Source organism: Lissotriton vulgaris, chromosome 8, assembly GCF_964263255.1.
Source record: "Lissotriton vulgaris chromosome 8, aLisVul1.2, whole genome shotgun sequence".
Classification (NCBI taxonomy): Eukaryota; Metazoa; Chordata; class Amphibia; order Caudata; family Salamandridae; genus Lissotriton; species Lissotriton vulgaris.
In genome coordinates this window covers 1,425,273,436-1,425,561,793 of record NC_141696.1, presented here as the reverse complement: position 1 = coordinate 1,425,561,793, position 288,358 = coordinate 1,425,273,436, and the positions used below count along the sequence as shown (strand labels likewise).

The following is a 288,358-nucleotide window of genomic DNA, read 5'->3' as shown; positions in this document are numbered from 1 at the left end:
TCAGCACAATCCCATTCCATCCATGGCCTCCATGATGTTTAAATTCAAGACAACTCACAGAAAGACTAGGCCCATGCAAGACTCACTACCCCTGGGCATAAATAAAGGTTGAAAAGTAGGCAAAATGGTTGGAGGCCTAACAACAAAGCCTGCATTAAAAATGGCCACTTGCCTGCCAGCACATGGCCAGTGCCTGTAGCTGCACTCAAAATGGCCACCAGCCACATGGCCTGTCCCTCCCCATGAACATCCCCAAAAATCGAAAAACACTGCAAAATCAGCACAATCCCATTCCATCCATGCCCTCCATGATGTTTAAGTTCAAGACAGCCCACAGAAAGACTAGGCCTATGCTAGACTCAAATACCCCTGGTGAAAAGGCCACAAGTACAGGCCCAAAAAACGAAAATCACTGAAAAATCTGCACAATCCCATTCCATCCATGGCCTCCATGATGTTTAAATTCAAGACAACCCACAGAAAGACTAGGCCCATGCAAGACTCACTACCCCTGGGCATAAATAAAGGTTGAAAAGTAGGCAAAATGGTTGGAGGCCTAACAACAAAGCCTGCATTCAAAATGGCCACTTGCCTGCCAGCACATGGCCAGTGCCTGTAGCTGCACTCAAAATGGCCACCAGCCACATGGCCTGTCCCTCCCCATGAACACCCCCAAAAATCGAAAAACACTGCAAAATCAGCACAATTCCATTCCATCCATGGCCTCCATGATGTTTAAATTCAAGACAACCCACAGAAAGACTAGGCCCATGCAAGACTCACTACCCCTGGGCATAAATAAAGGTTGAAAAGTAGGCAAAATGGTTGGAGGCCTAACAACAAAGCCTGCATTAAAAATGGCCACTTGCCTGCCAGCACATGGCCAGTGCCTGTAGCTGCACTCAAAATGGCCACCAGCCACATGGCCTGTCCTTCCCCATGAACACCCCCAAAAATCGAAAAACACTGCAAAATCAGCACAATCCCATTCCATCCATGCCCTCCATGATGTTTAAGTTCAAGACAGCCCACAGAAAGACTAGGCCCATGCTAGACTCAAATACCCCTGGTGAAAAGGCCACAAGTACAGGCCCAAAAAACGAAAATCACTGAAAAATCTGCACAATCCCATTCCATCCATGGCCTCCATGATGTTTAAATTCAAGACAACCCACAGAAAGACTAGGCCCATGCAAGACTCACTACCCCTGGGCATAAATAAAGGTTGAAAAGTAGGCAAAATGGTTGGAGGCCTAACAACAAAGCCTGCATTCAAAATGGCCACTTGCCTGCCAGCACATGGCCAGTGCCTGTAGCTGCACTCAAAATGGCCACCAGCCACATGGCCTGTCCCTCCCCATGAACACCCCCAAAAATCGAAAAACACTGCAAAATCAGCACAATTCCATTCCATCCATGGCCTCCATGATGTTTAAATTCAAGACAACCCACAGAAAGACTAGGCCCATGCAAGACTCACTACCCCTGGGCATAAATAAAGGTTGAAAAGTAGGCAAAATGGTTGGAGGCCTAACAACAAAGCCTGCATTAAAAATGGCCACTTGCCTGCCAGCACATGGCCAGTGCCTGTAGCTGCACTCAAAATGGCCACCAGCCACATGGCCTGTCCCTCCCCATGAACACCCCCAAAAATCGAAAAACACTGCAAAATCAGCACAATTCCATTCCATCCATGGCCTCCATGATGTTTAAATTCAAGACAACCCACAGAAAGACTAGGCCCATGCAAGACTCACTACCCCTGGGCATAAATAAAGGTTGAAAAGTAGGCAAAATGGTTGGAGGCCTAACAACAAAGCCTGCATTAAAAATGGCCACTTGCCTGCCAGCACATGGCCAGTGCCTGTAGCTGCACTCAAAATGGCCACCAGCCACATGGCCTGTCCCTCCCCATGAACATCCCCAAAAATCGAAAAACACTGCAAAATCAGCACAATCCCATTCCATCCATGCCCTCCATGATGTTTAAGTTCAAGACAGCCCACAGAAAGACTAGGCCTATGCTAGACTCAAATACCCCTGGTGAAAAGGCCACAAGTACAGGCCCAAAAAACGAAAATCACTGAAAAATCTGCACAATCCCATTCCATCCATGGCCTCCATGATGTTTAAATTCAAGACAACCCACAGAAAGACTAGGCCCATGCAAGACTCACTACCCCTGGGCATAAATAAAGGTTGAAAAGTAGGCAAAATGGTTGGAGGCCTAACAACAAAGCCTGCATTCAAAATGGCCACTTGCCTGCCAGCACATGGCCAGTGCCTGTAGCTGCACTCAAAATGGCCACCAGCCACATGGCCTGTCCCTCCCCATGAACACCCCCAAAAATCGAAAAACACTGCAAAATCAGCACAATTCCATTCCATCCATGGCCTCCATGATGTTTAAATTCAAGACAACCCACAGAAAGACTAGGCCCATGCAAGACTCACTACCCCTGGGCATAAATAAAGGTTGAAAAGTAGGCAAAATGGTTGGAGGCCTAACAACAAAGCCTGCATTAAAAATGGCCACTTGCCTGCCAGCACATGGCCAGTGCCTGTAGCTGCACTCAAAATGGCCACCAGCCACATGGCCTGTCCTTCCCCATGAACACCCCCAAAAATCGAAAAACACTGCAAAATCAGCACAATCCCATTCCATCCATGGCCTCCATGATGTTTAAATTCAAGACAACTCACAGAAAGACTAGGCCCATGCAAGACTCACTACCCCTGGGCATAAATAAAGGTTGAAAAGTAGGCAAAATGGTTGGAGGCCTAACAACAAAGCCTGCATTAAAAATGGCCACTTGCCTGCCAGCACATGGCCAGTGCCTGTAGCTGCACTCAAAATGGCCACCAGCCACATGGCCTGTCCCTCCCCATGAACATCCCCAAAAATCGAAAAACACTGCAAAATCAGCACAATCCCATTCCATCCATGCCCTCCATGATGTTTAAGTTCAAGACAGCCCACAGAAAGACTAGGCCTATGCTAGACTCAAATACCCCTGGTGAAAAGGCCACAAGTACAGGCCCAAAAAACGAAAATCACTGAAAAATCTGCACAATCCCATTCCATCCATGGCCTCCATGATGTTTAAATTCAAGACAACCCACAGAAAGACTAGGCCCATGCAAGACTCACTACCCCTGGGCATAAATAAAGGTTGAAAAGTAGGCAAAATGGTTGGAGGCCTAACAACAAAGCCTGCATTCAAAATGGCCACTTGCCTGCCAGCACATGGCCAGTGCCTGTAGCTGCACTCAAAATGGCCACCAGCCACATGGCCTGTCCCTCCCCATGAACACCCCCAAAAATCGAAAAACACTGCAAAATCAGCACAATCCCATTCCATCCATGGCCTCCATGATGTTTAAATTCAAGACAACCCACAGAAAGACTAGGCCCATGCAAGACTCACTACCCCTGGGCATAAATAAAGGTTGAAAAGTAGGCAAAATGGTTGGAGGCCTAACAACAAAGCCTGCATTCAAAATGGCCACTTGCCTGCCAGCACATCGCCAGTGCCTGTAGCTGCACTCAAAATGGCCACCAGCCACATGGCCTGTCCCTCCCCATGAACACCCCCAAAAATCGAAAAACACTGCAAAATCAGCACAATCCCATTCCATCCATGGCCTCCATGATGTTTAAATTCAAGACAACCCACAGAAAGACTAGGCCCATGCAAGACTCACTACCCCTGGGCATAAATAAAGGTTGAAAAGTAGGCAAAATGGTTGGAGGCCTAACAACAAAGCCTGCATTCAAAATGGCCACTTGCCTGCCAGCACATGGCCAGTGCCTGTAGCTGCACTCAAAATGGCCACCAGCCACATGGCCTGTCCCTCCCCATGAACACCCCCAAAAATCGAAAAACACTGCAAAATCAGCACAATCCCATTCCATCCATGCCCTCCATGATGTTTAAGTTCAAGACAGCCCACAGAAAGACTAGGCCCATGCTAGACTCAAATACCCCTGGTGAAAAGGCCACAAGTACAGGCCCAAAAAACGAAAATCACTGAAAAATCAGCACAATCCCATTCCATCCGTGCCCTCCATGATGTTTAAATTCAAGACAACGTACAGAAAGACTAGGCCCATGCTAGACTCAAATACCCCTGGTGAAAAGGCCACAAGTACAGCCCCAAAAAACGAAAATCACTGAAAAATCAGCACAATCCCAATCCATCCATGGCCTCCATGATGTTCAAGTTCAAGACAACCCACAGAAAGACTCAGTCCACCCACCACTGAGTACCCCTGGGCAAAAGGCCCCAAAACAGCCCAAAAATCGAAAATTCCAAAATTTTAATTGCAGCAACTGTAATGCCCCAAACAAACTTACTTGTAAAATTTCTAATCCAACAGTGATCCAAAGAAAGTCAAAAAGGCCTCAAATCCAAATATCCAGCAGCATCCAGAAAAAGGAATCCTTCCAGCTCCAGACCCAAATGAAAAGTGACCAGGAGATGGACAAAGCACTGGGAGGAGCCTGCTGAACAGGAACAGGAAGTTGAAGACTGTGGGGCACTTCCTTCCTCCCACCCCCCTGCCCCCTCCCCAAAATGGACTCCTCGCTAAAAAAGTGCAGCCAAATGTCAAACTAAGGAGTTATTCAGATAAAAATCATCATTTCTAGAAGGTTTATGCTGCTTGCTGGTGGATTTCTTGTGCAGAATCGCAAATTTTATATTTTCGCTCGCCGCATCTGAAATCTCGCAATTGCGAAGTACCGCGAGACGTGATCTCGCCGTACTCGCGTTGACAAACCATCGCTGGCAAGCCGCGATGACGTAATCGCGCTAGCCAATTCCCGCGGGATCACACAGCAAGATCCAAAATGGCGCAGCACTCGCAAACTATCGAGAAAAACAACTCGGCAAACGATGATAAACGCCGCGCGCCGCAAAAATTGTATCACCAACGCCGCGCGCCGCCAAAAAAATCCGCTGCGTGCGAATTTGCGGATTTTGCGGGAAATTCGCAAATCTCGCGGATTGCGAATTTCCCAAAAATCCGCATAATCCGCGAGCGTAACGGATTTTCCGCCCATGCTTAATAGCCAGGCCTCCTCCTCTTTGTCCACTTCTATCCTTTCTAGTCATTGTGTAACCTTGTGGGAGAGCTAGTACAATGTTGTGATTCGAACACTCATTCATCCATGTTTCTGTGATGAATAGGCAATCTAGCTCTTCTGTGTTCAAAAGGTCATAAATATGAAGTGCGTTTTTGCTTACAGATCTTGCATTTATTAGGCCGCTTTGTAAAGGTTTATTATATGGTTTTAGTTTTCCTACAGGGACATGTCTGATGCCTCTACCAGAGATGTCAATGGAATTTCTACAACTACGGCAGGTTAATGGGCCTTTGATAGCATCAATTTGGAGCTGGACGTTACATTTGGCCTCCTGATACTTTAGCTTCATTAATGCCCGGCTGGTGTATTACATTTTTTTACGAAATCCGGCAGCCTCTCCGGCCTTGGCCGCAGTCCTGACGCGGACGCGCCAGCGGTGCCGCTGCGCACATCCACTGCGCGTCCGGCAAGGCATGCAATATTTATGCTAATCCGGAAGCCAACCACTAGACCTGCAGTGGCCCCGAAAGCGAGTGGAAATGCCTCGTCTATGTGTGACAGCGTTTCTCCGCTCAAACAGCCCAAAAAGGTCACGGCGGACCGAAAACGCTGTCTACAGATGCTGCGTGCAGTGTTCATGATTCAGAAAAGGGGGTGGTGATGAACAGAGTGTCTGAATTAAGCAGACCACTCTTACCCAGTCCAGAGATCAGGGCTTGATCCATCACCGTGCAGTGTTCAGGTACAAAATAGGGGGTCCCAGTGAAAAGGTATCACAAATAGACGAACAAACACTTTGAAAGACACAATTCAAAGAAATCACAGACTAATAATTCAGCACACTGTTATTTATTCACAATGTGCTTATTCATATTACATATAACAGAATAATACCACAACTGTCATAGTGCCCCAGGGAAGGGAAAGGTAAGGGACGGTGTTTGTGTGGGGGAGGGATGTGCAAGGTAATTCATAGTGACAATGATATCAATATATGACTCATGAACAATCAATACCGCTGGCTTCAGACCACTGAGCCAGCACAATAGAGGAGCTACTAATGCTCACAATTAAAAAGAAACCATGATAGCGATGCTAATAATGAATAATTGAAGTGATGGTTGCATCGACTGGTGTATGGTAATAGCCGTCGACGTTTCGACCCCAAGATTATAATGGTAGGTATACGTCACACCTTAAAGCGGGGTCTTCATCAGGACAAAAAAGCCCAGGGAACACTTGTTTCTCATGGAAAGTTGGGCTGTTTAGCTCTCAACATGGACAGGAGAACGAGGAGTGTCACTTTATCCGAATAGAATTGCCCGGATCGATATGTATCAGATCCAATAAATTCACTTATGAATACCCAATTCCGGGAGATGACAAAGTGATCATCAGTTTTACGTGCCAAAAAGGGAAAATTGCTGTGCCTCATCAAGTCAGGTTCTTAGCTGCAGCAGTATTCATAGGCTAAATATGACGTATGTGTATAAAGCACTCTGAAGACATGGACCCTCAACGTGACTGTAACCCTCTTCGTAATGGTAATGTTCTATTTGCGCTAAACACAGCCTTCACTCAGTACTGGGAGAGGTGTCCATTCCTCAAAAGGGGCGTATATACTCTTAAACACGACAAACATTGTTATTCATCCAACTTCTTCGGTTGCCCGATCTGCGTCTCAGGACGCTCTTGGCTTTTCCTATGAGGTTGTAGATGCCAGTCCACGCTGCTCCGGTCAGCTACGCAGTTCTTAATACAGATAACCGGTAATTTAACCCTTCTTATTGTGACTGGAAAATCACTGATTTTTACATCACTAATCGATCAGTGCTCAACCGACAGCAGAGCTGTGCCACGCACATTTTTCAGTATTCGAATTACGGCCTACCATCTATCGCAATGCAGAATATGTAAACGAATCGGCCTGGCTGTACCAGACCTCACTGATCTTATGAAGTATCAGACGTCAGGCTACGCTGCTCCGGGTAACAACGCAGCTTTTAATACAGATAGCTGGTAAACTGACTCCTTCCATGCTGTCTGGATTATTACGAGTCTGAACACCCTCAACTTATTAGTGCTCAACCAATAGCAGAGCTGTACCATACGTATCCCCAGTATTTGAAGACGTTTTTATGCTTATTTGGCCCTCCGCGGGAAACACTGACGCCTCTTTTCACCAGTCGCACCTCAGTGAAGTAGTGTGGCTCACTGGTTAGAGGCGGCAGACCCGAGAGCAGAGGACGGCCCGGGACCAGGGTTCGATTCCCGGCGCGGCAGGTTTCTGGACCAGGGTCAGCGGACTCGATAATTCTCTCGCCTCGGTGCCCACTCTGATCAGCGATCACACTCGGCAACTCTGGGCATTAGCTTGCCTCATCTTCACTAACGGCCCCACCAGACCGCCGGGGATGCCTGGTCTCACCCTGGAGATACTCATTAAGGGACCATCTCTCAGGGAAGCCAGGAAGGGTTTCGCAGCGGTCAAAGCGCCTTGGGACCCTACGGGTAAGTAGTGCGCTATATAAATGCCAATACATTTACATTTACATTTACAGATAAAGAAGTCCTGTGTCTAGACCCCGACTGGACTTACTCTGACTAATCTTCTCTACATTATCCGAAGATATGATACATGTAACTAGATGGGAGTGTCCTGAGGAAGACACTTTCAACGTGTCGAAACGCATAGTCAGAAACCATCTCCCTATTGTGTTAGTAAATTATATAAACAAATAACATGTATCTGTTATATATTCACTGAAAGAAATCTTTTTACTGTTTTTTAATCAGTATGTCAATGAATTATTTCGTGACACTTTTATACAATTCATTAAATTGAAATTTCTGTGCTAATTTAGTGCTTTATTTATTATTTATTATTCATTTGTTACCTGAACTATGCCAGTGTCTATGTGTTGCCTGGGTGCTTTATTTTCCACAAGCTAGAGGTAGAGCAACCACTGAGCTTCATAGAAACATTATTCGGGGCACAGATGTCCAATTACCCATCGTTCTGAGTGGCCTATGAACAGCTTCTCAGCCATATATGAGACCACAAACAACAAGGTGGGGTGAGGCAACAATGCTACACTATTGCTGAATTGTACCCTTGGTCCTTGTTGGGGGTGAAATCGAGAAGCCGAATGACCACTGGACCCGTAGGATCGGACGGACTATACAATCCCACACAGCAATTCTCAAAAGAAGATAAATGGCTCTCTTGCCAACCCCCCAACCTTTCTCCCACACTCCACCCCTTTTGCATCCAACAATTAAATGCCCACGAGGAAATTATTGCATCAATTACTCTTCTCTGAGGCAATTGCAGGAAAATTAAAAGTACCCTCAGAAAAGATTTCAGACATTCCTTTGGCAACCTTGATGGGCGAACTGAACTGACCTGAATAAGGCAACAATGGACTTGATGCAGAAAGACATCAAAGCTACCAGTTTTGAGATAAAATTGTTGTGGGCAGGCCTCAGGACTTTTCAATCCTACCTTGATATGACAGACACGGCCTAGCGAGAGTTAGCCGTGAGGGGAACGGCAATCAGCATTTACCTGTGGGGGCTCTGACACGAGCCAGCAGTGCATCGACGACCCACCCTTCACTTTTGTCACCATTGTTTGCTGCACGGAGAGAGAGCGAAGCCGCCAGGACACCCGCAAAGCCCAGGACTCCAATTCCCAGGGGGCCTCGCAGGAGCCAGTGACGCAGTTGCAGGGCGCCAGAGGCCCCTAAAACCGACTCGACCCTCCCGCAGTGCCCGGACGTCCACGTCCTTCAGAGACCGAAGGAGGCCGGGCTGGGCCACCCCCCTAAATTCTGAAACGGACTAGGTGTGGACTTCTAAAAAGGTACTGAAGTTGTGTTGCTGGGTTAAGGCTTGTAAATGGTATTATTGCTGCCCCAAGTTTATATTATTCAAGATTATGAGCCAAGTCATTATATTGTGGTGTGATATTGAGTATTGTTTATGCCCCTACTATGGCAAGGCGACGAGCAAACCCCTGATGGAAAAAACGTGTACCACTATAGATACATATTTAGTAAAAGCAGTTAGCGCCCTATCCGAAGAAATCGAACGTACGGAAAGACGCCTATCTAGGGGGTCTAGCCTCATGTTTGGAGACCAGGTTAGTGTAAGTGAAGAGCCTATTTTGGCTAGCGAAGATAGATTGAACACTTATGTGCTAGCTGTTACTCCTACAGATACAACCGGTTTAACTGACGGCGGGATTAATATCGAAGTAGAGCACTCCCGCATTTCTAATACTATCTAACCTGGCTGCTTCCCCCCACCCTTCACCTGTCTCCCCAATCAAATCAAAGGGATACAAAAAGAAAACAACAGGCCAGGGAAGCACAACGGCCAAAAAAGATAAGAAATCTTCTTTATGGGGGGGATACGGTAACTATAAGTAATAAACCAGGCCCGATGTTGCCCATGGCACACCAAATATAGAAGCTATCTTTGACAAATTAATTGAACTGCTCAGGCCACTCCATGATAAGGTTGATAATTTAGCCAGGGAAGTTCACAAGCTAAGTGGAAATCTTGATAAATTCAGCATGAGGGCTCAGCAAGGCAGCCTAATGGTAGATGCAAACAGAGACATAAACAGTGAAATAATTAATTTAGATATTAACAGCAGCAACATTCCATCAGCACCCAAAATGAACAACAAACACTTAGAGAGGGCATTTATAGAACATCTAGGTCCTAGAGCAAAACCTAAGGAACACTCTATGCCAACCAGAAATTTGCCAGCCACTGAATCTAACTACGACCTGAACCAAAGAAGAAACTAACTATAGGGGCTAGTAAACCTTCAGCAACAGAAGCTCCCAAGCCGTTTTTTTTATTCTATACCACCCATCACAAATAAGACACTTGCATTTATTAACTTGCCGCCCGAATGTGGTGCTTATGTAGCGGTCCTTGTGAACGTGCCCAAACTAAGGAAAGACCAGATGGAAAATCACGACACACTCAAGAACAAAACAATATATTAGTTGTCTAAAAACTGTGGCTCCCCAATGGCTGGGGCAAATCAGGTACTGTTAACCCAAAGGGTGGGGTGGATTGGTCCCCTCAAGAAAAGTTTTGAGGGTGACTGTATAATTATACATTTTAGGACTCCCAGCTGGGCACGGAACACCTTAGTGAGTGCCCCTTCCCCGTCATGTTGGGAGTTTAACACAACTCTCCTGCCTTTAGGATATTTTTATAGACATTTGATGGCGAGAAATAACCATGACAGTCCAAATCTTAACTATAATCTTAATTCTAATGAAATGACACCGACATTAATACCGCCACGTTGTATTATAGTCCCAACATACAATAGATTTCAGACACTAAGCCCCCTAGAAGACAATGACTGACTTATGTCAGGTTATGGTTTAACCCCAAAATACAATTCACCAGGGACTTTGCATAGGGAGACTGAGGGGGTAGCATCAGAGGTTTGGCCACCCTTTTTTTTAATGTCGCAAGATTGCAGGGAATCTCATGTAGAAAGGGTCATTTTTAAGAATAGTGAAATAAATAGCATACTCCCAAGGGGGGCAACTGAAACCCCGATAACAACAAACAAAGAAATGCTTGAAATTTCCCATAAGGAGAGTACAGTTACCCCCCCGATGTACACCTGTAAATGACATCCTTAATGAAGGTTACACTATTGTAACATGGAATATCGCAGGTCTCAGTAAGAAATTAGATACGCCGTTCTGGAGGGACTTTATTGTCGTAGGCTATGATATAATCTGCCTGCAGGAAACCTGGTGCAGGGAATCGATTTTTGTTGAGGGTTACGTCTCACACTGGTTAAGTGCTGCTAACCCCATGGCAGGCAGAGAAAAGGGTGGTCTTTTGCTGCTTGTTTTGAATAAATTAACTGTATGTAAAATTAAAAGTTGTACAACAATAGACACTCATAGCAGGCTTTGGGAAAAGAGATCGTAAGGGTATTGGCACTGTCAAGCAAGTTAGCCATTACTGTTTGGGTTGGCGATTTTAATATCCAAGCACGCCCGCTGGTGCATGTGGACATGTGGATTTATGAAGGGTCATAGTGCTGATAATAATATCGATCATTTACATTTCGCACATTGTGAATACGGTTTAGCTTTAAATACTTTAATAGCGAAATTCGATCTCGAATTATTAAACTGCACCATGAGAAGGGAAAATACCAAATGTCCAACCTTCACTGGCAGGAATGCCGCTACCAACATTGACCACATCCTGATTTCATGTAACAGTGACTACTCTAACTCATGGATCACAGAACAGGCCGTAAGTGATCACAATAGCATTTCCATATCACTATTATGCTGGGGGAAAAAACAACACAATGATAGTGACCGTATTTCCAATATTGTCCCGACAAGACCAAATGGCATGAGGATAAAATGGGCTGGTGTTGACCCCCAAAAGATTCAAAGGGGTGTGGTAATAAAATGTAGAAGAGAAATAGATCACTGTCTAAGTGATGAGGTTAACTCACATACATTGATTTCCAGCTTTTTTAAGATAAACAAAATAATTGAAGTTTATTAAACAAGAGCCATAGAGTAACAAAACAGGCGCATGCTGGATGGTTTGACAAAAAGTGTACCCAAGCTTTACGTAGTCTGAAACAGGCCTTAGGTACTAAACCACACAACTTAACACATATTCAAGATTTACGTCATACTTACAAGCTAACTATCGAGGAACGGAAAAGAGAACTTCAGTCAGAAGCTTGGGACAAACTTAGCTTAGCAGCAGATACAAATAACAGCAAACTGTTTTGGGAGACTATAAAATGCCCCTTTTTACAGAACGATCGTACTCTAGAATTAACTTCACATGTAAATTGCAATGCTTGGATCGAACATTTTACTAATATTTTTTATCCGAATAGGGAGGTTTTAGATTTGTCACTTAATAATGATTCTACATGGCCCACACTACCCTTGCTAATTAACGCAGAAGTATATGAAGGGCTAGCTAATAGTAAGGGGGGCAAAGCACGAACCCGATGGGGTGCTGATCGATTTATATAAAAATGAAATGGACTTATGGGCCCCGATTTTAGCCAGGATTTTCAATGTTGCGGTATTGGGCCAATTCCCGTCGTCCTGGGGCCAGTCACTAATCATTCCCTTTTTTAAGAAAGGCTCAAGATCAGAAGCATATAACTACCGTCCAATATCACTGTTTGATTCGTCCATCAAGGTTATGAGCAGGATTTTATTAAAAAGGTTGGAAACCTGGGCTTTAGATAATAATATCCTTTCACAAACACAATATGGGTTTAGAAAGGGCCTAGGAACCTTGGAACAATGCGTCAATCTTGACCTTCTCATTAGTAAGTATACATCAGTGAAAGGGGGCAACATCTTTTTATGTTTCGCAGATTTGAGAAGTGCTTTCGATCTTGTGGACCATTCAATTTTGTGGTCCACATTACTTGAATCTGGTGCCCCAAAGGAAATTGTTTACTTCTTTGCAAGAGTTTATGAGAGGCTATCAAGTAGTGTGCGATATGGGCCAGCTGGCGAATGCAACCCTTTCTTTAGTGTAAGGACAGGCATTCGACAGGGTTGTGTTTTGGCCCCACTTTTGTTTTCATTATTTAGTAATCAAATTGATGCGATATTAAGTCAGATACGGAAAGGTTGTACCAATTTTGTTATATGCAGACAATGCGGTTTTATTATCACGTACCCCAATTGGCCTCCAGCGACTCATTAAGAATTTTATACTGTTCATCAATGGGATAAAACTTTTAATTAACAAATTGAAGACATTAGTCATGACATGTGGGAAGAAAGTCAAATCAACTAGGTCCTTTTACTTAGAAAATACTAAAGTACTATCGGTCAAATCATTTTGCTATTTGGGAGTAACATTTGCAGGGAATCGGAAATGGTCATGCGAATATGAAAATGTGCGCTATTAAATGAGCAGGAATAGTAACAGCAATTTCAGATTCTCTACAAAACTGAGGGACCGCAGACTAAAAGATATGGTGGCCATTTATAACGCTAGGTGTGTATCCTCTGCTTTGTATGGGGCAGGAATCTGGGGTCATTACTGCGAAAAAACACTTCAGCAAGATGAAAATATTTTTCTTAAACTTTTGCTGAGCGTACCAACTTCGGCTTCCACTGAATTAATACATCAGGTGGTGGGAATTAATTATATCTGGTACCTAGCTTCCCTATGCCCCTTGATTTTATGGCGTTTTATTTGGTTCAAAAATGAAACTTTATTTACACAGTCCATAATCAAAGATTGTATGAAGTTGGACCATCGCTCCCGCATTCCCTGGCTAAGTTTTATCCACTATTGGTACAGTCTTTTGTTTAATTGTAATATTTATACAGAGCTATAGTATGGAGTACTGATTCAATACAAAAGTGGGAACCACATGTGGACAATGTTTAAGGGGTCCAGTGTACTTGTCCAATCAACTAATTAGCAAAAGAATACAAAGTTCCCCCGGGAAAACTAAAGAGGTATGTGTGTGTATATATGGGAGTAGAGCAGAAGCAGGGAACAGGGTGTTCCCTTGTTGGAACTAGAGGACTTCACACACCCAGAAACCTAGGTGTCATGCTTCATTTATTCATTTGAAAAGAAAAAAAAGCTTTTATTTACTGTTACACCACAATGTTTTGGTTATGGACGAACTACTTTGAGTTGCCCACTATGTGTATTCTTCGATACATCCTTGTTTATTGTTCTGTGTATGTGTGTTTTCTACGGAGTACTGTGGTGACCTATTACTGTTGAGATAATGCCACTGTCAATGCACCTGGCTTACTTCTACACATTTCTTTTAGGTCTCCCCGCTAGAGCAAGACCACTTGGTCTGCTCCCTGATTGACCCAGTGAGGTTGTATCTATCTCCTTTATTTTATTGTGTATTTTTCCCACTGTGTAGTACCTAGCACCCGAGGTCCTGAAGAATTGCCAGTTAGGCAAGAAACATGTCGACCTATTTAGAGGGTTGAGTTAGCCCACTGTGCCCCTCACAGTTCCTATCTCCCCTCCCACCCTTTTAACTAAGGGAGTCAGCCACGTGAATAAAGACCCTTGTAGACTGACCCACCTTCTTTTAATCTCACTATTCCCTCACGACTACACCTTCACCAGACCCCTTACACGCACTCAACCATTGGCTGGAACAAAAGATCTCCAACAAAGAGCGCCTACGGCGCCCGTCGGACATTGCAGCGCCAGTCTGACGAGGAGCAGGAGACCAATGATGAATCATGACACCTAGGTTTCTGGGTGTGTGAGGTCCTCTAGTTCCAACAAGGGAACACCCTGTTCCCTGCTTCTGCTCTACTCCCATATATACACACACATACCTCTTTAGTTTTCCCGGGGGAACTTTGTATTCTTTTGCTAATTATATGGAGTACTGATACCAAAAAAGGAGCTAAAAGAAACTTTCTTAGCCTATAAAAGAGAGGTACGAGCTCCTCTTTGTAAGTAACAGAGAGGGTCAGTTTGATGGTGTCCAGGTCAACGGATGTTTGAGTGCTATTTTTGAGTGGTTTGGATGCCATGGGCTGAAGTGCAACGCCGACAAGTCGGAGTTGCTCTTCTTTGGCTGTACATCTGAACCCGATTGGAAAACCTGGTGGCCGAAAGATATGTCTCCTCCCACTAGCTCGTCTGAGAAAGCCAAAAATCTGGGAGTGGTGATTGACAACAAGCTATCTTTCGGACCACATATTTCATCTCTCACTGGGAAATGCTTCGGCATCCTGCGGATGCTTCGCAAATTTCTCCCCCTAGTCTCTATCCAGCACAGAAAAATTATTGTCCAGGCACTGATTTGCTCTAGGCTGGATTACGCAAACATTCTGTTTTTGGGACTTCCCAAATATCTGGTCAGGCGTCTGCAAATCGCCCAGAATTCTGCAGCCCGAGCCATTTTTGGCCTTCCAAGGAAAGCCAGAGCCACGGATCTTCTCGCCACATTGCATTGGCTACCAGTAGCAAAAAGGATTTTATTTAAAACACTGACCACGACTTTCAAGGCCTTGCATGGCATAGGCCCCAAATATATCTCCAAACGACTGTCTTGGTATACCCCTCTCAGATCTCTTAGATCCTCGTCCCTATCAAAAATGAGTGTTCCCACTATCAAACGGGCAAGAGTAGGAGGACGGTCTTTTCGGCATTTAGCCCCTCATGCTTGGAATGATCTTCCAATCTCTTTAAGACAGACTTCCAGTCTTCTGTCTTTCCGCAAGGCCCTTAAGACTTGGCTCTTCCCGTAATCTTTGAGGCTGTTTTTATGTCTGTATGCCCTTTTGGTGTTATGTTTTCTTTTTCCCCATCTTTGGTTGGGAGTCTTCGTCAAAGCGCCGGGATACTCCAGTGGAGTGGCCGTGCGCTATAGAAGTGTACAAATAACATAACATAACATAACATTGACTGGAGATCAACCTACACTTGTATTTTACCAGCAATTAAACCTTAGAACTGGTTTTCAGGCATACTTGAATGAAGTGACAAGATCTTCCCATCGCTTCGTATTGACACGTCTTAGGTTAGGGATTGTTCACCATCTTGTGGCTTTTCTGATTATGAAAAAATGTAGTAATTCTGTATGCCCAAGCGATAACATATCTAAAACATATTAAAAGGAGATCTAGACACTAGATATAGCATATGCAGGCAATGGATACAGAACATTTTTAGTGTGGTGCTGCCTGTTTAATCACAGAAGGCATCTTGTATAGATTTGAAAGACTCTGGTTTGCCTCTGAAGTCCTGCAATTGAAAAACAAAACAAATAGGTTAGAAAAAGCTTGGAAAAAGCTTGGAGAGAACATTATGATGAGGTTGTGAAACTCTTCTATTAAAAAAAACAGTTAGTAATTATCGCTATGCCAAGAGGGATGCCAGAACTAGATATTTTGCAGCTAAAATCGAGAATGCTCAACACTCTGCAAAAGAACTGTATGAAATAGTAAACAATTTAATGACCACTCTTAGAACACTAATATCCCTGCGCCATCATGTGAATGCTGCATATAATTAGCAATTTATTTTCTGGAAAAAGTCAACTATAATTGTCAAACCCTGGGAGGAGATGAAAAGACTACATTGCCTCAGCAGTCAATTCAGGGGAAACGGTGTCAATTCCTAGAGATAACAGTTCAGAAACTGCAGAGATTCTTTCATCCCTAAAATCATATTTTTTATTTTAGTCTTCAGTCAGGTGCCTTACCTGCAGCATGGAAACATGCTATTCTAAAGCCACTATTAAAAGGGGCATATGCTAATCCTCTGTTAAATGAAAATGACCACCCAATTGCCCTACTGCCAGGTCCAAGCAAAGTCCTGGCAACAATTGTAAATAAATCTTTGTCTTTGACCTGCTATTTAGAGGAACATAATATTTTACACTCCTCCCACTCTGGATTCAGAGCAGCAAACTGTAATGGGACAGCACTATTAGCTGCCTCTGAAAACCTAAGAGCTATCCTAGATAATGGATGATCTGCGGCCCTCTTTCTTCTGGATCTAAGTGCTGCTTTTGATATGGTTTCTCACTTTACAATTATCAAGAGAATGGCACAAGCAGGAATATCCTGAACAGCGCTAAAGTGTTTATCGGTCTTTCTTCAAAAAAAGAACCTTTGAAGTTATTGACAAGGATAAACAATCTAATATCTTCTCCTGGGATTGTGGGGAACCATAAGGTTCTTCTCTCAACCTGACACCTTTTAACATTTATGTTAGTCCTTTGGCAACGATTATCCCAAAATGTGACTGTACTGCTATTTCTTATGTGGACGACAACCAAATTATTGTAAATCTTTTGCATCAGATGGACACTACCTCCATTGTCGCTGGATAGGTGCCTAAATTGTGTTGTGTACTCAATGGCTGCTAGCAGCCTCAAACTAAAATGGAAGTAAAACAAAGGTGCTGGTAGCAGGAAAAAATCCCAGACAGTGGTTAGGCCTGAACTTGCTGAAATGCATGGGCAGTAAACCCACCCCTAAGGAAGAGATGAAAAGTCTTGGGGTCTGGATAAACGACAGACTCACTAGGCAACCCAAGCAAAGAAATTAGCAGCCACATGGTTGGCCTTCTTCACACTCTCCGGAGATTACAGAGATGGCTCAAAGATTCTGCACAAAAAACCATAGTACAAGACCTGATTATGTCCTGCCATTACCAAGGAAATTCCTTATACATGGGCAGCCCCAAATCGGTAATTAAAAGGCTGCAAATTATACAAAATGTGGCAATACATGCAATGAGAAATATCCTTAAGTTTCAGCGGTAACAGCCGCCAGAACCTCTTTGTACTGGCTCACAGTGGAAAAGAGGATAAACTTCAAATTGCCTTGTTTAGAATACAAAACAATACACAACAAATGATCCACACTGATCCAAAACCTTCTGCCACTTCATCAGCCTTCAAGACATTTGCTATCTTCTACCCAGCAATTTCTTGTTCTTGTGGTGGCCACTCCTAGGCAGTGGAATGCCCTTCCTTTACTGACAAGGAATAAGAAATTCGAGTTTTCTTTCTCAACATTGCTCAAATCATAAAATATTTTCTCTGCTTAGGGTTGGAAAGACCTGAGGGGAAGACATGTGCTTTATAAATCCTGGACACTAGACAATAGATGCATCTTTCACAACATGAATCAGAGAAGTTGACATGATAGTGAGTGTGTAAAGTGATCTGTAACAGCTTCACTAGCAGATATGACAGATTCCACACATCCAACCCTCAAGCGACAGATTAACAAATTAGGAGCAGCCATTTTATTTCACAAATCACAAAAGTACACAGTGAAAAAAAAATGGACTGACCCTGCAGGTAGGTATGTCTTTGTCAAAATAAAGACAATGGACACAGTACTGTTGGTAGGCACAATTTAAAGCCCCAAATTGCTGTAACACCTTTCGCCCTAAGTCGTATGGGTATGCTCAGAAGTGGGTCCCTTGCTTACTGTGCCACTGGATTTAAGCTAGCCTGACTGAAGAAGGGTGACATACCCTGAAACCGGTCCCAGGATGCTTGTTTCCGGTCCAGGGAGAACCTGGCTTGGCAGTTCGGTCTGGAAAGTTCCCATGAGGCACAGGGTGAAGACTGATTTACATATGGCTGGGTCTAAACTGGGGTGGCATGGTGAGCAAAAATACGATGGATTTAACCCAGATCTTTTTACTGGGGGAGAATGCTTGCATTGTCAGCATTCCATCCATCATTTGTTTGCTGTAACACTTTTTGCTCTAAGTGGGATGGGTATGCCCAGAAGTGGGTCCCTTGCTCACTGTGCCAATGGATTCAAGCTAGCCTGGTTGAAGAAGGGTGACATACCCTGTAACCGGTCCCTGGATGCTTGTTTCCGGTCCAAGGAGGACCTGGCTTGGCAGTTCGGTCTGGACTGTTTCAATGAGGCACAGGGTCAAGACTGTTTTGCATATGGCTGGGTCTAAACTAGGGTGGCATGGTGAGCAAAAGAATGATGGATTTAACCCAGATCTTTTGACTGGCGGAGAATGTTTGCATTGTCAGCATTCCATCCATAATTTGTTTGCTGTAACACCAAATGCAGGTTTGGCAAGTTTGTTTTGTCCCTCTCCACGTTGGCTGTGGAGTTTGGCAACATGAAGATCCTTGCTTATCTAGGTTGGGACCAATAATTAAGTTGAATGCCACGGACAGAGCTATAGGCGGGGTTGTGATGACGGGATGCCGGACTGGTGGATGCACAGCTGGTAATACACCAATGAGGAAGGGAATAAACCTTCCTTTCATGTATCGAGCTCCAGAATAGATCAATTTTTGTTTGCTCACCATGCACTATCAGTACTCGGGGAATGTATAATACTTGAAGAAGGGATATCAGATCATAGCCTAAAACTGTTGGAGTTCAACATATCAAACCTCAACCATGAGATGACAGAGGAATATGATCAGACACAGGATGCTCTTAAAAAAAACGTGTGGAATTGGCAGAGCATAATTTGTAAAAATAAAAAAGGGCCAGGGCTCTCGTCAGGAGGCCGTAATGTAGGCGGGCACTAGGCCCACATACCAGGATAAATGACCAAGCAGGAACATGTAGTTATGATACAGAACTGGCCCCGGGCATGTGCGCCCGGCCCCTTTTATTTGCAGAGTCACCTGACTGGTGACGCCTGTGATGGTTGGGTGTTAGTGTGGGTTCAAACACTAGAACGTGATCAGCCGATCACTACATCCCTCCCAAACTTTATTCAAACAGGAACCAATAAAGTCCAAACCTGTGGGAGAGAATAAACACAAAATCAAACACAATAAACAAAACTTTCAATGAGTCTCTTCAGCTGCTTGCAAAATAAAGACAATGGTGTAACCGGAGCTTGGACCACCAGTTCACTTTGGCACAGTTCACGGGTGCTCGGCAGGTGCAGTCTCCATTCGCATCTGTGCATGGAAGTTGTTCTTACAGTCTTTCTTGGCATCGCTCTCGTGGTGATGAAAACAGGTAGAGTGTTGGTGGATCAGATGGATGCTGCTTTACACCAATCAGTTCTGGTTGTCGTGGTTTCTTCCCCACAGGCAAAACAGCTTCTCTTTATAAATGGTGGAGTAGTTGCAAAGCATCCTTCTCACTAGGATGCTCCTCTTGCAGATGTCCCAGAGGCCCCCTTTACCAGGTCTCCACTGGACTGGTGCATTTCACCATGTCGCTCCAACGTAACCCTCGAGATGTATGGAGGAATTGCTTCGAGTTCCACTGTTCTGTCCTTAGCTCCACCTGAGGGTAGTTGTTGGCTCCTGCTATTTCATATGAGACCTTCATACCCCTGGAACCTGCAGATGAGTGGCTGTGGGTCCATCTCTCGTATCAGGACCCACTGCCACCGGTGTCCCTGAGGCCTTTGCCCCTTGGATTTCCACGGTCTGGTGTATAGCGGTCAGATCCTTTTCTTCAGGACATTCGGGCACTCTCGCCAGCCAGCTTCCCGTTCCATCCCAAAACGTAGGTGTTGTCAGTCTGCCACTCTGCCACCCCAGTCTGAACTGGGGTGGCAGAGTGGGCTAAAGAACGGTGATGGCTTAAACCCAGATCTTTTGACTGGGTGTGAGTGTTTGATTGATTCAGATACTCCGTCCATCACCACCCCCTTTTGTACCGCTTTTGGCCGCCATAAGTGTGGCAGGGTATGCTCAGACGTGAGTCCCTTGCTCACTTTGCCACTGGATTCAAGCAAGCCGGGCTGAAGACAGCTGGAATGCCAGAAACCGGTCCTCGGAAGCTTGTTTCCGGTCCAGGGAGTGTTGTGCCAGGCAGGGAGTGAAGATTTATTGACCCTGGTGTTTTAGGTCAAGCTTGGACCGGATTAACTCTTAAAAGGAAGGCTTCCTCGGAAGGGGTGTCTGCTGCAGTAATTGCCTGCACATTGTCAGAAAGTTCCCCTGGGGTGGTGCCTAAAGGAATAAATAATTCTTTGAATAAAATATCTAGCGAGGCTCCCATGTTTACTTCTATACAGCAGTAAGCTCCTCCGGTTGTGGTGAAGTGTAGAGGGTGGGCTCACAAACGATCATTCAGGGGCAGAGGGGCTAAGAAGCCAGTCATTCTTAAAGGGATATTCAAGATTTCTGAAGGTGTTGACATCGCTAACAGTGAGGCGTTGGCGCCATCTAGTGTTGAGTTTCAGCTATGCAATTCTGGCGATGTTATGAGTGAATTTTCTAGAACTGTCTGTGAGGTGTGACATTCCTATATTTGATACAAAAATGTTAGTATCTAAGGTTGAGGCTTCTGCTTCTTGTGAGAGGTCAATTTTTCCTGTCATTTCTTGTGATACTAGTAATTTATCAGCAAATGGTCCAATTTTACCAAAAGTTGCCCCTTCAAAGGTTGGGCAAAATAGCGTTCCTGTTGTATCTTCTGGTTTAATTTAATTGAATTTCCCTGTTACGGAGATGAATAAGGCTAGTGGTTCAACCGCTGAGGTTGGTGAAACAGATATTAGCCCCTTTAGGTCAGCTAGTGAGCCTCCTGGAGTGGGTAGGTGGGTTTGGATGGAAGGGGAAGGTAAAGGCAGTCTTGCGGTGCCTGAACCCCACATGTCTTCAAGTAGTGGCAGCTTGCAGGCCAACCCTACTTCAAGATTGCTGAAGGGCATCAAGTGCAGCAAGTTTCCAGTGTCTTGCTCACCTTTTTACACTGTGCCTGATAACTTTCAAGGATCCCACATGTCTGCAAGTAGTGGCCACTTGCAGGCCAATGCTTCGACAATGCTGCAGAAGGCATCAGGTACAGTGCACCGCCATTGAGCAAGTTTCAATGGGCTTGCTCACCTTTTTCCATTCAAGAAAAAGCTGCTGAAGCAATTTTCCCAAATTCATTACCTGATTATAGGCTCTCCCAGTTAAAAAAAGCAGTGAACTGGACGTTATTTGAAGGTAGTGGGGGGGATTGGGCTCAGCCTTCAGGTAGCGGGGTTACACAGGGCTCTCATGATAACGATGAGGACGACTGATCCGAATTAGAGGCGGGTGAGATTACTAATCATGAAGACCTTTCTAGTGACCATTTTCTTTTCAAACAGGGGGGGCTTGTTAACCAGATTTATCGAGCTAATATTTTACAGACGCAAGAATCTGAAAGAAGTTAGAAGCAGCTGGAGCGTTTTTCCAAGGCCTCTGACGGAATGAGTACAGGAAAACGCCAAGCGCTGAAAAAGCCCCTTCAAACAGGTGGGCAAATTAGTGACATTCGTTCTCAACCCAATGTTAGAAAACGTAAAGCAATCACAGTTCCTGAAAAGCCACGGATGCTAAGGCCTGTTTTCAATGTGAATCTACACGGTTACAAGAGCAGGTATCCCCTAAGACAGATATGGTTCCAGATAAGGGATCTATGACGTTACAACGCAGGCTATTACAACGCCTGCTGTTACAACGCGGTTTTTACATCGCATACCATTACAACGCATAGTGCTTTTAGGCGCTGGATAGTGAATTATTTAATTTACTATTCCAACTCCAGTCCCCGTAGATAGTAGGGAAGGTGTTGGATAGTAAATTAAATATATTCCCTATCCTAGAGCGCCCCCCAGCGCAATGCGTTGTAATGGTTTGTGTTGTAATGGTTGCGATGTAATGTTAGTGCGTTGTAATGCTAGCGTTGTAAGTGATGTTTCCCCCAGATAAGGCATCTCCCTCAATTTCTCAAGAAGAAAGAGATGCCAAGGACAAAACAACAAGTTTAAAGAGGTTGCCCTTTATAGGGTTGTCCATACCCTTAGGTCCACATCTAAATAAGCATACTAAAGATAAGATTTGGAATGGGGAATTTGTAGATGTGTTTAAGCTACTACATAGAGAGCTCCAATCCAAAGAAGGTTCCACGGAGGAGGCATGGGAGCTAGCGAAGAGACCCAGGGTTCCCACAAACATTGATTACTGGACCTCAGCCTTTTTTTCGGATTTTTGCAAGCGTTTTCTGTGAATGGTTTCTGGATCATTCGGTCTCAATTTTAAAATACTTTGATACAATTAGAAAGGCTCAGGCAGAATTTGGAGGTTTTGCATGGCTACACTATGACGAGGAGTTTAGAGCTTGTCTGGTACTAGTTCCCTAAAAACCTTGGGGCAAAGTGGATGATGAGTTGTGGATTCAGTGGATGTATCCCAAGAGGCCTCCGCCCGCATTGCATACCGCCAGCAGGACGGCTGTTAGCCCCCGGGCGTTTCTTAATAGACCCACTCCGGGAGGGGTGGGATCATGGACTAAGAATATTGCTTATGCGACAGGAGCCTGTTGGAATTTCAACAGGGGCTTCTGTCAGAAGTATCCATGCAAATACAAGCACAAATGTGCAAAATGCGGTGGCAAACATGCAGTTTTCAATGTTTTAGCGAACAAACCTCCAGCGTTTATTCAGGTAAAGGCAGAGTAAGAGGCGCCCCTGTCCAGCCTCCTTTCAAAGGCAGTTACACCAATTGATATTTCCAACTTATGTCAGTGGCTTAGGCTTTACCCTCTCAGGGAGAAAGCTTTGAAATTGGAGTGGGGGTTTAAAGAGGGCTTCAAACTCGGTTATCAAGGCCCCAGGCAAAACAGGTTTGCGCAGAATTTAAAATCTGCAAAGCAATTGCCACAAGTAATTGCTAACAAGTTGTACTCTGAAATTGCCGAAGGTAGAATAACCAGCTCTTTCTTATTGTTTCCCCTTTAGGAGTGGTTCCTAAGAAGATGCAGGGAGAATTCTGTATGATTCAACATTTGTCTTGGCCTCAAGGATTATTGACTAACGATTTCATAGCCAAAGAAGACACTGTAGTGCAATTCGCCTCAGTGGACGTAGCTCTGAATCAGGTTAAAAAGGCCGGCTCAGTAAGGGACTTAGCAAAATGTGATATAAAGTCAGCTTTTAGGTTGCTCACAGTACATCCCCAAGACTTCAAGTTACTGGGCATACATTTCCAAGCACATTTCTTTGTTGACAAAGTGTTACCTATGGGGTGTGCAGTCTCTTGTCAACTGTTTGAAGATTTCAGATCTTTCTTACAATGGCTTTTCTCATTCAGGTCAGGCTACATGCAAGTGTCTCATTATTTGGATGATTTTCTTTTTGTTGGTCACATAAAATTTCCTTCTGTGCAAACACGTTTGTATTATTTCATGTCTAACTTTTGTTTGACTGGACTTTTACAAGCAAGTTTACCATGATCAGAAGTAAAGAAGAGATATCCAAATGTAGGCAGTTTCTCATACAAAGTGGTTTAAGCTGCTAAATTATCCCACTTGAGTTACCATTGATCGACACAATGGTGCGATGAAAGCACACTACCAAGGAGTTGTGGGCATTCTAGTTGCGCCTCTGATCGAGCTGATGTGGGGATGGCAGGGGTACTTGGAGCGCATTCGCTTGATTTGCTTAAGCAGTGCACGTGCATGCTCACATGAAACATCAAACAAAACCGGGACGTCTGGTCACCCTAGCTTTGACCTTTGAGGCCCGAAAATAGTGCCCCCTAGAGACCCCTTTCGAGGCCCCCCAAAAGAACTGGGGGTGCTCAGACCCCCACAGACCCCCCACTTAAAGCCCTGCCACTAGTGGCAAGTCTAGCTTGCAAAATGTTGTGGGAGACCGTGTCGAACGTGGCCGATAAGTCCAGCAGAATCAGTACTGCATCCTTTCCCTGGTCTAAGTACTACGCTACGCTCGCGTAGTTTGAGAAGTTTGTACTACTTCGCACTACGCGAATTGCACGTAGCACAGTGCAAACAAGCGTAGCGGTCATTTTTTGCCTGTTGGCGGTCCTCAACGTCAAGTTGGCGACCGCGAGTGAGCAAAATGACATCCCGGCGAGACTTTTTCCTCGTTCGCAATCAGCAACATCAAGTTGCTGATCGCGAGCATGGAAATAAACCTCCCAGCAAGATTCTCAACGTGAGGAGGTCAGGTTTCTCATTGCGAGTGGTCACGTATGCTCGCGATCGTTCGCGATGAGAAACTACCAGTCCGCATTGAAGAAGCTGCAGCTCAAGTAGAAATCTACTTGAGCGGCAGAAAACAACCGCTTGCACTGTGCAAGATGCAGTGTGCACTTATTGCACAGTGCAGACAAGCATCCAGCACTGAGAAATCAGTGCAAACAGCATTGTGCACAGTGCACTACGCAGTTCGCGTAGCTCACGAAGTGCACTTCGCGCAGCTACGTGTAGTGCTACTACGTGAACTACGCCCAGGTCTACACCCAGGTCTAAGGCAAGCTTTCGGGTTTTCGTAGTGTGAAGCATCACTGATTCCGTTGAATGGCCAGGTCTGAACCCAGATTGTTTTGGATGTAGAATGTTTTCCTTCTGCAGAAAGTCATTTAGTTGCTTGTTGGCCAACTTCTCCACTAATTTACTCAGCTATGGTAACAATGAGATTGGTCTGAGATTGGAGAGGGTAGTAGGGTCCACAATTTTCTGTTTTTTGACAGCGTTTATCAGATCTGTTTTGGATGTGGGGCCTGGCGAACTGCACTACATGCCGGCACGTGGTTGGAGACACACTGGTGGCAGCAGGTAGCAGTGTGGCCTGGGTGCGCAGTGTTGGCACACTCTCTCCCTGTCCATCGCTTCTTTTATCGGTGTATCTCTCCCCCTCTCTGTATGTCTCTCTCTCTCCCCCTCTCTGTCTGTCTCTCTCTCTTCCTCTCTCTGTCCATCTATGTCTCTCTACCCCTCTCTGTCTCTCTCTCTCTCTCTCTCTGTCCATCTATCTCTCTCCCCCTCTCTATGTCCATCTATCTCTCTCTCCCTCTATCTGTCCATCTATCTCTCTCTACCTCTCCCTCTCTATCTCCCTCTCTCTCTATTCCTCTCTCTCTCTGTCCCTTGATGTGTGCAGGACACACCTTCTCATCGTGATTTTTGTCTGGCAGGCTGTGACCTACGGATTGTCCTGATTGTCATTTCTGTTCTGTGTTTCTTTGAATACATTTTCATTTGTCGATTCGAAGGTGAATGTGTGATGCTCATTTTTGTGATGACACTTTCATGTCACCAGATGTGATTGTGCGACGTTAGGCGGATTTTTTGGTACATGATTCTGTGTAGTTGATGTGGCATCTCTTGCTGGGCGGAGTGGGGGGTTCTTGGGGGTGGTGGCGGTGGATGTTGTGGCCCTCTTGGGTGTCCGGCCTGCATGATCAGTGGCTCCATGGCATCTGTTGGGCTTCAGGTGTGGCTCTGGCCTTGGCTCCCTTTTTTGGTGCAGGTGGTGGTCCGACATTACACCAGGTCAGAGCAGGTGTTAGTTTCCTGCAGCTAACACGCCTTATCTCATGTTTTGTGGTCGTTTCGCAGTACTGTGTGGTCATTGAGATTGTTGCGGAGTGGTGTTGTTGCTGATTTTGGCACAGGAACGCCTATTCTGCATCTCATTAGCCATAGTTGCTGGGGTCATCTGTGGCAATTCTTTTGTGGCTGCTATCACAGGTAAACTGGTGCTATGGGCTGTTAGTACCAGCTTGTGAATGGGGTGATAAATTTATAGCAACTTTGGCTGTGATAAAGTGCTGTTAACTCGGCGATAGCTCTTTGAGAATATACCCTCAGATATTTGTACTCCAGCATGGATTCCAAGGCTTAGCCATACAGATGAAAGATCAGAGGTAGGTGTCTTTTAGTGCTCATTAGCACAGTTTTGGTTTTGTTATGGTTAACTCACAGCACTGGATTTTCAGCATTCAAGACAATCAACTTCAATTAATCTCTGTAGGCCGAACTTGGTGTAACTTATCAAAGCAAAGTCATCGGCATACAGCATATGTGAAGCGTTGAATCCGGACAACATGGGAGAGTGAGAGTTAATACTGTTGAGAGAAGTTGTCAGCTTCACTAGGTACAAATTAAACATGAATGGAGCCAAGATGCATTCTTGTTTGAGGCCATTTCTTGTGGGTATTGTCTATGAGACTGATGCACCACTGCTCAGCCTATCCCATTACAAACGTTTTAGTGTAGAGCGGTTGAATGTTTTTAAGGAGGCAGGGGTAGATTACCCAGCTTTGCAGCTTGGACCACAGGATGTTGTGCAGAACTGCATCAAAAGCTGAGTGAAAGTCCACAAAACACAGGTGAAGATTTGAGGAACAATGTCTAGCTTGATTGATTAACACAGTAAGCATTAAAATGTTAGTAGTTGTACCTGTTTTCTTAATAAACCCAGTTTGATTCACAGAGACCAGTGAGCCTTCCTCTGCCCAGTCTGTCAGTTCAGCAAGTAGATGTTTGGCGAAATATTTTCCCTCCCAATCCAATAGGGCAATCAGCCGGTAATTTGAGTGTAGTGTTTTTTTCCCTGCTTTGAACCATCCTTGCCAGCGATCCGGGATAACATGATTGGAGAAGACGTAGATGTATACAGTAGACAGATGTTTAGGCCAATAATGAGCGTTCTGTTTGAAGATTGCTTGCGGTAGGCCATTGGGGCCCGGAGCACCATCACAACGTCCAGTACCAATTATTTTCTCCACATCCCTCCAAGAATTTGGGGACTGGGGCATGCCGCCTCCTGAACTGGAGTTCCTGTTCCATGGTGCCCCTGTGGTGACATGAGACTTTCATACATTTGCTGGAGATATATGGTACAGGGACCTCTGGGATGTTCGAAGATGAAGGGGACAGTTGTGTGCCTGAGGCATGGCTCCTGGACATTATATACCTGCTCTGACTTAGCTGACTCCCACGTGGCTTTTTTATGCAGTGATCTCAACATGGGGAGGGTCACCCTTCGTAAATTCAGATTTGAGCTATTTTGGCGTAACTGCAGCGCATGGTTCAGCTGGATCTGGAGCATTTCATGATCATCCAGGAGTGCTGGGAGCATGCCCCACTGTTCAATGGGTCAGAGGTTGATTTGCATACCAGCTCCCAGTTGTGCCTGACTTTGCGTTCCACCTGTGCAAAGGATCCTGTTGACCAATAAAGTCCTCTGTAGTTAGTGGTGGAGACTGTACCTATGTCCGGCTGGGCCTGGTCATGCCTTGAGCAGTGTAAGCATAACAGTACCCTTTGAGGTAGACGGTCGCTTTCCAGTCGGCTTTCCGCTTCATAGTGGAGATCATTTGAAATAGAGCAAGGGACATGAAGGTGTAACAGATGATTGAGTTGGAGGTTGCCGAGTGATACATAGGTTGAGCTGGAATGTCTAAGTTATAGCACCATTCAAGGTTCTCAAACCCAGATGCTCCACGTCATTAGGGAATAACAGATCCCTAGCACCGTTTCTCTGCATGAATGTTTGAATTGAAGGTATACACCAGATCTGATCGTGTATTTCCAGAACTTGATCATGTATTGCAGCCTGCAGTAAGTTCATATTGAAGTTGCTGGTCATAAAAATAAGCGGAACCAGGATTCAAGTTCTTGGGTCAATAATGAAAGTGCGTAAAATGTTGTTTTTTGTTTCTTGCTTCTTAGTACGCGAGGGATGCATGTAGAAATGTATGATAAACAAGTGAAAGCACTAGTTGTCAAACATCCTGAGAGGTTCAGAACTTCCAGGTTAAGGTGGTCAGTATTGATCTCTTCTAATTTGGCATTGATTTCAGCCACTACGTAGATGGTGAGACTCACAGCAGGGTGGCCTAGAATGTGAGTTTTGATTGCTGGTTTCCTGAGTCGCAAAAAGATTGGAAAGTCTAAAGCCTCTAGGGACCAATTTTTTGGGGAAAAGTGCCCACCCTCAATTTTACTTGAAAAGCCATCAATGTTCCAAGCACAGATTGAGAAACTTTCCTTTGGTTTCCCATGGACTAGGCGATTACTATGTCAAAACCTCCTGTGCATATTTGCATCAGGTAACAGGATGCCCAGTAGCCAAGCCCATTCAGTTGTGGCATGATGAAGTTGACTTTGTGGTAGCGGTGGGGCGGAGTGGGGGGATTTGACAGAGGACAACAAGGGAAAATTACTTAAATATATAATTTTCCCTCACCGTCATGTGTTGATCATCCCCTCCTGCCCCACCACTCTTACCTATACGGCTGCTCCTGGCAGAGTGCATCCCATGAACCCGTACCCCAGCTCTGGGGGAGATATAGCAGCAGGAAACCCATTGATGAAACGAAGATGCAGGTATGGCCAATGGACACAATCAAAGGCCTTCTCCACATTGCTAAGAAGGAATAGAGTTGGTATGTTGGAGCGCTTCACTTAATCCAATAGATGATAGACCCGTTTCATTTTGTCATAACTGCACGGGCGGCTCCTGCTATCTGTTCCTTTTTTAATTGCTTGTGGGAGAAGATAGGTTTACCCCATGATCCCCTCCTATTTGCTTTATATATGGAGCTTTTTTGCAGAATGGATACATGGCCATCCACAAATTGCGGGCATAAAAATGAGGGACGGGGGCATAAAACCATGCAATGTGCAGATGACATCACTCTACATGTGCCTGACCCTCCCACCTCTCTGACTGTGGTGATGGAGGAATTAGAAGCAATTGGGAGAGCATCCTGTTTCAAAACCAATTTGCAAAAGTACTCCATACTCAATTTGACCATTTATGAAGCAACCAGACCCAACTTGCTTCCAGGTTCCCCCTTTATTTGGGTGGAACAAAGATTAGGCTATTTAGGTTTAAAAATACATTTTTCTTCCGAATGTACAGTAGCTCACAACTATGGCGGCCACCTGGCAACTACGCGGTCAGATCTTTCCAAATGGAAGAACCATGGCCTTTCCTGGCCGGGCCGCCTGGCAGCAGTCAAAATGCTGCTCTTACCCTTAATTTCTAAATGTAATGCACACTTTGGGGCATATGTAGGTAATTTCCATTTTGCGATTCTCAAATAGCGATTTTTAAGGAATTGCTATTTGAGGATTGCAAAATGGAAATGTTAGAACTGGCTATTTCTGGTTGGCTAAGGCTGACGCCAAAGCCAGGCAGAAACCACCATTGTAGTCAGGGCAAGGGAGTTACACGCCAAGATAACCCCTGCTCACCCCCTTGGTAGCTTGGCACGAGCAGACAGGCTTATCCCGGAGGCAATGTGTAAAGCATTTGCGCACGCACACAACAGCAACAACATCCTAGGCACACCACAAAAGGAACTCCACACAAGGTTATATAAAAATAACGTTTGTATTGTCAAAACACATCAGATAGTAATCACACAATATACATGGTGCCACCTGGCACAGGCAATATTCACAAGGGATTATTTACACAGGACAGGGCCACGTGGGCCACTGTCAGAATCAGCACTTAGTAGAAAATAGCACTTCTAGAACATAGAATATAGGATATAAAACCACTGTAGCACAAACTAGCAAATTTAGCACACAACCAGTAACCACTGGTAACAGGTAAGTACCACCTACGCAACCCTAACCTCCTTAGGAGAATGTCACGCAGGGAACCAGGACCTCACCAGGACCACCTGTACTAGAAAGAACAACCACCTAAGTATCACTATACAATTGGGGTATCAGCAAGATGCATCACAACATTCAGAGGTGTAGGGAAGGAAAACACACGATGCATCAATATACATTCAGCGGTGTAAGAACAAGGCACATGATGCATCAAAACAAATTCAGAGGTGCAGCACAGGAAAACACATGATGCATAAAAACATTCAGAGGTGCCAGAACACAACTCAATTGCGCAAAAACACATGATGCCTAAAAACATTCAGAGGTGCAGGAAAAACCACACAATTGCGCAAAACTTACAAAAGCCATCACCTGTGGCAGTCCCTAGGCCAACTGGCATTGTTGGGGCTAGGACGCCCTGTGTCCCAATGTCAGGGGGCCTAAATGTGGCAGCTGCCCACTAAGTGCTGGGCAGCTGTGAAGACAGTGATGGGGCCAACGTTGGAGCCTTCCAGGCTCTGAACAAAACACTTGTGTCCCCCAAGAGCCTCACTGGGCTCTAAACATCATGTGGGCGGTGAGCCCCTCTGCACTCTAAATATAAAATGCCCTAAAGAGCCTCTCGGGACACGCAAACAAATTGCCCCCACGAGCCTCTCGGGACTCGCAAAACAAAGGTGCAGCTTGAGCCTCTCGGGGCTCTCAGCAAGAATGCAGGCTCACTGGGCGGTGGGGTCCCTCACGGGGGACCCGGGAACACTTGGAGCGCCTTGAGCCTCTCTTGGGCTCTTAAGACAAATAGGCGCTTCTGAGCCTCTCAAGGCTCTGGACACAAATGTGGGCGGGGATCCTCTCGGGCTCAAACAACAACAATGCCCTTAACGTTGCAGTCTTGCTCGGGGGACTCAGAACCAGATGATGCCCCACGGGGCCTCGCAGCATCACCGGCCTCGCACTGGAGGGCAGGGGCGGGAACCTGCAAAGGGCCCCGATGCCCCCCTCTCCTTCGGTAATCACTCACCGGCTGTCTGCTGCTCTAGAGCTCCCGCTCTTAGGGGCTCCTGCGGCGCCGTCTCTCCTCTTTTCCCGGGGCTCTCCTCTCACTCTGGAGCCTCGGCAGGACATAGCAGGCTGCTTCCTGCTTCTTCGCTCCTCCCCCGATGACGAGGCTGGAGGCTCGGCTGCCTGGGCCAATCCCAGCGCGGCCTTGGCTGGATGTCAGCGGCTTCCCTCACACGGGAAACTTGAAATGCCGGGTGGGCAGCGGCGAGAGGGCGGAAAGAAAGCGCTCTCAAGCGCTATAAGTACAATAAAGCGCTCCCAAGCAGTAAAGGACAAGAACAAGCACCCTTAAGCGCTAGGAGTAAAAGAGAAGCGCTCTCAACGCTAGAAATCAAATACAGCGCTCCCAAACGCTATGGGGGCAGAGTCCATCAAGCCCCCAAGGCAAAGACTCCCATAGCAATGGGGGTCCCAGCATCCATCAGGGGGATCCCAGGAAAGGGGTCTCCAGAGTCCAGGACCTCAGCAGTCCATCAGGTATCCAGGGGCTGGGCAGGGCCCAGGGAGGCAAGCCTTCCCCTGGGCCCAAGCAGCAGCACGCCCCTGGCAGGATTCAAGTTGGGAACAAGAACATTTTGGAAGCGGACACAGCCCCTTTTCATGCAGTGAATTCCTTTGTCTAAAGGTGCAGGGTGGGGGGAAAACCAGGTGCAGCTGGTTTGGGAGCCCCCTTGATGAGCTCAGCCACCCCTCCCATTCACTTGTCAGGCTAGGGTCATCAGTCGCACCACAGGGGGTGGAGCCAGCATTGTGTGGGGAAAACCCAGCCCCATTCAGGACCCAGGTGCACTCCTCCCCTCACATCAGCATGCTAATCTCAACACTCACCACTGGGCAGACCCATCCAGACATCCTGGAGCCAGGCTCGAGCCAATCACGTGTCAGCACGCTCACTACACACGCACACCCATGTCTAGAAGTGGCATTTCCACACTAGACACATTCATGCTGCATACATCATTACGCAGCATTCAATCTCACGAGTTCGCACATACCAAACTCGACCCTGCACTCCCCACACATCAGGAACTACCATGGTCACACATATTCCCCATGCATTCCTATGGGAGGGCAGGTCACTCACCACACATACACAGAGAGCTCACGCACTTTACATTGTACCACAGTGAAAAAGTGCACAGAGGCCTAAAATCACCAACACCAGGTTCCAGAAACAGGCTAATAAAAAGCAAAAAGTTTCAGGGTGAACCTGCCAAAAGGGCCAGGTCCAACAGGAATGTAGGTAATAAATCGCAATTTTTTTGCAAATCTCTAAAATTCCTTATTTGCGATTACCAAATTGCGAATTGCAATTAAGGAATGAGTGTCCCATTCATTCCTTTGGGCCAAGAGGCCCATAGGAATGAATGGGGATACATTCTCAAATTGCGATTTTCTATGAGAAAATCGCAATTTTAGACTCGCAATTCCAAGGTTGCCAGGGTGTCCGAAGGACACCAGTTGCACCGCTGGAATGTGCCTGTAAGTACATGTGGCGCACACACATGCCCTAAGGGCATGTCTGTGCACCACATGGCACTCAGAATTAAAAAAATTGCATTTTGACAGGAAATCGCAAAATACCATCTACTTGGAGTAAGTGGTATTTTGCGATTCCTTAAGCCAAAATCGCAATTTGCGAGGCACCCCTATATAACATTTAAGGATTTGCAAAATTGCGATTCCTTAAATGCTTGAGCAAAATAAGGAATTGCAATTTTTGCGATTCCTTATTTTGCTATGTGGCCCATACATACCAAAACGCCGTTTGCGATTCTCAAACGCTGAAATTCTGCAAACTCCGGCGTTTGCGAATCACAAACGGCTTCCTACATATGCCCCTTTGTCATTTCAGCCTCCCCCACGGATGCTAGATAAACTGCAGTATGGGATTTTATTTGGGAGCAGAAACAGGTTTTAATGGCTAAGTCCCGAGAATACCTTCCACACGCAGAGGGTGGATTGGGAGTCCGTACTTTGTAATATTATTATCAGGCTGCACAGCTGCAATATATGGTGGACCCGGCCTAGCACAACAAAAATTGGCCTAGCACAACAAAAATTGGTGTTTCATTGACCAAGTAGTCGCTGGCTTTCTGATATGAAAGGTGCCCATGCCAAAGCCTCATCGACCTGCAGGGGTGTACATCTCTCCAGTGCAACATGCCACAGAAGTGTGGTATAAAGTGCAGTTATTAGGGGGTCTATCTACCCCTCTGTCTCTACAGACACCGATAATAGCAAATTTCCTCTGGCGCAGAGTGTGTCTGCCTTTGCTGCCTGGCAAGAGGCTAACCTCAAATGCATATCTAACCTGTTTGATGTGGATGGTCTCATGGATTTCCCACAGATTCAATCAACATTCGCTCTCTCCTCCACAGCTCGCTGACAGCACATGACTATCTGCCACCGGTTGACGCAACCTTGACTCCGATCTCATGCTAGTCGAGTGCTCACACCCTTTGAGAAATGGCTTCTTATCGGTTCTTCTGACAAGTGGATCCTTTCTGACATTTACACCTTTCCCATCACCCGCGCAAGCCACTAAAATCTGCTGCACAATGTAGATGGAAAAAGGAATGGGAGCGCACCTTTACCGACAAAGCGTGGAGTGATATCCTTTATCGTGCCTGGGCCTCTGCCCTTAACACAAGCACAAAGGAGATGTACCTAAAGATCGCTTCTTATTGTTTTTTCACCTCGGCTTGGATCACTCCATGGATCGCAAGTAGAGATAGCATATGCTGGTGATAGTGCAGGCAGCTGGGCAACCTTACACACTTATTATGGTATTGCCCCAAACTTAACTCCTTTTGGGACAAAGTATTGGGGGCAATAAACAACATGTTTGACAAGAACATCCTCAGATCTTAGGTCTTCCCAACTCCTTGACATATCCTTTTTTTTTTTTTTTTTTGTGTCAATCCTTTATTTTTTATTTTTTATTTTTTTTATTGAAAGTTCATGACAATATAATGTACTCTATACAAAACAGTAAGTATTATTACAGGATTATAAATATACACACAGGAAGATAAATACACATAATAAGAGTAAAAAGCTCAGCTGACATAACATGGGGTAAAAAATACAATAAATACGCTAGTAGTGGCTATGTTAAATGTTTTAGATGCTATGGGCCCCCGCTTTTTAACTGCCTCCATGATGCCACTGGCGCCCAAATCCTTAATCCCATTTCCCTGGATTTCGCACCCTTTAGAGCGTATAACTCGGACTCGATGTTATGGATCCCGAGCATCCTGCACATCCACATTTGGAAGGTTGGGGCCTCAACTTCCTTCCATGCAGCAGCAATTAAGATTCTAAGAACAGCTGTTGATATAATAACAAGTGCCTCGGATTCTGTACTTAGGCCCAGTTTAGAGTCACACCCAATTATTAAAAGTAATTCTAGATTCCTGCCGAGCAGTCTAATTCAACTTCTTATATTCAAAAGAAATCACAATGTGATATTACATCAAAAATTATTAAATCACAGGTATAAGAGCAAAAGTCCCAATTCTCATCCAGTGAACATTCAGACACCCGAATCTTGAAATGCGTTTGATCCGAGTTTAATTTCCAAGTTTCAAAGTTCAATCCAAATCGTCCTTAATTCAGTCAAAAAGTCTATTCGATTCCAAAGTTCAAAGAACATCCACTGCAGCCAACACGTGTTTCGTTGGGCATTTATCTCATGCCTACCAACTTCCTCAGGGCAAAAGTTTGTACAAAGACTCTACAATATCTCTGCACTGTGCAGAGATATTGTAGAGTCTTTGTACAAACTTTTGCTGAAAGGATCTTTGAGATTGGAGAATACTGGTTCATGGTTTAGCCCTGAGGAAGTTGGTAGGCATGAGATAAATGCCCAACGAAACACGTGTTGGCTGCAGTGGATGTTCTTTGAACTTTGTGAAATAATTGGAATGAACTTTGGAATCGAATAGACTTTTTGACTGAATTAAGGACGATTTGGATTGAACTTTGAAACTTGGAAATTAAACTCGGATCAAACGCATTTCAAGATTCGGGTGTCTGAATGTTCACTGGATGAGAATTGGGACTTTTGCTCTTATACCTGTGATTTAATAATTTTTGATGTAATATCACATTGTGATTTCTTTTGAATATAAGAAGTTGAATTAGACTGCTCGGCAGGAATCTAGAATTAGTTTACATCTTGGACTAGTCCAGGACACTTAAGGAAGTTTGGTAACCTTCCTTTTCTGCCTAGCAGCAGTCGCTAAAAATATTCTTGAACCCTAACATTGCCATACTCATAGCTGTGCGCCCCTTATCCACGTTACCAATTCAGTCTGTATATTAGCAATTATTAAAAGTGTAGGGGATAGGTCTATTTTGACAGCTAGCAGCCCCTCTAGGAACTTTTCGATTTCATTTTTAATTGTCCCTAATTTCCCACAGCCACAAAACATATGTAGAACATCAGCCGGCCCATTACCACATCTAGGGCAATTACTATCCTCCCTCTTTCCCCATTCATACAATTTAGCCGGAGTATAATATAAGTTGAAGAGAGTCTTAAAGTGCTGTGCTCTTAAGTTTGAGGAACGTAGGAACCTTTTATCCATTAGGATAGCTTTATCCAGATCAATGTCAGGATCTCTCAGTTTAACAGCCCAAGTGGCCTCTGTCTTAAGAATATCATCGGGAAGCGTTTCCAAGAATAACCCGTAGATTGATCTGATTCTGCAACCACCTCCCTTCATATAGTCTAGTATTGTACAATCTTTTGATATGTCTATTCTCGGTCTTTTTGATTTTATTGTATTGGCCAGCTGCATATATTTGAGCTCTTGGGATCCTTGGAGTAAATATCGTGACTTCAGAAGTTCAAGAGGCCTTAAAACATCCTTTGTCATCACATGACCTAGTGTAGTAATTCCCTGTCTTTCCCAGTGTCTCCATGGGCCATCTCTACTTAGATGTGGAAATAATCCTGAATTCCAGAGTATAGTGTGTTTACTAAACTTTGGAATGCTCTGGTTCTTCTGTACAGAGGACCATAACCCCCAGATGTCTTCCAAAATGTTATAGCCTGTTGCCTTATAAAAACGTTTATCGTATTTCCTTAACAATACCCCGTGTGCTTCACTCTCTAGAGCCAGCTGATAAATAGATGGGATATCTCCGTGGCTATGTGGCGTAACATCAGAAAAAAGAGTATAGCCATCTCTGTCAGAAGGCAAGACCAATTGTAGAACTTAAGATTAGGGATTCCTAACCCACCCTTTTCTTGGGGGAGAGACATGTATTTAATTGATCTCCTCACCTTACCATATTGCCAAACAAAGTTCATGAAGACTGCCTCCATTTCCTTGATCAATATGTCATCTACTTTAAAGGGGATAGATCTAAATTTGTATAGGATCTTCGGGAACATTGTCATTTTAATGACATTGACCCTGCCTATGATTGACAAATGAAGGGTATCAATTCTTTTTAGATCCTGTTTCATCTTTTCAAGTAGGGGCAAAAAATTGTCTTTGATGATTTCCCTTGGCTGAGCATTGATTGTTATTCCTAGGTAAACTACTGAGTCTACATATCTATCGTCTAGTTTGGCTATGTTTCTTGAACATAGTACCTGTGTTTTTGCCACATTGAGTCGATACCCAGATAACCTCCCAAAGTCAGAAGTAATACTAATTATTCCTCTCATTGCACTGTCAGGATCAGTGGTAGTTATGGCTAAATCGTCCGCATATGCGAGGATTTTGGTGTGAAATCCATTAGTGACAACCGGCTTTATATTGATGTTATTCTTTATTAGTGTAATTAGGGGGTCTATGTATAATGCGAAAAGGATGGGTGAGCACGGACACCCTTGTCTCGTGCCTCTCGTGATATGAATCTGCCTAGAACTTTCACCCATAAGCTGGATACTGGCTGTTGGATTAAAATACATAGCCTTAATTGCCTGCAAGAATCTAGGACCAAATCCTCTATCAGCGATCATTTTCCACAGAAAGCTCCATTTGACGAGGTCGAACGCTTTTTCTGCGTCGAGGAGGATCATCGCGACTTCCCCTCCACCGGCCGCATGGATATTGAACAGGGTTATGGCCCTTCTAATATGGTCAGTAGTATCCCTACCAGGGACGAAACCATCCTGCCAAGGCGAGACGAGAGTCGCGATAATCCTCCCCAGCCGTGTAGCCATTATCTTTGCATATAGTTTGTTATCGCTATTTATTAACGATATGGGCCTATAAGAACCAGGACTTTCCATGGGTTTCCCTTTCTTGTGGAATACCACTATATTGGTTTTGGTCCAAGATTCTGGTATAACCCCAGTATTTATAACCCCATTGAATAAATCTAACAGAAGAGGTGCCGTTTCTTCCTTCAAGTGTTTATAGACCTCCAGGGGTATGGCATCAGGCCCTGCTGCCTTGCCTGCTGAAAGATCTTTTAATGCCTGGGAGAGCTCATCCATAGTGATATTCTGCTCCAAAGATTCTATCTCGCTAGACATGAGTTTAGTGCCTGTATCCGGCCAGTTTATACCCAAATCGTCTGTATCCGTTTCTTCCTTATAAAGATCCTGATAAAACCTCCTAAAAACTTCGAGAATTTCAGTTGGTTTATTATAGATCTGATCACCTTCTTTAATTTCGGTAATAGTATTTTTTGATGTAGCTTGTCTTATCCTTAACGCTAAAGCCCTGCCTGCATTCTCCCCTGTTTCATACATACTGGCTCTGCGGGTCTGATATTCTGCTGCGGCTTTTTTTGCCAATTGCCGTTGGATATCTGCCTTTATACTATTCAGCCTTTCTAAGCTCTGATTACCCTGTGTCACCTGGCAGACATCTCTCCTGTGTTGTTCCTCTGCCTCCGCCAGTTTGCCCAAAAGACGTTCTCTGTCTTCCTTAGCTTCTTTCCACATCCTACCCGTAAAGCTGATTGTCTCTCCCCTCAGGCCAGCTTTGAAACTATCCCAGACCATAACCCGGGATGCACTATATCTGTTCGCATCAAAGAAGGATTGGGACCAGTTCTTGATGTATGCTAAATAATTGCTATCCGCTAAAAGCTTTCTGTCAAAAGTCCAGGGTCTGATCTTCTCCCTTTGTATATTCATGGTCATAGTAAGAATGAGGGGGCTATGATCCGATATTAGCCTAGGCAGCATTGCGATTTTTAGGCTGATATTAAGAAATAGTCCAATTTTGTATGTTTATTAAATGGGTGTGAGAAGTATGTGAACCCGGGTTCGTCTTTCTTTAGGCTTCCCCACACATCCCTCAACCCATGAGATTGAATTATAGAGGATACGGCCCTGAATACCCGGGGCTTGCGACCGATATATGGGGTTTCCCCTGAAAAATCTGCTGAAACATTGAGATCTCCGCACATTACTATAGGTGAAGGCCAGTTAGTAAGTTCCCTCTCTATATGATCCATCACCCCCGGATCATCCAGGTTAGAGCCGTATACTGTACATAGAGTTATACCTAGTTTCAGTTCGCATATTGCCCATCTTCCCAGTGCATCAGCCTTTGATTTTTTTGCTCCTCCCAGACCTACCCGACCCATAATAGCTACCCCCTTTACCGTTGAAGTCTGTGAAGAACAGGACAGAATTTCATACCCCCTTAAATTTAGCCAGTGTTTCTTGTTCCATGGTAAGTGGGTCTCTTGTAAACATATGATATCAGCCCTTATTAATTTTATATACTCTTCAAACCTACCCCTCTTTTTCCAGTTATTCAGCCCACCAATATTTAAGCTAACTACCGTAATACTAGACATAGCCCTCTAGGGAGCAAAGCCAGCACTCTAACCAATTACATTTTCTCCTGAGCTTTTCGTGACTGTGCATATCCACTCTAAACATTACACTTATATTGAGAAACACATTTATTGCATTAACTTTCTTTTTCCTTTTTAGTTTTTGCTTTCCCCACCCCCCACCCCACTCCAAACCTTGTCCCCCCCAGCCCCCCTGACCCCAACCCTCTCCCCAGTGAAGCGCGCAGACTGAGTCTGTGCGTGTGATGGGTGCAACCCAGCAGTGGACACTTTGCGGACTGCTTATTAGAACACGTCCTCAATTCATAAGTGAGCCATGAACCACCTTATCGTGACACCTTTAACTCTATAAACCTTGAACTTTAGTTAAGACTTAGACTTGAAAGTCATGCCCTGCCCCGCATGACCTATACAACTGCAATGCTCATCCTCCTTAGGCTGCATCCTTCTTTTATATAGATCATTTGAAGACTAGTAGTAAAACACACTCCGCTAGTAGCTATGATATATTGTATGTAGGATGTCCCTACACTACACAATCTATGTTAGTTATGTACCGTACTAAATTGAGTCCAGATACTCCCGAGCTTTGATTTCTGAGGAGAAATACATAATCTTGCCTGAATGAATTATTTTTAGCTGGGCAGGATTAATGAGATAGACCTGTACTCTTTTGTCCTGAAAGGGCTTGATTAATTGTCTCAGCCTCCAACGCCGTTCAACGGTGGCATGACAGAAATCAGGCCTTACAAAGAAAGAGCCTCCCTCAAAGGTTCTTTTGGCGTCTGGTCTTGCTTTCTCTGAGATGGACTGGCGTAGAAGAAAGTTGCCTATGTAGATTAGGATAGCTCTGGGCGTGTCGCCTTCTCTGGTATTCTGTCTCAGTTTAGACGGGGTCCTGTGCGCTCTCTGAATTTCAGTAGTCCAATTCCAACCAGCAATGTCTGGAAAGGCTTTCTCGAAGGTTTTGACCATAAAGGCTTTGACATCCTGCCCTTCGATTCCTTCCGGAATCCCAAGGACCCTGAGATTGGTACTTCTTTGACGGTTTTCTAGGTCCTCCAGCTTCCACTGGACATCTATTGCTTGTGCGCCAAGGGATTCCACTCTGCTCATGGCGGCCGCAGCCTCTGCTTCAGTGGCGACGATCCTTTCTTCTAGATTTGAGACCCTGTCGCCTACATTTACACAGGCTTTTGAGAGTTTCCTGACCACTCCTTTCATCTTTCGCATTGCAGCTTGGGCCTTAAGGCTGTCTGATCGAGTCTCTTCTCTATGTGCTGTTATTCCTTGATGGATTGATTCCATCATTGTCATCAGTAACATCATTGAGAGTTGCGTGGTCTCCTGATGCTGTGTCTGAGCCGTCCCCTGATTAGGGTTTTCCTGGAGAGATGTTGTAGGAGAGTGATCCCATGTTAATTCTGGGTGATCCCTTTGAGAAGGCATATTTTAATGGTAGTTGATGGTATCCCTTCCTCGTTGTCGCTTTCCGTTTCTGTGTTGCTGCAATCGATATCAGAGCTATGGAGCTCCTCATCCTCTGACCAGTCGGCCTCCTCTGTCACGGAGAAGAAACATTCACTTGGAGTCTTCTCCTTTTCCTTCTCAATTTCGCCATGTATTGATCCAGAATGAATGACATTTGCATTATCCACTGATTGAACAGGTTTGTCTGGGACCGTGGTGGAGATGGTAGCCTCTTTCAGTGCCTCACATGTTGTAGAACCTTCTTGAGTGCCTCCGTTGTTAGTTGTTGGGGATATGGAAATTCGCTCTACCATCCCTTCTGGTAATGAGTCTAGCGTATCCTTAACTGATATAGGAGCTGTGCACTCGCTGGCCCCGTTACCAACCCCCTCGCCTTCCTCCATAGTCACACCAATTGGATGCATCGTTTGTGATATCGAGACCTGAGTGCCACTCAAGGCGTTACCCACTACTTCAACCTCCTGACCTGGCTGATACGACTGCAGCTGCCTTTGAGCTTGAGATTGAGGCTGTTGGGGTTGAGAGGCTGGTTGTGATGTGACCTCGATGTCTGAATCAGGTTCAAGCTCTACATCTTCTTGTGTGGCCGGTAATGCCGGCAATGTCACCACAGGGACCGCTGAGGCTGCCGCTGGGGCTGCTACCATAGCCGGTTCCATCTCTTTCAGCTTTTTTTTTCTCTCATTCCGGTTCAGCATGTCTACCACACTTATGGTGGCAGTGGCTGTGGCTGTGGCTTGTCTAGTTCTAACAGAGGGAGGCCGCATCTCTTTTGGGGTACTCAGACCTGAGGACGACTGTTGCTGCTTTGCCCGACCCCCAGGTCCCGCTTCTGGTGTTGCCCCCTCAATCCCTGTGCTAATTATAGGCACAGTGTTCACGGAAATGTCTGTAGTACTGCCTGCTATACCAGCGTTGTCAGCGTTTTTCTTTTTTGATAATGGCTTACCTCCGGTGTTGGTTTTGGGGGCCATTAGCAAAGCAAGTGCCGAGAGTAGAGAAAGTTGCTATTTCACTCTGATCCGGCCTCTGCACTCGTGGGCCTTGCAGCCTCTCGGTACTGCTCTGCCTCTGTCTGAGCCACAGGCGCCACAGCCACTGCAGCCACAGCCTCCGCTCCTCTCTCCCGATCCCGTCCCTGTGAGGCTCCGCCTCCAGACTCCGCGAACTACGCCGGGTCTCCAGACCAGCCCAAACCTCAGGAAAGACGAAGCAGCAATCCTCCGCAGACCAGGGGGGAGCGCCCTGTAACAAGGATCGGCGAAGAGCATCCAGGCAGCCGAGACGCCGAGATGCCGAGACGCGAGACCGGAACCGTCGTACTGTGTTGCGTCTTGGCGCCTTCTCCGTGCAATCCACAATCTGCAATCCGAAAATCTGTGGAGCAGCTCGGTTCCCTATCTGCCCGGTAAGCTCATGGCAAGCTCATGGCATATTTTCCAAGGTACAGAAAGGTTTGTTGAGTTTATACTGAAAACTCTGTCCGCACTGCTGAGGTTGCTGCTCAGCCGCTCCTCACGGCCGCCATATTGCTTCTCCGACTGTGACTGAAACTCATCCTGAAGACATATCCACTGTAGTCATATAAAGGTCGAGCGATTACCCTAGCCTTGAGAGCTACTAAACCGGTATTCATTTCTAAATGGGTCACTAATGTAATACTGGTGCACCTAGACTGCTTACATAAACTTTGTGAATTATTTTGAATGGAGAAGCTAAATGCAGTAGCTACACACACTCTTCCCTTATTTGACATGACATTTGGGCCTTGTATTCGATATCGCTCAGAGGAGTTCAGAGAACTATCATGTCCACTATATTTGTGGATCGTCTTACTGACCTCCCCAATCAACCCTCCCCCATAGTCACCGCTTAAGAGCCGATTACCTCTTTACATTTTCCAGCCAACATTCCTTTCTGAACAGTACCATACTCTCCCACCTTTCTTTCTCTGCTGCTCCAAGTACCTCCCCTCCTCTTTCTATCTTGATGTGAATGTGTTTCTCTTGATTAGCTCATGGATATTTACAGTTGACTAGATCCCCACTGGGTGGTGGATGTAGATTGGATGTTGCAGTACCCTCTTTGCTCCACTTCTAAGGAAAAAAAAATCTTAACCCTAAAGATACTTTGGAAAAAATAAGAAGAATAAATGACACAAGAAAACTGAAGGACATCTCAACCTAAAGTTGACATGTGAAGAGCATTATGTTGTGTAATAATGAACTCAAGTGGGCGTGGCCAAGATGGCGGCTTGGACGGTCACATAGTCCGCGATCTCCCTGTCCCGCTGCCGCCAAAGGCCGCTTTCTAGCATAGTGTCCCCTACCAGGGGATGCCACAAACCAGCGAAGGCAGCCGAGGCGAAGGGGAGATAGCGGAGCCGGGAAGCGACAGCTCAGCACACAGCTGACCGCCGGGCAGGACCGCGCGGCGGACATCGGGGCCGAGTGGACTCGGAGGCGGACACACCACCCCAAGGCACAGGACCAAAGCTCACGGGCAGCACCGCAGACGAGCGCGGCGGAGGTGGAACACCAGCGGCCCGAGGTGTGGATCGCGAGGGCCTGTGCCGCAGGCGCCCCGGCCCAGCAGTCAGGGGCGTAAAACAGGCCCCCGCAGCCCCTGCAGTGCGGGGGGGCCCCGGCCCCACGTTCCAGGGACCAGGGCCCCCCTGGCCTCACTCGACTCAGCAGAAGCAGGCGGCTGCAAGCTTACATTAAACAGTGGCACTGCACACACGCCACGCACAGCCTCTATAAACATTAAATTACGGGGGGCGTATTAACACAGCCCCCCCCTCCAAGGGCCCCCTCAAAATCTCTCTCTCTCTTGGTAGAAGACGACTGCAAACAGGCCGGCAGCCAGCACAACACGGATGGTGCCGGCCTGACTCTATTTAACCAATTATAAGTATTAGGGGCGTATTAACACAGGACCCCGCAGGGGGCCCCCATGCTCCAGCCAGGGACCCCCTCTGCATGCCTATAAACAGTGCGTGCACCAAAGGTGACGTGCCTTCACCTCGGCCTGCACGTGCCTTCAAATTAATTAAATAGTTGGCGCGCCCGCACTGCGCAGGCAGGACTTCTTCAATCTTCACAACATGAACATAAATAATTTAAAATGGTTGTCCGTGCTGTGCTCGTGGGCGTGACAGCGCGCAGTTGTGGTCTATGCATCTGCGCGACGCGGTGCCGCGGTCTAAGGGTGGGGGCGGGGCTCGCCTCGTGACTAATGCGTCCGTGCAAATTTTGTCATGCGCATTGATTGTAAAAGTGCGCGTGACTTTAGAAGCCAGAACTTGAAGAAGGGTGCGGCCGCCATGGTAAAGAGTACTACTAGCCCATGTCTGGCCCTGATGGCTAGCCCCTCGACCTGTCAGTCGCCCCCTGTCTTCTGCTACCCAGTAGTACCCGCCCCTATCGCCTTCAATCATGTTGCAGGCCAGAGCCAGGCCTAAAGGTGAGCGAGTATGTCGTTGTGTCCTGCTCAGACTCGGAGTCGAATGGAGGAAGAATGATAATGAAGCCCGCATTGCACTCAGGGCAGGGGCAGGGCAGGCATTGGTGGTATAGAGAGGGCCGAGGGCGCCGTATATTGCAGAATGGAGATGGATGGTCATGGTACCGTGGAACCGTTAAAGAAATATTATAGCAGCACTGTCGGGTAGGGCTGGACTGGAGCCTGGATGTCGGTGAGAGATGGAGGGGAGGGGGAACGGGAGGGGGGGGGGGTGAACGAGTACTTGTCTGGTAGTAGTGCTGAACCTCAGTGAAAGCAGTGGAGTAGGTGGGTGGACCTTGGAGGGGCGGCGGGCGGCCAGCTAAGCTTCAAAAGTGATTTCTTGTACAGAAGGGCCCCTGACCTCTGACCTTCCCTTGATGTCTTTTATTCTAGGAGCGGGAGAGGGTGAAAGGAGGAGAACAGGTGCACATGGGATGCTGTGACCCAGAGTAGTGAGGGGAGTCATGGCGCTCTCTCTGTGAGACACCCACAGTTGCATTCGACGTTTTCAAAGAACCCTCTGAACCTGTGCGTCGATATGTACGGAATCGGATCAAACAGATGCACTGTTGCAAGTTAGGACAAGTACTGGTGATGCAACGTAGTACTGGCCCTTGAGTTAACATTTACACTGAGAGAGAGGAGTGAAAAGTGTTATTTCTGTGATCAGTTAGTGCAAATTTCATCTATGCACAAGGGCCCTAGTAGTTGAATTGCACCAAGAGTGTAGGAGTGCGATGGTTAGTAGTTGACTGCTGCAGTACTTACAGCTATGCTCCTGTTTCCCCAGTATCTCCAGCCCCTTCCTTTCGCCCTGCCTTCTTAACCTCTTAGCTGATAGTACCCGAGGTGTACCTCACTCTCTATTCAACACTTGCTCGCTCTCAGCGCACATCTAGTCCCAAGTCCATGACTTCTATATATATGTCTGGAGCTGCCCGAGGCTCTTTGCACAGAGGTGTGTAACCCTCGCACCTCCCCCTTTTAGGCCTTTGTGCAAGAGCACCTCTGAAGTAAATCTTGTCCAATTAGACTTAGCTGCGAGCTATTGAAGATAACCTGGGCGTAAATCACGGCATGACATATGTTAAAATCATTTACCAGCGCTGTCATTAATTCCAGGTTGGTACGATTTTAAAACGGATTCGTGTGCTACACATTTTTTAATGCGTGGTGGGTACCGTTTCGGAATTTGTTAAACAATTTTGTTCACTCAATATTATGCTATATGAGAAAAAATGTAGCCCGGTTTTTAGTATATACTTTTTGTCTCCAACTGGAACTGAAATATCCAAACGTTAAAATGTTGCTTCATAACAAGACTGCAAGTCACAGAATGCAAAACAAAAATCTGAACTGAATGTGTTATTCACCTATAATTTTGTATTCATTCAGTTGTGGTCCATTCATGAACATTTTATGCATGTATTGGCATTTATACAGTAGAGACGGGGTAGGAGCTCATTTTAAAGTGTGACATGTGCCACAGCATGTTGGAGATTGGTGGCAGTAGTTCATTCATAGCTATGCTGAAACAAGGATTGGCAAAGATAATAGCCCCGGCATGACAAGCTGATATCATAGCTAGTTTTATGTTTTTTTTATCAGAATTCTCTGCCAGAAATATAATGAGACATGCTGCCTAAATATGATGTATATTTTTAATAGAACATTCTTGCTGCTTCATAGCAGGCAGGTGGAATTAAACAGGTATAGAAATTTTAATACCTATCACAGGAAAATATGATTTTTGTTGGCACAAAGAGAAATGTCTATTGACTTTAAATTACTGCAACATGAAAGCACATAATGGTGGCTAAAAATTCTAAAAGACAAAGAATAGAAACAAAATGCATTTGCAAAGTAACATATTGGCCCATCTGCCCTGACTCTGGGTGCATGTTTTAAGTCAATGTGCACCTGATCAGGAAAAAGAAACACTCACAATACAAGAGAACCTGTGCCTCTCCTCCTCCTTCTTCCAACACCCTCCGGATGCTTTGCAAGATCTACAGATGGATCGCCATCTGAACCAGAAGGACAGTCACCCAGGCCCTCGTCACCAGCATGCTGGACTATGGCAACACTCTCTATGTGGGAACCATGGCCAAACTCCAGAAGAGATTTCAATGCATACAGAACGCCTCCGCATGCCTCATCATCGACATCCACAGCCAAATCACTGCTCACCTGATGGACCTGCACTGGCTCCCCATCAACAAGAGAATCACCTTAAAGCTCCTCACCCACGCTCACAAAGCACTCTATGACGCCGTACTAGCATACCTCAACAAACGACTCAGTCTACACCCCGAACCGCCAGCTTTGCTCGTCTGACCTCGCCCTCGCCCCCGTTCCGCGCATCTACCGAACAACCACCAGTGGCCGATCCTTCTCCCACCTCGCCGCTAAGACATGGAACACCCTCCCCATCCACCTGCGACAGACCAAGGACCTGCTGAACTTCAGGAGACTTCTCAAGAACTGGTTGTTCAAACAGTAGCAGCTCCCCCACCCCCCTCAGCACCTTGAGACCCTCATGGGTGAGTAGTGCGCTCTACAAATGATTGATAGATTAATGTGGGCACTCAAGCTGGTGGGTGGAAACAAAATGTGAATGGTGGTTGAACAGTCCAATAGAGAAAGAGGGCTGGCACCTGTTGCACCAGGTGCCTCATATGGCGCTTGAGCACCAGCACCTACACTGTGTAGAGTTCCACCCCCCACAAAACATAACCCTTCAGCGGTCCTACAGATGCACCATGGGAGCGTGCAAGCTGGATAACCTTGTAAAACAACACGTGTGGGGCACGCTAAGTGAAACAATCCCAAGATAACATAGTTACTCTGTAACGTTCGCGCTAGGATTAAGAGCGCAGATAGAGCGATTTAAACATGAGAAGCGATGATTACGTCCGAATTAGCTGATGAGGATCCTGTATGTTCGCCATATAACCTGCACGCCCAGACACCCATAATCACTCATTATGATCACGTCTGCCGAGAGGATTGTGTAAACAAACCTCTGTGCACTTATTTTGACGTGCACTCACACACAAGCCACGCCTTGTGAGTAAGGAGCAAGATTTATTTTAATTTTTTAACATCTGTTTGTAAGAGGGTGACATTTTACATGCCATGAACATTCTGTTGGGTGGGGGGCATAGCCCATTTGTACGGCCATAAAGACTCCATAAAAAAGCCCCACGGACCATTCTCATGGCCCTCCGTGACTCCCATGTGAGATGCAGATTATTTTATTTATTTTTGATATTTTTATTGCGCAACAAATACCCGAAGGTGTCTCGGCGCATATGTGAGCTAGCAGGACTACCGTAATAAGATTCACTGGTCAAACAACCATGTCTTTACAAGCCTGCGGAAACTCATCAAGTTGGGTGTATTTTTGATATTTAGTGGAAGAAGGTTCCAAAGTTTTGGTACAGCCACTAAAAAGCGACGGTCTCCCCAGGTAGCCGTTCTGGTACGAGGTACAGGTAGAAGGCAGGTGTTGGCGGATCTCAACAGTCTTTTGGGGGTGTAGACCTGAAGTGCCTCAGTCAAGAATTTGGGTCCTATGCCATGCATTGCCTTATAGGCAATGCAGAGGGCCTTGAACTTAATGCGGCTCTCTACTCTAAGCCAATGGAGCTGGCGGATAGCAAGGGTGGTAGGTTGGCGACAAGGGATGTTTAGAAGAATTCTGGCAGCCGCGTTCTGTACTGACTGTAGCTTCAACAACACCTGTTTCTGGGTGTTAAGGAAGAGGGCATTTCCATAATCGATTTTGGAAAATACCAGAGTGGTAACTAAGGTCTTCCCAGCAGAGGTGGGGAGATAAGGCAGCAGTTTCTTTATTTTCTTTAGGATAAAGAAAGCAGAGGAGACAACCTTGTTGACATGAAGGTTGAATGTTAATTTGCTGTCAAAGATGACTCCCAAATTTCTCGCTTTTAGCACAGGGACAGGTGGAGAGCCCAGTTGGTTAGGCCACCAGATGGGGGACCATTCTGGAGCGAGGTTGCCAAAGGTCATAACCTCGGTTTTATCCGAGTTAAGCCTTAGGCAGTTGGAGGACATCCATGTACTAACAGCGAGCATGGCCTCCTGAAAATTAGCTGCCACTGCTGTGCCGTTCTTGTGGATCGCCAGCACCAGTTGGGTATCGTCTGCATAGGAGGTTAATCGTACCCCATAGGCCTTTATTACCCTCGCTAAGTCCGCTACATAGATGTTAAATAGCGTTGGACTTAGCGAGGAGCCTTGGGGTACTCCACATGGTAGTGCAGAGACGGGAGAGTAGAAGTTACCCAACTTGACTGTCTGGGTGCGGTCGGCCAGGAAGGATGAAATAAGGTCTCTGGCCAAACCATCTATCCCCAGAGCTGTGACACGGTCGACCAAGATAGCATGGTCGACCGTGTCAAATGCTGCGGACAGATCCAGAAGAATTAGGATGGCCACTCCTCCCTGATCCATGATGGTTCGGATTTCGTCAGAGGCTTTTATTAGAGCAGTCTCCGTCCCATGTCCCTTCCTGAAGCCAAATTGCGTTTCGTCTAAGAGTTGGTGAGTGTCGACGTACTCTGAGAGCTGTTTGTTCATCAGAGTTTCGCAAATTTTGGCCGGGAAAGGGAGACAGGCAATAGGTCTATAACTGACCAAAGCAGAGGGATCCAGGGAGGGCTTCTTCAATAAAGGCTTAATCACTGCCTTCTTCCACGGGGCTGGGTAACAGCCGGTATGAAAGGCAGTGTTGCAGATTTCCATAAGTGGGTGAGAAATCACCTCACTTAGATTGGCCATCACTGGGGGGGGACAAGGGTCCAAAGGGGATCCTGACTTCGTGATAGAGATAAGTCTGTTGATTTGGTCTTCTGAAGTGTCAGCGAAGTAAGAGAAAGGGTCATGGTTAATATGGGGAGTTTCCTTTCTTCTGACAGTGGAACTGGTCCCTACATCTCCACCAAAAGATGAATAGATGTCTGCCACTTTGGTGGTGAAGAAATTAGACAGTGCATTACAGAACAGTTGGGAGGGTTCTGCTCCAGGACCCGAGGGAGGTGTGGATAAGGAATTGACCACTAAAAAGAGTTCTCTGGCCGAATTCCTAGCATTGTCAATTTGGGTCGAGAAATAGGTCGTTTTCCGGGTGATAATGGCCCTTTTATATATAATTAAAGCATCTTTGTAAGATTGCTTAGCTAAGGGGCAATAAGATTTCCTCCAACGTCTTTCTAAATTCCGACAGTGTTGTCGGTGGAGTCTAAGCTCTTCTGTATACCATGCTGCTGAGGGCGACCTTCTATTAGGTTGGATGGATTTTTCTGGGGCAATTAGTGATTACTAATTGATGGACAACGGTACTGGTAGGTGGTGGGCCAGGCCGCTGGGGGCCCCCCTCTTTGTGCTTTGCAGGGGGGCCCCCTGAAGTTTTGTTACGCCACTGCCAGCAGTGAAGACAGAGCTACTCCAGCCAAAGGTCACAAGGCCTGCACAGGGGGCATCCCTTCCCCTGCGTGCCGCGCCTTAGATGGAGGCACCCACATCGGAGCTCGGAGTTGCCTAATGAGGAGGTGAGGAGTGCCAGGGGGGTCAGGTCAAGGGGGAGACCTTGCCCCACTCAACAGAGCCCAGTGGAGAGAAGGGCGAAGTGAGAACTGAGGAGTGCGCACGGGAGGGCCCAGAGAACACAGAGGCCTCCGACCACAGGGGACAGAGCGGGGACCATCCTAGACCCTCCTCGGCAGCCACTCCTATCGGGCAGTGCAGGGACCGGGGGGGCTGGGTCACCCCAGCACCAGAGCGCCAAGACCCCCAGACACAGCGGAGGACGCCACTCTCGGTACGTCAACACTGAGCAGGCCTGGTGGCGGGCAGGGGCAGGCCCGTGGCCTATAGCAACTCTGACGCAGCACTCTTTGGCGGCGGCCTCACACTACTCACCGCGGCTCCCATTGACTGCTGCAGCCCCTTCACCTCCCCATAAGGACACCAACTCTCTGACGGCATCGCTTTGGGGCAACAGCGCGGGGTAGGCCCGCCGGAGGGCCTAGGCGCCGGCCTCCCTGGACTCCTGGAGCGGCGCAAATCAGCCCCGGATGCAGGGACACACTGGACAGGGGCTGTTTTAGGGACCCCGGGGCCTGAGAAGCGAGGCGGCCCAAAACACCGTCAGACACCAGCGCACAGCCGGGGGCGGCGCGGCCTGCGGGGGAGGCCGGACCCCGCCAGGGCAGCAACGCAGGACAGTCCCGAAAAGGAAGGGAACACAAAATGGCGGGCCCCGGAAAAAAGGGGGACGCACCCTCCCTGAGATGCTGACCAAGGGCCCGGCGAAGTCCGACAAGGGGCCGCCTTCGCCCAGGGTCACCAAATACCACACTGACCCCGCAAGAGACGAGGTCCCCATCACCAAGTCCTTCATGGAGTCGCTGTTTAACTCCCTCCGGGAAGACTTTCAGTCACTGAAGCACGAAGTGGCAGGGGGCATCAGGGAGATCCGGAGGGACGTGGACGGCCTAGGGGAGCGCATGGCAGCCATGGAGGAAGCGGAGCAGATCAGGAGTGAGGAGATCGAGCAACTGCAACAGGAAGTCATACGCTTGAAGGACCAACAGCTGGACTTGCAGGCCCACCAGAAGACGTAGAAAAACGGTCGGTCGAAACAACATACGGGTTCGGGGAGTCCCGCTCAAAGACGAGGGGGCGGACATCACCAGCTACCTCCAGGCCCTGTTCCGCGACATCCTTGGGGAACTGGTGGATTTCGTGATTAGAATCGATAGGGCCCACAGAGTGGGGCTCCCGAGATGACCGTCAGCCCCCCGCCGGATATTTTGGCATTCCTACCACACTTCCCGCTCAAGGAGCGGATTCTCATAGAAGCCAGGCAGAAACAACCCCTCCACTTCCACAACCATCCTGTAGCTCTGTACCAGGACCTTTCAGCTATCACCCTACAAAAGCGGAAAGCATTTAAAGTTGCCACGGATTCCTGCGTAAGAAGGAGATTCCCTACTCCTGGGGCCACCCGTTTCGCCTGATCTTCAAATGGAATGGGGCCCTACAAACAGCTGAGATTGCCTCAGGACACATGTGCTCTACTTGATATAGACCTACCAGAGGAACCCACGCCAACAACGGGGTCGCAGGGGCCCTCCAAGGGGGGCTGGCAAAGAGTCGAACGGAGGCGCTCCCCTGGGGTGCGTGCGAAGCAAGAGGCCCACATCATCTCACAAGAAAGGGCCACCGCAGATCCTGGAGGTTGCCAGGGAAACGGCACCCTCTGAATAAGTTTGTATAGTATGGGGGATACTTCAACAGCACTACATGATGGACTAGGGGGACGGGCGGGGGGGTTGCGGATTCCGCCACTGGAGATTGCTCCATCAGGTACTTTCACCACAGACCTGCGCATGCTAAGCAGGACTGGGACATTGACTGTTTGCTCAAGTTGGGGTGTTAGGGTAGGGGTAGGGGGAGTTGGGGGGCAGTAGGGGAGAAGGCGAGGTGGGGTAGGGGGGGCAGGAGTTGGAGCTCGGGGGGGATGAGAGGGTGGGGGGCTCTGGAGAGGGGGGCAGAGGGTGGGGGGTGGGGGCCGGTGTGTTCCATCCAAACGGGGCTTGAACGGGGCACAAAAACTCGACGATCACTCGCGGCACAGCGCGACACAACTTACATACACCTATGGCTGAAGCGACACTTCAGGTTATCACCTTGAATGTGAAGGGGCTTAACAACCCCATCAAAAGACGGGCGGTCTTATCCTATCTAGAGAACTCAGGGGCAGCCAAATGCTTGTTACAGAAGACGCATTTACTCTCTAAAGACTGGCATCGCATGAGATCAAGGGCCTTCCCCCAGCAATACTTCTCCTCCACCACAGAAAAAAAAGCTGGGGTCGCTCTACTCTTTGCACGTCACTTCAAGGGCCGGGTAGGAGACAAGATTGCAGAAACCAAGGGCAGGCTCCTAGCACACAATGTCCACATAGGAGAGCTCACCAAAAGCATTACGGAATACATACGCACAAACAACACTGACCAGGTTGCACTGACTGCGATTTGGGGGGCCCTCAATGCAATTGTACGAGGGGAGCTCATTGCAATAGCGGCGGAGCAGACTCGTGAACGCCGGGACAAGAGACAGGTGCTGGCGGAACAAGTGCTGGAGTTTGAACGAGCTCACAGTCGAACAGGGGCCCCTAGGATATGGCGCAAGCCCAAAGCGGCTAGGGCTCTCCTCGCGAACCTCAACCTCGACCGTGCGGAACACGCGGAATTGCGCCTTTGCCACACATGCTACGTGGGCGGAGACAAAACGGGGCGTTTGCTGGCTAGCAACCTCAAAGCCAAGGTCCTCCGCTCCAAGGTCTCCACTATTCAGGAGGACAATGGTCGGGAGGTCCAGGAAGACGATCAAATAGCAGAGGCTTTCCGAGCCTTCTACGCCTCCTTATTTGCAGAGGACCCGACCCTAGATAGGACAGCCGGGGAAGCATACCTCAGAGAGGCATCAGTGTCAGCCCTCAATGAGACCAATGCGAAGTCTCTGGATGCCCCGATTCGACTGGACGAAGTAATTTCCGCGATCGCACGCCTCAAGCCGCTGAAGGCACCAGGACCAGACGGATTCTCAGCAGGGTTTTATAAAACATTCTGCCCCCTGCTGGCCCCAATACTTGTCCGAGTGTTCAATTCCTTCCAGGGACCGAGCTCCATTCCCCAAGACATGCTGGAGGCGGATGTCGTCTTCCTGCCGAAGCCGGGCAAGGATGGGACACAATGCGCAGCATACCGGCCAATTTCATTACTTAATATTGACCTCAAATTGTTCACTGGGATCCTGGCAGCGAGGCTGGGCCATTGCCTGTCTGGTATAGTAGAGCCGGATCAGGCGGGTTTTATACCAAACAGGCAATGCGCAGATAACACCAAACGGTTGTTACATGTCATAGATAAAGCCCACTTCAACGATTCGAACGCAGCCCTACTGTCGGTAGACGCCGAAAAAGCGTTCAACAGGGTGGATTGGAGGTACATAGACGGGACGCTGGTGAGGTTCGGCGTGGGAGAGCGGTTTAGGGCATGGGTCGCCAGTTGTTACGCTGCCCCACGGGCAACCATCCGGGTGAATGGAGTGGGCTCGCGGACCTTTGACATCAGGCGCGGTACACGACAGGGGTGTCCGCTCTCGCCACTCTTATTCGCCCTTTACATAGAACCTTTCGAGCAACACATCTGAGACAACCCGGCCATCACAGGCATCAGCTTTGGGGGGGCACAGCAGACCATAAGCCTCTACGTGGACGACATCCTGGCGGCCATAGAAGACCCAGCGACTTCAATCCCTGCTTTCCTGGAGGAAATGGCGACTTTCCGGAGGGTCTCAGGCTTTAACATTAACGTCGGGAAGTCCGTGATCCTGCCCCTGGGGTGCAACATCCGGGCACCCCACAGAGACCGGCTGAAAATAGGGGGGCTCTCCACCAGCATGGCGGTGCCCTACCTAGGTATTACCATGACACCCAGCACCGCCCAAACGGTCGAACACAACTACACGAGGCATTTCGCTCAAGTGCAGGGGGACCTACAGAGATGGTGACAACAACCACTTTCCTGGTTAGGGTGGGTGGCTGCCATTAAAATGTCTCTATTACCCAAAGTGCTATACCTCTTTCAAACTATCCCGGTCACACCACCTATAGGGATGGTCAAGAAACTGCAGGATGCAATCGGGCAGTTTGTCTGGGCCGGGAAACGCCCTCAACTCCGCCGCGACTTGGCTAGTCGTACCCCCGCGGAGGGAGGCATGGGCATTCTCAACCTCCAGAGGTACTTTCATGCGGCACAGCTTTGATATCTACTAGAATGGTCCCGTTCGGAATCAGAAAAGCACTGGTTATTTCAGGAACGGAAAATGGCCCGAACATCGCTATGTAAGATCCCTTTCCTGCGGAGACCTGACAGGCCTGCCTATATTAAAAAATCGCCTATCACCCACACACTGCTCCTGGTGAGGGATGCAGTGGCGGTCTCAAGAGACCTAACCTCCTTCCCATCACAGATGACTCCTCTGCTGGATAATCTGGCCTTTCCACCGGGGCTAGCCCACGGCTCATTCCCCAAGTGGCGCCAATCAGACTGCAGGACGGCCGGTCATCTGTTCGACACGGAGGGCTTCATGCAGCTAGGTACCATACAGGAGATGTACAATGTGGAGCACCCACAGCATTTCCAGTACTTCCAAATCCGACACTGGCTCAAGGAGAGGGACACATTGCCACACGTCAGCCGGCACCTCACCTCACCGACAAGCGTGCAAATACGGAGCTGTATAAAATGCTAGGCCCCTCTCCGCCTACTACCCGTTCCGAGGGTCAGCGACGATGGGAGTGGGAGCTAGATTGCTCCTTCACAAACAAGGAATGGTAGCCGCTCGGAGTCGCTTGCCAGAGGACACAGAGGACTGCTGTCTGCCACCACGGGATATCGAAAACCCTTCATAAAACGGAGTAGCTGGGGCTAACTGTCACCGGGCGTGTTGAACCACAGTCGGACTGCGAGTCCCGGGAGCCGCGGCGTTCTTGGAGCCGCACCTGGGGCTCTTCCGGCTGACCACGCCTCCCACCCCCTGAGTGCTACATTACGACTCGCAGCCCCCGCTTCGCGGGAGCCGCTCTGGGTGTCACGCCTCCTTTCCCTCAATAACAGAGGGGCATTGGACGCGCATCGCGGGACGCGCGCGGTCCAAAGCGCGGGGCGAAGACCGGGCAAAGAGCGGGCCGTTTGAGGCCGTTCGAGGACGGCAGAGACCGGACCCCCCCTCTTTGCGCCCATTCTCTCTCTGCCCACGCACTGGCATCAAGATTTTCCTAAACTGTACAAATAGCCGCTCGATAATGAGTAATATGGAGACCAGGAGCAAAACAACCTTGGCTGCAGTTGGACCTGTTACGGCTGATTCCGCCCAAGGTAAAATTGACAATTACTTCCTTAAGGCAGGATCTCTCTTGATTGATGACATCACAGTTCTAGAAAGACGCATCTCCCAGGAAATCGAGTGGGTCATCCGTGGGTATGACCCATTAGCCAAGACCCCTGAGGGAAGGTTGGATTTGAATGGATCACTGGCCGGGGCGTGTGGGGGCGACCAGCCACCCACAAACTTGGACCTCTCTGAGGAAACCTTAAGTGACCTGGAAGACATGAGCCTATTGAACCTTCCACTGACCCAAACCGCACAACCCTCAAACTCTATTATGGAGGAAGCCCCCCCACAACCCCTAAACCTACCCAGGGAGGAAGTCCCGGTGGTAAGGCATACCCTTGACACAGTAGACTCACTAAGCAGAGCCAGGGGAGCAAGGGAAGGGGCTATCCAAAAAAGGAAGATGGGGGGACCATGCAACAAAGAGAGGAAGGCCAAAATACCGAGATTAGGCACCACACAAGATAAGGGCAGCCCCGATAATACTAGAGTGGAGACCTCTATATTAGACATAACGGAACCTCCTTCATTAGTTAACGCTTCCACTGAACCTCCACCTCTCACAACGGATGACACCTTGGAGGCAGTTGGAGAGGATATCACACTTGCAGATATAGGCAACCTGTTCAGGTTCCTGCTCAGCCCCATAGAAGCTCGCCTGATCAGGATAGAAGCAAGGCTGACCAACCTTGAGAAATCTACCACTCAGCTTGTGGATAGTTGGAAAGCTCAGAACAACCCCCCCACAGTAAGCGTAGATCCAAAGTCTAAGAAGGGCTTGGAGTCTCAGAACCTGATTAAGAAAAAGGGGACAGAAACCTCCAAATTCCTGAACCCAAATCCCAAGCAAAAATCCACTACCCAGCAGGCGGCTAGTGCAAAAACCAGTAATCCTCCCCCATGCCCACAACCATTAGCAACATCCACCGATGCAGTACACTCACAGTCAATAGTCACTCCATTTCCCAACCTTTCACAAACTAATTCCCAACACCCAAATATTACATTACAGAAGACACAAAAAACTGTAACAGTAAATCTTCCGCCAGAGGTAGCTACATACACTGTAATTTTGGCTGGGGTACCGGAATTAAAACCAGCAGCCATTGACACAGGGGCCTCGTTAAAAAATAAGGTCATAAACTGGCTATCTATATTTAGGCAGCTCCCTAGAGGCATGACTAGCGATATTCGTATGGTGAGGAGAGTCTCATGGGTGGGGAAGAGGCCCAAAACAATTAAAGGGGACTGTATACTGGTCAGTTTTATAGAACCAGGAACAGTCTCCTACATTTGTGGTTGCTTTCCGGACGATGAGGGGAATAATATCCAGCCGCTCCCTCTCTCGTTCTTTTATCCATCAAACACCCATATAGCTAATGAACAGAGATGGGGATGCCCCCAGGATCCACTGGGGAACTGGGAGTACAATCAAGGAGGGAGGAGGGACCCATACCACCAAAGGAGAATGGCATTGGGGCATACTTTGATACATAATGAGGCTGAGGGCTGGGAAACTGTCACCAGGAGAGGGTTGGGAAGGGGTGGGCGAGAGCGAGGTGCACCCTGGCCCCCTAGATACTACCAGCCCCCTTATCTCCCAATTTTCAATCGCTTTGATTGCCTTGAAATGGTGGACTGACAGTTCGAGTCGAAAGGTAGGGCACATTTCCACTTTTATGGGCAAGCTACACCTAATACTATAGGGGGCGGCGGGGAAAAGCTGCCTGCTATATTATGCAACACTAACCAAGGGGAAGAGCAGGTCGCCTGCACAAACCGAGGAGATCCCCAACAGAGAGCAGAAACGGCACCCGAACCAGTGGATGACCATAGGGAACAAGGGCCCACACGGGAGGCATCCCCAAAAGACCATAACAACTCAATGATAAACCCAGGTACACTGGAGTGCAGCAAGCATACCACCCAAACAAGAGAGTACTACACTCTAAAGCTGCTGTCATGGAATGTAGCCATACTGTCCAATAAAATAGACTCCCAATCGTGGGCTGACCTAATAGATTCCAAAAGTGTATGTCTCTTTCAAGAGACCTGGGCAAGGGAGGAGCACACTTTCCGGGGCTTTGAGATATTTACGATACCGGCAAAATGGGGAGGGAGGGGTCGTCCATCGGGAGGACTCGCAATCTGGGTGGCATCCCACTTGGGTTGCCTAGCCACACGCCAAGATGTGGATTCAGAGGACATACTGGCCGTCCTCTTGGAATGGCCCAGATCGCTCAAATGACTTATAATAAATGTCTATTCCAGACCACTCCCTATATCCAGCGTCTCAAAAACCATAGAAGAACTGACTTCTTTCCTGGAGGCCATTCCGGGAGGTACGTCATATGTAGTGGGGGGGATTTTAACTCGCATTTCGAGCCACTACCGGGCCTACTTGATGGTCCCTCCCTAGAGGAGGATTCATGTTGGCAGGTTCCTCCCTCAGAGGCCCCCCCTCCAAGAGCATGGACACCATTACCCGTGCAGATAAATACACTCACCCTCACCCATGGCCTCAGGGCTTGTAATGGCCGCGTCAAATCTGACATCCCGAGTAAATGTACATATAACAAAACAGAGAGAGAATCAAGATTAGACTATCTCCTTGTACAGTTATCTGCTTGGAAACGGGTTATAGACTTCAGAGTGATACCCAGAGAAGACAGCGACCACAACGCCCTGGTACTGGAATATGTCATCCCTCGCATTGAGGACAGGGTACAGGACGAACAAAGGGCCAGGGCAGGACATCTCCTAGAAAATAAGAGAAAGAGAATAAGATGGGAGAAGCTGTCCACCAGAGACGATAAGCTAGCGATCCTCTATGATGGGATCACACCAATTCTAGAAGAGGCACTCGCCTCGGGGGCGCTATAGAGTACTCAGGAAAACAGAGAGCACCTCCGGAGTATACATGAACAATTAATTAAAACCCTAGAGATGGATCCGTTTAGTAGCGGACCCTCTAGGACCAGGGGAACACACAAAGATACCTGGTTTAACATCACATGCCGAAACGCCAAACGCGACCTTGTGCTTACAATTAAAGCGAGAGGATCGCGGGAGGAGATTCGTGCCTGAAGGCGGGTGTACAAGACACTCGTGGCAAACACCAAGGTGGAGTGCGATCTCCAACACTGGGAGAACCTCTCTGAGTTATTAGCAATCAGGGACTCCCGCAAATTTTGGCGTGTGGTTAATCATGGTTCTGAAAACCTCCCATCGGCAATCGAACCAAACATTGCCCCGAGCGTGTGGCAAAACCACTACCAGTCCTTATACGCCCCGGAGGCTGAACTCTTGGAATCCCCACCCCAGATTATGCAAAGTAATCAGGCCCCGGAGCCTTTCACTGAAAAAGAGGTAAGGGCGGCGATTGCAGGGTTATCCTCTGGTAAGGCACCGGGGCTGGATGGGGTGCCGGGAGATTTATTTAAACAGGAACCAGGTATCTGGGCGCCCTACTTTCTGTTGATATTCAATGCAGTTCTTGAGGGGATGGAACTACCTGATACTTGGCTGGGGGCGGAGGTGGTCCCGATATTTAAAAAGGGATCTCCCCTGCTTCCAGCCAACTATCGCCCAGTAAGTCTCATTGATGTATCACAGAAGATATTTGGTAGGCTAATACTCAATAGGCTACAGACCTGGTTGGATGAGACAGACACCCTCAGTCCACTTCAAGCAGGATTCAGAAGAGAAGTCTCCACAGTTGATCAAATATTTCGATTAAACATTATCTACTGGAAGACAGCACTGATCAAGGGCGGCACTCTGTACGCGGTCTTTGTGGACCTACGTGCCGCCTTCGATTTGGTTCCAAGGGCAAAACTGTGGGAGGTAATGGCCGAGCTGGACGTCCCGGGAGATATCCTCGAAATCCTAATCAGACTCCACAAAGATAACTACCCACGAGTTAGGTGCAGGAAGGGTGGTAAGCTGACAGATAGGTTCCCCGTTCGCAGAGGGGTGAGGCAGGGTTGTGTGCTTTGGTTGTTTTGCCTCTTTGTGAACTGGGTGATAGAACATCTGAGGAGGATCAGCAACATCGATGCACCAAAATTGAACGGCAGCAGGGTGCCCGCAATCATGTTTGCGGATGACACCCTGCTGCTGTCCAAATCACCTATGGGGCTACAGAGGGTCCTGGACGGATTCCTAGGCTTTTGCAACGAAAGGGGGCTCGAAATCAACCCTGCAAAGACAACATTTATGATTCTTAACCCAAAGGCCAACAATCGCCCAAATCCCCGCCTGGGCACAACATGTCTGGAAAGGGTGCATACAATAGAATATCTTGGGATAACCCTAAACCAGAATTTAACATGGTCGGCCCACATAACAAAAGCTAGTATGAAACTATCGCAGAGGGCGGGTGGCATCACGAGAATCGCTAGGAAATCCCCACTTCACCCGTTGGCACCTGTCATCCATATTTATAAAGCCCAGGCTCGGGGGGAATCATCTATGGAGGTGAGCTGTGGGGCCACACCTCGACACACACTATTCAAACCATAGAAAGCAAATTTATCAGACAGCTGGTTGCCCTCCCCCCAAGTACTCCACTTCTCCCACTGAGACTAGACCTGGCTTTGAGACCTATCACGGAAGAACTGGGCCTCAAACCCCTGACCTATTGGCGTCGCCTCTGGAGTAGTCAGGATCTTGCCAACTACAGAGCGGAGCTCCAGGAATTCCTCATGTTACCTAATGCCACCAAAATTCCTTGGCTAAAATATATAAGGAGAATGTGTGTGACTCTTGGGGTGCCTGACTTATGGTCGGATCCGGAAGGTGCGTGTACAAGGATCTCCAGAAAAGCATTGTCTACTTTGTTCTACAACTACATGCTCCAAAAAACACTGGATACTACCCGGGAAGGGTCCTTAACTGATGTCTTCATTAAAATCAAAGATTCGTACAGCCATGAATGTGTTTTGGATGGCATGCCACCGGTATTCACAAGGAAGATCTTCCTGCAATGGAGGTATGGGTCTCTCCACCTAAGGTCCTTTACAAATGCTTGGGCAGGTCGATCAGAGACAGGGGCGTGCCCGGCATGTGCTTACAAATCGGAGAATGACTTGCATGTGGTTCTGTTCTGTGGAGCCTATACTAGAATTAGGAGACATTGGCTGGTCCCTCATTTAAAAAACTTGGGCTTCAGAACATACGCTCCGGCCTATAGAGTCCTAAAGTCGGATCTATCTCCGCCAACAGTGTTTGCTATGGCAACATTTTTGACTGCAATGTGGCGGGCACGCGCCCGAATAATTAAGGACACCGCAACACTGTGAACACCTCTTCTACATCCCTTGTATTTGGGCTAAGCTATTTTTTAGAACTGTACTCTATTTAGTATATTCGTATAGTGCCTTTATTGGGTTTTACATGTATTTTAATGACTATTTTATCTTGTGTATATCTTTTATGATCTTTTATGATCGAAATAAAGATTTGAAAATTGAAAATTGGTAAGATATTTATTACAGAGCCCACCATACGGCCAGGAATGTAGCTAGCATAGAATGGGCCGTCAAGAAAGCCTACTACTGGCATTTAACCCCGGCACGGCTCCATCAGGGCAACCCGCGTCGCGATTCTACGTGCTGGAGGGGGTGCAGTCACATGGTGACCATGACACATCTTCTGTGGGAGGCGTAGAGGTGCAGGAGTATTGGGACAGAGTGCTCCAAGAAATAGACCAACATTTTGACACGGAGCTCCCCCGTTTTCCCGCATACACGATCCTGGGCCTTCCCAACAAACTCACATTCCGACTCAAGTCACTATGGGGGAGGCAAATGGAGCTGGCAATCGGGGTGGCGACACATCACATCCTCTCACTTTGGGGCACCACAAGAAAACCCACACACACGAGATGGCTCCATAGGCCCTTTTATGTTATAGGCATGGAATGCATTCAAGCCTCCCTCATGCATTCGACAGACTGCTTCAACAACACATGGCAGCCACTGGTCTCCCTGTTGACCCAAGAATTCAATGAGCTGACGTGCCCGAAATACCTTAAGGGAATCCGTCTGGTCGACGATTTCCATAAGTCGTCGAGAGGCACCGGTACATGCCCAAGACGACACACCTGAAACAACACTACACTGTGGAAATGAGGAACACACCGGGGGGCTGGGTGGGTGGCGGAGGGGGGCTGGGAGTGGGGGGGTTTGGAACTGTTGGGTTTTTGGGTTGTTGTTGGGATTTATATGAAGCATATGACCCACACTGGCTCGCATGGACACATTGACCGGTCCCTGGGACGAGGCGCAACAGGGGAAGCTAGAGCGGGGGTTGGGAGCGATTTTCAGCTATTGCAATTTTCCAAATGTATGATCAGCAATGCCGATGGAAAAATAAAACAAATTTGATCAAAAAATGAACTCAAGATGTTTTACACTTTGATTACTGGATGCAAGCGAATATTGAATAATTTCAAGGTGGAAAGTAGGTTGATTGGAACATGGCAGAGATCTTCCTGAAGACTTTTTGAAAATATAGAATATGTCTACCTATTTGAGGACAAGTTCAAGTCGTCATCAAACTGCGTGCTTTTACCCACCTCTCGGGCAAGTTGCTTCTTTTGCAAGCATTCTGGTCCATACCATAAGGTTCATGGTTGGGTATTGAAAAAGGTTGTGCAGTATGTCTCAATATAAAGGAGAGAAGCCCCACTGCTCTAAGACGTCGGGTTCCACAACTGACGATAATATCAGAAAAAATCTCTTTGAGAAATCACTTCATTCACCTCTTACATACTGCACTTCTTGCAATCCATAAATTCTTTTGCAGCCGTCTCAAACGGACGGCAAGACAATTTAGATTTTTCACAGCCTTTGCCTGAGAATGTTATTTCTCTTGGGGCTTTTCTCTGAAAAGGAGTAGCTATAAAATCTATTTTGTAGCCCTTTACTGTATTGATTACCCACGGGTCTTTTGTCACCAATTTCCAGTTTCCAGCAAATTGGAGTAGTCTCCCTCCCACCTTTGGAGGGGTATCTGAAGGGTCTGGTAAGGTTCTTACCTGTGGAAAAGGAGCGTTGTCTCCTCTCGCCTCTGAAGTTTCTTCCACGGGGTCTTTGTCTTTGGGGATAAAATTGTCCAAAGTTGTTGGAGTTGTTAAAGTTGAATCTGCCACCACCACGAGACATGAAGGGTCTTGAGTTTGAGTTTCCTCGGCCGAGAAAACGACCCCGCATTCTCCCGGCCCGAGTAAAAACACGATCTTGGAATACTCTCTTTATATCTTTTTGAGATTTTCGAATGGAGTTAAAGGTTCCTACGTATCTAGCCATATCTTTGATGAATTCCTCCCCAAAGAGGAAACCTTGAGTAGTTTGACCGCCATCGTTCTTAGCTAGTTCGATTAATTTAGGGTCAATTTTGAAGAGGACTCCCTTTTTTCTCTCGATAGATAAGGCGGTATTGGCATTTCCAATTAAACATATAGCCCTTTGGACCCATTCCCTCAGTTCCTTAGGGTCGGCCTGTCGGTCCTCGAGATAAGCTGTTTCTGCCATCTCAAAATTTTTTGTTATAGGACCAATAGAATCTAGTAGGCGATCCTGGCAAGATCTAAGGCCCTTATCTAGTCCTTTTCTAGGGTCTCGAGAGGTTTTAGAGATAAAAGCCAACACTTTGGGGTCGAGTTCGGGGGTTGTGGTTATTTTGTTAGGTAGGGAGGGTCTAGGGCATTCAGATCGAAGTCTTGCCCTGACTTCTTGTGGAATCTCCCTCCGAAGCCAGAAAGTTAAGTAATCAGCGACGTGTTGGGAGGGGGGTCCACTCGGGGGACAAAGGGTGTTTAATTAGGAGTGGGTCGAACATAGGGTCTCCAAAGGGGTCTCGTAGGGCTATGTTTTTCTCTGGGACCTTAGGTGTCCCTTCTGAGCTCCATGTTCCTCTTTTTTGGTATTCATCTTCATCGGTGTCGAATTCAGATGAATAGGACAGGTCTATTTCAGGTTCTGAGATATCCTCGATATCCATATTAGTAGGGGGATCTGGGCCTTCATTTTGCCCATATGGGGTGCCCGAGGCACCATTCTTGTCACCACCCCGAGGGCGTGAAGGGCCGAAGGTTGCCTTATGCTTCTTTGGATCTTTGTGATCTATACCTCCTAATGCCCTTTTTTGGGAGCCTTTCCTTTTGCTCCGGATTGAGTACCACTGGTAGATGGGAGGGGGGAATGTAAGGCCTCAAGCCTTTTATTAATATTTTCATCAATTGAGTCAAGGACCTTTTCAAAGGCCTTATTGACTAGTTTCTCTAATTGACCCTCGATGTTTGGGATAGGTTCTGACATGCTTACCCGAGAAATGGGGTAGTAATAATGATTATGGTGGAATAAGGGTTAAATATTAGGTAGATCGGTAAAGGGATCTCTCGTAGCAAAAGCGCTGTGAAAAACGCTGTTGATTCTGTGAAGGGCCCGTTATGTGTGTCGGTAAACTGTCATTTCGTCGACAGTAGAGTAAACCAACGTTTTAAAATGGTTGTTTAATGTAAAAGAATAGGACTTGCCCAAGGTCCTAAAATGGCCGCCACGCACGTTTTACGCGTGCGTCTGCCGTTTGTAAGTGTAATTCCTCTAGTCCGGCCCCTCTCGAGTAACGTTAGCGAGGGGGCCGGAAAAGTCCGTGAAAAAATGCAGAGCGGATTTGCGAGCGGAGGCGGAGAGGTGTATACGACTGGAAAGGGAGCTGGGGGAATCACGGAGGTGAGCCCATGTAGCTTAGATTTACACGTTGTGAGCGGCGCACGCGTGCATCCAAACAATAACAGTGATTGGAAAGCGGTAAAAGGCATGAAACCGGTCCGAAATAGAACCGGAGGGGGACATAGTGAGAGGTAAAGAAAGATACAAGCTACCAAAGCGGTAAAGCGTAATAGGGATACATATACATACAAATCTAGTGTTATATCAAGAGATAAACCCAAAGTATATGAGAACCAATAAAAGACATGCAGTAAAGTCTACAAAGATATTCCTAATAATAGTACAATAAAAGTGAAAAGCTACTAGTTAAAATCACCAAGTAAGTCAGAGGATAAGGAAGAGCTACTTATCTTTCTGAGCAGCAGGAGGTCTCTCAGGAAGTCTCTCAGGAAGTCCAAGAACTCCTAAAAAAAGGCGCAATAGTCGAATCTTTTTCCCCAGGGTTCCTCAGCAATATATTTCTGGTAGAAAAGAAAAACAAAGAGCAAAGACCAGTGATAAATCTGAAGGAACTAAATCAGTGGGTGATTTATCAACACTTCAAAATGGAGGGAATTCACCTCCTAAGGGACGTGTTAAGGAAAGGAGACTGGTTGACGAGACTCGACCTAAAAGACGCCTACCTAACGATACCTATTTGGGAATCTCATCAAAGGTTTCTACAATTCACATGGCAAGGCCACCTATACCAATTTTGCAGCCTGCCTTTCTGCCTCTCGTCCTCCCCCTGGTGCTTCACCAAAGTACTCCGACCCATCGCATCCTGGTTGAGACAAAGGGGAATCAGGATGATCATTTTTCTCGACGATATCCTTATAATGGCACAGTCAAGAAAGACTGTCTCCTCTCATACAGATCTCACGATACGTCTTCTACAACACCTAGGTTTTATCATAAACCTAAAAAAGTCTTGTATAATTCCTTCTCAACAGACCCAATTCCTAGGGTTCTTGGTAGATACTGTAAAGACAGAACTCCGTCTCCCCAGCGACAAAGTGAGGAAAGTCAGAAAAGAACTGAAGAAAACACTTCTTATGAAAGTCTTTCCCCTGAGATACCTAGCCAAAATCCTGGGCCTTCTTTCCTCCACAATTCAAGCTATATTCCCAGGTCCCCTCCATTATCGGGCTCTACAGAGACTGAAATCGAGACATCTGAGAGCCAACGGCTCGTACTCCCAACTAATTTCACTAGATCAAGAATCCAAAACCGAGTTACTCTGGTGGCTCAAAAATTTAGAAGCTTGGAATGGCAGAGCCATTTTCGGAGATCTGCCAGATCTAATAATAGAATCCGATGCGAGTTTAGAAGGCTGGGGTGCAAGATGCGGGAACTTATCCACTGGGGGTCGCTGGACCCAACAGGAAAAAGAATTGCATATCAATTGCTTAGAGTTACTAGCAGGCTCGTTTGCGGTTCGCTGTTTTACTCAAGACTCAATGAAATGCTGCGTAACTTTACGAATGGACAATGTGTCTGCAGTTCGCTATGTCAGCAAACTGGGCGGCCCTCACACAAAGACCTGACAGACTTGGCGAAAGGCCTATGGAACTACTGTTTGAACAAAGGTATTTCAGTTGTAGCGGAACACATTCCCGGACTGAAAAACGAAGTTGCAGATTGGTGTTCCAGGAATTTCAAGGATTCCAGCAACTGGAAATTGAACAGAGATGTATTTCTGTCCATTCAATCGAAATGGGGTCCATTCAAAACAGATCTATTTGCAGACCGTATAAACACCCAACTGAAACAATTCTTCAGTTGGAGGCCGGACCCACAAGCCATGAAAGTAGATGCCTTCCTACAAGATTGGACAAACCTAGCACCTTATGCCTTCCCCCCTTTTTCAATGCTCCCTCGTCTCCTTCTCCACGCTCGACGTTACAGTCAGAGCATGGTAGTGATAACCCCTCTCTGGAGATCCCAAGCATGGTTTCCCATCATCCTAGAAATGAGCATAGAGTTCCCAATTTTAATTCCTTCCTTCACGGAAATCCTTCTAGATCCAGAAGGTCATACACATCCCCTGATAGAGCAGGGCCTTCTAATTCTGACGGCATGGAAGATTTCAGGAGACAGTGGAATGTCCCTGGACTTTCGTCAAATGCTTTCAGACTCATTTCAGAGTCTTGGGCACCCGGAACAAGGAAAGCTTATAGACTGGCATGGAACAAATGGGTTCGCTGGTGCCTTCAACGACGTTACGATCCCGTTTCAACTGATCTAGTCAATGTTATCAACTACCTTTCGGATCTTTTTACTTCAGGTCTTTCTTACAGAACTGTTAACGTTTATAGATCCGCAATTTCAGCCGGTCATTCTTTAGTTAACGAAACATCAGTTGGACAAAATCTTCTTACTAAAAAGATAATGAGAAGCATGAGGGTTTTAAACCCTCCTGGCCCTAAATATACCACCCTGTGGGACGTCACTCTTGTTCTTAGGACTTTAGCGTCATGGGGAGATAACTCTTCTCTATCGCTCAAACGCATCTCTTTTAAAATTACTGTCTTATTGTGTCTGGTGTCTTTTCGTAGAACTTCTGACGTTAAGGCTTTAGACATTTCTAGTAGGGCCTTTCAACCCGAAGGAGTTTGTTTCTTCCTTAAGAAAAGAACGAAGACCTTATCCTCTTCAATTTTCTATCCCTTTTTCCCTGAAAATGATAGACTTTGTGTAGTTAAATGTTTAAAGGAATATGAAAAAAGAACTAAATATCTTAGAATGAATGAATCACAACTAATAATTTCTTATAGATCTCCTCATAAAGGAGTCTCTTCCCCTACTTTAGCTAGGTGGGTTAAGAATGTCATGCATGAAAGTGGTGTTGATATTTCTGTTTTTGGTGCTCATTCTTTAAGAGGTGCTTCAGCCTCTAAAGCCTTCTGTTTAGGAGGAGGATTACAAGACATCCTTAGGGCTGCAGATTGGTCTAATGATACTATGTTTAGAGCATGTTATTTCAAACCAATATCTAATGTGATTGATAATGTTCTTAATGCACTTTAAACTTGCATAATATGGCCTCCGTGTCGTGCCATAAAATTTAGATTTTTCACAGCCTGCTGGGCAGAAAATCTGGATTTTATTAAGGACACGGAGGCTAATATTATCCCACCTCTTTCTTCATACCCTCCCATTTGTATGAAATTACGATGTGTACCTTTTTTCTTTCAGAATAACCTGATCCTGGATTTTTTCTATGGAGTTTTGGATCTTCAAGTTTTGGATCCTCAAGTTTATCTCATGTTGATCTTTCTTCGCAGTTCTTGAACAAAGAAGGCTGAGAGATGGTTTCTAAGAGACTTTATTCTTACTCAGAATGTTCATTGAAGTTCTATATTCTTCAATTGTTGCTACTGAGCTGTGGTAATAAAGGAGATTTGCATAATATGGCCTCCGTGTCCTTAATAAAATTCTTAACAGTTATTTGTTATTATTAAGCAATATTTAATATTTCACATCATAAATTATTCCTTAAGTAAACACATATTCCAATGCTTCTGTTGCAGAGATCCTTTGATATTTTACCTTGATTATTGAGATAAGACAGGCCCTAGTGATAACTTACATTGTTTGCCTTCATTCCAAGAGATTTAAGGTAAGAATTTCATTGGAGTGAGTTGTTTCTTGTGAACTGTGTGTAGAAAATATCCTTCATTCTATTGGGTATTTATTGATTGCATACCTAAAACTCTCATTTTATAAATGTGCATTTTCTGAGTGTGATTAATGTTGCTAATGCTTTAAAGATATGTGGCTATCAGTTGGTTATGTATTTACTCATTAGTATGTGATAGGCATTTAGTTAATGACAAAAGAATATTTTAGATAATGTCATCATGTCACAGCTGATCACATGTACACATGTTATTCATTGCTCACTTGGTAAGTATTTGTAGCTGCCCAGATGGCTCCAAATTGTTATATTTCACTGACATCTAAGAGCCATTTATGAATTCCTAGTTCTCATTCTCTTCTCATGCATGGCCCTGGCGCACAGCTGGTAATCAGGTAGAAATATGTAGGAGTTGTGCTCCATTTGAGCCAGAATGTGCCGGAGGGGGCCACTGGCATTCATTTTTGGGGACAGCACTTTGTCTTCCCTCATCAGACATTTTGTGAGTGCAAGAAAGGGAAGCAGGTTCAAATGGGAAAAAAGCAAAAAGAGAAAGAATGAAAAAACCTCAGGAAAGCAGAAAGCGAGACATGCAAAAGTGAAATAAAGGGGCAGAGAGTTTCTGGTAATTGATTAAAAAGGCCTGGCAGCTGGTGGCATCTGAGCAACTCTTTGGGCACCAGCACTTATAATTTTACAAATGAAGCACTGATGCAGGCGGCATGGCAATAACATCTGTGAAGACTTGTCTCATGCCCCTTGGCCTTGGGATGGTATATAAGGGTCGGTTGTTAATTCCAGCTGCTATCTCCTGCTCTACATCACAGGCCTTGAAGAGCCTGCCTCTCAGGCCTGCTATTCCTTGCTGGCCATCCTCTAACTGAGGTTGGATTTGAATCATTTAATTGTCCAAAAATATAACACTGAAATGCCAATGGTTTATGCTGTATCCCGCTTTTTAAGTTCTACCAGAAATTGTTTTAACTCTGAATGATTTTTAAATGTGACCGCAATAATTATATCTTGCTTTTATCAGGGTTTTAGTTTTTTATCTGTTCTTATATACTGTTTGGTGTTTGTGAATTTTCTTTTATGGTCCACAGACCGAAATAAGGAAAGATTGGATTGGATTGGATATGGCCACCATGCTTCTGTGGGTATCATGAAAATGTTTGCTCCCATTTACATTCTGTATTGTGTGGGCTTTCCCAGGGATCCACTCCCGGGGTGCTCTTCAGTAGCCGCCTGAAATGGCCCTTTGCACTTATGAGGTGTTACTTCTCTGCTCTTGACACTACTCTTCTCCCTTCCACACTCGAGTAACCTCTGGCACTCCCTTCTCTCCCCCTAGTGGCACTGGGTGCCCTTTCCCCAGATAGTACTATTGATACCACCTCTCCCTTGCTACCTGTCATGGAAAATAGAAGAAAGGATGTGAAGAGGTGATGGCCCCTGTGCCTCCCTTTCAATCCATAGCTCCTCGTTCACTCTTCTTCCCTACAACTTGGGAACAAGGTGCTTTAAGGACGAGGACAGCTAGAAAGGTGATAGAGAAGAGAGGGTGGAGATAAACAGAGAAAAACAGAGAAGGAATGGAAAGGAAGAGACATAGACCAAGGGATATGAACGATATAGCCTAAAGGAAGAGCAGAGACAGTGGGAGAAATAGGGCAAAGGAGATCTGAAAGACATAATGGAAAGATAGCGATGGGATGGGGGAAAAATAGAAGATATGAATAACAGAATGAATGGAAGAAAAAAGAAAGGCTTTGCAGCTTTGCTTGCATTAGACTTTGACATGACACCCCTGCAACCCCACTGCTCTACACTGCAAGGAAACAACACCTTCTCACTAGAGGCTACAAAGCCCTAATCCCAGCAGGGCTAAATCTGCACAGTGACGTTTTCAGACAAAATGTATTGACAGCTGTGGGATACGCATGGGCCACAAGATGCACAGATACAAGAATTAATTGCTTTACCTATATCAAAGCTTCAAAATGACATAGGCTTAGCCTGTAGGGTAAACATGCAAGATATGTGTACTGGAGTGAGGGTTTCTTGGACCCACAGGAAGTCCTGTTCTGTAACTCAGTGTTTCCCAAACTGTGGGTCACAACCCAGTGGTGGGTCGCAAGACAGTTTTTGGGGAGTCATAAAAAGTCCGAACAATAAGTAAAAGATGCCTTTAAATTCTGTGCTTATCTTGTTACATTTGCTGTTCTTCAAAAACAGAAGTCAAATTTCAAGCTATGTCTTCTGACAAATTGCAGCTTACGTTTTATGCAATGGGGATTGGTGTTTACAAACTCCTCTGACTTTGCAGTCAGAGAAAGAAAAGTAACGCGAATTTTGTGACAAGGAAAGGCTGTTGGATGCAATTTTTTGGTAACATAAAACAAAATGTAAATACCTGTAAATAAACTTTACACATTCAGCAGTTAGAAAAACTAAAATAAAGACATTTGTTTAGTAATTCTTAAGTGTGATCGAACTAAAGATTTCAAAAGGACCTAAAAAATCAAGACAATTTACTTGGTGATGCATAAATGAGAAACATTAATTCAAACTCAATTTCCATACAATATATTTTGTGTGAAATATAGTTTTACTAATAAAACTGTATTCCTGCGCAAATGTACTTTGCCTTTCAATGGAAAATGTGCTATCTGTAAGTACGCTACTGCACAATGATTTAGTTCCATTCAATAATCGCCGTTGTCAAGCCTGTTAAAAATAGGTGGGTCACAAATGTTTAATGTTCTAAAAATTGGGCTATGGTTCTAAAAAGTCTGGGATGTACTGCTCTAACTGCATCTTTCTTAACACTTAACACCACTCTTGAAGCCTACCATGCCCCTTCCTATCTAGTTTTAGAGGCATTAGGTTCCAGGGCAATGTACCAAGGCTCCATAAAAATTTAGACCTATGGTAGTGCCTGAGAAAGTGTTAGCAGAGCTTGTGGCCAATTGTGTAAAGTTACTAAAGAATGAACATGAAACATACACAGGGCCATATTATCAAGAACAGCAATAACATTATTGCCGCTTTAGCGGCAGGAAACTGCTGCTAAAGCGGCAATAAGGGGCTTGATAATAGGCCCTTGTGAATTCCCATAGAAGCCCAGGTTCTGGTCTGAAGGACATCAAACCTGGGCTTCTATGGGAATTTACAAGGGCATATTATCAAGCCCCTTATCACCGCTTTAGCCGCAGTTTCCTGCCGCTAAAGCGGCGATAATGTTAATGCTGTTCTTGATAATGTGGCCCTGTGTATGTTTAATGTTCATTCTTTAGTAACTTTACACAAGTGGCCACAAGCTCTGCTAACACTTTCTCAGACACTACCATAGGTCTAAAGACAGCAAGTAATGCTAAACTCTTAAATAATTCCTCATCAGCGAGGGACAGTATAGCTGTTTCATCTGATAGTGCACAATCGATGACTTTAGAATCCTAAGATATAAGTAAGAGTGGTCAGGATAAATGAATAAATTGTAATAAAGGCCACTATGGTGGAGGTATTCAAATACTAAATATTACTATTAAATGCCCATATGATAGATTGCCATGTCACCACAACCCCATAACTGCATTTCAGCGACTTGTGATCCACGCATCTACATAGACATTTCATTTGAAGTTAGTGAGAATAGCTGGTGCCAGTGATATTTACTCAGTACTCAGAAGACAATTGTTTGCTCTCCTTTTCAGCTAAAAAAATAGTTAAATAAAAGAAGAACAATAAAAAAGTAAAAGAATAAATTATGTGGTTTAATTATTGCCTATGACATCACAGTCACAAGCTATCTGGACGGTTCCTCTTGTCTGCTCGCCAAGGAGGATGAGTTTGGCAGCTCTAGATCAGGCATAAGCTATACCTACTCCTCAACCCCGCACTTTCCCACTCAATACAGAATGGGTATCTCATCAATGGTGGCTGAGCCTACCCTAGATAGTGACTAAAATAGATATCCACATTAAGGTATTTTTTTTTCCTGTTAATGGAGGCCAATGTTAATGTTCCCTGCCTGGCATGGGAGACCCTGACTGAGTTATGTATCAGGAAAAACCGGCTGAAATAGGACAGACCTCCCTGATATATTGACGACGAGAACCCTGCCATAGTAGACCACCTCCTGTGATAGACTGCTTGCTGACTAGGGCTCAACGTTTAGTACCCATTTTCTCTGGCTGGTAACTCTCATATTAATAAAGCCAGGATGTGGGATCATTGGAATTAACAGGTGCTATAGCTGAAAACCCAGAAAACTGCATTCATTTGAAAGGATAACTACCAGTCTAATAGAATGGGGGCTTCATGAATTTATGTAGATTAACTCGCACTATTAAAATCTAAATGACCTGCTTAAGCTTCACCTTTTGGTGGTTAGCTTAAAATTGAATCAGCACATCCCTTACAAACCTACTTCCGTATTTATATAAAAAAACACAAGAGCAACCCATATGTCCCCTGTGAGCTGGGTATAGCTAATCTGTTTGTTATATACAAGGGAAACCCCATACAGTAGAACCTGGGGTAGAATGATAATTTTATAGAACAATGGTACGGAGTAGGCCTTATGTGGTCCTTAAAGGAAAACAAGGGTATTAGCGAGTATTTAATAAGTCGCTAGGGAGCATTGGTAGTAGGATAAAATTTGGGTTTTTATTTTTTACTCTTTTCTCATAGCAAGACACAAAATTAAATATATATATATATACACTGTATTTCAGGTGCTCAAGTGAAATAGTACGGTGCAGGACGTGACATAGGTGATCAAAGTGAACGAACTGTCACACACAACAAGGATAAACACACACAACAATTATATACAATGGTACAAGTGAAATTTCCTTGGGTAGGTCGACGGCGTTTCGATCTATATTATTTTACATCTTCATCAGGACAGGTGAGCCTCCTGAAACTACAGAAAATTTAATTATACTCTCTTTCTTATATGTACTTAGTGTTCCTACATGTTTAGATCTGACATTGTTTTGGTGCTCCCGGAGAGAGTAAAGATTAAATTAAAGATAAGAATAGAAATGAATTCTCATGCATGCACATAATGAATTTACTATGCATGCAATTTTTCGTAGATGTAATAGTTAGGGGGCAGATGAGCTAATCACACCCAGGTGCGCTGCGCTTTCTTAAGCTTGGTGATGCGCGCATGCAAAAAACTAAAAAAAATTTTTTATTATATACCTTGCCTATGGAGAGGGCAAGGATGTTCATTCGCACAATACAGCTGGGCGGATGTCGCAGCTTCTCATGGGATCTGTGGGTAATTTAATAAGCAAAGATTTGGCTCAGTAGCTGTAACCAGTTACTAGGTATTAGTAAAAGGGGGACTAAGGGCTAACCATAAGTTGTTTGTTGGTTAAAGACTTACATAAAATTCGGTCAGATTCCAGGCTTTAACTGGGGATTCAGGTGGTGGCTGTTTGCTTCAATTTGGAGAAATTATTTGAGCTTATGGAATAAGAGGAATAAAAGTTATTAGGATTTTATGAGTGTTAATAATCATACCACTATTTTACAAAAAGAGGAGGGGGGAGGGGTTGTGGGGTGGGGGGCTTACTTACAGAAAATTAGGTTAAAACATAGTCAATATCGATGCCAAGGCGCATTCGTCGCTATGATAGGTAAGGTTTATCTGAAACTAAAATTATTACTGGTCAGTAAATGGTTAGGTTAAGGTAAGGATAGTGGTAGTAATGGCCACTGTATCGACGATGCACTTACGAAATTACTGTGGGTTCAGACAGCGCATTCGTCGCTTTTGTAGAGGGGTCCGCCTGTAACTAAAAAAGCGTTACCGGTCAAGGCGCGTTAAGTACGATTCTAAAAACGTCAGCATGGCGAAGGAAGGCCACGGGGAGGTGATTCACTTACTTAATTTGTTGCAGGTCGGTGCGGCAAGCCGGGGGTCCGAGTACCTCTATCTGGCAGCTCACAACTTAGGTGAGCGTCCTGACTCCATTAAGAGCGTGCCGGGGCAGTGCGCGCGCAGACACGGAAGCGTGTCTCGGATGAGCATGCGCGGAAAGGATTGCTCTGGGCATGCGTGTCTAATTAGTGTTGTGGCTGGGTGTATGCGTGGAATGAAAGATCGCGCAATTCTTTAAGCAATCTAAACACAGAGATTTTCGAGGGACGAGTTCACAAAGAAAAATTAAATAAATTGGAGTGAACAAAAGTTATAAATACAGATTAATCACAGTATTGAGAACAGTATTCGTTTTGTGGAACAAACTTTTCACATTGGCAAATAATCGTACAATAGTATGTGTACATTGCTTCAATGGGTTCACGTTACAGTGTTGCATAGTAGTGTCCATGAGGTCCAAATCAGGTGCACATATTCCATTCATCGAGGGAGTTAAGTCCTTTCTCTATTGTTTTATACAGGTAAATACATTTGCATTCTAGGCGATTTAATATTGTTTGCTGATTGCCTCCTCTGGCATTGGGCATCAGTTTATCAATCACCTGCCATTTCATCTCATTTTCCGAGTGTCCTAGTTCAAGGTAGTGTTCCACCAGTGGGGCTGTTGTAACTTTACATCGGATCCTGCTTCTGTGTTGGGATATTCTGGTTTTTATCTGTTGGGTAGTTTGTCCGATGTACAATAGTTTGCATGGGCATTCAATACAGTAAATCACATTCTTAGAATTGCAGTTTGTGAAAAATTTGAGATTGTGCCTAATACATCCATACTCGAATACTTTAGTGTTGGTGGTGAATTCGCATGCCATGCACTTATTACACTTGAAGTGTCCTAGTACTGGTGGAAGATTTAACCTAGTTTCAATTGTATTATTAGCTGTTGGGTTGGTGGCTGCTCTTACCAGATGATCTTTTAGATTGCGACCACGTTTGAAAGAGAACAGAGGGAGTCCGGTATTCAATTCTAAGGGATCCAGTACATTCCAATGTTTTTTAATCATTTTAGTGAGTTTGTTGCTGGCAGTGTTAAAGGTGGTGACACATGTGATCTTAGATGAGATTTTCTTTGGCTGAGGTTCAAGTAAACATTCTCTGTGAGTGTACCAGGCCCTTTTCATAGCTCTTCTTACTAGTTTACGTGGATAGCCCCTCATAGTTAATTTTTTACAGAGGATCTCCGCTTCAGTGAAGAAATCTGCTTTGTATTTACAATTTCTCCTGATTCTCAGGAATTGTCCATAAGGCAATCCATCCCTCAGAGCCCTGGGGTGTGCACTATGGTATTGCAGGAGGGTATTACGTTCCGTAGGTTTTCGGAACAGTGTGGTGTACAGTTGGTTTTCTTCACATTTAATGGTTACATCAAGGTAGTCTATTTGGTGTCTATTATATGAGTAGGTGAATTTGAGGTCAGTTTGGTTGGTATTCAGCCAAATACAGAAATCATTTAGTGACTCTTCTGTGCCCCTCCAGATCATGAGGACATCATCGATGTATCGATGCCAAGATTTTATTTGATTGCGGAATGGGTTTGTGTTGTTAAGGATAATGTTAGTTTCTAAGTCATCAACGAAAAGAATCGCAAAGTTGGGAGCAAAAACAGCTCCCATGGAGGTCCCTTTGCACTGTCTGTAAAATGTGTCTTTAAATAGGAAGTAGTTCTTGGTCAAGGCTATTTCCAGAAGCTTGATTATGAATTCCGTGGGGACTTGGTGTGGAGCCGGGCGGTTGTCTAGGTGTTTTTTAATTACGTTGATGCCTTTTTCTTGGGGAATGTTGGTATAAAGTGACTCTATGTCTAGAGTCACTAGGATTTCATTGTCTGGGTCGAATGAGTGTGCCTCGATGAGATTGATCAGGTGTGTGGTATCTTTAACATACGTTATGGTGTCTTGGACCATGTCTCGAATGAAAAAATCAATATATCTACCCAAGGGTTCTACAATAGATCCGCAGCCTGAAAGTATTGGTCTCCCAGGGGGATGTTCAGAATCCTTGTGGACTTTAGGCAGTGTGTAAAGCACAGGGGTACGTGGGTTCTTATTGTTAAGGAATAGGAATTTGTTCTTACTCAGAAAACCTGATTCAAGTGCTTCTTGGGTGACATTAAGGATTGTCTCACTAATATTTTTAATGGGGTTGCCTCCTAGTTGCTCGTAGTGATCTTTGTTGTTGATCTGACGTAAAATTTCGTTGTCATAGGCGGCGCGGTCTTGAATGGCTATACCGCCGCCCTTGTCACATGGTTTTATGACGATGTCTTGATTCTGTTTAAGGGAATTCAGACTGTTCCTCTCTTCCTTACTGATGTTGGAGGGTGTAAATCTATAGTTCTCCTTTATTTTGTCCAGATCACGTAACACTAGGTGTTCAAAAGTGATTACTTCTGGTGGCATGGTTCCACTAGATGGGCGAAAAGTGGACGGTGGGCGTAGACCTGTCATGTCATTCCTTTTGTGACCATCTCGATTTTTAAAGAAAGTCTGGAGTCTTACTTTTCTGAAAAACTGCATAATTTCTGCTTGGATATTAAACCAGTTAGGTTTTTCAGCTATCACAAATGAGAGACCTCTACTTAAGAGGGCTATATCAGTAGAGTTGAGCAGGTGTTGGGACAGATTGAATATCGGTATTATTTCTGTGTTGGTATTCATTTCTGGTTCCCTTACTAGTACTGGTAGCCCCATTGGTAGAACCTGTTCCTGGTTTGGCGTTCCCCCGGGGGGAAGTTGTACCTGGGTTTGGGTCGTGTCCTCCCTCTCCCTCTCCCCCTGGGAGGGTCTGGGTGCCTCACCTGGCCTCTCCCTAAAAAATGGGGGTTTGTGCCAGCGGAGGTACCAGGTCCTTCTGCGCCTTCTGAGTCTTCTGATTCTGCTGAAGACTCTGAAAAAGTCACTGGTGCACGGTTTCTAAACCTGCCCCACGAACCGGTAGGAACTTTTTGCTGGTCTGGAGGGCCTGCAGTGAAAAAATCTTCCCTAAGGTATGGGTAGGTTTTTTCTTTGTTATATTGATTGATGTCCTTTGAGACTTTATTTGTTTTTTTATGGTGTTCGAAGCTCTCAAAATCCTTAATAGTGCGGTCTATTTTCTCTAAAGCTGATTTGGCGTCAGCCAAACAGTCTAGGTCTCGAATTGCTTGTTCCAAAGCTGCAATTTCCTCTAGCTCTTTTTTGCTATGGTCAAGGGCGGTGTCAATGCCTAGCACCATCCAATGGCGTGAGCACGTTGTTCCTATGTGTGAGAATCCTAATTTGAATTTGGGATCTTGGATAAAGATGGCTGGTACGTTGCGTACCTGAAGCCCTATTGGGATAACTTCTGCTCTTAGGTAGTCTGTTAACATACGGGCATGGAGTTCCGTGCGTATATGTTTCTTCCTTAAATGTTCTAGTTGAGCCAGTTTCTCACTGGCTGTGTCTGTGGGGGCCCTAGGGTTGGTTACAGGACCTTTAAACAGTGATGGACCTGCGAGTTTTGAGGCAATATATTCTTCTGTGTATGTACCAGCTGTGTTTGTAGACATTATCTAAGAAGGGACTAGGTATTTTTGGTTTTATTATATAGAGGAAAGAAAAAACCACTCAATGAGTGATACCCTTGCAGTGTAGCCACTGCGCATACAATGTTTGTTATATACAAGGGAAACCCCATACAGTAGAACCTGGGGTAGAATGATAATTTTATAGAACAATGGTTCGGAGTAGGCCTTATGTGGTCCTTAAAGGAAAACAAGGGTATTAGCGAGTATTTAATAAGTCGCTAGGGAGCATTGGTAGTAGGATAAAATTTGGGTTTTTATTTTTTACTCTTTTCTCATAGCAAGACACAAAATTAAATATATATATATATACACTGTATTTCAGGTGCTCAAGTGAAATAGTACGGTGCAGGACGTGACATAGGTGATCAAAGTGAACGAACTGTCACACACAACAAGGATAAACACACACAACAATTATATACAATGGTACAAGTGAAATTTCCTTGGGTAGGTCGACGGCGTTTCGATCTATATTATTTTAGATCTTCATCAGGACAGTTGAGCCTCCTGAAACTACAGAAAATTTTATTATACTCTCTTTCTTATATGTACTTAGTGTTCCTACATGTTTAGATCTGACATTGTTTTGGTGCTCCCGGAGAGAGTAAAGATTAAATTAAAGATAAGAATAGAAATGAATTCTCATGCATGCACATAATGAATTTACTATGCATGCAATTTTTCGTAGATGTAATAGTTAGGGGGCAGATGAGCTAATCACACCCAGGTGCGCTGCGCTTTCTTAAGCTTGGTGATGCGCGCATGCAAAAAACTAAAAACATTTTTTTATTATATACCTTGCCTATGGAGAGGGCAAGGATGTTCATTCGCACAATACAGCTGGGCGGATGTCGCAGCTTCTCATGGGATCTGTGGGTAATTTAATAAGCAAAGATTTGGCTCAGTAGCTGTAACCAGTTACTAGGTATTAGCAAAAGGGGGACTAAGGGCTAACCATAAGTTGTTTGTTGGTTAAAGACTTACATAAAATTCGGTCAGATTCCAGGCTTTAACTGGGGATTCAGGTGGTGGCTGTTTGCTTCAATTTGGAGAAATTATTTGAGCTTATGGAATAAGAGGAATAAAAGTTATTAGGATTTTATGAGTGTTAATAATCATACCACGATTTTACAAAAAGAGGAGGGGGGAGGGGTTGTGGGGTGGGGGGCTTACTTACAGAAAATTAGGTTAAAACATAGTCAATATCGATGCCAAGGCGCATTCGTCGCTATGGTAGGTAAGGTTTATCTGAAACTAAAATTATTACTGGTCAGTAAATGGTTAGGTTAAGGTAAGGATAGTGGTAGTAATGGCCACTGTATCGACGATGCACTTACGAAATTACTGTGGGTTCAGACAGCGCATTCGTCGCTTTTGTAGAGGGGTCCGCCTGTAACTAAAAAAGCGTTACCGGTCAAGGCGCGTTAAGTACGATTCTAAAAACGTCAGCATGGCGAAGGAAGGCCACGGGGAGGTGATTCACTTACTTAATTTGTTGCAGGTCGGTGCGGCAAGCCGGGGGTCTGAGTACCTCTATCTGGCAGCTCACAACTTAGGTGAGCGTCCTGACTCCATTAAGAGCGTGCCGGGGCAGTGCGCGCGCAGACACGGAAGCGTGTCTCGGATGAGCATGCGCGGAAAGGATTGCTCTGGGCATGCGTGTCTAATTAGTGTTGTGGCTGGGTGTATGCGTAGAATGAAAGATCGCGCAATTCTTTAAGCAATCTAAACACAGAGATTTTCGAGGGACGAGTTCACAAAGAAAAATAAAATAAATTGGAGTGAACAAAAGTTATAAATACAGATTAATCACAGTATTGAGAACAGTATTCGTTTTGTGGAACAAACTTTTCACATTGGCAAATAATCGTACAATAGTATGTGTACATTGCTTCAATGGGTTCACGTTACAGTGTTGCATAGTAGTGTCCATGAGGTCCAACTCAGGTGCACATATTCCATTCATCGAGGGAGTTAAGTCCTTTCTCTATTGTTTTACACAGGTAAATCCATTTGCATTCTAGACGATTTAATATTGTTTGCTGATTGCCTCCTCTGGCATTGGGCATCAGTTTATCAATCACCTGCCATTTCATCTCATTTTCCGAGTGTCCTAGTTCAAGGTAGTGTTCCACCAGTGGGGCTGTTGTAACTTTACATCGGATCCTGCTTCTGTGTTGGGATATTCTGGTTTTTATCTGTTGGGTAGTTTGTCTGATGTACAATAGTTTGCATGGGCATTCAATACAGTAAATCACATTCTTAGAATTGCAGTTTGTGAAAAATTTGAGATTGTGCCTAATACATCCATACTCGAATACTTTAGTGTTGGTGGTGAATTCGCATTCAAATAAAATCTTGGCATCGATACATCGATGATGTCCTCATGATCTGGAGGGGCACAGAAGAGTCACTAAATGATTTCTGTATTTGGCTGAATACCAACCAAACTGACCTCAAATTCACCTACTCATATAATAGACACCAAATAGACTACCTTGATGTAACCATTAAATGTGAAGAAAACCAACTGTACACCACACTGTTCCGAAAACCTACGGAACGTAATACCCTCCTGCAATACCATAGTGCACACCCCAGGGCTCTGAGGGATGGATTGCCTTATGGACAATTCCTGAGAATCAGGAGAAATTGTAAATACAAAGCAGATTTCTTCACTGAAGCGGAGATCCTCTGTAAAAAATTAACTATGAGGGGCTATCCACGTAAACTAGTAAGAAGAGCTATGAAAAGGGCCTGGTACACTCACAGAGAATGTTTACTTGAACCTCAGCCAAAGAAAATCTCATCTAAGATCACATGTGTCACCACCTTTAACACTGCCAGCAACAAACTCACTAAAATGATTAAAAAACATTGGAATGTACTGGATCCCTTAGAATTGAATACCGGACTCCCTCTGTTCTCTTTCAAACGTGGTCGCAATCTAAAAGATCATCTGGTAAGAGCAGCCACCAACCCAACAGCTAATAATACAATTGAAACTAGGTTAAATCTTCCACCAGTACTAGGACACTTCAAGTGTAATAAGTGCATGGCATGCGAATTCACCACCAACACTAAAGTATTCGAGTATGGATGTATTAGGCACAATCTCAAATTTTTCACAAACTGCAATTCTAAGAATGTGATTTACTGTATTGAATGCCCATGCAAACTATTGTACATCGGACAAACTACCCAACAGATAAAAACCAGAATATCCCAACACAGAAGCAGGATCCGATGTAAAGTTACAACAGCCCCACTGGTGGAACACTACCTTGAACTAGGACACTCGGAAAATGAGATGAAATGGCAGGTGATTGATAAACTGATGCCCAATGCCAGAGGAGGCAATCAGCAAACAATATTAAATCGTCTAGAATGCAAATGGATTTACCTGTGTAAAACAATAGAGAAAGGACTTAACTCCCTCGATGAATGGAATATGTGCACCTGAGTTGGACTTCATGGACACTACTATGCAACACTGTAACGTGAACCCATTGAAGCAATGTACACATACTATTGTACGATTATTTGCCAATGTGAAAAGTTTGTTCCACAAAACGAATACTGTTCTCAATACTGTGATTAATCTGTATTTATAACTTTTGTTCACTACAATTTATTTTATTTTTCTTTGTGAACTCGTCCCTCGAAAATCTCTGTGTTTAGATTGCTTAAAGAATTGCGCGATCTTTCATTCCACGCATACACCCAGCCACAACACTAATTAGACACGCATGCCCAGAGCAATCCTTTCCGCGCATGCTCATCCGAGACACGCTTCCGTGTCTGCGCGCGCACTGCCCCGGCACGCTCTTAATGGAGTCAGGACGCTCACCCAAGTTGTGAGCTGCCAGATAGAGGTACTCGGACCCCCGGCTTGCCGCACCGACCTGCAACAAATTAAGTAAGTGAATCACCTCCCCGTGGCCTTCCTTCGCCATGCTGACGTTTTTAGAATCGTACTTAACGCGCCTTGACTGGTAACGCTTTTTTAGTTACAGGCGGACCCCTCTACAAAAGCGACGAATGCGCTGTCTGAACCCACAGTAATTTCGTAAGTGCATCGTCGATACAGTGGCCATTACTACCACTATCCTTACCTTAACCTAACCATTTACTGACCAGTAATAATTTTAGTTTCAGATAAACCTTACCTACCATAGCGACGAATGCGCCTTGGCATCGATATTGACTATGTTTTAACCTAATTTTCTGTAAGTAAGTCCCCCACCCCACAACCCCTCCCCCCTCCTCTTTTTGTAAAATCGTGGTATGATTATTAACACTCATAAAATCCTAATAACTTTTATTCCTCTTATTCCATAAGCTCAAATAATTTCTCCAAATTGAAGCAAACAGCCACCACCTGAATCCCCAGTTAAAGCCTGGAATCTGACCGAATTTTATGTAAGTCTTTAACCAACAAACAACTTATGGTTAGCCCTTAGTCCCCCTTTTGCTAATACCTAGTAACTGGTTACAGCTACTGAGCCAAATCTTTGCTTATTAAATTACCCACAGATCCCATGAGAAGCTGTGACATCCGCCCAGCTGTATTGTGCGAATGAACATCCTTGCCCTCTCCATAGGCAAGGTATATAATAAAAAATTTTTTTTAGTTTTTTGCATGCGCGCATCACCAAGCTTAAGAAAGCGCAGCGCACCTGGGTGTGATTAGCTCATCTGCCCCCTAACTATTACATCTACGAAAAATTGCATGCATAGTAAATTCATTATGTGCATGCATGAGAATTCATTTCTATTCTTATCTTTAATTTAATCTTTACTCTCTCCGGGAGCACCAAAACAATGTCAGATCTAAACATGTAGGAACACTAAGTACATATAAGAAAGAGAGTATAATTAAATTTTCTGTAGTTTCAGGAGGCTCAACTGTCCTGATGAAGATCTAAAATAATATAGATCGAAACGCCGTCGACCTACCCAAGGAAATTTCACTTGTACCATTGTATATAATTGTTGTGTGTGTTTATCCTTGTTGTGTGTGACAGTTCGTTCACTTTGATCACCTATGTCACGTCCTGCACCGTACTATTTCACTTGAGCACCTGAAATACAGTGTATATATATATATATTTAATTTTGTGTCTTGCTATGAGAAAAGAGTAAAAAATAAAAACCCAAATTTTATCCTACTACCAATGCTCCCTAGCGACTTATTAAATACTCGCTAATACCCTTGTTTTCCTTTAAGGACCACATAAGGCCTACTCCGAACCATTGTTCTATAAAATTATGGGTATAGCTAATCAGCTTCAGTTGAAGTGTTCACAAGGAACTCATTTGAACAAGACTTACTCATTTTGGCAAAAATCTCATTTTTGCAATGGCCGGATCAGAGGCATGAATTCCGGTTAGTATAATCAATTAGTTTAAATGAATTGATACAGTTTAGTATAACCTTGATAGGCTTAAATGTGAAAAGACTAAGTGGGGCAACATGGTCATCATGGCTCTCCCGAACAATAAAGTTGCAGGGCTTTTCCTTGTGGTTGAGTGAATGAGGGGTCGATCAGTGTGCTGGAAGAGTGGCATTCAAAACAACCTTGAGGTATCTTATCTAATGCTACATGCTGCACAGCTTTCTTCAGAGTACCCATGAATTGTTCTACCAGGTCATTGGTCTAGGGCCAAGGGAGGAGTTTTTTCTGATGATTTACATTAAGATGGCTGAGAAAGTCTCTGAAATCTTGACCATTGAAGGGTAGGCCATTGTCAGATTTCAGATTTCAAGATCACAGAGCCACCCCATTTAGCAAAGATGCCATCTAATCTTCCAATAACTTTTTCATGAGTGATGGATAAAAGATCTACCAATGCAAAATGGGAGTACTTATCAACAATGACTATTATATGATGTTCATTCTCAACAGGACCAAAGAAATCCACAGCAATTCTCTCCCAAGCATTATTAGGCAATTCTGATATGTTTAAAGGGTGCTGGGTAACGTGAGATGAGAGACAGTTGCATAAATGACAGACCTTTTACTCTCTTTCAACCCTTTATTGAGATGAGGAAACCAGACTACATCTCGAAGAGCTCTCTTTGTGGCAACTATTCCCTATGTCCCTCATGGACCACTTCAATTATTTGTTGTTGTAGACTCTCCAGAATGACAATATGCATACCTCGCATATCAGGCCTTCCTGAGTCACAGCCAATTCATCTCTGAAATGTATTAATTTTATTTTTACTGTCACTGGTGAGAGGTCAAGAGTGCTGGTTCTACAATTAGTGAGCAATAATGTCTTTCAGCTTTAGCATGTCACTATCATGGCTTGTGGCAGTGACAATGTGACCTAATGACATGGCAGCAGTTTTACAATTAAATGTATGTAGGCTTCAGTTGTCTTAGAGGTGGTACCAGGGCATTGTATGGAAACTCTTGAAAAATAATCAGCAGGATTTTGATCTTTCCCCAAACGGTGAACAATGATGTAGTTGTATTCCTGTAATCTCAAACTCCACCGTTCAATAAGAGTAGGCATCTTGACTTTTGGATTGCCAAATATTGTCAATAGTGCTTGATGACTGGTCACTACAGTGAAAGGTTTCCCATATAAGAACACATGGAAAAATTTACCAGCCCACATCACTGCCTAGATTTCTTTCTCAGGTTGTGAATAAGCACGTTCAGTTTGTGCCAAGCTTTTACTCGTGTATGCCACAATATGCCTCCAAGCATTCAGCTGTACATTGTACTGTGCAAAGATTGCTCCTAACCCAACAGGGCTAGCATTAACTACAACCTCAGTATGAAGCTTGTGATCAAAGTAAACCATTTCAGTGGCATTCTCTGTGGCATGCTTGTTCCTCTTGAAACTCTCCCCTCACTTATATGACCAATGAGGCACAACATTCATTTCCGTTAGTTCTCGTAATGTTGAACAAACATTCTCATCTATATGTAACTTTACTATCATAGCCTTGAGCTTTTCTAGCCCATGAAATAATGAAGGAAATTGAAATACTATTTCATAGTGAACACTCATATTGTAGTTCACTGATATCAGTCCCATTTCAGCAGCAATGTTCAAATGAAGCAAACAGGCACTTGAAGCCTTGCAGGGAAGTACATGAATAGTCATACGTTCAACATTTTTCTTGTATTTCATTGTGGCTACAAAGAAATCTTGACGTTTTAAGGGTCTCAATGCTGCCCCATGCATATACCTTAGTTTGTGCTCACATAAGTTGTGGTAATGGAGACAATTCACAATATTTCTCCTCAGGCATGATGTTTATCAACGCACCACTATCAATAATAAAAGGTTTCGAACACACATTTAATTTCATGGTAATCTTAGGACAATGTTTGTAACTCGTTGGTGCTTTTTCATGTTCATTTTTCTTTAGTGTGTGGTGTGTCTCACATTCGACTAGTCCCACATGCGCATGCCTCTCTGAAGTAAACATCGTCATTGCGGAATTATCATTGTCAATTTTACTTGAAACCAACACTGAGGAACTATTTGATGATGATTTAAATGATGATCAACTTCACTTGGTGTCGATTTGTCTCAGTTGATATGAACACTTGGCCTTGTGCAAGTGTTTCAAACATTGTTTTTGCAGCGCTGTCAACCATTTCATCTTCACGCTGTGACACACTCACTTTTCCTTTTGCCTTGCACACGTCACATAATAGGTCTCTTTGCTCAGCCATTGCAAATCTGTCCAATGGTGGGACCTCTAGCGTCCAGATCTGAAACTAATTTTCTTTTTGAGTGGAGACAAAGCTTTGCATCCCTCAGCTTTAGGCTTCAGCCTACTTTTCTGGTTCATGACTGATGACCCTGTGCACCGCCGGCCTCCATATCACTTGCTTGTCGATTAGTACGCTTCTCTGCTTGGGCAGCTGTGAGGACTTGCTCAAAGCTCAGAGTTTTCTTCAGCATTCCTCATCAGAAGGAATATGACAGACATCCATCTATAATTCTGAGGTGGGTCTCTTCCACATCATTCAATTAATTGAACGTAGAGTGCTTTACGAGGTCATCAAGTCCCTCAACATTTCAATTGATAATTTCACCTAAAATCTGGTGTTCTGAATATGTATTGTTTGTTTTCTACATTTGGCACCAGATTGAACTTGACATTCAAGGCTGCTTTGATTTGATTATACGTCATCATGTGGTATCCTGTTTATGGCTTCCTATATGTATGACATATGACATCCCCTGAATCCGGTCCCAGGATGCTTGTTTCCGGTCCAGGGAGGACCTGGCCTGGCAGTTCGGTCTGGACTGTTTCCATGAGGCACAGAGTCAAGACTGATTTGCATATGGCTGGGTCCAAACTGGGGTGGCATAGTGGGCAAAATAATGATGGATTTAACCCAGATCTTTTGACTGGGGGAGAATGTTTGCATTGTCAGCATTCCGCCCATCATTTGTTTGCTATGGCTTCCTTTACACCTTCACTAGCCATGTTCTTCAGATACTTGATTATATTTGTGTCATCTGTCACATCTATGGCATGTATGGCATCCACAATATTCTCTAGTGATGCAGTCAATCTTTTGCCAATATTGTGCTTTTTGACAGTATCAAATGCTGATGGTTTTTTTAAGAAAGTGGCAGTGTGGCTCTTACTGAATTTGAAAGTCCATACACTTGAGCCTGCACCATTCATACCATCTGTAAATCCTTGTGACGTGCTGGCTTCAGGATCGTCTTTAACAGTTGTAGGAACCTACCCTTGCTCTCCTTTGGAGCTCCTTATTCGATGGGGATCTATGGAGTTGTTCTGTACCCCCACACGGCTTTGATTGTGGGCAACATCGTTTATGGACAGTTCCACAAGGACAACCCCGGTCTGGCCTCTGGGGCCACTTCACAGTAGGCGGTGGTATGGTGAATCTCTTGAGTTGTTTCAGTAGGTAAACAAATCTTTTTCACATTCAAATAACTTGATAAGCAGATAATGTTATGATATTCAATTGGCTTTGTGCTTAAATGTCTCTTCAGAAACACTTGGTTAATCTCTTCTTCAGAGCACATCATATAACAGCTCAACATTTACTAGAATATCACTATGCAATGCCTTTCAAAAACCTGGCTGCATCTGCCTTTAGCATTCTCACTCCGTATGACGTATATCATTAATTTGAGTAGTGGCATGGTACCTCTATTTGCTAACTTTTCATTTGATTCTCACCCACTGATGTGTAGATTTTTAATAATACTTTCTTTATCCTTGAAAGCTTTGCACAGGCTGGTGTTGCACTTAGACTCCACAGGTGCCAGTGTCGATTCTGCACTTCAGCTGCGGCACATGTGACATGGACGAGCAGTTTGCTGGACCGCGTCAAACTCTCTGGGAGAGCGCTCTAGATCTACGGGTTACTTATCCCTTCCCTTTCGCTAGTTGTAGTGTCCTACCCAGACAGGGCACTTGCCAATGACTACACTAAACCTTAAAAGTAGTTATACACGTCTTCATTCTTCAGCGTGTAAGCAAGGACACATTTTACACCTGCTTTCACTTCATTACCCTCCAACACCTACGTCACAGGTCTACATAGTCCATCAGAAACAAAAAGAGTTTAGTCATTCTTCATTTACACAGCAGTACACATGGGACTACAATATGTTTCTGAATTAACTCAGACCCACACCCACACCCAAAACCCATGCCAGGAACCTTGGAATAATCATAAACAGAAAACTAGACATGAAGGCATAAGTCAATGCCACCAATGCATTCTGCTTTCACACCATGAAGATACTGAGGAAGATTTTCAAATGGGTGCCAAGCAACACTAGAAAAACTGCTACTCTTGTGCTAGTCATCAGCAAGTTCAACCATAGAAACATCATTTATGCTGCAATCACATTCTCACTAGACTACAAACCATCCAGAACCTAGCAGTCAGACTCATCCACAGCATCCCACACAGAATCCAAATTACAGCACACCTTAGGGAATAGCACTGCCTCCTGATTCACAAACACCCTCATTTCAAAATTCTCACATATACATTCATGGAACTACACTCAGGTCCCACCAATTATTATTATTATTAAGATTTGTAAGGCACAGATCTACCCCGAGGGGTTTCCCAGCTCAGAGCAGGTAGGATGAGAGAGAATTGAGGAAGTACGTAGTTAAAAGTTAGAACAGCCAGTTTTTTAAACCCTTGCGGAAGGCACTAAGAGAGGTTTCATCTCACAAGGAGGCTGGTAAAGAATTCCATTGAGTCGGTCCCAGGTATGAGAAAGACCTGCCTCTCATACGATCTGATTTTTGGAGCCACAAACTGAGTATGTTGGGCGGAGTGCAGAGGACGAGAGGGGTGGTATCGCTGACCCAGATCCTAAAGGTATTTAGGGGCTGCACCTGTTTAAATTTTAAACATGTAGCACAGAGCCTTAACTTAACCCGCTTCGAAACCGTCAGCCAGTGTAAGTCTCATAAAATCCCTGAGACAGAGGAGAATTTAGGCAGATGAAAAAGAAGTATTTCTGATGCGGTTTGCACCAGCTAAAGCCTCTGGATAGTTACTTCATCGGCTCCCAGGTACAGGACGTTCCGTTTTCCAGTCTTGAAGAAAACAGGGCATAGATTTTAGTTCTCTGTACCGGGGAGGTGGTTCAGCCATAGAATCTTCTTTATCCATTTCAAGACTGTAAAACAGGTGGACAACACTTTGGCTACTTGTTGTTTTAACGACAGATGTTCATCTACAATGAAACCCAGATTCCGAACATAGTTCACCGGCGTGGGCAGAGCTCCCAATTCTGGGAGCCTGTGTTGCGGTTCCCAAAGGTCATGTCTTTTGCCTAATATCATAACTTCGGTCTTGTCACCATGTAATTCGAGTAGATTGCTTTGCACCCAGGAAGCAACTTTGCTCAATCCTGGCATAAGGATTGAGGGCTCGTGTCCTTAAGAAGAAGAGAGGGAGTGTCATCAGCCTAGGAAAAAAAGGATAGTCCGGCATTTTCAACAACCTCCATTAAAGGTTGGACATATATATTGAATAGCAGTGGACTCAGCACCGAGCTGTGGGACTCCATAAGGGGAAGCATGAGAGCTAGAGCTTGCCAATGTAGAGAAGATCTGGAAGGTTCGGTTCTTGAGAAAGGAACATAACAATTCCAAGGCCATTCCATCCAAGCCCAATGACTGCAAGGCTCTCACAAGGATGTGGTGGGACACCGTGTTGAAAGCAGAGCTGAGATCCAATAGAATGATTGCCGCAGTCACCGTCATCTAACTGGTGCCTGAGCATTTCCATCACCCCTAAAAGAGGGGATGCTAGTAGAGAAACCAGCTCTGAAGCCCGATTTGAGGTGTGAATAAAGTTCTGAGATTCAACAAAAGAGGTCAACTGACCATTTGCGTGCTTCCCAAAAATGTTAAGAAAAATGGGGGGCTATGATATAGGGCGGTAATTAGACGGAATGGCAGGGTCAGAGTTGGCTTTCTTTAGGAGAGTGAGGACCATAGCATCATTGATAGTATGGAGGTGTCAAGCTGTCTCAGCACATGGTAGGGTTTCGTGGGGGAACCATATTTGACATTTAGAAGGAGGGGGTTGAGGGAAGTGGAGTCCAAGGGGGCTCAAGTTTCCAGTTTCAAAGAAGATCTGGTATTACATATAAGATCTGCTGTAGCAGGGTCCCATATAGCATTGGGTGAATCCACAACCTCCGACAAGGTGTCCTGTGGGTTTTTGCTTCACAGCAGAGAATGTATATTTTCAACTTTGTCAGTGAAGTAGAGAGCAAGTTCTTTGTAATGACTGTAGGTGAGGGCGGGGGAGGTTGTCCTTTTCTCAGAGCCGGGTAGCTCTTTTACCACATTAAATAGAGTTTTAGTGCAGTGTTTTGCCTGGAGAACTTTTAGTGAGAATACAGAGAATATGGAATTTGCTTAAGGACTTTTTGTGTACTGTTTTAATATCTTCATTATAGTGTTTCCGGCAGTGTCTTTCTAATATTTTTCACTTGGTCTTTTCACAATAGCCTATCGGTGAACCAGGGTGCCGGGGGCAGGTATCTGCTTGAGCGTTTAGTAGAAAGTGGGAGGCATTTTCTACTGCTTCCAACATCCAGTTATGGATACATTCATGATCTCTACTGGAAATTTGTTTGAGATCAGGTCTATTGTCGACTAGAATCTTATTGAATGTGGAACATTAAGCTTAGCCCAACTTCTAGTTTCCTGTTCTGGAGCCAAACAGAGCAGTGGAGGGGAAGACACCATTCTTAGTGTACAAAACACTGAAAAGTGATCAGACCAGGATAGTGGGAGGGCAGGGCGTCTGATAAGATCGGACTAATTGAAGAAAATAGGGTCCAGCAGGTGTCCGGCTACATGAGTGAGGTTGGAATTACCTACCTGAAAAGTTGCACGTTCTTCTACCAAGCAGCCAGACACCTCCCCTCCGCAGGACTCCAGCTCGAACACAGCTCATGCATATGCAGAACCAGATCTGGAGGACAATCATTTACTTACATCGCTCTTAAAGCTTGGAATGACCTCTTGCTCCACAAAGGGGCCTCCCCCCCTCTTCTTGAATTTGCAAGGAGCAGAAGACCTGGCTTTTCAATTAACCATGTACCATAGGCAGGGCTATGTAATCAAACCTGCTCAGCGCCAGGATACCCTTAGGGGTGATAGTGCACTTACAAATACACAGAACATGACGTAAAATTTGGTGACAGTATAGGCGAAGTGCTTCCTCTACAGGAAAAAAAAAAATCCCCACAGAGGACAAGAAAGACAAATGTACATTTACACAGCAACTCCACTCCTCAAACTAAAATGTTCCCATCTGTAGATTTCTGCACAGGAGGAATATGAGTCCATTAGACACGTCACAAAACATTTCCAAGTCGGAAAACCTGCTTCTGGTACAGCTTTTCAGGACTACCCCAGGGAGTTTTTTTTTTTTTTTCTTTTTTGTGTCCTCATTAGCCGTATAACCGATCCAACTGTGCTCCTAGCCGCAACAACACTAGGCCCGACCTCCCCTGTATCACCAAGGAGCCTAGTACTAAGCTCCCGGTACCCAGAGAGTCAGCCCCAATGTCGCCAGCAGAGCTTGGATGGAGAATCTCCCTTCGGGCCGGTTCGGCCAGTTGTCCATTAACTGTGCGATACCTCCATTTGGACAGGGATATTTTAGGCCTAATCATCGGACCCGGGGAAAAAAAAAAAAAACCCGGGTTGGCTAACTATCCCTTCTCCAATTGATCAAAGGGTCCCAAAATCTCAGAGATAGAGGGCTACATGATCTAGCTAGGTCGACCTTCGAAGCTGCATATAGTGAAGACAGCCACTCTACATGCGTTGGAGGATTAGTGTTGACCCAGTTTTTGCAGATTTCTCTTCTTGCTAGTAAGATAGCATAGAATAAAAACTCTCTCTCTAAACCTTGATGTTATTATTCAGGCCGAAGATGATTAAAGGCCATGACCAGGGGAGAGATATTCTGAGGATAGATTCAAGTGTTATCCTGACTTCTTGCCAAAACGTGGCAATGTTCGGGCACTCACAGAACATGTGGAGATCTGAGGCTGCTGGAAAGAAGCATTTGCAGCAACACTTCCCTGGTTGGAATTTCGAAAGCCTTTTGGGAGAGTAATACGCTCTGTGCAGAGTGAATTGGTGATTACGCCTCAGCCATGCTGGCTTAATGATTTTATAGAGGAGGGTAAAAGAATCCTCCCATATGTCCTCCAAATTTAGTTCACCCTCTGCACCCCAAAGTTTTCCCAGGGAGGTTTGTGAGTTAGAAAAAAACAGATAGATATGTTCAGTTATACATGAAACTCTCTGAATTACCTTTTACTTTTATGTTGTGAATTGGGCACAAAGTTGTTACAATATAGCTAAATGTTTGATTGTGCCAGCATAGTCAGGCAGATTTAGATATTTTTTAACTTTATGAAACAGAAATAAAAAATGGTTTGACTGGAGCATACATAGTTTCCTTTAACGTACCTACCTTCTACCCCAGAGCCAGATATCCTGCTCAACATGAAGGGAATATCATTCTGCAAGACTTCGAAACCCAATGGTAGTTACGCTGACATGTCATTTTCTCCTTTGACAGACATCTCAGCCATTACACTATCGCAGCAGACGGGAGAAATGAAGTACAGCATCACCACTGAAAAAGCCTGTGGCTGCTGTTCCCAGAACTGTCTGTTCTGTGATAGTTGTTGTGTCCTGCTGGACACATCATGCAGCAGCCCCTTCCTAGGGGAAGTGCTAACAGCCACCCCACACCTATCCAACTCAGGCGTCACCAGTCAGGTAACCCTGCTAATAAAGGGGGCCCAGTTGCACGTGCCTTGTGCCAGTTATGTACACCCCACACTAGGGAATTCATCATTATTTGATTTAGGGACTAATTATGACTTTAACGGTCCTACAGCGGACGGTGGAATGTTCCATCTGATGTAGAACCGTCAAAGTCGTGGTGCTACCTGTCAAGGCCATAGAAGAGCTTAACATGCACACTGCCACAGTCAGAACACCGACTGCACCTTCCTCCACAGTGTGGCATTCATGCCACGCTGTGCAGGAACTGGGAGTGCATATACAGGGGGGCACTACATGTGCCTCCCTGCAAGTACGCCCTGGGCTCCCTTAGTTGCCTCACCACCACCCTTTTTTGTGGCAGGCTCACCAACATGGAAAGGGTAGTTGTTTGGCAACTGAGAATTTGCTCTGCGGTGTTGCTGCGGCACTGCCAGCATATTCCTGCCTCAGGCCATCACTGCCACTCTGTTGGATCCTGTATCCCATCAGAGGCGGTGGTCCTGTGGTGTGTTGCAGCGCACTGTATCGCAGTGTGGCGGTGGTCGGACCTCCACCTCAGGTACGCCCGTCCTATGGGAAGCCCAACAGTTGTTTGAATATTTCATCATAGCTCTCTTCTGTCAGCTTCGCAAACTCAGGAGAATCCCATAGATTCATAATTACAGATAGGTGGCCAGTGCTCTGTGCAGTCTGCTGAGGTGCCAAGGATTAAAAGACCCTGGAGGAGGAATAAAAATGTATGGCCCAAATACTGGCACTGTGAGAACCTCACACGGCATTCATCCTCAAATCCAGAGCTCTGTCATGCTATCACGGACAGTCATCCACATTCTGAACTCACCTGACTCCCAGAGTCAACTCAGTTTGCAGTATGCTACATACAAAATGGGCTTTTAATATATTACAAGAAGAACAAATCTGCAGATACACAGCATCTGGGTAAAGAAAATACTCTTAAGAAATAGGGACATGTGTACTGTTCAACATGAAGCAAAACATGATTGACATGTATTGCCTTATGGGTTAATGCACTCATTGCTGAGAAATAAATCATTGTACTTGGTAGCAAAGTTAAGGCCCTGATAGATAGGCCTGATTGGGGCCCATTTTGAATTCTGTTTTGCTGAACACCCACCCACACACAGCCCTGACTCACTACATTCATCATCATATAATCTCTCTTTTCAATTTCAGAAGGTTGGCCACCACAAGAGAAAAAGGAAGGTGGCCCAGCGCAAACATTTTAACTAACTTTCGCTTGTACAATTCTCTGTTGGGTGGTTGCATTAGTATGACCCCTCCTGGCTAAACATGCCTGTAATAGTATTGTAACTTGACTAGTGTTTTTCTTTGATTTTCTCTCTCCCTTTTCTTCCCTCTGTCCGCCCTCCTCTCCCCCCCCCAGCCTCATTCCCAAATGGTTCAGCCTATTCCTGAAGGCAATTTAGAATGTTGAATCCATGAGGTACTGCGTACTTCGGATGGTGTCAGAGGAGCAGGGAACTGGTACCAAAGAAAGTAGTTGTTCACCTTACCTGTGTGGACCTTATTTCTCAACAAATAGTATATTGGATTCTTTTCTTTTGAGGTGCTACTGACACAGGTGACTTCTGTAGAAAACCAGGAGGTGGTAGACTCAATGTGCATTTTGCGAGATTCGATGTATGCAGCAGTATCTGCATCCGAGTCTTGTGCCAACTGGATGGTGCTGATGCAAGTGATGCAGACACCCTACAGGGTCAACCCTACTTGTTGTAGCAGATCTGCTTTGCGTAATGCTGTGATCTTCTTCTATCTCATGATCACCTTATTGTTCCAAACCTGTGAACTGAGCTGCATAGCTGGCAAGGTTTCAGAGTGATATGTGTGACATTTTCATAATTTCTGTGTAATTATGAGTCACATTGAATGGCTATGAGTGACACATTCTCGCACGCAAAATCAAGCAATGAAGAAGAGCAAAACATATAAATAATAGAAATTACACCGATTTGAGCAACAAGAAGCTCTGAGATCTTTAAACTGCTGTAAAGCACCAGAAATGGAAAGGCACTAACCTAGAAAAAAGCAATAACTTGCAGATAATCCTCATAAAACACAGTTTTGTGAACATGTGTTGTTCATGTTTTTACTAACCTCATTCTTGCTTTTTCCCTCCTTCCCATTGTCTCATTTTTTTTTTCTTTCTCTTTCCTCACTGCCAGACACGGTGATCAGGACGGTGCAAGCTAAACCTGCTCGTGCAAAGAATGTGCTGATAACCTCTGGCGCCTCAAGGCCAAAGCTCTGCAATACTGCATTCATTAATGTTATTGCCCATTTACTGCAGTCTTGGCCACAGCGCCAAGCCAGACAGACAGCCCATTACTGTTGTTTAAAGAGGGCTGCATCGTCTTCCACTATTTACACAGCATAAATGAGCTGTCAACAAGCTGTTTACCAGGATCCAGAGAGTCCTTAGTCCCCTAAACAGAGTGCCAGAGGGATCCATCAGCAAACACCGTAAAAGTCACCAAACAACAGCTGACTAGTTTTAATACAATATTATGTCACTTACGTGACAGAGATGATACTGATGCAAAAATATCAAACCATTAAACAAACAAATCTGGGGATATAAAAGTGGCATTCAAACACTCGAAGAGCAATCCACGTCCAGAATCTGCCAAACAGATTGAATTAAGGAGACTGCACTAAGCCATGGCTCTCAAGGTGTTCTATGGCCTGGCTCTGGCCCTTCTTTTGGGAGTCATACTCGTGAATGTACAGCCTGCTGAATCCGACGAAGGTGATGTATGATCACTTTATCCATATTGTGTAGATCAGCCAACTTGAAAATAAGGTTCATCAAGGCAAATCTGTAGGGTGACCCATCATTTCTGAGACAAAAGATGAACATAAATGTAGTTGGGGAGTAACACAGAATAACATTTTGGTTTTATTTCCACATAATGTGTTCCTTCCTTTTGTCCATATGGCACATGGGTCCTTTCTTTAGCAGCTTAGAGTCGAAATGTGTTTATTTCAAGGTAGGGAACATCTCGAAGGTCTTTGATTTAGTATGTCTTTGAAAGAGTCAGCAAAAACAAACTATGCTCAGGGGATGTTTTGGCAAAATACAAAAACATTTGAACACTCTAATAAATGATTGACCGCTAATAGCTCTGTCATGGTCCAAAACTGATAACTGTATCATGACGTCATAAAAGCTTTGTGCAACATGACATTGGATGTATGACCTTTAAAAAAGCTTGCAGTTGTTCATTCTTGAAAATGGTTTCTAGTGTGCAATTATAGATGCCAATTAGAGGTGTAAAATGTTGGCTAAAATTACCAAAGTATAAAATTAAAAAAAGACAGTTGTAGTCAAACAGCAGAAGCAGCCATGACGAGTGGTGAAATACAACGTACAGGACTGATATCTGAAAGGACATTTGAATGGCAGGAGTGGAGGTAATGAGGAAACTATGCTGTTCGCCCTTTCAAAACCTTAAGAGATGATCAGTCACAATCAGTGTGTGTGTCTATATCTATATGGTACTTTATAGCACGTACCAAGTCAAAAGGCAGCAGAGTGCTCCACTGGACCAAGGCAGAGATATAATGACCCAGTGATTGGAGGGGAGCTGGGCTCGTGCTGTGGAGGTGACTATTAGTGACCTGTGATCAATGGATCTGGCTACATGCCATGACTGCAACCAGGTACAGCACGCCAGCTCCGAGTAGTGTAAATGTATTGTTGATATTTAGTCATTAATTTTAAATCTCTCTATACGGAAGGTTAAGGCTGGTCTCCACAAAATCACCTCCAGTGGAGACCATGTTCACCAATTTGAGTACAAAACTTATAACTTTAAACAAGAGATTTATCTGCCAATGGATTCCCTTTTCTCTAAACATCTACTCCAATAAACTACAGCTGAATGCCCTCCTAAGTCTTCAAAAATTGCATTGTTCTTATTTTAAACTGATGAAGTGGTAAAGTAACTTCATATGCTGGGAAAACAAATAAGGGTAGAGAATGGCACCATCACCCAGTCCAAACAATGGGACCAGGTCCACCATTGTGCTGCTCGTTTCCAGTAGTCTGCTCCATCCGAAATGCATTGAATTCCACAGCTCCAGTCCTCTTAACATGGCGTCACCCAGTGCCACATGTGCGCTCTATCCTCTGCTAGCACTCTAGCTCAACGCTGAACCTCAGTGGTGAAGCCATAATACAGCAGCAGTGTCCTAAGGCCCCTGCTCTGTTAGCTGAAGCGGGGCGGGAGGGCTGCTATTGGAGTCTGCTGGGAGTATCAGATAGATACTCTAATAACACCTGCAGATTTGTTATGTACCCGGAAAAGAAATCAGGCAAAGATGATCAATAACTTGTGGATGAGGTGAAGAGAGGATGAGCCAGAGGGAGTCATAAGAGCGGAAAATTAGATACTGTTTCAGACATTTCGACTACGTTGCCTTTTGGACATCTATGCAAAGCTTTGTCAATTTCCTTACATCTGGAACAGGTCACTGAATGCTAGAACACTACTGAGCCCATAGACCTATATTTGTGCTAGTGTACTTTTTCCCTCTCCTGTGACAACTGATGCATATTTGAAAACATTCCGCGTTTGATATTCCATGAATTCATTGGAACAAAAATATTTTCTGCAAATATGTAATGATATTTAGAGAATAGTTCATTAAAGCTTTTCAACCAATGGTCAAATATAGCTTAGCGGGTTTAAGCATGTCATTTTAATCGATACATTATATTTGCATCAAACATCAAGAGGATGAGAGCTCTATGAGAGACTGGCTCATAGTGGTGTCAGGTCCTTGTTCCAGGGCAGTTCTGGGACAATGTATGGGCCGTAGGAGAAGTAGACACAGGTGACGTTGATTGGCCGGTATGGGTGCCTGGTGCACCAGGTTTCACAACTCATGGTGAGAGGGGGGTTGATTGCTCAGGAGTTAGTATCTCTGTGGCAGATATCTGTGCATACATATGGGTGTTACTTATTAAAAACCTCTGTATTGGGATGCTCAGAGGAATGAAACGTTGGTCCATTTTACCATAAGAAATCTTGCAGGAGAACTTTACCATCTCAAAACAGCTTGGGATGTGTCTCAAGTGGGGATATTCTTTTGGCTGGCTACTCCTTTGCAATAGAATATTTGAATTGAAATAACAAACCTTGTGTAGCAAGTACGTCTTTTGCTCAACAAATACCTTTTTCTGACAAGGTGAGGAAGAGCATTCTGCTGTTAGAGTCACTTTACCATCATTCTACAATTTTAGATTATTATCCATATTTGTTCTTAAAATGCTATGAACAAAACCATTTTCAGTAAAAGACAACATACAGCTAACTCTTACAGAAGAACAATTTTGCCTTGGTGAATGTGCCTCAAAGTTCATATCCCTAAAATCAGGTTTGTGCTCCTGACAAATGTTTAAGTTGTGCCTAAAAGCTAATAGTTATCCATTTGAATGCATTGAAATTTGAGCTGCTCAAAATAAATAATCCTAGTTTTAATCATCAAAAATATAACAGCACATGTTTGTAAACTTCCACATAAATACTACTAACATCTTAGAAAAAGGTTTGTGAGCAATCTTATTTACAATAGCAACGTTTAAGGCAATCTAATGAAGCTAATAATCATAGCAGAGGGACGGGTCTGGGCTTATCTTAGGACCCTAGTGCTCCATCCCTGGTCAGAAACTACCTGGCATTGCCCTATGCGTTGGATAATGACTGTTGTTGTTAGGGTCTATCTACTCCCACATCTCTGTTCATTGTAGACGGGTACATACATGCTCGTGACAGGGCACGAGGTTTGCCATCTCCCATAGATTCCCATTGGAATGTTGTATGGTATTTGTGCTTTGACACTGTTATTGCCATTATTGTGTGCTTTTAACATCAATCCTTATTTTTGACTGGACCTGTATGGTACCTTTACTGAAATCCTCTCATGGTGGCAGACATTCTGGAGGGTGGTGAAAATGTAACACGCATTATCAGAGTATAGTACTAGAAAGACTAAGAGAGCTGTTGGTAAAGGCTTTCATCATTTGGCTTCAATTGCTGAGGAATTACTTTAATGGCTACATCTCTCTCGAAATGTGTTTTGTTCTTTACTCCTCAACATCTCTAATCTCCTTTTCCTCGAGTTGCTGTTTCATTTTCTCTCTGCATCCATTTTCTAGTTCTAGACACCCACTCACTCTTCCTGTCTTCTCTTAAAACCCCTTAGTCAATTCTTTTCGATTCATTCACAGAGTGTGCATGTCATGTCACATGCGTGATTATCTCTTGCAGTCCTACCTCCGAGCATGAGGATAGTGGGATGATGTCAATCTCTCACTCTTCCCCATGTGAAAATTAACTTTATACAACAATAAATCCTGCTGTGGCATGTCTAGGTGGGTCCATTATACCTTCTTTATTGCATGTTTCAATAAGTTCAACTCCTCCTCCTCTTCCATTCTTGGCACACCACAGTGTCTGCCTTTATAGTTATCCTTGGGGACAATAAGCAGTATTTACATTTGGATTAACCAATATTCTCACCAAGCCACTGGAGATTCCCTACATTGTTAATAGAAGTACTCAATATGAACAATTTGTGTCCACAAACTAGCCTTTATATGCTTGCACTCAAGAAGGTTTAGTCAGAGTCATGGATAACTGAATATGTGCTATTTCGTGAGTTGACTACCACAGGCAATGCATACATGTTGATTTTCATTCAGTATGTTAGTATGGTTAGTGTTAGTGTTTCTGCGCTCTTCAAACTTCTGTGCAATTAGCAGAACCGTTTTTCAGTTTGGTGCTGCTTTTTCCATGTGAATGCCATGCACATTGGTGACAAATGGTTTCAGGAATCAATGTTTCTCACGCTCCAAATCAAGTATAGAAAATTCGAAATGTTCATTACCTTGGGATTTATTTATGTAAATTATTCACTTTGTAAGCCCTGTTGTACCAAGAGAGCACTTCAACATTTTTTTTACCATTTGAGACCTATGAGTTAAGTAAATCACCCCAATGAGTTCGCGATCCCACCAAACACATAGAAGACAGACCACCTTTCGCAACCTATATATGTTATGTTATGTTATCACTGCCAGAACTCAAAGTAGGGTCTTTAGTTTCCTGAGAAAAAGATGGTGGCAAGAAAGAGCTTGCAGAGCCAGTGGAAAGTTATTCCAGGCTCTTTCTGTGAGACTGTAATAAACTAGATGAATGGGAGCGAGATGATAAGCTGTAATATGCTGCAATGGATTCTCCCAAAAAATAATACATGAACACAATAATATTGGTGACTCTAGTGAATTATTAAGTGAGGAATTCCCTGTTTGATATGAAAAAAATTGCTAATTCTTGTGGTCTGTAAATATCATGTTAAGTTATGTTACAGCACTTTGTTAAGCACACATCTACCCTGGGGTGTCATGGCACTGACTACAACTGAGCAGTAGAGGAAAGTAATTGTTAAAGAGCCATGTTTTAAGGAGTTAAGGTTTTTAAGGAGATCAGTGTGGGCAAAGCTCTGATGTGAGGGGCCATTTTGTTCCAAAGCTTCTGCCTCCCCAGCTACCTTTGTAGATTCTGGGAGTTGTCATAAGATTCTCCCCTAGCAAGCACAGCAATCTGCCAGGGATGTATCTCTGAAAGGAGTGCTTCAGGACCTGAGGATCGGTTTCATGTAATGCTTTGTAGGCTATGCACAGAGCCTTACATTTATTACAGCTTCTTGTTGGAAGCCAATGTAATCACCGAATTTCCTAGGCCACCGATTTCAATTTAGAAGTTCCAGAAAGGAGCCTGCAGCCTCTGTAGCTTGATGAAGTTTCTTTCCTGCATGTTAATATAAAGACTATTGCAGTAATCCAATTTTAAAAGGACTAACGCCATGATTACTGTCTTTCTAGACTGCGCTGGAATAAGTGGGAATAGTTTCTTAATCATTATAAGCAGGTAAAAGCAGGAGGATATCAGGGAGTTGACTTGTGGTCTATAATTTAGATTTTCATCTATTAAAATACCTAAATGTTTGCCTCGGACTCTGGGATGGGGGGGGGGGCAATTCTTCTGGCCACCAGCTAGGAGACCAGACAAGAGAGAGATTACTGAACATTTGGTTGTATTTGAATTAAGTTTAAGGCAGTTTCTCTTTATCCAGGCACTAATTGCTAACATGCTGTCAGGAAAAATGGCGAAAACCTCAGTTCCATTTTTGAAGGCTGACAGGAGAATTTGAGTATCGTTTGCGTACAAGGTTAACACAAGGCCACAGTATTTTACCAGAAGAGCCAGCCTGTAACATAAATATTAAACAGAGTTGGGCTGATAGATGAGCCTGTCTGTGAGAACGAAAAGACGTCAATAGGGATTTGGCCCTATTCTTGATACCCAAAGTACTGATACAGTTGATCCGCATCCTATGGTCAACCATATCAAATGCTGCTTACAGGTCAAGGAGAAAAAGTGCTGCTGCTACAGCTCTGTCCACAGCAACCCTAATCTCCTCTGTGGCTTTAATCAGGGCTGATTCTGGGCTATGATTCTCTTGCATGTACTGTGTAAGATGAGAATTCATATTATTTTCTATTAGTTTAGTGGGAAATGGAAGGTGTGAAATGGGCCGATAGGTGTTGGGATCGAATGGGTTCAGATTAGGTTTCTTTGTAAGCTTAGAGCAGAGGTTTCCAAAGTGTGTGACGCAACACCATACTGTGTCGCCTCCATTCTGTGGGTGTGTCGCCCGACAATGACCCCCCCCCCTCGTGTGTGGCAGCCCGGGCTCAGACAGCTCCCGGGCACACACACAGCCGCATCCGAGCACTTCACAGGTCATTAAAAGACCGTGTGCATGTTAAAGAGGCTTTGTTGATGTTTCACCCCTTCTAAGAGCCCCTGCAGCGCCACCCTACCCACTGCTTAATGTTTCAGCCCCCTCCCCCCTGAAATGTGGCTTTAGTTGCGCCTCTGCGCTGGGGGGTGTCTGCTGCTGTTAATATGCTCTGTAGCGCCTCCCTCCACCCTGGGCCCAGCAGGCACCAGTCTCGCTCGCCTGCCAAGCACCAGCCTTAGCCATAGGGCTGCTGCGAACATGATTCCGGCTCCTTGACCTTGTCGGACACGTGGCAGCTTCCGAGCTGTTTCGGAAGGAGTCTCTGCTTGGCGCACTGGTTCAAGGCGCTGCATCTTATTACTTCGAGAACTCCGGCGTTAGCAGAGAGGTAGGGACTCTGTCCAGCCTCAGGTCCATGGGCTTTTTATTTTATGACCTCCGCATTTATTTATAAACATTACATCATTGTATTTGTCAATTTTGTTGAATTTATTTCTCAGCAGTTGCAGTAGAAGGGTAACGGCGAAAGGGTGCCACAGAGATATGGGGGGGGGCAGAGATAGAGGGAGTGATAGAGAGGGAGACAGCGAGCGAGAGAGAGGGGAGGGACAGAGAGAGAGATACTGAAGGATGGAGAGAGGGGGCGAGAGACATACCGAGGGAGATAAACACAGAGAGAGAGAGATAGGGAGAGAGACTGAAGGATGGAGAGAGAGAGATAAAGAGAGATAAAGAGAGAGGAGGGATAGAGAGGGGGATAGAGAGGGGGAGACAGACTGAAGGATGGAGGGTGAGAGAGATACTGAGGGAGAGAGCCAGAGATAGTGAGAGAGAGAGAAAGAGAGGAGGAGAGAGAGAGAGAGAGAGACTGCAGGGAGAGGGAGAGGAGGGAGAGAGAGGGAGAGGTTTGCAATCACGGGAGCCCCAAAATTACACAAAAGGTGGGAATGTCCATGAGGTCAAAAGTCAGGACCTCATTCTGACCATTTTCACAAACCAAAGACAAAGGGATAGTTTGGTGTTGGATTATATCTGATGAGAGCCCTAAGCCGTTGACTGTTTACACTGGTTCAAGTTCGTCTTTTTTTATTCAAGGAATTTTAGGGCGGTTGCAAGAGTGAGCTCTAAGAAATTGTCAGTAGCTCCTGAATCTATTAACATAAGCAAGGCCTTTCGTTGTTGAGGTCAAATAATTACTGTGGCCAGAATGGTTAGTGACATGGGATACTTCCCAAGGTGTTGGATAAATATTGGGAGGTCTATTCTAAAACTCTGCTTGACAAGGCGACCTCTTTACTGCCGATCTTTCTAGTTTTCTGGATTCTATTGATTAGGTTTTAGGCTCTATTAAGCAGTCCAGGCCAAAGTTCCCAGCCTTGCCGCAATAGAGGCATCGATTTAACTTTTGTCTTCCCTGTATTCCCTCACTTGTTAATGGATTTCAAACCCCTCATATCTGCATAGGTTCTACAGTATCAGGGACCATACAGTCCACTTCTTTCATGTCTGTCCTTACTACAAGGAATTTAGTCTTGCCTCAGGATTTTTCGAATATTCTCTCATTTAGTCGATGATCTAATCTGACAACCTGGTCTATAAACTCGGAGCAATTTGTTGGGGGGGGCGAACAATATTTATATATTTTTATTATTTTAAGGGTTTTATATAGCGCTGGCCAGACCCAAAGGTATCGGAGCGCTTTACAACCTTTTCTCATGTAGCAATCGTAAAAAAAGTGAGACAATATAAGCACAGTTGTAAACACAATGATTTGTGACAAGTCTTGTTCAAGGAGGGGGGACAGAAGTAGCAATCGCATACAGGGCAAAACAATAGTAAACAAATTATTATTTTATAGAGCAGCTGTCATGCTATATAAAATTAATTTGTGACGCTAATCCAGAGGTAGGTGACGTCAAAGTCTTCTTATCAACTTGACTATATACACCAATGGGCAGGATTGGGCGGCAGTTACCCCTTCGGAGGAGATCGGCTGAGGTAGGGGTCTTTGAGCTTGCTTTTGAATTTTATGAAGGAGGGGTTTGTCCTGATATAGACTGGGGTGTCGTTCCAGATTTTGGGTGCATTACCGGAGAAAGAGCGTGATAAAGTTTTCTGTTTTTGAGTTTGTGTTCGTACTCCTGAGATTCCTTGTCTGACCAGCCTTGTTGAGTTTGGAGGCAAGGTAGGCAGATTTACCCATGTACAGAGCTTTGTGTGTGAGACAAGCAGTTCTGAAGCTTGCACGCATTTCGAATGGGAGCTATTTTACCTCCCTGAGAACAGGAGAGATGTGTTTGTATTTCTTTTCTCTCTTGACCATCCTGGCTACTGCATTTAGAGTTGATCAGAGGGCAGCTAAGTGAGATGTTGCTGTGCTTGTGAGGGTTACATTCCTGTAATCCAATCTGGACAGAACCAGGAATTGTTTGGCTTGTTTGAGGCCATTGGGAGGGATGAAGGATTTTATTTTGTTGAGTAGTTTTAGGTTGAGGAAAGCACTCTTTGCTGTGTTCTTGATATGTTTGACCATGTCTAAGTTTGGGTCCAGATGAAATCCCAGTCGGCAGGGTTAGGTTATTTTTATTTAGCAGAGTTACTTAAAACCATTGCTACAAACAAGTCATTGCAAGTTCAAAAGTTAAAATCGATTAAAAGACATATTAATATTGCAGTCTGTTAATAAAAATGATTATTTTAGCAACGTTAGTATCTTTCTTTGTCAGCTGCAGCGCCAATCTGATTTAACATTTTCTTCTCCACTTTTCCTAAAAATTTCACAAGCCTGCAGTTAAGCTGCGTGTCCCCAGGTGAAAAGCACGCTAACACGGCTTGCCTCTGTGTACGGATGCCTCTCTGATTGAAAAGTGGTTTTAAAAGCTGTCTCCTTTCCTCTGTTAGGTCTTTGCACGTACCGATGAGATGCAGCATATCTTCCCCCGCTATCCCACACAGACAGCAGTTAAAATCATATTGGTTTTTCAGCCAATGTGGAAAGTGCCTTGTGCATGGCAACACGCCTAGTCTGTATTTTAAAATGTTTATTTTTATATGTTTGGTGAAGCTAAGTACTTTTGTGCAGCCTGAGAAGAGTAAGTGCCCATGGTCAACCAGCCATGTGACCTCTTTGCTAGGGCTGCCTTGTCTTCAATCCAAGATTCCATTTTTACAATTTTCTTTGTAGCTTTTTTGAAAAGACAGTGGCTTGACGGGGTTGCCCAAAGGTCGGTTAGGCCCAGGATTGACACACTAGTAGCTAAATATTTCGCTGCTGGAGATGACTGTTTCTGTTGTAACTCAGTCCATAAGTGCCAATTTAAGGTGCCTGGTTTGGATTTCCTGTATCTGTCCCAGAAAATAACTGTTGCACCTTTCCTGCAACAGTCTGTTTTTGCACACCAAACTCAAGCCTGATTTGTGCTGGAGAGACTCGCATAGGGAGACCTAAGACCATTCTGTATACTTTAGCAACCACGGTGTCCAAGAGCTTGGAATCCCTTCCTCTCCGTGCCTCGCTCCCGTAAGTTATTGTCGGAAGAAGTTGTGCTCGTATAACTTCGACCAAAGGGGCCAGTGAGGGGCCAGTTAATCTGGAATTTAGGTTTTTCATTGAGACTAAGGCTATGCTTTTCCCTTTGGGTTACAAAATGCCCGCCTTTATCAATAGTCACCCCCAGGTATTTATACTCTGAGACTGAATCTATTTGGATCTTATCCCAAAACCAGACTGGTATTTTCTTCAGGTTCTTTTTGATTGTCATGGTTTTGGTTTTCTCCATGTTGATGGTTGAGTCATTAGCCTCAGAGTATTGGGACGTGATGTCTAGAAGACGCTGAAGACCCACCTTCGTTTGACTAATCAATACTAGGTCATCAGCGTAAAGGAGACATGGTAGTATTAGATTCCCAATCTTTGGGGAGTGTGAGTTGTAGGCATTTAATACTGGAATAAGATCTGCAAGAAACAGGTTGAATAGCGTTGGTGCCAGTACACAGCCTTGCTTAAGGCCTTTTGTTGTTGGAATTTTCCTAGATAGCGTTGACCCGTCGCCGAGCTTTACTTGCACCCAAGTTTCAGTGTGCAAGTTGATTAACAGGTTCAATAAAACCTGGGGAATGCCCCAGCCTGCCAGTTTCAACCAGAGTTTCTGTCGGTTTACATGGTCAAAGGCTGCCCGGTAATCGATAAAGCATAAATGTAGTGGTGTTCTTGTGGCCTCAGCCTTATCAATTAACAAAGCTATTGTTGTTATGTTTGTCGAGGTCCCCACGGATTTAGAGAAACCTGTTTGATTTAGGGGAATGATTGAGTTATCTACCGCCCAAAGTTGCAGCTCATCCAGCAGTGTCCCAGGAAAGTATTTTGCATCATTGTCCAAGAGGGCGACTAACCAATAACTTTTGGGGAGGGACTTATCACCTGATTTGTAGATTGGTGAAATTATCGAGATCCTCCAAGGTGGAGGGAGTCGGCCTGTTGTTCTTATTTCCCAGAGCAAAGGGCTAAGAGCCTTTGCCCAGTATTCTACGTTTTGTTTATAGAGCACGGGTGGGATTCCGTTAGGCCCCGGAGCCCCTCTTGCCTTCCCTTCTTGATGTACTTATTAATTGATTTTGTATAATCACTTAAAGGAGTAAGTCCCGATGATTCTCCTTCAAACAGTTCCTCTGAAATTACATTTTCCTCATTGACTTGATGCTTTGAGATCCTATGCAGCTTTGTAGAATCTATGCTGGTTTCAGCGTGCGAAGCAGACCTTCCTTGCTTAAAGTGGTTTCCAAGGAAAGTGGCCCAGTTCTCTTCAGATATGTTTGAAGACAGGCCCTCGTGCGTTAGGTGGGTAAATATTTTTATAGTTTCCCAAAATCTTGCACTGTTTTTTAGTTTGGTGTCCACATGCAGTTTTGCCAATAGGGTATCCTTGTTGTTGTGCCTGGCTTCCCAGATCGCTCGCTTTAAGCATGCTTTCTGTTGTCGCAAGTCAACAAGTTTTATGATGTCAGTTGGATCCTGGCGCACCTGCCCCAAATAGTAATCAATGCCTTTTTTTATGGATTTTATCTTACTCTTTTGTTGCATGGTAAAGTTAGCAAGTCCCTGCTTTGTATTAGATTTATTTGTGCGGAGTAAGTCGTAGCAAAGGCGTGAGTAAAGCTTATCCATTTCTCTATTTCATCGTCCCCAACCCGTGATTCAAATAGACTTTTAGCAGTTTCCTGAAAGTTATCTTGCAATGCCAGCGTGAATTTTAACTGTGCCAGGTAAGCCCATCCATTTTATAAATCCAGGAATATTTCTATGCAAAGTAAGTTCTTGGGGCCGGTGATCGCTATCAGCTTTATCTCCCATATGAATTGAAAAAATGTCTTTGAAAAGAGTAAGGGACACAAAGGTGTAATCCAGCGTTGAATTTTTTTGTTAAGGAATGATGAGTAAATGCAAGGGGTGGATCGCCTGTGATTCTTCCATTTGTTGCTCGCAGCATAAGTTGCTCAAGATCCTCTATAAGACGCTCACCAATTTTGGAGGGAGCTGCTGCTGAATTACTTTCCTGATGCAGGATGTCCCATAACTGGGTATGTAAAGAGACTTCCTCTGCTTTTGATGAGCCACGTAGATGTAGATTAAAGTCTCCTGTCAGTATTATATCCGATGTATTGATTTCGCTCAAACAAGACTCTACGAAGTTGACCAATTGCTTTGCGTCATCAGATTTCCTCTTAGGATGTATGTATGTATTTATTATTATTATTATCTCGTTTTGCCTATATGATGGCCTTTTTATGGATGAGATTTTAATAGCGATAGTTTCCAGTGTTAGAGCAACTTGATGGACTGAATTTGTGCAGTTGTTGCTTACGTAAGTCGCCAGACCACCCTGAAGATGACCAAATCTTGCTCTTCTAAGAGCTGGGGCAAAGAACCGTAGATATCCTTGTAGGTAAGGTGGATCAGTTAACCATGTCTCCTGGAGGGCAATGATGTCGAATGACTTTAGATAATTCATGGTGGCGCAGTCTGGCAACTTGCTGTTTAAGCCATTGATGTTCCAGGAGCATATCCTTAATAGATTTATTTCACCTTCTAAGAGATTATGCCTGCTATCCTGTCATTTACTTATTTCATGCTTGGAGACTACCACTCTCATGGGCCATCTTAGGTCTTCGTAGCAGGAGTCTCGATAGGAGTGATTCTGACGGTGGCTCCCATTATCCTGAGACGGCCTCAGGTTGCCCGGTGAGGGACCCCTTGCCCCTCTCAATATTGATTTAGAGGCGTTAGGTCGTTCGGACACCCGACAATCCCCTTGATTTTGTAATAGAGGTGCTGGATAACCAGAAATAATGGGTTTTAGCTCTATGCCCCAATTTCCAAATATCGATGATTCCAATAAGATTTTTTGGGCAATGAGTTCCGACCCCCATGTTGTCCGTGTGGACTCACCCCCACTTAGGCCTCCATGATTAATAAACTTAACTGAGTCCAAATCTTTTGAGTTTACTTCCCTTAGTGAGGGTGTATGAGAAAATAAGCGAAGAATATTACCGCGATTCAATGTGTCGTGCGCCCCTCTAGATCTATATACTGGAACAAATTCTATTGCTTTCATATTGCTAATGGGGTTTTTTACTGGATTATCATTTTGTGGTCTGTTGATACACTCATGGGTGTTTGTACTTGGGTTAAAAGACTTTACAATAGTTCCTGGCCTGCTCTGGGTATCTGAAGATGTATTTATGGCAGCCCCAGCATAGAGCTGCCTCGTAGATTCCACGCAGGCGGACTCAGTTCGTAATATCTCATGTTTAGGTTCTTTATGTTTATCTTCTCCAATTTTGGGAGCAGAGACCGGCAGATAGGTTGGCGTCCTTCCTAATTGCTGGTCAGGCTGTTTACCAGAGATGTTGATTGTAGAAAATTAGCTGTCTTTAACTGTAGTTCCTACAAATGATCGGTGGAAAATAAGATCCTGTGCAAAAGGATCTTTTATCTTCATTCCATGTTGTAATAGTTGATGTTCAGCTTCTTCCCTGGGTAAACCGCAGTCCTTGGGAGTTCGGGTTCTTCCGATTTCCCCTGATGGATTTTGTTGCGTGCAGCCTGCTAGAGCCAGGTCTTGTTTGAAGTTTGAGAGCAACCCTGGCCCGGTACTCGATGTCCTCAGATGTATATTGCCCTTCTCCTTTAAAGAACTTTGATTAACTAAGTCAGGTTTAGGAGATGGAAGATGATTGAAGAGACAAGCAAAATCCTCCTTTTTTGTGATTATTTTTTTTGGTTCCTGCCTTTTCTCCTCTGAGTTCGCCTTTGTTTGGCATTAGAGTTTGCCCTTGTTTCTGCTGGTTTTTCTTCCAGACCCCAAGAGAGTCCTGTTGCTAGTTCCTGCTTCTTAATGTCCTTGTCTTTAATTGGAGATCCTGTGCTTACAGGGTTTGTAGCAGTCTTTATCAGACATTGGTCTTTCATGTTATTTATGATTGTTCCATGCTTGACTTCCACCGGGTGGGAGACCTTTTTGCTGTGCTTGGTGTTATTCCGTGCAGACTCTTTAACTTGGGCGCACAAGTCCTCCAATATCAGGGGGAAAGAAGTAAGTTTGTCAACTATTGGGCCGCAGCCGCAGTTTATCTCCCGAACTTGCTGTTTCCCACGAGAGCTCTGAAAGAGTAGGTTCTGTGCACCAAGTTTTTCATCAATTGCCACCACAAACACAGCCAATGTCTTTAATAAAGTTAACTGGGCGTCCATTTTGTCCGACTGGTATTGGAGTGCTTCTACCAACAGTTGCACTGTCTTTAGTAAGCTGGCCCAGGCGTTTTCAGAGTTCAGCTGCTGATGAGCTTTGGTTCCTAACTCAGGTGTTAGTGAGAGGACCTCCCTGCCCCGAGGCTCTTTCAGTTTTATGTTCTCTGCTGGAGATTTCCCGACTGAAGGGGAATTATGGGTATTTAACTTGAGTTTCTCTGGTGTTTGTTGTATGTGGTTTATCAATGAGTTATCCCAATCCCCCTCATCCAAATTCTGTATTTCCTTCATGTTTTCAAGCTTTTGTCCAAGTACAGGTTCACTAATGTGCAGCGTTGATGATAATAATTTACAAAACTTTGGTGATGGTGTCAAGCTGATCCTTGGTTTTTTAATACTGATGGGTGAAGAACCTATCTCTATTATGGACTGATCCTGGTTTGCTATGCAGTTATTCCCCAAACCCCTGCTGTAGGTTCTCACCACGTCCTTCTCCTTGTTATGTCCTTGAAGTGTTACCGTCTTGTTTGATGTTTCTAATTCGCTTGATGAAATTGCTTTTGATATATCGGCTTCTAGGTCAGCCTGTGAGTCCTGCCGCAGTGGTAATAGTTTACTTTTGCGTTGTGCAGCTGATGTTAGGTCCAAAGTGCTCTCTGGATTGTGAGTTGGTTTATTTGATCCGGAGATACCTTTTATGCCAATTGTTGATCTTTGATCTTTGACTGGAAGCCTATTCACCCCATTATCCGAGAATATGAACGGTGAAATCGGAGTTTTAAGGCCTTGTGCTGCGATTGAACTTGATAAAAGAGCGTCCCCCGGAGCGCCCCGAAACACATTCACGGACCCTTCACCTGCAGGACCTGCAAGTTCACCTGCATCCGAACCTGCACCGCGCCCGCAAAGCCAAGCACCAGCAGCAACCTCAAGTGCATCCTGCTCAACACCCGCTCCGTCCACAGACACGCCGTGGAACTCTGGAACCTCCTCGACACATCACCAGACATCGCCTTCCTCACGGAAACCTGGATGAACATCTCCTCAGCCCCCGACATCGCCATCGCCATCCCGGACGGGTACAAGATCATCAGGAGGGACCGCGTCAACCAGACCGGAGGAGGCATCGCCATCGTCCACAAGAACACCATCCGCATCACGACCGACTCCAACAACACCTTCACCGCCGCCGAGCACCTCCACTTCCAGATTCACACCAACCCAAAGACGACCCTCAGAGGCACCCTCATCTACAGACCCCCGGGACCACGCACACAATTCAGCGAAGACATCACGGACTTCATCAGCACACACGCCCTCCCCTCCGCCGACTACATCCTCCTAGGGGACCTCAACTTCCACCTGGAGAACAACAAGGGCCGCAACACCGCCGCCCTGCTGGACAACCTCACCAACCTCGGACTCAAGCGACTGGTCAACACCCCCACCCACTACGCCGGCCACACGCTTGATCCTGTCTTCTCATCCAGCACGCACATCACCTTCAGCCACTCCACCGGACTCCACTGGACCGACCACAGCTGCGTCCACTTCAGCTTCAGAAAAACCACAACCCACCACCACCCGCAACAGGTTCCTCACAGGAGCTGGAGCAAGATCACCGCCGACCAGCTCACCACCTCCCTCAGCCAGAACCCACCTGCCAGCACAACGGACCCCAACGAAGCAGCCCGCAACTTCACGCAGTGGCTGACCGCCTGCGACGAACGACCTCGCACTAACCCTGGGCGGAGTTGGCGGAGTGGGGCTTCGCGGAGCTACGCGAAGTGGGTGAGAAACTACGCCCACCTCCGCACTCCGCGTAGCCCCACTCCGCAAACACCACTGGCCGCCAGCCCCGCCACCCGCCTCCCTCCCGCCCTCCCTAAATACTTTAAAATAAAGGAATCAAATAATTTAATAAGCACTTACCTTGCCGCCGCTGCCCGCTGCGTCCCCGGGGCTCGCTATCTTCCGTCTTCTTTAGTAATGCGCATGCGCGGGCGGCCGCGCATGCGCATTTTCTCGTGAAAATGCGCATGCGCGGCCGCCCGCGCATGCGCATTACTAAAGAAGACGGAAGACGGAAGATAGCGAGCCCCGGGGACGCGGCGGGCAGCGGCGGCAAGGTAAGTGCTTTTTAAATTATTTGATTCCTTTACTTTAAAGTATTTAGGGAGGGCGGGAGGGAGGCGGGTGGCGGCCAGCTACGCTCCGTCTGCGGAGCGTGCGTAGTGCCGCCTGGCTACGCCAGCTCCGCAAAATGCGGAGTAGGCGGCACTACGCACACTCCGTGCACGGAGCGTAGCTGGCCGCCCACCATTACCTCGCACCACTGAAGAACCCTCCCAGCAGACCCAGAAGCAAGAAGGCCCCCTGGTTCACTGGCGAACTCAATGACTCCAAAAAGACCTGCCGCACCCTCGAGAAAGCCTGGCTCCTCGACCAGACCACCGACAACATGACCGCCCTCAAACACACCACCCGCAAGCACCACCAGCTCATCCGCACCACCAAGAAGAAATCACTGAAGGAGCGACTGGACAACAACGCCCACGACAGCAAGGAACTCTTCAGCATCGTCAAGGAGTTCTCCAACCCCAGCACCGGCAACAACAACATCACTCCTTCACAAGATCTCTGCGGCTCTCTCGCCTCGTTCTTCCACCGCAAGATTGCCGACATCCACAACAGTTTCGGCGCTCCATCCACGCACCCAACCATCGAACCAACGCTCCCCACCGCCACCCTCCGCACCTGGACCACGGTGACCACCGAAGACACAGCCCGCACGATGAACACCATCCACTCCGGATCTCCAACCGACCCCTTCCCCCACCACGTCTTCAACAAGGCCGACTCCACCATCGCACCCCAACTCCGGGACGTCATCAACACCTCCTTCAACACCGCCACCTTCCCGGAGAGCTGTAAGCATGCCGAGCTCAGCGCCCTACTGAAGAAACCAACAGCGGACCCCACCGACCTCAAAAACTTCCGCCCCATCTCGCTCCACCCTTTTCCTGCCAAAGTCATCGGGAAGATCGTCAACAGACAGTTTGCCGCCTTCCTTGAGACGAACGGATCCCTCGACCCCTCGCAGTCCGGTTTCAGAGCCAACCACAGCACCGAGACCGCCCTCAACGCTGCCACCGATGACATCCGAGTCCTGCTCGACAACGGGGAAACAGCGGCACTCATCCTCCTGGACCTCTCTGCAGCATTCGACACTGTCTGCCACCGCACCCTAGTCCAACGCCTCAGCAACATCGGCATCCAAGAGAAGGCACTGGAGTGGATCATCTCGTTCCTCGCCGGAAGAACACAGAGAGTCCGCCTCCCCCCGTTTCGATCCGAGGCCACCGAAGTCATCTGCGGCGTCCCGCAAGGATCATCACTCAGCCCCACCCTCTTCAACGTCTACATGAGACCTCTTGCTGCCATCGCACGCCAACACAACCTCAACATCATCTCCTACGCCGACGACACCCAGCTGATCCTCTCCCTCACCAGAGACCCCGACACCGCCAGAACCAGCCTACACGAAGGGATGAAAGACGTCGCCGAATGGATGAAGAACAGCCGCCTGAAACTGAACTCAGATAAGACAAAAGTCCTCATCCTGGGACAATCGCCCTCTGCCTGGGACGACTCCTGGTGGCCCCCAGCCCTGGGCACTGCTCCCAAGCCAACAGACCATGCACGCAACCTGGGCTTCATCCTGGACTCCTCCCTCTCGATGACCAGACAAGTCAACGCCGTCTCGTCATCATGCTTTCACACCCTTCGCATGCTTCGCAAGATCTTCCGATGGATCCCGACCGAAACCAGGAAGACAGTCACCCAGGCCCTCGTCACCAGCCGACTGGACTACGGAAACACCCTCTACACCGGAACCACAGCCAAGCTACAGAATAGACTCCAACCACGCATCCAGAACGCCTCCGCCCGACTCATCCTGGACATCCCCCGATGCAACCACATCTCCGGCCACCTGAAGGACCTGCACTGGCTCCCCGTCAACAAGAGGATCGCGTTCAGGCTCCTCACCCACACACACAAGTCTCTCTACGACCTGGGCCCCAAGTATCTCAACAACCGCCTGACCTTCTACACTCCCACCCGCCAGCTACGGTCTACTAGCCTCGCCCCTCGCCGCCATACTACGCATCCGAAGAGCCACCGCCGGAGGCAGATCCTTCTCCTACCTGGCGGCCAAGACATGGAACTCCCTCCCCATCCACTTTCGGCTGACCCAGGACCACCTCGCCTTCAGGAGACAACTCAAGACCTGGCTGTTCGAGCAGTAGCGGACCCCTTCCCCCAAGAGCCTTGAGACCCTTCCGGGTGAGTAGTGCGCTATACAAGTGTTATGATTGATTGATTTATTAGGAACTGAAATTTTGTGTAGATTATGGACTGTAACCATTTTTGACACTTTTGGGTGTGTCCTTCCTCCAGGATGATGCCACTTATATTCAAAACCACATCTGGGGATAGTCTGCTGGTTCCAGATTTGTTTTGGGTAAGTGACTCAGCCAAGCTATCCTTAGAAGACAGTGGTTCCCTTTTGCGCTTGCTCATTTTTTTCTCTTTTTTTGTTCCAGATGAGCACCCCCTAACCCTACCAGATCTCATTTCTTTGTTAGGGGTGATGACAGAAACGTTGGTTGGCCTCCCGGACTTTGGCCTTTATTCAGTATTAAGCTCAGAGAAAGTGGAAACCCACAGCTGCACTCCTCACCTCACCTTCTTCCCAGGAGGCCGAGGCAGACCTCACCACGCCTCGCCTCTCCTCTCCTCATTTCTCTGGCTCCTCGGTATCCTCCGCAGCTCGTTGGCACAGTGGCAGAGCTAGCGGGGATGGTGGGTTGGTGAGGACTATAGTTTGCAGCTGTGGTAACTCGCAACAGGCACTGTGCACTGTGCACCACTGGAAGTGCAAGATGTAAAGTACTCCTCGTGTTTCCGGCTGTACCACTTCTCCCCTTATCCCCTTAGGAGATGGATAAATTGTAGGCCGCCACGGGCTGCAGTAGGTCGAAGGTTGGCCAAGGGAAAACCTTCCTATCCAGCCGTCAGCCACCGGCCACCCGCCAGAATTGTAGATAGCGTCAATAAAGCAGAATCACTCCAACCAGGTCTAGAATCTGCGTAAACAGGTATTCACCCTATTACAGAGTGTGAGTGCATGCTTACTCCAATGAAAAGACCGCAGTTCAAAGATTTTCTAAATTGCTAGAAAAAATTACTGGGAAATTGTCCCCTTGCTGAGACAATGTCATTGGTGGTTAAAACACAGTGGCGGGAAGCCACGGTGGTCAAAGTCCACTTTTAAGCACTCTTATGCACTTTAGTCCTCACGCCGCTCTCCCACTCTCACTCTTCCCTCCAAGTCTCCAAGTCTTACCCTGCCACGCTGTCCACGGTAACCCACAACACAGGCTCTGCAGCAGTAGCAGGAGTGGGGGTGGGGTAGGGAGAGGTAGGGAGGAGGGCTCACCGTACGGCAGCGCTGGCTTCAATGCATCGAGTTTCCACGCCCTCTCAATATGTGTGGAGCTTCTCGCGGCTCTCGTTGATGATAAGGCAAGCAAGGCAAGCAAAGGCAGGTGCCCAGCAGGGTGCCTTTGTCAGTGGCAAAAGCGGAGGCAGTGGCAACCCTCCCCTGCAAGACCCAGTCGCAGTTGCAGAGTCTGACTGTCAGCAACGCCGCCGACAACACAGCATACAGCAGGGATCCGCTCCCGAAAATGGCGGGTCCCCGCTCCCGATAGTGGCGGCTTGATGCGGGTTCACAGCGGCACACTGCTCACAAGGCGGCAGCGGTCAGTCTCTCTATGCCGTTTCTTGCTTCTTGCTTCTTCTCTCGCTCTCCTCTCCACTCCCAGCAGCGTTCGGTGCGGGAGGAAGCGAGTCACTTGTCTGCTCACCTGCTTGCCTGCTCGACTGCTCGACTCTCTACCAACGGCAGGGATGAGATTGGAGTTGAGAGCATCAATGGAATTTAGCCATTCTGTGATTTTGGGGGTCTGCTCTTTGTTGGCTAGGAGAAGGATTTCTGTCTTGTCTTGGTTGAGGGATAGCCAGGGTGAGACGTTGGCCTGGTATATGTTGTCCACTAATTAAAGTGGGTACCCTGTACCCTGCACCCTATACCCTGTTCAAACAACCCTTATTGATGATTAGGTCAAAGACAACCTTTATGAAAGCTATCCTAGTGGTAGCTATGGAGAGCAGCCTTCAGGCTAAGTCTTGAAGGAATGTAAAGCAGCATGTTTTACCAGATCAGAACCTCCTGACTAACCAAATGAAAGGAGAACCACACAAGAGATATATAAAATATATGTATTTATTACTAAACACTCTCTACTAACCTCTTTAAGAGATTAGAGCACAAGGCACACAATACTTATCAATCTATCAATAGAACACAGCAAATAGCACAATACACAGTAGGCTCCAGGGGGGGACCGACCCATATACTAACAAAAATGGTATAACAACAACGACTTCACTAGACACAGTGCCTAGAGCACGTAGAATCTCTGGGACCCCAAGGAACCCCCCAAAGGAGTGACACAGGGAGCCCATGGAGGACGGGTGCAGTGTGTAAACACAGATGTGAGTTCTGTACATCTCTATGGGAAAGTTGCGGTTGGAAAATTACAGTTTAAGGACACTTCAGAGAGGACTTCAAGCAAACCCTTTGTAACATAGAACGTTCTAAGGCCAGCACCCTTGTGAGTACCGAGGTACCCGTGTTACCTATCCCAGGGAAGTCGGGTGCATAGGGGTCAAGTGGTGTCGGAAACGTTTGTCGTTTTCAATGGTGTGACTCAAAGAAGTTCTGCTGCCGGGAAGATGAAAAGTGTCCAATAGAATCCAAGCCTGGATCCGAGGTGAGAAGAACCTGAAAGCAGAGGGGACAGAGTCTGGGTCACTTCAGGTTGACCAGGTGCTTGGTAGACGAATGCCCACTGATGTCAGGTGGTTCAGGTGAGAAGATTAGATGCTTGATTCTGCAGCCACGGGGACCAGGAGACATGGACGAAAACCAAAGTCTGGAGGTGAGCTGTCCCATGAAGAATGTAGAGTGCTGAGGGGTCAGTGAGTGAATAACTTTATTCGGTTAAATAACCATCAAAGTACACACAACAAATAAAAACAAGTTCGAACAAACAATCAATTCACGGGAAAAAAAATACTGGGTCCAATATACACCAATACAGCCTCACTACAATTATCAAAAACATTTCAATCAGTTCATTAAGATATTCATAATAGCAATAATGTACATAATTTCAACATTTCCCTCCAGGCAGTTTAAATACATTATGAAAACACAATAAAACGTCCCATAAAAAGTACAACAAACTAAAATATATATTACTTCAGGTATCGACCACTCTGACATCAGGTTCACTTTATAGTCATTTGTTTGAACCAGCAACAATTTCCCTCCTGTGCATAAGCAATTCTATCTTCACATACCATATAAGGGCTGTGCAAATAATAAATATACAAAAAACTGACTGTGCATAGTGCGTAAAATGCATGTAATTAACTGCAATACATAATGGAAAAAGATCAGCCAACGAAACTCATAATTCCAAAGCCTTTAGGATTTTTGCTCTCCTATACCACATTGCTTCTAAAAATGCACTTACAGCAAATACTGTTTTTTGTGATGTATCACTTTTCAGGAATCTAAAGGCTTCTAGGTGACTGCCTGTGGCCATGCTGCGACAGATGGGAACTAGCCATTTACGGCATATGTAAAAGTACTCCTTGCAAAAAACAGTACATGTCAGTGTCCGGATTGAACATCAGCAAGCCTTGGCAAATCCACCCACGAGGGCAGAGGAAACAAGTTACGGTGAGGACCAGCAAGGTCCTAGAGACTCTCCAAGCTATGGGGAGTCAGGGCACATCTGGAGCAATCAGGAAAGCCCAAGAGAAATCAAAGTTACCTTCACAGGGATCCAGAGGCCAACGGACCAGGGATAGCAAAGGGACCTCAAGCTGAATCACAAAGTACAGGCCCACGGAGCACTTGTGAATTCAGTGGAAATACTGCTCGGATCAGGAGTACACGTAGCCCAAAGCACAGCCTCAGGGATCGCCTAAAAGCATATGCTGCTGCAAAAGTACACAGTGCACAGGGGTTCGGGTTGCACGGTCCCCAGAGGGTTACTGGTCTCAGAATTGCTGAGAGGTCAAATCAACCTCAAGGATGCTCGGAAACCCACCTCCTGTGTTGCAGAACTCTTCAGAATCCTCAGGAGCCCGGGAGATGTACACCAGTCAGATGCATCAAGGTGCCTGCTTCAGCAGGGAAGTAACCCCTTTACTCCAAGGGAGATTCTTCTGCCGTCCAGTGAAGTACTTGGTTTCTGCTTGCAGAGTTTAGTCCAGGTAAAATCTAAAGTCCTGTAGTCAGGTTTCCTACTTTATAAGCAAGGAAGGGGTTGAACAAACTCTATGTCAAGCCTTCCGCTGCTCGAGCTCAGCTCAGCAGCAGGAGGGCAGACTCAGGTCTGTGGCTGGCATCATCCATTTTGTGCTGCCCAAGTCGAGAAAGCTGGTACGTAGTAGACCAGTGCCCCACATTAGTGGTTCTACAAGGGAGGAATCATACCTCCCAGTTACTGGTGTGGAGGTATGATTCCAAGGTGTTTTACACTAAGCATAACATGTTTCGAAGCAGTCGTTTTATAGTTAGCTTTTACCGCAAGGTTATAATGCACTTAAGTATGTATGGTTTGGCTGCATCACAAACAACCCCAGAGAATAGATTCCGAAGGCTGCAGAGGAGCTCTGCTCATGCAGGGGCACCCTCTCACATAAAACCCAGCACCCTGCCTTCAGGATTCATAAGGACTGCCATAGGGGTGACAGATAGGTTTATATGTGTAGTGATTTAGACTAGATATAGGTCACCTATATCTAAGTAAGGGGTGCATGCACCACCTTACACAGGCTGCAGTAGCAGACCTGTGGTGTCAGTTAGAATGGTCTTTCAGGGGTGGCATAATACGTGCCACAGACCCTGGGAGGCCTCTGGGGTACCTATGCCCTGGGTTCATGGTGTACCATATACTAGGGACTGATAAGGGTACAATCAACAAACAAGAGGTACCTGGTCAAATTGCTAAACTAAGAGTTGTGTCGTGCCAAAGAGACCACTACACCAAACTGACCTCCCAATGACAATACTAGGTTAGAAAAAGTCCCATCAGCCCACCCTTATTGGTGGAATGTCGTCATATGGGATATGGACCATGAACCAAGATTTTCTCCTGATGCATCTAGTAATGATGCAGAGATAGGTTCTGGAAGGTGGTCTTCTTAACCTAAGTATTGCAGAGGTAGGACCAATGGGGTGCAGTGCTAGTGAAAACAAAAGATAAGGGTGATCTTAAAATTGGCTCCTGTGACAAAAAATATGTTTATTCAGCATTGTCCAGGGTCAAGGGTAAAAACAACGCCTATAGTTTTTAAAAAATGACTATATCACGGCGTAGTGCGTAGTGGTCAACATGTTTCAGCTCGCAGGACAAGTGGTCCGAGCTTTCTTCAGGACCTAGAGATGTTTATGCATCTGCACTATTAAAGACAAATGGTGTGATTAACATATTGGATTAGTCCTACCGGATCTTTGAGCCCAAAGTTTTCCTTGGTAGTCATCCAATTAGTCCGGATTTTCCCAGCAATCTCTGGGAAAGCGCCTCACCTCACCCGGCACCCACTCGGGAAAGAAGGAGGCCCCGCTCTGTCCGTCGGTACCCCTATGGCCAGCGTCCGGAGTGGACGCTGGCCATAGGGGTACCGACGGACAGAGCGGGGCCTCCTTCTTTCCCGAGTGGGTGCCGGGTGAGGTGAGGCGCTTTCCCAGAGATTGCTGGGAAAATCCGGACTAATTGGATGACTACCAAGGAAAACTTTGGGCTCAAAGATCCGGTAGGACTAATCCAATATGTTAATCACACCATTTGTCTTTAATAGTGCAGATGCATAAACATCTCTAGGTCCTGAAGAAAGCTCGGACCACTTGTCCTGCGAGCTGAAACATGTTGACCACTACGCACTACGCCGTGATATAGTCATTTTTTAAAAACTATAGGCTATGTTTTTACCCTTGACCCTGGACAATGCTGAATAAACATATTTTTTGTCACAGGAGCCAATTTTAAGATCACCCTTATCTTTTGTTTTCACTAGCACTGCACCCCATTGGTCCTACCTCTGCAATACTTGGGTTAAGAAGACCACCTTCCAGAACCTATCTCTGCATCATTACTAGATGCATCAGGAGAAAATCTTGGTTCATGGTCCATATCCCATATGACGACATTCCACCAATAAGGGTGGGCTGATGGGACTTTTTCTAACCTAGTATTGTCATTGGGAGGTCAGTTTGGTGTAGTGGTCTCTTTGGCACGACACAACTCTTAGTTTAGCAATTTGACCAGGTACCTCTTGTTTGTTGATTGAGTTGATGAAAGGGGTTTGAGTTACCGTGGTCATTAAACTTTCCCCAGTTGACCCCCCCACCCTCTTTTTTCCACTGATAAGGGTACCCCAGTAGCCAATCTGGAGTGTACCTAAAGTACATGCAATCAATTTAGAGGAGAAAGCAGCTAGACTGGGGTCCTGGATAGCAGGATCCCAGACAGTCTAAGTCGAAAACCGTGATACATCAGCAAAAAGTGGGGGTAATCATAGGAAGCAGATCCTACTCTCCTACAGCCAGTGTTGGACGTCGTTTAGTCTCTGAATGTCACCAATGGAGGAGGTTTGGTAGAGCTGTGTATCCTCTGCATAGAGGTGGAAGGGGATGTTGGCTGTTTTGAGTATGATGGTGAGGGGCTCCATGTAGATGTTGAACAGTGATGGGGGACACCCCTGCTTATGGAGAGTAGTCAGACATTAAATTTTTTATTTTTACTTTTTGGGAGAAGCCCTGCAGAAAAGAGGTAAACCACTGTAGTACCGCTTCTTCCGCTCCAACCCTTTCTCAGAGTACATTAATGAGCAATTCATGGTGTACCAATAGGTCCTGGAGTATGAGCAGATAGCATCGGTCTGTGTGGAGTGATTTGTGGACATCATCTATGATATTCAGGGTCTCTGTCTCCATGCTGCAACCTCTTCTGAAACCCGATTGGTGAGGGTCTAGCAGGGTGTTGCTGTCTATGTGCTGGGTAAGTTGAAGTTATTGAGATCATATGGGTTAGAAGCCGGGTTTTTTTAGCAGTGGCGTGACTTGGCTAATTTTGAGACAGTCTGGGATGATTCCGATTGTCAGGGAGCTGTTTATAATCTTGGTCCAGAGCGGGGCTATTGTGTTTTTGAACTTTTTAGCAAGTTGGGCAGCGATAGGTTCCGCAATGTGAGACGAGTGATTGGATTTGGTAATCATTTCGATGATTTCTGCTTCGGAGATGGGTTGAACGACTTTCAGTTGATAGAGAGGTGTCAGGGTGGGATGTTGTTTCTTTGCCATGGGGCAGCCTTTCGCTGGCTGGACTGCGGTGGACATCTAGGGAGAGCACAATCATGGTGATTTTATTGTTAAAGAAGTTGGCAAAGTTGTCGCATAGGACTTTAGAAGCCTGCACTGAGGTTGAGGGGGGCTTGGAAGTTTGAAGTCTAAAGAGATTGTAGAGTTCTTTGGGACGGTTTTTGGCATTGTCTAGTGCACCACAGAAGAATGAAGATTATTCATCCTTGATATGCTTTTTATATTTCCTGCATTCTGTTTTGAGTTGATCAAGGTGGATTGTGGACGAGTTTTTCTGCCAGAGTCTTTCTGCAGCTGTCTTCGTTCCAAGTTTAGGTCTGTTTTGAACAAGGACCTTGATGGATTGTTCCTGACTCTTTTTTGTTTCAAGGGAGCCATTTGGTCAAGTATGAAGGTTATAGTTGCGTTGTAGTGTGAAGTAAGTTCTGTTGTAGATAGGTCGCATGTGGTGGTGGGAAGGATTGAACTTATCCTTTCTTCCAGGGCAGCATGGGGAATCTATCTTAGATTCCTCACCCATCGGGGAGAATCCTGTGTGCGAGGTAGGCAATGGATCTTTTGGTTGATGTGAAATAGAATGATGTGGTGGTCTGACCAGTCAACAGGAAGGATGTGGTCAATAGTGATTGTATCTTTGTGAGCTATGATGGCATCCAGGATGGAGCCTCTATTATGAGTTTGCTCTGACCAGTGTTGGATAAGATTGTTGTTGCGTAGAAGTTTGTTCAAGGATTGGATCAGAGAGTTATGATCATAGTCCCAATGTAGGTTGAAGTCGCCTAGTATTATGTTGTCAGAACACACTGCTCCCAAGAGGGAGCAGTGTGTATCAGGTCAGACAGGTGTTCTTGAAATGAGGAGCTGTTGCCTGGCGGATGGTAAAGAAGATGGCAGTATAGTGCTTTTTTGTCAGTCGTCTTAATGGTGGCAGTTAGATATTCGAATGTGTTATATTTAAAGGAGTCTGTTTCTGTTACGGAGACTTTGCTCTTGTGGATGATTGCAATCCCCCACCTCGATGGTTCTTTCTGTGTTTATTGATGATTGACAACCTCGGGGGCACTAGCATGTCAATGATAGGGGAAGAGGATTTGTTCAACCACGTTTCTGTGATGAAAGTGACGCCTATGTCTTGGGTGAAGATGGTTTCCGCCCGTTCTTTTGCATGTTTGGTAGCAGATCTGCAGTTTATGAGCATGTAGTTGATAAACCCCTTATTGTTGCTTTCCTTCATTAGGGGAGCCATGGGGAAATTAGTGAAGAGGGCTGGAGGCCTCGACATTCTCGGTGCGATGCGGTCTCTTCCAAATCCAGTGATAACCTGGATTTCGGAGCTGAGGTTGATAGCTGAAGTTGAGTCATATGATTTAACAAGATCAATCGCTTCACTCATGGGCATTGCTGCGCTTGTTCTTTTGGGTCTCTGTGGCTGGTTCAAGAATGGGGTCATGTTCCAGCTGTGCCGTTAGACCTTGGGAGGACTTGTGTGTTTATTGTTGGTAGCTATTGGTGTAGGGTTTGGTCGTTGGGTAGACTCCAGAGGAGTTGTGAGGTTCACTAAGATTGGGAGTTTAATTTCAGGATGTCCTGAGTGGGTCAGTCAGGGGAAGGAGAGAGCTTGCCTCCGGTAGTGTGGCTCACAGTGTTAGTGTTGCCTCTGTTGTCTCTGTCTATAGCTGAGGGCAAGTTGTGTGGGGAGTCACATTGTGAATCAGGCAGAGTCTTTTGGAGTGCTGGTGAAAGGAGAGAGATTGGAGCTATTGACTGCGGGTCGGTGGTTGCGCTCGTTGTTTGAAGGTAATAGTTTCATGTAGAGGGGGGAGCAGTGGTGGTCGGTAAGGGATTGTAGAGTCCCGGCAGAGATGTACCTTGGGTTATTGTGTGAGTCAGGGGAAGTGGAGGAGGAAGAGATGGTGTCGTTTGAGGGGGATAGGTTGGTGGAGTGTGACTTGAGGTTGTTTTGAGAATTCTCCAAGGGGGGTCAGTTGGTTGGGGGATAAGGGGTTGTTCAAGTGGGAGTAGTTTAAATGAGTGAATGCATTGCTTAGCGTGGGGAACAGGGAGTCAAATGAGTTAAGGTTGTCGTTGTTGGCTTGGATCAGGACTGTACCATTGCTGTAGATGGTCGCAAATGTGTTACCATTGCCAGTGGGGCGGTTTGGGATTGAGAACGTCGGTTGGCAGCTGAGAGGGGTGCTAGTAGTTTTGGTTATGTGAAGGTGGGTTCTAAGAATGATGTTCCAATTTGCAGGGCTCTGGGAGTAGAAAATGAGATCCATTTTCGGTTGGCCTATGGAGGAGCGGTGGTAAATGTCGGCAAATAGTGTTTCCGGGTGTTGTCTTATCAGCCTGTGTTTGAAATGTCTTTTCGCTTTGAATGAGAGACTGAGGGTAAGATGATGGAGAAAGAGTTAGGGCCATGGGGTTTCAGGTAATGCGGTGCAGAGGAGCGGAGGGAGGTTAGATTGGTCGGTGTCATTTTGTCTCTCTAAAAAGGGTGGATTACCAATCAGAGCTCTCCCCAGGCTGCTGGGTATTAGAGAGGTAGAACAAAGATGGTGGTAGGGACTAATATGAGCTGGGAACCCCTTTAAAAATTCCCTCAGCCCCCTATAGATGAGAGGAGTCCTTTTTTCCTCACGCCACTGGGTCTCAACAATCAGTCTACAATCAGCACGTGTCCAGGTCCAGCTCTCCACTTACCTCTGTTGGCCCTCAGCCAGCTCCAGGATCCTTGTTCTTCCAGGCCCTCTCTCCTCTGCTGCACTCTTCATCCTCTTCCTGCTTCTGTGCTACTTTCTTCTCGAGCCTTTTCCGCTCTCTTTCTCGCCCTTTTTTCTGCGGCTCCCACCTGTTTCCCACCCATTTTCATACTCTCCAATTCAGTCTTTTCCATACTGCTTCATTCTCACCTTGTTCCTACATTCTTTTTTGCTCTCTTTTGCCTGCCCTCTATAGGCCCTTTTAGTCTGCTTTTGCCCCGCCTACCTCTTTCTCCTGTCTCCTCCCGTTTCCCCACCTCTTTCTCCTGCCTCCTCCTGTCTCCCCCTCTCCTTCCTGCCTTTTCCCCAGCCCTGCCGATTACCACCTAGTGTCCCTACCTAATGGCAGCTACGGTGCGGTTTTCCAGTGTGTTTGCCACTGGCACACTGAAGGTGTGCCAAAGACAAGCCCGTCTGCACCCGTCACAGCCTGTGGAGCACCCATAGCACTGAGACAGCTCTGAACGCTGCCACAGATGACATCTGGGCCCTCCTTGACAAGGAGAGACAACCACCTTTATGCAACTCATCCTCTCCCTCTTCAAAAACTACACCATCGCCAGAACCAACTTCCATGAATGCATGATCAGCGTCTCCAACTGGCTGTGGAAGAACTGCCTCAAATTCAACACAGACCAGACAGAAGTCTTGATCTTCAGCAGCAACAACTCCCCATTGGATGCCTCCTAGTCGCCCACAGAACTGGGACCCACTCCAACCTCAACTGACTACGCTACTTTAAGCACCTCATTCACACATTCAAGCCACTGTACGAATCGATTCCAGACCCGCTGACATCATCCATCGCTTGAGATTCCACAAACCCTCCGGACATTCCTGCTCTGCCTTACTCGTGCTGGCCCATACCCCACATATAAAGCAGCAGAGCATGAGGACACTCCTTCACCTACCTCACAGCCAAAGCCTGGAACGGCCTCCTGCTGCGCCTCAGAACCTCGCCTACCATACAGATGTTCCGTAGGCTGTTTAAAACCTGTTTCTTTGACTGAGACCCTGGACCCTGCAAGCACCTGGAGAGCCTCATGGGTGATAAGTCGCACTTTGCAAGTCGACAGAAAGGAAATAATAAATGCTACTTTGATTGTTTCTGATGTGAATTTTACAGGCTTGCACAAGAATTGCAACTGACATTGACTCCAGAAGGCATCATAATTGGAACTGTTCCCAAAAAATCACTCCGGTGGGGCCAGAGTAGGAGGGGTAGGATTTGTTACGGTCACGTTGATGAATTGTATCACTTCAACGGTAGGGAAATGAAGGTGAGTAGGATCTGCTTACTATGGTTACCCCCACTTTTTTCTGGTGTTTCACTGTTTTTCGACTTTAGTCTAACTGGGGCCCTGCTATCCAGAACCCCAGCCTAGCTGCTTCCTCTCTAAATTGATTGCATGTACTTTAGGTACACTCCAGTTTGGTTACTGGGGTACCCTTGTGAGTCCCTAGTCTATGGTACCTTAGGTACCTAGGGCATAGGTACCCCAGAGGTCTACACGGTGCTACAGCATGCATTATACCACCCCTGGGAAGCCTTCTAAAATGACACCACTGGACTGCTACTGCAGCCTGGGTAAGGAGGTGCATGCACCCCTTACTAAGAGATAGGTTACCTATATTTACCTTTAAATCACTGACACATATCACAGTCACTCCTATGGCAGGCCTTAACAATCCTGAAGGCAGAGTGCTTGGTTTTGTGTGAGAGGGTGCCTATGCATGAGCAGGACCCCTCTGCAGCTTTCGGAATCTATTCTCTGAGACTGTTCTGTGATGCAGCCGAACCATATACCCTTAAGTGCAATATAAACTCGAGTAAATGCTAACTTTGGGATGGCTGCATGGAAACATGATGTGTTTGGTGTCAAACACTTTGGAATCCTACCCCCCTGCCAGTCCTGGCGGCGGGGGTAGAATTCCACCCTTCTAGAGGGAGAGACATGTACACACTGGTCTGCCCGGTAATAGTTTAAACGAGCCCTAGCATCACAAAATGGATGCTGCAGCCACAGACACGAGTATGGCCTCCAGCTGCTAACCGAAACACCGGCAGGGGAGGCCTGGATAATAGATTTCCTGTCACAGGGAGGTGTAACCACCTCCCAGACAGGCTTTAGTGTATTGGGGCTGGATGGGTGCACTCTGAGAGTGCTTTGATGTCTGCACTGGGGGCACATTTGGTGTCCCTGTGCATAGTCCAGTTCAAACCAGTTGCAGGGGCCCCCAGCCCTTGCTCTGGCATGAAACTGGACAAAGGAAATGGGTGCAGCCACCCCTCTTTCCAGACCCTTCCATAGGTGGGTCCTCAGAGTATGTCCAACCCCTTTTCTTAGTATAAGTATGGGACCCCTGGCAACAGGACTTTAGATTACACCTGGACAAAACTCTGAAACTGAATCCTGGAACTTCAACACTCTACTAAAGACTAGAGGACAGAAGAATCTCCCTTGGAGTCAAGGAGTGACTCCCCTCTTCAAACAGGCACCAATGAAGCATTTGTCGGTCTGCATCGGCAAAGCTCCCAGTGGACTCCAAAGTATTTGCAGCCCGGAAGAAGATTTCCAGACTTATCGAAGGCCAACTCGAGTCCCCAGCAAAGCTGAGACCCGCAGCCCTCACGAGTGACGTGGAGCCAGAACTCCTGGACACCGTGCACATTTGCTAGTGCATTGACTTCTCGAGCTTTCCTGAAGTTGTGCTTTGGGTTCCTTATAGCCCAAGCCCCGAGCATCATCTGCACCAAAGAGTGTGGGCCTACACACAACAAGTGTTCTGTGAGCCCGCTTCTTGCATTTCCGCTTGAGGCTCCTTCGTGATCCCTGGTCCATTGACTGGTGGGTCCCCACGAAGGCCATTCTGAGTTTCCTTGGACTTCTCTGGTTGCTCCAGACGTGCCCTTACTCCCTACCAATTGGTGAGTCTCCCAGAACTTGTTGGTCTGCACCGAAGCCTATCTCTGCTTTCTGCATGGGTTACTGTTGCTAAGGCTTGTTGGGTCCAATCCGGGCACCGACACCGCAGCACTCGACATCCTTCATGGGACAGCTCGAATCCAGCTCCTGGTTGTCATTGACATCTCCGGGACTTCGTGCTGAAAAGTCAAGCTTCACCTTCTTTACCCGAAATCACCTTACATCGGTGGGCATTCGCCTACCATGCTCCTGGTCACTGGCATGTGACACAGACTCTGTCCCCTCTGCTTTCAGGTTCTTCACATCCCCGATCCAGGCTTGGATCCCTCTGGACACTTTCCTCTTCGACTGCAGCAGCACTTTGCAGCAGATCACCATTGAAAACGGCGACGAAACCTAGCACCAAAAGACACCTATGCACCCGGCTCTCCTGGGTGAGGTAACTCGAGTACTCCGATGCTTCGTGGGTGTTGGCTCTAGAACCCCTTAAGTCTCAAGGGGTTTTCTCCAAGTCCCCCTCGAAGTGTCTTTAAAATTCCAGCCACGACTTTCCCCATAGAAGTTAATTGGGATTTGCGGCTGTGTTTAGACACTGCACGCGTCCCCATGGGTCCCTGTGTCACTACCTTGGGTTGTTCCTGGTGGCCCCAGCGGTTCTACAGGTTCTAGGCCTTGTCTCTATGCAAGTCGTGGTTCTTATACCACTTTATTGATATATGGTTTGGTACGCCCCTAGGGCTCAACATATATTGTGCTAATTTACTGTGTGCTATTAAGTTTACTGAGTGTACTTTTTCCTCTAGCCTGATAAAGAGACTAGAGGGATGTGTTTAGAATAAATACATATATTTTATAAATATACCTGGTGTGGTTCCCCTTCCATTTGGTTATTCATGAGATTATAGACTGGTAAAACAAGCTGCTTCACATTCTTCCAAGACTTAGCCTGAAGGCTGCTCTCCACAGCTACCACTAGGATAGCTTTCTATAAAGGTTGTATGTACCACTCCAATTTGCAGTAGCACTAGTAAGTCATGTAGTATTTTTTAAAAGGCAGAACTTTGCCTCATGGTCATGGGAGGGGGCGTGAGAGGGTTCCAACTGCAATTAGTAATTTTGCCTCTTCATGCGGTCTCGAGGGAACCATCCAGGTACAGAGACGGAGAGGAGAAATGACTAAATCCAGTTGGAACCCTCTCACGCCCCCTCCCATGACTATGAGGCAAAGTTCTGCCTTTTAAAAAATACTACATGACTTACTAGTGTTGTATGTATTCTTTACCTTATGCTTATTAGTTAGCATTTTGAGTCACTTTTTCACTGCACATTGGAGTGGTACACACAGGGCTGGACCCTGTGTGGTCCTGAAGACATGTTGACCTCTACTAGGGATCCCTGACTCATTGAAACCAGGCACCCTAGAGACCAACCCCTGTTTTAACATATCAACTAGGAGCAAGAATAAAGTTAATTCGCCGACTAGTTAGATATTTTTAAAGTCACTCCACTCCACATACATCACTGCACCATACATAGTTCCTCACAACATTGCTCTTACGTATTTCGCAAGTCGTAGCACGCCTCAACCCACAGCGGGTTGAGATGGCACCAATGATGAAGCATGTTACTGTGGGGAAACCCCGGTGAGTGAGGGGACTCAAGAAAGGACATTTTTCCTTTTGTGCCGGATTTTCAACGTCACACTGAGCGAAAATCTATCTCTACTGCTAGGTTCTTTATCCGAGATTTCGGATTTTTGCATGTCTAGAACTTGAACAGGAGGGTGGACCTAGCATATCCCTCTACCTCCCCCCCTTTTTTTGATCCTGAACATTAGTAGCCAAAAAGGGCCCCGGGGAATTAATATGGCCATAATTGGGGCTTGGACCAACAGAGACAAAAGAACAACGGCCCCGGGGGATAGTGTGTGTCAGCATAAAGGGCCTTTGGAATAAAAGGCCCCTGGGAATGATCTATTGGAACACAAAGGGTCCTTGGAAGGAATGGCCCCGGGGGATGGCAATATGACCAACAGAACAAAATCCCAGGGTACAAATCAGAAAAAAGGAGTGAGAGATCATAGATACTTTAGACTCCCCCCCACCCCCCCAAAAGGTGACCTGCCAAGCAGACTTGGTGGGAAAGCAGGCATGAAAGCATCGCCAAAGTTGGAGTGTGCAGACATTGGCAGCGGGCTCCTATGAATGATCTTCTGGTCCATACCCTTTTTCCAAGCCACCAAATTAAATAGACCACCATTGACTCTCTTCACATATAAGATGCGAGGGACCTCAAAATCCATGGGCCCGATTCACAGAACTAAATTAAGACAAAATCCTAAACTTACTACCATTTTGGTATTCACAGAAGGCACTTACTCATTTTGGTATTCACAGAAGTTACTTACTCATTTCGGTATTCACAGAAGTTTGGAGTCCTAACTTCAGGAGTCCTAAATGCCTTCTGTGAATACCGAAAGTCTTAAAGTTAGGATTTTTCTCAGTTTAGGAGTAGTAAAGTTAGGACTCCTAACTTTAGGACTTAAATGCCTTCTGTGACTGACTCCTAACGTTAGGACTTAAATGCCTTCTGTGACTACCAAAAGTCTTAATGTCAGACCCCACTCTGCGGAATCCGGATGATGCACATATGAATCCACCTCCCTATCTCACCAACACGCTAGTACTAGCAACACAGCGTGTTCGAGTGATAGGGCGAGGGAAAAAACAGGAAAACAAAACAAGGAGGGGACGGAAGGGAACTGCAGGGAAGGGATAGCTGAAAGACAAGAGAACAAGCATACAAATTATAATGGGTAATCAGGAAATCCTACTCTCGTTTCATTCTCACTAAGTATGCATAGATATTCACCTTTACCAAAAAGAAGAGTGCTCCACCTCCTCCCTGTGTCTTGAATAGTGTTAAGAGTCACACTAGCCCCTAAGGAAAATAAACACTGGTTAACTTCTGGTTTCTCCCAGAACCAAAATACAATGCTCTCTATTGGTGTTGTACCTACCCTGCCTTGTGTTGAATCGTGCATAAATAATAAACCTGTGCTTATCAAACAATCTTTGTGAATTCCAAAACAATCTTCATCTTCTGAGAAGCCAGTCCGCCTATGTACAATGGTATCAGTTCAATCCATTAAGGACACGGTAAGACGTAGCGCCTACTACCATCTTCCGCTCTCAAAACAACAACACAGTGTTCTTTAATTGTTCTCCTCTCCAAATACGGAAAGGTGTAGGATTCCCCCCCACTACCTTCCGCTTTGGCACTTACGGTGATAGGCACTAGTGACTCACTTCGTAACGGTAGTACGCAGAAGGGTTAAATCCGCCGTACTCCGTTCTCACTGTATACCAAAATCAAACCCTTCAATCCGACTGAGAACTCATGTGCGCTTTAATTTTCCCTTTGCCGGTTTATTGAAATGCTGCAGAACACATCGGCTCTTTGGCAAAACAACGCGTTAACATTCACGCGCTGCACAAAAACTCACAGTACTGAAACAGCGTAGTCCCGGTCCTTTGTTCTCCGCTTGTATCTTCCGCCGGCAGTCTATTCTTTAACGGCAACAGGAACTCCAGAAATGTTCTATGCAAACAGAAAGCGCATTCCACGCGCTACTGAAGAAAACCCAGAACGCGTCAATCCCAAGCACAATTCTCGATCCCTTCGTGCTGCTGAACAAACTAGGAAACAGGAACCAAACCTCTTCCAGAGAGGATAACTAAACAGCACACACTCTAGTCACTAACAAACATGGTTGTTTGCACAAAATCACGAACAAAGTCATGTGGTCCCACCCTTCCTTTATAGAGCCACACCCCCTACCAGGACTTATGGGAGATGTAGTTCTTCAATGTTTGGTAGGCGCCTTGGCAAACCCTGACAGTATGTCCCCGTCCCTAGCGCCTTCTATGGCCAGGCTTAGCAGGGAACCAGTAACGAAAAGACGGCACCTTCCCATGAGCAGGCACCTCAGAACGGCCCACCCCTTGCATGTTCACCTCATTGACCTCGTTCAAACATCCCTGTTCCCCATAGCGAGCCCTCTGCAGTATTAATGCCTTTTCCTTGACTAAAGGTAGAAATTGGAGATCAACAGGAATATCAACCGGAGAAGAGTTGGCATCAGTTCCAGATTTAGCTAGGAAGGGGAACATTCCAGGGGATCTATGCCACACATTCTTACTGGACCTCTCCGCCCTCATCATGCAATTAACCTTCCCTGTACGAATGATAGACTGTTTATCGTCCACTCCCTCCTTACTTGGCAGTATCAGTTGGGTTAATGTGTCTGTCTTCTGACTAACCAACCCAGTGCGGACGGTGACCCCCTCTCTCTTTGCCAAGGTGGCCACCCTAAACTGACATGCGACTACCGCTAAAGGTGAGGATGCAGAAGACATCAGATGTTCCTGACAATACCCAGACAAAAAGTGTACTGTTCGAGTTCTCCAGTCTATAGAAGGGTTGTGGAACGTAAACCACGGCATCCCCAATATAATCTCGTATTGAGGAGCTTCTATGATGTTCAATGTTATCATTTCCACATGTCTCCCTTCTGACACATCTATGGACAACATTACCTCAGCCGTCTTCTCAACTATTAGACCAGATTTTATAGGCTGTCCATCTACTGCCAAGACCTCCTCTGGTATATCTCTAGGTACTCTGGGTATAGCTAAGCGAGACACTAACCCATTATCAATAAAATTACCTGTGGCTCCTGTGTCCAGCATCACCCTAACTTGATGACTTATTTGCTCATACTCTAATGACATGTTAAGAACCAGGTGTGACCCATTTACTCCTATACCAGGTGAAGATATTGAAGTGAGTCTCCAATCAGGTATCTCTTTCTCTCGGGAGGAAAGTGCTAACAAGTTGTCTGTCTCCCTTCCCATAGAGGAAACCGCTATTCTTTTATTCTTATTCCAACTAGAGGGGTTTTGGGGCTTAGAAGGGCATTCACGCACGTAATGCCCTTTTTTGCCACAGTACATACAAAGACCGTGTACTCTTCTGCTTTCTTTCTCATCATGGGACAAAGGGGATCTAATAGCTCCTATTTCCATAGGTTCTGCCCCGTTTTCCGATGCCTCTAGAACTCTAGAAGGGGAACTCACTATACTATTGTAACCCCTGTCCCATTTTCTTCTATCCCCACTCAGCTCATTCAGCCTACCATCCAATCTCAGGACCAAGTTCACCATTTCTACACAAGTGGTGGGTTGAGGATCTATATAGGCCACAGCGTTCTTCAATTCATCCCTCAAACCCTGATAGAATAGAGACATTCTTTTGCCTTCGGGCCATTCAGTTTCGGCAATCAAACGATCGAACATGGTTAAATAAGTAATCAAGTCACTCCTACCCTGACGCAGGGACAATAACTCCTTATCTGCGCTGAAATTGGTGGCCCTCCTGTCAAAAACCTTCTCGAATTCGTCCCTGAACGCGGTCCAGTTGGACAACATGGCATCATCTCTTTTTACCAGAGGGACCGCCCAATTGGCCGCGTCCCCCACCAGATAAGATATTGCAAACGCCACCCTGGAATGGTTTGTAGGGAAGGAGGCTGGTTTACAAGAAAAATGGAGCATGATTTGAGTCATGAAAGCTTGTGTTTTACGAGGGTCCCCCCCATATCGTTCAGGGGTAGCCAAAGGAATAGGGGGAGGAATAGTAACCTGAATCTGAGAAGGACCTGAAGAAAAAGGGTTTTTTGATAACTGTTCTACCCTATCCTTAAGAATTACAGCCTCCGCCTTGGACGCTGCCAATTCCTGTTGGACCAAAACCAGGGCCCTCAACACATCATCCAAGGTGGCCATATGTACCCCAACCGGATCAGGCAGAATGCAATTCGTGGGTTTCGTGATTCTGTCAGACCCCACTCTGCGGAATCCGGATGATGCACATATGAATCCACCTCCCTATCTCACCAACACGCTAGTACTAGCAACACAGCGTGTTCGAGTGATAGGGCGAGGGAAAAAACAGGAAAACAAAACAAGGAGGGGACGGAAGGGAACTGCAGGGAAGGGATAGCTGAAAGACAAGAGAACAAGCATACAAATTATAATGGGTAATCAGGAAATCCTACTCTCGTTTCATTCTCACTAAGTATGCATAGATATTCACCTTTACCAAAAAGAAGAGTGCTCCACCTCCTCCCTGTGTCTTGAATAGTGTTAAGAGTCACACTAGCCCCTAAGGAAAATAAACACTGGTTAACTTCTGGTTTCTCCCAGAACCAAAATACAATGCTCTCTATTGGTGTTGTACCTACCCTGCCTTGTGTTGAATCGTGCATAAATAATAAACCTGTGCTTATCAAACAATCTTTGTGAATTCCAAAACAATCTTCATCTTCTGAGAAGCCAGTCCGCCTATGTACAATGGTATCAGTTCAATCCATTAAGGACACGGTAAGACGTAGCGCCTACTACCATCTTCCGCTCTCAAAACAACAACACAGTGTTCTTTAATTGTTCTCCTCTCCAAATACGGAAAGGTGTAGGATTCCCCCCCACTACCTTCCGCTTTGGCACTTACGGTGATAGGCACTAGTGACTCACTTCGTAACGGTAGTACGCAGAAGGGTTAAATCCGCCGTACTCCGTTCTCACTGTATACCAAAATCAAACCCTTCAATCCGACTGAGAACTCATGTGCGCTTTAATTTTCCCTTTGCCGGTTTATTGAAATGCTGCAGAACACATCGGCTCTTTGGCAAAACAACGCGTTAACATTCACGCGCTGCACAAAAACTCACAGTACTGAAACAGCGTAGTCCCGGTCCTTTGTTCTCCGCTTGTATCTTCCGCCGGCAGTCTATTCTTTAACGGCAACAGGAACTCCAGAAATGTTCTATGCAAACAGAAAGCGCATTCCACGCGCTACTGAAGAAAACCCAGAACGCGTCAATCCCAAGCACAATTCTCGATCCCTTCGTGCTGCTGAACAAACTAGGAAACAGGAACCAAACCTCTTCCAGAGAGGATAACTAAACAGCACACACTCTAGTCACTAACAAACATGGTTGTTTGCACAAAATCACGAACAAAGTCATGTGGTCCCACCCTTCCTTTATAGAGCCACACCCCCTACCAGGACTTATGGGAGATGTAGTTCTTCAATGTTTGGTAGGCGCCTTGGCAAACCCTGACACTTAAAGTTAGAATTTTTCTCAGTTTTGGAGTAGTAAAGTTAGGACTCCTAACTTTAGGACTCCTAAATGCCTTTTGTGAATACGGAAAGTCTTGAAGATAGAATTTTTCTCAGTTTAGGAGTCCTAAAGGCAGGCTCAAGGCATCATTCAGGCATGCTGGCGTCCCCGGGGATTCCCAAATTGGGGCAAACTCAGAGAAGTAGCTGATCTTTAAGGTCCGTCTCACCACAAGCCAGAGACTTAAAGCTGCTCTCAGCACCTTTAACCTTACTTTTTTTAAATTTATATAAATAGGCTCCTCCCACTTCTTAGTCATTTCACCGAGTATTAGACCCCATGTGGTATTCTCAGGCTCCCCGCCAACATACCTAAGTTCTTAAATTGAAAGTCCATACAATACAGTCTAAGGTCAGGTAGTGCCAGCCCCACCTTCTTTAAACAACTTTTTAGTTTTTTCCAGGAGAGCCTTATCCCCCGGGATGCCCAGATAAAACTAGATATCTTCCCTCGTATTTTATTATTTCATCTTTAGGGAAGCTAAGTGGAATGCAGTTAAAAAGGTAAGTTAATTTTGGGAGAACAGACATTATTATTAAGTTCACCCCCCCCCCTTATATTGACAGGGGTAGATTTTTTCACCTAGCTAGTTTCCTACCTACCTCCTTCATCACTCGCTTCAAATTACGAACAGGGATCTCATCAATTTTATCTACAATTGTTATCCCCAGATATTTAATCTTTGAACAGACTCTGCCGTCCCACCCTACCATGTTCCAACACATTACTTCAGTTTTTGAGATTTTAATCAAATATCCAGAAAGTGCACCAAACTCAGCTGTCAATTGTTCTATCCTCGTCAATGTTTGTGTTGGATCGGAGGTATAGACTACCAAATCATCTGCGTATAGTGCAATTTTACTATGCGTTGGAAGCTGGTGAATAGGGATTATCTGCTCATCTGTTCTTAACTTGAGCGTAAATGGATCCATATATATATATCAAAAAGAAGGGGGAACAGGGGACACCTCTGTCTCGTCCCCGTCCTTATTTTGAAACTGCTTTTCAATGCGCCATTCATCAAAATGTTGGCCGTGGGCTGCTCATATAGTTTTTGCAATGCCTGAATAAAATTGATACTAAAACCCATTTTGTCTACAACCGCCCAAAGAAATACCCAACTAACATAATCGAAAGCTTTGGCGGCGTCATGTTTGATCACCGCCAAAGGGATCGATCTCGCAACCGCAATGCATATTGTCCCCATCAATGTAAGTGTGAGTTCTTGTATTTGTCTCTTGGGGACAAACCCTTTCTGGTCAGTGTGTATCAACTGAGAAGCCACCTTAGCTAGTCTCCCCCCCAGTATGCCTGTATACATTTTAAGATCCACATTTAATAAGGAGATTGGTCGATATGAATCAGCCATTCTCGGATCCTAAGCCGGTTTTAAAATTAACATAATTATGGCCTCTTTCGACGAATCCGGGCTCAGCTCACCCTCCCTATATACAGCATTAAAAAACATCATCAGTTTCAATACAATCTTCTCTATTATCAATTTATAAACTCAACCGCAACTGAATCGGGGCCTGCCGCCTTAACCTTCTTCATGTGTTTTAGTTGTTGTCTTATTTCCTCACCCGTAATTGGAGGTCTGACCCTATTCCTCCCTTCTGCTGTTAAGCCCGGGAGGCCGATGTTATTTAACCATCCCTTTAAAGCCCCGACATCCGGCCTGCCTGACTCTACATACAAATCTGAGAAGAGTTTTACTATGTTTTACTGAATTTCCTCCTCTTTATTTGTAACATCACCTTCTTTGTTAATATCCAACTCTCCAATGTGGTTTCTCTTCCTACCCGTCCTCACCTTCCAGGCTGATAATGCTCCGGCTTTTTTGCCATACTCAAAGTTTTGCTTACGGCTCGCCTCCCACCTTTCTCTACTCTTTGTTTCTAATCTCATTCTATAATTCAATCTGGCTTCATCCAATTTTTTTGCCATCTCTTCACTATACTGTGTGTCCTGTTGCATCTTTCCTTCTAATGACCCTATCTCCTCCTCCAACTTTTTTAATTCAGCTCGTTCTACTCTATTCGTATATGAGACCTGACTTTGCAAAACCTCCCGCATATAGGCCTTGAAGGTGTCCCAAATAACTCCAATTGATGCTGAGTGGGCATTAATCCCCAAAAATTCTACAGTTTTTTCTTTCAACAGGACAACCACGTCTAAATCCGATAAAATGGCTCTCTTCAGTGTCCATCTAACATTATTCCTGATCTCTCCCAATGTGATACTGACCATATTGTGATCCAAAATGTGTCCTGGGAATATATGCACCTCTTTTATTTTCCCAACCCACACAATATATAATCCAGACCTGAAAAGTGGTGGTACTTTTTGCTATGAAAAGTATAGGCTCTTTTATCTTTCTTTAAGTGCCTCCAAGAGTCGAGTATCCCTCGCTCCTTTAACATATGTTTAAGGGCCTGCCTTGTTTTAGGTGTTTGGGCCTGGACCCCCCTCCTACTTCTGGATCTATCCAATATTGGGTCCAATAGGGTAATAAAATCACCCCCATTATCATAGGTGATGTTGCCCCTACTAATCTCAATTGCATGTCCACTATATACTGAGAGTCATCCGTATTCGGGCCATAGAAGCCAGCACACACAAACTCAGTGCCCAGACATTTCAAAGTAGCCGTAACCCAGCTACCTGAATTATCAGTATTAGAAGTGATCATTTCTCCTCCTGATCCCTTCCTAACAATTATAGCCACACCTTTCGAGTATTCTGATTGGTTTGATGCTATGTGGCTCCCAATCCATCTTTGTTTGGAGTATAATCCCCTACTCTCACTTAGCTTTAAAATGGGTTTCTTGTACGATACATACTTGGGCATTGATTGGGCAATCTTCTAAATACCTCATTACCAACTTTTGTCTGTTTTTTGACCTGATACCATTCACATTCCACGTTACAATTCTAACTTTGTTATCTCTCTCTGTCATTTATTTTAATGTTTCCCAATCATTTGCACTCGAGGATCTCAGGTTCTTTCATTTTCAGGACAGCCAGAATAAAATGTGTAATATATCTGAAATGTCTAATGAGGATTTGTTTTTTATTTTCTCCCACTGCACCCCATCACGTGCAAACCAAGGAACCCTCCCCAGACTATCAGGCATAAAGCCTATTGAACCGCTCAAGGGAGGAGCCCTATCTATAGTTTTGCTGAGCCTCTCCCCACCCTCAGTGATAAATATGTGTCTGCAAATATGTTATGTGTTTCCCTCTCTCTATTTTTATTTCCTCGTTTTTGTGTTTTTACATTTTTTTATTTATTTTTTATTTAGTATTTGCAAGAATATGGCATTTAGTATTTGACTTTTACACTCCTAGCTTTTTAAATTGACAGACTTATCTTCTCAGGAGCGCCCCTCTTTCCTTATGGACTCAATCAAGCTATCTGCCTCCTCTATGGTTCGGATATTACGCATTTGATTGTTCCACATGACTCGTAGCATAGCTGGAAATTTTAATTGAGCCGTGACCCCCAAATTATTAAGTTCCCCCATTCTTTTGCCCAGTTCCCATTGTTTCTGATCAGTCGCATGGCATCAATCTGATCTAATAGTGAACTGAAGGTTCCGTATTGCATAGGGACCATTCCTCAAAGCAGCAAACAGGAAAGCTTTATTGACCGAATAGGAGAGAAAATGTATCTGAATTTTCCTCAGCTTCTGATGCTGTGGATTTCTCCTAAATCGATCTCTGTGGACCCTCTGTATCTCTTGATCCAAGTCAATATCTGATCTATCTTTCAGGAACGTCTACAGTAATAACTTGATCACAAATGCCTTTAGATTTGACCCCTCTTCCGCCTCCGGAATGTTTAGGATCCTCAAGTTATTTCTCTGGGAATGATTTTCTAATCTTTCCAAATCTTACCTGAGGCTCGCATTCTCTTTAGCCAAGGCCTCGACTCCTTTTTTGTTATTTTTGATGTCATTCTGTATAGTGCTTACTTCCTCCTAGAGATTCCCTGTTCGGGTAGAAACAGCATGTCAAGTCAAGTCAAGTTAAAATTTGTATAGCGCACGACTCACCCAGAGGTTCTCATTGGGGGAGGGGGGTACCCTATATATCAAATAACCAAGTTTTGAGTTGTTTTCTGAAGGAGAGGTGGTTCTGTGTAAGACGGAGGTGGGAGGGGAGAGAGTTCCATGTTTTGGCCGCTAAGTAGGAGAAAGATCTTCCTCCCATGGTGGATCTTTGGATGCGTGGAATCGCGGCAAGGGCTTGATTGGACGATCGTAGTTGGCGGTTGGGGTGTAGAAGGTTAGGCGCATGTTGAGGTATTTGGGTCCCCGGTCGTAGAGGGCTTTGTGTGCATGGGTGAGGAGACGGAACGTTATTCTCTTGTTGACGGGGAGCCAGTGGAGGTCTCTTAGGTGACCGGATATGTGATTGTGGCGGGGGATGTCAAGGATGAGTCTGGCGGAGGCGTTCTGAATGCGTTGGAGTTTTTTCTGCAATTTGGCCGTGGTTCCGGTGTAGAGGGTGTTTCCGTAGTCCAGTCGGCTTGTGACAAGTGCATGGGTGACCGTCTTTCTTCTTTCTGTGGGGATCCAACAGAAGATCTTTTTGAGCATGCGTAGGATGTTAAAGCATGATGATGAGACGGCATTGACTTGTCTGGTCATTGAGAGGGAGGAGTCCAGGATGAAGCCCAGGTTGCGTGCGTGGTCCATTGGTTTGGGTGCGTTGCCCAGGGCCGGTGGCCACCATGAGTCGTCCCAGGAAGAGGGGGATGATCCTAGGATGAGGACTTCCGTCTTGTCTGAGTTAAGTTTTAGACGGCTGTTCTTCATCCATTCGGCTACGTCTTTCATCACTTCGTGTAGGTTGGTTTTGGCGGTGTTTGGGTCTTTGGTGAGGGAGAGGATCAGTTGTGTGTCGTCAGCATAGGAGATGATGTTGAGGTTGTGTTGGCGCGCGATGGATGCGAGGGGGCTCATGTAGACGTTGAAGAGGGTGGGGCTGAGTGATGATCCTTGTGGTACGCCGCAGATGACTTCAGTGGCCTCTGATCTGAAAGGGGGGAGGCGCACTCTCTGGGTTCTTCCGGTGAGGAACGAGATGATCCAGTCCAAAGCTTTTCCTTGTATCCCGACATTGCTCAGGCGTTTTATGAGGGTGCTATGGCAGACCGTGTCGAATGCTGCGGAGAGGTCTAGTAGGATGAGGGCAGCTGTTTCTCCGTTGTCAAGTAGTGTTCGAATGTCGTCTGTGGCTGCGATGAGGGCGGTCTCATTGCTGTGTTTGGCTCGGAAGCCGGACTGTGATGGGTCGAGGGAGCCATTAGATTCGAGGAAGGCGGCGAGCTGACTGTTGACGGTTTTCTCAATGACTTTGGCAGGGAATGGGAGGAGCGAAAGGGGGCGGTAGTTCTTAAGTTCAGTGGGGTCTGCTGTGGGTTTTTTCAGGAGGGCGCTGAGTTCGGCATGTTTCCAGCTTTCTGGGAATATGGCGGTGTTGAGGGAGCAGTTGATGGTGTCTCGGAGATGGGGTGCGATGATGGAGTCGGCTTTGTTGAAGATGTGGTGGGGGCATGGGTCTGTTGGCGATCCGGAGTGGATGGAGTTCATCAAACGGATGGTGTCTTCAGTGCTGATTGGGTTCCAGGCGCAAAGGTTGGTGGTGGGAGGTTTCGGTGCCAGCGATTTTGCTGTGGAAGAACGAGGCTAGAGAGTCGCAGAGGTCTTGAGAGGGAGTGATGTCGTTGGTGCTGGCGCTGGGATTGGTAAACTCTTTGACGATGTTGAAGAGTTCCTTGTTGTTGTGGGCGTTGTTGTCGAGGCGATCCTTGAATGCTGATTTCTTGGTGGATCGGATCAGCTGATGGTGTTTGCGGGTGGTAATCTTGAGGGCGGTCATGTTGTCTGTGGTTGTGTTTATTCACCAGGCTTTCTCGAGGGTGCGGCAGATCTTTTTGGATTTCTTACGTTCGTCATTGAACTAGGGGGCTTTTTTGATACCTGGCTTGTTAAGATTGTTTTTCAAGGGTGCTAATTCGTCAGCGCTGTGGGTGATCCATTGTGTGAGGTTGATGGCTGCTTGATTTGGGTCCGATGATTTGGCGGGAGGGTTTTGGTAAAGTGATGTGGTGAGCTGGTCGGTGGTATTTTTGTTCCAGTTTCTATGGGGGATTTGTTGTGGGTGGTGGTGGGTCGTGGTTTTTCTGTAATTGAAGTGGACGCAGTAGTGGTCAGTCCAATGGAGTCCAATGGCGTGATTGAAGGAGATGTGCTTGCTTGAGGAGAAGATAGGGTCGAGCGTGTGTCCGGCGTAGTGGGTGGGGGTGTTTACTAGTTGTTTGAGTCCGAGATTGGCGAGGTTGTCCAGAAGGGTGGTGGTGTTGCTGTTGTTGTTCTTTTCCAGGTGGAAGTTGAGGTCCCCTAGTAGAATGTAGTCCTCGGAGGGTAGGGCGTGTGGGCTGATGAAGTCGGTGATGTCTTCGCTGAATTGTGTGCGGGATCCTGGTGGTCTGTAGATGAGGGTGCCTCTGAGTGTGGTCTTAGGGTCGGTGTGAATCTGGAAGTGAAGGTGTTCGGCGGTTGCGAGGTTGTCGTCGGTACTGGTTGTGATGCGGATGGTGTTCTTGTGGACGATGGCGATGCCTCCTCCTGTTTGGTTGATGCGGTCCTTTCGAATGATCTTGTAACCGTCCGGGATGGCTAAAGCGATGTCGGGCGCTGATGAGGCATTCATCCAGGTTTCTGTAAGGAAGGCGACGTCCGGCGTAGTGGTGTCGAGTAGGTTCCATAGTTCAGTGGCGTGTTTGTGGACAGAGCGGGTGTTGAGTAGGATGCACTTCAGGTGGTTAGTGTCGGAGCTCTGTTTGGTGTTAATGGATTTAGTGTGGGTCCTAATGCAGTCAAACTTGCAGGAGTGGCAGGTGAAGGGTCCATGGGTGAGTCCAGGGGCGGCTAGATGGCAGTCTGGGAGACGGCCGGAGTTGAGTGCAGAGAGGGTTGTGGCGTCGTATGTTATGCGGGTGGAGTGGACATAGCTGGGACCAGGGGGTCTGGCGCTGGGCGCGGTCCAGGCGCGGACGGGCGTAGACGGGCTTACCTTTGGCGCGCCTTCGTCGCGCATTGTGCGCGCCCGCTGCGCGTATGTTGCTCTGACATAATTGGACAGTGGAGGGGGGCGGAGCGAGGGAGGAGCAGCTGGGAGGCGGGAGCGGGGTGGAGAGATGGGCTGGGAGGCACAACAACAAGATGGCAGCAAAACAAAAGCGAAACAGGACGAGATTGGGGCACAATCAGAAATAACGCTGTGAAATGGGCAGTGGCACAATCAGGCACAGACAAATAAAATTTAGCAGTGCGAGCAATGCAATTAATGAAAAGCAGCAATGAACAGTAGCGCTAATGCGAGTAATGCACAATTAGATATAGGCGGCAGTGAGCGGTATAGTGCTACGATATAGTCAATGTGACTATACAATGCAATAATAATAATTGGCAGTGAGCAGTAAAGAGCTACGATACCCAATGGATCAGGGAGCGTGAGGAGCGACCGCTTCTGAGCAAGTCAGGACGGTCACAGCGCTAAGCTACCCAAGTCGAACCTTAACTATCAGTGGGAGGGAGGAGCAGCTGGGAGGCGGGAGCGGGGTGGAGAGATGGGCTGGGAGGCACAACAACAAGATGGCAGCAAAACAAAAGCGAAACAGGACGAGATTGGGGCACAGTCAGAAATAACGCGGTGAAATGGGCAGTGGCACAATCAGGCACAGACAAATAATATTTAGCAGTGCAAGCAATGCAATTAATGAAAAGCAGCAATGAACAGCAGCGCTAATGCGAGTAATGCACAATTAGATTCCGGGAGCTGCTGAGGTACCACTGAGGGGCCCACTGGTGTCAATAAACTTGATGGTGCTAACAAATCTTTTACCATGGTGCCTCTGCCTCACATGCTTGCTCTATCTCCTCACTCTCAGCAGACTCGTTCTCTTGGAAGATGCTGAACCTATTCTGTGTAAGGCTAACATTCATTTGCCCTGTAAACAGTACAACCTCTACATTAAAACGGCCAAAAAAGAAAGGGAGTGCGGAGGAACTCCAGATTAGCTACCCCTTCTTCCTGTGCTGCTTCTTGTATTTCCTGACCCCCTTGCCCTTCCACAACTAGATTACTTGCAGACTTAGAAGGCTTAGAAAGCTTAAAAGGCTTAACAGGTTCCAGACGGCTTTCCTCTTGTTTGCACACTTGTTTCTCCGCCCTACCACTTGCACCTCCTTCATTGTCTCCTGATGCCATTACTTGTTTCAGCACTTTATAATAAGCTTTTAATGAAGGAGTAATTTTGGCTTGTAAAGGTGAGATTTTTTCCACCCTGCCCATACCCCTGGGGCCCTTTCCCTGATGCCTCGCAACTTTTCCTACTTTTGTGACTTTAGGTGGAGCTATTCCAGGGGATATATCCACAGTGGCTGATAATAAACTTGAGTTTTGACTTAACCCTACTGCTCTTTCCACCATTCTGAGGGCTTGGGTACGGAATGTGTACCTTGAAATCCGGTTCTGATTTGTGGTCTCACCTTTCTTCCCTACGGGTATCAAGCTCTCCTTCTCCATAGGGGATGGAAAGCGTTTTGCAGGATTCTCCTCCCAGCGCCTTCTATTGTTGCCATCTAAATGGGGCTCCGCTTTGCAGTGGGTCCGTGTTTTGAATCTGCTCTCTGGAGGCTCAGAAACGCCACATACGACGCTAAGAGACTTGTGCTGCCACTTCCACTCGGAGCGTGCGCAGCTCAGAGCCGCTGCAGCAAGCCTGCTGCCTTTAGCCACGCCGGCGTAATCCTCGCGTTTCTGGAGCCCTCGCCGGTTAGCCAAGTCATCTAAAGCCTTAATTGCGGTGAGTATAGGAAATTCTAAGGCTAACATTCATTTTCCTTGTAAACCGTACAACCGGTACATCAAAACGGGCAAAAAAGAAAAGGAGCGTGGAAGGACCATGCGCTCCTATCTCACATCTCCTCCACCAGCAGTCCACGACCGTTTACATCGCGGCGGCCATGTTCCTCACCATTAGAAGCATCTGCTTTGATGAAAAACGTCTGCATACGGTCAGGGTGCCTAAGCACCAGGGCTCATATAAACGTGTTGTTAAGGAATGCAAAGGCTTGAACAGCTTTATCAGACCAGTGGAAAGGTTGTTTCCTCTTCAAAACCCTAGTAATGAGTGTAACAATTTCAGAAAAATTGGTAATGAATCACCTATAAAACTCTGCAAACCCCAGGAAGCTCTGTATTTCCTTAATGTTGGTAGGTGCTCTCCAATCCAAGAGGTTGCAGCTACATTTTTCTTATCAATCAATCAGGGATATTTTGAGCACGCTACTCACCTGTGAGGGTCTCAAGGTGCTGGGGGGAGGTTCGAGTAGCTCTGCGGTCATCTGAAGAGCCAGGTCTTGAGATCCCTTCTTAATAGGTGCAGTGTCGGGCTTCGTCTGATGTGGAGGGGGATTTCATTCCAGGTCTTGACCGCAATATAGGAGAAGAATCTGCACCCTGCTCTGGCCTTATGGATTTGGGGGACCACGGCTAGGGCTAGGTCGGCAGCCCGGAGTTTCTCTTGGGAGTGTAGAAGGAGATTTTTTTTGTTGAGGTATTGGGGTCCGATGTTGTGGAGGGATTTGTAGGCCTGTGTGAGCAATTTGAAGGTTATTATTTTTTTGACGGGGAGCCAGTGGAGGTTGTGGAGGTGTTTGGTGATGTGGTCATGTCACAGGATGTCGAGGACGAGTCTGTCGGTGAGGTTCTCTAGGAGGGCGGTAGTGTTGGGGGCCTCTGAGGTTGTCTAGGTGGAAGTTCAGGTCTCCGAGCAGTATGTAGTCTGTGGAGTCGAGGGCCTGGGCAGCGATGTAGCCTGTGATGCCGTTGGTGAACGGTGAGCAGGGCCCAAGCGTTCTGTAGGCGAGTGTTCCGTGGAGCGTCGTTCTGGGGTTGTGCTGGATCTGGAAGTGGATGTGTTCCATGGGGCGAGACGTCATCCGAGTTGGTGGTTGTTAGTTGGAGGTAGCTTTTGTCGACGATAGCGAGGCATCCTTCGGGGCAGTTGCTGCAGTCTCTCGTCAAGATCTTGTATCCGTCGCGGATGGCAGTTGCGATGTTGGGTGCAGAGCTGACGTTGGTCCAGGTTTTTGTGAGGAAGGCGACGTCGGACAGGTGAGTGTTGAGGAGCTCCCAAACTACTAATGCGTGACTGCAGGGAGCGCACATTGAGGAGGATGCAGCTCAGAGCCTTGTGTACAATGACATCCGTTGGGTTGGGGGTAGCAGTTTGGGTCAGGCCTTTGGTGTTGATCAACGTTGAGAGCTGGCAGTGGTTGTTGGGACCAGAGTTGAGTGCATGGAGAGTGCTGGAGTCATAGCGCTGGAGGGTCGGGGACCAGGGTCCCTGCCGCTGGTCGCAGTCGGGTCACTGTCGGGTTGTGGTCAGGTCACAGACGGGCACAGACGGGCTTGCCTTTGGGGCACCATTGGCTTGGTAGTAGCACGTCCACTGTGCGGCACGCAGCGGCTGCCATTAAGTAGGGGGGGTGAGCAGCTGGGAGGTCGGAGCGGGAAGACATTGGGGGGCGGGCCCGCAAGGGCAGAAGTGGCAGGGAAAAAGGCAGTGCAAAAACATGGAAACTACAGAAAAAGGCAAAGAAAGGCAACAGGCAAAACAGGCAGATAACAAGAGAGTGGCAAAACAGAAAGAGGAAAGACACACAATGAGTGAACTAGCCGAAGAGCAGTCTCTTCCACTAGACCACCAGGGATGGGGCGCCGGCAGGAGCCTGCGGTGGAGGAAGGCCTCAAACACCTACCTGGGTCACCAGAAGGTGCTGGGGGCAATGCCTTAACGACGGATCTGCACAAGGGGAGAGTAGTTACCCTGACAAAGAAGAAAGAGGCCTTGCTAATCCTCTTGCTTATTCATATTTATGCCTTCCGTGGAGAGAAAATACCCCAAAAATCTACTGTGGAGGTGTGGAAGACACATCTTTCAAGTGTAGCAAACACAGATTATTTTCACAACGACATTGTAGAATGGCCCAACATGAGTTCCCTGGTCATTCAAATTCTGGGATTGAATGAGGATGTAATCTATGCACACAATGACACATATGTGAAATTAGTTTCTTAGGACCTTGGTAATGAAGAATGGGAACACCACCGGGGATTTGCTGAGTCCGTACTGCATTACAATGTACTCAAAGAGGCTAAACTTAGTTTGGAAGGCCGTCTTCCATTCATCTGCTTCTTTAACTCTGATGAGGTGGTAAGACCCTCACAGGTCCAATTTGGTATAAATGGTTACATTCCATACGTGATCAAATAGAACCAGGATCAGGGGTAAAGAGTAGCGATTTTTCATTGTGACTTTGTTAAGCGCCCTGTAATCAATGCAAGCGTAATTTGTCATTCTTTTTAAAGGACAAAGAACAATGGGGAGGAAACAGGTAAAGAAGAATGGTGGAATAAAATAATGTCAGGTAACTCACCAGGATAGCTCTTTAGATGATGAGTTTCTGAATCGGAAAGGGCGTAAATTCTACCACAAGGTGGAACGGCCCCAGGACTTAGATTGTTTCTGCAGTCAAACTCCCTATGGGAAGGTAACTGAGCAGTCTTTTTTTGTCAAAGACATACTGGAAGTCTTAATATTTGATTGGTAGGTCCGGGATAGTTCCGTGGTCAATAAGAGCAGAGGTCAAGGTAGTGAGCTGTTTTATAGCACATGGATCGACAATGCCACAAACCGAAGGTCGCGAGATGCAGAGCCCAATCAATATGAGGGTTGTGAGTCTACAACCATGGCACCCCCAAAATTGCCCCAAAGGTGAAAGTCTCTGTGATGTCAAAAGTCAGAGACTTGGTGTGACCGTTTTCCCAAACCAAAGACAAAGGTATAATGTAGTATTGCTTTCTAGCTGATGAGAGCGCTGAGCTGTTGATTGCTCGCACAGGTTCAATTTTGTCTTTTTTTGTTCAAGGGATATTTAGGGGGGTTGCAAAAGTGAGATCTAAGAAATTGCCAGTAACTCCTGAATCTAGTCACATAAGCAAGACCTTTCGTTGTTGAGGTCAAATGATTACTGTGACCAGGATGGTTAGCTGATATGGGATACTTCCCATGGTGTTGTACAAATATTGGTAGGCATTTTCCAAAACTCCGCTTGACAAGATGACCTCTTCACTGCCGATCTTTCTAGTTTTTCGTAATCTGCCGATTGACAACGCCTACTGTCTTACACACGGTTTTAGGCTCCGTTAAGCAGTCCCAGGTAAAGTGCCCAGCTTTACCGCAATAAAGGCATATATCTCACTTTTGTTTTAGCTCTTTTGCCTCCCTTTATAAGGTTCCTCAAACCTTTTCTATCTGCATAGATTCTATGGTATCAGGGCCCATACTGTCCAGTTCTACCCTATCTGCCTTTACTCCAAGGATTTAGTCTCACCTGTGGGTAGTTCACCTCTACTCTCATTTAGTCAGTGATCTAGTTTGACAGCGTGGTCTATAAAATCGAAACAATTTGTTAGGAGGTCGACAATATGTGCTAGGGAATCCTTTAAAACGTGCCTCATTCCCCTGTAGATGAGGGAAGTCCTTTTTTGATCTGGCCACTGGCTCTCAGCAACCAGTCTACAATCAGCAGGAGCCCAGGTCCAACTCTCCACCTACCTCTGTTGGCCTAGGTCAGCTCCAGGATCCTTGTTCTTCCAGGTGCTCTCTCCTCTGCTGCATTCTTCTTCCTCTTTCTGCTTCTGTGCCACTCCCTTCTCAAGCTTTTTATGCTCTATTTCCTGTCCTTTTTGCTACTCCTACTCTCTTTCCTCCCTATGTGCTGCGGCTTCAGCCCTTTTCCTGCCCATTTTTCTTACTCTCCACTTCAATCTTTTTCCTATTACTTCAGTCTCACCTTGTTCCTGCATTCTTTTTTCTATCTTTTTTCTTTTTTTTCTGCCCTTTTTGGACCCTTACAGTCTGCTGTTGCCCTTTTTGCCCTTTTCCCTGATCTTTCTCCCACCACCCTCTCTCCTTCCAGCCTTTTTGACAGGCCCACCCATTGCCTCCTAATGCCACTCTCACCTCCTGGGACCTACTTAATGGAGGCAGCAGCAGGTACACGCAGCTTACACCCTGCTGGCACACTGAACATGCACCCAAGGCAAGCCCGTCTGAACCCGTCTGTGCCTGTGGAGCACTGAGACAGCCCTAATTGTGGCCACAGATGATAACCTAGCACTCCTTGACAAAGGAGAGACAGCCGCTCTCATGCAACGCATTCTCTCCCTATCTGAAAACTACACAATCGCCAGAACGAAGTTCCATTAATGCATTACCAGCGTCGCCAGTTGGCTGTGGAATAACTGCCTCAAGTTCAACACAGAAAAGACAAAAGTCCTGATCTTTGGCAGCCACAACTCCCTGTGGGAAGCCTGGTCGCCCACAGGATTGGTGCCCACTCCAAGCTCAACTGAGCACGCCTCTAAACTAGGTATCATCCTGGACAGCAGACTCACCATGAAGTCCCAAGTTAATGCAGTGTCATTCTCCTGCTTCTTCATTCTACGCAAGTTAAATAAGATTTTAAAGTGGCTTTCCCAAAACGCGAGATACATCAAATCAATCCCTCATCAACAGTCGACTGGACTACTGAAACATTCTCTACATGGGAATTGAGGCCCACCTAATTCAAAGACTACACACCATTCAGAACTCTGCAGAAAAACTCCTCCTGAATCTCCCTCATTGCACCCACATAACCCCCACCTCAAAAACAGCACAGCTTCCGGGTTGAGAGGAGATGCCAGTTTAAGCTCCTCACTTGCGCATTCGAGGCACTGTAGAATTCCCAAACCCACCTACATCAAACACCGCCTGCGATTACATAATCCCCCTGGACATCCCTGCTCTGCCTTACTTGTGCTGGCCCATACCATCCGCATATAATGCAGTAGAGCAAGAGAACGCTCCTTCACCTATCTCACAGTCAAAGCCTGGAACAGCCTCAGCTGCACCTCAGAACCTCCTCTACTATACAGGAGTTCCGTAGGATGTTACAAACCTTGCTCTATGACTGAGAACCTGGATCTTGTAAGCACCTGGATAGCCTCAAGGGTGACAAGTTGTGCTCTGCAAGTCAACAGATAGGAAAAAAATAAATCCTACTTTGGTTGCATCGGAAGTGAATGGCGCAGGCTTGTACTCCTTCTGCTTTTTTACCTTAGCCCCCCTCTACAGCCACACTCATATTCCTAGACCCCTTATCGGTTATATTTCCCCCCTCCCTTGGCTCACGCCCCTTCTCTCTACTAGCCTAACCTCACCACCATGCCCCGCCCCAATATCACACACACACCACCCCCACCTCGGACCCCCACCAATACACGGACCAAACTCCTGGACCATCCCATACCCTCCCAGACTTTCGAAAAATGCCAAAAAGAATCTTAAACATACATATTTAAAACAACACCCTGAAAGCCTTATCGAAGACAACTATCACAGCCCCACATCCCCCATTAAAACTAACTACATGTTCTACACCAAACGCCCCTCCAAATGGAAGAGCATCTTCCTACACCTCCTCCCAGTATCTAGCGCAATCAAAATCCCCCATGGTTTTAAACTTACCACTTCCCCTTCCTCACTCTTCCCAGGTGATATAACCATCTCCATCTACAAAACTGGAAATATCTTAATCCAAGCCTCTGAACAACACCTCTCAATTTTCGAACTCCTCTTTAGCACTCTCTCTTACCAGCTTGCACTAACCTCCCCCCCAACACCCCCTCAATCCTCCAACCTCTCAGTTCACCCCTCTAACGCCACAACCCCTAACAACCTCCCTAACAATAGCAGCTACTACCTCTCTGGCTCCTATAATAGAACACTCTCCTAACATAATACTATCCCCTCTACCGGGACCAGCCCCATCACCCATCCACAACCAAATCCCCCCACCTCCCAGATAATCACCCTACCACACTATGACACTGCTTCCAGCTTTGACTAACCCTCCACTTGAACTCCTAGCCCAACCCACACTCCAACATTATCACCCCACCACTCCTCTAATACACTCCTCCATATTCCCACACCCCACAACGACCGTCCACCTCCCACACCAAACTTCTTCCCCAGTGCACCTCCCTCCTCTCCAATCCTGCCCACAATAACTAAAAACCCCAGGTCTATGCCCTGCCCCCTACCCCCTCCAATGACACTCCTATGTCACCCCCCCCCGTACCTTCCCCTGCAGCACTCCAGTCCACTCCAACCCCCTCCACATCCTTCCTTCTTAACCTCAGCCAGACACTGCATAACTTGGACGACAATCTCATTACCCTACCTACCGATCTTACCCTACTCAGGAAAGATTTCAATCGATTCAAATCCTATAAACCCACTTTCCACCCCTCCTGCCCCCCCCCCCTTATGCTAACCCACGAAAACACTTAGGTCCCAAACATGGGTCAACTATGCCACTCCTCTCCCGCTCTCACAGACCCATATGAACCTCTAACACCTACTCTGCCACGGACCTCTCTACCCTCTGCCTCTCCTACAATAACAACCTCCCACCTAAAGGATCTCCCCCCTTCCACTCCAGTATCCCTGTTATTTTGGGAACCATTAGAATCCCAGAGCCTCCTACCTCCCTGAGACCCCCCCCCCAACTCACTAGTATTCAATTACTCACCCCCCTGCAGCCAAACCCAAACCCCTGACCTGCATGCTCGTCAACTGCCGTTCAGCTGTCCGACATGCGACTGATATCTCAGAAACCATTCTTAATGAAGATATCGATATCGCCTTGATTACTGAAACCTGGCTCAAAGACCATTCGACACCCATGATCAACCTTCTTTCCCCCCCTGGCTACTCTATTCTCAGAAGAGATAGACCTGAAAAAAACTGGGGGTGGCCTAGCGATCATTTTTAAAGAAGAATTGCAACTCTCTCCTATTAATAACACTGACAACACAACCTTCGAATACTTAGGTGCCAAGCTCAAAATGAAATGCTCCCCCACTATACGAATGCATACCATCTATCATACCCCAGGTGAACCCCTTCCCTTTGCTGAAGAATTATCCGACCTCCTCACTAAATCGTTACTCTCCAGCTCCAAAAACCTTTTCCTAAGAGATCTCAACCTCCACTGGAACGAACCTAATGACCCGGCAATCAGCCTTGTAAATAATCTCCTCGAGATCAGCGACCTCAAGCAACTCTGCCTCTCCCCTACCCATGCTAAAGGAGCCATCCTAGATGTAATCATCTCCAACCCAGATCTGACATCCCTATCTAACATCATCCCCATTGACTGGTCTGACCATCATCTCATTCTGTTCACAATATCCTTCCCTGCCCCTCCTGCCCCTAAAAAAATAAATAAAGCTACAGTCATAGTCAGAAACTTTAAACAAATCCCTCCTGGCTCACTGGAGTATCAAATCCAATCCCAACTTAGTCTCACCCCCCCACCTCTAATGCTAATAACCTCACAGAGCATTTCAACAAAACTGTAAGAGAGGTGTTAGACCAACTTGCCCCTTTGAAAACTAAAACCTTAAAAAATGCCCCCTCTAAATCCTGATTCACACCAGACCTTAACAAAGAAAGACGCTTGCTGAGACTGGCGGAAAGAACATGGAGGCAACAACCCTCCCCAAGCCACCTCACACTCCTTAGAACAGCAAGAGCTTCTTACAAAAAACACATCTTCTCAGAGAAAGCGTCATTCTTTCGTCTCCAACTCTCACGTGCCAAAAATAGACCTAGAGAACTGTTTAACATCATTAGAAACCAAACCACCCCGGCACCTCTTAACCCGATTGCCTCCACTAACAAATGCGAAGAAATTGCCAACTTCTTCTGTGAAAAAATTGAAAAAAATAGACCGCTCCTTCCTCAATATTCTACCCTCGCCTACCCCCTAACCGCCCTTAATCTCCGCACCTCTTTTACCTCCCCCTTTGAACACTTCCCTGACCCCTTCTCCCTTCCCTCACCCCGCCCGAACCCATCTCCCTTCCGCTTAAAAATAACGCCTCATGGCATAATTACCGCCCTGTATCAGAACAGGAGGTCTTGACATTTTAGCCAAAATTAAACCTTCCTCCCACACAAAAGATCCTCTCCCTTCCGCACTCATACAAGATCTCAAACATGTCATCGTCCCCTACTGGACCAACATCATCAACGCCTCCCTTTCAACCGGAAATGTACCCATCTCCCTTCAACTCGGACAAATCACTCCCATCCCCAAAAATCCCAAAGCTGACCCCAATGATCCCAATAATCCCCGCCCCATCTCCAACCATCCCCTCCTCTGCAAAGCCCTGGATAAATGTGCCCTCCTCCAACTGGACAAACACATTGATACGTTTAACCTGCTCGACCTCCTTCAATCTGGCTTCCGCAAAGGGTGCAGCACGGAAACCGCACTTCTCAACATAGTCGATGATATTCACCTAGCCTTGGATAAGGCTGATACCTACCTACTCATCCTTCTTGACCTTTCTGCTGCATTAAACACTGTTTACCACCCAACCCTACTAAACACACTCAAAAACCGCTTCGGCCTCAGTGGAACTGTCCTGAACAGGTTCACTTCCTACTTTCAACATAAAACACAACAAATTAAAATTCAAAACTGCCTCTCTAACCCAACCTCGGTCTCCCTTGGCATCCCTCAAGGATCCATCCTCTCGCCCGCTCTCTTTAACCTCTATATGGAACCCATTACCCGGATTCTCAAACAGGAAAAAATCAACTACCACCTATATGCTGATGACATCCAATTGTACTATAAAATCAAATCCTACACCTTAACTCAGCCTTAACCAAGATCCAAACCTGGTTCCACATCAATCACCTGAAACTCAACCCTAATAAAACTGAGATCATCCTCTTCTCTCCCAAAAGCAACCCACTCCCCATCCAAACATGGATCGCTGACCTTAATGCGCTAAACTGCTCTCTCTCCCTCGCCGACTCAGTTAAATCACTAGGGATCACTGTCAACAATAAACTCACACTTAATTCCCACATCAAGAACTCTGCAAAAAGTGCTCTCTTCACTCTCCACCATCTCAAACAAATTAAACCCTTTATCCCAGCTGAAGATTTCAAATGAATTATCCAGTCTCTTGTTCTATCCAAAATAGACTATGGCAATGCCCTTCTCTCTGGCACCCCCAAAATTCACCTGGCCCCCTTCAAATCTGTTCTCAACCTAGCCGCCAGGTTAACTACAAACTGTAAACGCATGGACCACATCTTCTCTGCCCTCAAAGCCCTAAAGTGGCTCCCAATTGAAGGCAGATCCTCCTACAAAATTGCCTGCATCACTCACAAAGCCCTTTACCAGAAGACCTCATCCGACCTCTCCAATAAACTGAAAAAAGCTGGCTCTGCCCGAACACTGAGAAGCTCCAACACTATCCTTCTCATTCCCGCCCTACTCAAAAAAGCTGCTTCTAAATCCCGCTCCTTCTCAGGTAAGGCCCCAGCCATTTGGAATGCCCTACCCAAAGACCTTTGTTGCAACCCCTCCTACCCCAGATTCAAAAAAGACCTGAAAATTCATCTACTCAACACATTCTGGGGAAACTAAATCCCTGATCTCCTTCCTGACAACCTCTCCTCCTCCCTCCTTAGACTTCTCCCCTTTCCCTCATTCCACCCCTCCCATCTTCCTTTTCTCACCTCCCTTCCCCCTCCCTTTACCCCCCACTACCTACTATTGTCCTTTGAATCCTCCCTGACATTCTATAAATGGTCCTATCTACAATTACTCTCGGGTCCCTGCAACTTGCTACTCTATCCCTACCTATTTGTGCCTTTAATAATTATTGTTTTGCCTATATTAGTACCTGAATTTTGTATTGATTCCAACACCTGTATAACTCATATGTGGTCAATTTATTATCATTGTTTGTTATTGTGTAATGCCTTTACTGATGTAAAGTGCTCTGATACCCTCGGGTGGAGCTAGCGCTATACAAGACCTTCAAAATGAATAAAATAAATAAATAAATAAACATATGCTCCAGAAGGCATAGAATTTGTAACAGTCCCTAAAAAGCGCTTGGGTGGGGCCAGAGTGATAGGGGTATGGTTTGTTATGGTCACGTTTATAGACTGTGCCACTCCAAGGGCAGAGTAAGACATTGGCTTATGATCTGGGCTCCCAAAATGGGAAAGTTGAATTATTGGGCGTGCCTCTTTTGGTATTGCTACCAAATCACTTAACCAAAGGGAGTGCACAAACAATACCTAACTCATTCCAGAGTGTCTGATTCTCCTACCATACGGTTTGGACCTCAGTTTGCATGTCTGCCAGGGTGCGGGCCTGGTCCACTGCACTGTGGGTCTACGGTGTTAAGGCTTGGGCTAAATCATGTGTGTTTAAACGATCACTAGTGTCCATATCAACCAAGCGGAAAAGGTAGATGTGTCTTGGCATTCTGTTAAGGTCACTTATTTGGAATACTTGTCTGTGGGGCTGATGCTGGACCTTCACTCTCATCCAGGACAAATCACGACTGGGGCTCCAACCCCAAAACAGCAGGTGTCCCAGAAGGGACAGGGGAAGGTAAGAAAGAAAGCGAAAAATCCTTCACTTCAAGACCTTGTGTAGGGAAACCTCGAGAAAGACTTCTCGTAATCTGATTGCTGACGATCTTCTGCCAGACCATTTGTTTGTCTCAGACTGGTGCTTTATACCTGTTGTCGATTCACAAGACAGAGAGAGACCATAGTTTACCGAAATGTTCAAATTACTGTACATCAACTCTCCTTACACACAAACAATCATTCAGTACAAATATTTGGGTATTTACAGTCTATTAACTTCAACCACTACTTGGGTTTCTGACCCTTACTTCAGGGCCATCCTTTACACTGGAGTAGAGAACCTCCTTTGTTGAAATTTGCTCTGAATCACTGAGTCTCTTTCTCAATACTCAGTACTGAGGAGGAGAATATACACTTGTTAGTTCCTTACATTAGATTAAAAAGGCTCCAAATAGTCCTTTCTTTCTATTCTTAGGAGTTCTAAATGTTAATTGAACACAAAGCAATGAAAAAATGTCAGCTTTTGCACTATTCTTATTTTTTGTTTAATTTTCAGGTAGCTTGGTACGGAATCCATAAAAAGTCTGTTAAAACTGCTCTTTCTGCCTTTTCTCTCTCAGGAGGAAGAGTTTCGGCACATGAGACAGGTCACAAAGGAAGAGAACACGAGCATTCAGGCAAGGAGCTTATGGGGTATCCAGGCTGGAGGTCTTTTGTCGGAAATGGAGATTTTCAAACAAGGACGGGAAGAGAGAACCACTCTCTCCAAAAGAAGGGTGTCACCGATTTTAACTAGGGAGAGTTGGGGAGAAAGGGTCAGACAATCGGTAGGCAAAAAGGGCTTCAGGGATTGAATATGGCGTTAATTGGGGCTTGAAACAACAGTTACATAAGATAGTGGGCTACAGGGGATACTGTATGGCAGCATAAAGAGTCTATGGAATAAAAGGCCTCAAGGAATGATCCATTGGAACACAGAGGAGCATTGGAAGGAATGACCCCGGAGGATGGCGATTTGAGCAACAGAACAAAATCCCAGGGCACAAATCTCAAAGAAGGACTGAGAGATCTTAGATACTTTACAGTCCCTCGCCCCCAAAAAGAGCGATCTGCCAGGTAGACATGGTGGGATAGCATGGAAGAAAGCCTCACAAAAGGCAGAGTGTGCAGACATTGGCAGTGGGTTCCTATGAATGATCTTCTGGCCCATACCCTTTCCAATCCACCAAATACAATAGACTACCCTTGACTCCCTTGGCATACAAGAATGTGATGGACCTCAAACTCCATGTGATCATCTACTCATATCAGAGGAGAGAGGCCCTCAAGACAAGCTTGAACCCGCTTCCCAATAAGGTAGAAGCAAAGGAGCATGAACTACTGATTGCATTGCCAAATCATCAGGCAATTGGAGTTTCAGTTTCAGTGGGTTGATGATCCTGAAGATAGACAAAGGACCCCAATACCTGGGCTATAGCTTACAGGGTTCTTCCATTTTAATATTCTTGGTGAAGAGCAATACCCCTTCTCCTTCTTTGTAATTAGGCTGCTAATTTTTATGTTTATTGGCTTGCACCTCCATGTGTTCCTTTGACGCTTGTAACCACTGTTCAATGTTTTTTGGGACTTGAGATAAAAGATCATTATAGTCCTGGATGAAAACTGAAAAGTTGCTTGTGGTTCTTGGTTAATCTACAGTTAGCGCTTGTGGATCATTTCCTGTTACACAGTGAAAAAGGGAAGCGCCAGTGGCACCAGGCTGAGCGATATTGTATGCAAAGTTTACTAAAGGGTGTATCTTTTCCCATTATGAGAAATTAGTGGCTAACAAACATCAAATAATCTGTTACAATATCTGATTTACTTGCTCTGCCTGCACATCAGTTTGTGGGTGATAGGCAGACAAAAGTTAGCATCAATGCCCAAATGGTGCACAAGCTCCACCAGAATTTAGAGATGAATTTGGCGCTCCTATCAGAAATTTTAACAGAAGGGAGACCATGAAGCTGCATGACATGCTGAAGGAAAAGAGGGGCTACATCCTTCGAAGTGATGAGTTTCTTTAGAGATACAAAGTGTGCCATTTAAGAAAACAGATACACAGTTACCCAAACCATAGTGTGTCCGTTGGAATTGGGAAGGCCTTTGATAAAAGCCATGCTTATGTTATGCCATGGTTATGGAGGTACTGGGAGAAGATATAAGAGTCCTTTCAAGTGGCTTAACCCAAAACGCGAGATGCACCAAGCCAATCCCTCGTCAACAGTCGACTGGACTATTGAAATACTCTCTATGTGGGAATCGAGGCCTTCCTACTTCAAAGACTGCACAGCATCCAAAACTCTCATTGCACCCACATAACCCCCCACCTCAAAAACTGCACAGCTTCTTGGTTGAGAGGAGATGCCAGTTTGAGCTCCTCACTTACACATTCAAGGCACTGTACATTTCTCGACCCGCCTACATCAACCACCGCCTGAGATTACATAATGCCCCTGGACATCCCTGCTCTGCCTTACTTGTGCTGGCCCATACCACCCGCATATAATGCATTAGAGCAAGAGAATGCTCCTTCACCTACCTCACAGCCAAAGCCTGGAACAGCCTCCACTGCGCCTCAGAACCTCCCCTACTATACAGGAGTTCCTTAGGATGTTACAAACCTTGCTCTATGACTGAGACCCTGGATCTTGTAAGCACCTGGATAGCCTTAAGGGTGACAAGTTGTGCTCTGCAAGTCGGCAGATAGGAAAAAATAAATACTACTTTTGTTGCATTGGGAGTGAAATGTGCAGGCTTGCACAAGAATTGCAACTTACATTGGCTCCAGAAGGCGGAGAATTTGGAACTGTTCCTAAAAAGCACTTGGGTGGGGCCAGAGTGAGAGGGGTATGGTTTCTACGGTCACGTTCATAGACTGTGCCACTCCAAGGGTAGGAAAAGAAATGGGCTTATGATCTGGGCTCCCAAAATAGGAAAGTTGAATTATTGGGCGTGCCAAATCACTTAACCAAAGGGAGTGCACAAACAATACCTAACTCATCCCTGAGTGTCTGATTCTGCTACCATAAGGTTTGGACCTCAGATTGCATGTCTGCGAGGGTGCGGGCCTGGTCCACTGCACTGTGGGTCTACTGTGTTACGGCTTGGGCTAAATCAAGTGTATTTAAATGATCACTAGGGTCCATATTAACCAAGCGGAAAATGCAGATGTGTCTTGGCTTTCTGTTAAGGCCACTTATTTGTTATACTTGTCTGCAGGGATGATGCTGGACCTTCACTCTCATCTAGAACGAATCACGACTGGGGCTACAACCTCAAATCAGCAGGTTTCCCAGAAGGGACAGGGGAAGCTAAGAAAGATCCTTGACTTCAAGACCTTGTGTGGGGAAACCTCAAGAAAGTCTCCTCTTAATCTGATTGCTGAGGATCTGCTGCCAGACCATTGCTTGTCTCAGACTGGTGCTTTATACCTGCTATTAATTCACAAGAGAGAGAGAGACCTTAGATTGGATCCAAGGTTGCAGCTACATTTTTCTTATCCATAGTTATGCCTTCTGGGGAGAGAAAATACCCTCAAAATCTATTGTGGACGTATGGAAGGTACATTTTTCAAGTTTAGCACACATATTGTTTTCACAGAGACATTGTAGAATGGCCCAACGCGAGTTACAATGTCAGTCAAATTCTGGGAGTGAGGGTGGCATCTCTGTGCATAATGACACATATGTGCAATAAGCTTCTTCGGACCTCGTTAATAAAGAAATGGAAGACCACTGGGGCTTTACCAAGTCTGAACGGCATTACTATGTACTCAAAGAGGCTGAACTAAGTTTTTAAGGTTGTCTTTCATTCATCTGCTTCTGTAACTCAGATGAGGTAGTAAGCCCCTCACAGTTCCAATTTGCTGTAAATGGTTACATTCCACATCTGATCAATAGATTCAGGACCAAAGGTAAAGGGTAGCAACTTTTTACCATGACTTTGTTAAGCACCCTGTAATCAATACTTGCACAATTTGTCATTCTTTTTAAAGGACAAAGAACAATGCGGAGGATACAAATAAAGACGAATGGTGGAATAAACCAATTTCAAGTAACTCACCCAGATAGCTCTTTAGATGATGAGTTTTTGAATCGGACAAGGTTTAAATTCTATCACACTGTGGAACGGCCCCAGGAATCATGTTGATTCTGCAGTCAAACTCCCTAAGGGAAGGTAACTGAGTGGCCTTTTTTGTCAAAGACATCCTGGTAGTCTTGATATTTGATGGGTAGATCCGGGATAGTTCCCTGGTCAATAATTGCTCAGGTCAAAGGAGATATTAGGTCTTGAGCCGGTTTATAGCACATGGATTGATAATGCCCCAAACCCAATACCCAGCCTTGCCACAATAGAGGCATAGATCTAACTTTTGCCTTCGCTCTTTTCCCTCACTTTATAAAGGAACTAAGATCCCTCTCATCACTATAGGTTCCCCGGTATCAGGGACCATACTGTCTACTTCTTTCCTGTCTGTCTTTATTACAAGGAATTTAGTCTCTCCTTGGGGTAGTTTGCCTCTTCTCTCATTTAGTCGGTAATCTACTTCGAAAACGTGGTCTATAAACTCAGAGAAATTTGTTGGGCAGTCGACAATATTAGCTAGGGACACATTTAAAATGGGCCTCAGCCCCCTATAGATGAGGGAAGTCGTTTTTTTCTCTGGCCATTGGCTCTCAGCAACTAGTCTTACCATCAGCAGGAGCCCAGGTCTAGTTCTCCACCTACCTCTGTTGGCCCTGTGCCAGCTCCATGATCCTTGTTTTTCCAGGCCCTCTCACCTCTGCTGCATTCTTCTTCTTCTTCCTGCTTCTGTGCCACTTCTTTCTCGAGCCTATTTCTTCATTTTCACCTTGTTCCGACATTCTCTCATCTCTCTTTTGCTTTTGTTCTGCCCTCTCTGGGCACTTTTAGTCTGCTTTTGCCCCTTTATGCCCTTTCCCCGTCCCTTTCTCCAGCCTTCTTGTACCTCCCCCTCGCCTTCCTGCATTTTTGCCAGCCCCGCCCACTTCCTCCTAGTACCCCTCCTACCTCCCAGGACCTACTTAATGGCAGCTGCAGCTGGTCCATGCAGCTTACACGCTGCTGGCACACTGAACATATGCCAAAGGAAAGCCCTCAGTGCTGCCATAGATGACAGCCTAGCACTTCTTGACAAAGGAGAGACAGACGCCCTCACGCAACTCATTGTCTCCCTCTCTGAAAACTCCACCATCGCCAGACCCAACATCCATGAGTGCATGACAAGCATTTCCAGTTGGCTGTGGAATAACTGCCTCCGGTTCAACACATGCAGCAACAGCTCCCCATGGGAAGCCTCCTGGTTGTCTACAGAACTGGGGCCCACTCCAAACTCAATAGAGCACGCCAGGCACCTTGGTATCATCCTGGACAACAGATTCACTATGAAGTCCCAAGTCAACACAGTGTCATTCTCTTGCTTCTTCATCCTGGCATGTTAGATAAGATTTTCAAGTGGCTTCCCCAAAACCCGAGACGCACCATCACCCAATCCCTCGTCACCAGTCGACTGGACTACTGAAACACTCTCTACTTGGGAATCGAGGCCCACCTACTTCAAAGACTACAGACCATCCAAAACTCTGAAGCAAGACTCATCCTGGGTCCCCCTCATTGCATCCATATAACCCCCCTCAAAAACTACACTGCCTCCTAGTTGATAGAATAGATGCCAATTTGAGCCAATCACTTATGCGTTCAAGGCACTGTACGATTCCGGACCCGCCTACATCAAGCCTTAGATTCCACAAACCCTCTGGACATCCCTGCTCTGCCTTACTCATGCTGGCCCATACCCCCCTCATATAATGCAGCAGAGTAGGAGAACACTCTTTCACCAACATCACACCCAAAGCCTGAACCGATGTCTGGCTGCACCTCAGAACCTCCCCTACTATACAAGAGTACCCTAGGATGTTTCAAACCTGACTCTTTGACAGAGACTATGGATCCTGCAAGCACCTGGATAGCCTCACGGGTAACAAGTTACGCTCTGCAAGTCAACAAATTGGAAATAATAAATACTACTTTGGTTGCATCGGAAGAGAATGCCCCAGGCTTGCATAAAAATTGCAACTGACATTGGCTCCAGAAGTCATCGAATTTGGAACTGTCCCTAAAAACACCTCTCCTGTGGGGCCAGATTGAGATGGGTAGGGTTTGTCACGGTCAAGTTCATAGGCTGTGTCACTCCAGTGGTATTGAAAGACATGGGCTTATAATCTGGGCTCCTAAAATGTGAAAGTTGAATTATTGGGCGTTTCTCTTTTGGTATTGCTCCCAAGTCACTTAACCAAGTGGGGTGGCGCTAATGATACCTAACTCTTCCCTGAGTGTCTGATTCTCCTGCTGTAAGGTCTTGATCTTGGTTTGCATGTCTGCCAGGGCTCAGGCCAGGACTAGTGCACTAGGGGTCTTTTTTGTTAAGGCTTGGGCGAAATCATGTGTGTCTATATGATCACTGGGGTCCATATCATCCAAGCGGAAAAGGCAGTTGCAGCTTGGCTTTCTGCTAAGGCCACTTACTTGGAATACTTGTCCGTGGGGATGATGCTGGATCTCCACTCTCCTCCAAGACAAACGCAAATCAGCAGGCATCCCAGAAGGGAAGGCCGGAAGGTAAGAAAGAAAAAGATCCTAAACTACATGATCTTGTGTAGGAAAACCTCCAGAAATACTTCTCTTAATCTGATTGCTGAGGGTCTTCTGTCAGACTGATTCACAAGAGAGAGACCTTAGTTTACCTAAAGTGTTTAGGTTAGTATACATCAACTCTCCTTACACACAAACAATCTTTCAGTAAAAATATCTGCATACTTACAGTCTATGAACTTTAGCCACTACTTGGGTTTCTGACCCTTACTTTAGAACCATCCTTTACACTGGAGTAGAGAACCTCCTTGCTTTAAATTTGCTCTGAATCACTGAGTCTCTTTCTCAATACTGAGTAGGAGAGGATAAACTTGTTAAATCCTTACATTAGACTTTAATGGCTCCCAAGAGTTAGTCCCATGTTTTCTATTATTAGGAATTATAAATGTTAACTAAACACGAAGAAAAGAAAAAACGGCAGCTAGTGCACTAATCTTAGTCTTTGTTTCATTAGGTTTCGGCTACCGTCCCACTGCGTAAGCAGTGGGTGGGCGGAGCCGAAATCTTTTGTTAGTAGTAGGGGGGCCTGAACACGCCCCTCTTCTTCATTGGCTGGCCTCGTAAATGCTGGCCATCCATTGGAGGAGAGGAGCGTCACTGAGTTCGGGGCCCGCCTAGACGCGATTCGGGGGCGTTTCCGTGTCTTTTTTTAAGTCACGCCCTCTCCTCTTCCCATTGGCTGGAATTTTACCTTCCAGCCAATGGGAAGGGGAGAGCACGCAAACACGCCCCGAATCCCGAAATGACCTGTTGCTGACTTTTTTTTAATGGGGTTGGAAGGCGTGACAAATACTCAACCTATATGTGGCACTGGAGCACTTTACACCGAGCACCAGTTACATTAATACAATCATTTTTTATAGGCGAGGAGGGATTGAATTGCCCAGAATCACATGACGTTGAGCTCACACGGGAAATCGAACCTGCTTCCCAGTTCCCTGTCGACAGCTCTGGCTGTAATTCGACATCTCTCTCAGATAAACAGCCTTCAATCATGGAAATGCCACATAAAAAGCAAACTGATAACTTGGCACAGTAAATTCGCTGAACACGATTTCTACGGAAAAAAAATAAAATACTGTGAATGAGGGGCAGGTTCTCAATCGGACCGGCAGTTGACACAGAATATGACGTTAGACTCTCTTTGTTTATACTCGTCGTTCTCAACATCCCAAACGAACCGTACAATGGCTGCCCTCAACAGCAGATATACTTGTGACGCTCTATGGCCACTTATTTTTAACAGGAATCCCGAGGCAAAACATGGTCACCCTGTGTGCAATCCCTACAACACAGTGCTTAATTTGTGCCGGTGCTTAGCACCGGCACTTATTTATCAGGGCCGGGTCTATACCTCGCCTCTGCACGTGAAATGGTATTGTGCCAAAGTAACTATAATTACCTTACTAACTCACGTAAAACCGTGGTGTTGTCTCCCGAGTCCCCGGTGAAGCGTGTTTCGCCAGTGAGAGCCAGTAATAAAATGATTCCAAATGCAAATTTGTCTAACGCCCTTAGTTCATTGTTGCCGGTGGGCGGGACACTGATTGGACTAGATTTGCTTCTGCCTGGGGTAGGGTCTGTGCGGCAGCGTGCGTAGATCTTTTTTAAAAACACCACACGTCCACGCCCCAGCACACACTCACTGCACGAGTCACCGGAAGTTCTGTCCGACGTCGAGGACAGGCTGCAGGCAGCACCAGATCTGTAAGTAGAAAAAAACAATGCTGTTTGCTAATAAACAGACTTACTTGGTATGAAGTGAAGAGAACCCAGTCCGAGGCCTGCTCTGAGGAATTATATTTCCGGCGCCGGGCACTGTGTGCCATTACAATGCTGGAAGGAGGAGGCTGGAAGAACAGGCAGGGTCTTTTAACCTCTAACGTTTATTCATAAAAATGTATTGTTTTTCTTTTTCGTTACGTTTTTCATCTCTCCACGGTGTGCATTGCAATATGGCAGCAGGCGCCAGTTGAAAATGTATTTCTATCCTAGCGTCGTCATCAAACCTTGTGGTTGTTTGTGCATGCAGCGGTGCAGTTGTGGTCACTGGTTCCTGATGTGGCACATGGGGTACGGACCTGTTGAGCGGTGGGATATTCCATCTAGTTCTGAATTGCCTCTCTCACTTAGTTTGCTGGTGATGTTTATTGAGCTTGAGTGATGTTATCCACGTGGTCTGTGTTTGATTTGCTGGATGGCCCGAGGCCCTGGAGGCCCGTTCTGTGCAGAGTTAAGTCAGTGTGGCAGTACTGTGGTGACCAGATTCTTTCAAATCTGTCGTGCTGTGGAACAGGGGGGTGCGCAACAGTTGTAGATGTTCAGCATTTTCATCTCTTTTTCCAGTCAATCAGAGATCAGACTTTTAACACTAATCAAGGGTCAGGTAATCTTACCAGTCGGATGAAACCTGCTCCTAAAACGAAATTTGAATTCAAGGAGCAAGCATGGTCTGTGTGAATACAAATTAATCATAACCATAAAAACAAAGTATTTTGGCTTAATTAAATCAGAGGAAACGCTTAGAATAATCACATAAGCTAAACATTGGCCCACTTAACTTCACTTGGACAATGACAGACATCTCTAAAAGGACGTGAAAAGCACAGAAGTGAATGACACTGCGTGGCACACGCCAGTGTGATGTAGTGATGCTTTCAGAAAAATAATGCTTGAGAGAGGACCGATACTAAATGAAGTCAGTCACAGCCATGAGTCTGTAACAGACTTCCAAGTTCCAACCCGACTACCCCAGTGAGTTATGCTGCATAACAAGTGACTCGATGGAAAACAAATCTCATATTCCACATATTGTTCATATACAGTGCTGCTCCCCTCAGCCAACCAATACCTAATTTACAAAAGCATATTAAACAATATGGATTTCATTTTTCTTTCTAGATTCCTTACTTTTTCCACACGCTACTGGCCAGCGTGTGATCAAATGAAAGGGGCAGGAAGCAGCTTGGTTACCTCGGAGCAGAGGCTGGGTATGAGTAAATAGGGAACAGCCAGGCCTAGATGGAAGTGCTCTTCTCTTACTGCAGGGTTCACAGTGGAAAGTTTTATTTGTCAGGTAGTGAAGTCCTTCTGCTCTCATTGCAGTGCAACCTTCGCCCAGTGGCACTGACACCCGCTCCATAGCCGCCAAGGTTTCAGATTCCTAAGAGTGTCATTCTCATGATTTCATTCAATTCAGTGCAATTATGAGTGTCGTTCCAATGACTAGGAATTACCACTTCTGGCGAGAAAAATCAAGCAATGAAGACGAGATAAACACACAAATATCAGGCCTTGCACAAAATTTGTGAATCAAGATTGTATGGACCATATGTTTTGCGCTGAATCAACACCCTTTATTAAAGCACCCGCTACATTATGCTCCAAAACAGGGCATTACACGTCCATGATTGTTCAAGACCTTTGAGCAATATTTGTAATTTTTAAGACAAGGTCATGCTGAAAATGTACTCTATCTCTGGAGCAGAAATATTTCTCTAGTGTGGCCTGCAACACAACCTTTCTATAATTCTTTAGGCCTCCATTTCTTACTCCCAGAAGTCATTACATTGAAGTTTATTTTTCAAGTTTGGGACCTCCTATCAAAACCTTACTAGGAGGAAGGCTCCCTGGCTGCAATTTAGATTGGGTATTACATCTGACTTTTAGCAGTGCTAGTTGAGGATGTGGGTGAAGCCAATGGAATAAGTGGGTGGAGGCAGTGGAGGAAGTGGGTGGAGCCGGCAAAAAGTAGGTGTGGCCTCTGACAAACATTTGAGCACCTGCACTTCATATTTTACAAATTAAGCACTGGTACAACATGTCCTCCGCCTGCGAGGCTTCGATCGTAAAGCGCTGCTGTTTTCTCGCTTTACGGTTTGACGACGCAGTTGTCGTAAGCCGGTGAGTCTGACTGTACTCCTGGGCCGCCTCTGGTGCGCAGGTGATCGGTCTCTTGGCCTTTAGTCGCAATCTGTCAGAGGTCTCAAGTCAGGAAGATTCCTGTCACCATGGACCCAAACCGGATCATCCAGGCTCTTAAGGGTACCATAGACCCCAAGTTACGGATAACAGCGGAGAATGAACTTAACCAGGTAGCGAACTGAGCGGAGAAAGCGGTAAACGCACAGGAACTAGCTGGGGGAAGAGAGGTCTGGGATTGTGTGTTGCTATCCTGCTCATTGCCCATCATCACTTTAGCTCCTGCGCACACCCTCTTTCCCCATCTCGTATAATGGCCCATTCTCTTGATTTTATGCCAAGACGACCCCCCATTCCCTCCCTTCTGTCCTCCAATCCTCGCTTCATGCCCTATTGTCCCTCATCCATCCCATGCATGTGTATCATTGATCATTTTAAGGCACAGGATATCCCTCATCAACTGCAACAGGTACACAGTTCTGTGCATAGGAAAGTGCCCACGGTAGCATATTGGCACCGCGAGCATAACTTGCTGGTACCATTAATGAGTCACCTCTTACTATTGTTCCTCCCCTCTTCCCCCGAGAGCGAGCTCCCTGTTGTGGAGCGAATTATACCAATTGCAATGTATGAACGTGAAGTGTCAGTGTAAATTGCAACAGCAGGATCTGAGTGTTTTGTCCAGAATATGATGAAGCGTAGGTACTTGAGGGTCAATACCACGTCTTGGCTGGTCGAAACATCAGTGCTTACACAACCACTTTTTAATTTTAAGTTACAGTTTGGGAACGTAAAGCATCAGCGTTTAGTTTCAAGTTTTCTAGTTCTGCGCTGGACCATAAGACCAGCCTTTGGAACAATGACCAGTGTACTAAGACAGAACATTTTAAATTAAAATGCTAGGGACCCAGAAAAAAGTGCAAGGCTGTATGGCCATAAGAGCTGGCCTAATGTCTCTCTTCCGCAGTTATTTCTCACTCTGTCATTCTGAGTTACTTTGAGATGATGGAGGGCAGTGGTTGCTTATATTGGTGAGGGGGTGTCGTTTAAAGTAATAGTTAAACATTATTTAATTTACAAATAGCAGTAAAATTAGTTTGTGTGCACTTACGGGCCTCATGGGACACTGACAATATTTGCTGAGTAAGGACCCTTACCTTTCTGATTATGAATGTTTTTTTTGCCAGTGATCCACTGAAAACAGGCAGGGGTCCAAGTATTCTGTGTTTCCAGAGGAAGTAAATTGCTTCAGAAGTAAATTACTTCAGTTTAAATTACTGGAATTTAAATTAGTTAAACTTCATCTAAGTTTAAATTATATTTAGAAAGTAAAACTTTAAAATGCTTCTGGATCACAAATGACTGGCAAATAATGTAAGCGCCTCTAGCAGTGCAAAGATGGTTCAGAATGATGTAGGAGAGTGGGGAGCGCTTGAAATCTCTGTGTTAAGCTCAGCAGTTTCTGTCAAAACAAGTTTACTTTTCTGAAACCTGATGCTCAAAGCATTCGATCCATGATGCAGTTAGTGATATACAACTGTTTTGAATACCCTGTCTAAAAGTATCCAGTAGTTTATGCTGCCGCTCATTACAAGAACCATTTAACCGTAGTGTTCTAATGGCTCACCATAAGTTAAGCAACATGTCGGTCGAAACCCACAGTAGTTCAGTCTCTGTTGTGTGCTAGTGTCTGAATCAAGACTTGGTGGGGAAAGACATTGAAATTGTTCTAGACATGTCCAAAATGAACAGTAAAACCTTCATGATTTGATGTATATGACTTCTAAGAACTACTGCTTTTTAAACCAACATTTTTATTTGTGTTTTTGGTTAGTGTGTCTCACGAATATTTAGACCCTGACTCCGACAGCACATGCACTGCATGCGCTCTCTCTTGCAAGAGATATTGTGTTTAACAAGGGGCATGCAGCCTGCTCAATACTTGGCATTCATTGGATTCATTGTCACTCTTATTTGCTGCCTTATAATTGGCCAGCGCATGTTGGCTTTACTTCTTCTTTCGGATTGGGCATGGACCAAGTTCTGATTGGTTCTGCTTGCTTGCTGTCCTTCAGCTGATCATGCGGTAATTGAGGCTCTACTTTTATTATTTCTTCTTCATTATTTAGCCTCTTGCCATATGTCACATACACTTAAAGGAAGCAATTATCTCCTTTGAATTTGTTTATTATGACAACAGTAGTTATCTGCTTTTATTGTGACAACAGATGATATCTGCTTCCAAATTAATTTTTATTAAGACATGGATGAAATTACTTTCTTTATGTGATAGATTTTTTTTGCCAAATTACATTTTTTTTCTTTTTCACACCTGGGGAGACTAACTGATTTACTCAAATCACAGGGGTATTGTGCTGAGACCTAACAAGCGTTGGGAAAGCCAATAGGTCTCGTATTTGAGACTATTGGCTCTGTCATTGCATTTTGTTCATGCTGTAAAGGAAAACGCATTGCCAATGGTTTTATAGCCCTGCTGTGTAGCAGCACTGCTAAAAAGTTTAACAAACAAGCATTTACAATGCAACGGTTTCGCCTTTGGAAAAGTTAGAGCTACTGGCAATGTAAATGACAATGCCATTTATTTATCTGTTTTCAAAACCAACACATAAAAACAAATTTTGTCATTTACAATGCCAATAGCGCAAACTTTTCCAAAGGCGAAACCGTAGCATTGTAAATGCTTGTTTTTAATTAGCTCAGTAAGGAATCCTTAAAAAACAGCTTAACGCTGCTCTTTATCCTTTTTGTCTCTCAGGAAAAAGAGTTTCGGAAGATGATAAGGCTCACCTAGGGGAAGGGCAAAAACCTTCAGGTAAGGAGCTTATGGGGACTCCAGACAGAGTATCAAGCTTTGAGGCTGGAGTTTCAGGTGGAATGCAGATTTTCAAGCAAGGGTGGGAAGAGAGAACCACTCTCTCCAAAAGAAAGAAGCCATGCAGGGCATCGTGGTTTGGGCGCAGTATTTGTACCGGGCTCCAGCAAGATGGCCACTGCTACTGCGTGACACCCAAAATCTCTAGATGTGGGTGGTGATTTCCTATGAATAATTATCTGGCCCGTACCCAAGAGGCTCCTAGATGTTTTAGTTCACTCACAGTCTAGTCTTATGCAAATGTCACATTTACACTAGCCTATGGCCAAATCAAAGATTATTTTTTCTTAAATATTTTTATTGAACAGGTATACACATTAAATAAGGCATGTATACAATTTATATCACAGTATTGAAACAAATAAACCATAGATATGTCTTAAAAACTAAAACAAGGAAAGTGCTAGTGCTTCACAGTACAAGTGCTGATGAATAAAAGTGCTTGTGCCTATATGTTCTAGCACCCAAATCCAAACATTCACATGAATGTGATTTCTTAGCTAACGCTGCAATCTTTACCTTTTACTATAATTTCACGAATATGAGGGGAAAAAATAGAGGTGGTAATTTCCTCAAAGACATATGATTCATTGTGTCCACACTCACCCAGCTAAAAAAGGCTTGCAAAAGTACTGCCAAATAGTTGTGTGCTTCCTATGACTCCCTACTCTCTTCGTGTATTCTTCTTCAAATTGTTAGTTAATAACATTTTAGTCCACCAGTTCTAAAGCGATGGAATCAGTTGTGTCCTCCAATTTTGTAATATTCAGGAGCAAGCTATTGTGAATAAGATTGAGACACAATTCTGTCCATATTGATTTAGTTGCAGGGCCTTCTTGGAAGTCCCAAATAACACCAATCAATCAATCAATCAAGTCAACTTTATTCGGTTTTCATTTGACACTTTACAAACCATAAAAGCACAGTGTAAATCATCCTTTAAAACGTATTTAATAATCATAAAACAGTTAATTTGAAGCACCAATTCAAATGATTGTTCTAATTCATCACAATTATAGACTAAAATTGATAAAACTATTTACAGGATAAAAACTAAGTCATTACAGCCAGAAAAATTGTTATTATGCATAGGCCTAAAAGTACACTCTTATATAGGACATTATTCAAAGGTGCTTTCTATGTCTAATAGAGCTTTTCAAAAATTGTGTAATATTCCTCGTAACACAATCTGAGTCCATATACTGCAAAGCAAGGTTACCTGGGCGGCATTGTCTTAACCCCCATAATTTAAAAATAGGTAAAATGTACTTTTTCCTATGCTCTTTGTAAAACTTACAGAACAATAAAACATGCATTGATGTTTGGGGTGATACTGCATCGCAAGGGCTATTAGGTAGCAATTTTTCCCAATCATTCATTGTCGGAAAGCTTACCAAGCGATGGAATATGTCGAATCTAAGGCGGGTCAGTACAAATCTATCGTACCCACTTGATGTATATGTTAAGTATGATTGGATGCTGACCACATCATTTGATTTATTTGCACCGTGGGCTTTTGTGCCTCAGAGGCTAATCTAATATCCTCCATATGGGTCATACATAACTTTTTGAAAGTTTTTCCTGGGATTGACCCAATCGATGTGGGGGTTTAATAAAACTCTGGTAGGAATATAGCCATCAGAAAATCTTTTATATATTTGAACCACCCAATCTTTAGTACTTTTTCTAGCTTAAAGCTGTCACTTAATATTTTCTGATTAAAGATTGTTTTTGGGGAGGTCCAAATCCGGTGTCATAATAGTACTGGTTGGATTTTTATTATATCAGCAATGTAAGGTAACCCTAGCTCGTTGTGGCATATGTTCGTTGAGGTGCCTTGTGGAACTGCCAGTAAATATCCTAAAAAGGCGCTTTCCACTTTCTGAATATCGTCTACATTGCAGAATCCCCAAACCACTGCCCCATAGGTCGCTGTACTAACTGACTTAGCTTGGTACATTTGAAGCATCTCTACTGGGGGTCTTTTACCTGATTTGTGTTAAAGATTCACTAGGGCCACTGCTGTTCTTATAAAAAGCAATTTCCTTACTTTGATCTCTTGATGCCATGTGTTCTTATTGTTAATTAGGATGCCTAGATACGGATAGGTGATTGTGGACTCCACAGCTCATTATAAAAGTTTTAGAAGTGTTTATTCTTAGACCTAGATCTTTCATAAACTCATTGTAACTATCTATTACGCGTGGTAAACCCAGTGGTGTCTGCGCCATAATTACAGCGTCGTCCGCACTGAGCAGGAGAGGATAAACTTGTTAAATCTTTACATTAGACTTTAATGGCTCCCAAGAGTTAGTCCCATGTTTTCTATTATTAGGAATTATAAATGTTAACTAAACACGAAGAAAAGAAAAAACGGCAGCTAGTGCACTAATCTTAGTCTTTGTTTCATTTTTAATTAGCTCGGTAAGGCATCCTTAAAAAACAGCTTAACGCTGCTCTTTCTCCTTTTTGTCTCCCAGGAAAAAGAGTTTCGGAAGATGATAAGGCTCACCGAGGGGAAGGGCAAAAACCTTCAGGTAAGGAGCTTGTGGGGACTCCAGACAGAGTATCAAGCTTTGAGGCTTGAGTTTCAGGTGGAACGCAGATTTTCAAGCAAGGGTGGGAAGAGAGAACCACTCTCTCCAAAAGAAAGAAGCCTTGCAGGGCATTGTGGTTTGGGCGCAGTATTTGTACCGGGCTCCAGCAAGATGGCCACTGCTACTGCGTGACACCCAAAATCTCCAGATGTGGGTGGTGATTTCCTATGAATAATTATCTGGCCCGTACCCAAGAGGCTCCTAGATGTTTTAGTTCACTCACAGTCTAGTCTTATGCAAATTTCACATTTACACTAGCCTATGGCCAAATCAAAGATTATTTTTTCTTAAATATTTTTATTGAACAGGTATACACATTAAATAAGGCATGTATACAATTTATATCACAGTATTGAAACAAATAAACCATAGATATGTCTTAAAAACTGAAACAAGGAAAGTGCTAGTGCTTCACAGTACAAGTGCTGATGAATAAAAGTGCTTGTGCCTATATGTTCTAGCACCCAAATCCAAACATTCACATGAATGTGATTTCTTAGCTAACGCTGCAATCTTTACCTTTTACTATAATGTCATGAATATGAGGGGAAAAAATAGAGGTGGTAATTTCCTCAAAGACATATGATTCATTGTGTCCACACTCACCCAGCTAAAAAAGGCTTGCAAAAGTACTGCCAAATAGTTGTGTGCTTCCTATGACTCCCTACTCTCTTCGTGTATTCTTCTTCAAATTGTTAGTTATTAACATTTTAGTCCACCAGTTCTTATAGCCGAGATACCCGCCACCCCCTCTCAACCCAATCCCCAAAAGGAGTGAAACCGGAAACAGTTCTTGAAGTTTTTGGAAGTGGGATGGAGTGACCATCCCGGCCGTATTTATTAAAACAAAATTAAAACATTAAACGTTTCATGTTATGTACAATTTCATTACCATATTGCGATGTTTGGCTAACCTTAACAGATTCTCTAATACAGAGGTTCTCCTAGCCGAACTAGCAACCTACAAAACATTTCTTGACATATTGAAATTGTACAACCTAACGTTTAAGGGCCAACAGCAAGGTCATAACCGGTGTCAAGATCCCTAACCGGACTTACCCCTCCCACTTGGGATGGGCGACAGCACGGAGGCGTACCTCAAGTGCAACTACTACCAATTTCCCTTGACTTGACGGGGGCACCTAAAACTCGACGCCAGTTAAAGGTCGTTCGAATACTCGTGTGAGGTATCTAGAAGGTATCGTGGCCCTTATCCCAACCCCACACAACTTACCGCATCTGCCGTCGCAGATGTCACTGGCCCCGGGAAATTCCCCAGGAGGGGGCTGTAACCCCTCCTACAAAGGAAGGGGCCTTGACCGCCTTTCCTTTACTTCCGGCGACCCATCCTTAGAAGGGACCGCCTCCCCATTGAGGGGCCAATGGCCACCTCTCCCGAGCGCTCCCATCCGTGTTGGGTGACGCCCACTCATAGGGATCTACTAATTAGTGCTCACCGATCATGACCTTACCGCCTACCAAAATAAATACGACAGTGCAAATTAACCTAAGAATACATTGGCCACTATGACCGAAAGAGCATACATCAAAATTCGACACTAACTGAATATCTTTAATGGCAAACATACTCAAAACGAACATTCTTTATTAACTCAACATCAACACGGCACTACAACCTGAAAACGAAAAAACAAAACAAAAAATTAATCAACTTTATCATACACAACTGGCTGTCTTCAGGGGCTGGTGGGTGGGTCAAAATTGGCTCTTCGTTCTGTCCCGAGCTCACGTGCAGCGAGGAGGTGCAGCTTCAGAGCACAAGAACAAGAGGATGTCTTCTGGTCTTGCGTCCCTTTTTATCCGTCTTCAGGGCGGGCGTATACCCGCCCCTGCCTGCCCCTGAGGGCGTGGCTGGCTGCGTCGGTGTCTAGGCCAGCCCACTCTAGGGCGGGAACGAGCGCGCCCCAGCTACGCCGCTTCGGGCATACCAGCTGAGACGCGCCTCCCGCCCAAAATGGCTTCCCGGGGGGATCGAGGCACTCGGCCATAAGTTCGGGGGGACCGATTCGGTCGCCCCTTTCCATATAGCCGAGATACCCGCCACCCCCTCTCAACACAATCCCCAAAAGGAGTGAAACCGGAAACAGTTCTTGAAGTTTTTGGAAGTGGGATGGAGTGACCATCCCGGCCGTATTTATTAAAACAAAATTAAAACATTAAACGTTTCATGTTATGTACAATTTCATTACCATATTGCGATGTTTGGCTAACCTTAACAGATTCTCTAATACAGAGGTTCTCCTAGCCGAACTAGCAACCTACAAAACATTTCTTGACATATTGAAATTGTACAACCTAACGTTTAAGGGCCAACAGCAAGGTCATAACCGGTGTCAAGATCCCTAACCGGACTTACCCCTCCCACTTGGGATGGGCGACAGCACGGAGGCGTACCTCAAGTGCAACTACTACCAATTTCCCTTGACTTGAGGGGGGCACCTAAAACTCGACGCCAGTTAAAGGTCGTTCGAATACTCGTGTGAGGTATCTAGAAGGTATCGTGGCCCTTATCCCAACCCCACACAACTTACCGCATCTGCCGTCGCAGATGTCACTGGCCCCGGGAAATTCCCCAGGAGGGGGCTGTAACCCCTCCTACAAAGGAAGGGGCCTTGACCGCCTTTCCTTTACTTCCGGCGACCCATCCTTAGAAGGGACCGCCTCCCCATTGAGGGGCCAATGGCCACCTCTCCCGAGCGCTCCCATCCGTGTTGGGTGACGCCCACTCATAGGGATCTACTAATTAGTGCTCACCGATCATGACCTTACCGCCACAGGCCCGGATAGTTGACCGGCTATCCGGGCCCCCCACCAAAACTCCTAGCTAAAGGTCATGTTCCAACGTTTTTAACCATGCTAAGAAGTCTCCTATGAGTAACTCATTTCCCACCCGAGACAAATGCACACCATCCCTCATATACATACTGTCATCATTAACACAACCGTGCGAGATAGAATGCAATGTCCTGGAACGGAACAACCTACTCATTTTGTTATTAAGTTTCCTAACAGAATGGTTCAAAGCAGGGATCGAAATAGCCCCCCGCCACACTTTTCGTGGGATCATATGAGACCACGCAATTATGCACCCCGGAACTCTCCTCGCCAACCAACTTACGGTGGAAAGCATAGCCTCCAGGAGAAGTCGTCTACCGGTGGTGACCAAATCATTGCCCCCTAAATGTACTATGACTATTGACGGCGGTGACCTCGTCCGCCCTAACAAACCCTCAAAGTAAGCTTGAAACTGGTCAATACAGAGACCGCCCCTTCCGTAGAAGGACATCCTGTACCCGTATTCCCCAGCTACGTGAATCATGTCACCTGCTTTGAATACGTCTGCGGCACGCCTCACGTATGAGTGGCCCACGACCCACACCTCCTTTCTCACAGCCGGTGATGTCTGACCGCTGGCCCGGTGTTGGGTCGACTGCATAGTCCGCCCCGCCTCGAAGGCTTGCGTAACTGAAAACCAAACAAAAGACAAGAAGCGTGAGTACATTGTTACAGCTTCACAACATGTGCAACCGCACATACCTCTTATAACAATTGGAGGACCAACGCCCCACTCGTTTTACTTGTTCCACATTAAGACCCCTGGCTGCAGCTTCAGTGGCAGCCCCTATCCGAAAGGAGTGGGTCCCAAACTCCCCCGGGTCCAAGCCTGCTGCGGCAATTGACATCGCGAGCACCCGCTGAAACTGAAACTTTGTCAGTGGGGTGGCGTCCGCGTGTCTCAACATTGACCCCCCCCATGATGCCACCCTTTGTGCTAGGTAATCCTCTAAACACCTCACCGGACACATGGAGGATCCTGGAATCCTGCGAATGACTATGCAGTCTCCCACCCCATTTTGATCGGTTTTCGACTTGACAAAGGATACCGTCATAGTCTCACCCCTGATCTGAACGTGTTCCCGGCACAAACCCCCCGCCACATCCCGCTTGCTCCTTGCCACCAGCTCACTTATCCTCATAGCCCCGTGAAATGCAAGCGTAAAAGCGGCTCGGAACAAACAGGCCTCGAACTGAGACGAGCATATGTCGGGGAGTGTGGCCAGCAACTGGGACAACCTATCCAGACCTATCGGGCGCCTCTCATCTACTCTGCGACCCTCAAGGCGTTGCCACCCACGCAGCGCTTTCTGTACAGCAAAAGACGCTGTCGGGTCCTGGATATTATGAGCCCTGGCAACAAAGGAGATGGCAGCACGATGCCTCTGGGCTGTAGCCACCGACTTCCCAGCCTTACGCAAGGACATCAGAAAATGTACTACCCAATCCTCATGCCCCCAAAGTCCCCCTCTCTCAGTCCCCAAAAAGGCCAAATAAGCCCGAAACGCCCCTTCGTATGCCTTCCTCGTCCTTGGTGCTAGACTCTCTCCCACGAGGTAACGAAGTTCGGGGCACCGAGAGACCAGAGAGCTTCGGGAAAGGGTGCTGGCTCGGGGTCCGCTGAGGGAAGGAAACCCGAGAAAGCCTGCATTTGAAAACGAGACAGTGCATCAGCAGCCTGATTCATCACCCCCGGGACATGTTTTGCTCTGAATACCACGTTCAGTTGCATACACAGTAAGACAATTTCTTTAAGCAGCCTCAAAATCATTTTACAACGTGCTGCCTGACTATTAATGCATTCTACAACGGTCATATTGTCAGACCAAAATATGACAGAATGATTTTTGAAACCATCGGGCCAGGATCTGAGGGCCACCAAAATAGGAAACAGCTCAAGGAAAGCAATATTACTCGTCAGCCCCTCATCGTACCACCATGTTGGCCACTTTTGTGCCGACCATTTTGTGCCGAAGATGGCGCCGAAACCCATGCTTCCCGCTGAATCCGTCCATAGACCCAGCTCTTCAGAGGACAAGGCCGGTTTGTTCCAGACGACTCGACCATTGAAATCCGCCAAGAATGCTAACCAAATACGCATGTCTTGGCGGACCTCGGCCGATAACCTCGTGCGATGGTGACCCTCTTTTAGGCCGACCATCGCCTGTGCAATCGAACGGGAGAAGGGGCGGGCCATCGGGATCACCCTTAAGGCAAAATTCAACTTCCCCACCAATTGCTGCAATTGATGCAGCGTAACTTTAGATGCAGTGATACACATTTGCAGGGCTGTCTTGAATTTCGATACTTTGGAAGCTGGTAAACGAAAACAACCCTCACTAGAGTCCAACTCGATCCCGAGGAACTCGAGGCAAGTCGTGGGACCCACAGCTTTACCTGGTGCCAACGGCACGCCAAATTGATTCATTAAAACACAAAATTCAGTCAAGGCCCGGGCACATTCATCATCCCCAGCGGCCCCAAGGAACAGAAAATCATCGAGGTAATGCATCACATTCCGAAAACCTGTTTTCTTCGTGTAAACCCATTGCAGAAAACTACTGAATTTCTCGAAATAAGCACAAGATATCGAGCACCCCATTGGCATACACCTGTCCATGTAATACGAACCTTGAAACATGAATCCCAACAAACGTTGATCATCCGGGTATACCGGGAGCAACCGGAACGCTGACTCGATATCTGATTTCGCCATCAGCGTCCCGGGCCCCAGGCGATTCAAAATGGCTACGGCCTCATCGAATGATGCGTACCGCACCGAACACATTTCTGGATTAATTGCATCGTTTACAGAAAGGCCATGAGGGGCTGATAAATTGTGAATCAATCGAAACTCACCCGGGTCCTTCTTGGGGACCACCCCTAAAGGAGAACAAACAAAGTTCGGTACCGGGGGGACAGGAAACGGGCCGGCAACCCGACCTCAGGTAACCTCTTTCCGGATCTTATCCTGTACTACAGTAGTATGCTGCAAGACGGAAAGTTGATTTTTGCACGACCCGACACCCTGAAAGCTACCCACCGGGATGCGGAAACCATATGAAAAACCGTTTCGTAGCACCCCAGCAGAAGTACGATCTGGGTATTCGCTGAGCCAAGGAATCATCGCCAGGGTATCGATCGGGGTTGGTAAAGGCGCCCCTCGGACTATATTAGACCTGTTTAGCGCCTCCTCTACCCCCATTTTCACCCGATTTGGCTCTGCACAAGGACTCAGGATGGGATGCCCCACAACCACTACATTCGTGTTTGAACTTACAAGACCCCGGGGGCCTAGTACATTTGCTTCTGTTGAAATTGAAACAGAACCCCCTCTTCCCTGTATTGCCGGCGGGTCTCGGGTAATCGTCTGTACCCGTACCCGACCGAAAGGGCGTCCCCCCATTTTGGCGGGAGGACTCACTAACAGCACTCCCCACCAATGGCACTTTCAACATTCCCGACTCTTTCATCTTATTCCATGTTAAAGAATCGTAACAGTCCCAGGTTAAACTTTTGTTATGCTCCATCGCTTTCCTGAAAAGGTTGTCATAACAGAACCATTGGTTACCTTGGTGTGATGTCGAGTACCCCATAATTCGTGACTGATATACTGGAAATTCAGGGAGCAAATCAGGCCTACGCTCCCCCAAAATTGCCGTGAAAATTCCCCAAGCATTACCCCAGTTACCAATATTTTCATTCACTTTAAAGGCGGCCATTTTTGCGCGCCAAACACTCGGATGCATCAGATCCTTTTGACCCTTAACAGTTTCGACCTCATAGTGATCAACGAGCAGGGAGAAAATGTTAACGTATTCCCCCGCCCAAATCTTTTCCTTTATTGGCAAAGGAACATGTTGCCCCAATCTTTCTCTACGAGAGGGTGTTGACTCATCCCTTGCAATCGGCAATGGCCGCTTACCTGCACCGGACGCTGCTTCCGTCCCTCGTGGCTTGTCTATCGCCGCATCCGGCGCGGGCACCTTGGCTGTATCACGTTTCTCGCGCAACTGCTTTATGAGAGCTTGCGCTTCGGTAGTCATGGCGCCCCCATTACTGTCCCCCAACCATGCAGCTAACTGTGCCGCCAACTCGGGAGGCATATCTCCGGCAGACGTCGGGGTAACTATCACGGGAATCGGATTCCCCTCATCCGGTACCGGGGCCGGTACCGGGGCTGGCGCCTCGAGCGGGGAACAGGGAACCGGGACGTCTCCCCCGACCGGCCCCCTTCTCGGCCTCTTTGGCTTCCCTCCGGCCGGTGGACGCCCCGATCCCTCCTCGCCGTCTCGCTCCGCCAACCGCTTCTTAATTTCGGACATGTCCTTCATGAGGGCCCGAACCAACTGGTCAGTCGACATTGTCTTCGCTCCTTTCTTGGGCATCTTTTCAGACGAAGTATCTAAAAGACAAAGAGAGAGATTAAAACGCTCAAAATTGGCTCTTCGTTCTGTCCCGAGCTCACGTGCAGCGAGGAGGTGCAGCTTCAGAGCACAAGAACAAGAGGATGTCTTCTGGTCTTGCGTCCCTTTTTATCCGTCTTCAGGGCGGGCGTATACCCGCCCCTGCCTGCCCCTGAGGGCGTGGCTGGCTGCGTCGGTGTCTAGGCCAGCCCACTCTAGGGCGGGAACGAGCGCGCCCCAGCTACGCCGCTTCGGGCATACCAGCTGAGACGCGCCTCCCGCCCAAAATGGCTTCCCGGGGGGATCGAGGCACTCGGCCATAAGTTCGGGGGGACCGATTCGGTCGCCCCTTTCCAAAAGCGATGGAATCAGTTGTGTCCTCCAATTTTGTAATATTCAGGAGCAAGCTATTGTGAATAAGATTGAGACACAATTCTGTCCATATTGATTTAGTTGCAGGGCCTTCTTGGAAGTCCCAAATAACACCAATCAATCAATCAATCAAGTCAACTTTATTCGGTTTTCATTTGACACTTTACAAACCATAAAAGCACAGTGTAAATCATCCTTTAAAACGTATTTAATAATCATAAAACAGTTAATTTGAAGCACCAATTCAAATGATTGTTCTAATTCATCACAATTATAGACTAAAATTGATAAAACTATTTACAGGATAAAAACTAAGTCATTACAGCCAGAAAAACTGTTATTATGCATAGGCCTAAAAGTACACTCTTATATAGGACATTATTCAAAGGTGCTTTCTATGTCTAATAAAGCTTTTCAAAAATTGTGTAATATTCCTCATAACACAATCTGAGTCCATATACTGCAAAGCAAGGTTACCTGGGCGGCATTGTCTTAACCCCCATAATTTAAAAATAGGTAAAATCCACTTTTTCCTATGCTCTTTGTAAAACTTACAGAACAATAAAACATGCATTGATGTTTGGGGTGATACTGCATCGCAAGGGCAATTAGGCAGCAATTTTTCCCAATCATTCATTGTCGGAAAGCTTACCAAGCAATGGAATATGTCGAATCTAAGGCGGGTCAGTACAAATCTATCGTACCCACTTGATGTATATGTTAAGTATGATTGGATGCTGACCACATCATTTGATTTATTTGCACCATGGGCTTTTGTGCCTCAGAGGCTAATCTAATATCCTCCATATGGGTCATACATAACTTTTTGAAAGTTTTTCCTGGGATTGACCCAATCGATGTGGGGGTTTAATAAAACTCTGGTAGGCCTATAGCTATCAGAAAATCTTTTTATATATTTGAACCACCCAATCTTTAGTACTTTTTCTAGCTTAAAGCTGTCACTTAATATTTTCTGATTAAAGATTGTTTTTGGGGAGGTCCAAATCCGGTGTCATAATAGTACTGGTTGGATTTTTATTATATCAGCAATGTAAGGTAACCCTAGCTCGTTGTGGCATATGTTCGTTGAGGTGCCTTGTGGAACTGCCAGTAAATATCCTAAAAAGGCGCTTTCCACTTTCTGAATATCGTCTACATTGCAGAATCCCCAAACCACTGCCCCATAGGTCGCTGTACTAACTGACTTAGCTTGGTACATTTGAAGCATCTCTACTGGGGGTCTTTTACCTGATTTGTGTTAAAAATTCACTAGGGCCACTGCTGTTCTTATAAAAAGCAATTTCCTTACTTTGATCTCTTGATGTCATGTGTTCTTATTGTTAATTAGGATGCCTAGATACGGATAGGTGATTGTGGACTCCACAGCTCATTATAAAAGTTTTAGAAGTGTTTATTCTTAGACCTAGATCTTTCATAAACTCATTGTAACTATCTATTACGCGTGGTAAACCCAGTGGTGTCTGCGCCATAATTACAGCGTCGTCCGCACTGAGCAGGAGAGGATAAACTTGTTAAATCCTTACATTAGACTTTAATGGCTCCCAAGAGTTAGTCCCATGTTTTCTATTATTAGGAATTATAAATGTTAACTAAACACGAAGAAAAGAAAAAACGGCAGCTAGTGCACTAATCTTAGTCTTTGTTTCATTTTTAATTAGCTCGGTAAGGAATCCTTAAAAAACAGCTTAACGCTGCTCTTTCTCCTTTTTGTCTCTCAGGAAAAAGAGTTTCGGAAGATGATAAGGCTCACCGAGGGGAAGGGCAAAAACCTTCAGGTAAGGAGCTTGTGGGGACTCCAGACAGAGTATCAAGCTTTGAGGCTGGAGTTTCAGGTGGAATGCAGATTTTCTAGCAAGGGTGGGAAGAGAGAACCACTCTCTCCAAAAGAAAGAAGCCATGCAGGGCATCGTGGTTTGGGCGCAGTATTTGTACCGGGCTCCAGCAAGATGGCCACTGCTACTGCGTGACACCCAAAATCTCTAGATGTGGGTGGTGATTTCCTATGAATAATTATCTGGCCCGTACCCAAGAGGCTCCTAGATGTTTTAGTTCACTCACAGTCTAGTCCTATGCAAATGTCACATTTACACTAGCCTACGGCCAAATCAAAGATTATTTTTTCTTAAATATTTTTATTGAACAGGTATACACATTAAATAAGGCATGTATACAATTTATATCACAGTATTGAAACAAATAAACCATAGATATGTCTTAAAAACTGAAACAAGGAAAGTGCTAGTGCTTCACAGTACAAGTGCTGATGAATAAAAGTGCTTGTGCCTATATGTTCTAGCACCCAAATCCAAACATTCACATGAATGTGATTTCTTAGCTAACGCTGCAATCTTTACCTTTTACTATAATGTCATGAATATGAGGGGAAAAATAGAGGTGGTAATTTCCTCAAAGACATATGATTCATTGTGTCCACACTCACCCAGCTAAAAAAGGCTTGCAAAAGTACTGCCAAATAGTTGTGTGCTTCCTATGACTCCCTACTCTCTTCGTGTATTCTTCTTCAAATTGTTAGTTATTAACATTTTAGTCCACCAGTTCTAAAGCGATGGAATCAGTTGTGTCCTCCAATTTTGTAATATTCAGGAGCAAGCTGTTGTGAATAAGATTGAGACACAATTCTGTCCATATTGATTTAGTTGCAGGGCCTTCTTGGAAGTCCCAAATAACACCAATCAATCAATCAATCAAGTCAACTTTATTTGGTTTTCATTTGACACTTTACAAACAATAAAAGCACAGTGTAAATCATCCTCTAAAACGTATTTAATAATCATAAAACAGTTAATTTGAAGCACCAATTCAAATGATTGTTCTAATTCATCACAATTATAGACAAAAATTGATAAAACTATTTACAGGATAAAAACTAAGTCATTACAGCCAGAAAAATTGTTATTATGCATAGGCCTAAAAGTACACTCTTATATAGGACATTATTCAAAGGTGCTTTCTATGTCTATAGAGCTTTTCAAAAATTGTGTAATATTCCTCGTAACACAATCTGAGTCCATATACTGCAAAGCAAGGTTACCTGGGCGGCATTGTCTTAACCCCCATAATTTAAAAATAGGTAAAATCCACTTTTTCCTATGCTCTTTGTAAAACCTACAGAACAATAAAACATGCATTGATGTTTGGGGTGATACTGCATCGCAAGGGCAATTAGGTAGCAATTTTTCCCAATCATTCATTGTCGGAAAGCTTACCAAGCGATGGAATATGTCGAATCTAAGGCGGGTCAGTACAAATCTATCGTACCCACTTGATGTATATGTTAAGTATGATTGGATGCTGACCACATCATTTGATTTATTTGCACCGTGGGCTTTTGTGCCTCAGAGGCTAATCTAATATCCTCCATATGGGTCATACATAACTTTTTGAAAGTTTTTCCTGGGATTGACCCAATCGATGTGGGGGTTTAATAAAACTCTGGTAGGCCTATAGCCTTCAGAAAATCTTTTATATATTTGAACCACCCAATCTTTAGTACTTTTTCTAGCTTAAAGCTGTCACTTAATATTTTCTGATTAAAGATTGTTTTTGGGGAGGTCCAAATCCGGTGTCATAATAGTACTGGTTGGATTTTTATTATATCAGCAATGTAAGGTAACCCTAGCTCGTTGTGGCATATGTTCGTTGAGGTGCCTTGTGGAACTGCCAGTAAATATCCTAAAAAGGCGCTTTCTACTTTCTGAATATCGTCTACATTGCAGAATCCCCAAACCACTGCCCCATAGGTCGCTGTACTAACTGATTTAGCTTGGTACATTTGAAGCATCTCTACTGGGGGTCTTTTACCTGATTTGTGTTAAAAATTCACTAGGGCCACTGCTGTTCTTATAAAAAGCAATTTCCTTACTTTGATCTCTTGATGCCATGTGTTCTTATTGTTAATTAGGATGCCTAGATACGGATAGGTGATTGTGGACTCCACAGCTCATTATAAAAGTTTTAGAAGTGTTTATTCTTAGACCTAGATCTTTCATAAACTCAGTGTAACTATCTATTACGCGTGGTAAACCCAGTGGTGTCTGCGCCATAATTACAGCGTCGTCCGCACTGAGCAGGAGAGGATAAACTTGTTAAATCCTTACATTAGACTTTAATGGCTCCCAAGAGTTAGTCCCATGTTTTCTATTATTAGGAATTATAAATGTTAACTAAACACGAAGAAAAGAAAAAACGGCAGCTAGTGCACTAATCTTAGTCTTTGTTTCATTTTTAATTAGCTCGGTAAGGAATCCTTAAAAAACAGCTTAACGCTGCTCTTTCTCCTTTTTGTCTCTCAGGAAAAAGAGATTCGGAAGATGATAAGGCTCACCGAGGGGAAGGGCAAAAACCTTCAGGTAAGGAGCTTGTGGGGACTCCAGACAGAGCATCAAGCTTTGAGGCTGGAGTTTCAGGTGGAATGCAGATTTTCAAGCAAGGGTGGGAAGAGAGAACCACTCTCTCCAAAAGAAAGAAGCCATGCAGGGCATCGTGGTTTGGGCGCAGTATTTGTACCGGGCTCCAGCAAGATGGCCACTGCTACTGCGTGACACTCAAAATCTCTAGATGTGGGTGGTGATTTCCTATGAATAATTATCTGGCCCGTACCCAAGAGGCTCCTAGATGTTTTAGTTCACTCACAGTCTAGTCTTATGCAAATGTCACATTTACACTAGCCTATTGCCAAATCAAAGATTATTTTTTCTTAAATATTTTTATTGAACAGGTATACACATTAAATAAGGCATGTATACAATTTATATCACAGTATTGAAACAAATAAACCATAGATATGTCTTAAAAACTGAAACAAGGAAAGTGCTAGTGCTTCACAGTACAAGTGCTGATGAATAAAAGTGCTTGCGCCTTTATGTTCTAGCACCCAAATCCAAACATTCACATGAATGTGATTTCTTAGCTAACGCTGCAATCTTTACCTTTTACTATAATGAAATGAATATGAGGGGAAAAAATAGAGGTGGTAATTTCCTCAAAGACATATGATTCATTGTGTCCACACTCACCCAGCTAAAAAAGGCTTGCAAAAGTACTGCCAAATAGTTGTGTGCTTCCTATGACTCCCTACTCTCTTCGTGTATTCTTCTTCAAATTGTTAGTTATTAACATTTTAGTCCACCAGTTCTAAAGCGATGGAATCAGTCGTGTCCTCCAATTTTGTAATATTCAGGAGCAAGCTATTGTGAATAAGATTGAGACACAATTCTGTCCATATTGATTTAGTTGCAGGGCCTTCTTGGAAGTCCCAAATAACACCAATCAATCAATCAATCAAGTCAACTTTATTCGGTTTTCATTTGACACTTTACAAACCATAAAAGCACAGTGTAAATCATCCTTTAAAACGTATTTAATAATCATAAAACAGTTAATTTGAAGCACCAATTCAAATGATTCTTCTAATTCATCACAATTATAGACTAAAATTGATAAAACTATTTACAGGATAAAAACTAAGTCATTACAGCCAGAAAAATTGTTATTATGCATAGGCCTAAAAGTACACTCTTATATAGGACATTATTCAAAGGTGCTTTCTATGTCTAATAGAGCTTTTCAAAAATTGTGTAATATTCCTCATAACACAATCTGAGTCCATATACTGCAAAGCAAGGTTACCTGGGCGGCATTGTCTTAACCCCCATAATTTAAAAATAGGTAAAATCCACTTTTTCCTATGCTCTTTGTAAAACTTACAGAACAATAAAACATGCATTGATGTTTGGGGTGATACTGCATCGCAAGGGCAATTAGGTAGCAATTTTTCCCAATCATTCATTGTCGGAAAGCTTACCAAGCAATGGAATATGTCGAATCTAAGGCGGGTCAGTACAAATCTATCGTACCCACTTGATGTATATGTTAAGTATGATTGGATGCTGACCACATCATTTGATTTATTTGCACCGTGGGCTTTTGTGCCTCAGAGGCTAATCTAATCTCCTCCATATGGGTCATACATAACTTTTTGAAAGTTTTTCCTGGGATTGACCCAATCGATGTGGGGGTTTAATAAAACTCTGGTAGGCCTATAGCCATCAGAAAATCTTTTATATATTTGAACCACCCAATCTTTAGTACTTTTTCTAGCTTAAAGCTGTCACTTAATATTTTCTGATTAAAGATTGTTTTGGGAACGTCCAAATCCGGTGCCATAATAGTACCGGTTGGATTTTTATTATATCAGCAATGTAAGGTAACCCTAGCTCGTTGTGGCATATGTTCGTTGAGGTGCCTTGTGGAACTGCCAGTAAATATCCTAAAAAGGCGCTTTCCACTTTCTGAATATCGTCTACATTGCAGAATCCCCAAACCACTGCCCCATAGGTCGCTGTACTAACTGACTTAGCTTGGTACATTTGAAGCATCTCTACTGGGGGTCTTTTACCTGATTTGTGTTAAAAATTCACTAGGGCCACTGCTGTTCTTATAAAAAGCAATTTCCTTACTTTGATCTCTTGATGTCATGTGTTCTTATTGTTAATTAGGATGCCTAGATACGGATAGGTGATTGTGGACTCCACAGCTCATTATAAAAGTTTTAGAAGTGTTTATTCTTAGACCTAGATCTTTCATAAACTCATTGTAACTATCTATTACGCGTGGTAAACCCAGTGGTGTCTGCGCCATAATTACAGCGTCGTCCGCACTGAGCAGGAGAGGATAAACTTGTTAAATCCTTACATTAGACTTTAATGGCTCCCAAGAGTTAGTCCCATGTTTTCTATTATTAGGAATTATAAATGTTAACTAAACACGAAGAAAAGAAAAAACGGCAGCTAGTGCACTAATCTTAGTCTTTGTTTCATTTTTAATTAGCTCGGTAAGGAATCCTTAAAAAACAGCTTAACGCTGCTCTTTCTCCTTTTTGTCTCTCAGGAAAAAGAGTTTCGGAAGATGATAAGGCTCACCGAGGGGAAGGGCAAAAACCTTCAGGTAAGGAGCTTGTGGGGACTCCAGACAGAGTATCAAGCTTTGAAGCTGGAGTTTCAGGTGGAATGCAGATTTTCTAGCAAGGGTGGGAAGAGAGAACCACTCTCTCCAAAAGAAAGAAGCCATGCAGGGCATCGTGGTTTGGGCGCAGTATTTGTACCGGGCTCCAGCAAGATGGCCACTGCTACTGCGTGACACCCAAAATCTCTAGATGTGGGTGGTGATTTCCTATGAATAATTATCTGGCCCGTACCCAAGAGGCTCCTAGATGTTTTAGGTCACTCACAGTCTAGTCCTATGCAAATGTCACATTTACACTAGCCTACGGCCAAATCAAAGATTATTTTTTCTTAAATATTTTTATTGAACAGGTATACACATTAAATAAGGCATGTATACAATTTATATCACAGTATTGAAACAAATAAACCATAGATATGTCTTAAAAACTGAAACAAGGAAAGTGCTAGTGCTTCACAGTACAAGTGCTGATGAATAAAAGTGCTTGTGCCTATATGTTCTAGCACCCAAATCCAAACATTCACATGAATGTGATTTCTTAGCTAACGCTGCAATCTTTACCTTTTGCTATAATGTCATGAATATGAGGGGAAAAATAGAGGTGGTAATTTCCTCAAAGACATATGATTCATTGTGTCCACACTCACCCAGCTAAAAAAGGCTTGCAAAAGTACTGCCAAATAGTTGTGTGCTTCCTATGACTCCCTACTCTCTTCGTGTATTCTTCTTCAAATTGTTAGTTATTAACATTTTAGTCCACCAGTTCTAAAGCGATGGAATCAGTTGTGTCCTCCAATTTTGTAATATTCAGGAGCAAGCTATTGTGAATAAGATTGAGACACAATTCTGTCCATATTGATTTAGATGCAGGGCCTTCTTGGAAGTCCCAAATAACACCAATCAATCAATCAATCAAGTCAACTTTATTCGGTTTTCATTTGACACTTTACAAACAATAAAAGCACAGTGTAAATTATCCTTTAAAACGTATTTAATAATCATAAAACAGTTAATTTGAAGCACCAATTCAAATGATAGTTCTAATTCATCACAATTATAGACAAAAATTGATAAAACTATTTACAGGATAAAAACTAAGTCATTACAGCCAGAAAAATTGTTATTATGCATAGGCCTAAAAGTACACTCTTATATAGGACATTATTCAAAGGTGCTTTCTATGTCTAATAGAGCTTTTAAAAAATTGTGTAATATTCCTCGTAACACAATCTGAGTCCATATACTGCAAAGCAAGGTTACCTGGGCGGCATTGTCTTAAGCCCCATAATTTAAAAATAGGTAAAATCCACTTTTTCCTATGCTCTTTGTAAAACTTACAGAACAATAAAACATGCATTGATGTTTGGGGTGATACTGCATCGCAAGGGCAATTAGGTAGCAATTTTTCCCAATCATTCATTGTCGGAAAGCTTACCAAGCGATGGAATATGTCGAATCTAAGGCGGGTCAGTACAAATCTATCGTACCCACTTAATGTATATGTTAAGTATGATTGGATGCTGACCACATCATTTGATTTATTTGCACCGTGGGCTTTTGTGCCTCAGAGGCTAATCTAATATCCTCCATATGGGTCATACATAACTTTTTGAAAGTTTTTCCTGGGATTGACCCAATCGATGTGGGGGTTTAATAAAACTCTGGTAGGCCTATAGCCATCAGAAAATCTTTTTATATATTTGAACCACCCAATCTTTAGTACTTTTTCTAGCTTAAAGCTGTCACTTAATATTTTCTGATTAAAGATTGTTTTTGGGGAGGTCCAAATCCGGTGTCATAATAGTACTGGTTGGATTTTTATTATATCAGCAATGTAAGGTAACCCTAGCTCGTTGTGGCATATGTTCGTTGAGGTGCCTTGTGGAACTGCCAGTAAATATCCTAAAAAGGCGCTTTCTACTTTCTGAATATCGTCTACATTGCAGAATCCCCAAACCACTGCCCCATAGGTCGCTGTACTAACTGATTTAGCTTGGTACATTTGAAGCATCTCTACTGGGGGTCTTTTACCTGATTTGTGTTAAAAATTCACTAGGGCCACTGCTGTTCTTATAAAAAGCAATTTCCTTACTTTGATCTCTTGATGCCATGTGTTCTTATTGTTAATTAGGATGCCTAGATACGGATAGGTGATTGTGGACTCCACAGCTCATTATAAAAGTTTTAGAAGTGTTTATTCTTAGACCTAGATCTTTCATAAACTCATTGTAACTATCTATTACGCGTGGTAAACCCAGTGGTGTCTGCGCCATAATTACAGCGTCGTCCGCACTGAGCAGGAGAGGATAAACTTGTTAAATCTTTACATTAGACTTTAATGGCTCCCAAGAGTTAGTCCCATGTTTTCTATTATTAGGAATTATAAATGTTAACTAAACACGAAGAAAAGAAAAAACGGCAGCTAGTGCACTAATCTTAGTCTTTGTTTCATTTTTAATTAGCTCGGTAAGGAATCCTTAAAAAACAGCTTAACGCTGCTCTTTCTCCTTTTTGTCTCCCAGGAAAAAGAGTTTCGGAAGATGATAAGGCTCACCGAGGGGAAGGGCAAAAACCTTCAGGTAAGGAGCTTGTGGGGACTCCAGACAGAGTATCAAGCTTTGAGGCTGGAGTTTCAGGTGGAATGCAGATTTTCAAGCAAGGGTGGGAAGAGAGAACCACTCTCTCCAAAAGAAAGAAGCCTTGCAGGGCATTGTGGTTTGGGCGCAGTATTTGTACCGGGCTCCAGCAAGATGGCCACTGCTACTGCGTGACACCCAAAATCTCTAGATGTGGGTGGTGATTTCCTATGAATAATTATCTGGCCCGTACCCAAGAGGCTCCTAGATGTTTTAGTTCACTCACAGTCTAGTCTTATGCAAATGTCACATTTACACTAGCCTATGGCCAAATCAAAGATTATTTTTTCTTAAATATTTTTATTGAACAGGTATACACATTAAATAAGGCATGTATACAATTTATATCACAGTATTGAAACAAATAAACCATAGATATGTCTTAAAAACTGAAACAAGGAAAGTGCTAGTGCTTCACAGTACAAGTGCTGATGAATAAAAGTGCTTGTGCCTATATGTTCTAGCACCCAAATCCAAACATTCACATGAATGTGATTTCTTAGCTAACGCTGCAATCTTTACCTTTTACTATAATGTCATGAATATGAGGGGAAAAAATAGAGGTGGTAATTTCCTCAAAGACATATGATTCATTGTGTCCACACTCACCCAGCTAAAAAAGGCTTGCAAAAGTACTGCCAAATAGTTGTGTGCTTCCTATGACTCCCTACTCTCTTCGTGTATTCTTCTTCAAATTGTTAGTTATTAACATTTTAGTCCACCAGTTCTAAAGCGATGGAATCAGTTGTGTCCTCCAATTTTGTAATATTCAGGAGCAAGCTATTGTGAATAAGATTGAGACACAATTCTGTCCATATTGATTTAGTTGCAGGGCCTTCTTGGAAGTCCCAAATAACACCAATCAATCAATCAATCAAGTCAACTTTATTCGGTTTTCATTTGACACTTTACAAACCATAAAAGCACAGTGTAAATCATCCTTTAAAACGTATTTAATAATCATAAAACAGTTAATTTGAAGCACCAATTCAAATGATTGTTCTAATTCATCACAATTATAGACTAAAATTGATAAAACTATTTACAGGATAAAAACTAAGTCATTACAGCCAGAAAAATTGTTATTATGCATAGGCCTAAAAGTACACTCTTATATAGGACATTATTCAAAGGTGCTTTCTATGTCTAATAGAGCTTTTAAAAAATTGTGTAATATTCCTCGTAACACAATCTGAGTCCATATACTGCAAAGCAAGGTTACCTGGGCGGCATTGTCTTAACCCCCATAATTTAAAAATAGGTAAAATCCACTTTTTCCTATGCTCTTTGTAAAACTTACAGAACAATAAAACATGCATTGATGTTTGGGGTGATACTGCATCGCAAGGGCTATTAGGTAGCAATTTTTCCCAATCATTCATTGTCGGAAAGCTTACCAAGCGATGGAATATGTCGAATCTAAGGCGGGTCAGTACAAATCTATCGTACCCACTTGATGTATATGTTAAGTATGATTGGATGCTGACCACATCATTTGATTTATTTGCACCGTGGGCTTTTGTGCCTCAGAGGCTAATCTAATATCCTCCATATGGGTCATACATAACTTTTTGAAAGTTTTTCCTGGGATTGACCCAATCGATGTGGGGGTTTAATAAAACTCTGGTAGGCCTATAGCCATCAGAAAATCTTTTTATATATTTGAACCACCCAATCTTTAGTACTTTTTCTAGCTTAAAGCTGTCACTTAATATTTTCTGATTAAAGATTGTTTTTGGGGAGGTCCAAATCCGGTGTCATAATAGTACTGGTTGGATTTTTATTATATCAGCAATGTAAGGTAACCCTAGCTCGTTGTGGCATATGTTCGTTGAGGTGCCTTGTGGAACTGCCAGTAAATATCCTAAAAAGGCGCTTTCCACTTTCTGAATATCGTCTACATTGCAGAATCCCCAAACCACTGCCCCATAGGTCGCTGTACTAACTGACTTAGCTTGGTACATTTGAAGCATCTCTACTGGGGGTCTTTTACCTGATTTGTGTTAAAAATTCACTAGGGCCACTGCTGTTCTTATAAAAAGCAATTTCCTTACTTTGATCTCTTGATGTCATGTGTTCTTATTGTTAATTAGGATGCCTAGATACGGATAGGTGATTGTGGACTCCACAGCTCATTATAAAAGTTTTAGAAGTGTTTATTCTTAGACCTAGATCTTTCATAAACTCAGTGTAACTATCTATTACGCGTGGTAAACCCAGTGGTGTCTGCGCCATAATTACAGCGTCGTCCGCACTGAGCAGGAGAGGATAAACTTGTTAAATCCTTACATTAGACTTTAATGGCTCCCAAGAGTTAGTCCCATGTTTTCTATTATTAGGAATTATAAATGTTAACTAAACACGAAGAAAAGAAAAAACGGCAGCTAGTGCACTAATCTTAGTCTTTGTTTCATTTTTAATTAGCTCGGTAAGGAATCCTTAAAAAACAGCTTAACGCTGCTCTTTCTCCTTTTTGTCTCTCAGGAAAAAGAGTTTCGGAAGATGATAAGGCTCACCGAGGGGAAGGGCAAAAACCTTCAGGTAAGGAGCTTGTGGGGACTCCAGACAGAGTATCAAGCTTTGAGGCTGGAGTTTCAGGTGGAATGCAGATTTTCAAGCAAGGGTGGGAAGAGAGAACCACTCTCTCCAAAAGAAAGAAGCCATGCAGGGCATCGTGGTTTGGGCGCAGTATTTGTACCGGGCTCCAGCAAGATGGCCACTGCTACTGCGTGACACCCAAAATCTCTAGATGTGGGTGGTGATTTCCTATGAATAATTATCTGGCCCGTACCCAAGAGGCTCCTAGATGTTTTAGTTCACTCACAGTCTAGTCTTATGCAAATGTCACATTTACACTAGCCTATGGCCAAATCAAAGATTATTTTTTCTTAAATATTTTTATTGAACAGGTATACACATTAAATAAGGCATGTATACAATTTATATCACAGTATTGAAACAAATAAACCATAGATATGTCTTAAAAACTGAAACAAGGAAAGTGCTAGTGCTTCACAGTACAAGTGCTGATGAATAAAAGTGCTTGTGCCTATATGTTCTAGCACCCAAATCCAAACATTCACATGAATGTGATTTCTTAGCTAACGCTGCAATCTTTACCTTTTACTATAATGTCATGAATATGAGGGGAAAAAATAGAGGTGGTAATTTCCTCAAAGACATATGATTCATTGTGTCCACACTCACCCAGCTAAAAAAGGCTTGCAAAAGTACTGCCAAATAGTTGTGTGCTTCCTATGACTCCCTACTCTCTTCGTGTATTCTTCTTCAAATTGTTAGTTATTAACATTTTAGTCCACCAGTTCTAAAGCGATGGAATCAGTTGTGTCCTCCAATTTTGTAATATTCAGGAGCAAGCTATTGTGAATAAGATTGAGACACAATTCTGTCCATATTGATTTAGTTGCAGGGCCTTCTTGGAAGTCCCAAATAACACCAATCAATCAATCAATCAAGTCAACTTTATTCGGTTTTCATTTGACACTTTACAAACCATAAAAGCACAGTGTAAATCATCCTTTAAAACGTATTTAATAATCATAAAACAGTTAATTTGAAGCACCAATTCAAATGATTGTTCTAATTCATCACAATTATAGACTAAAATTGATAAAACTATTTACAGGATAAAAACTAAGTCATTACAGCCAGAAAAATTGTTATTATGCATAGGCCTAAAAGTACACTCTTATATAGGACATTATTCAAAGGTGCTTTCTATGTCTAATAGAGCTTTTCAAAAATTGTGTAATATTCCTCGTAACACAATCTGAGTCCATATACTGCAAAGCAAGGTTACCTGGGCGGCATTGTCTTAACCCCCATAATTTAAAAATAGGTAAAATCCACTTTTTCCTATGCTCTTTGTAAAACTTACAGAACAATAAAACATGCATTGATGTTTGGGGTGATACTGCATCGCAAGGGCTATTAGGTAGCAATTTTTCCCAATCATTCATTGTCGGAAAGCTTACCAAGCGATGGAATATGTCGAATCTAAGGCGGGTCAGTACAAATCTATCGTACCCACTTGATGTATATGTTAAGTATGATTGGATGCTGACCACATCATTTGATTTATTTGCACCGTGGGCTTTTGTGCCTCAGAGGCTAATCTAATATCCTCCATATGGGTCATACATAACTTTTTGAAAGTTTTTCCTGGGATTGACCCAATCGATGTGGGGGTTTAATAAAACTCTGGTAGGCCTATAGCCATCAGAAAATCTTTTTATATATTTGAACCACCCAATCTTTAGTACTTTTTCTAGCTTAAAGCTGTCACTTAATATTTTCTGATTAAAGATTGTTTTTGGGGAGGTCCAAATCCGGTGTCATAATAGTACTGGTTGGATTTTTATTATATCAGCAATGTAAGGTAACCCTAGCTCGTTGTGGCATATGTTCGTTGAGGTGCCTTGTGGAACTGCCAGTAAATATCCTAAAAAGGCGCTTTCCACTTTCTGAATATCGACTACATTGCAGAATCCCCAAACCACTGCCCCATAGGTCGCTGTACTAACTGACTTAGCTTGGTACATTTGAAGCATCTCTACTCGGGGTCTTTTACCTGATTTGTGTTAAAAATTCACTAGGGCCACTGCTGTTCATATAAAAAGCAATTTCCTTACTTTGATCTCTTGATGTCATGTGTTCTTATTGTTAATTAGGATGCCTAGATACGGATAGGTGATTGTGGACTCCACAGCTCATTATAAAAGTTTTAGAAGGGTTTATTCTTAGACCTAGATCTTTCATAAACTCAGTGTAACTATCTATTACGCGTGGTAAACCCAGTGGTGTCTGCGCCATAATTACAGCGTCGTCCGCACTGAGCAGGAGAGGATAAACTTGTTAAATCCTTACATTAGACTTTAATGGCTCCCAAGAGTTAGTCCCATGTTTTCTATTATTAGGAATTATAAATGTTAACTAAACACGAAGAAAAGAAAAAACGGCAGCTAGTGCACTAATCTTAGTCTTTGTTTCATTTTTAATTAGCTCGGTAAGGAATCCTTAAAAAACAGCTTAACGCTGCTCTTTCTCCTTTTTGTCTCTCAGGAAAAAGAGTTTCGGAAGATGATAAGGCTCACCGAGGGGAAGGGCAAAAACCTTCAGGTAAGGAGCTTGTGGGGACTCCAGACAGAGTATCAAGCTTTGAGGCTGGAGTTTCAGGTGGAATGCAGATTTTCAAGCAAGGGTGGGAAGAGAGAACCACTCTCTCCAAAAGAAAGAAGCCATGCAGGGCATCGTGGTTTGGGCGCAGTATTTGTACCGGGCTCCAGCAAGATGGCCACTGCTACTGCGTGACACCCAAAATCTCTAGATGTGGGTGGTGATTTCCTATGAATAATTATCTGGCCCGTACCCAAGAGGCTCCTAGATGTTTTAGTTCACTCACAGTCTAGTCTTATGCAAATGTCACATTTACACTAGCCTATGGCCAAATCAAAGATTATTTTTTCTTAAATATTTTTATTGAACAGGTATACACATTAAATAAGGCATGTATACAATTTATATCACAGTATTGAAACAAATAAACCATAGATATGTCTTAAAAACTGAAACAAGGAAAGTGCTAGTGCTTCACAGTACAAGTGCTGATGAATAAAAGTGCTTGTGCCTATATGTTCTAGCACCCAAATCCAAACATTCACATGAATGTGATTTCTTAGCTAACGCTGCAATCTTTACCTTTTACTATAATGTCATGAATATGAGGGGAAAAAATAGAGGTGGTAATTTCCTCAAAGACATATGATTCATTGTGTCCACACTCACCCAGCTAAAAAAGGCTTGCAAAAGTACTGCCAAATAGTTGTGTGCTTCCTATGACTCCCTACTCTCTTCGTGTATTCTTCTTCAAATTGTTAGTTATTAACATTTTAGTCCACCAGTTCTAAAGCGATGGAATCAGTCGTGTCCTCCAATTTGGTAATATTCAGGAGCAAGCTATTGTGAATAAGATTGAGACACAATTCTGTCCATATTGATTTAGTTGCAGGGCCTTCTTGGAAGTCCCAAATAACACCAATCAATCAATCAATCAAGTCAACTTTATTCGGTTTTCATTTGACACTTTACAAACCATAAAAGCACAGTGTAAATCATCCTTTAAAACGTATTTAATAATCATAAAACAGTTAATTTGAAGCACCAATTCAAATGATTGTTCTAATTCATCACAATTATAGACTAAAATTGATAAAACTATTTACAGGATAAAAACTAAGTCATTACAGCCAGAAAAATTGTTATTACGCATAGGCCTAAAAGTACACTCTTATATAGGACATTATTCAAAGGTGCTTTCTATGTCTAATAGAGCTTTTCAAAAATTGTGTAATATTCCTCATAACACAATCTGAGTCCATATACTGCAAAGCAAGGTTACCTGGGCGGCATTGTCTTAACCCCCATAATTTAAAAATAGGTAAAATCCACTTTTTCCTATGCTCTTTGTAAAACTTACAGAACAATAAAACATGCATTGATGTTTGGGGTGATACTGCATCGCAAGGGCAATTAGGTAGCAATTTTTCCCAATCATTCATTGTCGGAAAGCTTACCAAGCAATGGAATATGTCGAATCTAAGGCGGGTCAGTACAAATCTATCGTACCCACTTGATGTATATGTTAAGTATGATTGGATGCTGACCACATCATTTGATTTATTTGCACCGTGGGCTTTTGTGCCTCGGAGGCTAATCTAATATCCTCCATATGGGTCATACATAACTTTTTGAAAGTTTTTCCTGGGATTGACCCAATCGATGTGGGGGTTTAATGGAAAGGGGCGACCGAATCGGTCCCCCCGAACTTATGGCCGAGTGCCTCGATCCCCCCGGGAAGCCATTTTGGGCGGGAGGCGCGTCTCAGCTGGTATGCCCGAAGCGGCGTAGCTGGGGCGCGCTCGTTCCCGCCCTAGAGTGGGCTGGCCTAGACACCGACGCAGCCAGCCACGCCCTCAGGGGCAGGCAGGGGCGGGTATACGCCCGCCCTGAAGACGGATAAAAAGGGACGCAAGACCAGAAGACATCCTCTTGTTCTTGTGCTCTGAAGCTGCACCTCCTCGCTGCACGTGAGCTCGGGACAGAACGAAGAGCCAATTTTGAGCGTTTTAATCTCTCTCTTTGTCTTTTAGATACTTCGTCGGAAGGATGCCCAAGAAAGGAGCAAAGAGAATGTCGACTGACCAGTTGGTTCGGGCACTCATGAAGGACATGTCCGAAATTAAGAAGCGGTTGGCGGAGCGAGACGGCGAGGAGGGATCGGGGCGTCCACCGGCCGGAGGGAAGCCAAAGAGGCCGAGAAGGGGGCCGGTCGGGGGAGACGTCCCGGTTCCCTGTTCCCCGCTCGAGGCGCCAGCCCCGGTACCGGCCTCGGTACCGGATGAGGGGAATCCGATTCCCGTGATAGTTACCCCGACGTCTGCCGGAGATATGCCTCCCGAGTTGGCGGCACAGTTAGCAGCATGGTTGGGGGACAGTAATGGGGGCGCCATGGCTACCGAAGCGCAAGCTCTCATAAAGCAGTTGCGCGAGAAACGTGATACAGCCAAGGTGCCCGCGCCGGATGCGGCGATAGACAAGCCACGAGGGACGGAAGCAGCGTCCGGTGCAGGTAAGCGGCTATTGCCGATTGCAAGGGATGAGTCAACACCCTCTCGTAGAGAAAGATTGGGGCAACATGTTCCTTTGCCAATAAAGGAAAAGATTTGGGCGGGGGAATACGTTAACATTTTCTCCCTGCTCGTTGATCACTATGAGGTCGAAACTGTTAAGGGTCAAAAGGATCTGATGCATCCGAGTGTTTGGCGCGCAAAAATGGCCGCCTTTAAAGTGAATGAAAATATTGGTAACTGGGGTAATGCTTGGGGAATTTTCACGGCAATTTTGGGGGAACGGAGGCCTGATTTGCTCCCTGAATTTCCAGTATATCAGTCACGAATTATGGGGTACTCGACATCACACCAAGGTAACCAATGGTTCTGTTATGACAACCTTTTCAGGAAAGCGATGGAACATAACAAAAGTTTAACCTGGGACTGTTACGATTCTTTAACATGGAATAAGATGAAAGAGTCGGGAATGTTGAAAGTGCCATTGGTAGGGAGTGCTGTTAGTGAGTCCTCCCGCCAAAATGGGGGGACGCCCTTTCGGTCGGGTACGGGTACAGACGATTACCCGAGACCCGCCGGCAATACAGGGAAGAGGGGGTTCTGTTTCAATTTCAACAGAAGCAAATGTACTAGGCCCCCGGGGTCTTGTAAGTTCAAACACGAATGTAGTGGTTGTGGGGCACCCCATCCTGAGTCCTCGTGCAGAGCCAAATCGGGTGAAAATGGGGGTAGAGGAGGCGCTAAACAGGTCTAATATAGTCCGAGGGGCGCCTTTACCAACCCCGATTGATACCCTGGCGATGATTCCCTGGCTCAGCGAATACCCAGATCGTACTTCTGCTGGGGTGCTACGAAACGGTTTTTCATATGGTTTCCGCATCCCGGTGGGTAGCTTTCAGGGTGTCGGGTCGTGCAAAAATCAACTTTCCGTCTTGCAGCATACTACTGTAGTACAGGATAAGATCCGGAAAGAGGTTACCCGAGGTCGGGTTGCCGGCCCGTTTCCTGTCCCCCCGGTACCGAACTTTGTTTGTTCTCCTTTAGGGGTGGTCCCCAAGAAGGACCTGGGTGAGTTTCGATTGATTCACAATTTATCAGCCCCTCATGGCCTTTCTGTAAACGATGCAATTAATCCAGAAATGTGTTCGGTGCGGTACGCATCATTCGATGAGGCCGTAGCCATTTTGAATCGCCTGGGGCCCGGGACGCTGATGGCGAAATCAGATATCGAGTCAGCGTTCCGTTTGCTCCCGGTATACCCGGATGATCAACGTTTGTTGGGATTCACGTTTCAAGGTTTGTATTACATGGACAGGTGTATGCCAATGGGGTGCTCGATATCTTGTGCTTATTTCGAGAAATTCAGTAGTTTTCTGCAATGGGTTTACACGAAGAAAACAGGTTTTCGGAATGTGATGCATTACCTCGATGATTTTCTGTTCCTTGGGGCCGCTGGGGATGATGAATGTGCCCGGGCCTTGACTGAATTTTGTGTTTTAATGAATCAATTTGGCGTGCCGTTGGCACCAGGTAAAACTGTGGGTCCCACGACTTGCCTCGAGTTCCTCGGGATCGAGTTGGACTCTAGTGAGGGTTGTTTTCGTTTACCAGCTTCCAAAGTATCGAAATTCAAGACAGCCCTGCAAATGTGTATCACTGCATCTAAAGTTACGCTGCATCAATTGCAGCAATTGGTGGGGAAGTTGAATTTTGCCTTAAGGGTGATCCCGATGGCCCGCCCCTTCTCCCGTTCGATTGCACAGGCGATGGTCGGCCTAAAAGAGGGTCACCATCGCACGAGGTTATCGGCCGAGGTCCGCCAAGACATGCGTATTTGGTTAGCATTCCTGGCGGATTTCAATGGTCGAGTCGTCTGGAACAAACCGGCCTTGTCCTCTGAAGAGCTGGGTCTATGGACGGATGCAGCGGGAAGCATGGGTTTCGGCGCCATCTTCGGCACAAAATGGTCGGCACAAAAGTGGCCAACATGGTGGCACGATGAGGGGCTGACGAGTAATATTGCTTTCCTTGAGCTGTTTCCTATTTTGGTGGCCCTCAGATCCTGGCCCGATGGTTTCAAAAATCATTCTGTCATATTTTGGTCTGACAATATGACCGTTGTAGAATGCATTAATAGTCAGGCAGCACGTTGTAAAATGATTTTGAGGCTGCTTAAAGAAATTGTCTTACTGTGTATGCAACTGAACGTGGTATTCAGAGCAAAACATGTCCCGGGGGTGATGAATCAGGCTGCTGATGCACTGTCTCGTTTTCAAATGCAGGCTTTCTCGGGTTTCCTTCCCTCAGCGGACCCCGAGCCAGCACCTTTTCCCGAAGCTCTCTGGTCTCTCGGTGCCCCGAACTTCGTTACCTCGTGGGAGAGAGTCTAGCACCAAGGACGAGGAAGGCATACGAAGGGGCGTTTCGGGCTTATTTGGCCTTTTTGGGGACTGAGAGAGGGGGACTTTGGGGGCATGAGGATTGGGTAGTACATTTTCTGATGTCCTTGCGTAAGGCTGGGAAGTCGGTGGCTACAGCCCAGAGGCATCGTGCTGCCATCTCCTTTGTTGCCAGGGCTCATAATATCCAGGACCCGACAGCGTCTTTTGCTGTACAGAAAGCGCTGCGTGGGTGGCAACGCCTTGAGGGTCGCAGAGTAGATGAGAGGCGCCCGATAGGTCTGGATAGGTTGTCCCAGTTGCTGGCCACACTCCCCGACATATGCTCGTCTCAGTTCGAGGCCTGTTTGTTCCGAGCCGCCTTTACGCTTGCATTTCACGGGGCTATGAGGATAAGTGAGCTGGTGGCAAGGAGCAAGCGGGATGTGGCGGGGGGTTTGTGCCGGGAACACGTTCAGATCAGGGGTGAGACTATGACGGTATCCTTTGTCAAGTCGAAAACCGATCAAAATGGGGTGGGAGACTGCATAGTCATTCGCAGGATTCCAGGGTCCTCCATGTGTCCGGTGAGGTGTTTAGAGGATTACCTAGCACAAAGGGTGGCATCATGGGGGGGGACAATGTTGAGACACGCGGACGCCACCCCACTGACAAAGTTTCAGTTTCAGCGGGTGCTCGCGATGTCAATTGCCGCAGCAGGCTTGGACCCAGGTGAGTTTGGGACCCACTCCTTTCGGATAGGGGCTGCCACCGAAGCTGCAGCCAGGGGTCTTAATGTGGAACAAGTAAAACAAGTGGGGCGTTGGTCCTCCAATTGTTATAAGAGGTATGTGCGGTTGCACATGTTGTGAAGCTGTAACAATGTACTCACGCTTCTTGTCTTTTGTTTGGTTTTCAGTTACGCAAGCCTTCGAGGCGGGGCGGACTATGCAGTCGACCCAACACCGGGCCAGCGGTCAGACATCACCGGCTGTGAGAAAGGAGGTGTGGGTCGTGGGCCACTCATACGTGAGGCGTGCCGCAGACGTATTCAAAGCAGGTGACATGATTCACGTAGCTGGGGAATACGGGTACAGGATGTCCTTCTACGGAAGGGGCGGTCTCTGTATTGACCAGTTTCAAGCTTACTTTGAGGGTTTGTTAGGGCGGATGAGGTCACCGCCGTCAATAGTCATAGTACATTTAGGGGGCAATGATTTGGTCACCACCGGTAGACGACTTCTCCTGGAGGCAATGCTTTCCACCGTAAGTTGGTTGGCGAGGAGAGTTCCGGGGTGCATAATTGCGTGGTCTCATATGATCCCACGAAAAGTGTGGCGGGGGGCTATTTCGATCCCTGCTTTGAACCATTCTGTTAGGAAACTTAATAACAAAATGAGTAGGTTGTTCCGTTCCAGGACATTGCATTCTGTCTCGCACGGTTGTATTAATGATGACAGTATGTATATGGGGGATGGTGTGCATTTGTCTCGGGTGGGAAATGAGTTACTCATAGGAGACTTCTTAGCATGGTTAAAAACGTTGGAACATGACCTTTAGCTAGGAGTTGGTGGGGGGCCCGGATAGCCGGTCAACTATCCGGGCCTGTGGCGGTAAGGTCATGATCGGTGAGCACTAATTAGTAGATCCCTATGAGTGGGCGTCACCCAACACGGATGGGAGCGCTCGGGAGAGGTGGCCATTGGCCCCTCAATGGGGAGGCGGTCCCTTCTAAGGATGGGTCGCCGGAAGTAAAGGAAAGGCGGTCAAGGCCCCTTCCTTTGTAGGAGGGGTTACAGCCCCCTCCTGGGGAATTTCCCGGGGCCAGTGACATCTGCGACGGCAGATGCGGTAAGTTGTGTGGGGTTGGGATAAGGGCCACGATACCTTCTAGATACCTCACACGAGTATTCGAACGACCTTTAACTGGCGTCGAGTTTTAGGTGCCCCCGTCAAGTCAAGGGAAATTGGTAGTAGTTGCACTTGAGGTACGCCTCCGTGCTGTCGCCCATCCCAAGTGGGAGGGGTAAGTCCGGTTAGGGATCTTGACACCGGTTATGACCTTGCTGTTGGCCCTTAAACGTTAGGTTGTACAATTTCAATATGTCAAGAAATGTTTTGTAGGTTGCTAGTTCGGCTAGGAGAACCTCTGTATTAGAGAATCTGTTAAGGTTAGCCAAACATCGCAATATGGTAATGAAATTGTACATAACATGAAACGTTTAATGTTTTAATTTTTGTTTTAATAAATACGGCCGGGATGGTCACTCCATCCCACTTCCAAAAACTTCAAGAACTGTTTCCGGTTTCACTCCTTTCGGGGATTGTGTTGAGAGGGGGTGGCGGGTATCTCGGCTATATGGAAAGGGGCGACCGAATCGGTCCCCCCGAACTTATGGCCGAGTGCCTCGATCCCCCCGGGAAGCCATTTTGGGCGGGAGGCGCGTCTCAGCTGGTATGCCCGAAGCGGCGTAGCTGGGGCGCGCTCGTTCCCGCCCTAGAGTGGGCTGGCCTAGACACCGACGCAGCCAGCCACGCCCTCAGGGGCAGGCAGGGGCGGGTATACGCCCGCCCTGAAGACGGATAAAAAGGGACGCAAGACCAGAAGACATCCTCTTGTTCTTGTGCTCTGAAGCTGCACCTCCTCGCTGCACGTGAGCTCGGGACAGAACGAAGAGCCAATTTTGACCCACCCACCAGCCCCTGAAGACAGCCAGTTGTGTATAATAAAGTTGATTAATTTTGTTTTTGTTTTCGTTTCCAGGTTGTAGTGCCATGTTGATTTTGAGTTAATAAAGAATGTTCGTTTTGAGTATGTTTGCCATTAAAGATATTCAGTTAGTGTCGAATTTTGATGTATGCTCTTTCGGTCATAGTGGCCAATGTATTCTTAGGTTAATTTGCACTGTCGTATTTATTTTGGTAGGCGGTAAGGTCATGATCGGTGAGCACTAATTAGTAGATCCCTATGAGTGGGCGTCACCCAACACGGATGGGAGCGCTCGGGAGAGGTGGCCATTGGCCCCTCAATGGGGAGGCGGTCCCTTCTAAGGATGGGTCGCCGGAAGTAAAGGAAAGGCGGTCAAGGCCCCTTCCTTTGTAGGAGGGGTTACAGCCCCCTCCTGGGGAATTTCCCGGGGCCAGTGACATCTGCGACGGCAGATGCGGTAAGTTGTGTGGGGTTGGGATAAGGGCCACGATACCTTCTAGATACCTCACACGAGTATTCGAACGACCTTTAACTGGCGTCGAGTTTTAGGTGCCCCCGTCAAGTCAAGGGAAATTGGTAGTAGTTGCACTTGAGGTACGCCTCCGTGCTGTCGCCCATCCCAAGTGGGAGGGGTAAGTCCGGTTAGGGATCTTGACACCGGTTATGACCTTGCTGTTGGCCCTTAAACGTTAGGTTGTACAATTTCAATATGTCAAGAAATGTTTTGTAGGTTGCTAGTTCGGCTAGGAGAACCTCTGTATTAGAGAATCTGTTAAGGTTAGCCAAACATCGCAATATGGTAATGAAATTGTACATAACATGAAACGTTTAATGTTTTAATTTTTGTTTTAATAAATACGGCCGGGATGGTCACTCCATCCCACTTCCAAAAACTTCAAGAACTGTTTCCGGTTTCACTCCTTTCGGGGATTGTGTTGAGAGGGGGTGGCGGGTATCTCGGCTATATAAAACTCTGGTAGGCCTATAGCCATCAGAAAATCTTTTTATATATTTGAACCACCCAATCTTTAGTACTTTTTCTAGCTTAAAGCTGTCACTTAATATTTTCTGATTAAAGATTGTTTTTGGGGAGGTCCAAATCCGGTGTCATAATAGTACTGGTTGGATTTTTATTATATCAGCAATGTAAGGTAACCCTAGCTCGTTGTGGCATATGTTCGTTGAGGTGCCTTGTGGAACTGCCAGTAAATATCCTAAAAAGGCGCTTTCCACTTTCTGAATATCGTCTACATTGCAGAATCCCCAAACCACTGCCCCATAGGTCGCTGTACTAACTGACTTAGCTTGGTACATTTGAAGCATCTCTACTGGGGGTCTTTTACCTGATTTGTGTTAAAAATTCACTAGGGCCACTGCTGTTCTTATAAAAAGCAATTTCCTTACTTTAATCTCTTGATGTCATGTGTTCTTATTGTTAATTAGGATGCCTAGATACGGATAGGTGATTGTGGACTCCACAGCTCATTATAAAAGTTTTAGAAGTGTTTATTCTTAGACCTAGATCTTTCATAAACTCAGTGTAACTATCTATTACGCGTGGTAAACCCAGTGGTGTCTGCGCCATAATTACAGCGTCGTCCGCACTGAGCAGGAGAGGATAAACTTGTTAAATCCTTACATTAGACTTTAATGGCTCCCAAGAGTTAGTCCCATGTTTTCTATTATTAGGAATTATAAATGTTAACTAAACACGAAGAAAAGAAAAAACGGCAGCTAGTGCACTAATCTTAGTCTTTGTTTCATTTTTAATTAGCTCGGTAAGGAATCCTTAAAAAACAGCTTAACGCTGCTCTTTCTCCTTTTTGTCTCTCAGGAAAAAGAGTTTCGGAAGATGATAAGGCTCACCGAGGGGAAGGGCAAAAACCTTCAGGTAAGGAGCTTGTGGGGACTCCAGACAGAGTATCAAGCTTTGAGGCTGGAGTTTCAGGTGGAATGCAGATTTTCAAGCAAGGGTGGGAAGAGAGAACCACTCTCTCCAAAAGAAAGAAGCCATGCAGGGCATCGTGGTTTGGGCGCAGTATTTGTACCGGGCTCCAGCAAGATGGCCACTGCTACTGCGTGACACCCAAAATCTCTAGATGTGGGTGGTGATTTCCTATGAATAATTATCTGGCCCGTACCCAAGAGGCTCCTAGATGTTTTAGTTCACTCACAGTCTAGTCTTATGCAAATGTCACATTTACACTAGCCTATGGCCAAATCAAAGATTATTTTTTCTTAAATATTTTTATTGAACAGGTATACACATTAAATAAGGCATGTATACAATTTATATCACAGTATTGAAACAAATAAACCATAGATATGTCTTAAAAACTGAAACAAGGAAAGTGCTAGTGCTTCACAGTACAAGTGCTGATGAATAAAAGTGCTTGTGCCTATATGTTCTAGCACCCAAATCCAAACATTCACATGAATGTGATTTCTTAGCTAACGCTGCAATCTTTACCTTTTACTATAATGTCATGAATATGAGGGGAAAAAATAGAGGTGGTAATTTCCTCAAAGACATATGATTCATTGTGTCCACACTCACCCAGCTAAAAAAGGCTTGCAAAAGTACTGCCAAATAGTTGTGTGCTTCCTATGACTCCCTACTCTCTTCGTGTATTCTTCTTCAAATTGTTAGTTATTAACATTTTAGTCCACCAGTTCTAAAGCGATGGAATCAGTCGTGTCCTCCAATTTTGTAATATTCAGGAGCAAGCTATTGTGAATAAGATTGAGACACAATTCTGTCCATATTGATTTAGTTGCAGGGCCTTCTTGGAAGTCCCAAATAACACCAATCAATCAATCAATCAAGTCAACTTTATTCGGTTTTCATTTGACACTTTACAAACCATAAAAGCACAGTGTAAATCATCCTTTAAAACGTATTTAATAATCATAAAACAGTTAATTTGAAGCACCAATTCAAATGATTGTTCTAATTCATCACAATTATAGACTAAAATTGATAAAACTATTTACAGGATAAAAACTAAGGGGCCGATTAGGATGGAGGATTTTCCGCCTCCTCCGGGCCGGCGGAAGCCACCTCCGGCCCGGAGGAGGCGGAAAATCCTCTGCGGAGTCACCAAAGACCCACCGCCAAATTAGGATGGCTGGTGGGTCTGGAATTCCGTCCGCCGCTTTTCCGCCGCGGTCGGCTTCCGACCGCGGCGGAAAAGCTATAACATGGCAGGCGGTGTCTATGAGACACCGTCCGCCATATTATGATGTTTGAGTAAAACTGCTTTTCCACGGCGGCTTTTCCGCCATGGAAAAGCATACGGACATTCACTTTGGGGGCCCGTTGCGGGCCCCCTGGGTGAATGGGGGGTGGGGGGTGCACATGGGGAGTACCTATGGTACCCCCCTGCATTTGCGTGCACAAAGCGGCAGGCACCGTGCGGTCCCTGCCGCTTTGTGCATGTAAATGTAACACATGCTTTTTTAACATTGCGGCGGGTGCAGCTTGAAGCTGCACCCGCCGCAATGTTAAATATAGAGGATGTGACCGCCACCCTGGCGGTCACATCCTAATCAGGACGGAGGGAACGCCGCAGCCCCTGCGGACGTTCCCTCCTCCTCAAGGGTGGCGGACGGACGCAAGTCCGTCCGCCATCCTAATCGGCCCCTAAGTCATTACAGCCAGAAAAATTGTTATTACGCATAGGCCTAAAAGTACACTCTTATATAGGACATTATTCAAAGGTGCTTTCTATGTCTAATAGAGCTTTTCAAAAATTGTGTAATATTCCTCATAACACAATCTGAGTCCATATACTGCAAAGCAAGGTTACCTGGGCGGCATTGTCTTAACCCCCATAATTTAAAAATAGGTAAAATCCACTTTTTCCTATGCTCTTTGTAAAACTTACAGAACAATAAAACATGCATTGATGTTTGGGGTGATACTGCATCGCAAGGGCAATTAGGTAGCAATTTTTCCCAATCATTCATTGTCGGAAAGCTTACCAAGCAATGGAATATGTCGAATCTAAGGCGGGTCAGTACAAATCTATCGTACCCACTTGATGTATATGTTAAGTATGATTGGATGCTGACCACATCATTTGATTTATTTGCACCGTGGGCTTTTGTGCCTCAGAGGCTAATCTAATATCCTCCATATGGGTCATACATAACTTTTTGAAAGTTTTTCCTGGGATTGACCCAATCGATGTGGGGGTTTAATAAAACTCTGGTAGGCCTATAGCCATCAGAAAATCTTTTTATATATTTGAACCACCCAATCTTTAGTACTTTTTCTAGCTTAAAGCTGTCACTTAATATTTTCTGATTAAAGATTGTTTTTGGGGAGGTCCAAATCCGGTGTCATAATAGTACTGGTTGGATTTTTATTATATCAGCAATGTAAGGTAACCCTAGCTCGTTGTGGCATATGTTCGTTGAGGTGCCTTGTGGAACTGCCAGTAAATATCCTAAAAAGGCGCTTTCCACTTTCTGAATATCGTCTACATTGCAGAATCCCCAAACCACTGCCCCATAGGTCGCTGTACTAACTGACTTAGCTTGGTACATTTGAAGCATCTCTACTGGGGGTCTTTTACCTGATTTGTGTTAAAAATTCACTAGGGCCACTGCTGTTCTTATAAAAAGCAATTTCCTTACTTTAATCTCTTGATGTCATGTGTTCTTATTGTTAATTAGGATGCCTAGATACGGATAGGTGATTGTGGACTCCACAGCTCATTATAAAAGTTTTAGAAGTGTTTATTCTTAGACCTAGATCTTTCATAAACTCAGTGTAACTATCTATTACGCGTGGTAAACCCAGTGGTGTCTGCGCCATAATTACAGCGTCGTCCGCACTGAGCAGGAGAGGATAAACTTGTTAAATCCTTACATTAGACTTTAATGGCTCCCAAGAGTTAGTCCCATGTTTTCTATTATTAGGAATTATAAATGTTAACTAAACACGAAGAAAAGAAAAAACGGCAGCTAGTGCACTAATCTTAGTCTTTGTTTCATTTTTAATTAGCTCGGTAAGGAATCCTTAAAAAACAGCTTAACGCTGCTCTTTCTCCTTTTTGTCTCTCAGGAAAAAGAGTTTCGGAAGATGATAAGGCTCACCGAGGGGAAGGGCAAAAACCTTCAGGTAAGGAGCTTGTGGGGACTCCAGACAGAGTATCAAGCTTTGAGGCTGGAGTTTCAGGTGGAATGCAGATTTTCAAGCAAGGGTGGGAAGAGAGAACCACTTTCTCCAAAAGAAAGAAGCCATGCAGGGCATCGTGGTTTGGGCGCAGTATTTGTACCGGGCTCCAGCAAGATGGCCACTGCTACTGCGTGACACCCAAAATCTCTAGATGTGGGTGGTGATTTCCTATGAATAATTATCTGGCCCGTACCCAAGAGGCTCCTAGATGTTTTAGTTCACTCACAGTCTAGTCTTATGCAAATGTCACATTTACACTAGCCTATGGCCAAATCAAAGATTATTTTTTCTTAAATATTTTTATTGAACAGGTATACACATTAAATAAGGCATGTATACAATTTATATCACAGTATTGAAACAAATAAACCATAGATATGTCTTAAAAACCGAAACAAGGAAAGTGCTAGTGCTTCACAGTACAAGTGCTGATGAATAAAAGTGCTTGTGCCTATATGTTCTAGCACCCAAATCCAAACATTCACATGAATGTGATTTCTTAGCTAACGCTGCAATCTTTACCTTTTACTATAATGTCATGAATATGAGGGGAAAAAATAGAGGTGATAATTTCCTCAAAGACATATGATTCATTATGTCCACACTCACCCAGCTAAAAAAGGCTTGCAAAAGTACTGCCAAATAGTTGTGTGCTTCCTATGACTCCCTACTCTCTTCGTGTATTCTTCTTCAAATTGTTAGTTATTAACATTTTAGTCCACCAGTTCTAAAGCGATGGAATCAGTTGTGTCCTCCAATTTTGTAATATTCAGGAGCAAGCTATTGTGAATAAGATTGAGACACAATTCTGTCCATATTGATTTAGTTGCAGGGCCTTCTTGGAAGTCCCAAATAACACCAATCAATCAATCAAGTCAACTTTATTCGGTTTTCATTTGACACTTTACACACCATAAAAGCACAGTGTAAATCATCCTTTAAAACGTATTTAATAATCATAAAACAGTTAATTTGAAGCACCAATTCAAATGATTGTTCTAATTCATCACAATTATAGACTAAAATTGATAAAACTATTAACAGGATAAAAACTAAGTCATAACAGCCAGAAAAATTGTTATTACGCATAGGCCTAAAAGTACACTCTTATATAGGACATTATTCAAAGGTGCTTTCTATGTCTAATAGAGCTTTTCAAAAATTGTGTAATATTCCTCGTAACACAATCTGAGTCCATATACTGCAAAGCAAGGTTACCTGGGCGGCATTGTCTTAACCCCCATAATTTAAAAATAGGTAAAATCCACTTTTTCCTATGCTCTTTGTAAAACTTACAGAACAATAAAACATGCATTGATGTCTGGGGTGATACTGCATCGCAAGGGCAATTAGGTAGCAATTTTTCCCAATCATTCATTGTCGGAAAGGTTACCAAGCGATGGAATATGTCGAATCTAAGGCGGGTCAGTACAAATCTATCGTACCCACTTGATGTATATGTTAAGTATGATTGGATGCTGACCACATCATTTGATTTATTTGCACCGTGGGCTTTTGTGCCTCAGAGGCTAATCTAATATCCTCCATATGGGTCATACATAACTTTTTGAAAGTTTTTCCTGGGATTGACCCAATCGATGTGGGGGTTTAATAAAACTCTGGTAGGCCTATAGCCATCAGAAAATCTTTTATATATTTGAACCACCCAATCTTTAGTACTTTTTCTAGCTTAAAGCTGTCACTTAATATTTTCTGATTAAAGATTGTTTTTGGGGAGGTCCAAATCCGGTGTCATAATAGTCCTGGTTGGATTTTTATTATATCAGCAATGTAAGGTAACCCTAGCTCGTTGTGGCATATGTTCGTTGAGGTGCCTTGTGGAACTGCCAGTAAATATCCTAAAAAGGCGCTTTCCACTTTCTGAATATCGTCTACATTGCAGAATCCCCAAACCACTGCCCCATAGGTCGCTGTACTAACTGACTTAGCTTGGTACATTTGAAGCATCTCTACTGGGGGTCTTTTACCTGATTTGTGTTAAAAATTCACTAGGGCCACTGCTGTTCTTATAAAAAGCAATTTCCTCACTTTGATCTCTTGATGTCATGTTTTCTTATTGTTAATTAGGATGCCTAGATACGGATAGGTGATTGTCGACTCCACAGCTCATTATAAAAGTTTTAGAAGTGTTTATTCTTAGACTTAGATCTTTCATAAACTCATTGTAACTATCTATTACGCGTGGTAAACCCAGTGGTGTCTGCGCCATAATTACAGAGTCGTCCGCACTGAGCAGGAGAGGATAAACTTGTTAAATCCTTACATTAGACTTTAATGGCTCCCAAGAGTTAGTCCCATGTTTTCTATTATTAGGAATTATAAATGTTAACTAAACACGAAGAAAAGAAAAAACGGCAGCTAGTGCACTAATCTTAGTCTTTGTTTCATTTTTAATTAGCTCGGTAAGGAATCCTTAAAAAACAGCTTAACGCTGCTCTTTCTCCTTTTTGTCTCTCAGGAAAAAGAGTTTCGGAAGATGATAAGGCTCACCAAGGGGAAGGGCAAAAACCTTCAGGTAAGGGGCTTGTGGGGACTCCAGACAGAGTATCAAGCTTTGAGGCTGGAGTTTCAGGTGGAATGCAGATTTTCAAGCAAGGGTGGGAAGAGAGAACCACTCTCTCCAAAAGAAAGAAGCCATGCAGGGCATCGTGGTTTGGGCGCAGTATTTGTACCGGGCTCCAGCAAGATGGCCACTGCTACTGCGTGACACCCAAAATCTCTAGATGTGGGTGGTGATTTCCTATGAATAATTATCTGGCCCGTACCCAAGAGGCTCCTAGATGTTTTAGTTCACTCACAGTCTAGTCTTATGCAAATGTCACATTTACACTAGCCTATGGCCAAATCAAAGATTATTTTTTCTTAAATATTTTTATTGAACAGGTATACACATTAAATAAGGCATGTATACAATTTATATCACAGTATTGAAACAAATAAACCATAGATATGTCTTAAAAACTGAAACAAGGAAAGTGCTAGTGCTTCACAGTACAAGTGCTGATGAATAAAAGTGCTTGTGCCTGTATGTTCTAGCACCCAAATCCAAACATTCACATGAATGTGATTTCTTAGCTAACGCTGCAATCTTTACCTTTTACTATAATGTCATGAATATGAGGGGAAAAAATAGAGGTGGTAATTTCCTCAAAGACATATGATTCATTGTGTCCACACTCACCCAGCTAAAAAAGGCTTGCAAAAGTACTGCCAAATAGTTGTGTGCTTCCTATGACTCCCTACTCTCTTCGTGTATTCTTCTTCAAATTGTTAGTTATTAACATTTTAGTCCACCAGTTCTAAAGCGATGGAATCAGTTGTGTCCTCCAATTTTGTAATATTCAGGAGCAAGCTATTGTGAATAAGATTGAGACATAATTCTGTCCATATTGATTTAGTTGCAGGGCCTTCTTGGAAGTCCCAAATAACACCAATCAATCAATCAAGTCAACTTTATTCGGTTTTCATTTGACACTTTACAAACCATAAAAGCACAGTGTAAATCATCCTTTAAAACGTATTTAATAATCATAAAACAGTTAATTTGAAGCACCAATTCAAATGATTGTTCTAATTCATCACAATTATAGACTAAAATTGATAAAACTATTAACAGGATAAAAACTAAGTCATTACAGCCAGAAAAATTGTTATTACGCATAGGCCTAAAAGTACACTCTTATATAGGACATTATTCAAAGGTGCTTTCTATGTCTAATAGAGCTTTTCAAAAATTGTGTAATATTCCTCGTAACACAATCTGAGTCCATATACTGCAAAGCAAGGTTACCAGGGCGGCATTGTCTTAACCCCCATAATTTAAAAATAGGTAAAATCCACTTTTTCCTATGCTCTTTGTAAAACTTACAGAACAATAAAACATGCATTGATGTTTGGGGTGATACTCCATCGCAAGGGCAATTAGGTAGCAATTTTTCCCAATCATTCATTGTCGGAAAGCTTACCAAGCGATGGAATATGTCGAATCTAAGGCGGGTCAGTACAAATCTATCGTACCCACTTGATGTATATGTTAAGTATGATTGGATGCTGACCACATCATTTGATTTATTTGCACCGTGGGCTTTTGTGCCTCCCCTGAACCCAGATTGGAGATCTGATAAGACGTTGTTATCCTCTGCCCATTTCTGAAGTCGATTAAGTACTATTCGGCCTGCCACTTTACCGTCGAATCCAGCAATGAGTTAGGATGATAACAAGCCGGATTCTGTCGGTCGCCCTTCTTAAAAATCGGTACCATGATGGACTCCGACCACAATTCTATCAATCCTTCTGCGCAACACGCTTCTAACACTCTCGTTAATAGGGGGCTCCATAGTTCCATATTTTAATTAAAGATGTCCACCGGGACTCCATCCAGCCCCAGAGCTTTTCCCCCTTTACTAGCCTTTAGAGCGCTTTCTACCTCCCCTAGGGTAATATCTATATATATTGCAAAAACTGTTGATTGGGGTCTAGGGCTAAGACTTGTAGTCTCTGCTACTTTTTGATTCTCCTCATTAGCTTGGCCAAAGATCTCCACGAAATGTTCCACCCAGTGTCTTTCATCTATTACTATTTCTATGGTGGGGGTGTCTTCCGTTACTAAAAATGGGGATTTTAATACTCGCCAAAAGGCAGTGTTATCTTTATTGACACTTGCCATGTGTAAGTCAAACCAGATCTCTTTTCTTAATTCTCCTTTCCTTGATTTCAGTGCCTGATTATATGCCTTTCTGAGAGGTGCGATCTCAAGTCTATCCCTTTCCTTTTTGTGTAACGCACGTTTTAGCTCTGTATAGGCTTTTGTGCAGTTTTTGTTAAACCACCTTTGTTCTTCCCATTCCCATGTTTAGCTCATACTTCCAGTGTTTCTCTGATTGTTTTCGTTATTTCTGTATAGATTATTAACACTTCCTGTATGAGGTGGAGGGGTCTAAACACTTCATAATGCGGCTAAGAGATTTTTTGACTACTATTTTAGTATACTCCTGAGGGTTCACTTTCGCCCATTTTAAGGAGTAGCCATTTATTCTGTCAATTATTAGGTTTTGTGGGCCATATAATCTCTTGTTGTTTGCTCAAGGAGTTATTGTAGGGAAGGATAAGGATACACTCATCAAGAAATGACCGCGGATAGCGTTGTTATGCGTTTTATAGCTCAACAGGTGAGATGCATACCTATTTGATATTAATGTGAAGTCTATAATTGAGCTCAGGCCTCTCCCATTAAAGGTTTGTGAAAATGGAATTGGTGGAGAACACAGTGCATTTACAAAGCCCATTTCTAAGACAAAAAGGATCTCAAATGTCTCCGTATGAGGTATGAGGGAAATGCGGTAGGTTACAATTTCCTTCATCCACCAGGCCACATGTTAGGTTATTGTAAGTCGTACATAGGGTTATATTATAATCCCCCCACCCCCATATAAATAGAGCGTTCCATGTACTGCTGTTCTGGATGTCCTGTAAATAATTTCTAAGTTGTTTCAGGACATCTTTCAGTAAATCCTTCTGTATGTTATAGTAGAGGTTTATCAGCACAAGCATATTTTGATCATCCATTTCCAAGGTTATTATTTGGTAATTAGATTCTGTTTTTACTGGGGTTATTTTATTTATCATCACCAAATTTGAGACATATGTACTTAAGCCACCCTTTGGTCTCCCAGAAATAGAGTGTATGACTGGTATATGATAGGTCTTTTAGCCTTCAATGTGGATTTCCTCTATGGCCCAAGTCTCTTGAAGGGAGAAGACGTTAAATTCCTTCACGAAATCGTACCATAGGTGCATGGTTAACTTAGAGCATAGGACCGCTATGTTCTAATATAATATAGTGAGACTATTCTCATTAGCTATTGGATGTCAAGTAAGGGGGAATTAGCTTTATGGATGGATGGACTTGTTATCAAATGTGTTCCCAGATCTAACACTAGGCTATAGTTATTAATAAGACCTGTGCTAGTGGGGCTGTTATCTGAGACTATGTTCTGTATTTCCGTTGTGTTATGCCCTCCTGCGTGTGTTCTAATCAAAGCTTGTTTTGGGTTTAGAATTTGATGAACGTGTTGTGATTCAGAAGAACTAAAAATAACCACTTTCTTTTGCTTTATTTCCTGTGGGTGGTCCAGTCAGTCTATCTCATCCAGCGACGGGAGCAATGCAAACCGATTTTCCACTGGAATGTTATATGCATATATATTTCTGGCCTCAACGTTTCTGACCCTATCTCCTCTTCCCTGCATGGCTGGTGGTTGGTAAAAGAAACCCACCGGTAGTATGTTAATATTTCCCATCATCGTTATATGGTTTCCTGCCTTCCATAAAATGTTTTCCACCAACAGATGGGTTTTAAACGTCAGGACCACACAATCTCCGTGTAGCATTTTCTACCGTTCCCCACCCACTGAACTCTACGCGCCATCTTGAACTGCATAAAAAGCTGTTCGGTGTACCCCACCTTCGAACTTAGCCAATGTAATAACTTATTTCTTAATATTTCCCAGGATTCATTTCCTGCAAATCTCAGTCTGGGTACGTTTGCTAATACAACCGTATATGGGGTGACTGCTGGTGGTAGATCTAAATAGGGTAGTTCCGTTGGGGATTCATTTAGTGCTTTGGAATATAATCTAGATGGTAGTGGCACAGTAGGTTGATTAATAGTAGTCTTATTAGCACCCTGTTCTCAGATTGTTGTTTCTCTCCTCACCCTGGTTGCTTCGACACTTGCGTGCTGACCCATAATATTTTGTGCCGATGTATGTAGAGTGGCCAGTAAAGTAGCTGATCTACGTGGTGAGTGGGGGATACTCTGACTTGATATTCCAGCCTCTCTATTCAAATGTTGAATGCCAGTTATGTTAGTGTTCCTACATGTTTCGTGAATTCCCTTGCCCCCCTGACTGGGAGCAGTGCCTGTGTTATTAGTGGTCCTTCCCCGGTTACAAAATTTGTCAGACAGGTAAAATAAATAAAATAAAGGATAATTACACACTTATATAGCGCACGACTACCCGGAGGCATCTCAGCGCTTGTACGAATACCACCGAGGAACCCTTCCTGGCCTTTCCCTGTGAGGAGCCCACTCCTGGGCACCCCCAAGGTGAAGTCAGGCATCCTCAGCGTTGTTGGGGCCGTTATAGAGATTAAGCAAGCTATTGCCCTGAGGTGCAGAGTGGGGCTCATGATCAGAATAGGCACCGAGGCGAGAATTATCAGGTCTGAGGAAATTGAGCCCTAGACCTGCAGAGGCGGGAATTGAACCCTGGTCCCGGCCAGACTACTGCATCAGGGTCTGCCGCTCTAACCATTGAGCCACACTTCTCTACATGAACTACTCTTTCTCTTAAGTTATCTAGTGAGTCCCGCACAAAGAGATCTAACCTTTCAACTAGCAAAATTAAGTTTTTTAGATCATTCCCCCTTGGGTCAGTCTTTGTATTTGGGTCTTCTTTGGTCTTCGCAATGCCTTTCATCGGACCCGTTGTTTTTTTTCCCTGCTTAACCAACTGTGGGGTACTTGGCGCTATTTTCTTGGATGTTTTTGTACCCTCCACTATTCCCCCACTCCCTTTGTTCGATATTTCAGATGCGGTCGGTTTTTTTGCAGCTTCTGCGGAGGTTGTGTAAATGAGTCAGGGTCACTAAGTATTATTTCATTAGTCATGTTCTCGATGCACCCGTTCTGGGATGCTATGCCATTTTGACACCCTCCTGGCATATCAGACGGTGCTACAGAAGTAGTATCTGATTCAGTATTGGTGCATGATGTGCCAAATACTATTGACTCCCCTACAGTAGATATTTGTTTCTCTAACGCCCCATAGCTCCAGGGAGGTAGCTCAGTAGAGATTGTTGTGTATCGCCTGGAATTTTTTTCCCCACCGAGGGCTGCACGCTAACCGCCTTTCTATTCCCCATCCTTATACCAAATATATATACTGCAATTAGTCGCTAATCTCAATCCCTCCTGGCAACACGGGGAAGTGACAAAGAGATGATCGTACCTAATATGGATTTTGGGTTATTCGGTTAGCCTCTCGGTCTAGCGATTATGCATAGACAGAATCAAGGTTGTAATTCATAACCCCCTTCCTCAATGCAACAGGGCTTTGTAATATGCAGTGCTACTGTTACTGCCAGAGAGTCTTATAAGTGATAGTCAATAGTAGGCATGGGCTTGGCTACTTACAGCTTCTCTGACAGTCTCATATGTTCAAGACACAGGGCCAAGACATGGGGCCCTGCCCAGCCCAGCCTCGCACAGACTCGGACGGGCGCAGAGAGGCCCGCCCTTGGCCAGGACAAGCCTGCGCATGTCCCACGCAGCGGGGAACCTGTGGTGTTTTTAAGGGCCTCCGGCGCAGCGGGAGTGAAGCAGCTGAAGAGTGCCTCCTGGCGCAGGTGTCTCCGGGAGTTGGAGTCCCCTCCTCTGTGCAAGCTCCTTCACTGCGGCAAAATCCTTTAGCCTCCGAAAGTGTTTGCAGCCATATCCCCATGGCATTTAATTTGGCGTTCATCCAAATAACACCAAACTTCCTCTATTTCGATCCTAGACTTCAAACTTCTATTTATAACAGAAATTAACTCTTGACAAAATGTTGCCAATTTAGGACCCTCAAAGAATGTTTGAAGCCAATTCCCCTCCCGATTGCAGCGAAAACATTGACCTGTAGGGGAGCATTTCATTCAGTGCTTGAGATGTGTAATATGCCATCCATCCAGACAGGGATTGCATCCTTTTAAAGTTTGCTGCTCCTAAGGATTTGTGCCCCTGTCAGCTATTAACTGGTAGTCTTCTTTCTAAAAACTACATTGTGTTTTATAGAAGATTTTAGCCCTGAAATACGCTGTCAATTCCTGAGCCTGGTAATTACAGAGAAGTCTAAACAATTGCGGGTGCCTGTAAGTTTGCTTCTAATTAAAGCTCGCTATTGTGGATGTTTATTAAAATGAATAAGCTGTCCAAAACTCAAGAAAAGCCTACTACACTGCCCCTCAAACAGTAATAGAATCTCTTCCCATGTAATATAATTACTGCTCATTATAAAATCGCTGAAATCCCTGAAACCTTTGGTATTCCATAGTCCTATCACTCCCCTAGATAGGTTTAACTTCAAATAATTACACTCCTGAAATTTAAGAAAGCTGTAGACTGTTGTCATCAAATGGGTTCTAAAAAAAAAAAGCTCCATTCTGTAGTTCAACTCACGAATGACCGTATATTGAGTGTTATTGGCAATTTTGCTGTTTTCATAAAAACTGGGTGATTTATAGCAGATTCCTGGATCATTCTATTTAAAAGGAAAGTTTCCAAGATCTCTTTGCCATCAACCAGTCATACTAAAATAACTAGTAATGCTGCCTGATAATATATTTGAAAGTTGGGGAGCGCTAACCCGCCTTCAGTTTTATCAAGTTGTAAAATTGAGTATTTCACCCTAGGGATTTGTTTGCTCAAAACAAAGCTTCTCGCCAAAGAGCCCAGTTCCTGAAGTAAAGAGCTGTTAACTCCTATGGGTCCATTAATGAAATAAATAAATACATACTAGTAATAGGGACATCTTGATCAGAGAGACACTTCCTATGATTGTTAATGGAAGAACAGATCATCTTTCCAAAGGTGCTTGTGCCATTGTAAGCATTTGAACATAATTTAATTGATAAAGCTGATCATCGGTTTTCGCCACGTATATATCCAAATATTGAATTGGTCATGGTAAACTATCCTGCTGCTGTAGATTAATAGTCAGATTCTCTACTAAAGTGTTAAATAAAAGTATTTATGCCTTGCTCTCATTGATCTTAAACCCCCCTTGTGTTGGTGAATGTTTTGATCAAGTTAAACACTGTTTGTATATTGGCTTCAATGGGAATTCATATTCATGCAGATTTTACAGCCGAGCATCCCAATTCACTTAGTCAAACGCCTTCTCGGCGTCCAGCATTATTATAGCTGAAGTGTTTTGATTACTTGAGAAAAAAATCAACTGCCTTAATTAAACAATTAGTATTTGGAGTCATTAGCATCTTGGCTACAAATTCATTTTGATAAAATTCTGACGGGAAACAATCATTACTGCAGGCGTCTGCTTTTGCCATTTTTTTGAGAGCTGCTTCTACCTCAGCTTGCGTTATAATAGCCACAATTTCCTCCTGATGGCGCTTGGCAAATTGGGTAGATGCATTGATATATAGAATATTGCTCAATGTCAGAGGCTGTAGCTGCATACATATTCTCATATATTCGACTGTAATGCTGCAAAAATACTTTGGCCACAGCCTGTTCCTGAGAGACTAATGAATTGGTTTTAGAATCCTCTATTTGGCTTATCACTTGTTTGTCCTGTTTAATTCGATTGGCCCAGGCAAGGTATTTTCCAATTTGCTGAGTTTCTTCATACATTTGTTGTTGTTTATTTCCTCAAGCACGAAAAGATCCTAACGATTTTGTTTAGCACTTTCTAACTCTTAGACACATCAAGACCCCATACTTTAATGCAGGCCTCTGTGGCTACACTGACCGCCAGTTGTAATTCCTTCATTTGTACCTCTCATTGTTTGTTCTGACTAGCCTTATATGAAATAAAATGCCAGCGCACAGGGACTTTAGAAACCTCCCATAATGAGAATCCTGATGGTGTTTTAGAGTTCAACCAGAAGAATTCTCATATGGGTTACTTCATGTCTAATACCCAATCTTTTTTTTTTGTCGTCAAATTTTTTTATTAATTTAAGAGAGAGTGAAAAAATAATTAAGGTACTACAACATGTAATACATAAAAAACATACCTTGAACAATAAATAATTAATAAAAAGAATAAATATGAGCAATAATATATATAATGGATAAACACTAATAAAATCAGATAGATAAGAACCTAATAATGTCATTTCATTTGTATTACATTTAAGTAAGAATAATTGATCACAGAAACTAATACACAATCTTGATTGAAAAGCAAAGACCTGTAAAGCTGCCTTCTGCGACTCTCCTTTATACCGACAGCTAACTCAATAGGGATCGAGATTTCAGAGTGATCGGAAAAAAGCATTTGCCAAGATATCAGAACCCCCCTCTTTAGTCCTTCTGATACCAAAAAGAAATCCAAACGAGATGCTGTTTTATAATGCTGGGAATAACAAGTGTATTGGCCGACCCCAGGGTGACCCTCCCACCAAGGATCAATTAATTGAAAGTCAGATTCCATTGAAGTAAATATTATCATGGTTTTTCTTTTAAATTGTTTTGTTTTGCATGATTTGATGTATCAAGAGATAGGTTCAGGATATAATTAAAGCCTCCTTGTAAAATTAATGACCCTACTGCTCCTATGGAAATATTATGTTGCTGTTTTAGCAAATCAATCTCATCACTAATGGGTACTCAATATTTTACAAAGTTCACTGGAACTTCCTGAGCCAAAACCTTTGCCTGGATCTCTAATCACATCTTTTATGTACTATTCAAATGTATCACTCAAATATCTTGCAACCCCCCTCACTGCCAGTCCCAAAGATGCAAATAATGCTTGGGAATACTGCTTCGGAATATATATTTTTGCGCTTTTATTTTTCAAGTGGGTCTCTTGTAAAAAGATAACTTCCCGGCTGAATGATATCAGACATCTTATCAGTCTCCCCCATATTTACAATGATTTATTATTCCATCGGCATTACAAGATATAAATTTAAAATGTTGCATTTCATAAATTAAATTACTATTTTGTCAGTCTTACTCCTCTCCCCTCTCAGACCAGCTCTGCTCTGGCAAATCCAAACTACTAAGTTTGAGCTAACTGCTCAACACTTCTCTAGATACCTGCTTTTTTAAATGTGGGTTACCCCCTAAACGACCCCTCTCCAAACCCCCTAGTGGTTCCCCCCTGTATCCAACCTTTCCTCCAACCCCACAACAACACCAGCAGAGGAAGAGGAAGGCCCATGTCCCTCTCCCTCAGCCCACGCTTGAAAATGTGGGACCCTGACAAGGCACCTGGGCGCTCTCTCTTATGTCTCTACCTCCTCGATTTTGTTTCCCGATTCACTATAGATTATCCTTTCAGAAATTGCTGGGTTCTAAATGCTAAGTGTAAATGTGCATATTTCACTTCTGACTTCTAACAGAATAAAAAAAAGTTTTCTACCCAATATACAATAATGTACCATTGAAAACTTAGACATTTCCCCCTGTCTTTAACAACCATCATCACTATAACTATATCGGGAGAGGAGAAGAACAGCTAATACAAAAGATATCTTACATAAATGTGCAGAAGAAGATACATTTAAACATTTAAGAAAATATTTGATTAAGACATTGGATCACAACCACCTAAACCAAATAATTTTAGTTTCTTTCCCCTTTACAAAGTGCTACTCTAGTAAAGTGACTAGTGCTTAACAGCTTATAAAAGGGACTACAGCAAAAAGTGACTGATGCAAAACATTCTAAACAAAATGCTACTCCAGTAAAGTGGCCTTCCTCCAGGGTAAGGCATAGAATAAATTGCCCTTTAAATAAAATTGTGAGCTTGGATTTTTGGACAATAGATGCCTGTGCGCCAGTATTTATTAATTGACCAATACGACCTAGGAAATCCCAGGGCTGGCAAGCTGCAAATGCAGGCATATCTGAGAATCATCTAACTGGTGACCCATCAGTTAACAAACAAAAAATCCTTTATGACGTTGGAAAAAATAGCCTTCTTTATCTGATAATCTGCAAAATTTACAATCACAGTCCGTGGGTATTTAGCATTAGGTGACTGTTGTGTAGGTATTCAATGAGCCTGCATTATTGTGAGATCTGCAAGGGCTTTCTCCAGGATATGTTCTTTTATCATTGTTTCTATGTACAAAAGCGGATATGCATATCCATTAATGAGTTCACTTTGCTCTTGAATTCCTACAAAGTGCAAGTTTGATCTTCTTGCATAGTTCTCCATTTAATCCACCTTAATTTGTGAGGCCTTGAATTTTTTCTGGAGAACATCGATATCCTTGGCCCAACTAAGTCAACGATTCTCCAAATCTGAAACTCTCTGCTCAATCTCTTTCATTCGGTATGGAATTTGTTGAACCATTTCCTCTATCTTATCCAACCTATGGTACACTTAGCCTGAAAGGTCTTACATTCTCAAATGTCTGCTAAAATGGCTTCAAAGAATCGAAGAAACTTATGGATTGAAGGCTGACTAGGATTGGCTAGAGCAGTGCCTTGTACCGCCCCTTGCATCAATGATGTTGTAGAATGATTTTAAGACTGTGATGCTTCACCTTTATTAGATGGTTCCTGTCCGGTCCTGTCATGAATCAAATTTGCGGTTGTTTGAGGCAATAACATGACAGAATCAGGAACTTCTAGTATTCGATTGCTGAGGGCTGCTGCACCTTTTGATGAGAATAAGAAATCTTCTGTAACTGATGTTGCACCAGGTTCTGATGTCAATAATGATCTTACCTCACCAAGACCATCTGTGCATGCATTCATACTCTACAATCCAATTTTTCGACTTTTTAAAAGTAGGGGATAGTCCTCAAAATCCTTGCTACCCTCTTTCATAGATCTTTCCTGTTTCCCACTGGTTGTAGTTGTATCAATTTACAGTCCTCCTCGCAAGATTCACTACTATTCTGTTGCAGAGAATTGAGAACAACATGCATGTTATCAGAAACAGAAACAGGAGTGGCAGTACCTATGAGAGGTATGGCTGTTACAGGGGTAGCTGATTTATCTGCTGTAGCTGGAAATGCCAGAGATACCAACTTCATAGCGCTACCTGACGAATTGCCTCTATTTAAAGAATTTGTTTCTCTTCTTGCTGCAAGAATGTGAGTTTGCTCTACCTTCCTTTATGCCTTTTCATTACGTGATGTAGTATTCATAACTGGCGCACCCATTCCCCTCAAGTTCATCTGGTGCATGCTCTTCATGCAGAGACTAAGAGGTATCACCTTTGTTTGGCAACAGCTGGACTCTCATGGCAGGTAAAGCAGTTATTGCAGAAATAGTGCCATCAAACCAAGGAACAGGAAGGTGATGAGTGAGCCTATATAGAGAACCTCTACTGGGAAGGGTTAGCCTGTCGCATTGACTCTTTGATGCTAAAAAAAACACTTACCTCATTGAGGCACCTACTGGCTCCCCAGCTATTCCCTTATACTGATACTTGCCATTGCCGTCTAGAGCTCCTCGAGCATGCCAGAACACCTTTTCCCCTTACTCAGCAAAATCCATGCCGAGCTGGCTCTACGGCTGCTCTCACCGCACCACAATGCATGGGAGGAAATACGGATCTCCTGAACTTTTCGCTTTTCCCTGCTCCACACCGCTACAGCAAACGCGTTAACTAGGGCGATCCTCGGCTGTGTTTGCATCCCCTGCTGCTCTAGCGTCTCTGACCTGGATGCCAAATTAGCCACATTGGACAATACCTATAGTGAGGAGGTGGAGTCCAGAGTACTCAGCCGTGAGTCATGCGGGCCGCTACCTCACTGTCGACCTCCAATTCAAGAGAAGTTGGAAATGTTTGTGATACATTTAGAAATTGGTTATTGGGTTTCCATACCCAGTAATCATGATATTAAAGTGGATCAAGTTTAAATTAGGATTAACCTTTGGGAAAAGTGTTTCTGCCTGTTTTTCCACATTTAATGATCTTAAATAGCACTATCATTGTGCTGATACTAGGGAGCACAGCTGTACATTGGCATACAGTGTTATGTTGTGACCCAGGTTCCAAAGTCATTTGAAAGCTGAGTTTATCTGCTGACTGTACATTGTACAAACCATTTTCCTCTTTCCATCCTTGTCTAAATTAGTGAATGGTGTACATTGTACAGTTTTTAAAACATCTGTCAATTACTTGTTTGCATCATTATTAGAGAACTATGATTAATTTTAAATTGTGGTACTTGAATAGAGAAAGCATTTAAGAACTGGCAAAGAGGGAATTTCACTTGCTGTTTGCTATCTCCTTAAATGCCATGTTTAGGTGAGCAAATGATTAGCCCAGATTGTGACATAAAGTAAGACTTTGGCATAGTTCTACAAGGTTTACCTTTCCACCCACTGTTGACAGGTGAACTTGGTTCAATACACCAGTGATAAATGTGGAAGACAGGTTAATCGTAGCCCTACAGACCCAACCCAAAACTTAGTTAAAGGAGAGTTATTACTTTTGGGTTACTAACAATTCCTGCAAGAGGATCAGGACCACCGTAGTAAGAGGAACAATATCAAACACACGCACATTGGACTAAGAAGAAGAGACACTTTTACATTAAAAGAATTTTTTATAACAGGGTGAACTCGTTTTTAGCAAATCTAAAATAATTTCACAGGATATCACACAACAAGAAGGCACTTTGTGAACAACGTGAATAAAATGAACATTTCATACAGTTAAAATATCATATGAAAATTTAATACATAGTTAAAATATCATCTTAAGCCTATCACTTCAAAACATACTACTATGTGCCCCAGTAGGAGAACATGGAGAGTAGAACAACTTGCAAACTAGAGTTTTTTAGGGAGAAACAGCATACTGCACACCCTGCCGACAGCAAGAGCTGTCTTTATCATTGGATGCATGAAGGCAGTGTTCTTAGTGAAAGGAAAACGCCCTGTGGTAGCTGCCTTCCTCTGGGACTCTGCCTTATCAACCTCAGACAAGATGCAGCTCTCCACCTACCTGTGTTGGCCCTCTACCACCTCCAGGATCCATGTTTTTCCAGGCCTCGTCTCATTTGCTGCATTCTTCTTCCTTTTCCTGCTTTTACACTACTCTCTTCTCAAGCCTCTTCCTGCTCTCTTTTCTTCCTTTTTTGCTGCTCCTGCTCTTTCACCCACCTTTTTTGCTGCTGCTCCCACCCATGTTCCACCCATTTTTCTTACTCTCCAATTCAGTTTTTTTCCTATTGCTTCATACTCCCCCTTGCTCCTACATTCTTTTTTGCTCTCTTTTTGCTTTTTTCTGCCCTCATTGGGCCATTTTAGTCCACTATTGCCCCTTTTTTCCCTGTTCCTGCCCCTTTCTCCCGCCTGCTCCTGCCTCCACCTCTCCTTCCCACCTTTTTGCTAGCCCCACCCATTGCCTCTTAGTGCCCCTCACACCTCCCAGGACCTGCTTAATGGTAGCTGCTGTGCGGCTGCACAGCGAGCAAGCTGCTGATCCGTTGAGCGTGCACAAAAGGCAAGCCTGTTTGCACCCAACAGCACCTTTGGAGCAACCACAACACTGATACAGCCCTGATTGAGGCCTCAGCTGACATCTGTGCCGTCCTTAACAAAGGAGAGACAGCTGTCCTTATCCTTCTCAATCTCTCAGCAGCCTTCAGCATCATCTCTCACCCCATGCTTATCTCCAGACTCCAGGGCATTGGTATCAAAAGTGCTTCCCTGAGATGGATCTCTTCCTTCCTCACTGACAGAACACATCAAGCCCACCTTCCACCCTTCAACTCAGAATCCAAACCAATCATCTGTGCAGTTCCTTAAGGCTCATCACTCAGCCACACCATCTTCAACATCTACATGTCCACCCTTGTCAAACATAGTCAACTCTCCCTCTCCGAAATATCAACTGCCGCCAAAACCAGCTTCCATGAATGCATGATCAGTGTTGCCAATTGTATGTGGAATAACTGTCTCAAGTTTAACACAGACAAGATGGAAATCTTGATATTCGGCAGCGACAAATCCCAGTACAATGCCTCCTGGTAGCCCACAGAACTGGTACTCACTCCAACCTCAACTGAGCACGCCAGGAACCTCTGTATCATCCTGGACAGCAAACTCACCAAGAAGGCCCAAGTCAGCACAGTGTCATCCTCATGCGTCTTTATCCTACACATATTATGTAAGATTTTGAAGTGGCTGCCCAAATACGTGAGATGCATCATCACTCAAGCCCTCATCACCAGATGACTGGACAGTACCTGGATAGCCTCACGGGTGAAAAGTTGCACTCTGCAAGTTGAAAAATAGGAAATAATAAATCATACTTTATTTGCATCGTAAGTGAATGCCCTAGGCTTGCACAAGAATTGCAGTTGAAGTTGTCTCCAGATGGCATCAAATTTGAAACTGACCTCAAAGCATTGTTCGGGTGGGACTAGAGGGGCAAGTGTAGGGTTTGTTATGGTCACGTTCACAGGCGAGGTTTTACCAAGGGTAAGGAAAGACATGGGCTTATGATCTGGGTTCCCAAAATGGGAAGGTTGAATTATTGGGAATATCTCTTTTGGTATTGCTCCTATGTCACTTAATCAAGGGGTATGCTACGAACGATACCTAACTCATCCCTGATTGTCTGATTCTCCTGCTGTAAGGTCTGGACATTGGTTTGCATGTCTGCAAAGGCTTTGGCCAGGTCTAGTGCACTAGGCGCCTCCTTTGTTAAGGCTTGGGCTAAATCATAAGTGTCTATATGATCACTATGGTCCATATAGTCCAAGCGAAAAAGGCAGTTGTGTTTTGGCCTCCTGTTAAGGCCTCTCACTTGGAATACTTGGCTGCAGGGATGTTGCTGGACGTCACTCTTCTTTAAGACGAATTCCGACTGGGTCTGCAACCCCAAATCAGCAAGTGTCCCTAGAAGGGAAGGGGTGAAGGTAAGAAAGAAAGAGAAAGATCCTTGACATCAAGATCTTGTGTAGGGAAGCCTCCAGAAATACTTCACTTAATCTGAATGTTGAGTGTCTTCTGTCAGACCATTGCTCATCTTAGATTGGTGCTGTAAACCTCGATTCACAAGAGAGAGAGACCTTAGTTTACATTAAGTATTCAAGTTACTGTGCATCAATTCTCCTTACACACAAATAATCATTCAGTACAAATATCTGTGTACTTACAGTCTATTAGCTTTAACCTCTACTTGGGGTTCTGACCCTTACTTCAGGATCTGGGGTAGATACCCTCCTTGCTTGAAATTTGCTTTGAACAACTTAGTCTCTTTCACAATACTGTGCAGGAGAGGATAAACAAGTTAGTTCCTTATGTTAGATTAAAATGGATGCCATGTTTTCTATTTTTAGGAAATCTCAATGATAGTTGAACACGAATAAAAGAAAAAACATCAGCTAGTGCACTAATCTTAGTCTTTGTTTAATTTCCAGTTAGCTCGGTACGGAATCCTTAAAAAGCATTTTAACACTGCTCTTTCTCCCTTTTCTCTCTCAGGTAGAAGAATTTAAGCAGATGAGAAGGCTCACCGAGGGAGAGGACCCAAACAGTCAGGTAAGGAGCTTGTGGCAACATCATGCAGAGAATCAGGCTTCCAGGCTGGAGGTCTTCAGTGTGAATGCAGATTTTCAACCAAGGACGGGAAGAGAGAACCACTCTCTCCAAAAGGGATGAAGTCGTACAGGGCATCGCGGTTTGGGCTCATTATTTATACTGCGCTCAAGCAAGGTGGCCACTGCTACTGAGTGGCACCCAAAATCTCTAGAGAAAAGAGTGGACAAATATTTTGATCTGAGGAGTTTCTTTACGGGTACACAGGGGCCATTTTAGAAAACAGGTCTACTGTTACCCAGACTGTAGTGTGTTTGCTGGAAGAGGAAAGGACTGTGAAAAAATCCATGCTTATTTTGTGCTATGGGTATGTAGGTACTGAGAGAAGATACAAGAGTCCTACAGGTGCTGAGTGGGGAGTCTTATTTCCGATGCGTGTTGGCCAAAAATAAACATAGTTGTTCATGTCCTTAGACAGGCTGGGCAACCAGTACTATCTTTTGCAATTTGCTATAGTTTTCTAAATACCTGGATGTTCAGTAAGAGGAGTATCAAGACCCCAGAATAAAGCTTCCTCCACTAGATCTGGGGTAGGTAGAAATAAAAAAGGTTTAATGGTAAAAGAGGCCATACTGTATGCTATTCCCATCATCAGTCAGCCATTCTCCCATGTCAATCTAAAGGGCCTCCTGTCATATTCTGGAGGCACGAAGTCCATTTCTTGGGTTTTATATCCCCCACCATGACAGCGTATCTTCTTATGTTTCAAGAGTCCCTATATTAAAGGTCATTATTAAATCAAAATCACTAAAAACCATTAGCAACCACATTTTCCTCTGTGTTAAAGCCTTGAGAGAATAAAACAAATGCAAATTATTGTGGTCTGTAAATATCATGACAGCATTAGCAGCTCCTAATAAGTAATATTGCAATTCTTGAAAACCCAACTTGATGGTGAATAACTCTCTCTAAGCTATTGTGTAATTTTGTTATACGGGTAACAGCATTTAGATATGTTAGCTATGAGATGCATGTGTCCTGTAGAACTATCTTGCTGCCAAAGAACCTCTTCCCCACCACTACTTGACAAAAAAGTCTGCAATGGATCAGGGTTGCCGAAGTACCAGCGCTGATGTGAACTTGTAGTTAAGCAAGGAGAAGGCTTGATCAGCTTCATTGGACCAGTGGATAGGTACTTTCTACTTCCAAAGCCTGGTAATGGGGATAATAATTTTAAAAAAATGTGTAATGAATCGCCTATAAAAATCTACGAACCCCAGGAAGCTCTGTATTTCTTTAATGGTGGTAGGTGCTTGCCAATCCAATATTGCAGCGTCCTTTTTCTTATCCATAGTTATGCCTTGATTGGAGAGAATATAACCCCAAAATTCTACTGTGGAGGTGTGGAAGGAACATTTAAAAAATTTAGCAAACAGATTGTTTTCACTGAGACGTTGTAAAATGGCCCAATGTGAGTTAGATGGTCAGTCATAATTCTTGGAGTAAATGAGGATGTCATCTATGTACATAATGACACATTTGTGCAATAAGTCGCTTAGGATCTCTTTAATAAAGAACTGGAATGCTGCTGGGGCTTTACAGAGACCGCACAACATTATTATGTATTCAGAAGGCAATCATCTCTTCAATGCTTTCTTTAACTCTGATGAGGTGGTAATCCCATCACATGTCCAATTTGGTGTAAATGGTTAAATTCCACACCTGATCAGATAGAATCAGGATCAAGGGTAAAATTATCGATTTTTCAATATGACTTTTTTAAGAGCCCTGTAACAAATACATGCCTAATTTGTCATTCTTTCTAAAAGACAAGGAACAATGGGGAGGATTCAGGTAAGGAAGAATAGTGGATGTAACCATGTTCTAGTAAATCATCTAAATAGTTCTTTAGATAATGATTTTCTGAATCGGACATGGCATAAATTCTGCTTCAGGGCAGAATGGCCCCAGGAATAAGATCGATTCTACAGTTTACCTCCTATGGGGAGGTAACTGAGTGGACCTTTCTTTGTCAAAACATCCTTGAAGTCTTCATATTCAATAGCTAGGTCCAGGAACTCTGGTCCATAACAGCAGAGGTCAAAGAAGATATTAGGTCTTGAGTGGTTGTATAACATGTAGATCGACAATGCCACAAAGCAAAGGCCACGAGACGCAGAGCAATATGAGGTTTGTGGAGATGCAAATAAGGCACCCCCTAAAATCACCCTGATGGTATAAGTCTCTATGAGGTCAAAAGGTAGTGTCTCAGTGTAACCTTTTTCAGAAACAAAAGACAAAGGTGTAGTTTGATATTGGATTAAACCTGATGAGAGATCTGAGCTGTAAACGGCTCACATAGGGTCAAGTTTATCCTTTTTAATTCTAGGAATTTTTTAGGAGGTTGCAAGAAGAGATTTAAGAAATTGCTAGTAGCCCCTGAATCTAATACAAAATGCCTTTTGTTGTTGCAGTCAAATGATTACTGTGAGTAGGACAGCTAGGTGACATGAGATTCTCCCCATGGTGTAGGTCAAATATTGAGATGTCTTTTCCAAAACTCTGCTCAACAAGATGAGCTCTTCTTTAGTAGGCAAAAAGGGTCTCGGAGCTGAAAAAGGCTTAACTAAGTTTTGGACCAACAGGGACAAAAGACAAAAGTCCCTGGGGGATAGTATATAGCAGCACAAAGGATCATTTGAATAAAAGGGCCCTGGGAATGATCTGCTGGGTCAAAAAGGATCCTTGGATTAAATGGCCCGGGTGATGGCATTTTGAGTGGCAGGCCGAAATCCCAGGACACAAATCACATAAGGGCTGGGCTCCAGGATCAATGAGCTCCTCTCACAGGCTAGTATTTTATAAATGTCACATTTACACAAACCTAGGGCCAAATCTAGTGAAATTTAAAATAAAATCTTGTATTGAGTTTCTGCACCTAGTAATCATGATATTAAAGTGGAGCAGGTTTAAAATAAGGTTAACCTGTGGCAACAGTGTTTCTGCCTGTTTTGTCACATTTAATGATCCACAGTAAGCACTAGCATTGTGCTAATACTAAGGAGCACACCCTCAGTGGTGAAGAAAGAGGGGTGGGGCTCCCCCATTAGTCAATATTCTCTCTATTGGTTTGGTGCTAGTTTTGTTTTATGTAAAACCACATACTTACCCACATAAATACCCTGAAAACTGCCCTTCACATGGAAGCCTCTGACACTTTTTCGGACATCACCAGGCTCACGAGAGAAATTGAGACCTATTAATTCCACAAATGCTCACCGAGACCGTTAATTAGTAGCATCCAAAAGTTGCAGAACTTTGCCCCGAAACTGTCCTTAACTTTACCTGGTATCACACATGGTCCAGAGACCTAACAGACCATTGACACTGCAATTCACTGTAGAAATTATTTGCATAAATAAATTCAGACATCAGTCACTCTACCTACAAGTACAATTTATAACTAAATATATAAAACAATGGTTGACTCCTTTTGAGAGATGAATACTAGCGATGAGAAACGGGTTCTGCCCTAGATTTATAAATATGATGCTGTCAACCCATGAAACCGCAGGGCAGAAATGCTGGGGACGGGAAATGGGGTGATAACTGGCAGAGAATGGAAGGACGTTTTAACCAGGTTCATAAGTGGTCAAATATATATAGACATTGGAGGAAGAATAATGAGTGACGAGGTTTCTTTAGTCTAAATTCAGGTAAATTTAGCTAAGAGGAGAGATTTTACTTCTTTTTTGAAGGATGCCGTGGATGAGATAAGTCTGATTTCAAACGCTCCTCCTCAGGGATGGCGCCCAGTGTCTGGAATGCCCTCCCTCCAGAAATCAGACTTATCTCATCCACGGCATCCTTCTAAAAAGAAGTAAAATCTCTCCTCTTAGCTAAATTTACCTGAATATAGACTAAAGAAATCTCTGAACTCATTATTCTTCCTCCAATGTCTATATATATTTGACCACTTATGAACCGTTGCTACCTTACCTTGTTTCTATTGTATAACCATTTCCAATCTTTGCACAAAATGACTTGTTTAATCATTCCTTTGCCTTTTTATCCCATTCTGTGTGTAAAGCGCTCTGATATCCGCAGTGCTTAATTTGTAAAATATGAAGTGCAGGTGCTCAATTTCCCCCGGAGGCCCCACCGACTTTCCTAGGCTCCACCCACTTCCGCCAGTGGCTCCACCCACTTACTCTAATTGCTCCACCCCAATGCTTAATTGGTAAAAAACATAAGTGCCAGGGTCCATTTCGGGAGCTCACGACAGATTGCACCACCCATTGCCCCTACAGAGCTGTCAATGACAGTACCAACACAACTACATACCATCTCACACCTAAAAATTATACGCTTCTGACTAATTTTACGTATTTTGACTTAAACACTGTTGTTGTGCTCCTGTGGGCAATATTTTACAGGCATGGTTGGGATTTCTATTTTAAGGTAAATAAAAATTAAGAAAAAAGAGAGAGAAAGAAAAAAAGCCTACTGACTATTCGAATCTGTTTTAGACCTGTCATCTATTCATAAATAATTAGTAATGCAAATAAAGACAGAACAGACTTGTTAAAAAGGTGATACAGAGGACCTTCCAGAATCACAAATTAAGGTCAAGTAAAGGAATATTTAGTTCACTGAGTAAGGGGCAGCGCTGGTCTCAGAAATAGCAATAGAGGGGCAGAATAGGGAGAAAGAAGGGGGGAGAGATGATTGGAAAAGGACGACGAAGAATAGAGCACCTGCAAGAGCGAGAAGAAGTGGAGCGGGGTGCAAAATAGGAATGAGGGAAATCAAGCAACCTTGCCATAAGGATGCGCTGACAGTCCCCAGAAATTCTTGAGGCCCCAGCGCTTAATATTTTACAAGATAAGCATTGTGCACAATGCACCTCAATCGTGTCCAGCAGCAAAACATGACACTCATGCGTAGCTTCTATGCTAATGCACCTCAACAGTAAACTTGCTTTACTCTGATAACAAAAGTATAGAACTCCCACAGTTAATGCAGGGCAGAATAGAATGGGAAAGAAACACAAGAATGATGCGAAATCCATCACAAACACCACCCGCCCAGTAGAGCAGCATTACATTTTTTTCATCTAATGAAAAGCATCCCGTTCCATCCCAAATTCAGCCTGCACCCGTACATGCAAGGGCATTGAGGGTGGGAGGGGGCATGTTAAAAATCCAGCTTCTGTAGTGAACAAAGCCAGACAAATGGAAAACCTTGCAATACAAACAACTCCTCAACGTTTCCCAGATGACAAGTACATGAAGATGAAGATGTGCCCCTACATTAGCTGTACCTAAAATAGCCTTCTCGTAAAATGCACCTATGTTACATATTTTCCTCAATAGAAAAACCCGGAAGTTCCTGCCACATTGAAATAAATAAAGGGTTCTGCTGAAAACAAAACTGCCCACCCGACGAACTACCAGCCGAGGGACGCTAGTGCGGATCTCAGCTGCTATGAATCAATAAAGATTCAAAACCATCTGAAGTTTGGTAAAGCTCATCAATCGATCCTAATAACACATCCAAAGTACCACAATCAACACCCTATCAACAATGCACCCAAAGGGCGCCCAGAGTATAAACGCTATATCATCGGCTAACACGAAGGGGCACCTGTGTACTCAACACTCCAAAAGTGTCTCAATCCTATAATTTGGGACGTGCTACATAAATACTAACACAGTACTTTAAAAAAAATCCCTATTAATATCTGCTCCACGTGTTACCTCTTTAATAGGCCAAAATAATGCCTGAACTGGCAGTGCAAAGCTGCCCTCTTCAGTTTTAATGTTTCCACCTCTTCTGTCCCTGCCTCGAACCCCACATTCGCAATTATATGATGCTGCTCAGAGCATCTCTACAGGCATCTCTGTCCCAGGTGGGACCCGGCCCGATTCTAAATGGAATGTGAGGCCCCAACAACACTCTTCTCACTGCCACGTCTGCCTAGAGTTGGCAGGTGGGGCAGCAGAAAAACAAATTATAAGAGATTGCCCGCCTTTGCCTAGTCACTGGGCAGGCCCCCGCCCTGACGGAATCAATCAGGATTGTATCAGTATTCCAGGGCCTCTCTCTGTCCACATGGGACCCGGCCCTACAGGAAGGGTGTGCGAGGCCCAAACATGAAGAAGTTGTGATCTACAGCAAGTAGTGTAACACGGCGGCCCCACTGACTGCAGGCAGCTGTCCAAAGGAAATATTTGCAGTTTGTGTGTACAATACAAATAATTTAACAAGTCTGTGGCCGGCTGGGGCTCTGCACCGAGTGGTTTTGTGCTCACCTACTTGCGAAGTCTGCTTTCTTCCTCCTAGCATGATATGTCATGTTACCGATTGTAGTAATTATTACAGGTATACTTCTGGGAAGTAGTTGTGATATATTGATGTGGGTGATGTACTGCATGTGTGATGTATGTGGCGAGGCTATTATTTGCAGATCTGATAAAAGGGCTGTGTATATCTTACTGATGCTTGCAGTGTCGACAAACATTTTGAGAAGCCGATTTGAGCGGTGCTGATTTGTACTATGCTACCATATGTGAGCACTTGGGTTGATGAAGGTCCACGTTAGGGTTAGCTGTCTTTCTGCCAGAGTAATCGCGGTTGTGACATGTGTTATATGCATAACACGTGTCTCCCATGGAGTGCATGGTCGTGCCTGAGTTTTGTTGGTAAATGATGAGGCTTAATGGACAGCTGAGCTCACAAACTTCATCCGTGCCGGACTACTTGTGGCAGAGTCTATGTAAGATGGTGCATTATTCGAAAGGGGCATCTACAGAATTTTCCATTGTGTGTGGCAGGGACATCCTGTCTTCTCTCTGTTCTTTCAGAGCCTGGTATGACCCTTTCTGGTGTGTATACCATTTGTGGGGTTTTTTAAGGTGTTGCAACAGAGGTACGTGCTAAAGTGTGTGTATGTGCAGGCTGTATCTGTGAGGTATACAAATTAGTTTACATTGGACGTTATTAGTTATGAGCATGCACATTACTACTCTGTCCCTCTTCATCTATACAGGTGCTAACTACAAGGGTTGTCACCTCTACCAACAGATGCGTTCTAAATTAGCTCGCTGACTTGCACCATTTCTTTTCTTTTTTTTTTTTTTTGTTGTAAGACATTTATTGCAAACAAATGAGAGAGAAGATTCACACTGCGTCACGCCAACAACCCGGGGGCAGGCCGCTATCAGGCAGGTTATACAGAAACATCAGAAAAACAGAACAGAGGCCTTCATCCGGCCGGGTTAAGCATTCAGAGGTAAACATGCAACACAATAAAATCTTAAGTGTGTGCAGTGCGACTTCAGCGAGTAAACGGTCTTACTTTTCTCACAGTGCTTCTGACATTTGAAAGACAATGAAGCCGCCCCTAGATAAGCAGCGGTCAACCACCAGCTGCAGCGGCATGTGTAAAGGATGTGTCTATCAGCACCATTTTTCTCCCAACATGACCCCCCAACAAGCTAAACCAAAAACATCAAACATAGGTGCAAGTACGTAGAGACAGCAGCCATACAACACTTCAGTCAACAAGAAGGTCTCGTGGGTCTGCCCCGGATCATCCAGATAGAGGGCAAGCCATAGTCAGGGCGGGCGTGCGATGGCATCTTTTCTGTGCACGTATAGGCCAGAGGGCGTGTGGGGGGGGGGGGGAGGGGCAATGATTAGGCCACAGGAGGGCCAGTGGGAGGGGGGGGCCAGGGATATAACCGGGGTCAGTGGGGGCAGCAAACGCAGAGCGTGCGTCGGGGCAGGGCCTGTCCGTGGCAGCGCGGGTCCATGGGATTACAATCATTAATCTACGCAGTGCGCACATTCAGCCCATGTCGTCTGAAACACTCGTAGCACGTGAGGTACCTGGGGTGTCTGAACCCGTGCGTTCTCTAGTCCACTGTATAAACGGGCCCCATATGTCAGTAGGTCTGGAAGCGGTGGGCATGGTCTCCCAGTAGTGCGTCAGTTGTGTGTGGCCGTATGTCACATCTCTAATGCAACTCTCGAAAGAGGGGAGGGCCGGTCTGCCCCAGTGCAGTGCGACCTGTCGTTTGGCGTATAAAAGGAGTAATGCATGCAGTTTCCTGTCGCAGGGTTCAGTGTCTTTAACGTACCCCAGCAGACCCAGTAGTGGGGACGGTGAGTCATTCCTATGTATGATGTGATTGATGGCAGTGAAGACCTCCGACCAGTATGTACTCAGCTTGGGGCAGCTCCAAGCCACATGGATAAAGGACGCACCCTCACCCCCACACTTCCAGCAAGAGGCGTCCTCACGGATGCCCATACGGTGTAATAGTGTCGGCGTGCGGTAATATCGGTGTAGGAATTTGAAGTGGATGAGCCGCAACCGATAATTTGGGGATAGGGCTGTGAGTTGCGTACAGCAATACTCGCATGTGTCGTCCGGCAGCTGGCTCTCCAGGTCCGCAGCCCAAGCATGCTTGGCCGTGGCCACCGTCGCCGGGGCCTGTTCCTGCATGCAGTTATACAGTCTGGACACCAGCTTTTTGGGGGAAGGTCGTGAAAGCAAGTTTTGGAGGGCGGCTAGTGTGCAAGGTTCCTCCGGGAAACACGGTCCTAACTTCTTGCAAGACTCCCTAAGGGAATGATATAGTAACGTGTCAGCAAACGAGTAGGGCTGGTCGTCCCCACCTGCGGGCATCTCGAAAAAGGTGCCATCAGGATATAGGTCAGCGAAGGTGAGAAGTCGATTTCCACGGATAGTGAGGACGTCACCTCTTGCTGTCAAACAAGGCAGCATCGGGTTACCCCTCAGGGGGACGGCTGGCGCATAAAGTAGGGAGAGTCCGGCCCTTTTCTGAAGTTCGCGCCAGGTCCAGCGGACCATTTCCACTGTGTCTACTTCACGCGACGGGCATGTAACTTTTCCGTATAGCGCCACTCGTAGTGGCAAGGGGGCGACCACTGCTAGTTCCACCGCCGCATGCGGCTGGTAGGGAGTGGGGTAGGCCCAGAAATGCAGGAACTGAGCCTGCGCACAGAGGGAGTAGAGCTTCAAGTCCGGGGCACCCAGGCCCCCTTGTCGGAGCGGAAGCGTGAGTAGGTCCCAGGAGACTCTGGCCTGACCGCCGGCCCACACCAGCTTCAGCAGCAGTGAGCGGACACGAGCGTGGAAGTACGCTGTCATAGGCAGTGGTACGTTTACGAACAAATACAAGAATTTGGGGAGAACCACCATTTTAGCCAGTGCAATTCTCGCGACCAGGGACAGCGGTAATTTGTTCCAGACCTCGACCTTCCCTTCCAACCAGTCCACCGCCCTCCCGAAATTCAGCGACCACAACTCCTGCACATCTCGGCTGATCCAGATGCCCAAATACTTGACAGCTTCCGTCTCCCATCTGAGGGGGTAGTCAGGAGCAGGGCGATCAGTGCTCTCCGTCAGGGGGAAGGCTACTGACTTTGACCAGTTGATGGATACCCCCGCCAGGCCCTCAAATCTTACAAATTCGCGGAGTAGCGGACTCAGGTTATCTTTAGGATTTAGGACGTACAAGGTGACATCATCCGCGTATAGCGAAATCAGTAAGCTTCTAGCGCTAAATCCAATGCCCCTGGCGGTATGGTGTTGCCTTATTCGAGCCGCAAGCGGCTCCATCGCAATCGCAAAGAGGAGCGGGGATAGAGGACATCCCTGCCTGGTACCTCTTGAGACACTAAATGGCTTGGAGACGAGTCCAATAACACTCACCCGGGCTCGGGGTTCCGTGTAGAGGAGCTTGATCAGGGTCATGAAGTTTTGGCTGAAGCCCATCCGCCCTAGGACACTAAAGAGGTAAGGCCACTCTAAGGAGTCGAAAGCCTTGGTGGCGTCAAGAAACACCACCGCCGCCTGTACTGATGGGTGTAAATAGTGAAGGACAGAGAAGATAGTTCTGAGATTATGTGATGTCGCACGGCCAGGGATGAATCCCGATTGATCTGGAAGCGCAATCATAGGCAACATCGGTTGTAATCTATCTGCAATGACCTTCGCGTATATTTTAGCATCAACGTTTATAAGAGATAGGGGCCTGTAGGAGTCTAGCTGTTGTTCATCTTTATCCGGCTTGAGTAGTGTAATAATTAGAGCCTCACGCATGGAGTCTGGAAGGGAATTTAATTCAAGAGCCTCGACAAATACGGAGTGTAGTCTCGGCGCCAGTTCAGCTACATAGGTTTTATAGAAGGAGGTGGTCAGGCCATCTGGGCCAGGGGCTTTATTGGCCGGCATGCTTTTAATCACCTGAGCGATATCTTGTATTGTGACGGTGAGGTCCATGTACTGTCTGTGGTTGTTGTTAAACCATACGAGTGCTATGGAGTCAAGAAATTCTCGCAGTGACGTCGGTGTCGTGGGTTGTTTTGAGGTGTATAGGGTAGCATAGAAGTCCGCGAAGGCGCCTAACACAGCCTCTTGGCCCATCACTAAGTGTCCGGAGCTGTCATAAATAGTGTGGATATAGTTTGATTGTGTGCGAGGAGCAATCAGCCTGGCAAGGGTCCTGCTCGGCCTGTCCCCCTCCCCATATCTGCGCGCTTCAGCTTGTTTCCCCAGAAATCGCACCTCCCGCTCCGCTTCCTCACTAAAGGCCAGTAATTTGGTTTTTAGAGCACCAGCAGTCTCCAACGACGGGTCAGAGCTAAAAGCAACATCAAGGTCTTTCAGTTCCCCCTCAAGTTTAGCTAACGTGTCCCTGATGGTGCGTAGGACCCCTGCTTTTCGTGCTATACATTGACCTCTGATTACAGCTTTAAAGGCATCCCACACAATAGCCTCAGATGTGGCAGACCCAGCATTCTCAGCAAAATATTTAGTGATGTCATCTCTGATCTCCTCTACGAACACTGGGTCTGTGAGCACGTGTGGGGGAAGGCGCCATTGGAACGCCCTGTGTATAGTGTCGGGGGGGCGCAGTTCCAACATACACGGAGCATGGTCTGACAGTGATCTAGCCATGATATCAACATTCGACACCCATGTCGCAACTTCAGGAGACACCAGCCAGAAGTCTAACCTGGACCAGGCAGCCTTATGGCAGGTGTAGCAGGTCCCCACTTTGACTCCCGGATTCCTAGCTCGCCACACATCCAAAAGCAGACCCTCATTCATGACATCAAAGATCGCTTGACGCGCTTTAGTATGCTGTGGTCTGCTCACACCCCTACGATCCATGTCGTCATTCAATACAATGTTGAAATCACCCCCCAGCACAACCGTCTGGCAGTTCAGCAACTCAATCTTCGCCCACACACTTCTGAAAAAGTCAGGATCGTCCACATTGGGGCCATAGATTGCAGCCAGGACAATGGGTCGTCCCTGTAAAGACCCATGTAGCAAGACATACCTTCCCTCCACATCACGCACCTGGGAGTACTCCCGCCAATCCAACCCTCTGCGAATGAGTATGGCAACGCCCCTTGCATAATTGGAGTAGATGGAAGAATAGACGTGAGCCCATCTGGAATTTTTCAATCGAGGTGAGGGGGTCACGTTCAAATGCGTTTCTTGTAGGAAGCAAATATCGACATTGTGTCTGGACAACATGCCATGCAGCAAACGGGCCTTCTTGAAGTCCCCAAGGCCTCTAATGTTCCAAGTCCAGAGTTTGATACCCCCCATTCAGAATGCTTGACAGCGTCGAAACCCCACCACATATCCCCGCCCCCGAAGGCCAGACGGGCACCCAGACACCATAGCTGCAGGCACAGCGCGCAAATATATAGGCATGTGTAGTAGTACATTGCACCAGATAAGAACTAAAACTCGCAACTTGTGAAATCCCCCCCTCCACCCCCCTCCCTCAGCAACCCCCCAATTAGGTCGTGACATATCCCAGAAACATGCACGCATAGCGTGGAAATACCCCAACATCAACAACAAAGGGAGGCACCCCATGAGGCGTGGTGCGCTCGGCAAACACCCCCGTATACGCGGGGTGGCTACAGTCAAACTATAGAGTTCCTGGGTTCTAGCAGTGCCCCCATCCCTTGGTCCACAAATTCCGCAAGCAACCAATGTCCCAAAGGAGGCGCGGTGGCAGCAGCTAAATTTGGCGCTCAAAAGCGTCTCAATGACTTACCCCCAGTGAGTCAGTTCGGGAGGAACAGACCTGTGTGCAAGGCTAACTCAGTCTCCCAACTTCGAGGCAAAGAGTAAATTTGCAGCCGTGCAGGGTGAGTGTCGTAGTGTCCTCAGTCATTGTCACTGAGGTGGTCTGAAGCTTCCTCAAGTCTTGGCGATTTTCTCCTGGCTCCAGCACAAATGTGTTTGGCGAACTTGAGGGCAGACTTGGCGTCAGTGAAGAAGTGGGAGGTGTTTTCGTGTTGAACCTTCAACTTTGCCGGGTATAGGAGAGAGTAGGGCACGCCAGCTTGCAGCAGAATTTTCTTTGCTGGCAGGAATTCTTTACGGGCCGCTTGCACCAGTGGGGTGAAATCCGGGTAGAAGGAGATGTGATTGCCTTGGTGTGTGATCTTACCCTTCTCTCTCGCCAAGCGCAGAATGACGTCCCTATCCAGGTAGTTGAGCAGTTTAGCCAGCATTGGACGCGGAGGGGCGCCCACCGGGGGTTTTTTCCCAAGGGATCTGTGCGCTCTTTCCACCGTGAAAACCGGGGACAGATCTGGATCGAACAGGTCATGTAGGAGGCCCGATACAAACGATTCCATCTTTCCTGTATTGGTAGTCTCCGGAATGCCCGTGATGCGGATGTTGGATCTTCTGGAACGTGCTTCCAAATCGTCCGACTTGGCGCGCAGATTGTCGATTTCCCGCTCCAGTGTCGTGATATGTCGCTTGGCCTGTTGCTGGAATTCGCAACATTCAGTTTGCCTATTTTCGAGACAGTCCAGTCTCGTCTCGTGGGTGTCCACCTTAGCCTTCACGGATTCAAGTTGCGCGGCCATATTATCAAGCTTGGCGTCTATGCTCTTCAAGCTGGTTCTCACCTCCATGATGAGTGCCCCAAAGTCAATGTCCGGGGTAGCACCTTGCGATGACGATGCGCCATTATCCGACTCCATCGCCGTGTTTTTCGGTGGCTTTCTGTTGTCAAAGCTTAGTTTAGATTGTTTGGCGTCGTTTTTCCCCATCTCCGCAGTCCGAAGAAATCCGCCGGCCACGCAATGGGGCAGCACCTATCTAGCGCCACTGTCAGCAAGTGCTCAGTCTGCTCGTGATTGTCCAGGTGGTGTCAGGGCGCGCCAGGCGTGATGATGCGAACGCGGTAATTCGGGCCAGCCGCGTTGAGGATAGCCGCAGGTGGCCAGTGAGTTCACCAAACTGCAGTGCGCGGAGCGGGCCTCCTCAGGGCTCAAAATGGCGGGCTCCCGCAGCTCAATGGGGAATCCACTCGCCGGGCAGGAAGAACGCAGCCCAGGGGTTCCAGGGGATCAGGGCTGCAAGGCACACCACCGTGTGTGCGGAGGCCCGCTCCGCTCAGTCTAAGATCTGCGGTAGGTCCAGGCGCAGCGGCGAAGCGGCGAAGCGGGAGGATCACCAAGCTAACCCCGTCCCGCCGCAGCCCCTTCTCACCTCCTCTCCGGCCTCCGCAGCAATGCAGGTGGTGCAGGCGCGATCTCTTCGTTCGTCACCGGGCCCCCCACAGGTCAGCGCCGCTTCAGGTGGACGCCGGATCCCTCCGCCACGACGCGGCCGGCCCCGCCAAGCCGTGTCAGTCTCTGCAAGCACCCCACAGCCTCTCACCAGCTTAGTCCATTGTCGGCTGCAGCGGGGGTCCACCGGGAAAATATCTGCGGCAGTGTCGCGGCAAGCGACGTTCCTCCGCGAAGTCCGCCCAAGCTGCAGGGGCCTCCGCAGCTGCGGCCCACAGTGTCTCGCGGCTCCCAGCAAGAGGCACTTCCGGTGAGGGTCAAGATCAGCGCGCCGGTCGGCGAAAATTCAGTCCGTCTCCGCTTCCAAGGAGAGTCGCCTTCGCGCTCCAAACTCGGGCTGAAGGATCACCCGGGTGTACTGAGCTGAACCCGGGAGGAATGGGGGTCTGCAGGCACCAGGAGCAGGATAACTAGAGGATTAATTGGAGTAGCCGGCGGAGCTTACTCAGAGAGCGGCCATCTCGCTGCTCGGCTAGCCACGCCCCCCACTTGCACCATTTATTAGTCTCACAATCTGACTGAGACCTGCGCATCTCACATACAAAGTTGTCTGCTAGTACCGTGAGAAACAAGCTTTAAAACTACCCCCGGAGCTTTTGAGATATAAAACGAAAATATATTAAGGGGCCTACGAACACACAGTTCTTCCGAGCCCGGGCCGCCGTATCTCCAGGGCAGAATTTGTGAGCTACAGCAAGTTCTGTAACACGGCGGCCCCATTGACTGCAGGCAGCTCCCCAAATGAAATATTTGCAGTTTGTGTGTACAATACAAATAATTGAATACACACATACTCACCCCGGTGGCTGCACTGCACCCCTCTGTCTCACTTACTGCAACTTCACAACAGGTTTTTTTCCAGCTTTCTGCAATTCATGCGACCCGCAAACAAGCAAGCGCGAAGCAGCGCCTTCCTCAATACTTCTAGCTTTTCGTCAGCAGGAAGTGACGTCCCCTGCGGCGCCGGCGCAATTAGCAACAACCTGTCTGGCCATTAGATACTACCTTGAATCATGACGGCAGGCTGCCATTCAGCCACGCTTTGGGGAATCTGATCTGAATCCATGATGGTACGTCTGGCATGTAGTTCAGTGGTTACTTTAGCTCTAGAAAACAAAATACCCTTTTTCCCCCACTATTACAGTGGCGTCACTAAGGACCATGACAGGGGCAGGAAGCGCGAAGCGGAGAGGGAGCGGAGGTTAGAGAGTGGGGGGAGGTGCTTGTTCGAGAAGGCTGAGTCTGCCCTGGGGGCTGCGCTGTGTTTTTAAGCAGGAGGGACGTCTTTACAGTTAGGGAGATTCAGAATGATTTTCAGTCATCAGCCCTTACGTAGGAGCATGGTCAGGCACTGTTCCGCTGGGGGCTCGCAGGCAGTCCCTCCCCAGAGAGGCTGAATGGGCCTCGTATTAAAGCATGCTGGAGTCAATTTGAAATAATTTACGGCGTTCATCGGGAAGACCCTTGTGAACTTAAGTGAGTCAATATGTTGTCTAGACCCGGCCCTAAGAAATAAGTGCCGGTGCTAAGCACCGGAAAGCACCGGCACAAATTAAGCACTGGATATCCGTAAGGATCTTGTTCCCGCTCTCTAAAACTTTGAAAATAAAAGCATAACATAGCAGTACATTGGTACTATTCTCCACCACGGATCTATCAATTGAAAAGGGGTAATAGTGCAGTCTGTTGGAGGGGTGTGGAAATACAAACCCTTTGATCCATTTAATGTGGAAATGTCAGAGGCTGATAAGATAATGGGCAGAAGTACTTGAAGATATAGACTTGCAGGCTTATTTAAGCGAGCCCATCACCCCTTTTGCACCACGTAAAGTGGTGCATGTGTGATGCATGCATGGCTCTCATTTCGATTAATTGAGCCATCCAAAGTCACCCTGAATGGCTTTGAGTGGCCTTGTTATTCATGAGTAAAGTGATGCAGCGCAAACCGCTGCGTCGCCTTACCCTGCACCTTGGGGTGCATTCCATGGGCGTTGTGGTGGGGTTTTCGACAAAACACCCATGGAATTTGACGCTACTCAGTTGAACAAAGTGATGTAAACCTGGGAAGGTGCCAAATCTGCGCGCTTCTCTTGATGAAGTGTAACGAGGGAAAATATGTTAATTTCTCCTCCTTTCATCCTTATTCTCATGTGTGCTGCAATCTGCAACACACATGGAAAGAGGAAATCGCCACTGGGGATTGTTTTTGTGCAGGAGGGTGCCCCTTCGTGCAAAAAACAATCTGGAGTGTAACATAGGCACCCTTGCACTATGGTGAAAAGGTGCATACGCTGGCGCTAGTTTGCCGAAATGGTTCTCGCGCAGGAAGAAAGGACAGGAACGCCCCCTATTGCTTAAAGTGCGTTTCATCCCTTTCACTTTAGCGTAGAACAATGCAGCAAGGTGCCTTGCTGCTCAGCCCTCAGGCCCGGACTGGCAGTAGCAGGCACCGGGCAATCCCCCAGTGCGCTGCACGGGTGGGGGGCGGTTTTGGGCCCTTGGGGGCCGATTTTGTTACAGCGCCGTTTTTGCAGCATATCGGCCCTGTAACAAAATCGGCCCTGTCAAAGAACTCAGCAGCACCCCATGGTGTGGGGGTTTGCCAGAGCACTCTGCCAGGGCCGGTTTTTGGTTCCCAGTCCGGCCCTAGCTGTCCTATGCCAAAATCCCACAAATGAGGCCCTTGAAGCTTAACACGTTACGTTGATTGGATTGCCTGATTACATAATCTTGGGGGCATCAGCCACTTGATCATACACAGCACGTTCTCCGAGGTGGTGTCTGATTACTCTGCCCCTCTGTGCGGGTATGCAGGCGTTGCTGGTTATGTGGGGTGGAGCTGAGGTACCCAGTTAGAAGGCTCAGTAATACAAGATTTGGAACCTTATAGGAATGGAGAAAATGTCTATGTCAGAGGAAGGGAAGGAAGGACAATTTGCATAAATGTGGAAACCATGAGTGAATATCACTTGTCCAAGGGGGCTTAAAATCACTAAATCAGAATCATATAATTGATGGATCAAGCCCAAATGTGGGAAGTTAATAGGAATGCATAAAAGAAACAGATTATGCTCCAGATCTGCTGAGTGCTGTCGTGGACATCTAACGGGATGGCGATGGAATGGGGGCACTTTTGGTGAGGATTTAAGGGAGGCTAATACTGTTATTTGGAATGTATGCATGTTAACTGAAAACATACAAATGCCCTACATTGGACATTGTTTAGCTCTTGATGGTCGGCGCAGACTGTTTGCATTTTCTGAAAATGATAACAAAAAGATTTGACCCACAAATACACAATAGAGCAGCTGAACTGCATCCTCACCGCAATTAGTACTCACCACAAGATTGGCAACGACCAAAACACCTTACCTTGTTACACTTAATATGTTTTGTTGTCATGAATATGATGGTCTGTTATTACCAGCTAATTTTTGTTTTTGTTTTTTCAATCTGTAGATTTCGATGACGTGCAATGGAAACTCATTGAGGCTGTTACTCTCTACCAGCTTTTGCTGAATTAATTGACTGGAGAATGAAATAAAAAACCATACTGAGCTGTATTCTGAAAGTGTTTTATTTGTGTTCTTTTGTGTCAGATAGTTGGAATCACAAGATTGGCACAGGATAGAGGAGGCTCCATGATTCTGGTGCTGTTAGATTTGTCTGCTGCCTTCGACACGGTGTCACACGACATTCTTATCAGTCGTCTGAAGAGGGTAGGGATCGACGAAGTGGCCTTATCATGGCTAGAGTGTTTCATCACTGGCCGCTCACAAAGTGTTCAATTAGGCTTCCACTTTTCCATCTCTAGGGAGCTCACCAAGGGGGTTCCACAGGGCTCATGCTTAAGCCCCACATTGTTTAATGTGTATGTGGCCCCCTTGGCTGAAATTGTGAGAGAGTACGGGTTCACACCAATATCCTACGCTGACGACACCCAGCTTTTGTTCCCTTTGCAGACCATGACACCAGTAGTTAAAAGCTCCTTTGCTGCAGGAATGAGAGCCATATCCAGCTGGATGACCTCCAATTGCCTACAGTGCAATGTGGGCAAGACGGAGGTCATGCTCTTTGGAGATGCTCCGCTCCTCTGGTCACCTGAGTGGTGGCCTCCTGACTTAGGCCCTGCCCCATGTCCAAAGGAGACAGTGAAAGATTTTGGGGTTAAGCTTGATCGGTCTCTGGTACTTAAAGATCATGCTACCCAGGTAACGGGATCCTGTCTGAGGGTCATTGGACTATTGAGGAGGGTATTTCCCTATTTAGCAGATAGCCACAGAAAAACTTTAGTACAGACATTGGTAATTAGCAGGCTTGATTATTGCAATGGGCTGCTCATTTCCGCCAATGAAGAACAGTTAGGCAGGCTACAAGTAGCTCAGAACACAGCTGCCAGGCTGATTCCAAATGTCCCAGCCAGATCTTCATCCCGCCCTTTGCTAAACAAGTTACACTGGCTACCCATACGCCAGAGGGTGACATTTTAGATTTGTTGCATTATTCATAAATGCCTGTTTGGAGTTGGTCCCAGATAACTATCCGAAATATTCAGACTCTATGAGCCAGGTCGCTCTTTGCGCTCTAAGAGTCAAGCTCTGCTCCAACTACCTAGGATCAAAAAGGAGAGACAGGGAGGCCAAGCTCTTTCTTATGAAGGCCCTATTCTCTGGAACTCCTTGCCCCTCACACTTAGGCTAAATTCTAGTTTGACTGCATTTAGGGAATGCCTAAAGACACATTTTTTTCTGACCCGGTAGTCTTTCCAGTATTTCTGCCTGTGTATCCTTGTTTAGTTCAGCTTATGGTAAGAATGTAAGCGCGGGGATACCCCTTCGGGGGTTGAATTCCTGCGCTATATAAGAAACTAAATAAATAAATAAATAAATCCATGCATTTACCTTAGAGATTCAGAAGACGCATCAAAACCTTCCTTGTTTACCTTCTATCCGAATATTTCTTCAACTTTGATATTTTGTGTCTCAATCACTTCTTTTCTTTAAGGTTAGTGCCATCTTGCATGCTTCTAAATGAGATCAATATGCAGTGTATTGTGTACACTATGCACAGCACCACACAGACCCAACATTAAATATCCAAGGATGTGGTTCAGAATGAATTGTAAAGCTGTGCAGAAGGCATTTTGTGAGCAACAAATGTCATTGCCTAGTAACTGAAAGTGTACATTTGCATGGCACGTTTTCACAATTGCTTGTGAGTAACAGTCAAAGCACTGACAAAAAGAGGCACATGCAAAGTCCAAAAGACCCCCATGCATTCAGAACCATGGATTAATCAAGATTGTTGCTAATCAAAATATTTGACTACAAGATAAGCCTTATTTATATGGGCACATGTTAATTGGGTGTCTAGGGGCATTTTCACGACGTCGCACAATAATGATTCTAATATTTTTTTAAAGGCTAACTCTATTTTTTTTAGCACTAAGTCATTATCTTATCATCCGATGTTAAATCCTACAGTTTACGCCAACTCACCGAAACATAACATCATATTACAACAGAAAATAAATCAGGTTATGAGAATTGCCTGAGCAAAATCAAGTTCATGCAGCATGCCATAATCGGTTTGACATTTTAACACCCCGCCCCACTTTACACTCATCGTCATCATCTGAAAAAAAAAAAAACTGCTCACTGCGATTATAGAACTATAGAAAACCCCTGAGTGGCGAAACAGTTACTTACCTTCTGTATCATTTTTTTCTGGTGGATATCTGACTGTAGAGTCCTCACCTTTAGAACATTCCCAAGTGTCAGACCTAATGCAGAAAAAAATTCCTGCATAGTTCCAGTGCACCGGAAGGTGTCAATATGTTGCTCTGCAGTGACTCCATACAGCCCTAGAAGTGACCGTGCCTCCACTTCATGCTGACATTAGTCATTTCAGTCTTTATCCTTCCTCACTCTCAGAAGTGGAGCATCTTACAAAATGTTGCTGACAGAACCTAATTGAGATCTTATTATGATGTTCAGGAGGACACTTGTCAGAATGGAAGGGCAGTCAGGGATCTGTTCCTAGAGTAACAATTACTAAAGTAGTAAATTCCAAAACGACAGGGTCTTGGGAGTACACCCTAAAGTCTTGCAGGATCGGGCAAAGGGTCCTTTCAACCAGCCCTGACATTCAGGCAGTCATGCTTTGTGAAAGTATGCACCAATGCCCATATTGCAGCCTTGCAGATGTCCAATACCAATAATGCTTCACAAAGTGCCACCATAACAGCATTGGCTGAAATGGAATGAGTCTGCAGACCTTCAAGAGGCTGTTTCTTTGCCAATGCGTAACAGATTCTGATGTTGAGGACTATCCAGCTTGACAAGCTTCTGCCATGCTTCTTTCTTTGCTCTAGAAAACCATAGAAAGAGCTAATTTCTACATGATGATGCCTTGTTTAGGCAATGTAGAAGCTCAGTCCCGTTTGAAATTTAAGCAGATGGAATCTTTTTTCCTCTCATGAGAGCTGTGAGGTACAGATAAAAACGTTGACAGAGTAACCGATTAGCCAATTAGAAATCACACATTTTGATACGAAGGCACCACTGAGAATAAGCACTGGCAAGCTAGTGAGTCTGGTGTCAGGCTTTGACCACCAGCCTTTTAGAAATGTTTCTTTTTTTTTTTGCAGAACTTTATTGTTGGGAAAGCTGGTGGGTGCTCATTCAATCTAAAACAAAACAATGGCTAAATACACAAGCGTTTTTCTGGTCGCAAAATAGTAAACATTATCTTAGTATATCTGGCACTGAAGGGAACTACCTTGCTTGTGGAAGTGCTTCTTGCGAAAGGGCAGCATTCTGTAACTCATAATGATGAAAGTCTATGACTGAGGTGGGCTAACAATGCCCCTTGATGCATGCATTTGTGGGTGGATGAAAAATGTGAATGACACAATCTCAGACTATTTGATCATGTCAGACTGAAAACCAATATAAATAACTGTGTTATACATACTTTTAGTAAAATCAAAAAGTCTTGGCTAACACAAAAAAAAGCCATCGGCATTGGCTGCTAGCCTTTCCTTTGAGAAAGATGGCAATGAAGAAGGGAAGAAAGGAAGGAAGGAAGGATGGAAAAAGGAAGTAAGGCAAACAAAAAGGAAGGAAGGCAACAAAAAAAGGAAGGAAGGAAGAAGAGCAAAAAAGAAAGCTAGGGAGGACAAAAGGAAGCAGATGGTAATGCAGACAAACATTGAAGGAAGGAAGGAAAAAAGAAGGAAAGAAGGAAATTGGGAGAAGGCAACAAAGAAGGAAGAAGGAAATAAAAAAACAAATACTTCAACCACCAAAAAAAGAATGAAAAGCAAAAAGAAAGAAGGAAAGAAAGATAGATAGAAAAACAAGAGAAACTGCAAAATCAAGAGTAAAGAAAAAGCAAAGAAGGGAACAACTAAAGAAAAAAGAAAAACTAAACAAAGAAGAAAAGAGGAAAGAAAGAAGGCAAAACAGAAGGAAAGAGGAAAAGAAAATGACAGGGAAAGACTGCAAAAGAAAAGGACAAAGGAATAGGACAAATAGAAAAAAGAAAAGGAAAAAGAAGGGAGGCAAAACATATCAAAAGAATGAAAGAAAGCAAAAAAAGAAGGAAAGTAAGAGGGTAACAGAAAACAGAAAAAAAGAAGGCAATTAAAAAGGAAAAATGCAATAAAGAAAGAAAAAAGACAAAAAGGTAGAATGCAAGAAATAAAGGTGTAAAAAGGGAAATAGAAGGGATCAAAGTAAAAAAGAAAGGAAGGAAAGAAAGAAGTAAGCAAAATAATAAAGAATGAAGGAAAGAAAGAACAAAAAGAAGTAGGAAAGAAAGAAGCAATGAAGATAGGCAGAAGTGAAAAAAGAAGGAAAAAAACGTATATAAAAGGGTAAAGAGGAAAGAAAGAAGGAAAGAAGAAAGAATGAATGAAAGAAAGATTAAAAGAGAGAAAGAAACAAAGAAACAAGCAAACAAAAAACAAAGAAGCAAACAAAGAAAAATGTGAGTAGGCAAAAAGAAAGAAAAAAGAATGAAAGAAGACAAAAGCAGTTGAAAGAAGGAAAACAGAAAGAATGAACGAAAAAGAAGGTAGAGTGGAAAGAAAAGTAAAAGAAAGAAAGAGTGAAGCAAACAAAAAAGGAAAGAAGGCTATAAAGGAAAAAAGAAGGAAAGAAAAATAAAAGGCAAAAAAGAAAGGAGAGAAGGAAAAAAAGAACAAGGAAAAACATAGAAAGAAGCAAAGGAAAAAGGAAAGAAGGAAAGAAAGAAGAGGGAAATAAGGAAGGAAAGAGGGTTCATAATACAATATATTGGGGGGCACATTTATGACTGGGGTTGCATCAGTCTTGCACCACACAATGTGGGGCATGCACAAACCACGTCCAAAATATATTTTATGAAGCCAGGCAAGGCTACCTTACGTTGCCCTGAGTGGCTTCATAAATCCAGAGTAACTCAACACAGAGCAAGTCACTGTTGTGTGTCACTCTGCCCTGGGAATGCGTTCTATGGGCGTTGCGTGGTTGTTCACATGCAACTCCCATGGATTTTAACGCATTTCAAGATTTACCATTGCTTGAAGACGTGGGAATGCACCAAAAAGATACACCTCCCTAGGTGATGTGTAACAAGGAGAAATATGTGTATTTCTCCTTGTCACTTCCATTTTTCTATGTGTACTGCAGAAGAGGAAAATGCCTGAGGAGAATGTTTTTGTGCAGGAAGGTGACTTTCTGTCTGACATTCTCTAAAATATGCCCCTGGATACTAAAACCTCCAAAACACCCCACCTATGCTTCAACGAAATGAAGTGTGTTGCAAAGTAAACACCAAACATTTTGGTTTTCTTCCTGGGCAAAGATTATCAAATAACCATGGCTGAAACCGAGTTCAGGAACACAATAAGTCATGCTGTGTAATAGCAGGAGATCCACTTCAAAAGGAATTTACAACAGCATTTGAAGGATACAGGAATTGATAACGTTGGAATGAGGAGAATGCACAAGGCTAGGAGCCCAATAAGCCAATTATTATTCCTACCAAGACCCAGCATTGAACCGGGAATATTGGGATCATAACCTAAATGTCCTGGGCTCACTGCAGTGGTGGAAAGGCGTTTGACCATCATTCTTTCAGGGCAGACCCAGTGAAGAGTGTCCTCTGCGTGGGGCATAGGTGGATCTTGACTCAATAACTCAGAACCCCAAAGATGTCTAGAGATCAGCCAGCATACAACTGACTGTGGCAAGACCACCTTGAGCAGCCAGGCATTGAGCTAGTGGAACACATTTCTCCCTGACCTCCAAAGGTGGGACGCAATCAAAGCCATCCTTTTCGTGAACACTCTAGGGGCCAAGTTAAGGCTGAAGGAAAAAACAGCCGGTGGGGGTGTTCCTGCCCCAACAGGAACTGTAAATAACACCTGCAGGACTACAGGAGGGGTATATGAAAGTATGCATTCTGTGGGCCCTCAGACACCATTCAGTCTCATGGATCCAGAGTAGTTAGAAGATGAGACAGAGTGAGTAATTGGAATCTCTATATACTTACAATATATACAGTGGCTTGAGAAACAGTGTTTGCTTAAGGCCTCCATTTTCTTTTGACACAGGTGGCAATTGCACCCTTCTCCTCTGTCCAAGTCTGGTACCAGCTGATTGGCCCCTTGGGCAGTGAATCTGCATCATGATTGTGGCGGGATCCTTTAAAAGTCACCCTGGTGTGACAGCAATATGGGGTAGGGAGGATATGAAAAGTAGGTTTTGGCTCCATGAAATAAGTTGCAAGACTGAGTTGATGGATCTCCAGGGAAAAAATAAAGTATACTGCCTTCCACTAGCTGGTCTTGTACCTGTTAATGCAAACTAAAATGGCTAGGATAGGTAATGCAGGAAGGGGAGAGGAACTGGAGGGTTACTATCCCTGTTGGTGTGAGCTTCCTCAGCTCCTGCCACATCCTGCCTCAAAAGGATGGAGTCTGCTGTACTACTAGATGGAAGTGTTGGTGCTATATGCAAGTCAGCCCTCTAGAATGGTCTCTAAATATTTGGTATTGTTGGTGAAGACAATAGTCTCAAGATTGTGCTGTAATATACCGATCCTTAAATTGACCTAGCGCTCAACCAGACTATGACACTTGCAAGGCCCCTGAAATCCTGGCTGATGGCTTCCAGGCATGCCTTCTGAACACTACACTGCTGCTGATAGTTCTTCCTATGCAGTCTGTGGTGTCCTGGCTGGCATGCAGAACATAGTAGACTGTGTCATGGTCATACTGATTTGTTTGTTCCGTTGAGGTCCTGAGGTCACCCAGGATGTCCAGCAGGATCATTCTAGCCATGACCCACAACCCAAAAAGAATACTGCATTGAGAAATCTGAGGGTCAAGCATATTGACACCCCATCCGGAGGGTTGATCGGAAAAGAATTTAGATTGACCTTGCTAGTTCATGCCTGAACTACCAGGCTTTCAGGTATTGATGTTCTAGTTTAAGAATATAGATCTAGTGTATTCTGCCAAGCAGATGCTAGAGGGCCAGCACATGGCTTAGTTATTATTAAAATGGCAATAAGGGGTTGATTGAAGGTCAAGACTGATTTGGATAAAATGGACCTAAATTGGAAAATTTAAGTTAGTAAATTTGCCTTTGTCCGAATGGAAGGCAAGACTTCCATCACAGTCACAAATATGGCGGATATCCCAGCTGCAGTATTACAAGTGCCATAGGATATAATGGACTTGTAATATAGCGGGTGGAATATCCATCATGTTTGTGACGAGTAACCCATCTGCCAAACTCTAAATCAGGCCCTAAGGTTTATGCTGCACCTTGTACCACTACTGCAAACTAGGCACATTTTTCAGTTGGTGGCACTGGTCTAGCTCCATCCCAGGAGACCTGTTCAGGCCACTGGCATTTTGTAGCTCAAATATAAGCAATAATCAGTGCAATGGGAGGAAAGTAAATTACAATGAGGAACAGCAGTTATGTTCTGAACCTCATCAAAATCAGTGACAAAAGAGAGCCTCAAGCATCTAGTAATACTGGCGTTGAGACAGTGGTTCAGGATTAGAGTCTAGTTGCATAATAATTTGCTCCACTTTGGCAAACTCGTAGTGTGACATAGGTTTGGAGTGGGCTGCCATTGATTGGGAGTCAGAGAGTGGTAGGGAATCTGAATCTGGGATTGCACAAAAAGAGTCAGTGTTGGTGCCATCAGACAAGGAAATGACCTGAATTTATGGGTTGGTAGTGGCAGTCTAAACCAGTGCTGGTGTAGCCCAGGTAAGGGACTCCAAAGGTCCAGTTGGCATTGAGGCAAGACCTACCTTTGGAAGTCCAATTGGTGGTCCCTTTGGCTCAGTGGGGTCCAAATGTACACCAGAGGTCGCTGGAAGCACTTAATATTTGCAGAATGGCCTCTTCAAAGTCTGCTGGCTCCTGTGCTTTTAGGGAGCGTCTGGACCAGTTTTGGGACTGGGTCAGATTCGGGTGACACTGGAGGGCTAGGACCTTCAGAAAGAATGAATAGGGCATTTTTAAAGTGTGACTGTCACTAATGGATGAGCATCCTGGCGCTATACTAAGATGCAGTGTGGACCTTGTCCTAGAACTGGGTGAATCAATTGAATGAGGGTGGGGCAGAGTGCGTTGGAGGCTTGAAAAATCCAGGTCTTCATGGTTTTTGTAAAAAGCATCTTCCATGTCTATACATCGGAGGTGCAACAGCAGTTGGCGCCTAGCACCATAAATGATTTTCCATCTGAAGGATGAGGGATTCAGCAAATTTTCACTTGAGGTTCTCAATGTTCACAAGGTCTTGTGGTGGTGGAAAACGGCCATAAGTCATTTGGGGCCCGTAGCTTTGAAAGGTCGGCAAACTAGGAACAGGAACTTTAAAATATTTAATGTATTGGTGGCCAATTGAATCGTTTTGAAGTGGCTGAAGCAGAACCCCATTTAGCTGCTTTATGTTAGACCATCTGAAGTTTCAAAATCAGTTGTTTCGAGCAGCCTACATATATGTTGTTGCAGTAGTTGAGTCTCGACGCAATGAGGGAAAGCACTACAGTTTTCCTAACGGTAAAAGGGAGGAAATGAAAAAAGGTGTTGAGAGATTTCATCAGAATAAAAACATCCTGGCTACTGCCTACGCTTGAGGTTGAAAAGAGGGTTCAGTGGCAAATTTGACCCCCAACTTCTTTGCTACATTAACCGTGTCTGGTGAAGGGGAGACTGAGCTTGGCCACCAACGTATAGGAGAGAAAAGATTTGATTCTCCAAAGAGAAGAATTTCCATTTTCTCTAAATTACAATTGAGATGGTTGTTTTGCATCCATGAAATAACATTAGAAAAACACTTTTGGAAATTCAGTTTGAGACCAGTAGACCCCCTTTCTAATAAGATGATCAACTAGGTGTCATCCGCCTCAAAGATGGTTGTGATTCCATAGGAGTCAATCAGAGATATCAGGATGGGTTCTGTGGGATATTCCAACATCTTGGATTTGCTGGAGAAGGATGTCGTGTGAAATTGTATTGAATGCTGCAAAGAGGTTCAACAGTATTAATACTGCATCGTTCCCACCTCCGAGGGTCATTTTAATAGTCTCTGAGATCTCAAGTAGGGCAGACTCCGTGTAGTGTTCAGGCCTGAAACCAGATTGGTGGATATGAAGTGAAAGGAAGTTTTCAAGAAAAGTGATATGCTGCTATTTCACAATTTGACCTTGACTCCATCACACTTTCTTGCCAGCCTTCAAGAGAATGGATGGGGTTGAGTGTCACTTTTCTTTTTGTGTTTTATTTTGGAATTAGACTTCCTGGGTGACTTTGACCAGGAAATTGACATTTACCTGTTACGTTCTCATGACTGCAGCCACAAGTAGCCCATAGACTTTGAGGGGGAGAGGGACTAGTGCTTCGACTGAAACTTCTTCTTATGTAGAGCTTCACCATCCATTCTCGGATTACCTTGGACGCATAAGGGCACACTTGTCTCATGACTTCAAGTCGTGACCAGATCCCAGGTACGAGATGCACACAGGTTCCTACTGCCCCAGAATGGCTTGAATCCTGTCGTCATAGATGGGACATTTGACAACACTGTCATAGTAGAAATAAGTTGTTGGAAAACCTACAAAGTTGGAAGCTCCACTTCAGATCCATATTGAAGAGGGCAGAGAGAAAGGAACTGACATAACTGAACAAAGAGTCTGACATATGAGAGTATTTGCATGGTAAGATGTCTGTAGTTAGAAGTGTCCATCAGAACTAAACATTTGCCAAACATGCTGCAAATATATTAAAACAAAGCAAAATGAACCAAAGCTTTTTTAAAGTATTAAGGCAATAAGCAGATGAATGAACCATTGAAGGGCATTGACAAGAGAAATAGTTCATGCCAATTAATTTACTATTTAGTCCTGTTTGTCACTCTCACCCACTGGCCCCCTCTTCAGTGAACAGCCTCAGATGCATGGAGTAAGTGAAGCACTTTAGGGGGACTGCCTGTGTTATTTTAGTTTTCTTGGCTAGTGGCACTGAACCAATTTTACAGAAGGCAGTGTTCACACTGTGGATTAGTTCTATTTGCTGTAAAGTAATTACATAAAGTACTATGGGGCTTATTTACAATCCCCTTGTGCCACTTTTGTGTCATTTTTAACATGGGAAAAATGACGCAAACGTGGTGCAAGTGGCTTGTAAATAAGCCCCTATGTGTATATACGTTTGTTACAGTGTGCCACTTCTAGATAAGACCCTAGTTATATGTAATCCTGTGCAATGATGATACAAGGCATTGCAGGTTCTCGAATCATTGTGCCACTTATTTGCCATTTTTTTACTTATGTTTGTGTAGAGTTTTTGTAATGTATTTTTCATTGGTAATGTACTATGCAGGATTTTAATTTTGTCAATTCGCCGTTATTTTATTTCATGCAAATTAAAAACTGTAATATGTTATTGATTTTTCTATTTTTAAACCTTTAATAAAATACCCAGTTTTGTAGTAAGTTGTAGCCAATTGTCCTTTTATATTGTGATCTGCTCTAAGTATCGGTTGCCTAGGCTGTTTTTTGCCATCGCTGAGAATGGCCATGCCGCTCATCATAAGAGTAGATTTTAGACCTGGAGAAATCAATACTAGCAGAAAACCTTAATGTGATGCTAAGTTCAGTCAGGAGCATTCTTGCAGTACAGCTTGGAAGTTCAGTTCAGTTTCAGTTTAGACAATTTATTCAGAGGATTTTTTTCCATAAAAGTAGAATACATATAACACGAATAAACATGTCATCCAATTAAAACACATATTCATAAGAATTAAACGGACAAAGATTACAAATAGCAGCAGATTGTTAGAATGGTAAAGTGCAATGAGCACTCACAGCATGTCTTAAAAATGAGCTTACATGTAGCCAGGCTTCTCCTATCAGACAATTGAACAACCGATAAAAACATGACTCTACACTGCCTGATATTACGGTATTTCTTTTTAAAAATAGGCACCAGGAATAACGGTATAAAATGTAAAAATGTTACAAGATAATAAAAAATGTAACATAGTTTGCCCAGTTTTGTCATCACACGGGCAGGGAATAGCAGCAGGATTTGACTTATACCATAGCGGGAAGCACAATAGGTATTTGACGGTATCAGTTCGAAACCTGACTAACAGAGAGCGCTCCCATCTCCCACAAGGCTGCCATAAATAAACAGGGGGGTACTCCAGGTCACCCAATGACAAATATGCAGTGATCAGAGGTTTCCCTTTTGCGTTTCTGTGACACCTTTCCTACACTGATTCATAAAACAGTGAGGCTACTTTTCTTTTATTAGAACATGAACTTAAATGTATCTCAATATAGGCCCTCTGTAATGTTTTAGGTCTTGCCTACAACTTTTAGCTGTATGTTCTCAAAGACCTATTGTGGTACAATACTAATACCTACAATGGATTTTTGGCCATCTTTCGGCTTACCACTTATTGACTTGCTTGTCACATTTCTGGCTTCCTATTTTATGGCTTTCCTTCTTCTTCTTGTTGGTGTCCTTTCGCTGTAACAATGGTTCTTCACCACCATATTGACTGTATGGTGTGTATGCTTCTATGGCTCACATCTGGAATGTGGATTAGTAGTTGGAGGGGATGTGAGTCATCACCAAGTAATAATGCCACACTTTCATACCAGTTATGTCTCCATAATTTAAACCTGTTGCACAGGGCACTGGCTTAATTAAGGAGATATGTTTAAAGCATGTATTAGTAGAAAACCAGTTAAAAAGTAGAAAACACAATAAAAATACCACTCCAATGTATTAAAAAAGATGAAGTTTATTGAACAAATAGACACTAAAATAACAATAATCTAATGCAAGTACTGCAGATATGATTCTTCAAAGGTTTAGATGTTTCTTGCGTCAAAAGGCACAAGGTGCCAACAACGCTAGACCAGGTCAAAGTAAAAAGTTAAAACTGTTAGGCAAGGGCCGGATTCAGGGACCAGGTTTGCCCTGGTGGAAATTTTACCTTCTGACTTAGCCGTTTTTCTGGAGAAAAGACATTGTCAACAAGGTAAGGTTGGGATGCTGGTTGGATACGAACGGGCACTAATCGATGGCAGCCGGCTGAAGCACAGAACCTCAGTGGGACCCTAGGCTCTGGCAGGAAGTTCCAGGCTCTCAACATCAATGGTAGAAAACTCCAAGTAGGAGTAGTCTGAAACTGGGGCCCAGGAAGGTTCTGTTGTTATTGTGCTGCTGCTCAGTGTTGGTCTCAGTGAAATCCCCCTCGTTCAGTCTATGAAGCTTTTCTGGAACTGAGGATCCTTTCAACTAGGGAAATCAGCAAGTTCAGTCCGACCAGCAGTTCAATTGCGGTGGCTACCACTAGCCGCCGGTCCTGTGGTAACCTCTGGTTCTTTTGGCAAAAACTCAGAAAAGGTTTCTAAGTGTTCCATTTTGGAATTTTGTAGGGTGAAAGAGTACACTTTAACAACAGCCAAGGGTACAATACCTTTTGGGCACCAATTTATTGTTAAGACTCAATCTCCCAGAAGCCACCAGCAGTATCCAGGCACATCTAGTTGTATTGGTCAGCTGAGATCAGCAGAGATGTGGACTTCTTGCAGCTTTTGTGGTCCTGGAGCTGAATAAAAGGCTAGCCAACTAACCCTTGGAGTCCACTCCGTTCTGTTCACTACACTTAACTTTATTTGGCCACATTAAAATAGACCACAAAAGTACAGTACAAATATATACAAAAAGGTGTAATAAAATAATACAAATTCATCTAAAATCATTGAATAAAACCTCAATCATCATGCATAGAAAATGCTGTCATCAAATGCAATACATGAAAGAGGATCAGTTAAAGAGCCTACCAATGAACGAGTTTCTTTAACATATGAATAGGACTATAATCAAAATAATTTACGCTTCGCACAATGATCACGTATCAGTATATTCCATCTTTACATTAAATTTGCCATAAACATCATGCTTCACAAACCTATCAAGATGTCTGGTTGTCATACATATCATGTTAAATCCTGGCAATTTCCTCATCCTTAACACCAACTTCAAGAAGGTGTATACTGTACTCATAATCTCCTCTAAACCAACTATTTGAAGAAAGTACAGTCCATCAGTGCAATGATGAAGGGAATTCTTAACCAATAAGGTCTTTAAAACAGAAGACTTGTATTGGGAATAAAAAGTACAGGCGAACATGACATGTAAGGTGCTCTTTGCTGAATGCTGATCACATGGACAGAATGACAAGTCATGTGTCTGGTCTCTGCATTTGGAAAAGTAACTAATTTATGGAAAAGACTCAACCAGAAGCTGAGAATGATAAAATGTTGATGATGTGGTGCTGGTGGACCTGGTTCAAAGATACCTTTCACTCTATGTTTGATCTCCTATTATCCACAGGCTATTCTATATTTAGGAATGACAGAACTGACAGCACGGGGGGAGGTGTTGCAGTCATCTTTAGAAACTCCCTTCAACTTAAGGCTTCTCCTATTAGCTCCTCATACACCTTTGAATGTCTTTCTCTTGAGCTACAATTGCACCACCGTTCACCCCTCAGATTCCATGTCATTTACCGCCCGCCTCGTAGTGGCCCTTCGTTTTTGGAGGAACTCACTGACTTCATAAGTGACCAATACTCGCAAAGTGACAATCAGACTTTCGTGGGTGACTTCAATCTCAACTGGGGCTTACCGCAAGACTCTTCTGCAAACTCCCTGGCCACCTTCCTCTCTGCAAACGATCTTATCCAACACTGCACAGAATCAACACACTCTAAGGGCTCAATCTTGGACCTTGTTATCTCTAAAGCAGGCATGCTTTCTATCACTACCCCTATTCATGTAGACTGGTCTGACCATCTCCTCATCCCATTCTCTCTTCAACTATCACACACTATAACTCTTGGCCAACCCAAGAGGGCTATCTCCTGGTTCCGTGATGCTAAAAATATAGATGTCGGTCCCCTCTGTGAATCAGCTTTGCTATCACATCCAAGGCTAGACCCGAACCTAGATGTTGACGAACTCACCTCCCAATGCCTCACAGTTCTTGCAGCCAAAATCAATAACGTCGCTCCACTCAAAAGCAAAAGGATTAGGCCCACTCCCTCAGCACCTTGGTTCAACAAATCCCTCTATGAATAAAGGAAGCAGCTAAGATTCCTGGAGAAACAAATGTAGCCTCCTTCCGCGTTTCCAAACGCGGAAGGAGGCTACCTTTTCCAACGCCAACAGACGCCGAATGGCGATGGAACTTATCAAGGCTCCAAATAGCACGTATAAACTCTGAAAATCAACATATGGATGGATCCTAGATTAATGAATTATACTGACAGCACCTTGATGTGTGAAAGCAAAAGGCTTGAAGGAGCAATTCCCAAAGGTTCTTTGTTAATTATCGATTCTTAGAATACATGCTGCTCACCATAAAGTTCTTGCCTTGAAAAAGCCCGTGGAGGGCGAAACGCGCATCGGCTGTGAGAAGAAAAGAATTAATAAAAGAACATTGAATATCAATGAACATTGTGCGCTTATATCTGTGGATGGAAAGAACTCTTGAGATATTGGATTGACGTGGCCCGATGCCTTTTGGATAAGAGTGACTAAAAAGGATATGCACTGGTGTTTGTTAATAAATTGTATATGACACTCTGCCTCACCGTGAGTGGGTAGGGGATCATTGATTGGTGCTAAAAGGTGGATGAGCACTACATCAGACTTGCACTCCAATAGAGTGATTCAACTAACACTGTACAAACTCATAACAAGGGAGATATTTTTCTATGATGTGCTGATCGTGCTAAGCAAATCCACCACTTGTTTTTTGTCATATCAAGGACAATGATCTTCTTGACAATTTCCAATTTGGCTTCATTCAAAACTGCAGCACTGAAACAGCCCTTCTGCAAGTGGTTGATGACGCGCTGAGGATACTCGACTCGGGGGGGGGGGGGTCCTGTCTTCTAATTCTCCTTGACCTTTCTGCAGCCTTTGACACTGTCAATCACAACACCCTCCTCAATATTCTTCGTCAGAGAATGGGCATGGAGGGCACTGTGCTTAAATGGTTTGCTTTCTTTCTCTCTGATAGATCCCAAATGATCAAAATAGCGAACAGTCTTTCATCTCCTGTGGCGGTAGGTCAAGGTGTTGCTCAAGGCTCCATACTTGCACCCACATTGTTCAACCTCTATTTAGAACCACTGGGAAATCTCCTAAGTAAATCCGGGCTCCACTATCATCTCTATTCAGACGACACTCAAATCTACCTCAAGGTTGCCTCTACTCATGATCTCTCTATCCTAAGCTCTACTCTCGACTCCATTGAAAACTGGATGTCAATTCATCAACTGATTCTGACTCCCTCCAAAACTGAATTCCTCCTCTTCTCCTCCTCACTCTCTCCTCCCCCGGTGCAATCATGGATGGATCAGATAAATCTACTTAACAAAAAACCCATCATTGTCAACAGCGCAAAATCTCTTGGTGTCATACTTGACAAAAAACTCAATCTAATCTCCCACATCAATTCCATTGCAAAGTCTGCTCGATACCAACTGCGCCTTCTTTGGGGAATTTGTCGCTTATAACACTGGTGCAATTGCTGGTCCTCTCCAGACTAGAGTACTGCAATTCTCTTCTTACTGGTCTCCCCAAATCCCACTTGTCCCCCCTTAAATCTGTTTTGCATTCAGCAGCTCATTTCATTTATGGGGCCAAAAGAAGCGACCACATCACACCAATGTTAACCACCCTCCACTGGCTTCCCATCGAGGCTAGAGCTATCTATAAGACTGCTTGTATCACCCACAAAGCCTTGCACTCCTCCTCTCCTCGCTACCTGTCGAATAAACTGAAACTCTCTGGAGGCTCTAGACCATCACGTAATGCGGAAAATCTACTGCTTGAACCTCTCACTTTCAAGAAGGAAAGAACGAAGGCCAATCCTTCTCAGGCAACGCGGTGAGAATCTGGAACTCAGCTCCGGACCACCGCCTCCTCCCAGGCCTTCAAAACGGACCTCAAAGTTCTCCTCCTCCAAAGACACCTCCAAAAGTAATTCACGTCCTCTCTATTATCTGAAGGAAGACCTCCCATTACTGAAAATTCTATTCACCATGACTATGGAAGTTCCTTCCCAGTGTGTTCTTGTGGTTGGAGTGTTTGCCATTTATTGCAGTATTATCCTTGTACTTGTGTTTGGTACTCTTTTGTAACATGCACACACCACTTTTCCCTTGTAACACACCGTTTGCTACCTCTCACATTTTATTTGCCTTTGATACTTGCACAAGTGCCACCATTGCCTACGTAACGTTTGTTCTTGTGCTTGAGTGTCTAGCATATATTGCAGTATTATACCTCTAATTGTACTTTGTTTTCTCTTGTAACCTGCACACTTGCCACTTTTTCCTTCTGTGCACTTTTTGAAACCTCATGTATTTTGTTTGCTCACAATTGTCACGTTTACCTCATGTAACTTAACGTCTGCTTTTGTAATCTGTTCACGTGTAATGTTCTCCTCATGTATCAGTTCTGTCCTATTGTGAAGCGCTCTGACGCCTTCGGGTAAAGTCTGCATTATATAAAAAACGCATAAATAAATATATACAGCAAGAATGGCTGAATGCCCTTGATAGAGTCAGTTACATGTATGAGGCCACAGTTGGGAGTACTGCTACCTTTGCCCATCTCTCTCCCTCCCAAAGAGCATAACACATGGCTCTAAGTGTTTTTTGTCAATTGTAGGCATGGATCGTAGAGGGTCTGTAAACAAATTCTGCCTTCCCAGGGCCATGGCCAGGCCCGTAATCCCCCTCAACCACGAAATCTATAAACCGCGAGATAGGGTCAAAAATGTTCAATAAGCATTCTATCATAAGGGAGGGTTTCATTGATCCAGGACCTGCACCATAAAAACATTAGGTGTGTTTTAAGGCCATCATCTATGTGTTGAAGCCCTAGTTCCCTATGGGTGATGAAGGCGGCGGTGGTAGATGGAAGAGCTAGTAAGCTGCGTGTGAATTTATTTTCTGTTACCTGTATGGAGGGTGCTGCCTGTATGCCCCAGATTCCTGTTCCATCTCTTGTCATGACAACACATTTTGCGTGATATATGAACAGCATATGGGCACGTGATCTTTTGCTTAATTTGGCACCTTGGTAATTGCTTACTCCTGATTTCCATCTGTGGCTGCCAGGATCCTTTGCAGTGCAACCTAACCCCTGGGTATCTATAGTTATCCACATGTTTGTCAGGGATGGCATTGAGCACAAATGTTGGTTTCCGGCCTTCCTGTATCCGCAGGATATTGCAAAGGATTTTCTGATATTAATCCTCATGTCAAGCCCCTCCATAAAGGATGCAAAGGGTCCAAGTATCTCTGCAGCACAACAGGTGTGCGACCCATGATAATGGCATTGTTGGCATAAAAAAGATCTGGTATTGGGCATTTCCCAATCTGAGGCATGTCGCCGCACCTAGCTACGGCTCTCTCTCCATATGGTTAATGCAGAGGACAAAATGCATGAGGGCACATCCTTGCCAGACACCCCAGCACACCCTAAGGCTCTCAGAACACTCACCCCAAAGCCCTTACCTTACAACAGAACTAGAGTCAATGTAGATTTCTCAGATGGTATTAATAATGGATATGTCAATGCCCACATCTTCCATTATGCCCCACAGGCTAGAATGTAAGATACAATCAAAGGCACTCGACAGATCCATAAATCTCTTTGCTCGCTCCGAAGCGGTCGCTCCCCACGCTCCCTGACCATCCAGAAATTGCAGCGCTACCCGCCGCCTTGCAGCCTGGTATCGTAGCGCTTGGTGATAATTACTAACTGAGCTCGCATTGCCTGAAATCATTTTCGTAGCGCCTGGCATCGTAGCGCTTTGCTGATAATTGTTAATTGTACTTTGCTTATTGGTTTTTAATAATCATTGTTAGACTGCTCGCATCGCCTGCAATATTATTTGTGCCTGATTGTGCCGCTACCACTGCCCGGATCATAGCGCTATTCCGGCCGTGCCCCCTGTTTCGCTTTCTGTTTGTGCTGCCATTTTGTTGTTGTGCCTATTGGCCAGTCTCTCCTCCCCGCTCCTGCCTCCCAGCTGACCCTCCCTCCCACTGATACAGAAGGCTTGTCCCATCTGGACTAGCGCTGTGACCGTCTTTGCTCGGTCAGAAGCGGTCACTCCCCACGCTCCCTGACCATCCAGAATTTGCAGCGCTACACTCCGCCTTGCAGCCTGGTATCGTAGCGCTTGGTGATAATTACTAACTGAGCTCGCATTGCCTGAAATCATTTTCGTAGCGCCTGGCATCGTAGCGCTTTGCTGATAATTGTTAATTGTACTTTGCTCATTGGTTTTTAATAATCATTGTTAGACTGCTCGCATCGCCTGCAATATTATTTGTGCCTGATTGTGCCGCTACCACTGCCCGGATCATAGCGCTATTCCAGCTGTGCCCCTGTTTCGCTTTCTGTTTGTGTTGCCATTTTGTTGTTGTGACTATTGGCCAGTCTCTCCTCCTCGCTCCCGCCTCCCAGCTGACCCTCCCTTGCTACACCCCCCCCACTATCCACTTATGTCAGATGCACTTGCGCGCAGCGTTCACGCGCAGTGGAAGCGCCCCATGCGTGCCGAAGGTGCGCCAAAGGTAAGCCCGTCTACGCCCGTTCGCGCCTGGACCGCGCCCAGCGCCAGACCCCCTGGCCCCCACAAACCCCACTCCACCCGCAGAACGTACGATTCCGCAACCCTTTCAGCACTCAACTCCGGCCGTCTCCCAGACTGCCACCAAGCCACCCCAGGACACACCCATGGACCCTTCACCTGCCACGCCTGCAAGTTCGACTGCATCACGACCCATACCAAATCCACAAACTCCACACAGAGCTCCGACACTAACCACCTGAAATGCATCCTGCTCAACACCCGCTCGGTCCACAGACACGCCATTAAACTTTGGAACCTACTCGACACCACATCACCGGACGTCGCATTTCTTACAGAAACCTGGATGAATGCCTCATCAGCGCCCGACATTGCCATTGCCATCCCGCACGACTACAAGATCATCCGAAAGGACCGCATCAACCAACCAGGAGGAGGAATCGCCATCGTTCATAAGAGCACCATCCGCATTACAACCAGTTCCGATGACAACCTCACATCCGCCGAACACCTTCACTTCCAGATTCACACCGATCCGAACACCACACTCAGAGGCACCCTCATCTATAGACCCCCCGGACCCTGCACACAATTCAGCAAAGACATCACTGACTTCATCAGCCCTCACGCCGTCCCCTCCAAGGACTACATCCTACTAGGAGACCTCAAATTCCACCCAGAAAAGAACAACAACAGCAACTCCACCACCCTTTTGGACAATCTCGCCAATCTCTGACTCAAACAACTTGTTGACACCCCCACCCACCTCGCCGGGCACACGCTCGACCCAATCTTCACCTCCAGCAAGCACATCTCCTTTAATCACACCACAGCTCTCCACTGGACGGACCACAGCGGCGTTCACTTCAACAACAAAAAGAATACGACCCACAACCACCTACAACCAATTCCCCGGAGCAACTGGAATAAAATTACCACTGACCAGCTCTTCACATCTATCCTCCAAAACCCCCCTGCAAAATCATCGGACCCAAACCAAGCAGCCACCAACCTCTGACAATGGATCACCCACAGCGCTGACGAATTAGCACCCTTGAAAAACCATCAAATGAATCAAGGCAGCAAAAAAGCCCCCTAGTTTAATGATGACCTTAAGAAATCCAAGAAGATCTGTCGCACCCTCGAGAAAGCCTGGCGAAAAAACCCAACCACTGACAACCTGGCCACTTTCAAGAACGCCACCTGCAAACACCGCCAATTGATCCGATCCACCAAGAAATCAGCATTCAAGGACCGACTCGACAACAACTCCTACAACAGCAAGGAACTATTCAACATTGTCAAAGAGTTTACCAACCCCACTGCCGGCACCAACGACATTACTCCATCCCAAGACCTCTCCGACTCTCTGGCCTCATTCTTCCACAACAAAATCGCTGACATACATAACAGCTTTGGAGACCAGCCCACCCAACCTACCTCCGTACTAAAACCCCTCTCCAACAACCTTTACGCCTGGAACCCGATCACCACTGAAGACACCATCCGCCTGATGAACACCATTCACTCAGGATCACCAACCGACCCATGTCCCCACCACATTTTCAACAAAGCAGACTCCATTATCGCACCCCATCTTCGAGACATCATCAACTGCTCCCTCAACTCCGCCACCTTCCCGGAAAGCTGGAAACACGCCAAACTCAGCGCCCTCTTGAAGAAACCAACAGCAGACCCCACTGAACTTAAGAACTACCGCCCCATTTCGCTCCTCCCATTCCCTGCCAAAGTCATTGAGAAAGCTGTCAACAGTCAACTCACCGCCTTCCTCGAATCCAACAAATCCCTCGACCCTTCACAGTCCGGCTTCCGAGCAAAACACAGCACCGAGACCGCCCTCATCGCTACAACAGACGACATTCGAACTCTACTGGACAGTGGAGAAACTGCTGCCCTCATCCTACTCGACCTCTCCGCAGCCTTCGACACAGTCTGTCATAACACCCTTATTCAACGCCTCAGCAACGTCGGAATACAAGGAAAAGCATTCGACTGGATCATCTTGTTTCTCGCCGGAAGAGCCCAGAGAGTCCGCCTCCCCCCTTTTAGATCGGAGGCCACCGAAGTCATCTGCGGCGTACCCCAAGGATCTTCACTCAGTCCCACCCTCTTCAACGTATACATGAGTCCCCTCGCATCCATTGCGCGCCAACACAACCTCAACATTATCTCCTACGCAGACGACGCCCAGCTGATCCTATCCCTCACCAAAGACCCAAACACCGCCAAAACCAACCTACACGAAGGGATGAAAGAAGTAGCCGAGTGGATGAGGAACAGTCGTTTAAAACTTAACTCGTACAAAACAGAAGTCCTCATCTTAGGATCATCCCCCTCCGCCTGGGACGACTCATGGTGGTCACCGTCCTTGGGCAGCGCACCCAAACCGACGGACCACGCACGTAACCTGGGCTTAAAGCTTGACTCCTCCCTCTCGATGACCAGACAAATCAACGCCATCTCATCATCATGCTTCAACATCCTACGTATGCTCAATAAAATTTTCCGTTGGATCCCCACCAAAACTATAAAGACGGTCTCCCATGCACTGGTCACAAGCCGACTAGACTACGGAAACACCCTTTACGCCGGAACCACATCCAAACTTCTGAAAAAACTCCAACGCATCCAAAACGCCTCAGCCAGACTCATCCTAGACATCCCCCGACAAGCTCACATTTCCGGTCACCTGAAAGACCTCCACTGGCTCCCCGTCAACAAAAGAATAACGTTCCGCCTCCTCACCCATGCACACAAAGCCCTCTACGACCTAGGACCTGCATACCTCAACAAGCGCCTGTCCTTCTACACCCCCACCCGCCATCTTCGTTCGCCCAATCAAGCCCTTGCTGCAATTCCACGCATCCAAAGATCCACCATGGGAGGAAGATCCTTCTCCTACGTAGCGGCCAAGACCTGGAACACCCTCCCCACCCTCCTCCGCCTCACACAGAACCACCTCTCCTTCAGAAAACAACTAAAAACTTGGTTATTTACGCTCCCTCCCTCCCTCAAGCGCTTGAGACCCTCTGGGTGAGTAGTGCGCTATACAAATTTAAACTTGACTTGACTTGACTTGAGGTGTAAAAAACCCACGCATTTGCAATAGTACATTTTTCCGGATAGAGGCAGAGATTGAGACATTGATCTTCCATCCCCATCCCTCTCCTAAACCAAAACGTAATGCCTGATAGAGTACCACTATCCTCAGCCCAAGCCTCAAAGCAGAAGAGTAAGACATGGCCCAGCACCTTCACAATAGAGAGATTGGGTGGTTGCAACGGGGTTTTCGCAATTTCCCTTTTTAAAGATGGGAAAAGTTACTGAGTTTGACCATGAGTGCATCTCAGAAGAGGAGCTTATGGCTCTTAGGACATTGGTTACCAAAGGGGCCCACAAATCTAAATTACTTTTAAAGAGATCTAAAGGCACCCCATCTGGGCCCGGGCCTTGCCATTAGGGCTTGTCCTAATTGCCACTAGCCCCTCCTCCAGCGAGGGGTAATACCTTGAAAGGAAAACCCCATTTACTGGTGTCGAAGAATTGTCGTCACTGTCCATGTCATCAATAATAGAGTAGATCTCTTAAAAAAAAAACAAAAAAAACAGCCCACTCATGGGTGGTTATAGTGGATTCGATCAGTGGTTTTACACTGTTGAGAAATGGTTGGTTAATAAAACTCCAGAACGTGTTTTTGTCCTTCTTGGAGGAGTCTATCTGAAGATCCTCTTAGGCTTTTAGCCTAAGGGTGTCTTTCCCTACTTTGATTGCTGTTTCATAAGCCTTTCTACAACAGTCGTCCTCACCTGCGCTGCTTTTGGAGTAAAATCATTAACTCTTTAGGGGACCTGGAGCATGCTGCTTAAAACCAGCCCCTTTTCTTGCCTGGACACTTATGTATTGTTCTGCATGGAAGGTTCACTCTTCTGTCCTGGGTACAAGTTGGGATCAGGTCTAGCCCTTGGAGTTTCTCTCCACAGATTCAACAGCAGGTGAAGTCCTTCTTCTTTCTTCTACAGATTAAGAGGTGGTCTGAAGAGTGTACAGAGGGTGCCACTTTTATGGCCACTACCAGTCTGTGGGGGGGCATTCATGTTATCCCACTGTGCCACTCTCTACCTAAACCTATTGTGAAAGAACCTTTCTTTCCTTGGGTAGAGCTCTCTGGGTAATCTCAGAGGCGTGGCTAGTTCAATGGGCAACCCCTCCCTTGTGGTCACTCAATACCAATCCTGGTGGGAGCTTCTCTTCCGCTGAGATTGGTGCCCTATTGGCTATAAGGGCAATGAAGGGGCAGCCCAAATCGTGAGCTCCACCTGAGTATAACAGGGCAGGACACCTTTTGCAGCTTAATTTAAGTCCCTTGGCGCAGCTCAGGCGGCCATCATGTCAGAGGGAAAAACCTCTCCCCACACTCAAGCCTTTTGTCCTTTCTATGGGAGCTATGAATGTGCAGAAACCTCGGAGTTTTACTCTGCTGAATTCTGCATAGTTACATAAAAACTCTTTGAGATTCAATGGAGTTATATGCAGATTGCACTGAAATTTAGCGACGGGTGAGCATCACTGGAGATCAATGAGAATGGCACTATCAGCCTGATTCATGAAGCTTAATTGCGCTCGCAATAGCTGCGAAAATGCTATCGCAGGCGCAATTCCCACAATCAGTATTCACCACGAAAATTGCAAATTCGCTAACACAGAATTGCGAAATCGCTAAAAGATTCGCAGATTCCCGGCAGTAGACCAGTTGCGAATCGGAAAAAGCGAGAAATCACGGATTCTGCGAAAATAATAGCGAAATCGCAATTTCCTCGCAATCAGGATTCATGACAAATCGCAATTAGCGAAAAACCCCAAATCGCATTTTGCGAGGCGCAATTTAAGGACAACCCAAAGCAGGTGGTAACCATCAAACCCATAGTAAAAAAAAATTTGAAAAACCGTTGCCCAATCAGCAACTGGTGCTGGCCTGACCAAACACACTTAAGGAGAAGCAGCATCAGCATAAGGAGTGTCACAATGCCAGGAATGTACATGGTGGTCAGGCGGCGAAGGCTACAGCGAGCAGCACGAAGGAGACGCAGAATCCAGGCCAGGATATTCCGCCAGCGGGTCACCCTGCTGGGCCAAACCAGAGAGCTAATTTATGCAAAGTACCGCCTGAATGGGGCAATGATCATCAAGCTTATTCAGGACCTTGACCCCCTGATGCAGCACCCAACAAGGCGGACCAATGCCGTGCCAACACATGTCCAGGTATTGTGTAGCCTGCACCTCCTGGCCTCCGGGAGCTTCCAGGGGATAGTTGCGGCTGCTGGGGGGATATCCCAGCCCACCATGTCCCGCTGCCTAGGGAGTTTCCTTGACGCAATGCTGACCCAGCTACACCACCACATTAAATTTCCAACAAGCCAACAGGAATTGGATGAGACCAAGCTTCAATTCTACAATGTTGCGCATTTCCCATACGTGATAGGATGCATTGACTGTACCCACATCCACATCTGCCCACCAGCTGCAACGGAGTACATGTACCGCAATCGCAAGTCCTACCACTCCCTCAACATCCAGATGGTCTGCAATGCTAGGACATACATCACGGACATAGTGGCACAGTACCCGGGGAGTACACATGACTCATTCATATTCCGGCACAGCGGCCTCCACACACGACTGGCCAGGGGAGACTTTGGGGAAGGACATTTACTTGGTAAGTACACTTTGCCCACAATGTCACACTGCGATGAAGTAGCTGCGCTGCACAGGCACTCACCCTCTGCTCCTCTCATTCAGGTGACAGTGGCTACGCCCTGCGTGAATACCTCCTCACCCCATACCTCAACCCTGCTACACCACAGCAACGGCATTACAACGTATCACACATACGCACAGGAATTGCATTGAGAGAACTTTTAGGCTACTGAAGAGCAGATTCCGCATGTAGGAAGGTGGATATCTGACTATGGTTACCCCCAAACCTTTTGCCTGGTGTTTAGCTGGTTTTTGACTTAGTTGGCCTGGGATCCTGCTATTCAGGGCCCCAGGCTGATTGCTCTCTCCTTAAAATGGACTCCATGCATCTTAGGTGCATGATAACAATTGGAACTGGTTCACCTTCTTGGCCCCTGTAACAGTGTACCCTAGGTACCAAGGGCATAGGTGTTTCCAAGGCCTACTGAGGTTCCGTGACAATTGTAAGTGGTGTTTCCGACTCGTACGAAAATGGTCGAGTCTAGTATCTATGAACCGCAAATGACGAGTTTAGTAAGTGTGCGCAGTTTCGCTGTGCTAACTTAAACCGTTCGTTTGTTACGTGGGTTTCTCATCTGTACCCACGGGTTCCATCTTAGATACGGCATCCATTTTGTCTCTTGCCCTCAAGTAGCCAGCGAACGGACGCTGTCCGCTTCGCGACCCTGGGACTCCCAAGATATTTGCGGAAGACACATGTCCTTTGAAAGTGTCTTTATGACGAGGGGGTTGCTACTGTAAGGCAGGTGGCGCCGCTCAAGGCTCATCTTGCCGCACGGACTTATTGTCTCAGCCGTGCATTTCATTAGGCACGTCCCTTTGATGCCTGTATCTCGTGCTTCCCGGCACCTCCCCTTTTACACCCTTTCCGATCTCCCCACTGTCTCCGTCTTCCTCTGCACCTGTCTTCGTTCCTATTTCAATCTACTTTACTGCTGATTGGAATTTGCTAAAGGTGGGAAGATGGGTTTTTACAGTTGGGAACCGCCAAATGTTTCCGCACTTATGTTCCGGACCTTGTATGTTTCAAAGCGACCAAAGCGACCCCTCTGGGAGCTCGATGTGGGAACTGAGTTGTAAACCTTTGTGTTTAATGTTAGCCTATGGGTAAAAACTGTATAAAAGGAGCGATCCACATAACCAATTTGAAGCAGTCTCCCCAAGTTGCACGTAGTGTACTTGCCGTGACTTCTGTGTTCCCTGCAGTAAATAAACCTTGACTCTTTGACGCCGAAGGAAGTGTCCCGTGTCTCTGTGACTTGTACGCCGGAACAGGTTACCCACGAAGGTTTCAGGTGTTGTGCCCTGGCACCGCTGGGTCCAAAAGAACCCAGTCCTTCAGTTGGCGCCCAACGTGGGGCTGCATCAGTGGTACCGGTCCAAGCCCGACGATCGTGAGGAACTTCGTGTGAAATCTCCGAGGGAAGGTGCACCCCGCTTCATCGATCCTGTTGTCGAAATAAGTGGCCCGAAGACTTTTCCCGCGAAGATTCCCGCCTCCTGACGGCTGCGACGGACTGCTGCCCTGACTGTAGACCTGTTTTGGCGCCTGGCGTAGACCTTGGTATAGCGAGACGATTGACGGGCCTTCCTGAGGACGCCATTGATCTTTGAGTTAAGTATTTGTGGGTCGCTCCCAGAATCCTTGGTTGTAAACACTTTAGCGAGTGTTTTTGTTGTAGACACTTTAGCGAGTGTCTTTGTTGTAAACACTAGTGGCTTTGTTGCACACGCTGTGTGAGTGTTTTTGTCGGTGACACTTTGCTAGCGTACTTTGTTGTTGTATTTGTTTGACGACTGCAGCCGCCAAAGACCGAGGGTTTTGTTCTTGCTGGGACTTGGTAAATCCCGTAACCCTTGAAGTTTGTGAAACTCGGCTAGCGTGCAAGATGCCTGGTCGCAGTACTTTGTTCAGTTGCTTTAGACCTTGTGGTGCGGATTCCCTGCTGGAGGACTCGTGTCCGATACCTCCGGTTGGAACTCCTACTTATGACTTATATAGCAAACATGGGCTAGGCCCGATTGCTTTTAACGATTATTGGATAAAATATACAAAGAAAGACGGCGATCTTCGTTGGCCACCTCACGGTAGCTTCGAAGCGTCGATCTTAGATAATTTGGAAATTAAGTTGTTCGAACGTAAATCTAGGCCGGCCATGTTTGATGCCTTTCGGTTGTGGCGCAAAGAAGCCCGACAGAAAGAGACCAGACAGAATAAACGTAGTGAGCGAGATAATGTTGCTACTATTGTGAAGAAAGCTGAGCAGTTTCAGCGTGATAAGGAGGATAAGGATAAGGAAGTGTTTGAGAGGCTGCAACGTATGACCATAGATAAATGCTATCCTGCTTTGCCTACGGAGTCGGATAAGAAGGAAGAGGCAGTTGAGGATCCTTTAATGTCCTATCTTATGAAGTCGCCACCTCCGTACGTACAGGGTACCGCAGTTCCTGTGGTCCCTGCCGTACCTGTTCCTCCGCTTGTTATTCCTCCACCCGTTCCTCAACCTGCACCCGCTCTTCCGACTGTTCCTGCTCCTGTGCCTGTTTCTATTCCTACTGCTCCTCCGCTTCCACATACTCCTGCTCACGCTACTGCTCCTGTGTTGTTAACCCCTGTTGTTGCTACTGGTTCTACTCCTTCTCTTGTTAGTCCTGTGTCTTATTCTTGTCCCTCTACCCGTAACCGTAATTCTCCCATTGCGGCTAGCTTCTTTCAGTCGCTCGGACCTGTTTTTGGGTCCGCTGGTTCTGATGGTCCTCAGAGACGTAGCCAGCTTCCTGCCAATAGAGAACGCGCTGCGCTATACAATATGGCGATGGGTTGGATGGACAATCCGCAAAGAAATCCACCCCGTGTCGTTCTTGAAACATTTAGTCAATTCAACATACCGACTCAGAGATATGTGTTTGACGAAATGTGTAAACTTTTACATGATCAGATAGCGGCTGTTGCGCCTGACGAGGTGCTGACCGCCCTGTCTAACCTTCGGCTTCAGTTCGCAACTGGACTGATAGTCGATACTAATGTCCGGCGTGCTATCGAGCAGTTGCTGTCTTTTCGTCTTGCTCCTATTCCTCACGCACTGTTTGTTGAGGATCTTGAACGCCAACAAGCCGAGTCTGGCCAATATCCTATGCGTGAAGTTCCGCCGGTTTGGGTACCTGCTGATAATACTAATGCTAACGCTCCAATTCCGGCACATTTCCAGAGAATATGGATACATCTCCCATGGAAACGATCGGAAGTGCTTCAGGTGAAACAAACTTTGCCCGATCCTCGCAAAAATCCTGCTGGGTATTATAAGGAATTATCGCAGCTTGTAGATGCTACGGTAATGAATCTTGCCGATATCGACATGTTGTTTGGCAACGTCGTACCGCAGCCGGTATGGGCTAAGATTCGTCACCAAGATCACACGAATGAATTAGGTGGTGATTGGGCTGCTATTACAGCGGCAGACGCTGGACAAGCGGCTGCTACTAAACCCGATCAGTTGATTGAACTTCTTCCCCAGCGAATCATTACATTAATGAAAACGCTTATGCCAGCTATGAAGGTAAATTGGGACAAGTTGTCAGCCTGTAAGCAAAAGAAAGATGAGAGTGTTTCAGACTTCTTTACGAGGTTTGAGGAAACATTCGTTGATCATAGTGGACAGGATATGGGTACTGAGGGTGGACAACGGCTGTTTGTGGATAAATTTGTATCGAACTTATTGCCCGACTTGTGCAATAAATTGAAGAATTCAGAAAGTGCGTGGGCCGTTTCTACCTCAGCTCAGATTCTGGCTACGGCACAATATTATGAAAATAGAGAGAAAGAAGAAAAAGACCGAGCTGATAAAAAGACAAAGGAGCTGAAAACTAAAGTGTTGTTGCAACAAGCATATCCGCCGCGTTCTAATCAGAATGCGTCTCAGCAGAATAGATCACAGTCGCAATCGAATCGATCGCAGTCGCGTAATGATTCCTCTTTCAACAGATCTTCATTAGGGTACAATCAATGTGCTTATTGTAGACAGGAGGGACACATTAAATTTGATTGTCCTGCTTTAAATGATCGTAATAGTGGTAATTCGTCTAGAGGAGGCCGTGGTGGTTCACAGAATGCATTACGTGGTAGAGGTCGCGGTGCTCAGAACGACCGCTCTGACAACTCATCAAATTCTAATAACTGTTTCGACCAACGTGGATCATCGCAAGGACGATCTGCGCAGTACAATGTAGACGATTATTACGTCGATCAGGGAACTGACGACAGTAATTACTAGGACAGCCGAAGACAAGGAGAGGGAGTGGTATCAGTTCCGGTTGATCAGAAAGGGCCTTACGTCGCGGTTGCTACATCGGGCGTCGTTGAGCCTTTTCTGTTGGACACTGGTGCAGCGAAAAGTTCCATTATGCATTCGAAACTCCCTGGCGCACCTTTGTCTGGCTTAACAAATGTATCCGTTGGATTCTCTGGCGCCCCCGTTAGCGATCCAGTTTCACGCCCTTTGCCCCTTCGAATTGGGCCGCGTGAGCTCGAAGCTCCACTGATTTTGACCACTGGTTGTGGCGAAAATCTTTTGGGTCTGGATTTGCTTAAACGTTTGTATGCAACTTTGTATTGTTCTCCTGCGGGTGTAAAGCTTACGTTTGGGGAGAAAGTAGTCTCTCCTATGTATTTGTCCCTCGATAAGCTTCCACCGGAATTGGATTCTCTTCCTGCGTCTTTGTGGGCGACGGGTCCAAACGATGTGGGCCTACTTGATATCTCCCCTTATGTTGTTCAGTTGAAATCGAATGTGCGATTGCCGCGTATTCCCCAATACCGTATCTCCCTTGATGGTGAACGAGCACTGTTAGCGATCATTTATGATTTGATCGAGAAAGATGTTATTGAGGAGACTCGGGGAAACGTGTGCAATAGCCCTGTACTGCCCATTCTTAAACGTACTGATCCTACCAAACCGCCTGTTTATCGTTTTGTTATCGATTTACGGGAGGTAAATAAAATTGTGGTTCCTCGATTCCCTGTTGTGCCTGACATCACGGCGCTACTGACTCTGATTCCAGCTACTGCATCATGGTTTTCGGTGATTGACTTGAAAAATGCCTTTTTCAGCATCCCGATTGCCGAAGAGAGCAGGGACCTTTTCGGTTTCTCTCTTGGTGGACGTAGCTTCCGGTTTAAACGCGCTCCTCAAGGCTACTGTGAAAGTCCATCGATTTACAGTCAAGCTTTGAAGGGTCAACTGGACGCGTTTAGGTTGCCGGTTGGTGCGGCCTTAATTCAATATGTCGACGACTTATTGGTGGCTGCTGATACTCAGGACATTTGCAAAATTGCTACGGTGTCTTTGCTGCAACATCTCTGTGAGTTGAATCACAAGGTGTCACCTTCTAAACTCCAATATTGTTGTCAAGAAGTAACCTATCTAGGTCACTTATTGTCAAAGGAGGGAAGGAGATTGACCCCAGAGAGAACTGCAGCGATTGCGCGAATGGCTGTGCCACAAACCCAAAGAGATGTGCGTGCCTTTCTAGGTATCACATCGTACTGCAGGCAGTGGATTCCTAATTTTTCATTGCTAGCGAAACCATTGGTGGCTCTTACATGCAAGGATGTTTCAACTCCTTTACCATGGACGGAAGAATGTCAGAAAAGTTTTTCTGAACTACGTGATTCATTGTGTTCGGCTCCTGTGTTAGGTACCCCTGATTACAGCAAACCGTTCACGTTATATGTTCACGAGAGAGAAGGCTGTGCGTTGAGCGTCTTAACGCAACCTTTTGGTGGTAAGCAACGTCCATGTGCATATTTTTCCTCGACCTTAGACCCAGTAGCTAGAGCATTGCCGAGTTGTTTGAGAGCAACTGCGGCAGCTGCGGTCTCTATCCGACAATCAGCAGGATTGGTCATGGATAATATGCTTACGGTGATGGTTCCGCATGCAGTCGATACTCTTTTGAATCGAACGAAAACTCAGCACTTGACGAGTGCGAGGTTGTCTGGGTACGAATTGACGCTTTTGGCAAGCCACATTCAAATAAAACGTTGTAATGTCCTGAATCCGGCAACTTTGTTACCAATTAGTGCAGAGTCAGATGCAGTAATAGAACATGACTGCTACTTGCGTACAGAAGAGGAAACAAAAGGTCGAGTGGACCTTAAAAACACCCCATTGGAAGACCCTGACGGCACTTTGTATGTGGATGGGTCATGTTTTAAATTACCGAATGGTGATGTGACTACTGCTTATGCTGTTGTGACGTTGAATACTGTTGTTGAGACTGCGAGATTGAATCAGAATTCTGCCCAAGCTGCAGAGCTGATTGCTCTTACTAGAGCATGTGTACTAGCGAAAGGTAAGCGTGTGAATGTGTACACCGATAGCCAGTACGCTTTCGGTGTAGCGCATAGCTTTGGACGATTGTGGCGAGAGCGTGGTTTCTTCACGTCGCATGGCACGAAAATACAGCATGGCCAGCTCGTGAACGATCTTTTGGATGCATTGACTTTGCCTGCTCAAGTTGCAATTGTTAAGTGTAGTGCGCATCGTAAGGTGACGGATGATGTTGGTCGTGGTAACGCGTTTGCAGATGAGATTGCTAAGGAGACTGCCCGGAACCTTAGCACTCGAATGTATGTGACGAGTTCGGTTAGGTGGCCTACAGAATCGAGTATGTGTGAAAATACTATAGAGAGCGTGAAAACAATTCAGAATGAGGCCACCGACACTGAAAAGATGAAATGGAAAGAAAGTACGGGAAGGTTGGATGCGAATGGTTGCTGGATTGATTTGTCGGATCAGAAAAGATGGATGTTGCCTGATGCGTATGTGCTGGCCGTTGTGACAATGGCACATGGGTTAGCACATATCAGCGCGAAAGGCATTTGCAAGTTGTTGTCGTCTGTGTGGAAGAATGATGGTATTACGAAGTGTGCCGAACGTCTGGTGAAGAATTGTATGGTGTGTATAATGTACAATCCTGGCAAAGGAACCCCAACTCCCCCTGGCAGTTTTGCTCCTCCTTCGTATCCCTTTGAGGTGATCCAATTGGACTTCATCCATATGGAGCGATGCAATAACTTGAAATATGTTTTGGTTGTGGTTTGCGCATTCTCCCGATGGATCGAGGCCTATCCCCTCAAAGACAATACTGCTTTGTCTACTGCGAAAATCCTACTGAAGGAATACTTTCCTCGGTATGGAATGCCTAGAGTCGTGTGGTCAGATAACGGAAGTGAGTTTGTTGGAAGTGTGATGAAGAATGTGTGTAAGGGCCTTGGAATTAATCAGAAATTCCATAGCGCCAATCATCCCCAGTCAGCTGGATTGGTTGAAGGGTACAATGGTACCCTTAAACTGAAGCTAGCGAAGATTCAGGCTACGACTGGACTTTCGTGGCCTGACGCTTTGCCTCTAGCATTACTGTCAACTAGGGCGACTGTACACTCCCGAATAGGGCTTAGTCCCTATGAAATAGTGTTCGGCCGTCCTGCGAATGTGTGGGGGGTTCCTAGGCCAGGCATATTCGTTGATCTTGAGTATCCGATGTTGATTGACTACTTACATGACTTGACTGCTAAACTGAGGTTAATTCATCAACAGGTTTACGACGCCTTGCCGACGCAGACGGAGGGTCCAGGCCACCAGCTCCAGCCCGGTGATTGGGTAGTCACCCGTAATTTTTCACGCAAGAAGAATCTGGACCCCCGTTTTGTTGGACCTCACCAGGTGCTCCTGGCCACGAGGACTGCCGTTCGTCTTGAGGGGCGGAAGAATTGGGTACATGCTACCCATTGTAAACGAGTCCCTATTCCTTTACCGGCAGACCCGTGGGTGAGGAAAGGCATTGCGTCAACAGAAGCAGAGACATTGCCGGCGTTTGTACCTTTTAGCGACGCACAGCTTGTTGGTGAACTCTCAGCGCAGCAGAAAGCCACTGTTGGAACATTGTCAGCAAAAGACTCAAGATCAAATCAACAAACTGATCAGCAGGACGCTGTCTCTTCAACGGATCCTTTGTTTGACGAGCAGACACGTCCCGGGAAACATCGATATTCTTTGCGTTCTCATACTAAGGACAAATAAAATTGTTTTCTTGCTTTGCTGAAACTGATAACTGCAATATCCTCGTTTCCCCTGATCAACTTTTGAACATTTCATATCATTGAAACTTGTTTTGTATATATATATCAAGCTTCTTCCTTGTATCTTTTTCCTTCCACAGCTGAATTATTGTGCTAAATAAATACATATTGTGTATTGAGGGCCGTAGGGCCGCGCGCGTACTTCCTTCTGGACAGTAGGTCTTGACGCTAGGTTAAAGGCCGTCGGTTCCTAGGAACTCCTGGGGATTGACTATTGCTGAACAGAACGAAGTGCGTCAAGAAACGTTGCGGACGGTCGTAGGGAAATGGCATTTTCGAAGCTGAACGATTTGGAAGGAGCTCAGGCGTATAGAGTCAAACTGCAGAAACTCAGTCGTACTAAATGTTTTGTATTCCAATTGTTTGTATTGTTTTTAACTGCTTCTGCATTCTTGGCGGGTGGGGTGTATTACGCTATGTCTTACTTTTTACTTCCTATCCCTACTCCTACTCCTTACCCTAACCTTACTTCTACTGTTACTACTGCTTCTCCCCATTCCTTTCATATTTTACCGGAACACGAACAGGCTAGACGTCTAGAATTCCGCAACAATTCCTTTATCCAGCTCCTCCATCAGCATCAGTTAGTGGTTAACACTACTAACTGTTGGGTGTGTGGGTTGATGCCACATACTACGGGTAAGGGAATTCCATATCTGGTGTTACCGTATAGTTCCCAAGGGTCAGCTCGAGCATACCAAACAATGCTTCGAAGCGCACTAGGTTTCCACCCCTCTTCAGAACGTTCCCCCAAACCGGGTCCTACCTCGTGGCAGTGGGTGGTATCGATGACAATACAGGATTTGGAAGATGAGATCCATGATGCTTTTCTCATCCCTAAGGAAGAGGTACAAGCCTATAGGGTCCTGAGTAGAGGGGAATATAGTATGTTCGCTAATGAAAAGCAGCTTAAAAGCTCGCCTCCAATATGGGTCGTACCCCACACTGGTAATCTTTGTCTTGTGGGTCGTGGTTCGCAAGCCTCACTTGGAGCCAGTGCTTGCACTGAGAGTTACGTTCTGCCAATGTCCCCGACCCCTGTGTTTCTGGCTGCCAAGGGTACGTACTTCATCTGTCATGATCGAGCATATACATGGTTGCCCTCAGACTTCATGGGCTCATGTTTTGTTGCAAATCTGTTGCCTCCGACGTTCACTGTAGATGCCGATTACCATAAGACTAGAGTTGTACGAGGCGTAATTAGCGAAGAGGATACTGCCGGTCAAGAGGCAGGAGACTTTTTCAAGGGTTTCCTCCCGTTTTGGGGACCTATGGTTAATAGTAGGAACCTGAGACATTTGACTCGAGTGGTAGAATCGACAGCTAATGTTACTGCCAGTGCCCTTGGTAATATCACCACAGAACTTCAGGCGGAGAGACTTATGACGTTGCAAAACCGTATGGTTTTAGATGTCGTCTTGGCAGATCGTGGTGGGGTATGTAAAGTGATCCATTCGAGCTGTTGCATTTTCATACCTGATAATGCTCCTACTGTCTATCAAGCTATCTCGAAGTTGCATAAGATCTCCGAATCCATACACGTGGATGTAGGGGATTGGACGCTACTCGGTTGGTTTTGGGGCCTGATGTCGACTTGGGGTTGGAAGATTCTGATGATCATCGGGGTTGTGGTAGTGTTCCTGTTCACGTGTTGCCTTTGTGTGCAGTGTGGTCCTGCCTTATGTGGCCTCTGTGCTACAACGTGTATGAGACAACCACCTGTTACCAAGGGGACTCGGTCGGACAGAGCTATGCTACAACGACATCTTGATGGTCTGATGAATATCGAATATGATTCCGACTAGTGCTTGCCTACATGAGGGCAAAAGGAGCGTCTGAGGTTCCGTGACAATTGTAAGTGGTGTTTCCGACTCGTACGAAAATGGTCGAGTCTAGTATCTATGAACCGCAAATGACGAGTTTAGTAAGTGTGCGCAGTTTCGCTGTGCTAACTTAAACCGTTCGTTTGTTACGTGGGTTTCTCATCTGTACCCACGGGTTCCATCTTAGATACGGCATCCATTTTGTCTCTTGCCCTCAAGTAGCCAGCGAACGGACGCTGTCCGCTTCGCGACCCTGGGACTCCCAAGATATTTGCGGAAGACACATGTCCTTTGAAAGTGTCTTTATGACGAGGGGGTTGCTACTGTAAGGCAGGTGGCGCCGCTCAAGGCTCATCTTGCCGCACGGACTTATTGTCTCAGCCGTGCATTTCATTAGGCACGTCCCTTTGATGCCTGTATCTCGTGCTTCCCGGCACCTCCCCTTTTACACCCTTTCCGATCTCCCCACTGTCTCCGTCTTCCTCTGCACCTGTCTTCGTTCCTATTTCAATCTACTTTACTGCTGATTGGAATTTGCTAAAGGTGGGAAGATGGGTTTTTACAGTTGGGAACCGCCAAATGTTTCCGCACTTATGTTCCGGACCTTGTATGTTTCAAAGCGACCAAAGCGACCCCTCTGGGAGCTCGATGTGGGAACTGAGTTGTAAACCTTTGTGTTTAATGTTAGCCTATGGGTAAAAACTGTATAAAAGGAGCGATCCACATAACCAATTTGAAGCAGTCTCCCCAAGTTGCACGTAGTGTACTTGCCGTGACTTCTGTGTTCCCTGCAGTAAATAAACCTTGACTCTTTGACGCCGAAGGAAGTGTCCCGTGTCTCTGTGACTTGTACGCCGGAACAGGTTACCCACGAAGGTTTCAGGTGTTGTGCCCTGGCACCGCTGGGTCCAAAAGAACCCAGTCCTTCACTACCAGGGGCTGCAGCATGTATTGTTCCACACCTGGCCTAGCCTCCATATTTGACACAACTGGCTGATCACTCAGCTGGGGTAAGTTGGTGTAATCACCTCTTACTTAGATATAGTATCCCTATATCTAACCTTAAACTGGACACATATGTTCCTATCAGCCACTCCTATGGAAGGCCTCATCAATCCTGGAGACAGAGTGCTTGGAAATATGTGAGATGGTGCTCTAGCATGAGCTGAGCCTGTCTGCAGCTGTCGGGAACCACTCCCTTAGCTGTTCCGGGATATTGCCATACCATATACTCTTAAGTGCATTATAATCCTCGCGGTTATATGCTATCTTTGGTTTGGCTTTATCAAAACATGTTGAGTAAGGTGTCATACGAATTGGAATACTATCCCCTCGACAGTTCTGTCGACGGGGAAAGAATTCCACCCTTCTAGAGGGACATGACATGTGTGTAGCCTTAACCCCGGTTAAAGTTAACCAGAGCCTCAGCATCACAAAATGGATGCTGCCACCACAGACACAAGTCTGACCTCCTGCTGCTGGGAGTCCTTCCAGCGAGGGAGGCTTGGACAAAGGATTTCCTGCCTTGGGAGGTGCGAGCACCACCCCAGACAGGGTTTTGTGTATTGGGTAGGACAGGGCTGAATAGATTGAGACATGCCCGGAGCACACAAGGTGTCCCCGTGCATAAGCCAGTCCAAACCGGTCCTGGGACTTTCCAGACCCAGGCCTGGCGAGGAGCTGGACAAAGGAAAGGGGGTGTAACTGCCCCCCTTCCTGGTCCCACCCAGAGGAGGGACCTAGTAGGTGATCCACCCCTCAGATTAGGAATAAGAGTGGGAGCAGTGCCATTGCACAGCAGATCATCCTGAATCAACTTTACACGAATAAGACGACTGGACTTCGACATTCTGCTGCACAGAAGACTGAAGAGAATCTCCCTTGTGGCCTAGGAGTGGCCACCCTGTGAACACAGGTACCAACCAGCGAATCGATGTCTGCTTTGCCGCCGCCTCCTGCCAGAGCCCGAGCCCAGAGCCTGACAAGACCCAGACTCTCAGACTTCTCACAGCCCGATCCACAGTCCCTGCAAAGAAGGGACCCGTGGAGGCACCGAGAGACGTGGGACCGGACTTCTTGGAAGACACTCGAAGAGCTGACTGCGCAGCACCAGAGGCATCCTCGACGTTGTGCTTTGGGGACTGAGAACCCCCACCACCGAGCAGCCCCTGCACCGAAGATCAGCCCCCCAGCATCTCCACGATCTGCTGGAGCCCTTTTGCATTGTGCCACTCGACGTGCCATCCCGGCCACTAGCCACGTGTTCAGCGGCCATCTTGGCGACGAAACCGAAGAACTACACTGCGAGTCTGGTTGCTCCAGACTTGCCCTAGCTCCTGTGAATAGGAGCACCCGCTTTGACCTTGCTGGTCCGAGTGTTAAGCCTTTTTCGACTCCTGCGTGGCTTGCATTAGCCAAGGCCTGTTTGCTCTGATCAAGTTGCCAACACCGCCAACAGTGAGAAGCCTGCGTGGGACAGCTCGTGACCCAATCCTGGACGTCCTCAACCCCCGGTGTCCACGTGGCTGCACAGAGAAGCTACAGCTCAACGCCTGTTTGCACCCGACATCGCCTGGTTCCAATCTGGTTCCACAGTAGTCACTGGCTAGTGACTTTGAACATTGTCCCCTCTGCTTTCAGGTCTTCACAACTTCAGATCCACCCTTGGATCCACTGGAACTCTTCACCTCGAGCCGCCTGCAGCATCTTCAGCTCCAAGCACCACCGACCAGCGTGACGAAACCCGACACTACTTCGACCCTATACACCCGCTTCCTGTGGGTGAGGTAACTCAGCTTCGCCGGTGTTCCTACACTGGTACACATCTCTAGGGCCTGTGTCTCAAGTTTCAGCTTTCTAGGTCACTCGGAAGGTTCCGAACTAACTAACTTTCTACTTTTTACGCACCATAGACTTTACATTGGTGAGTGCGTGCACTTTAAACACTGCACCCGAGTCCCGCGGGCCTTTCCCGACTTAGTCACTGCTAGTCCCGAACAGCTCCAGAGATTCCCAAGGCCCTAGGCCTGTTTCCTTTTAGATTGGTATCTCTTATACCACTTTGTTAGTATATGGTTTAGGTGGCCCCCAGGACTCATCCATATTGTGCAACATTTGTGTATTTTAAACTGTCTTGTGTTTAACGCTTGTGCTTCTGTGCTCATAAAGAGTCCAGGGGATACTTTTAGTTAATAAATCAATATATATTTTCAATATATATCTGTGTGGTGTCCTTTCATTTGGTATTCAAGGGGGTTGTGTATGGTAATACAGCTGGCTTCACATGCCTTTCAGAGTTTATCCTAAGACTGCTTTGTCCACGTTACCACTAGGATAACTGGTCTATAAGGTTGACTTACAACGAATCATCATAAGGGTTACTTGGCATGGTACAAAGTGATCACTAGAATTAGTGAGCATTATATATCAGGCCAACTTCTCACATTGGTGAGCAGCGGATTGGGATCTGAGCTTGCTGTTGTTTTACCATTACAATCTTTGAGATTATCATTTGAAAGATCATACAGGTACCTGCTAGGTACATATAAAACAAGACTAGTATACTTAAGTTCTACTGAACTTAGTTGTTGTAGAGGAAAGGTAGTAGCACACCCTGACTACAACTACTAGATAGGTTTAGTAGGTAAACACCAGTGTAGGTAGATTGCAACATATCCACCCACACTAGAGCAATGTCTGGAGCAGAGGGTTCCACTGGGAATGTCCCTGTTGAGAGTGACCCTCCAAGGGCACCATCAAAATTTCGTATTTTTTCCTTTAAGGAATTAAGACAGCTTTGTGTCTTAAGGGGTCTGAAGACACGGCCTTCCTCTACTACAGACCACCTTAGAGAGATCTTGGACCAGTCTGAGACTCTAAAGTCCTCTAAGGCAGACCCCACAGGGAATGCTGAAGGAGGCCATCCTTCTGAGGATGACACTGCAGAAACCCTTGTCCCTATAGTCCTGGTAGATGAGGAAGCCCCCATCACTGGATCTCCTCAGACAGATGAGGAGGAGGAAGAGGAAGAAGAGACAGAAGGGGGGAGCAGTGAGTCAGATGATGACAGAAATAGTCAGGTACTGGTCAGTAGACTGAACCAGGCTAACTTAAGCCTATTTGGGACTGAATCTGGAAACAACCCATTCAGACCCCCAGGTGGACTTAACCAGAAGCCTAGGAGGAGAAGGACTCACTCAGGTGACTCTAACAACTCCCATGCTTCTAGAGGTTCTCATGGTCACTCCAGAAGGGAGATGACTAGCCCTCAGAGAAGGGAACATGAGGCCAAAATGAGAGAGGCTGAATTGAGGATCCAGAGACAAGAATTAGAAGTTGCCCTGGCCCAAGAGAAACTTGCTAGAGCAAGGCAGCCTAGAGAGAGTGGATTAGGTTCCACTGGTGGCAGCACTATCCCTAAGGATAAAGACAGGTCTTTTGATACAAGAAACCTGAGTTTGATTGTGCCCCCCTACAAAGCTGGGGATGATATCCACAAATGGATGACTGCACTTGAGAGAGCCTGCAAGGTACAGCAGATCCCTCAGGAGCAGTGGGCAGTAATCTTGTGGCTCTCCTTTGAAGGTAGAGGCAGAGACAGACTCCTCACAGTTAGTGATGGGGATTCTAGAAACTACATGGTCCTGAAGAGTGCTCTGATTGATGGGTTAGGCTTAACCACTGAACAGTACAGGTTAATGTTCAGAGACACCCAGAAGACACAGACTCAGGACTGGTCTGAATTTGTTGAATGTGCCACTAAGGCTCTGGAGGGCTGGTTGCTGGGAAGTAAGGTTACTGACTATACAGGATTTTATAATTTAATTATGAGAGAGCAAATCGTAAGTAATTGTCAAAATCAGCTTCTACATCAGCACCTGGTTGACTCTGATCTGACCTCCCCACAAGAATTGGGTAGGAGGGCAGACAAATGGGTCAGAACCAGGATCAGGCCTAAGAACCAGGGTGGTGACCAAAAGAAAGAGACTACCAAGCCTCAAGAGAAGTGTTGGGATAAAAGTAAGGAAAAGACTTCCCCAGGGCCCCAAAACTCCAAGAATGGGGGTGGGTCCCAAGACACTTCTACAACCCAGAAAAAGCCTTATTGTCATACCTGTAAACAGGTTGGACATTACAAAAAAGATAGTTGTTGTCCCAAGAATGGCAATAAAGAGAATATACCTCCAAGTAAGGCTCCAACACCTCCTGTCACTGTTAGCAGTGGTCCCCCAGGTGGTGGGAGCACCCCCAAGAATTTGGGTGGGTTTACTTTTGGAGGTCAGGTGGATTCTGGCCAAACTAGGTCCCCTAACTCAGATACTCTTGTCTATGAGACTGGCATGGGGGTTGCCAATTTCACAGCTTGCCCAAACACTTTGAGCAAGTATAGACAGGAGCCCCTCATCAATGGTTTGAAAGTTGAGGCCTTCAGAGACACAGGGGCTAGCATCACCATGGTGGCTGAATGTCTAGTCCCCTCAAGGCAACTTTTACCTGATGCCAAATATCAGGTGACAAACATTGATGGCATAGAAACCAATCATCCCATGGCCGTAGTCAATCTTAGCTGGGGAGGTGTCACTGGCCCAAAGAGAGTGGCAGTGTCAGCAAACTTGCCTGTAGATTGCCTACTGGGTAATGATTTGGAAGTCTCAGCCTGGGCTGAGGTTGAACAACAAACCCATTCTAAAATGGTAAATCTCCATGGAAAGGTTAGTCCTGAAAAGGTTGGTAGGGCTGAGCAAATCTCAGCCCCATCTTTAGCTAACTTCCCTCCTGAAAAGAGTAGCAGGGCTGTGATGATAACAGCCCATACCCAAACTGAGTCATCTCCTGAAAAGGTTGGTGGGGCTGTGATGGCCACAGCCCAAACTCACACTGATAGATGGGTAGTGAAGCCTGAAATGATGGATCACTCCACCCAAACTGAGAACATTGAGGAGGAAGAGACATCTCCCTCCCACCAGACTTTAGGAAAGGCTCAGCTTCCTCAGGGAACTGATCTTACCCCTGATGAAGGAACTGTCCCAGAGGTTGTTAGGCCTGGCCTGACAGAGCCTCTGATGGCAGTGGACCCTTCTCAGGTGGGACCCAGTCTGGAGCAGGTAACCTGCCCCTCTCTACCTTGCCTTACTCAGCCCAGGGCTGTAGAGGACAAGAAGGACAGTGAGACCCAAAGGGCCCCCTGTCAAATAAAGCACCCCCATCAACAGATTAGGGGCACCAAAACTAGTAGCCCTAGTGAGGTGAAGACTTTAAAAACTCCTGAGTGAGCCCTCTTAAAAGTAGTTAGGGACCTCCCACAGATGGATTCTGTTGGGCACAGCCAAACCTGGGACCCTAAGGGCCCAAACCTGAACTGTCCCTCCAGTAAGCCAAACAGAGGGACCCAGCCTCCAGCTTTAGGTAGCCAGAGGTTGACCCTGAGAGCACAGTGCAACTCAGTCAAAGAAAGAAAGGCACACATGGTGGAGAGTGATTGAAGGAAGCTGAGTCCTACATAGGAATCTCACTTCAGTACTCCATCTCAACACCAGCCTTTGACTTTGCAAAGACACACCACAGGTAGAGATTCCCTATGGTGGAGACCCTCAGATACCCTTAGGGTGAGGGATTGCTTAGTGGACCATGAGACAGGGGGTTACCAAGCCAGAGCTGGTACTTCCTTATATGGCCACTTAGGCAATATAGGATTACCTGGTCAAGGATAGCCTTATCTCCTTTCGTTTGGGGGGGGTTATGTAGGAAGGTGGATATCTGACTATGGTTACCCCCAAACTTTTTGCCTGATGTTTAGCTGGTTTTTGACTTAGTTGGCCTGGGATCCTGCTATTCAGGGCCCCAGGCTGATTGCTCTCTCCTTAAAATGGACTCCATGCACCTTAGGTGCATAACACAATTGGAACTGGTTCACCTTATTGGCCCCTGTAACAGTGTACCCTAGGTACCCAGGGCATAGGTGTTTCCAAGGCCTACCAGGGGCTGCAGCATGTATTGTGCCACCCCTGGCCTGGCCTCCATATTTGACACAACTGGCTGATCACTCAGCTGGGGTAAGTTGGTGTAATCACCTCTTACTTAGATATGGTATCCCTATATCTAACCTTAAACTGGACACATATGTTCCTATCAGCCACTCCTATGGAAGGCCTCATCAATCCTGGAGGCAGAGTGCTTGGAAATATGTGAGATGGTGCTCTAGCATGAGCTGAGCCTGTCTGCAGCTGTCGGGAACCACTCCCGTCGCTGTTCCGGGATATTGCCATACCATATACTCTTAAGTGCATTATAATCCTCGCGGTTATATGCTATCTTTGGCTTGGCTTTATCAAATCATGTCGAGTAAGGTGTCATACGAATTGGAATACTATCCCCTCGACAGTTCTGTCGACGGGGATAGCATTCCACCCTTCTAGAGGGACACGACATGTGTGTAGCCTTAACCCCGGTTAAAGTTAACCAGAGCCTCAGCATCACAAAATGGATGCTGCCACCACAGACACAAGTCTGACCTCCTGCTGCTGGGATTCCTTCCAGCGAGGGAGGCTTGGACAAAAGGTTTCCTGCCTTGGGAGGTGCGAGCACCTCCCCAGACAGGGTTTTGTGTATTGGGTAGGACAGGGCTGAATAGATTGAGACATGCCCGGGGCACACAAGGTGTCCCTGTGCATAAACCAGTCCAAACCGGTCCTGGGACTTTCCAGACCCAGGCCTGGCGAGGAGCTGGACAAAGGAAAGGGGGTGTAACTGCCCCCCTTCCTGGTCCCACCCAGAGGAGGGACCTAGTAGGTGATCCACACCTCAGATTGGGAATAAGAGTGGGAGCAGTGCCATTGCACAGCAGATCATCCTGAATCAACTTTACACGTAGAAGACGACTGGACTTCGACATTCTGCTGCACAGAAGACTGAAGAGAATCTCCCTTGTGGCCTAGGAGTGGCCACCCTGTGAACACAGGTACCAACCAGCGAATCGACGTCTGCTTTGCCACCGCCTCCCGCCGGAGCCCGAGCCCAGAGCCTGACAAGACCCAGACTTCTCACAGCCCGATCCACAGTCCCTGCAAAGAAGGGACCCGTGGAGGCACGAGAGACGTGGGACCGGACTTCTTGGAAGACACTCGAAGAGCTGACCGCGCAGCACCAGAGGCATCCTCGATGTTGTGCTTTGGGGACTGAGAACCCCCACCACCGAGCAGCCCTTGCACCGAAGATCAGCCCCCCAGCATCTCCACGATCTGCGTGGGGCCCTTTCGCATTTTGCCACTTGACGCGCCATCCCGGCCACTAGCCATGTGGTCAGCGGCCATCTTGGCGACGAAACCGAAGAACTACACTGCGGGTCTGGTTGCTCCAGACTTGCCCTAGCTCCTGTGAAAAGGAGCACCCGCTCTGACCTTGCTTGTCCGAGTGTTAAGCCTTTTTCGACTCCTGCATGGCTTGCATTAGCCAAGGCCTTTTTGCTCCGATCAAGTTGCCAACACCGCCAACAGCGAGAAGCCTGCGTGGGATAGCTCGTGACCGACTCATGGACGTCCTCGACCCCCGGTGTCCACGTGGCTGCAGAGAGAAGCTACACTTCAACGCCTGTTTGCACCCGACATCGCCTGGTTCCAATCTGGTTCCACGGTAGTCACTGGCTAGTGACTTTGAACATTGTCCCCTCTGCTTTCAGGTCTTCACAACTTCAGATCCACCCTTGGATCCACCGGAACTCTTCACCTCGAGCCGCCTGCAGCATCTTCAGCTCCAAGCACCATCGACCAGCGTGACGAAACCCGACACTACTTTGACCCTATGCACCCGCTTCCTGTGGGTGAGGTAACTCAGCTCCGCCGGTGTTCCTACACTGGTACACATCTCTAGGGCCTGTGTCTCAAGTTTCAGCTTTCTAGGTCACTCGGAAGGTTCCGAACTAACTAACTTTGTACTTTTTACGCACCATAGACTTTGCATTGGTGAGTGCGTGCACTTTAAACACTGCACCCGAGTCCCGCGGGCCTTTCCCGACTTAGTCACTGCTAGTCCCGAACAGCTCCAACGATTCCCAAGGCCCTAGGCCTGTTTCCTTTTAGATTGGTATCTCTTATACCACTTTCTTAGTATATGGTTTAGGTGGCCCCTAGGGCTCATCCATATTGTGCAACATTTGTGTATTTTAAACTGTCTTGTGTTTAACGCTTGTGCTTCTGTGCTCATAAATAGTCCAGGGGATACTTTTAGTTAATAAATCAATATATATTTTCAATATATATCTGTGTGGTGTCCTTTCATTTGGTATTCAAGGGGGTTGTGTATGGTAATACAGCTGGCTTCACATGCCTTTCAGAGTTTAGCCTAAGACTGCTTTGTCCACGTTACCACTAGGGTAACTGGTCTATAAGGTTGACTTACAACCAATCATCATAAGGGTTACTTGGCATGGTACAAAGTGATCACTAGAATTAGTGAGCATTATATACCAGGCCAACTTCTCACACCGCATACTTCACAAGACAGGTGGGGCCATGTACTACAGTCCTGATGTGTGCTGTCGCATTGTGGCTGTGTGTGCTATACTACACAACATTGCTACCAAGCGCCGGATACCTGTCGACATCTCTGGCAGTGAATCGGAATGGGACGACCGGCCACCTGCACATGCGCGCCATGCACGCGGGGAGAACCCAGCTGAAGGCCACAGATGCCGCAACCACATCACAATGAACAGTTTCTAGTGCACCCTCTCCCCTCACCCAACAAATCACATTTGCATGCAAAATGTAATGATGACAGAATGCCAATGTGTGATGCTATATTAAATATTATTGTTTGAATCACAATAGTGGTTCAAGTTGACATCCTTCCATTGCAAACAGTATTGCCCCATACTTCTGCGTCTAATACACAGGGCAGGCTTATGTTCAGTCTGTGCCTGCACAAGTACATGTCAGTCAGGTGCGCCTCCGGCGCGAAGCACCCAAGTGCCTCTCCGGCTCCTCTCCAGCCACCGCACGTGACCCTGCAGGGGGCCTGGTGATACGTCTCAATGCCCCTACGTGTGAGGCAGAGTGGCTGCTCACACTTGAGGTGCCCTCGCTGGCATCGTCCCCCCCAACAGTGGCAGGTAGAGCGGGATGATGTGCCATTACGGCAGTGGTGAGGTGCTCTAATACCCTGGCCACATCCTTGCAGCATTGAATGAGCTGCTGCTGCGCCAGGGACCGGCGCGATAGCTGCGACGTGGCATTCCTGATCACGTAGTTTGACCAAGTGTAAGCCGTCATCCGCGTCAGTAGCTGCCGGTGGCGGCGGCGGGCCGTGTTGCGCTGGAATATCATAGCAGCTGTGTTGGCCTCCATGGCTGCCGTCATGCGGGCCATCCCCTCCCCCACACCTGCCATGGCTGCCGTCATGCGGTCCATCCTGTCCCCCACACCTGCCACATTGTGGCCAATGTTATACAGCTGCAACTGTATGGCCCCTTGCCGGCGTGCCTGCAGCTGGTGAATTCTTAGCATTCTATGTTCGATTTTCATGCTCGGCAAGCGCTGTTCCATCCCCCTCCTGGCGCTGGTAGCATTGTTCTGCAGGCGAGCCCTGCCACGCCTGTTTTGCTGGCTGGCCACAGTGGGTGGCCGCTGTGTCACCGCTGTCGCTGGAGCTGATGTGGATGCGCCAGCTGCTGGTGGAGTTGAGCTAGGCGTAGATGGTGCGTCAGACGGTGGAGGCACAGATGTAGTGGGCCTGGCTGCAGGGGTTGGTGCTGCGGCAGACGGTGGAGGCACAGTTGTAGTGGGCCTGGCTGCAGGGGTTGGTGCTGCGCCAGACGGTGGAGGCACAGTTGTAGTGGGACGGGCTGCAGGGGTTGGTGCTGCGGCAGACGGTGGAGGCACAGTTGTAGTGGGCCGGGCTGCAGGGGTTGGTGCTGCGCCAGACGGTGGAGGCTGTGTTGGTAACGGCACCTCATCATCATCCAGTGCTTGCTCATCAATGAGCAGCCTCTCTCTGTTGCTGCTGTCTGCGCCACCGGTGAGGGGAAGAGGACGTTCATTAGTTGCATATATCTGTCACACGTGCAGTTGCTACATGCATGCTGGATGACATTCCCTGACTGGCTATGGCATTGCGTACTTTTGAGCCTGTCTGGCTGCATTGGTGTACTTGTACATTGTGGCCACTCTACATGTCCCACAATGCTTTAGGGCATTACCTAATGTGCACCGATGGCATGACTTTGGAACATTATGGGAGGCTATAGGGTCATGGCCATTCATAGGGCACACGGTCGCAGTCGCATGCCACTTACATTGGCTCTCTTGGGTGGGGCGGGATGAGTCCAATCGGGTGACTCCAATGCACGCCTCGGCCTCCAGCGTGTCTTGGACGAGATCCTCCATGGGGGTGTTTGGAGGGACTGTCGGTCCTCCCCCTCCAGTGGCCAGGGACTCTCCCAGCCTCTCGGCAACCTTCTCCTTGGCACGACCTCGGAGGTCGTACCACCTTTTCTTTAGTTCATCAAGTGACCTGTCGGCCACACCCACAGAGTTCACTGTGGCCGCTATCCCGACCCAGATCCTGCGCTTCTCCTGCTCGGGCACCCTCCTTAACTCTCTCCCGAACAGTTTGGAGTGGTTCGCCACCACCCCTTCGATTAGGTGCTCCAACTCCTGTTCGGAGAACTTAAGTTTTCTCTTGCGCCCGGTGTTGCTGGGCCGAGGTACTGCCTCCTCAGCCATTGCTGCAGTGGAATTGGAAGTGGTAGTCCAAGTATGCAGGTGTCCTTGCAGGAGCTGACTCTGTTGCTGCCTCGAGGTGTGCTTCACTGTGGTGAATGGGGGTGGGAACTGGCTGCTTACTGGTTGTGATGTCATCACTGTGCTCGAAATACGACTTCCCGTTTTCCCGATCTCGCGATTTTGCGATCTCGCTTTTTGCGATCTCGCAATTAGCGATATCGCTATTTGCAATATCGCAAATCCTACCCTCTGGACCTTCTCCCTTTTTCTTTTGTAGAAGGGGTTGGTTTTCTAGAATTAGTGGCAGCGCTCTGCCCTAAATGGAAGGTTCCTAGCCGGTTCTATTTTGCCAGAGTTGCGGTTCCAGCACTACATGAAGATGTTCTGGAGGTGATTGGGGCAGCTTTGCAGAAGAGTGCTGTTCACACTATACATCTGACAACAGACATGTGGACCAGTGGCGGAGGCACTGATTACATGTGCATCACTGCACAATGGGTCTCTTTTTCAGGGGTTAAAGCAAAGCTAAACGCAGGTGTTGACCCGGACCAAGTTTTTAAAGCTGCTCAGAAACATGCAACACTAGCCATGTTTGGTTTGGAGAAACGTCACACAGCGCAAAACATTTTGGATGAGTTTAACACAAAGGTCCTTGACTGGCTGTCCCCAAAAAAACGCCAGATTGGTTATGTTTCCACGGATAATGGCGCCAATGTAGTTAAGGCCATGGAGCTGGGTCAGTATTTCAGAGTGCCGTGTTTGGCGTACTGTATAAACCTGGTTGTCAAAAAATTCTTGAGTGATAAAGAGAGTCCAGCGTACGAGGTAGTGGAGACCTGCCGAAAAATGTGCAACCATTTCAGCCATTCTTTTAAGGCCCTGAAGCATCTGAGGAGCCTGCTACATGAACGTCGAATGCCAGTGAAAGCACTCATCCAGGAGGTGGCAACACATTGGAACTCAACCTTCTACATGCTTGAGCGTCTGTATGAGCAGTATACGGTACTCGATCAATATTTCTTAACACAGGGTACAGCTCAGAAGGACCTGAGGATGGATGCGGAGCAATGGCACATAGTTAAAAGCCTGACACGCATGCTTCGTCCTTTTGAGGTCTTCACGCGTGCGGTCAGCAAGGAGGACTGTAATTTGGGAAAAGCTATCCCATTGTTGTACATGCTGGAGCACCAACTGAAGGAGGTGTGTTCTGTGTTTCAAAAAGATGAAAAAAACAAAGACCCTTTTGTTTTGGCGGAGAAATATTAGAGCGCCTACAAGGTGATGAACGTCTTAAAATGATCCACTCAAACCAGCATTACATTTGTGCTACTATTCTGGATCCACGCTACAAAAAGGCGCTGGCAGGCCAAGCATTCTTTCCTTTTGATGATGAACATGTTCCAAAGTACAAACGTTGGCTAGCCTTGTCAGCTAAGAGGTTTGAAAGAGAACAGCAGAAATTTGAAGGAAAAGGCAGTACATCAGCATCAGCAGGCCATCCCCAGTCAAAACAATCCACTTCTGCACCTGTGGCTGTGGCACAAGTGACCTCTCAGCCGTTAAAGACACCGGCAACCAGATCATCTGCACCAGACACAACAGAAACATTGGAGGCTGAAGAGGATTGGCTAGCTCGGCTTGGGTTTGGTTCTCAAAAGGTCACAGGCACAGCAACAGCTAAGCAAAGTGGAGGAACCTTGGAGGAGGACCTTGAGTCGATGGTGAAGGACTATCTGAATGACTCAACAGAGGTCTATGTTAATGCTGACCCATTGGCATATTAGCATGGGAAAAAAAAATTGTGGCCACAGCTCTCCAACCTGGCTTTAAACTACTTGTCTTGCCCACTCGCAAGCGTGTCTTCTGAACGTGTTTTCAGTGCTGCTGGTGCCATTGTAACTCCCAAACGGAGCCGCCTCTCGCCCAAAATGTGGAGAGGTTAACAATAATCAAGATGAATCAGCACCTCATAGCACCAGATTACAGAGTACGAGAAAGCGCGCCGGATGAAGACAAGGTGGACAGCAACGTAGATAAGGGAATTTCTACTCTGTCAGGTGACACTGAGCTCACCCTGCCTGAATTCGCAGAGTATGAAGACGAAGCCTTATTCTTATTCCTGGACCTTAACACCGAGCCCTGAAAATGAGACAATGAATCAATAACTTTCTTTTTCGTCCTTATTCACTTTCATTCCTTTGTGTCTGTCTTTCTTTGTTGTGCACAGTTAATATAATTCAAACTTTAATCACCTAATCACAAAAACAAGCCCATCAGCAGAATTGTCTTCACTTGTTTGCTTATTGATTTGAAGGTGCCGCAGTCTGCATTCCTCAGGTTCACAAGTTCAGAAGAACATGCTCCTCTATCCTCCTCCTCCAGACTCCTATTTCCATCAAAGCAGAGGGCTGGATTACGCCCAATGAAGAAAGACTCAGCACTTGTGGGGGTGTTCTACTTCTTTGCGGGTGAGTTGACGGCTCTGGGGCCATTGCTGGGAAGCTCCAATACCGGATAAAAGGGGTTTGGACCAAATCGGAGGCGGAAATTCTTTTGTGTTTTTGATGACTTTCTTGCCTTTGAGGAGCTCTTTGGGGGGTTCCGGCTGTTTGTGGGTGAGTTTCGGGGTCTGGGAGCACTGCCGGGACACTCTAATCTTGATTGCATTTGCTTTTCAGGAAATCCGTGGTGGTAAACTGGAGTTATGGCGTAGCTACACAGCGCGTTTGGACCGAAGGCCGAGAAATATTGTAAGTATGAGATTTTGCTTTTGGGCTGTTTGGGGGTGTTGTCATGTGCTTTTTGGCGGGTGGGTTGGCGGGTCTTGGGGCATTCCTGGGAAGGTCTAATACCGGATAGAAGTGGTTGGGACAAAATCCATAAGGAAAAGCCTTTTGGCACTTTTTGTAACTTAGGGTTTGTTAGGGTTAGCCCTAGCAGCAGGATTGCATGTGTTTTGGGGTGTTCTAGATTTTTGCTACTGAGTTCTGGGGTCTTAGAGCACTCGTGAGAATGTGTAATTTTGGTTGCAAGTCATTTGAAGAAAATCCATGGTAGGAAAGGGGGGATTTGGCATAGTTAAAGAAAGCCTCTGCCACTATTCTTAACTTAGGGCTCGTTAGGGTTAGCAGTATTTCTATTGCATGTGTTTGGGTGGGGGGGTTTTCGAGTCTTGGAGCGATGCTGGCTATGGATACTTTTGCTTGCTTGCAAGTGGTTTGAATACAATCCACGGTGGGTAAGGGGGTATTTGAGCCTAATTTTACTTTCGAAGTACGTTTTGTCACCAGTTTTCTGCTAGGCCTCGTTTTTTGAGATCTGATTGGGGGTCTTCTACATTTTTGCAACTGGCTTTAGTAAGGGTCTGGGTGGAAGCACTGCTGGGAAGGTCTAATTTTGTTCTAAAACACAGTTTACAGTACACCTAGCTTGAGGGGAAAGATCCGCTAAATTAATTTGCCCATACTTATTTATCCTTGAAAAGGTGACTCAGACAGAGTACGCACTTTCAAAAATATTGTACTGTCTATTAGGAAAATCAAAGTGTGACTTTTTGCACTACACAGCGTACATACCTTATATTTATTTATCAGTGCTGTTTTTCGTTCAATAATTACAAGCCGGGTTTCAGTCTGCAATGGGGAAAAAAGGATGGAGTCAGGCTTCACATTAGCGAGCCGCAATTCAGCATCCGCCAGGCAGGCAGTGGACAGGGTGTCTTCTGGTCACCAACATTGATGGACGAAGCGTCAGCTGGAATGGAGGAGTGCCGCTAATAAGAGGAATTGTTTGCTGCATGCAACTTACT

General features: G+C 45.4%; 1 protein-coding gene across 9 annotated transcripts; it reads left to right on the top strand.

Annotated features, from left to right (window-relative positions):
* The first annotated feature begins 67,052 nt into the window (after positions 1-67,052).
* On the top strand, positions 67,053-238,444 carry LOC147698863 (uncharacterized). 9 transcript variants are annotated; one of them, XM_086935472.1, is made up of 15 exons: positions 67,053-67,141; positions 93,181-93,764; positions 165,056-165,112; positions 167,653-167,709; positions 177,143-177,199; positions 179,738-179,794; positions 182,334-182,390; positions 184,931-184,987; positions 187,529-187,585; positions 190,127-190,183; positions 199,613-199,669; positions 202,850-202,906; positions 205,443-205,499; positions 221,178-221,234; positions 238,341-238,444. In XM_086935472.1, exons 2-14 carry the CDS (start codon positions 93,677-93,679, stop codon positions 221,189-221,191), a joined length of 729 nt encoding a protein of 242 aa, XP_086791598.1. In that variant the 5' UTR covers positions 67,053-67,141; positions 93,181-93,676; the 3' UTR covers positions 221,192-221,234; positions 238,341-238,444. The 9 variants fall into 9 exon arrangements, with proteins under 9 accessions (XP_086791598.1, XP_086791599.1, XP_086791597.1 ...); XM_086935468.1 differs by lacking the exon at positions 67,053-67,141 and adding an exon at positions 152,265-152,321 and having other exon boundaries at positions 93,539-93,764; XM_086935473.1 differs by lacking the exon at positions 165,056-165,112 and having other exon boundaries at positions 67,058-67,141.
* The last annotated feature ends 49,914 nt before the right edge of the window (positions 238,445-288,358 follow it).

Bases quoted from the DNA above. Each gene is read 5' to 3' on its own strand.
- LOC147698863 (XM_086935468.1), top strand. From the start codon at position 93,677: ATGGCTCTCAAGGTGTTCTATGGCCTGGCTCTGGCCCTTCTTTTGGGA. The intron at 165,113-167,652 runs GTAAGGAGCTTA...TTTGTCTCCCAG, and splicing joins GGAAGGGCAAAAACCTTCAG to GAAAAAGAGTTTCGGAAGAT. The intron at 190,184-199,612 runs GTAAGGAGCTTG...TTTGTCTCTCAG, and splicing joins GGAAGGGCAAAAACCTTCAG to GAAAAAGAGTTTCGGAAGAT.